This window comes from Lissotriton helveticus, chromosome 5_1, assembly GCF_964261635.1.
Source record: "Lissotriton helveticus chromosome 5_1, aLisHel1.1, whole genome shotgun sequence".
Taxonomy (NCBI): domain Eukaryota; kingdom Metazoa; phylum Chordata; class Amphibia; order Caudata; family Salamandridae; genus Lissotriton; species Lissotriton helveticus.
In genome coordinates, this window is record NC_136065.1 from 1,260,698,558 (window position 1) to 1,260,986,915 (window position 288,358).

The window sequence follows — 288,358 nt, forward strand, 5'->3', positions numbered from 1 at the left end:
CAGCACATACAAATCATATTGCCTTACCACCTAAATACTACGGTCCTGATTGCAACTTTGGTTGGCCTGGAGTGAAATAACACATGCTTGGTGGGGCCGTAGTGGCCAACCAGGCATTTTGCAGCCTCACACTGCCGCATTCCTGCCAGGGATCACAGATCCCTGTTGTTTGCTGCAGTTCCATGGCAGTCCAACCGCAAAAGTTGTAATTTGGTGGTCGGACCTCCGAAATGCATTGGGAATTACACACAAGTCATGATGTACCCATTGTATAATGATGTTAATGCATCCTGTATAAACAATTTAACATTGCAGGAAGTTTATGTATGCTTAATCACAATGAATTTAGGATTTAGATTAATTATTACATAACAAATTTGGACAAACATTAAATGTATATGTATACAATAGACAGATTTGAATTGTTTTGAGTAAACAAACATTCTGGTATCACAAGTAAGCTCACAGGCCACTAAAGTTGTGTGCATAGTTTTCAGTGCACAAAATGGTGTACTTTGATGGTAGATAGACAGTAATGGAGACGAGCAGGCTGCGTTACAAGTCAGCACACACAATCAGAATACGGTTTTGAGAAACTAGTAAACAGGATTACTTGTGAGTGCAGGATAGCACCTAGATTTAAAATAGTAAACTCTATGCTTTACCACATAATGCATGGTGTTTGAATGTGATGGTTGCTCTTAAGATTTATGTCAGACAGAGGTGGTATAAAGTTTAACAAGGAAGACCACTCTTGTTTTCTAAAATTGTGAGTTGGAGGGTTATCATGCTTTCCCTGTAATTTTAACTTGATCTTTGTGTTATGTACACTTTTCTTGTTTTTGCCACTCTCCCAGTTCCCTTTTCAAATGAGGTTGCTGTTGTTCCTTGTGTTCTATTTTTCTATTTCCTATTTCTGTTTTCGGGAGACACCTGATTTGGCACTGAGTCGTCTGAGCTCCTCGACAGCCCACAGCACTCACTTCGCCTTTGGGTGGTGAGTTTATTGTTCATTTCAATTAGACTGTGTTCCCGGCCGATACGTGAGGAGTTATTTACGTATTTCTTGTTTACACTTTCCCAGTGCTTGGAGTCCTGTTTGTGACTTCATCCAGACCCAGTCTATGCCTCTATTTCCTTTTTAGTTTCCTATTTTCTCCACACACCCTGTGTATCAATACAGTATCTAATTCTTTGCTGGCCATTCGGGTCTAGGGGAGACTGTGAGCTGAGCAGCAGTTCTGTTTCATATGCACTCATTATTGGCTTTCTGAGAAGATCCCACAACAGGTCACCTTACAACGATCACTAGAGCTGGATGTTCTGAACAAAATCATTGATCAATCTAATCAAAGCTCAAACGCATTACCTTCTCTTAGGATCTGAACTCAAATCCTACATAGTGTGGCCCCTTGTCTGTATGCACATCAAAATTGCCTCTTAGCTGTAGCTATGCAGTCTCAAATACTAATTCCATATCAATCGTCATCCTTGATTGTGACCTTGAAACTTTTGCACTCATGGAAACCTAGCTCTGCTCATCCTCCAAAATAATAGAACCAAAAAAACACTGGTGGAATTTCTAAAGTAGCCCCTTCATTACACAATATGGTTAGTTCCCAATTCTTAAGCCTCATTGCAGACATTACAAACACAACACTCAATTGACTGATACTGAACATCTTAGGCTGTCAAAATAGAGTTTTATTCATAGTTCCCTACTTGTAGTACTATCAACTCCTCACCTCTTGTGATCAGATTGTTCTGGAAGATGTCAGTCTTCACAGAGAGAAAGACAAAGACACACACATCTCCCCTCAATTCCTTTGCTTCAAACAACATGGTACAGCATTCTCTCCTTTGCACCTTGAAATAATGGTTTTACCCTGAACGTAATTGTAAAAAAAAACACTAAATACCAATCTCAAACCCTCCCCAAATGTATTGCTCAAACCACATCTTCTTCATATTGATCACATTGATTTATTTCAGCCCAGAGGCCCACAGTACAGCAACATCAAGCATACATTCAAATAGCACAGTTAAAAACAATCAATCAAATACAGCTTTCTATAAGAGAAAAATAGAAAATAAAAGATACAAAAGTCAGCACCTAAAATCTCAGGTGAAAAAAAGTGAGATTAAAAGTACAGTGGTCTGGAATAAAGCCAGTTAAGCAACAGTGCATAATGTTTGACTTAAAACGTTTCATAATCCATTTAAAAGCGTACATGTTCTAGTTTAACAGAAAATAACTGCTAATCGGTTGTAAACATTAACTCATGGACCTTGGCATTTGACCACTCACATCAGGGCCCATACTTTAATGCACCAGGTTGAAGGTACCAGGCCCATTATAAATAGCTTGTAAGGGCAAAGGAAATGACCTCTGTCATGTCAGTTTTCATTATGTGTGAGGCTATTGCACATTGTTTGACTCCCAAATTTTGGCAGAGGATCCACTTGTCCCTAGGGGATGAATCACTGACAGAATATTGAGGAGCTAATTATCGAACTACAAAGATATCAGAGACAAAATATCGACTACCAGAATATCGAATTCCTATCTACAAACAGGTAAGTACAAAAATATCAAATCCAAAATATCGTTGTAAATAATAGTTTGTAAAAATATCGAATTTTTAAAATGTCTTAAAAGTAATGTAAAAGTAATGAAAAAATAAATATAACTAACTAAAACATACTTAAAAATACTTAACTTTAAAATTAATAAATAATTAAAGTAAGTAAAAAAAAAATAAACATGCATTTTTATTTTTTAATACATATATATATATTAACTTGAGATTAATACAAAAATATTCAATATTTTTACGGTAGGACAGCGGGAGGGTAACATTTACTAATCCCACTCCAGTGAATGCAACAGTAGAGAAAGCGTTGGACAGCAGAAGTGTAAAAATTACTATTCCCACTCCAGACAGTGCAACAGTAGGGAAAGCTTTGGATAGCGGATGGGTGAAAATTACTATTCTTACTCCAGTGAGTGCAACAGTAGGGAAGGCATTGGATAGCAGGTAGGTAAAAATTACTATTTCCACTCCAGTGAGTGCAACAGTAGGGAAAGCGTTAGGTAGCGGGAGGGTAAAAATTACTATTCCCACTCCAGTGAGTACAACAGTAGGGAAAGTGTTGGATAGCGTAGGGGTAACAATTACTATTCCCTCTCCAGAGGGTGCAACGGTAGGCAAAGTGTTGGATAGCGTAGGGGTAAAGTTACTATTCGTACTCCAGTGAGTGTAACAGTAGGGAAAGTGTTGGATAGCGTAGGGTTAAAAATAACTATTCCCACTCCAGAGAGTGTAACAGTAGGAAAAGTAATGATTGAATATTTAAATAAAATTAAATTAATTATCAATACCAATAAAAAAAGTATTAAAACTAATTACCAATTACAAAATATGTAATAATGAATTAATTATAAATATCAATACATATTATTTATTAAAAATGACTTACCTATTAATAAGTAATTAACAACAAATTAATTTTCAATACCAAAACTTAGTAAGTAATACAAAAATGACCAATTAATACTTAATTACCAGTAAATTATTTATCAATAAACAAAAATGATGTCAATTATTACTTAATTACAATTAAATTACTTTCCATCCTATTCCCCTATAAACCCACAACTCGCTCCGAATAATACATTAATATTATTAATATAATCATCAATTAATCAATTAATAAAAATGGATTACCAATTATTAAAAATGATTGCCAATAATACACATTAATTACCAATCAATAATTAAATAACAATAAATTAATTATCAATACCAATAAATAAAATAAAATACATAATTGCAATTAAATTACTTCCCACCCTATTCCCCTATAAACCCACAACCCGCTACGGAATTAAACTATGCAAAAATGAAATAACATAAAATTCACTACTTTAAAAAACGTCAAACATACATTACAAAAATAATCCATACTTTTAACACATATACGAACATTTAAAACACTACACAAAAATCGATATTTTTAACAACTATATTATGACTGTCAATATTACTAACTTAGATATTATTAAAATCAATATTTCTTATCTGACTTTTGATATTCTGCACCACTATATTTTTGCAATTTGCTATCCATTCTATATAAAAAACTACCAGAGGCCGGTCAGTTCCAGGACCGAGGCGGGGTCAGGCGGACTGACTTCATAATTAGGCCTTTAATGTTTATATATGAAACTAAATTATGTATTTTTATTCTTTTTCGAATCAAAGTTTATTACACTGCAGAGTTTGGTAAAGTATTATGGTCAAAAATTGCTTGCAGTGTGAGGTAATTGTTAAAAGCTTGAAAATGTTTGAATGGTATTACCTTAAAATCCATCACTGTTAAAGATATGTGGCTAATTTCTGTACTTTACAATTTTCATGATGTCAAGCAATGTCTTAAAAAAATTATATTATAATTTTGTCTTTAGATTGATGGTATAAATAGTTTTTTGTTAGGGAGCCATTTTTGTATTAGAATAGCAGGCTTTTGGAGCTTGTCAGACGCACTGTTAATGTATTAATAGTGTGCAACAGTTTTAAACGTCTTTTCAAAATATCCCAAAAACGTTCAATGCAATCTATTCAATAGAACATATTAAGGTTTGATATCTGGGTGGGTAAATCAAGATCTAATTCTGTTTCACTTTTGGGACCTTCAATCAGATACATTGATAAACACTGTATAGCTCCTGCAGGCAGTAGGATTTTGAAGGCAGACAACAATTAGTGGGCCTGTATTTCAAAATAGGAGGCATCATTTATAAGGCTTTGTATTTTGGATAGTATGCTTTTGGGGTACAATAGAAGCATTCTAAATGTATTCACTGTGTGCGATAGGCTTTTGTTCAAGTGTTTTGGTTTTGCAAAATAGCATTCAAACAGTCAATGCAATGTATTGAATTGAATATGAAAAGGCCTGCTTCCTGTGCCACCAAGACAGAGTTGTAATTCTGTTTCACTATTGGGGCTTTCAATAAAATAGAATGACACCTACTGTAGCCGCTATGGTCGGCAAGATCTTGAAGCAAGAAAACATTCTTTGGTCTTGTGCTTCCAAAGTGGAGCACTGGAGTGTGTCAGAGGGACTCTAAACATATTTATTGCGTTGACCAGTTGTTTTGTTTCTTCCTAGACTCTTTTAGAATGCAAGAAGTGTTGGAATATCGTGTCTGTCATCAGGTAGAAAATAAGATGTATAAGTTAAAAAAATGCAGAATATGATTGATAACAAAGATGCAGAAACATGGTTTTTACACCATTTAGGCATTGCCAGAATATAATTTGTGCCCCTGCAGGAAGCGTTTCTGGGTGCTTCTTTAATTATGAATCGCTGACAGAAAGTTGGCGAGTGTGAGTGAGATTTTGTGTCATGTAGCATGATTTCTGGTTGGTAGGCGGGCATCCGGTGAGATTTCTCCATCCCAGGCAGTCACAGGATATTGTTACTGTTCGCAGTCAGAAAGCAGCGACTCGAGTCAATATTCAACTTGAGCGGCAGCAAAGTCAACTCAAGAAGATGAGCCGTTTGGAACCGTTCACGCAGATTTTTCAGCGTGGAATGAGCTGCCAGCACTAAAACCCAGCGCAAGCAGCGCAACGCACCTATTTTTGCCCATTCGTGGAATTCCGCAGAATCTTATTTATTTATTTATTTATTTAAAACATTTATTAAGCGCACTGTCACCTTGCAGGCATCCTGGCGCTGACTGGTTCAGAACGGACGTTAGCCACTGGAGCGTGATCTTTTAGAGAGTTACCTTGGGAAACAGCCATGTTTTAATCTTTCTCCTAAACGGAAGAAGTTCAGAGATTTGCCTGATCTCGAGCGGGAGCAGATTCCAGAGTTTGGCAGCAGCCACCTCAAAGGATCTGCCTGCAGCTCTAACCTTCCTGAATCTTGGTACCTTCACCAACTTGGCCGTGGAAGACCGAAGCTGTCTAGTTGGAGCGTACCAAGCAAATTTCGATTGCAGGGAGGCCGGACCTGTTCCGTGGAGAGCCCTAAAAACTAGGCAGAGGGCCTTAAAATGTATCCTCTGCCTCATAGGTAGCCAATGTAGCTTCGCAAGGGCGGACAGCCCATGTGCTCTTCTCGGAAGCCCCAGAGCCAACCTAGCCACTGTTGATTGGATTTGGAGCCTGTCCAACAAAAACTCAGGGGACCCCAACAAAAGGGCAATGCAATAGTCCAGCCTGCTGAGAATTGTACACCTTATCACTTGAGCACGCGCTTGAGATGGTAAAAGTGGCAAGACTTTCCTCAAGGAACGTAAGATGGCAAAACAGCAGGCAGTTGTCTTTTTTACATGGGTCTCCATACTAAGCCTCTGATCTAGTATAACCCCTAAATTACGGACTGAATCCACAGGCAGTACTTTGGTCCCAGTTTCCGGCGGCCAAAAGGTACCTGGAAATGGGCGGGGGATCTTATTCCCGGCGCTAAAGAGCACCTCAGTTTTACCAGCATTAAACTGGAGGGAGTTATCCTTTAACCATCGTGACATATCACGCAGACAATTGTGGAAAACCTCCACAGATGTTGAGTCCTCACCCTCAAGGGAGAGGATCATCTGTGTGTCGTCAGCATATTTAACAATCCTGATGTTATATGATTGGATAAGTGAGATCAAAGGTCTAAGATACAGATGAAAAAGTATGGGACTAATTGCAGAGCCCTGAGGGACCCCGTGGGATACCTGAGTGAAGGCCGATTGAAAGGGGGGTAGAGACACCACCTGCTGCCGATCCTGCAGAAATGAGCGAAACCACAACAAGGCACCCCCTCTCACCCCAGCCTCAGATAGCCGGTTCAACAAGATCTTATGGTTGACTGTATCAAAGGCGGCAGACATATCCAGCAGGATCAGAAACGCTGCCTGCCTCCTATCTGCACGCTGCTGAAGCTCATCCATAGCGGTAACCAAGGCTGTTTCGGTCCCGTGCAGTGGCCGGAAACCAAATTGATCATCATCTAGTAAATGATGATTTTCCAGATGTTTAGACAGGGTGGTGCTAACCATGCGCTCGACAACCCAACCGACCCGCCGTTAAAGACCCGAGTCTCATATTGAGAGAGAGATCAAGATCAGGAGAAACCTCCAAATCCTCAATAATTTTCTCGATTTTTTCTTTAAAGAATGTGGCAAGGTTCTCACAAAGATGTTGGGACGGAAAATTGCATTCTTGGAGCAGTCAGGGTTGGTAAAGCTGTTCAGTATATTGATAATGCTCCTGGAGCTGTTATTAGAGTTACAAATCAAGGAGGAATAGTAATCTGCCTTAGATTTCTTAATCATATTCTTATATTCCAGAACCTTGTTTTTCCATACCTCCTTAGAGGCTTCCTCATATTCCCGTCTCCAGCTTCTTTCAGCCTTTTTACAGCCCTGCCTCATGTTTTTCAATATATCGTTGAACCAGGGGGCAGATCCATTGCCCTTGCAACTTTAGTGACGTGGTGGCAATAGGGGCTTGTAAATATGCCCCTGAGTTTTGATGTAGGCCTCAAAAATCACTCAGAACCATTCTCCCTCTTAACCTGTACATTAAACCAGATGGTTCTAATTAATCTCTTGCTTTTGCTTCTATGGTTAGAGCCTCTGATTTTCTTGATGATCTAGGGGTGGTCACAGCAATATCTTGAGTTTATCTTGAGAAATTCCCATAAATCCAGCTTTTGATGTAGATCTCGAAGATCTCCCAGAACCAGACCCTGACCCAAAACCATCTGATTCGTCTTCTCTTTTGGCTGAGCAGATAATGTGTGTTAAAAGCAATATCTGCTCATGGCCCATACATTTTTCCCCAAGATTTCAACTTTAAGACTTTACCTGAACCACACAACAACACCACTGTGATATCTGAGACCAAAACCATATGAAATATTGGCGTTAAGCCACATTTACTAAAGGAATGTCCCAAAAGGGTTAGCTTAGCAATTGGATAAAGCACCTCAAACACTTCTGCAAATGGTTCATGAGAAGATGACTAGGCAATGGATGGGCCCCTGAACGATAATATTGAGGGTGTGATGAGAGCAGCTCTCAGTTAGGTTGTAGCACATATACAACCAACTCCGTTCCCAGTCACAATGTCCAATAAGGTACTAGTAAATCTGTAAAAATTGTGCAAGCAGTTTGTAAACAAGCAAACGTGTTAGCTTCTGATGTTTTAGCCTTCTGATGCTTAGAGAAATCAGGAAGCTAGAATCAAACTGCATACCTGTATTCGAAAAGAAACAAAAGAAACGTAGTATTGAGAACAACCCCTTTACCACAAAAAGTCATGAAATGGTTAGAACATTACACAATAGTATAGCTGCTATTTTAAAAGCTGCCTTATCATCAGCACCAGCTTGGAATGATATTGCAGACTGATGCCAAAAAAGCAGTCCCCTCTTGGGCAGGGACAAGGGATATAAAAAGACTGTTAATCAGCACCTGGCAATGCCTTTATAATATGACCGACTAGGTACCACTACATCAGCCCCTGATCCCCAACCTACAGATTCAGAGGTTGTGCTAAAAGAGAGCATAAGAAGGTTCCAGAGAAATGTTTGAGATTTTGTACAACAGAGTTTATGAAGAATTTCGGTTTGTCCACTTGGTGTGCATAAGATCTATGGATCACCCCCTATAACTATTCCTCAAGCCCTAAAAGGTCTTATAAAGCACATTTAAGGGATGCAGTGTAAAATTATACAGCTAATTTTCAATGTGAAGTGTCTTGACAGAACTTTGTTCACAAGATGTTCCCCAGGAGAGGTTTTTGATGCTTTGGATTTTTGTTAAACCTTTACAAAGTAAAGTAGAAGTCAGTACAATGCCACCTTCAGAATAATGTCTCTCTTTGTTTGTGAAAGCATACACTTTACAGATAAATCATTACACAAAACAGCGCTGGTTACTCAACTTTAACCATAGTGAGACTTACACATGTCTTTCATCAGTGGACTGGCCGCAAAATGTAGCACCACTGTTGCGCTTGCACTAACAATTGCATCCCAAGTCCACGTCGATCTTGAAATACTCCCCAACCAACTGGTAGAACTTGTGGAACTGGGCTTCTTTGAAAATTGCTTTGGTGTACCCATTACAGTTCTGTACAACAGGACAGCCCTTCATGGATTTGTTTTATATACAGAAAGAAATATAAGAATTAAGCCTGTTACATTGTACACAACAGCAACAATTTTTACAGCATCTTAAACCTAAAGGATTTTTTTTAGAGCTGAAATATGTTTGCACCCATTGCAACTATTCATTCAACTCAAAATCTGTTCATGAATGCTTTAGACAGACTGGTACATTGTAGAACCTGACTACAAAGTGAAATGTCTGTGCCATAATCTATTCTGCATTCACAAGCTGTTCAATAAAATACAGAACTGATTGTTTATAATGCATCTGATACAACAGTGCTGCCCATGACTGGAAAGCGATGAAATGCCTACATTATAACAAGCATTTTTCTGCAAGAAAAGAACATAAATGTAACTTGACTAAAGACCAGAATGAGGCAAAAAAAGGAAAATATATTGTTAGAATGTTATGTAGAAAAAGTTTAATTAAAAGGCTGTACAGTGTTGGCACATAACCCATAGTGTTGGTTAAACCTGGCTTGTATATTGGTAAACAAAACTTGTTATTCTACCCTTCCACTCAATGGAAATATTTTTATTCAGCAAACCTTAGAGGCTGATGAATTTTGGGTGCATCTATGTTTCTTAGACAGACACATTTTAATTAATGGTGTGCTAACTGCCTTTGAAAACAATGAGTGTTTCTCCCATGGTTATACCCCGTGCAACATACCATATCAGTTTATTTAGTTTGTTAGGTACCAAACATGAGCCTCAGCCCACCAGACTGTTAAAGCACCATTATGTTGAGAACCGCAGTATATGTATGTAATCTTTGCTGGAGCATGAGGGCTTAGGCATTGTAAAATCAAATCATGCGTTAAGGATGTCGATTTGCCTGATACTCATGAGTTCCACAGTACCTTTTTTTGAAGTATACTAACCCTATTGGTATTAATATTTAATTTATTTTTTATTAATATATGAAGAATTAACTTTCCCTACTGTTGCACTCACTGGAGTGGGAATAGTAATTTTTACCCCTATGCTATCCAACGCTTTCCCTACTGTTGCACTCTCTGGAGTGGGAATAGTAATTTTTACCCCTACGTTATCCAACGCTTTCACTACTGTTGCACTCACTGGAGTGGGAATAGTAATTTTTACCCCTATGCTATCCAATGCTTTCCCTACTGTTGCACTCACTGGAGTGGGAATAGTAATTTTTACCCCTACGCTATCCAACGCTTTCACTACTGTTGTACTGTCTGGAGTGGGAATAGTAATTTTTACCCCTACGCTATCCAACGCTTTTCCTACTGTTGCACTCTCTGGAGTGGGAATAGTAATTTGTACCCCTATGCTATCCGACGCTTTCCCTATTATTGCACTCACTGGAGTGGGAATAGTAATTTTTACCCCTACGCTATCCAACGCTTTCCCTAGTGTTGCACTCACTGGAGTGGGAATAGTAATTTTTACCCCTACGCTATCCAACGCTTTCCCTACTGTTGCACTCACTGGAGTGGGAATAGTAATTTTTACCCCTACGCTATCCAACGCTTTCCCTACTGCTGCACTCTCTGGAGTGGGAATAGTAATTTTTACCCTCCTGCTATCCTATGGTAAAAATGTTGTATTTTTTTTATTAATATTATGTTAATATATATATATGTTTTGAAAAATAAAATTGTATGTTCTTTTTATAACTTACATTAATTATTTAATCATTTTAAGGTTATTTAAGTATTTTTAAGTTCATTTTAGTTAATTATTTTTAATATTTCATTCATTTTTAATTATTTCTAAGATATTTAAAAAAAATCGATATCTTGACTAACTATATTTTTATAAACAATATTTTTAATTCAATATTTTTGTACTTACCTGTTTGTAGATAGGAATTCGATATTTTTGTATTCGATATTTTATCCTCGATATTTGTGTAATTCTATATTAGTGTAATCGATATTATGTCAGTGATCCAGAGAAAAGTGATGAGGGATTTAGGGAGGGTTAGGTGGTTGCTTAGAGAGGGACATGCATCCACCCACAAAAGTAAGCCCATTGCGAGTCACAAACTGCACATCTAAAGTTTCTGCTGCGAAAAGTATCTGAAACTTTAGTAAATATACTCCATTTCACCTCTGGAGTAGGCCCAGCACCAACCACCAGTACTTTAACACCCTCCTATAGAATAGACCGGAGCTTAGGACTTAAAACAAAATCTTACAGGAAATAGTGTTGAATTAAATTGCATTATATGAACTAGTTAAAAATATAAATAATAAATGTAATTTAATTTTAAAGGGGTCGATTCCGATTCGGGAAAAAAAAATGTCCGTACGCTTTGTATCCGGAGCCCTCTCCGTACGAATCATACCCGTCGGTCAGAGTCGCAAAGTACGATCCGTAATCCGTGAATCCATCCGAATCGTCGCGATCCGTACGTATTGCAAGGCTGAAACCGTGAACCGTACGACTCGTAAACATGCCGTACGACCCGACGAGTACGATCCGGACCGGGGTATGAGGACGCGATTCGTACGGTCCACGTCAGGTAAGGGCGAGTCGTACGGAAAAGCACACAAACACATACACACCGTACGGTCCGTACCTCCCATAATCGCAGGGGTACGCACCGTACCCCTGCGATCATGGGGTGCACGAGCCGTACCCCATTGTACGATCGGTGTACGAGCCGTACCCCATGTACGATCGGTGTACGAGCCATACCCCCATTGTACGATCGGTGTACGAGCCGTACCCCATGTACGATCGGTGTACGAGCCATACACCGATCGTACAATGGGGGTACGGCTCGTACACCGATCGTACAATGGGGGTACGGCTCGTACACCGATCGTACAATGGGGGTACGGCTCGTACACCCCATGATCGCAGGGGTATGGTGCGTACCCCTGCAATCGTGGGGAGTACGCACCGTACCCGGGGGGGGCCGTTCCGTACCTGATTTGGCGCGAACTCTGCTTTTACGGCTGTTTTCAGCTCCCGTAGAAAAAGGGTCGTACGGTGCGTACCCGACACGTATCGTACTTGCTGGGTCGTAAAAACCAGCCACGAACCGTATGACGATTCGGAGCGCTTCTTACCGGATCGGAATCGACCCCAAAATGTATTGGTAACAAAATGATGTACTTATAATACATATTATTTTGTTTTAAAATATTCAAATACATTTTTTGAATTTTAATACTGACGTAACTTTTTTACTACAACCTAAATAAATTGTAATTAACTATATATTACTCTTTATTAATATCAATAGATAATAACAAAATATAATGTGTTTACTTTAAGTGGGTTTTTTAATTTAATCTATTCAAAATTAATACATTTTATATTAAAGTTCAGGTAATAGTGCTGTCTGTAGCTTTTTATTTTGTTATACATTCAACATAAATATATAAAATACATTCAAACATAGTACCTTAAATGTAATAACACAAAAAAGGGTGAACAATCTCAAGGGTCACATGATTTCCAAGGAGTCTCTTTCTTTATATATAAACACCATCACGGACATTTTGCGGCATGCTTCATTATAGGGTTTGTATCTCATCCTGGATATTTTCAACTAGAATGGGCTCAATCACAATGGGGGAGCTCTTCATAGCATATACTGAGATTGAAAATCATAAAAAAGAAACGAGATTGTCTTGAGATGTATACACTGTTTTCTTGATTGGATACATTTTTAGCAAATAACTAACAGCCAGATTCATGAAGCCAAATTGCGCTCGCAATTGCTGCGAATTCGCATTTGCGAGCTCAATTTGAAGAAAAGGAATTCTTGATAGTGAAAACTCTATAATTGCGAATTCGCTAAAGAAAAAATGCGAGGTCGCAAATAAATTCGCAGAATCCAGGAAGAAGCCCATTAGCGATTCGGAATTTGCGAGATACCATGGATTCTGCTAAACAATTTGCGAATTTGCAAAATAATCGCAATCGCTATTCAAGAAAAAATGCAAAATGCGAAAAACCCAAAAATCGCTATTTGCGAGGCGCAATTTAAGGAGAACCCAAACCAGGTGGTAACCATGAAGGGAAAAAAAATAAATAATAACTTTACCAAACTACCAACAGGTGCAGCTCTGACCAAACACACTTAAGGGGACGCAGCTGGAGCATGATGACTCTCACAATGCCAGGACTCTACATGGTGATCAGGCGGCGAAGTCTACAGCGAGCAGCACAGAACAGACGCAGGATCCAGGAGCGAATTTTCCGCCAGCGGATCACCCTTCTGGGCCAAACTGATGAGCAAATTTACTCTAAGTACCGCCTGAATGGGGCAATGATCATCAAGCTGATCCGGGACCTAGACCCCTGATGCAACACCCAACAAGGAGGACCAATGCCATGCCCACCCATGTCCAGGTATTGTGCAGCCTGCACCTACTGGCCTCCTGAAGCTTCCAGGGGATAGTCGCTGTTGCAGGGGGGATATCCCAACCCACCATGTCCCGCTGCCTAAGGAGTTTCCTGGATGCAATGCTGACCCGGCTACACCCCTACATCTCATTCCCCACCACCCAACAGGACTTGAATGACACCAAGCTTCATTTCTACAACATTGCACAATTCCCACATGTAATTGGATGCATTGACTGTACCCACATCCACATCTGCCCACCAGCACAAACGGAATACATGTACCGCAACTGCAAGTCCTACCACTCCCTCAATATCCAGATGGTGTGCAACGCCAAGACAATCATCACGGACATAGTGGCACAATATCCGGGGAGCACACTTGACTCCTTCATCTTCCGGCACACCGGCATGCACACATGACTGGCCAGGGGAGACTTTGGCGAAGGACACCTACTAGGTAAGTATACATGCCCCCAAATAGTACACTGTGATCATGTATCTGCGCAGAACAGGCACTCACCCTGTGCTTCTTACCTTCAGGTGACAGCGCCTACGGTCTACGTGAGTACCTCCTCACCCCATAACTCAACCCTGCCACACCACAGCAACGGCGTTACAATGCTGCACACATACGCACAAGAAATTGCATTGAGAGGACATTTGGCCTATTGAAGAGCCGTTTCCGCATACTTCACAAGACTGGTAAGGCCATCAAATACACACCTGAGGTCTGCTGCCGCATCGTGGCCGTGTGTGCAATACTCCAAAACATTGCTACCAAGCGCAGGATACCAGTGGAGATATCTGGCAGTGAGTCGGAAGGGGACAACCGCCCACCTCCACATGTGTGTCATGCACGCGGAGAAAATCCTGCTGAAGGACACAGGCGCCGCAACCACATCACTATTAACTGTTTCTAGTGCACCCATACCCCTCACAAAAGACTGCACTCATGCATGACAAATTTATTAATGACATGAGTTTGATTCAAGTCAGACCATAAATCTTTATTGTTAATGCACAATAAAGTGGCCTTTTGTTTCTTTGGTGTCACATAAGGACAGTATTTCTTCATACCTCCCCATGCAGGGGTAGAGGGCTTGCAGGGGTGTCCAGCATGGCCCTACCGACAGTGTCCAAGTTCTCACTGGCGGTTGCGACGAGACGCACCAAGTCGTCTCTCTGGGTCCTGGGGGACGGTGTTGGCCCGAGTTGATGCTGTGGGCCTGCTGCTGCGGCGACGTACAGGCACAGGCGGCAAGGATGTGCTGCTGTTTGTTGACGCAACCTCGCTCACATCGTCAGGCCCCCCTGGTTCTCCATGGGCAGTGGGCTGGCTGCCGAGCACTGCTGCTGTTAGTAGATCGAGTGACCTGGCCACATCCTGGCAACACTGTACTATCTGGCCCTGCATGGCAAGTGACCTGCGTGCCAGCTGTGATGTCGCATTACCAACAATGTGGTTCGACCTGGTGTAGGCCGACAGGCGGGCCAGTAGTTGGCGGTGGTGGCGGCGGGTCATGTCCTGCTGGGCTACCAGCAGCTGGCTGTTCTCCCTGTCAGCAGCGGTCATCTGGGCGTTATTTTGGCCAGTCGCCTGCAGCTGTGTGTGGATTGCTGCCAGGTGACGCGCCTGGGTACGGTGCACCGCCAGCATGCGACGTTCAATGGCCAGGCCCGTGCCTGTTGAGGCCTGACGCTGCTGGCGCCTCAGTGCGCTGGAGTGTGTTCTTGCTCCAGCTGTGCACCTCGTCTGCCTCCTAGGTGCTGGTGGTGTGGCCTGTACCACTGCTGTGGGTGTCTGTTGGGGTGTTGGCTGGACACCTGTAGCTGCAGGGGTGGCCCTGTCCACACGGGTGGTGGTGGTGGAAGCACTGCAGGTGGCTGTGATGGACCGGGTTGTTGGTTGGACTGGCCCTCACCCTCAGTGTCCTCCTGGGTCTCCGCGATGTGCAGGGCCCCGCTATCAGTGCTGGTTTGGTTGACAGCACCTGTGATGTAAAAGGGTGCATGATTAATGTTATGTCTTTTGCACATGAGATGTTGATACATGCATGCAGGCTTGCTTTCCCTGACTGGCTTTTGGAATTACTTTCATTTGACAGGTCTGGCTGTGTTGAGCTATCTGGGGAATTATGATTTCACTACAACTACCACAATGCAATGGGGCATTTCAGATGTGCATGGCCTGCATTACTGGGGATGTCATATTGCTAGCTCAGGATTCATGGGCATTGTTGGGGGACAGGGTCGCAGTCGCATGGCACTTACCTTCTGATTGTTGGCTGGGTCGGGACGATTCCAGCTGGATTACCCCCACGCAGGCTTCTGGTGCGAGGGTGTCCTCTATGAGGTCCACCAATGGAGTGTTTGGTGTGGCAATAGGATCCCCTCCACCGGTGGCCAGTCGCTCCCCAAGCCTCTCGGCAATACGCTCCTTTGAACAACCTCTCAGGTCGTACCAGCGCTTCTTGAGGTCATCAATTGACCGCTGGGTCAACCCGACTGAATTTACTTTAGCGCGCATGCGCTGCCAGATCCGGCGCTTGTCTGCCTCTGGCACCCTCCGGGAGTCTTTGCCAAAGAGGCGTGCATGGTCCTTGGAGACCCCCTCAATCAAATACTCTAGTTCTAGTTCAGAGAACTTGATTTTTCTCTTCCTCTCTTGCCCACTGCTCCCTGCTGCTTCCTGGGACATGTTGAGGATTTGTGTCCTGCTGGGGTGCTGCACAATCAGAGGTTTGGAGCTCTTCAGAATGCTGCTTCCACTGTCTGGCTCAGTGGTCTGTTTGTGGGTGGGAAAAGCCTACTTCCTGGTTGTGATGTCATCAATGGGCTCGAAATGCGACTTCCCGTTTTTGCGATTTCGCAGTTAGCGAGATCGCAAAATGCGATTTTGCTAATTTCTACATGGAAAAATGCTGATTCTGCGAAATTTAAGCGATTGTGGCAAAATCGCAATCGGCAATTGCGGCCGATTGCGATTCGCTTTATTCTATCGCATTTTTACATGAATGCCATTCTGCGAATTTCAAATTGCGATTCGCTATTTCTCGCAAATTGCTATTCGCAGAATGGCACTTTCATGAATCTGGGTGGATATTCCCTTAAATTTGGGAAATAGATCAGGGTGAAGCAAGCGTAATTTTACACAAAAAATTTCACCAGTTTTTGACACCTCATTCACAGTACAGTAGGGAAAGTTTAGGGTAAAATTGCTTTGCATCGTCCTGATGGAAGTAATTGACCATAATGTTGCAGTCATACATGGCTGAAACAAAATCAGATGTAGGGACAATTACATTCTCATTGTTTCACTTTCTGTTTTTTCTTCTTTTCAAAGGTATGCAATCTGGTGTCAAATGTACAAGAAAAAGCAATGTTATGTGTGGATAGTCCAAAAAGAGTGCATGTAAAGTTATTGCGTTTGTTAATTTTTCATGCTGCAAAATGTAATACTTTCATTGTGCTTTCAGAAATACTGATAAGTCGAGACATGATTTTTACATGTAATAGTAATTTTTACCTTCAGTTTTACCGCACAGTAAATGCTTTTTCACAAGCAACATGTGTCCTCATGTAATGCAACTGGTGCTATGTAAAGCACTCTGATACCCGATTTGGGTCAAGTTCGCGCTATGTAAAAACTCTGTTAAAAAAAACAACTAAAAAACACTGTTTTGCTTTTTTACCTGAGGACCTACGTATTTTTTTCACACACCATTCCATAACATATGTAAGCTGTACAGTCTACCGTTCCCTCATCACAACGAATGTGTTAAATATTCAACGGCTCAGAATCCTCCAACAAAGGAGGAGAGTGCTCAGCTTTGAATATGCCACTTAGACCCCAAATAAAGCGTTACTTTCAATGATGAAGTGTTGTGGCCTTACTGATCATGTCAGATTTATCAAAAGGGTGTTCTGGCCTATTGCCAGTGTCTTGGACCATCAGATATAACAGTTGTGATGTTCTGACCCACTGCCAGTGATTGTGCCTCTTATATTTAATGACCCAGAGGGGCATATCTGCAAGACACTGGCGGAGTGCGGTGTAGCATCAAAATTGGTAATGTTCTGCGGGACTGCATTACTGAGGAAAAACAGCCCAGTTTGCAACCGATGCCCAGGCTGCCGGCACGCGACGCCTCTTAGTTCCCATTTTGACCAGTTACCAAATAAAGAGACGGGCGTTGGAAGCAGGAGTGCAAGAACAGAGTTAATTTATTTCTCATGAGGAGAGCCTGTCATTTCGGACATACGCACAATGTCTTCAAGAGGTGCTCTCACAAGTTTCTCTGGGGCTTCGTCTTTTATACACAGGTTTATGATGTACAAACATTCCTTATTGCAATAAAGGCACTTTGAAGTACGAAAAGGCATGTTTGGAATCCCAGCTTCAGGCCTATTCCCATACCAGTCGTTTGGATGTCGTTTCCCCTCCCAAATGTAACATGTGATTGTAATCTTGTAGCCGGACATTCCACCAGGACACGAGGGCGAGAGGGGGTGGTCAGATCTAAGGTTGGTCAGGCGGTAAGATCGGGCACTTCGGTTGGTGTATCACGCTTTGCTATGCGGGGCCAGTGGGAGTACATCCATGAGGCTTGGTGTTATGACTTGGGACCGGTTCGGGAGGCCAGGTGCAGCCGGGGGGGGGGGGGTCATCAGAAGAAGGGAAGGGCGTTCCTGGGAGGAATGCAGAGGGTGTCGGTCAGACAGGGGTGTCATTTTTAGAGCAGGGTCGCGCAGTGGGAGAGGGTTTTATGGCCTAGGCATGAGAGACCGGGGGCTGTCGGGGATGCTTGCGAGACTGGGGAGTGAGGGGGAGAGAGAGACGCTGGCTATCGGGAGTGGGTAGAGAGGTCTTGGTGTCTAAAATGGCTGTCGTGGACGTGCGTGCATGGGCCTATGTTGGCGGGATGATGCGGTCAATGCCTCGCGGTATTCGTTCTGCTTACAGCGAGGGGTATGGTGAACACAAATGAACGCCGCTTATGTACATATACATTGTCATTTTCCACAGTCGCCGCTTTTTAACATAAGTTAGGTCATTTCCGTGTTTATCATAACTGACGGGGTGTACATATAGCCATGTGTGGTCAATGAAATAGCATTGTCAATACTCAATACTGGCGGATTGCATATAACCATGTGCAGTCGATGTGATAGACGAGGTGCAATACATACGAATTTACATTTGTCGATAAAAATATATATCCGAGTCTAGAGAACGGTATACAACCCAGTCGGGGTCAATCAAGGAAATGTTCCGGCACATTATGGAGCCATGTTCTGACTCTCTCTCCGGCGGTATCAATGTACAGTTAAAAGTGACCGATGAAACATTTTGAAAGCAATACAAAGTTGTTGAGGGAGGAATTCAGTTCAATACAAGCAAGTAGTCAGAGAGGGGGGGGTAGAAAGTTCGGAAAGGGGGGTCTTTGCCACAGTGTCTTTTTAGCAGCGAGCCATCACTGGTATGTTCTGTTAGTTCGTTTTCTTCCGTTGGCGCTGTTGAGCACCGGCGGTGGAGCTATAGGTCCAGCTCGGATCAATCCTTACACGTTGCAGGGTGTGATCTGTCCTCTGCTGTTAGACCACAGTCCTGTTTCCTAACTAATCCTTTTAAGGGTGCCTCATGCTGGGCACCTGCATTTCTTTCTCCTTTCGTGGCAAGCCCTAGTCTACCTAAATGCTGGTGTTCTTCTCAGGGTCAAAATCCATGTGAAAGAAAAGGGGATTGTCGGATAATCGAGTAAAGAGAGGGCGGAGTGGGATCAGATCTTTGTGACAAACCAAGGGAGCAAAGGGTAACGAGCAGGCAGGCCCATCAAATCGGGCTCAAAGGGGCGGGGACTTCTGGCACGCGTGGGTCAGCAAACAGAGGGCTTCAAGGCAGCCCTCCATCCTTTCATTTTCCGTGTTTGAGAGTGGTGCTTCGTCCCGCGTCTCGTTGCTCTGCGGCTCCACCTTTGGTCGAGGTCACATGTGCTTCATGATCTGTGGCTAGGCTGTGCGTCACGTCCGGCCCCTCTCCTCCGGTGATTGCGTATCTTTGAATGGGTACAAAACAAGCTTTAGAGAACTGGCAGGAGAAGACAATTATACATTTCAATTTCGCCCCCAATCTTAAGTAGTTGAGGATACGTTCATCGGTCACAGTCAGAAGTTATCACTATGGAGTATGTATGCGGGCATCTCTACTGAGTTTGTACTAAGTCTATTTGGCGTTCATTCATGACGTATATTGAAGAGAAGTCAGATTCTTATCAACTGCGTATTCCATCAAACTCGAAATCGGATCCTACGGTAGAGGCTCGTCTTTCTAACCTAAGCCCTGGCAGTCTTCTATCATCATGAGAGAGGAACAGAGGCTAAACATTCCTTTTTCGGGGAGCAACGGTTAATCAGGGTCATCAGTTATACTTCGGGATATGGAGCTTGGGTCAATCGGGAGAAACGAGGACGCTTTGGACATCCGTACTTGGGTGCAGAGGGGTGGGGTGGTCTGAGTATTGGGTATTGTGTTTCTAACGGACTGAGAACAGAAGGCCACTGACATATAGTCCCCTTATAAAAGACCAGATTAGGGGACTTCAGTCGTCTTACCTGTCCTTTCCTTCTTAGCCAATTCAAGTTCCATCATTTTACAGAAAGGAGAGGTAGTAATATGGCAAATTACAATTGTTTTAGTTGCTGTCAATTTTGCCGAACACCTTTGTGTTCAAAAACCAATTAAGCTTGTGCCGGCGGGGCACAACGTTACCACACAAAGGAAGAGAGAACAGGGGGACCCTCAGAGAGAGAGAGAGAGTCGTCCGCATTTTAAACGAACTATTCGGTACACGTACGACATGGAGAGAGAGAAAGAGAGAGAGAGAGAGAGAAAAACGTGTACAATAATAGGCCATTTAGTGCGCACACAACACAGAACAACAGGGGTCAAGTTATATAGAAACACAGACTGAGGGACGACGTAGATCCATACATTACGTGCACATGAATTCAGGCGGGGGGGAGAATAGTACATGTATTATATACAAAAAATCCAAGACAAAACATAGAACAGTACTTGGCCAAAAAGGTTTCTTCCTGCATGCTGCGCATCCTTAGTATCCTACTTAATTCATCTGGCTGCCTTTGCTGGTGGCTTCGGTTGCAAATACTTACACCTTTGTCAATTGTTCGGGAACTAACCTAGTCGGGCTAATACTCACGGTGGGATCTTTGAATCATTTTTAGCGAATGGGTATCCAAGTTGAGGCAACGGAGGGTGTCAGTCGGGAGAACAATGGGGCAGCTTTGAGTTTCATGTCTACGAGGGTGCAAGAGGGAGGTGGTAAATCTTAAATGTTGACAATTTTCCTAGTCTTTCAGGAGGGGTGTACTCGGGTAAACCTCACCCCGGGGTATTCCTGAACCTTTCTCTATTTAGTTATCGTATGAATTTACTCAGGGGTGCACGTCTTTCTTGGTTGCATTATTTTGGGATGCCGGTTGGAGTCATATTTTGTCATACTGCAATAACCCGTCCAGTTTCTGCTTCAGGCCACCCTCCCAGTCGCTGGGTTCAGAGAGAGAGAGACAGTCGTTTCTAAGTAAGGGAGTGCTATATCTTTGTTTGCTCATCGTGTATAGGCACCATGTTCAGACCCCTTTTCCCCATTCCATCGGCCGTTCGATCATCACTTAAGTCATACATAAAACATTTCTCTTATTAATCCAAACGTGTGCAACGCATATTCAGTCGAGCTATACACATCAAGGCATACACGCGTGCATTCATATCACACAAATTCGTCACGTTCTCAGGGGCAGTCCTCATAGACAATATACAATTTTTCCATGCGGAATCATGGCGTGTTGCTTAGGTCTTCTCCATACTTTGGTCGGCGTTCCGATGGGTCCTGCAGAAAGAAGGGAAAAAAGAAGGGGTGGGGGCAGCGTTTTAAAACACATCAGCGCGCATAAACCCGAAGATGCTCTTACTTACCACATACTCGACGTATTTCCGCGGGATGCAATCCCTTTCATCTCGGCGTTTAAGCCCAGAGGGACCGGTAGTGCGGGTACGTTGCACAAAAATAAAAGTATAATAATAATAAAAAAAAAAAAACATATACCCAACAAACCTGGACCATTCACATTTGCGATATTTCTGTGTACTTTGCTTTTTAACCTTTAAGTAATCGAGTTGCTTCATTTCACCTGTATTTTACTTATATCGGAAACAGTGGCCATTTATTCGAAACTTACCAATTTAAGCGCTGCAACTATGTTTGCAAAACGTTGGCGCACAAATATGGGTCTACAACCACGTGGGCCAGCCACGGATCAGACTGGAACTGTACATGAGGGGATATTTATTTGAACGGAGTCGGTGATCGTTTATTTCGTAAAGGTGCGACAAGTGCAATAAAATCATATCGAAAATTCATTGTGGGTAAGTACCATAAGTGTCGAAACTTCAAACTTTCAATAATACTGTAATCAATGACGCGTCAGAACTTAATATCAATTCATCGTCCAAGTGTTCAATCAGTACCCATCCCCTCCCTCCATGCGCTTCAAAAAAACTGCATACATATCTCATGATATCAATGCTGAGCGACCGGAACACAACAGGGAGTTGCGAGTTTCATTTGTACCGGCGCCATTTTGGGTGAGGTCAGGCAGGTCCAAGTATAGTCAAAATGTCTCCACCAACTCGTGGTTGGACCAGAGCCTCTTTCGGCAGTCTAAAAGTTTCGTTAAAGGGCAACAGAAGGGGCCGTCGATAAGAACCATCAGTCAAAGGGGGAGGGAGGTAACAATCTTTCCTACCGGGTCATACTGGTGTTCTACCGGAACTGATCAAATTGGTAGTCTGCAGGATTTTGGTCATTCAAACTGAGGCTGGCGCCAGCATGAGAGCGCCGACGTCTCGTGGCTACGTCTTGGTCGTTCCGGGGGCAATCATGGCAGTCATTCCCCATCGCGGGGTCAGGGGCCCCTGCAGCTCTCATAGAAACTTCAAAGCTGAGGAGAACGCTTCTGGACGGGGTATTCATTTTCTAGCTGGCAAGCGACCTGGCCATCCTTGCATGCCAGGCCAATCTCCCAAGAGTCGACCGTTAGTTTATGAGTTCCGCGGCAACCGGCAGTCGCTGGATCGCAAGAGTGGACGAACCCTTGTCGGGTGAGTGGAGCGTCGCTGCACCTCAAGAGTGGACGAACCCTTGTCGGGTGAGTGGAGCGTTGGGGGTGCAGCTGAGGGGCCTCCACCTGGGGAGGTGGGAGAGGCTCGTCCGCGCCGCCTCTCCCTCCCAGCGCACCCCACGCCGTCTCTCAGCGCTGACTTTCGTGATGGCCGGACCAGGCGATGAAAGAGGGGGGGGGGGTCAGAGGCATAAGCAAGACACCCCCCCCCGTGGCCTGCAAGGCGTCAGAAGAAGAGGATGGGAATACCAGTACATTCCGGGCCATTCACTCCACGACTTCTCGGGCCGATGGCATTCGTGATGGCCGGACCAGGCGGTGAAAGAGGGGGGGGGGTCGGAGGCATAAGCAAGACATCCCCTCCCCGTGGCCTGCAAGGCGCTAGAAGAAGGGGATGGGAAGACCAGTACATCCCGGGCCATCCACCCCGTCTCCTCTCCGGCTGAGGGCGGCCAGCCGGGCCCCGCCCTGCACGTGTCGAGGCCTCGTCTTCCGGATGGGCGTGACCGTGGACCTGTTGCACTTCGGGAGCTTCCGGAATGGGGGTAGGTATCTGCTGATTTGTATTGTCTTATGTTACCGTTATTGGGCGTGGCGGGCGGTGGGACAGACATGTTTGGAGCAGTGAGGGGCGGCGGAGCCTGGCTACCTCGTGGTTGCCGTGATGTCAAGCTTGGCTTCTCTCACCACTTTCATGTTTCTTATTGCGGGCTATTTCTAGCGTTTCTTATTTCTAGCGAAGTCAAACAAACTTATCAGTGGCCTACTTATTTTGCTCGATTTCTTTTTCCTTCCTTTTCTAGTGTGTTTCGTGCTAAAGTTTCTGTTAACAGGATGCGGTGATCACTTCGTATTTTACGTATGTCCTTTTTATTAGGGGCGCCCTCCAGTTGAGCCAGATGGTCTACCTCTAATAAATGGTCCGGTTGGAACTAGTTTACAAATCAGTGGGGAGTAGATAGGCATGACAGATTACAACGGGGGACGAAGGTCCGCATTACCTACCCTTCACTACTTGCAAAGACTAGATAGAATATTTCTATTCTATGTTATTTGCAAACAGAGAATACCTCAAAAGAACCATTCCTTGAACAATAAATGTCCAGACAATCAATCAATCAGTGGGGAGAAAAACAGGCATGACGGATTACAACGGGGGACAAAAGTCTGCATTACCTATCCTTCGCTATCTGCAAAGGGAGACAGAATATTCCTATTCTTCTCTGTTTGTAGACAGGGAATATCTCAAAAGAGCGATAATCGATATAAATCGATAACAATCAGTGGGGAGAAAGATAGGCATGACGGATTACAATGGGGACAAAAGTCTGCATTACCTACCCTTCGCTATCTGCAAAGGGAGACAGAATATTTCTATTCTTCCCCGTTTGTAGACAGCGAATGTCTCAAAGAGCAATAATCGATATAAATCGATAACAAACAATCAGTGGGGAGAAAGATAGGCATGACGGATTACAATGGGGACAAAAGTCTGCATTACCTACCATTCGCTATCTGCAAAGGGAGACAGAATATTTCTATTCTTCCCCGTTTGTAGATAGCGAATGTCTCAAAGAGCAACAGAGCAACCAATCAATCAGTGGGGAGAAAAATAGGCATGACGGATTACAACGGGGGACAAAAGTCCGCATTACCTATCCTTCACTATTTGCAAAGAGAGAGGAACGTTCCTATTTGTCGCTGTTTGCAAACAGAGAATGTCTCAAAGAGAACCAATACTTCAAGTAGCACCCAAGGCTAAATGAACCAATCAATGAACAATAACAGTATTTAAATACCGATTCCAATATAAACAATCAATCAATCAGATGGATAAAGCCATCCTACCAATCAGACGTAAAGACGTCCTACTTAACCTTACCCGGACCGGACCGTGTGGACAGTTCTTCGCCTTCCCTTTCCAGCGCCCGATCGTTCTCTTACTCCATGTTTTTACCGCGGCTTTCCTGTGGGATCCCAGTCAGGACAGTAGGTCGCTTGAGAGAGGTCCGTTCGCAATCGGTGAAGTTCATTCAATCGGCAGCCGGACGAGGGCCCTCTCAAGGCAGGTATACTCCAATCGTTCAGATGTTCACCCCATCGTCTGGACCTCTCTTACCGGACCTTATGTCGCTGATGGGCCCCGCGTTGGGACGCCAATTGAGGAAAAACAGCCCAGTTTGCAACCGATGCCCAGGCTGCCGGCACGCGACGCCTCTTAGTTCCCATTTTGACCAGTTACCAAATAAAGAGACGGGCGCTGGAAGCGGGAGTGCAAGAACAGAGTTAATTTATTTCTCATGAGGAGAGCCTGTCATTTCGGACATACGCACAATGTCTTCAAGAGGTGCTCTCACAAGTTTCTCTGGGGCTTCGTCTTTTATACACAGGTTTATGATGTACAAACATTCCTTATTGCAATAAAGGCACTTTGAAGTACGAAAAGGCATGTTTGGAATCCCAGCTTCAGGCCTATTCCCATACCAGTCGTTCGGATGTCGTTTCCCCTCCCAAATGTAACATGTGATTGTAATCTTGTAGCCGGACATTCCACCAGGACACGAGGGCGAGAGGGGGTGGTCAGATCTAAGGTTGGTCAGGCGGTAAGATCGGGCACTTCGGTTGGTGTATCACGCTTTGCTATGCGGGGCCAGGGGGGAGTACATCCATGAGGCTTGGTTTTATGACTTGGGACCAGGTCGGGAGGCCAGGTGCAGCCGGGGGGGGGGGTCATCAGAAGAAGGGAAGGGCGTTCCTGGGAGGAATGCAGGGGGTGTCGGTCAGACAGGGGTGTCATTTTTAGAGCAGGGTCGCGCAGTGGGAGAGGGTTTTATGGCCTAGGCATGAGAGACCGGGGGCTGTCGGGGATGCTTGCAAGGCTGGGGAGTGAGGGGGAGAGAGAGACGCTGGCTATCGGGAGTGGGTAGAGAGGTCTTGGTGTCTAAAATGGCTGTCGTGGACGTGCGTGCATGGGCCTATGTTGGCGGGATGATGCAGTCAATGCCTCGCGGTATTGGTTCTGCTTACAGCGAGGGGTATGGTGAACACAAATGAACGCCGCTTATGTACATATACATTGTCATTTTCCACATTACCCCTACGCTGGCACAAAAAAGCTGCATAGTGCCATTTTGATAGGTTGCCTGCACCGCAGGGACAATTGTTTATGTACGGGAAGGGACAGCTTCCTGCACATTAATAATCTTTACAGGCGATTTGCTCTATGTGTGCTGAAGAATGCAGGACACTTGGAAAGAACAAAATTCGAGGAGAAATATAATATTTCTCCTCGTATCCCCTGCTTAAGACCAGGTATTCCCTGGTGGTATTTTTGGTCCTGCCCCATACCTTTTAAATATGGGGCAGCATCAAAAAGAAATTGGTGTTGCGGAGGAAAACCCTTCGCAACACCCATTACATGTCCCTTTCACTCTCAGTGCTGCCTGAATAGGGGCATTATATACAAGGCTCAGTTATGCCACTTAACGTGGCTTGGCACCAGCTTGTAAATAAGGCAAAGAAGTTAACACCACCAGAACATTGGAAAAGGTGATGTTATGGTGACAAACCCCCTTCTAAATATTCCCCAGAGTATATACTGCTTCCTGTGTGTGGGACCCTCAAGTTTTAGGTAGAAGGGTATTGGTCCCCTGCCAATAAATGCACCTATAGAGTTAATGAGTGTGGGATTCTGGAGTACTCTTAGGGTCTAGAGCTCTGAAGAGGTATTATGTGTAGGAGGAATCAAATACCCATGAACCCAGTGCCTGCAGGGCCATATGATACTCCAGAGGCTCTGGGGGTTACTAGATGGAAGGGCAATGAAGCAGGTTGCCCGCCAGAATTCCAGTCAAGCCCAGCCCTAGAATGTTTCAAACATGAACTGGTGAGGCTGCAAGCAATAAATGCTGTTAGCCCCATGACTTGCATTCTTATACAAAATATGAGCCGGGTGCCTATTTTTTTCACAAATTAAGCTCCAACAAAAAGTTAGAGGCAAGGTATTTTGTTCAGGATTTGGATTTGTAAATATAACAGAACTGCAAATTTAAACTGAAAGGAAGAATAAACTTTACATTTAAAAAATATCCTCTACAGTGTACTGCTCTTATCTTTTCAAGTCTTGATCTAATCTTGTCCTATTCGTATGTGCAAGCCGTTGCTGGGGCAGCTTTATGATGAACTGTTTCCGTAGTAGAGGTAATCTAATCGATATTTGGGCTCTGACTGTCTGTAGAGTTTCCTAGTCGCTCCCAGGTTTGTTTGTTCTCTGCAAAGAAAAGCCACTTGCATTTCTGTACCTATAATTTCCCTTACAGACAACTTCACTCACCAGCGTAGCTGGGGGGGGGGGGGGGGGTGAGGGGGGCGGTCCGCCCCAGGCGGCACTGTTTTTGGGGCGGACACGGCCGCGCAACTCTGGTGCATTATCTGTATTGGTCGACTAATTGGATGGCGGCCGCGGGAGTAAAAAGAAGTGCGTCTCGGCGTTGCGCGCCTGATAAATATGACTAAAGGTGATATCACTCTTAGTCACACATCTCGCACGCGCAACGTAAGGACGCAGTGACGCACTTTTTTTTACTCCCGCGGCCACCATCCAATAGCCCTTACAGGGTGATAGGCCGCAGCCTCACACTGTACTAGAGTCAACTCAGTATCACCATCATGAGAGGCCTGGTTGCCTGGCTGCATCGGGCACTGTCTACAGTGCGGAGACAACACACAGAGCCTGCAGCTACAGTCACTGACGCTTCGAAGTGAAATAAGGTACTGTGAGTTATTCTTTTGTAGTACATTAACTTTAGGCACTGCAGGGAAGCGACGGCGGGTAATATACAAAGACAATTTCCCATTCTAGCTGCACTACACGGAGGGAACTGTTTGTGGAGCTGTTTGCCGTAACTAGAACACAACAGTTTATGTAGAACAATTTTATTGTCGCCAGAAGTATTGCAAACATAAAAGAAGTGTGTGTGCGGTCCGGATGAGACTAGATTGCAATGCGAGGATCTGAGGCATGGGGGTACTTATTAAAGGAACATTTTAAACAACACATGTTCAGTTGGGTCTGCATATGTACATTACAGAAGGTTGCATTAAGTCACAGGAAGGAAAAGTGCTTTGTCCAGGATCACTCAAAATGCTGAAGCCAGGATTACAAACTAGGTCGCCAGGTTACGAAGTTAGCATTTTAAACTCTGCACCAAATGCACAGGAGAAGAAAGAGTGCAACCCGGTGCCCTTGCTGCGTTTAGGGTCTAAATTATCTGTATTTCTTACCTGGAAGTATTGTCTCAAACTCTTATTGCAATGTGTTGAGCTGCAGATTGACATTTAGAGGGATGCCCATTGCAGGGGACTCCCTGCCAAACCGCAAGAGGTTTAAGACACTACATTCATAATCAGTGCAATGCAGCCATAATAGTTAGTGTAGGGTGACAGTAATAATAATAAAAACAAAATAGGAACAGACTGGGCTATATGGTCATTGCCTTGTGGCTATTGAAATCAGTGCAGAGTGGGCAGCATCTGCAGTCTTGTTAGGAGTATGGCCACAGTTCTCTGCCTCTCCCAGACTCAAAACTAAAAATTGTTGTCCTTTTTAAAAGTCAATGCTGTCGTTTCAACCCTGATTCTTCAAAATATTGGTTCTTCATCAGGCCAGACTTCCAAATGAGTCTATGGGAAAAATCAAGGGGAAGATTTACAAGCCCCTTGCACCACTTTTGCATCATTTTTCACATGTTAAAAGTGACGCAAAAAGTGGCGCAAGAGGCTTGTAAATCTACCCCCAAGTACTTATGCTTCACAAAGGGGCTTGTAAAAAACATATGGTGGGAATGCACACATATCTGTGCAACTCAGGAAGGGCAGGCTGTTCAAGAATCAAACAAAAATCTAAAGTGTTTTTTTTATTGTTTTATTTGGTAAGATTTTGGGACCAAATGTAAGTCTCAATGAAACTTGTACCAAATGCTTTACCTAGTCAGGACATGTTTAGTCCCGTTGCACACTTTATTTCAGTGAATTCTTAGAGTTTCTTGTTGCTCAAATGGGTGCAGTTTCTGATATTGATACGTTTCACTCGTCCTCATTGCTTGATTTTACTTGCGAGAAAGTGTCACTCATAGTAGTTGAAATGTCACTCATAATTACACTGACATTATGAAAATGTCACACATAGCAATCTGAAGCCTTGGCATCTATGCAGAGTGAAGGTGGGCAAGGGAGGAGACAGAGAACCGGATACATCAGCTGGGCCTGTGATTTTGCCTTGCTTCCACCACACGCAGTAGAGGGAAAATAAGATGTGAGATTTTGCTCGCTCTGCACTGTGGGAAGTGAGAACAAGAGCTGTTCTGCAATGCAGGCGCCGGGGGATGGAGTCAAAGTCACTGTATTTTTTTCTCTGTTACGTTGTGTCTTGGGGGCAAAGGCAGAAAGGCAGCGTCCTGTCCTGGCACTGCACACGCTGTCATAGAGGGGATCAGATATATTTGGCACTGCTTGATTTTGGCGTCAAGGGGGAGCAAGGAAGGATGTGTGGATTGGAACTGCAGGCATTAGAGTGAAGGGAAATGTAGGGGGGCATGTTGTGGCACTGCCGTAACTAGGGTGAGGTGGACACGCCAGGCAATGCGGCTTAGGGGGGACAAGGTTGATGTGTTCCGTACTGCTGCATGCCCGGTGTGTAGGGAGAGCAAGATGGATGTGTTCTGACACCCCCTAAAGTGAAGGGCGGGGAGATGTGTTCTCATACTGACACAGCAACGTCATGGATTGGTGTCAAGGGTGTTAAGAGAGATGTGCTCTGCCCGCATTATGTCATGGAAACATGGGGGCGTGCTCTTATTTGGCATACACCGATATATTTTCCATTTCCGTGTTTGATTTCAGGTGCCTTTCCGCTACGGCTCTGCATCCTGATGGGTGCTGGTAAGGCAAGTTGGCGGGGCCTGGGATTCTCAAGGAATGAGAACACATTGGTTAAGAAGCTGGCACTGTTGATAGGCCTGGATGCTTTGGTGGATGGTGATGCTGTAAACCTGCAGGGTCGTACTTTGTTGTTGCTATAGTGGCTTGCTGCTGTGTTGGGCCACTAGTGCAACTCTCAATTAATGCAGGCTGGTACTAGGTTGGTGACAAGATACTCAGGTCTTAGAAATCTCCCTTGACTTGAATTGAACTTAGCTGTTGCACACACTCCAACTTAGATCGGCACCAAGCAGTAGGCACTAGGAGTTTGGCAGAAAGTCTCTGGCTGCAATGATGTGGGTCTGGCTGTTGAGACTGGTGTGACTCTGTTTTAAGGCCAGGCTATATGTGTACCACCCTGCCCCCACCTCCTCTCAGTAGTTCATGCTGTTCTGAGTTTGTCATTGCATTATTGTACCTCAAGTCAGAGCACATCACGTTTGTGCATGTCCCCACTGCTTTAATGGGGGGACCATGATGTTTGGTCATTTAATGTCAGCTGTAGATGATGGATACCCGAACAGTGTCATGTATGTGTATGTTTGCATTGTGCTAAGGGGATTACCAGGTAATCGTTCATGCATCTCTCTGATGAATGTTGCATGCGGTGTTTCTGAGTCCCCAGATAGATTATGCAGTCTGTGTGTTCTCCTTTGTACTGCCGGTCACTGGTGTATTCAACTGTGTAGCCTTGGACTGTGTCATGTATGTGCATGTAACTTGCATGATTGATCAAGGTAACTATTAGCGGCAATACTACGTGTCTCTCGGACCTCTTTCAAGTGCTCGCCGTACTTATTCCCCAGCACCCCTCCCCCCCACCCCCAGGGGCGGCAACCTGTGGGATAGCCCCGGGCGCCACAAGCTCTAGCTACGCCTCTGACTTCACTTGAAAGTATCTCTAATGAAAACGAGCTTGCGTGAGGCTTGATTCCTTTGACGTCTGCTGGTTTTTAATGACTTATCAAGTGAAACTCTAGGGATGGTGGTAAATAAGGCATAAACCTCCTGCAAAGGGACACCATAGGGTGATACTTCCGAAGGTGGTGAAAAAAAATGGAAGGATTTAGAAGTAAGAGCTTAATATCTCCAAACTACAAAGGCATAAAGGGGCATATTATCAAGGACGGGCGATACATTATCGCCGCTTTTATTGGCAGGAAACTGCCGATAAAGCGGCAATAATGGGCTTGATAATATGCTCTATGGAATTCCTATCGAAGCCCATGTTAGATGTCTTCACATCTAACATGGGCTTCGATAGGAATTCCGTAGAGCATATTATCAAGCCCATTATCGCCGCTTTATCGACAGTTTGCTGCCGATAAAAGCGGCGATAATGTATCGCCCGTCCTTGATAATATGCCCCAGAGTATATTCTCACAGAACCTTCTTACTAAGAAAATCAGAAATGAAGGTTAGGTTTAAAGGGAGACAAGATAGGAGCTAAATCTTCGCAATATGACATTGACAATCCTCAAAAAGGCTTCAATCATGGTTAGACCACAAATTGGGCAAGAGGAATTTGGAAATGTCTTGGAAGGGTTATAATCTGCAGACACACTGATGATGCTTTGTTCTCACTACTGCACTTCACTGGTAAGTATTACTCTGAAGTAATGCACTGCAGGTCTTTTCCTATGTGTTCATCACAAATCTAAAAGCATAAAGACAGATGAAGACACTCAACCGCGGCAAGAAAAAGGCAACATGGTTTATTGTAGAATCCATTTAAAAAGAAATGCTAGATGAAAGTATTCATACAGTAGAAAAACAGAGGCATAGATTGCATATAATAGAGGCAGTCACATACTACAAGATGCAAGAGATTTTATATGCACAGAACTCCTGTACTGGTAGTTCATCTGTATCCACAGGAGAAAGTGCGGGGACGCTCAATCCATACATTAAGATTTCTTTGCTCACAAAAATGACAGTAAATGTACAGAACTGACTCCCAAGAAAAGTGCTGAACCAAAATATGTATGACGAATTGAAGAAACAGATGGAGAAGTGCTGGCTCACCGTTTCCAGAGTGGGCGGTTGGGTAGGCAGACATGATGGCCATTTATGTTTCTATGGACACCCTTGTTATCATGTTGCTGAACAAGCATATGAAGCAAGTGTTGGATCTGCTCGTGCAGTAATTGGAGGGTGGACAGTGCTTTTCTGCCTCTGGTGATAAGGAACGGAGAGGACACACGCTTTGATGTCAGCAGAGGCATATGGCATTGTGCCCAGGTTGACCCACCTGTCAGTCACAGGGTTATAACAGTGGACCAAGTGGGAATCTTGGTAGGTTTCTTGAGAGTAGCCACCTAGGATATACAGCTCATCATGTAACACAGCTGAAGCAGCAACAACATGAGGCTGTGTGAGACGTGCAAACTGGGTCCAGCAGTCTGTAGCGGGGCTGTACACTTCACACATGTACTGATCTTCAAAACCCCACACACCTTGTCCAAGCCCCCCTGCCACATATAACTTCTCTCTGATGGTTTCCATTACGTGGCCAGCTCTGATGGCATTCATTGCTGAGAGATATGTTGCATTCTTCACTGGGTGATAGAGATAGAAAGAATTAAGGCATTGGTAGCTGCTGTCACAGCCTCCAGAAACATAAATCTTGCCATCGCAAATGGCTGCGCCATGCCCACATAGAGGCTGGGGAAGTGGGTGTGCATACCTGTAATCATAAAACAGTAGTTAGTGACAAGAGTCAAGCACAGACAAACAATCACACAGCAGACTTATGCAATGCTATGCTGCGGCTTCAGATAGCCTGTAGTGGCTCCATTTAATTTAGTTTTGGTTGATATTTGACTTTCTGATGGTAGAGGCCTTCCTCAGATAGAATACAACTGCCTTCATCTTTCATCAAGTTTAGGTTTGGCTTTAATTGCACACTTATAACAAGGGTTACATTAAGGTGGCTGTAGTCACCATGACTGAAATAAATGGCCTAAAAATAGCCTATTGCTAAAGTGGAGCAGACCAAAACCTAAAAAATTTTACTTAGATAGATGCTCCAAAAATCCTTGCCCTGGACTTGGGTGTACTAGTGCCATTCAGGGCAAATTGGTTTTCTTTGAAAGTAAATCACTCATGGGCCACTCAGAAATGGAAAATAGATTTCTGTTCAGATCGGTGTATTGCATGGTGGCATTTTGACGGGTGGAATTAGATAGTGGACATGCAACTAACAGAAATTTGCCATGTTTACAGGTCACTAATTGAGAGGAAGAGTCTCCATAACTTACTTCCAGGTGTTATTGGCTGGATTGTAGCACTCCACAGAATCCAGGCACTCTGTATTAGTGATATCTGTATTTCCCCCAAGAATATATATCAGGCCATCTAGACACACTAAAGGGAAGTAGCTGTGGCATTCTTTCATTTCTGCTAAAGTGTCCCATGTATTCTCCTGAGGGTTGTACCTAGAGAGAGAAGAAAAAAACAACTCAAAGCAAGAAATACAGACAGTGCCAAGATCCTCAGTTCAGCTCACATGCACCCATTTCTACTAACGATGCCCTTCTAACACTACAACTGGCTATTTTGTACACCTTCTAAAACATTGAATTCCCAAGTTTATTGCAAGTCTATTAGCTCGTCTCTGATGAGACCGAGAAACGCATTGCTAGAATTACAACTGCTTGACGAGCTTTTGGTGAATGATGTTCCTAGTCATAAGAGTAAACCAAATTTCCACTTTTTTGTATGCCAGGAATTCACAATGGGATTTCCGGTAGGCACAAGTCCATTTATTAAGGCTGAAATCTCAGTTATGATTGAAGAGAACTCTGTACTTGTGATCCCACTCAAGGGGTAGGAAGTCGACATTTAAGTGATGTGGTTTGCCAAGGACGTTTGGGAACAGCCACCCACGTAAGTCTATGGGCATTTCAAAACTCGAAACTCTGTTTCCTCCCCTTTCCTAGAAAAGTTTGTAAATGTACTACTGAACAAGATTCTATTTCCTCTGTTCAGAGATTGAACTATGGAGAACACCAAGGAGTGCAAATAGTATTTTCTGCAGACTTGTCCGCAAACGTTTTGCCTTCCTCCTGTATTTTTCGGACCCTCTTTTTGTTGTCTTTAGGACTCTGAGCACTTTACCACTGATATTCAGTGCTAAAGTACATGTTCTCTCTCCTTTAAACATGGCTCCTTGTGAGCCTGCAGAGCTGTTTGCACCTCCAGCAGAAGTAGCCTTTCAAACCTCTCTCAGGCCTGCCACTACAAGGCCTGCATGCTTTGTATACTGCCACATTGACTTGGCATTTAAAGTTACTTGCCAAGCCTGAAGCTCCCCTTTTACTACATATAGGTCACCCCTAAAGTAGGCCCAAGGTAACCCTATGGTATGTTTGGAATAGTGGTGATAAATCCTGTTATTGGTGTGTGTAGACTTTTCATTACTAGTGCAGAAATACAATTTTGAGAAAGTGGAAATGTCTCTATGCTTATGACTTTTTGTGCTTTGCAGCCCGACTCCAATCCACATCTAGTGTTGAATGACAGCTACGCTTTGTGCATAGTTTCCAGACAGTCATCACACAGGGATGGTTGGGGTGTAACAGGGTTACGTCTGCATGCTGAATGGTCTTCCTGGGCTGGGAGAGAGGGAGGCAGGGCACGCTTACATTTGTTTAGGCTTTGTCTGGCTCTCACACAAATGACTCGTTTACCCCCTACTGTACTCCTGGAGCAAGGGCTAAGTTGAAAAGGGGTGTTGTGCATTTCTAAGGCTTCTGTTGAAGTTGGCTCCACATCAAAGACATTTTGAGAGTAAGTACACATCTTGAGACAATGCATGTGACTTGTATCCAGACATTGCTGGCTCTACATCCTGCACGAGAGGACTGCTGTGCTGCCAGAGAAGATCACCACTTGGACTATTTTTGTTCTGTTGTGCTGACCTGCTTCGCTGCTAGAGACTTTGCTAAACCCAGTGCTGGTCTTTTGCCTATCTGCTTGTGCCTCGTGTGCTTCAGTGTTCTCAAGGGTTCTAGTAGCAGCCCTGAACTGGCCCAGGGACGTGGAGTCCAGCCGCCTAAAATCTTCAAGCTCAGCACGTGGAAAGTGCTGCATGTGGCCCTGTGCTTTCCCTCGGCGTATGGGTAGTGCCTTGCTCATGGATACCAGCACTTGTCGCTGAACTGTGCAATTTGGGCATGTCAAGAGCTTTACCTTTGTTGCCCAGGATCTTTGATGTACTTGTTGTTTCCATGCATCACCGCTCCAATGAGAAAGAGCCGTCGATAGTGAAGGAAGACCCCAGGGAGGAGCACCTTGGTCAAGGCTGAAGCACTGTGCAGAAACCCCACCTACCCCTGTTAGCCGCTTATCAGTGCAACTCCTGTTCTTGCAGTGCAGGTGTTAAAAAAGCGGGTGCTGATTTCTACCTCAGCGCAGTCAGGAGAGACCGAAGCAGGTCTCTTGCACTGGCAGCACGCCCAAATCCTTGCAACTCTGAGTCATTACCGCCTGCGACCAGAAGAGGTCGTGACCTGCACCCGCAAGGACCCAAAGAAGTCCCTGACATCTGAGGTGGTCAGAGGGGCTTCAAAGGTTAGTCCGTTGCCTTGATTTCGGCAGTAGCACCACATGTTTGTAGCCAGGCATTTTTCACTGTTTCGTGCGCAGGGAGTCCAGCGAGGATTCCCCGCCTGAAGTCAGCAGTGTTCTACCTTTGCACCTCCTCCCCAGATTAAATACATACCTTGGGAGATTTGTCCACCATGCCGGTGGTCGAAGGGGATGAGCCCTCAAAGAAGGCCCCCCCCTAGGGACTTGCTCTGATCAGGAATTCGGAGATTACTGTACTAAATCTCATAGGTGTGCAGGTGTTCCTGTTCCCTACGATTAGGAAGATTTACTGTATTACACCAGAAAGGAGGGCAGATGCGCTGAAGCCTTCGGGTTTATGGTGAGAGCTGGTGATGTCTGTGCTTCACCCTAGCCTGATCTACATTCTATGCCCTAAAGTAATTACCACAGTTACTGAGGTGCTTATGAGGTACAGAATGGATTCATGTGTTTGTTTCATTACATTCTGCATTTTATGTTCACGGTGATATGTTGGTTTATGCCTTGCACTGTCAGTCTAGCGATTAACATAGAATGTGACTGTATAATGTGCACAGTAATGGCATTTTGGTGACTTTCAACCTAAAAATCTTTCTTTCATTGCACGCATTGTGATGTTTTTTCACTTGCCTAGTTGGCAACATATTCACTGATTTATGATGTTTTAGTCTATGGTTTATGTACATTATATTTTATATTTTTATATAATATTGTGTGGAATCATTTTAGTGGTGTATTTATTATGTCAATGGTGTGAATGTGTTGCGCTAATGCTTTACACATTCCCTCTGGGTTAATCCTGACTCCTCTGCCCAAGCTACCAAGGGGGTAAGCAGTGGTTAGCTTAGACCCTACAGAGACAGGGTTTGATACTAACCTGACCTCATTACACCTGCGCCAATTAGTGGTGGGCCCTACGCATGTCAAAGGACACACGTTGTACCTGGTTTGGTCCTCTATACCCCGGGTAGAGATAATCGACGTTAGCCCTTGCATATGGTCAGATCATTCCCTGATCAAGTGCTGGGTTCCGTGCGATGTTTCACCTGCAACGTCTGATCCACTTTGGAGGAAAGTTCGAGCTTGGAAGAAGTTGGAAGCTGAGTCTCAGACGTCCACGCTCCTCTCCATTCCACCTCCAGAGAGGTCTGAGGGAAATCTAGACTCAGACACCACAGCCCTTATGGCCTGGATTCGTGCTGCTTTGGACACTCTTGTCCCTGAGCGAATGGAAAGAACCAGAGCTAAGGGGAAGGGAGCACCTTGGTTTGATGCCTTGCTTAGAGAGAAAAAACAAGTTCTCCGGCAAGCGGAGAGAAGGTGGAGACTCAATTACAGCCAGGTTGAGTCTGAAACTTACAAAGTACTTCTGTCAAAATACAAGGCTGATATATTGTCGAGGAAGGCAGCCTTCTACGAGGACAGAATTAGACGTGCCGGGAATAAGCAAAGGGAGATATTTGCTATTCTCAGGGAACTAACGCAGTTAGAGGGTAAAGCCCCAACAAACGATCGACCGGATTGTGACACCTTTCAGAGGTTTTTCCTCCAGAAAATACAAGACATCATTAGGGACATCTCAAAAACTCCAGCTGATCCTTTTCTTTCATCTACCCCTGCCTTCCAGGAGTCGACCTGGAATCTGAACAGCATCCCGTGCTTGGATGCAGGGAGTTTGTCAGCTATTGCTCATCAAAGTAAGTCAGGATCTAGTATGGACCCATGTCCCCTGAGAATATTCCAAATGGCCTTGCCCAGCCTTGAAAATCAGTTGTTAAGCCTATTAAACAAGTCATTGGAGTCTGGTTATCTCCCAGCGAACTTGAAGGAAGCCAGGGTCATCCCCCTCCTGAAGAAAGCAGGAGCGGATATTAAGGCTTTAAAGAACTATAGGCCAATCTCTCAATTGCCCTTTCTGTGAAAGATACTGGAAAAGCAGGTCCTGAATACGCTTGCCAGTTACCTGGAGGAGCACGGTCTACTCCATCCAAGGCAGGCGGGCTTCTGGCCCCAGCATAGCACAGAACTGGTCATGGCCACGGTCGCTGACGATCTAAAAATCAGGGCAGATAATAAACAGCCTTGTGCCTTGATTCTATTGGCTCTGTCAGCGGCGTTTGATACGATCAGCCATCCCGTCCTGCTTGACCGTATCGCGAAGCTGGGAATAACAGGGCAAGCATTTAAGTGGCTTGAATCTTTCCTTACTGGCCGGACCCAGAGAGTGCAATTGGGAGACCAAATATCTGAGGCCAATGTTGTGACCTGGGGTGTACTCCAGGGGTCCGCACTATCCCCCTTGTTATTTAACATATACCTTCAACCTCTTGTGGAGGAGCTAACGCATAGGAATTGCCAAGTCTTTAACTATGCCGACGATACCCAACTGCTTGTTCAGTTGGAGTATTCGAGGGAGGCACAGGAATCGGTAAAGAACTTGCTTAGATTCACTGTAAATTGGATGACCAACAACCTTCTGAAAGTAAACGCTGAGAAAACGGAGGTGTTGGTTATTACCAATCTAGAAAACCCCTGGTGTGATTTGTTTTGGCCCCCAGAATTAGGGAAAACACCATCTCCAGGAAGAGTGGTTAAAAGTTTAGGCTTAAAGATTGACGTAGATCTTTCTATGGCCCCCCAAGTCTCGGCAGTGGTAGGTTCCTGCGTTGGCTTGCTTAGGCAACTTCGGAAGCTGATTCCCATTCTGTCTATCTCTACATTGCAATCCATAGTGTCCGCCACTATCATTTCCCGGTTGGACTACGGCAATGCTTTGTATTTAGGCCTCCCGCAGAAACTCCTGAGGAAACTGCAGGTTGTGCAGAATGACGCGGCCAGGTTAATCTACTCTCTGCCGAGGAGCTCTCATGCGACCCCCCTTCTTCTGAAGCTGCAATGGCTGCCTATTAAATATAGAGTGCAGTTTAAATGTCTTTGTGTGGCCCATAAAGCCATCTTTGGTAAGGCTCCTAAGTATATCAAAGAGCGATTGAGGAAGTACACTCCGGGGAGAGCCCTACGGTCAAGTAAAGCCTGCAAACTGATTAAACCTAGATTTAAGCTTAAATCTAAAGGTGGCGGGGCTCTGTCCGTACTCGTTCCGCAACTCTGGAATGAGCTACCTGCTTTCCTGCTGGAAGACCCGCAACTACTGTCCTCTAGAAAGAACTTAAAGACCTATCTGTTTAAAAAGATAACATCTAAACCCTAATGTGGTTTGATGGCGGAGGGCGCATTCGGGGTTGCTTCAGGTTATGTACCTTTTCTTGGAAGCGCTTAGAGACCAGTGGTGATTTGCGCTATACAAAAACATTGTAACATAACATAACATAACAGATGTGTAACACCTTTACCCTGATTTGAGTAGTATTTTCTGTCTGGCTTTGGTGCACACCATAGCCAACCAGAAAACCCATTTCTAACAGTATCCCGCTAGGGATGCCTCTTCACCTTCCCAGAAGAATGCCTGGAATCCTGTACCTCGTGCAGCTTTCCATGTGTACCTCTTGAAATGTTTGTAAATGCCAGAAAGTTGGAAAATTACATAACGGAGAAGGCAGAGATATCCACCAATAATTTTCGGACGTTCTTTATGAATTTGGCCCTGAGTTTCCGTCAACCTTCATGTTTCAACTCATGAGTTCTTTCTATAGATCTTTTAGTATTTAAAGCGTGTCTGGTCTCTTCATCTTATAGCCAGTGCGAGACCTGAGCCGAAGATGAGGTTTAGTTCAGAGGTAGAAGCAGAGTTGCCCGTGCCCCCCAGGACCGAGGCACAAAAGCAAAGATAATCGGGCTAATACTGAAATGAGATTAATTACTATTTTGAAAAGTTCATACCAGTGTTTGTCGGTGCTCAGTACCAGTGCTATTTTGTGTGAGGTTTCATTTGCAAACACACTCTGATGAATTCATTAAATCATTATTTGTAAAAAAAAAAAAGGGGGTACCTATTTGACAGCATTCCACAGTGAGGCCTGATGAAACAAACAGTCACATTACATGTTTCGACAGTCTATGCATGCACATGTGCAAAATGCCATCTTTTGAGTCTCCTTAACATGTCCAGTTGCCTTCTCCTCACTGTCCACGATTCAGTAGCTGCTGCAGTGATGCCTGGTTTTATCCTGACACAGCTGACACCAACACCCCCCCAACCTTGGAGGTAGAGTACGTCATGGCACTACAATAGAGCTTGAGCCACGATTGGCGCAGCACAGCAACCTGCAGTTTTATACACTGACCTGCCTCTAACGTGCTAGCATTTTCCTGTTTGCCTCAATTAGTCATTAATCCAAAGAAGCACTGGCAAAGCCAATAAATCAGGAATTTACTGAACATATTTGGCTTGATCAGCGCTTGTTTTGTTATTTTTTTTTGTAAAACTTTATTGTTGGGTGTGTTTCTCAGTCCTGACCGGTACAAAAAAGATAACATTGACTAAAAGCAAACGTTTTTTTGCCTCAAATTGCCACAGTGCCATAGTATTTCCTGGCACTTAGTCAAACTACTTCATCTGCGGATGTGCTTCTTTTGAAAGGGCTGAATGTTGTCATTACTGTGAAGTTTTCCACTGACTGAAGTAGGTTGACAGATTGCAGAATGCTGAATGCTGTTGTGAGTTAAAAACAATAGGATTGGTGAAGAGAACTTGCTCAAATGCCCTTTATGTAAATAATGTACATGTATAAAATGAAAAGGTCTTCTTGGCTAACCCCAGACCTTCAAATAATTTTGTAAATGGGCTTCTTTGAAGAGCATGGAAAGGAATGTTCATCTATACTGTGTGACTGTTCTGTCTATGTTCCCATTTCACCTTATTTATGTTTGTCTTCTCCAAAGATGACATAGCTGACAGTAGGCCGGGAGGTGTTTATGCTTTTTTAAAACTTGTACTGCTTTTAAAACCTTGCTCATTTGCACATTTCATTCTACTTGATACTGACCTGATTCCCGGTGCAGCTGAATAATAGCTGTTGGGAAAGGGAATTTACTCGTTTCTTGGCGCCATTGCTCGCCGAGGGAGACGATAGCCACGCCCATCTCTTGCTGGCCACGCCCCCTCCACAAAAGATAAATAGGGCGCGCTGAACGCTAGCGCTGCTCCTCTTGTGATACTCCTGAGGCGAAAAGCCGGGAGGTGTTTATGCTTTTTTAAAACTTGTACTGCTTTTAAAACCTTGCTTATTTGCACATTTCATTCTACTTGATACTGACCTGATTCCCGGTGCAGCTGAATAATAGCTGTTGGGAAAGGGAATTTACTCGTTTCTTGGCGCCATTGCTCGCCGAGGGAGACGATAGCCACGCCCATCTCTTGCTGGCCACGCCCCCTCCGCAAAAGATAAATAGGGCGCGCTGAACGCTAGCGCTGCTCCTCTTGTGATACTCCTGAGGCGAAAAGCCGGGAGGTGTTTATGCTTTTTTAAAACTTGTACTGCTTTTAAAACCTTGCTCATTTGCACATTTCATTCTACTTGATACTGACCTGATTCCCGGTGCAGCTGAATAATAGCTGTTGGGAAAGGGAATTTACTCGTTTCTTGGCGCCATTGCTCGCCGAGGGAGACGATAGCCACGCCCATCTCTTGCTGGCCACGCCCCCTTCCACGTCACCTACTATCACTATATACTCATGTGTCAGTACCGGAAGCGCAGCGGACGAGCGCAGCGGGCACGCCGATTGCGCGCCGAAGGCGCGCTTAAGGCAAGCTCGTCTGCGCTCGTCCGCGACGAGGACGCGCCTAGCGCCTCTTACCCTGCCCAATTCAGCCCTCAATCCCCCTGCTACACCCGGGATGCACTGCTCAATTTACGTGGGTATGCGCATGAAGGTAAGCTCTCCTTCGAAGAGACTGCTTTTCCCTTAACTGACTTCATCTATAAGGGCTTAATCGTAGGAGGCCTCTTGAATGTCAGATCTCTACCAAAGCATGCCACTGAAATTAATCTCCTTATAGACTCACACCAACTAGATGTACTCTTTCTAACTGAAACCTGGACACATGCCAATTGTGAGACCGACCTAGCATCTGCCTGCCCTTTTAACTTCAACATTCTACATCTTCCCAGATCCAAAGGCCGCGGCGGCGGAGTTGGTATCATCTTCCGAGCCGCTTGGCAAATAAACACCATTGACATAGATCCTGTACCTGGAATTGAGCTCCTTGGTCTGACTATAACCAGCCACCCAGGAGTCACCTTTACGGTAATTATCTGTTACAGACCGCCAGGGGCTTTTTCCCTCCTGCAACAGCAAGCTCTCCTTACGATCATCACAAATATGGCAACCTCCCACAACAAACTTATTATTCTTGGAGACTTCAATCTCTGGCCAAACGGCAGCCTGGACACAGGCTTAGACAACCTTCTGTTATCTTGTGACAGCGTAGGGCTTCACCAACTAATAAAGGACCCCACCCACTCTGCAGGTAATCGTCTCGACCTCATTTTTTCGAGTTCCGATCTTACGCAAGTAGGCGATATTCTGCCCATGAGTTGGACGGACCACTCGCTCATCAAACTCTTCATCACCAACGCCATAATAAGAAAGCCCAAGAACTACTCTCCACCGCAATTCTCTTACCGAAACTGGAAGGCTCTAGAAATACTCAGCACCACCACCAAAGTCTTTGAGGTGCAGGATAGCTTCTCTCCTTCCAGCTCGGTGGAAAATAATTACAGTTCCCTCAGCTTGAGAATTACATCTACCACGGACTCAGCTGCCCCTTTAAAACACTGTAAACCCAAAGGTAGAGCACCTGCTCCCTGGTACAACGACTCCCTGAAATCCCTCAAATCTGCCTGTAAACAGGCTGAGAGAAAGTGGAGACACGGATACTGTGACAACAACAAAGCCCTCTGGAAGAACTTACTCCGTGATTACAAATCTGCCATCGCAAAGTGTAAATCGGAATATTACTGCTCCACTATAGCTAACGCTGCTAACAGCTCAAAAAGTATATTTCAGATCCTGGATAACATCATACATCCTGACTGTGTCAAGAACTCCATTCCCCCATCTCAGACCCTCTGTGACAATCTCGCTCGGTTTTTTACCGATAAAATCGAGACCATCATCAACAACCTGACAACCCCCCGTCTTATAATCACTCTACCCCTCCCGGAGTCGGCCCCACCAACTCTGACTCCTCGAGGTCAGCAAGCCCTCCTATGAATAGTCTCCTGGCCTTCCCCTTAATCTCTCAAGTAGAATTTGAGAAACTGGCAATGGGCATCACCTCGGGATCCCCTCTTGATCCTTTGCCCCCGAAAATCTGGAAAGCTTGCGGGCACGAGTTATTCCACACCCTGCGGATGATCTGCAATCAATCTCTTAGCTGTGGCTTCGTCCCCACCCCCTGGAAGCAAGCACTTATCACCCCGCTACTTAAGAAACCTACGCTGAATCCAGAATGTTTGTCCAATTTCCGCCCCATATCACTTCTGCCATTTCCGGCGAAGGTGCTTGAACGTTGGGTCAGCAATTGCCTCTCAACCCACCTCGAGCAGAACCTCGTTCTGGACGAATTCCAATTTGGGTTTCGCCCAGCCCATGGCACTGAAACTGCAGTGCTCACTGCCATGGAAGAGCTTCGAATGCGTGCAGACAGGGGCCAAGCCGTGGCCCTGATTTTATTAGACCTGTCTGCCGCATTCGATACTGTCAATCATGGGATCCTGCTTGAGAGGTTGAGAGAGGCAGGTGTCGATGGCACGGCTCTGCTCTGGTTTCACTCCTACCTTAGTAACAGAAAACAGGCTGTATCCCTTCCCCCTTTCCAATCGGTTTTCTCCCCTGTCCCTCACGGTGTTCCCCAGGGCTCCTCCATCAGTCCGATTCTTTTTAATGTTTACTTGAAGCCACTGGTCGTTTTAATTAAATCGCACAATATGACCGCAGTAAACTATGCGGACGATACCCAGCTCCTTTTCTCTTGGGAGGGTGAAGACTCCATCTCTTTTGAAGCCTTCCATAACTGCCTAAGAGACACCGCAGGCTGGTTGCACCGGAACTCCCTCCAGTTTAACTCCTTGAAAACCGAGGTTCTGTTCTCTCCCGCGAGCCGCATATCCCGCCCTCTGCCTACTGAGTTCTGGCCCCCGGAAAACTCCAACAATCCACTACCGGTTACCACTGTTCGCAATTTGGGCGTCATGCTAAATCACCAACTGAGCATGGAAACGCAGGTCTCAAGAACAGTCGCTACCTGCTCAGCCCTTATGCGCTCACTGCGCAAAATCCTGCCTCTACTACCATTTTCAACCCGAGCATTGATAGTCAGGTGCACTATCCTTAGTCGCCTTGACTATTGTAATGCTCTCCTGTTTGAATCCCCTGCGACTCTGCTAGACAGACTCCAACGAGTTCAGTCAGCAGTAGCTAAACTGGCTCTTGGTTGGACCAGGAGATCCTCGGCCACTGCTGCCTTGGCCGAGCTGCACTGGCTTCCTTTGAAGCAACGCATCGCCTTCAAAGCCCTTTGCTTGGTCTTCAAGGCACTACACGGTGCAGGACCTAGACCTCTTCAACGTCTGTTCTCGTGGTACATCCCCACCAGAACACTTAGGTCCGCAACCGCCTGCCTTGTGAAAGTACCCAGATGTAAGAAAGCCAGGATTGGGGGAAGATCCTTCAGAGTGGCCGCGGCCAAGCTCTGGAACAGTCTGCCTGCCGAAATTCGCCAAATCCCACACCTCCTACCCTTTAGGAAGCGAATCAAAACATGGCTCTTCCCCCACCCCCTCTGCTAAGCCAGCTTACCCATAACTCACCTCCCCCGCCGAATAACCCAGGAGTAACTACCAGCGCCAGGATACCTGCCAGGTGACAGCCGCGCTCTATAAATGTTTTAAATAAAAATATTAAATAAATAAATAAATAATAGGCCCCATAACATGTTTGATTTTTTTGGACAATATTTACAATGTTAAGTTTTTAATTACAATTCCAAAAATGCCACATTTTGCTAAAAAGGCAGGATTGGCTGAATGGGAAACAGAAAGACATCTGGCCAGCCACATGGCAACAATGGTGGATCTTACTGTGCCACTACCCTGCTTTGCCCGTGTCATGTTTGGGTGGCACAACATTACCCTCGAGCTATATGCTCAGTAGCTGGCATAAGTATTGTCTCCAAAGATCTATCCTCTCCACCAGAATAGATATGGAGTTATATGTGATGTTAATAAAGACTCCTGGCAGCATTAGCACTAACAATGGGTTGTGGACTCTTAAGAAAAATGGTGGACCCTGAGAAACCTTCTTGAAGCTAATTTGAAAACATGACTTGAGAAGTAAACCTCTAAAGAGATATCTGGATTTCCAGGTCTGATCTTTTAAACCCCCAGCTTATCTAAGGTATGCCTGTGCTTGTTCCTCTTTTCAGAGCATTGCTTCTTCTATATACACACCTCTCATGTCAGAAATTTCTGAAAAAAATAATATGGAATGTTGGGTGAACCCTTCTCTTCTGCCGGGCATCTTTAATGCGGTATTGCTAATTTGTATTGCAAGAATTTACAGCAGTGTCTTAACTCTCACTTTCTGCATGCAACCTCTTTACCAACAATTTCCAATCATGTATATGATGCATAACGCTCGTAGTCGACACTAAGCATCAACCGCAAATCACAAATGTAACAAAAATGTGCTACACATCCCTTACACTCTCAGTATCGATTAGGACCGCTTTTAGAGAGAGTTCCAGCAAAACCTAAATTGTTGTGGTACCTCAATGGTGTGCCTTACTCCAACAACTAAGGGGAGCCAAGTTTCTGAGTGAGCTAAAAGGATAAATATTTCTATGTGCAACTGCCTTAATGGCAGCATATTATGGAGGTGAACATAATTCTTTTCTCTTAAAGGAGATTTGATACCCTAGCTTGCCTTACACTTTGGGAAACGTGCAAACTTCTGCTGCCTTACTGTTTCACCATCTACCGAATCCCCCATTCACCAAAACCCTGCAGGTTGCTTGCTGCTTGGGACAGTGGCTAGTTAAGTTTGTGTGAAATTGGGTAAACAACACCTCGTTTCTCATGAGACAGGCTGTAGGATTATGCACCCTCCAGAGGTTAGTGTGTAAACCTGCACTCATATTTACGCATTTTTTTCACTTGCTACGTGTAGATAACTAGGAACGTGTTGAACGTATGCTTATGCCAATATTACTGGAGTATCTTCACAGCTAGCCTCCTCTTTTAAAACCCCTTGGCGCTATGTACAGACAGATTTTTTTTTAGGTCTGGTGAAACTAGTTTCTTGTGTTTAATACACAGAGAGTGGCATTTGGGTCAACCTTTCTTTGACCCGTTAGTCTTGCTTGGGTGAAACCCCTCAGCTACTGGCTTGAGACATTGTAAACCACCTCATGGATGAAGATAGAAAGTATTTTAGTCTCAGTGTCAACCTACAGGGTATTTGGGTGTCTCCTTCTACCTCATAGGAAGTTTTCCATTGTAGTTTATAAGGGGCTGGTTGATATCTGAGAGCACTCAGTCATCACATTTTTGTCACATTCAGTTCTTTATCTCATGAATACATTTAACACAAAATCAATCCTTTCTTAGCATGTTTCACCGCAAGAAAACATTAACTTTGCAGCAAACAAATGAGTTTCTATGAACGTTCCACTAATGGTATCCATTAGACGAACAAACGTTTTCTGTCCCTTGCAAAAACCTGCAGCAACTAGCCCACTGGAAAGATTTGGCGTGCCCAGCACCTTCTCCGCTTCTCCTCTGCGCGGGAGGGCGCTCTAGGCTAAGGAATAGTAGATTTACTATTCCAACACCTTCCCTACTGTACGTAGGCTGGTGTTGGAATAGTAAATCTTACTATTCCTAAGTCCAGCACCCTACAGCGCAAGTCGTGGTAACGACTTGCGTTGTAAAACCAGCATTGTAATGGTAGTGCGGTGTAAACACCGCATTGTATTGACATACAATCTCAGTGTGAGGGGAAAGCACATGATGCTGATCAGATGAATGTTTAAACCCTACCTGTGTCCCATACTAGCTACTTTGAATAATACCTCCTTGTAAGCACTATGGAACCTACAGAGAGTTATGCACATAGTCTAGAAATAGCCTTTATGAAAGAGTATACCTATGTACATGTTGGAATATCTTGAGCTTACCTCTTTAAAGTGCCAAGTCTATGAGAGCTGCCTAGTTATTTTTTTTCCCAATAGGAGTTGATTAATTTCAGTTTGAAACACCTGGTTTCAACCCATTTGTGGTAACCTGTTTGTGGCTTTCATGTCTTTAGTACCTCAGAGGCAGGGTATCTCTCGAGTCCAATTCAAGTTCTGAAAACAACCTGTTCCCTTTGTAATACATTCCATTCCAGTACTAAAGCAAAGAAAGGAATTATTTTCCATACTTTCAAAGAGACATTGATAATTGATTGTTTACCATAAATGTTCAACCATCTAGCTGATCACATAGAGAGAAAGAGAATTTCTAGACTGTAGCAAACTATATCTCACTTTCAGTCAGTGCTACACAGTGCGACAGGCACAGAACCTTGTGGGCTGGTGGCCATCTGTAACCTCACAAGTTTGGCTTACCTGATAGCTGTCTTCAGGACATCTTGCTGGCCATAGTAAAAATTGCCCCCAAAAACATAGATATTATTATTCAGTGTAACCACCCCATGCCGAAAACGTGGCATTTCAGGAAGAGAAATCAGCTTGCGCCACTCAATGTACTTCACAAGACCAATTCCCGTGATGAACTTGTGTGCAAACCATAATTCCTTATTGGGTTTTCTATTGGAGAGATCATCATTGAGGCTATCCCCTCCAATAATGACCAGAACCTTGTCTGGGAACCGTATGCGGCAAGGAAGCTGACTCATCAAAGAGGGTCCTCTGGGGACACTCAGAAGGGAGGCCTCCAGGACTCGATAGCACCTTCCTGATGGGGCCATCAAATCAATAGCTAGTATCTGCTTCAGCTCCTTGTTGGTCATTAGTGGAAACCTCACACACTTCATGACCCGTGCCGCTTGGGACAGGCGCTGCTTGCGGTCTGTGTTGATCCACTGGACCACTGATAAGAAGACCTCCAGCTCTGTGGTTGTTTAGAGAGCATCTTTGCTGAGGAAGGTCACAAGCTGATCTGCTGTGAGGTCCTGGTATTTTGGCACTGCCCCCACCTGCTTGAAGTTCCTCAGGATGAACTCCTCAGTAAAGTGCTTGAGATCTTGCAAACCATACGCATCAGCCAGGGACATCACGTCCAAGCTAAACTCAGGACTCATTTCTTCTCGCAGAAATTGGAAGCACAGGTTCAGTATGCTTTGCATCTGGTATTTCATGGCAGCTTCTGTAGTTTCAAAGATACTGTCCCAGTTGACCTGAATGATACCAGAATAGATAAAGTCAATGAACAGACGAAGGTCTGCAACAGAGAGAGTCTTCAGCTCAATTGTTTCCTGTTTTGCTTCTCTCATTTCACTGGTCAACATGCCATGGAAGAAGTCACTCCCAGCCGCTAGAGCTGCACGGTGCACTGGAAGAATACAGGAAAAGAATTAGAAATCATTTTGATCAAACTAAAATGGTAAACTTGAAATAAGGCTCATACAGCACTTAGATGAAATATGGTTACATGCTCGAGTTGAGGACAGTCAGCTTGAGACAATGGAGTGAGGAGTGTCAGGGGATTCAATTGGGTAATGTCTTGACACTGGATTGAGTGGTAGACTGTAACAGGAAAAGCTTGTTCAACAGTCTCATTTTAGGAGAGTATATAATAGGATGCCATTTCAAGGTATCACACTTTAACCTTTAAATAAAAGTCAATGAATTAATTGTGAATCAGAATGTGTCTTGTAATATATAAAGATTTTTCTGACGGTTTAGGGCTGGGATTTAGCATGGTATGTGACTGCAATATACTGTCATTTGAAAAAGAGTGGTGTGTGCAGTAAGACTATGTGTGCACAGTGCATTATTCTTTGTGGGTCACACAAACTAATAGTACACTAATTGTACAACGGAAAGAGTGTTATCCACTAACTCTAGACGTAAGCCCATCCTCTGAGTCAAACTATCATTTCAAATGTTTACACTGGTGAAACTCTGTGCACCAGTATTGAGGGAAAGAACTCTATGTTGCTGCCCTCCCTTGAGAGTCAGGGATAGATTCTTAAGCTGACAAATAAATCTTGATTTTGGGGAGTCCTGAATGAAATTAGGAAGGCTGCCCTGTATGCAAACGGCCTGTTCTAACTCAATTCAAGATGTGTAGACTGAGCAGCTTCCATCTCTGGTTTGATGACCAACCTTCCCAAGCATCATATCTGCTGCTGCTATGGAGCCTACACTATATGACTAGTACCAATATGGAGAATTTTTTTCTGATCACCTCTCTTCGCTTTACCTGCAAGTGAAAGGCAACTCATGTGTTAAAAACCAGAAGTAGAAAAGAAACATTTTGATAACCTCTAGGGTAAACCAATACCTCTGGTGGGTTTCTTCAAAGCTCTGTACTTCCCTTTTGGTTTGTTCCCCAATTTGTTTCAGCAGCTCTGGTGTGCATTGGTCATACAACACTGTTCATTTGCCACAGCTATCACTCAGCCTGACCAGGACGGTCTCATCGTGCCACACCAGAATCCGTAAACTCTGGCCCTCCCCTGTTCATGACTCAGTTGTCATGTCACCAGACTTGCTAAGAATATGACCATGAGCCACAGCTGAGACTGTTATGTATATTGCCTTGCTTTCCTCCCTTTTGTTTGCCCTTAAAACCATGCCAGGTGGTTCAATGGTAATATTCGGTTGTGTATTGACTTACACCATCTCAATAGTAATATTGTTGTGGACAAATTTCCCCTCCCCAAAATCTCTGAGATGCTAGCATTAGTAAAGGATGGTAGGTGGTTCTCCACTATAGATTTGTCTTCAGCATACCACTACATTTTGTTAAAGGAGGAGAGCAAACAATTTACTGCATTTGTCACCCCAGTGGGCTGTTTCCAATATAAAAGAATGCCCTTTGGTTTATCCTCAGTGGCAGCAATCTTTCAGAGGCTCATGCACCAACTATTTGGGAAGCACCCTAAGGTGAAGTGTTTTCAAGATGACATTTTGGTTTTCGAAAAAGATAAAGCTGAATATGATAGTGGATTATAGGAGGTCCTGGGCATTTTAGAGGAGAGAGGTTTAACAGTGGATCATTCAAAGGGTAAGTTTTGGTAGAAATCTGTGACTTATTTGGGGCATGTGTTGTGCAGTGAGGTTGTTGCCACCAAGCCACAGTTGGTTGATGTCATTAAGAATGCCCCTCATCCTAGCAATAAAGATGAAGGTAGGTAATTTCTTGGCATGGTAGAGTTCTATGCCAGGTTTGTTGAGGGGTTTTCAAGCAAGGTATTTAACATCAGACAGTTATTAAAAAACAATGTTAAATTCGCTTGGTCAGACCTATGCAAAAGAGAATGTGAGGACATTAAGAGAGGTAATTATTCACACTCCTGTTTTGAGCTGCTTTGATGTTGGAAGTAAGTATGCCGTCACTGTGGACGAAAGCAATAAGGGGTTGGGGGATGTGTTGTCACAAATAAATGAGTGTGGCAAAGAATCTATCATTGCCCATGCTTCGAGAGCATTATCCCCAGCTGAAGGTGAATTCTCAGTTATTGAGAAGGAGACTTTAGCCTGTGTTTAGGCTTTAGAGCATTTTCACATTTTTGTGTGGGTAAGGGATTGTCCTGTTAGAAGCGACCACAAACCCCTTGTCAAATTACTTTCCACTGAAGGTCTGTATAAAGCTTCAGCCAGGATCGCAAGGATGTCCATGCGATTGCAGGACTCCATCTATAGAGTGGAGTTCATACCTGGCAACAGCAACGTTTTGGCAGATTTTCTTTCTTGTATGCTGTTAGATTTACAAGAGTGCAAGATGAATGAATGGAATACGTTGCAGGTGGCTCTGATTCATGATGAAGGATCCTCTTATGTGGAGGAAAAGAAGTGGAAGGAGGAATATTTAAAGGAGGAGAATTTACAATACCTCATAACGTATGTGGTTCACGGCTGGCCTGAGAAGTCTAAGTTGTCATTGAAATTGAAAAAGTTTTAGGAAATAAAGAATGAGTTAGCTGAAAACCATGGAACTGTTTTTCGGTGGGATGAAGCCGTACAGCCCACTTTTTTGAGAGAACCCATCATGAAGATGTGCCACGATGACCATTCCGATATAGTAAAGACTAAGCAAAGGGTTAAAAGATGGTACTGGTGGCCGGGTATGGATGTGTGTGTTGAAAGGAATTTAAGGGATTGTGTTGTCTATGCCAATTCAGACAAGTCTCTGAAAACATTTAGACCTGATATGTATGAACCCATCATTCCAGAAGGTCCATAGCACACAGTAGCCATAGACATCATGGGTCCTATTGGTACCCCGGGTAAGTAAATAATCTCCATGAATGTTGTGTTTTCCAGGTGGCCAACTGTCAAGGTGGTAGACAAAATCGACTCTGGCACTGTGTTGAAATGTATTGACAGTGTTTTTGCGGATAAGGGTCTACCGGTTCAATATATTAGTGACAATGGTGTACAATTCATGTCAAATTTAGCCCAAAGCTATTTTGAGAGGATTGGGGTGTGACACAGAACCACATCCCTTTACAATCCCAGTTGTAATGGTATGTGCGAAAGATTTAATAGAGTTTTGAAAAACAACATTCAAATTGCTGTTATGAAGGGTTAACAATGGGAATTACAGGTCTATACAACGGTGTGAACCTATCGGAAAAATGTACATGAAACTTTAAGATGTCCCTGCTTGAAATCATGAGATGGCACACTGCTAGGACCAAATGCAACCCTGAATGGCTGGTTAAAGATGCTGGTGTAGATATTTCCATGGAAACGGTTAGGAAGAGTATTTTTGAAATGCATCTACAGTACAAACACATTTTTGATTGTAAGTTTTGATCGGGTAAAGCGGATATTAAAGTGGGTATGTGGGTGAAGGTTAAAAAACCTTGGAAATTCTGGAAAGGTGAGAGTCAGTATTCGGAGCCCCTATGGGTCAGCAAACTGTTACGCAATGCTGTGCTTCTGAGTGATGGAAAGGTTTGGAATATTAGAAGAATTGCAATCCCTAAAGGTAACTATGATTAAACCTAGAATGATGAGGAGACCTTGTTTTCTTCTTCCTCTGCTCTTGAAAACGTGGAGGAGATCCCATCGGTGTGGATAATGGATGTGGCATTAGCCCCAATCCAGATAGCCACAGACTGGATGGTGTGCCTGAGTTTGGTGCAGTGGGGGAGATTGAACACTGTGAGTAAGGATGTGGTATTGAAGGGGAACAGGTGGTGGGAGATTTCACTGATAATGGTGTTTCTGACAGATCTGGGAAAGAAGAAGAGTGGAAGGATGTCAGGCAAGATAGAAAACCAGTTGTGTAAAATGAAGTGCATAAGAAGAGAGTGAGCGCCAAGCCTAATTGGATGTCAGATTTTGTATGCCACATAGTTGAGCTTTGTAATGCCATTTTGTTGAGCAAATGTAATTGTGTTTTATTCTTTCAAGTGTATTCTGGTTTTTTTGTAATTTGTGCTTGTTTTGTTTTATTTTACGGGGGTAGATCTGTTATGTATCTTGACATGCTTTATTACTTTTTGTTCACCCTTAAAACCCTTTCCTCTATGAGCTCCCTAATGTAGGGTTCCAGATTCCTTTCTGGAGCCTTGGGAAGGGGCTGTTGCCTGGAGGAGACCTGTACAAGTTGCTTCCTCCTGTAGTTCCCTGCTGCTCTCTTGGTGTTTCAACAATAAAGCTATTAACTTAAAAGTGAAGCCTTCTACTTTACAATGACCCTTCCCAATACCATCCATTCCTGCTCTGGAACATCAGCCTGGTTCCACTAATTCTTCTATCTGGCTCTCAGAATGTGAGTGCCTGAAACTTAGCAGCATGGCCACTGGGTCTCAGATTGCTAGATGGCAACACAGTTAAAAGAGCATGCTGATAATTAATCTACACCTGAAAAGAGAGTGCAGAGCTATCAAGAAACGTTGAGCTATCACATCCCACTGAACAACTGAGTTTTTTTTCTTAAAAAATTTTAATTTCATTTTTTGGGCTAACTGTGAGTTAACCCCATTAATTGTTTCCCGAGTGTCCTGAATTGCTCCCTATTCATTAAGTATATGTATTACACTTTTCTGCTTGATCTCCCTCTTCGGTAGCCAAACTAAAAATGTTCCTGATGTATTATCCTTTGTATTGAGTCTTTGTGTTAATGACTTGTATGAATACATGTCGGGTCGTGTTCACAAATCACCTAAGTGGCATTTCAGGGCCCTAACTGCAGAACCGTTTCTTGGGCCCATAACAGCGTCACTGTTTCTTGGGACCTGTAGCAAACCTCTTTCGAGCTGAACTATCTTCTTGTGGCATAATGTTTTACTGTATTTGTTAGCTCCCTCCATAAGTGTTGCCTAGTGCAGCACCAGCACATTGAATCCATCCCATAATGTTGCTTTGCTGTTAGTCGAGTCCCAGTTTGTGTCAAAATATCCATTGCCTGTTTCTTTTATGGATTCCTGGAACAACTATCCCTGAAGAAGCAGGTGAGGACGTGAGGAATACGTCATAAGGGCAGTGGTGACTGCTGGCTCTAAAGGTAATTGAATGTCCTTTCAATAAACTTTAAACACTGAGTAGAAATACAACTGATTGTGCAGTGCTCCTATCTGGAGGTATGTATGACAAAGGTCACACTTGGACTAACATGGTTAAAAATAGGGGGGCAGATTTATGAAGGCCTTGCTCCACGTTTACGCCGCTGTTGCGTCATGCAAGGCGGCGTAAACGTGGCGCATCCCTACGAACGATTTACAACGTGACGCATCTAGGCAGATGCGTCACGTTGTAAAGCCCTGCGCCGCTTGTGGGCGTTCCGGTGCAGGGTGGGCGTTCCGGGGCAGGTGCGCCTCGCAAAAGTGGCTGAGTGAAATCTATAAGATTTCACTCAGTCACTTTCAGGCCAATGCTGCGTCAAAAGCCTGCGCCTGCTTGAAGCAGGCGTAGGTCTTGATGCAGCATTGGTCAGATAGGGCACCCCCGAGCCTTGCTGGAGCTGCGTCGTGCTTGCGACGCAACTCCAGCAATGCGCCGCCTTTACGGCACAGATGCGTCACGCATCTGTGCCGTTTTTGCCCCATGGTGCGCCGCATTGTAAATGCGGCGCACCATGGGTGGCGGAGCTGTGGCGCACTGTGGCGCACATTAACTGGCGCATCCCTGGGGATGCGCCAGTTAACATAAATCTGCCCCAGGGTGTTTGTGATGGAAAGTAGCATGGCAACTATCACTAAATTTGCCAAGAAACTGGGCAGAATACCTATAAAGGTTTTAAGAGTATATATAATGTTAACACAATCCCAGCCACTACTTATGGAGCAGAGGTTTAGGGGATGTCTCCAATTAAGCAGTTACAGAACCGGGAGGATACATTTTTTAAGCGGTTGGTTTCTCTCCCTGCATCATGTTCCAATTTTAATTGTCATGCAGAAGTGGATCTTCCCTTTGTTGGCAATTCAGTAAGGTTTGCTCCAATAGCATTATGGCACTCAATTTGGAGGAAGAACACTGTATTTGTAACTCAATCCATTATAAAGGAATGCCTTAAATTGGACAATGTACACACAATAAAATGGCTGCATCATGTTAGATCAACTTTGAATTCTTTAGGATAGGAGGACTTGTTTAGAAATCAAATCCTAGAGCATGCCTTCAATTATCCAATAAGGATTTAAAGGAAAATATTTTGGCAAAGGTGGCGCATGATAGAATAGAGATAAATAAAGACAATTCAACAGTAAGGATATACCATCGCCTCCCGGCTTTAGCAGAGGGAGAATATCTTTACCTAGAGGAAATTCAGAATTCACAGCATCAATATATTTTAGTAAGGTTTTGCATGAATTTGATCCCTCTGATGGTGGGCTATTCCGGGAAAATTTAAGCCCTCTGACCTGACTGTCTGCCCTTGTGATGGTGGCTTGGAACAATCAGAACTTCATATCATCTTATTTTGTGATTTATACAAAAAGGAAAGAGCAAGATATATTTTACCGATTCAAAGACATTATAATTTTAGACAATGTAGAGTGGCTTTTAGTTTTCTTAAAAAATTTAGTAATCAGTTTATTGGCTTTGCAATAGCTAGTTTCCTTTGGCCATGTAAAAAGGAAAAGGAAAATTATTCTCTGGTCACTTTGAGCATGAATATGATGAAACTGTGATATTTGTATTTCTCTTCCCTTTCCCCCCCTTTTCCCTTCCAGCAGCATGTTGAGCATTGTACCATGTGGTATGTTGAGGTTTGGTTAAGACGCTCCAGGTATATGTTTTGTAAGGTATGCAGCCGTGTGGGGTAGATCATTTTTTAACATTAGTGATGTTATCTTTTAAGTATTAAATATTTTTAATATAGGTTGAGTGAAATTACCGCTTGCTTAACCTGCAAATTTTAAGGAAATGTTATGCTCTGTGATATCTATGTACAGTACTTTTATGATCTTTTTCATTTAAGATCGAATAGAGTTTTTATGATGATGATGGTTGCACAGTGCTGATGTGGTAACTATGTATTAGATTATAAACATGAATCACCTGAAAGATTAAGTGAATTTTTTTCTTGAGCAGAGGAATTAAATACATAGACTAGTTGCTTTAAATAAAATAAACAAATTACGTGGATCATATACGTATAATAATTCATGCCAATTGATCTTGATTGTTTAACCATGATGATAAAGAAAGTGCTTTGAGTGCATAAAAAGTGGAATGATTATTAAAGCCCAACCATACTACTCCAACATATTTTGAATTACTGAATGTTTTCTCAATAAAGTACGTTAATTCTTAACGAAAAGTGCCCTGTGCATAAAGTGCATTAGTGTATAGAAGGTGCACCGCAGAGTGCTTAGCAGATAAGATAAAACCAGATTCTGAATTTTTTTAATATAGCACTATCCCCAATTTTCCTAGACTCTTGTCCGATGCTCTTTCATTTGTGGTCTAAACTAGTAGCCTGATTTACTATATCAATGAAGGGGTCCATGGTAAATGGCAGAGCTTTAACAAAAACCATAATCTTATTTTAGATATTGCTAAATGGCATTAAACCCTTTGAGTCCCCCCACATGCTTTGCATATGGCTCCTCAAATTTCATAGTACGGAACATTTTATTCTTCCTACCCTGGACTGAAGGATAGATTAGCGTGCAATCGTCAAAGCAATTGATTTAAATTATTGATGACCTTTTACTAAGAGTCTGCTCCTTTTTGAGACACCAAATAGTACAAGAGTGGCATCTGTACTACTGTTAACTTTATAGCCTGACCTACTGTCTCAAACAACTCCTGCCAGAAATAAAAAAGATGCGGGCACAAATAACGCGTGCGTAGCCAGCCTCCTTTGCCTTGTTGTTGACAGAGAAAACAAGTATTTGATACCACAGGATACATTTTATGTAGAGTTTTCAGGGTATAGTATGCCATCCTTCTAGACAGGAATTACATTCTTTTAAAATTTTCCGCCTGAATACATTTGTCTCCTATCTCCACAATAGATTGCCAATCTCTCTCTGATAGATGACATTGTGTTCTTTCTTCTACCCTAGAAAGAAGACTAGATAGATCAAACGACAAGGAAAGATCTTTCAGCAATCTGTACCAATTTCTTTTTCCAAGCAATCTGTTCTTCAACAGAGCTACAGAGCTCTACTGAATGAATGAGGGTCATAATTCTCACTTTTTAGTGTGATCTGCAGAAAGTGTTTGATCTGGTTAAAACTTGGAAAATGTTGCGTGCATTGTGGACCACTCCTTGCTACTAGTTCTACCCAGGAGATAGATTTGCCTTTAACAAAAAAGTTGGCGTAGGTCTTGAACCCTACGGAGCTCCAGAATCTCACCTCACAATCTGCTAAAAGGAGCCCCAGGTATCTACCCTCCTGCAGCAACAAAGCCAATCCATCAAAGGCGTCATAAAGTTTTCTTAGGACACTCATCCGCCCATAAATATCCTGTAAAAATGTGTGTCTGCACTTTTTTGGTAGTTTAGCGACTTTAATAAAAAGTTGTTAACTGATTTCTGATTCCTGAATCATATTGTTAATAAAATATTTATCTAATGATCTGCACCCATTTAAATACCTGGAGAGAATATTCATCAAAGCGGCCAGATAATAACTTTGCATATTGGGCAACGCCAATCCTCCTTGCAACTTCTGAAGTTGTAGTACCCCCAACTTCACCCTGGATGATTTTGTTATTCCAGTTAAAGCTTCTAAAAAGCATGTGTAGTTACTAAAGAAAACTGTTTGGGATTTTTATTGGAATATTAGAAAAAAGAAATGTTATCAATGGTAGCATAAACATGTTTACCATAGAAACACGCCCTGTTATTGCAAAGGGGAGCAGTGACCAGCTATTGAGCATTGCCTCTATCTTTTGCAGCATTTTTTCATAATTCAGATGCAACAGACTTGAGAAATTATTTGTCACTGATATCCCCAGGTATATTATTGGAGGCTGCATCCTTGCTTGAGGTTGTAATAAGATCGGAAGGTCGGCAGCTGTTAGGATAAAAAGCAATAGTTCTGTTTTAGTATGATTAGTCCTATATCTTCCTATTTTAGTAACGTCCGTTATCATCTGCATTACGCTGCTAATGTTGACCTGTTCAGGCTGAAGATACAACACAACATTGCATGCAAATAATTTGAGCCTAGCCATCCCTTATATGGGTGCCCTTATAGTGTCTTTGTGGAGTTCTACTGCTAGGGGTTCAATAAAAAATGTAAATGAGATGGGGGAAAGGGTACACCCTTGCTGGGTACCCCATTTGATTGTTATTGAACCAGCCATTTTGGGATTGACCATCACTTTAGCTTGCACCCCGTTATATAAATTCAAGAGAATTGCAATAAACTGAGGAGGAAAATGAAATTTTTGAAGACTATAAAACAATGCATCGCAGTTCACCAAATGAATGTCTTTTCTGCATTGATCATCATAATTAGGGCTTTTGTGTTATTCATAGAGAAGTAATCTATTGCCTGATTTAAAAACTTTGTATTAGCCATCATTAAGCGGCCCACCACAAAGACACTTTGATCTTCATGGATTTACTGTTATGCTGTTGACTTTATATGGGTTGTCCAGGTTTTCATCAATAATTTATTGTATGTATTAAGTAGACTAATCGGTCTATATGAATGAACCGATTTTGGGTTCTTATTCTCCTTTAAAAATTAAACAACCATGTATTCTTGGAAGAATCTTCTTAAATATAGCTAAAAAGATCCACTAAAGATGGCACGAGTTCACCGGAGAAAGTCTTAAAAAGTCTGTGGGTAGCCCACCATCTCCACATGCAGTTGCATTTGGCATTTTTGAGTGCCTGTTGACTGTCAGTGCACGTTATAGGCTTCAGTAATGAATGAGAAGTTGAATGGTAGAAGAATATTACCCATCTCAGACCCTCTGCTGTGTGGTTTACGGAGGATCTTCAGCTGGCTAAGAAGGCATGCAAGCGCATGGAATGCAATTGGCAGAAGAGTTACTGCTCTCTAGACAAAGAGATCTACCAGCTTGCGCTAAAGAAATATCATTAGCAGGTCACGTTTTTGCAGACTCAATTCTTTACACAAAAGATGGATGAGACAAAAGATGCTCCTTGTGAGATTTTTAGAATAGTTAAATCTTTAACATCGCGGGATGCCGTGTCAGCCGTTAGAGCACCTATTCCGAGTAGCTGCAATGACATTGCTCACTTTTTCTTGGACAAAATCTGATCCCTCTATGCCTTCTTTCCTGAATTGGCTAAGAATCATGGTTTCCCCCAGCCATTTAGGAGAATCCCTCCCTAGTAGGTTCCTTTATGATTAAGAGCATCTCAGTGGATAACCTTTGCTCCCTGGTGGCTAAAATTAAATCTTACTCTCTGTTAGACCCGGCACCCCTGGCTATTGTGCAACATGGTATCGTTGCTCTTGCTCCCACACTATGCACCATGCTTAATTTATCTTTTGAAACTGGTCTATTCGTAGCTGAGAGAAAACACACAATGCTGATTCCCCTCCAAAAAAACGTACTCTCAACCCTTTTAAGCTAGAGAACTTTCACCAAATCTCCCTGCTTCCACTCATAGCGAAATTGGCTGAAAAGCATGTTAAATCTCAGCTTATGGAGTTAATTGGGGAGCACAGCATCCTTCATGAGACTCAATTTGGATTTCGTCCACATTATTGCACGGAATCCGCCTTGCTTCTAGCCTCTGAGACACTGCAAAGAGTGTCTGATGAAGGGGATACAACCGCTCTCGTTATGATGGACCTAAGTGCAGCATTTGACAGTCTCGCATGCTGTGCTGTTTGAACTGCTGTGGGCACAGGGCATAGGTGGAAGAGCTCTTGACTGGCTGGCAGATTGTCTTCATAAACCCACTTTCTAGAAGTTTCAGAAGCCTTATACCTCTGGCATTATCCCTTTCAGCAAGGAGTGCCACAGGGTTGTGCACTGAGTCCTACCCTCTTTAATTTGTATCCCCATCCTGTGGCAGATTTAATTGAATACCATGGCATGAGAATGGTGTTGCATGCTGATGAAACTCTGTTAATCATCACACTGGTCCAAGATGATGGCAGTGCAGCAGAAAACTTTAAATCCTGCCTGGTTGACCTTGCGGCTTCGATACAGGCTAGCTGTCTGAAATTAAATGCAGACAAGACTGAGGTCATGATGGTGGGGAGGCAACCCTCAACTTGCTCTACTGCATGGTGGCCTGGTGTTCTGGGCCCTTTTCCGATCCCTATACCCAAAGTGACAAATCTTGGCGGCCTTTTTGATGAACAGCTATCCTATGATAGTCAGATCAAGGCCACGGTGGGCACTTGTTTTCAGGAGTTTATGCTGCTGCGGATGATCCTAGGGCTCATAACGGATTCAGCAAAAAAAAAAAACGTCAATACAAGCTCTTTTGTTGTCCAGCCTCTATTATTGCAATGTGCCTTATTTGAGGGTCTCCAAAGCAGACTAGGAATGCTTCAAAGAGTACAGAATGCTGCAGCCTGGCTGCTATTACGTATCCAAAATGGCATTCCATCAGGCCGGGTCTTGCGGAACTACACTGGCTCCCTATTCAGCACAGTCTCTTTCAGAGCTCTCTGTTTCACCAATAGAATACTGAATTGGAGGAGTCCTAGTTACTTCTTTCTCTCTGATTCAATCCTTTATTCCCTCCAGACATCTTAGATCCAGTGATGCAGCCCTGGCAGCGATCCCTATAGTGTGCAGACAGCATCTGGGGGCAGCTCCTTCAGATTAACGGTTGTCAAGATGTGGAACTCAGGGGCAGGGTTCCAGAAAGACCTTAGGACCTGGCTCTTTAGGCAGAGTCTGTAGACTTACCAGGCCTTGCCTGTTTTCTGACCTTCCTGACTCTGTTTTGGTACTATTTCTTAGCGTGGAGGACACTCCTTGAAGTAGCCAGGTTCTCTACAAATCTTTAAATAAATAAATAAATAAATAAATAAATAAATAGCATAGTACTGTTCGATGCTAGTCTTTGACACAGTGTAATGTTGCTGATAGGTGTCACAATAGTGTTGTAAAAGCATTTTAGCAACCTCATCCTCGTCTCTTACCAATTGCCCTTTCACAGGGCTCTCTGGAGATTTTATCGTGGCCATCTCGCTTTTGGTTCTAGTGAACCAGGCCAAAAACTTGCCAATATGTTGATTTTCTTCGTATATATTTTGCAGATAGGTGTTAGGTTTATTAATCTCTTCCAGAATATAGTAGTCCCTAAAGTTTTATTTTGCTGATGCTAGTAAGCCTATCACTGCCTCTGTTTCGGAATTCTGCTCCCTTGCTTCAGTTGCATTATCTAGTGCTGCCTGCAGGCCCCCTACTTGCTGGGAATGTTCATTATTCTGGTTTGTCTTAAAGGCAATAATCCTTCCTCTTAATGATGCCTTAAAAGCCTGCCAGATGGTGAACAAAGAAGCCAATGCACTATTAAGAGCAAAAAACTCTTGATTAACCTGCTTCGCTTCCATGACCTCTTGAAAATTAGACAGCAAAGGTCTATCTAATTGCTGTCTGGGTCTATCCCTTTTACTCAGACTAGTCTCTACTACTAAAGACACCAATGCGTGGTCTGAAAAAGCATTGGCCCGAATATCCGATTGATCTCTCTTCAGTAACTTCAAGACAAAAATAAAATCAATACATAAGGCAGTTTTAAATCTCTGTGTGTGTATTGTTTGACATTTGGATGGCCTTCTCTCCAGGGGTCTAGCAACTTATAGCTAGACTATATTATTATTTTCGTCTTCGGTTCGAGCGGTTTTTATTTCCCATTTGACATGTCTCTGGCCGGATCTTGAATCAAGGCAAAATCGCCTCCAAAATCAAAGGACCTACTGTCCCCAGGGCTATTTCTTAAAGCTGGGTAAGAGAGTTGATATTGTCACTTACAGGACAAAAATAATTAATTACATTTAGACTCCATCCTTTCATTGCTACTGTGACCCAAATCCATCTACCTTGTGGATCCCTGATCATCTCTCTGATCTCCCAATCAATACTGTTGTCTAATAATTTTGCAACGCTCCTTACCGCTGCCTGCGCTGATGCAAAAAACACATGGGAGTACCTATGAGGAAGTAACAACTTTGGAGTCCGAATTTGTCCGAATTGGTGACATCGGACCTGAGCTATAAATATTACACGACTTGGAATGGTGTTTCTCCATCTAAAAGGTACATCGTTTTCCTTTTAAAAGAGTGACCTTTAGTGTCAGTATCTCAATTTTAAGTGGAAGTTTGAAACATTTTATTGCTATTAATATTATTATTATTATTTATTTATTATAAAGCGCTAACAATCATCCAAAGTAGGATATCACGGCGCTGTAGTAACTAGTGTGCGTGGTGGGTTCACATAGGTCGTGTTAGATTAGTCTGGTTTAGGGATGAGAAAGGTTTTCAGATGTTTCCTGAATGCCAAGTGGCAGTCCGTGAGTCGGAGGGCCGCGGGCAGTTCGTTCCACTTGGTTGCGGCTATGTGAGAGAAGGCTCGCTCTCCCATCCTGGCTCTCTTCACCCGAGTAGTTCTTGCTCTTGCCGTGAATTGAGAGCGAAGATTTCTAGTTGGAGCATAGAACTGAATCCTGTTTCGCAGAATAAGTGGGCCAGTGTTATGCAATGCTCTGTGTGTTATACACATCATTTTGAAAGTTGCTCTTTGCTTCATTGGCAGCCAATGAAGCTGACGTAGGCAGCTCTTGGCTGAGTCAAACTTTCTTTTCATGCAATTGGCCTTGGCCGCTGCGTTCTGCACCATTTGAAGTTTAGTGAAGAGATATTCTGCCATGCCTACGAACAGGGAGTTTCCGTAGTCCAGCCTGCTCATCAGCAGAGACTGAACCAGGATCTTTCTGCACTCTATGGGAATCCAGGGGAAGACTCTTCTGAGCATCTTTAGCACAGCGAAGCCTTTGCCGCATATAGTGGATACGTGGGATTTCATAGATAGGGAGGTGTCCAGCATTACTCCTAGGTTTCTTGCTGTTAGTGTCGGAGTTGGTGGAGTACCCAGGGATTCTGGCCACCAGCTGTCGTTCCACAGTTGGGTGTGTCCGCCGAACAGCAAAATCTCCGATTTGTCTGCATTTAATTTGAGACAATGGTTGTGCATCCAATCAGACAGTTCTGAGAGACAATTTAGTAGCCTATCCCAGGGTCGTTCCTCTCATCCAGGATTACAGTTAGTTGGGTGTCGTCTGCGTAAGAACAGATTTCGACACCCCACTTTCTGCCTATTGCTGCCAGGGAAGACACAAATATGTTGAACAGCGTTGGGCTTTGTGAGGCCCCCTGTGGGACCCCGTATTTGATGTTCCGGGGCGGGGATGAAAAATTGCCCATGTGCACTGATTGCGTTCTATCCGATAGAAAGGATTGCAACCACCCCAGTGCTCTGTCCGTGATACCTTTAGCTGCCAGAGTTTTTAATAGCAGGTTGTGTGGTACGGTATCAAACGCCGCCGAGAGATCTAGTAATATCAAGGCAACTGTTTTCCCCTGATCTACATGCATTCTGATATTGTCCAGCACGGACAGGAGCGTAGTTTCCATGCTGTTGTTGGCCCTGTAACCCGTTTGTGAGATATCTAGTAGGTTGTTTGTTCCAAGAAAGCTGGTCAGTTGCCTATTAACCAGTTTTTCTAGTACTTTAGATAAATAGGGTAGCTGAGAAATAGGTCTATAATTGGCTGGGTTATTGATGTCTAAACCTGTTTTTTTCAGTAGAGGGGTAACTGTGGCGTTTTTCCAGCTAATTGGGAATTCCGCGGCTTCCAGCGAGTGGTTCAGTAATTGAGTCACTGCTGGGCAAATTATTGGGGTGAGTTGCGAAAAGATATGGTGGGGACAGGGGTCCAGAGGGGAGCCTGATTTGATTTCTAGCATAACTTTGCACACTTCCTCTTCCGAAAATGGGCCAAAGCTAGAACAACCGTCCTAGTCCTCCAAGCCATCCGCTTTGAGGCTGACAAATGATGAGCCATCCGATTGGGGGGTGGAAAATGACGAATAGATCGTGTCTATTTTCTCACAGAATAAGTCGTTCATTTTATCACAGCCTACTTGTGTGGGGGTCAGATTTGATGAGAGACTGGTAGGACTGCATAGTTCTTTGACTATTCTAAAAAGCTCTTTAGACAAATCTTTATTTTCTGTTATTCTGCGAAAGAAGTAGTCCTTCTTCGCATTCCTAATGGCTTTGATGTATTGTGTGAGTTCTTTCTTATATGCCAGTCTCGTCTCTTGAGTTTTTATTAATCTCCATTTGTGTTCGAGCAGTGTACATTTTCTTTTTGCTGCCTTTAGTTCTGGCCCATACCAGTTTTCTGAGATGGTACGCCTGGGTTTGGTATTGAGGCGAAGCACTGACCAATGTTCAAGTGCTTTCTTGATATGGTGCTGAAGCGTATCTGTTACTTCGTTAGTGCTTGTTTTTTCTGCATAGGAGTAGGTGAAGTGTTGCCGAAAAGTTTCTACGTTAAACTTTGTCCAGCTCCTCCTTTGATTCGCTGCTGGATATGAGTGTCTGGTATTTTTAACCGATAGGCGGCTATTGAACTCGATCATGGAGTGATCTGTCCATGCCAATGACTTTATCCCTTTGATGAGAATAGGATTTATATTAGAGAACATCAAGTCTAGAATATGTCCAGCCTTGTGTGTTGGTTGGTCGATTCTCTGAGACAATTGTAGGATTTCCATATTCTCTACTAACTGTTTGGCAAGGGGTTTTTTGCTGTCGTCATAGTGAATATTGAAGTCCCCTAGGAGCAGTACATTTTTGTTATGAAGGCAGACTGGCATGACTTGCGCTAGAAGCTGGGAATTAAAATCAGACATGCAGCCTGGTGGATTATAGATAATAACACCACCGAATAGAATTTTGGTGTTAATGGACACTGAGAATGCCATGGCTTCATGGCTGCTAGCCTGAGTAATCGTCTCTTGTCTACAAGCGAGGGAGTCTTTAAACAGCAGTGCTACCCTACCTCCCTTTTTGTTCTCCCTGTTCAGGTTGAGAATTTTATAATCAGCTGGGAGGGCCGTAGTAATGTCTGGGGTGCTGTGGTTGTCAAGCCACGTCTCAGTAATAAAGGCTAGGTCTGGTTTTTCAACGTTCAGAATATCCCAGATCTCAATTGCATGTTTAGGGAGGGATCTTGCGTTGAGATAAATACACCTCAGAACCAACTCAGGGGTGATGGACTTAGTAAGGCAGTGCCAGGGATCACTCTCCCATTTGCAGTTCTGACAACCAACTGGCCCCATTGTATTCAGGGGTTCCAGTTGTGCACATGACGCTGGGTGTATTGTGCCTAGGATATTGAATTTCCAGAGCTCACTACTTGAATATGTAATGGCATACATACGGGAGGGGCCGAGCACTAGTCTGCTCGCCCTGCTCCTGCTCCTCACCCAAGATTGCGGGACCCCCAGCAGCACCTACTCGGCTGCGGTGGGTGGGGTCAGGGGAACAACACGGCAGGCACACCGCTATGGCACCGTGATGTTAAGGTAGCGCGGTGAGGAGAAAAGCTAGTATTCGTTAACTCGCTAAAATCAGCTAACCATTGAAAAGCGGCAATAGGGTTATTTTTTTAAAAACAAAAATAGATTCAGCAATTCAATCTGCTTACTGGTCCCGGCTTTCCGCCTCAGGACGCTTCAGTCATACACTCCACACGCAATAGCAATCCAATATTGTCCAATAGATTCTGAACAAAGACACATCTGAGCAGCTCATCTAAACGGCGCCATTCATTAAGTTTAACAAAGTAAGAAATGCTCAAAAATGTTTCCTGCTTTTACATTAAAAGACCATTTCTAAGAGCAGTCTTGATCAGAGCTTCTATGTTTTCAGATTCTGACATGGTAATTCCTTTTCCAGACAATGAGGTAAGATACGAATGCTGAGAGAGTGGATAGATGATGGAGGTGTTTTATTGATTATATGAAGTAAGACAGTTTTTGTGTTTTGTCTTCCATAAACATCTTTGGTCCTGAGGAGAATCCCTGTAGTGTGGGAGATTCGAAACGCGTAAACCACTGTGTTTCTTAGGCCAATCTGTATTGATTCATTATGTTGCTAAAGTTTGAATTTTGTTATACTGGGTAGATGGCCTTGTATTTCAATCATCCCAGTTTTTGTGTATATAATATTGAATTTAGAGTGCAGCACCATAAATAGTGCTTTGTTAAGCTATCCCAGGGTGGGCATTGTTTGTCTATATGGTGTGAGAATGTATGGATGGATATGAGGAATATTGCAATAGGTGTATGATTCTGACACGGTATATATGTTGTATATAAAGTCTGTATTTTAGAGAATGAATGTGGATTTCAATTCTAAAAGGGGCTCCGAAAAAAGAAAAAGAAAAATGTATTATATTGTTTTGAAGTTTAAAGAAATTCCCAAAAAAGATTGTAGAAAGTTAAGGAGTTAAATGATTTCAGATAGATACAAATAAAGGTTTTTGATTAAATTCAAACTGAAAGATTGGTGTTGCAAGGGCAATTGTTTCATTCATTGTTCCTTGAACTGATGGTCAAATAACAGTGCAGTACTGGCATTTCGTTTTGTTTATTCAGATTTTGGTGTGGCCTTGCTGCGCTTAAGCCAAACTCTTGTTTTTTTTCTCCTCTCCCAGTAAGACATCTTTCTGGAAAGGTCAGAGATAAATGTAATGATATCTTAACCCGCTTCAATCCCTTCCGGGATTCCCAAAATACGGGATAGATTCTCAAACTGGTCAAGCTTGATCCAGGTATCTTAGAGCTCCTGGCTATTTTTTGTCCAAAATACCTCATAGTTCTTGAGCCTCTTTGATATCGGAGATTGCTCTGCTAGAGTTAGCTTTTGACTTAGTTGTACTGTGTTATCATAAATTAGGTCAAGCTGCCATTTTACTTCCATTTGGGCATTTTCCTGGGTGTTTTGTAGCTCTCTGACTTTCCCCTGGATTACTTGCAGCATAACTCCCCTGAGATCTGGTCCTGGCTCAGTTTGATTAAGCACTTGAAACTAAAGGATGTAAACACTCAGAGTGACTTGAGATGTTGTTGGCAGGTTCGTTACAGCAGGTTCAGTAACTGAATTATTCTCCTGCAAGGAAGCTGGAATCTCTGGTGTTGATTATCTCTCATGATATGGTCACTGATCATATCATGAGTGATGTAATATGTGAGGTCATAAGCAGTGCATTGCAGAGGCACATATTATACTTAGCTCAGGTAACTTTAACTGCTGAATTTCTATGGTTTTTACAAGTGAAATTTGAGCCTAACTATAATGTCCCTGTAACCTTTGTTTTTCAGTGAATTTCTATGTATTTTTAATTTTATTTCCTAACTACATCATTCCTGTAACCTTTTTAAGCTGAATTTCTAAGGTTTTTTATGTTATTTCCTAAGTATAATGTCTCTATAACATTTGTTTTTTTTGTGAATTTCCAAAGTTTTTATATTTATTTCCTTACTGTAACCTGCAAGGTTTGAGATTGGGCGTGCTAGTGGCTGTATGAGTCAGTGTGTGTGTGTGTGTGTGTGTGTGTGTGTGTGTGTGTGTGTGTGTGTGTGTGTCAGTGGCTGTATGGGTCTTAGAGTGGGTGTGTGAGTTCCCTTATAGGCCAGCAAGTGGGTGTGCGAGTGGCTGTATGGGTCTGTGAGTGGATGGGCGAGTGGCTGTATGGTTCTTTGAGTGTGTGTGAGTGGTTTTGTGAGTGTGTGAGTGGCTGTATGGATCTGTTAGTGGGTCTGTGAGTGTCTGTGTGGGTCTGTGAGTGGGTGTGTGAGTGTCGCTATGTGTCTGTGATTGGGTGTGTGAATGCCTGTATGGGTCTGTGAGTGGGTGTATGAAAGGCTGTAAGGGTATATGAGTAATTGTGTGGATCTGTGAGTGGGTGAGTGAGTGCATGTGTTTGTCTGTGAGTGGCTGTTTGGGTCTGTTAGTGGATCTGTGAGGTCCTGTGTGGGTCTGTGAGTGGGTGTGTGAGTGGCAGTATAGGCCTGTGATTAGGTGTGCGAGTGCCCGTGTGGGTATGTGAGTGGATGTGTGAGTAGTGCTATGGGTCCGTGAGTGAGTGTGTGTGCCTGTGTGGATCTGTGAGTGGGTGTGTGAGTGGCACTATGGGTTTGTGAGTAGGTATGTGAGTGTCTGTGTGGGTCTGTGAGTGATAACATGAGTGCCTGAGTGAGTCAGTGGGTGTGTAAGTGCATGAGTGGGTCTATGAGTGGGTGTTGGACCCGGGCCTTTATGGCTGGTTCACCCCTGAACTTTTTGCTTTTGATGGCGTTCATGATTTCTGGCTTGGCGCACTTTTTCCCTGGGTCCCAGAGTGAAAGTGCGTGCGTGGAGTATGGCTGGCCTGCCCTCCCATAGGAATGCATGGGGAATGTGTGTGTCCCTGGTAGTTCCTGATGCGTGGGGAGTGCAGGCTCGAGTTTAGTATGTGTGAACTCGTGAGAGTGAATGCTGCAAGATGGTGTCTGCGGCATGTGTGTGTCTAGTTGGGAAGTGCTACTTCTGGACATTGAGATATGTGTGCAGTGAGGGTGCTGGCGTGTGATTGGCTGGAGCTGGCTGGCATGCCAGGCTCCAGGAAGTCTGGATGGGTCTGCCCGGTGGTGAGTGGGAGATTAGCATGAGTGATGTGTGGGAGGAGTGTACCTGTGTCCTGGATGGGCTGGGTTTTCCCCACACAATGCTGGCTCCGCCCCCCTGTGGTGTGTCTAACGACCCTAGCCTCCCCAGTGAAAGAAATGGGTGGTTGGGCCATCAAGAGTGCTCCAGAGCCAGCTGCAACTGGTTTTCCCCCACCCTGCACCCTTAGACAAAGGGATTTTACAGTATAAAGAAGGGGCTGTGTCCCCATGAATGGGTTCTGCTTTTGGATCCTGCCAGAGGGGGCTGTTGCTGCTGCTGGGGCCAGGAGGACCGCCACTTGGAGTGTCTCCCTGCCTGGAGACCCAGTGTGCTGGCTCTGGCCCAGCCTTGCCCCCCTGCCTGCCTCCAGCCCTTGCTGGAGCCTTGTCCTGTCCTCCAGTGCTGGGGAGCACTGAGGATTCCTTGCCTGCAGCCTGAGAGCGCTGCTCTCTGCCCTTCAGCGCTGGGGAGCGCTGAAATCGCCTGCCTAGCGCTTGAAAGCGCTTGATTTTGGCCATAGCGCTGTGAGCGCTGTGTTTTGGTCCTGGAGGCGCTTGAGAGCGCCTGCCCTTCGTTTCTAGCGCTGCTAGCGCTGGGTGTGCACAGCCGGTGCCCACCCGGCATCTGACTGCCCCGTGTGGCGATTTGGCAGCGCGGGTGCCACCCCGCTCATTGCCGCTTTGTTGTGCCCGTTGTTGTTGATCCACGAGGGAGCCCACTCCTAGGATCATGGGAGCCCGCCTGCCTGCCTAAGAAGCGAGCCGCCGCGCTGCCCGCGGCCACCCGGAAGCACTGGGCCGGCTGACCAATTGCAGCGCGGCCCGAGACAGGCAACCCGGAAGTCCCGCCCCTCGCAGCAGAGAAGCTGCCGGCCGGGTCCCCGAGGCTCCCCGAGTGGAGAGCAGAGCCCCGGGACGAGTGAAAAGGAGCCCCGCCACCCAGGAAGAGTCCTGGTCCTTCGAGGCCCCGAAGAGGAAGAGGAGGCCGCCCGCGGCACCAGAGCCGCCGCCCAACAGCCGGTGAGTGAAAGCCGGCTAGGGAGAGAGGCGCGAGGTCGCGCACCCTCTCCCCCCCCTGCCTCTACTCGAGCGGCCCCACGTGACAGCGGGCCGCTCCACCAGGGCGCACAGTTGTTTCTCGAGTCCCCCAGAGGTGGGGACTCCCACAGAAGCGCCCCCACGTGTTCGAGGGTCCCCCGTGAGGGGCCCCGACGCCCACATCATTGTTGAGGAGCCCGGAGAGGCTCCTGGGGGCCATTTGTTCTTTGAGCCCAGAGAGGCTCTGAGGGTGCCATTCCCTCGTATTGGAGCCCAGAGAGGCTCCAGCCCTTTTGCGTTGCGAGCCCCAGAGAGGCTCGAGTGCCCATTTTCGTTTTGAGAGCCCTGAGAGGCTCTGGGGGCCCAGTGGTCCTGGAAAGAAGTGCCTGAGAGAGGCTCAGGGCGCCAGTTCTTGTCCAGGAGCCCAGAGAGGCCCCAACGTTGCCCTAACTTTCCCTGCACCAGTTGCCCAGCACTTTGTGGGCAACTGCTACGTTTAGGCCCTGACACTGGGACACAGGGACTGTCACAGGTGGTGACTGATCTAAGTTTTGCGCAATGTTATTGCTACACCTCTGAATGTTAATGCATCATGTGTTTTGTCTTTACACCCCTACAGGTATTGTGACATGTAGGTGGTTGTTTTCTCCCTAGTACAGGTGGTGCTAGTGAGGTCCTGTTACCAGTGATTACTGGTTGGGTGCTCTATTTTTATATTGTGTGCTACAGTGATTTTTATTTCTACAAGTGCTAAAGTTCTAAAAGTGCTGATACCCCTGACAGTGGTCCAAGTGGCCCTGTCCTGTGCAATATCCCTTGTAAATTCTGCCCGTGCCTGTTGGCACAGTGTAACAAGATGTGTGTTTTATCTGATGTATATTTATTATAATACAAAGGCTATTTTTATATAACCTTGTGTGGAGTTTTCCTTTGTGGTGGGCCTTTGGGTGTTGTTGCTGGGGTGCGTGCGCAAATACTTAACTTACATCGCCTCCAAGTTTAGCCTTGCTGCTCGCGCCACGTTACCTAGAGGGTGAGTAGGGGTTATCTTGGCGTGTAACTCCCTTGCCCTGACTTGGGTGTGGTGGTCTCTGACTGACTTTGGCGAAAGCCCTGGCCAGCCAGGGATCCCATTTCCAACAGTGGGTATGTAAGGGTATCTGAGTGGGTCTTTTAGTGTCTGTGTGGGCTTGTGAGTGGATGTGTGTGTGTGTGGGTCTGTCAATGAGTATGTGAGTGTCTCTGGGGGTCTGAGTGGCTATGTGGATGTGGGAGTAGGTCTGTGAGTGCCTGTGTGGGTTTGTGAGTGGGTCTGTGAGTAGGACTATGGGTCTGTGATCAGGTGTGTGAGTGTCTGTAAGTTGGTGTGTGAGTGTGTGAAAGGGTCTGTGAATGGTATGAGAGTATTCCAAGCGGGTCCATGAATGAGTATGTGAGTGTCTATGAGTGAATGTGTGAGTCTGTGAGTGGGTCTGTGAGCAGGTGTTTGAGTGCGTGAGTGGGCTTGTGAGAGGGTGTGTGAGTGTATGTTTGAGTTTGTAAGTGGTTGTGAGTGTGTGAATGGTCTGTGAGTGGGTGTGTGAGTGGGGGAGTCGGCCCCTGAGAGGGTATGTGAGTGTGTGAATAGGTCTGGGTGGGTGTGTGAGTGGGAATCTGAATAGGTCAGTGTGTGAGTAGGTCTGTGAGTGGGTGTATGTCTATGTGGATCTGTGAGTGTGTGTGTGTGTTTGCATGGATCTGAGAGTAGATCTGTGAGTGTGTGGGTGGATCTGTGACTGGGTCTGTGCATGGGAGTGTGAGTATATGAGTGGGTCTGTGAGTGGGTGCATGAGTGTCTGAGTGAGTTTGTGAATGGGTGTGCAAGTCTCTGAGAGGGTAGGTCAGTGGCTGTTTAAGAGACTTCCAACGTTTATTTTCTTAGTTATCATAAATTAATCATCTTTATTTTTCTGTTTGTAAACGATGATGCGTACCCATGGAAATAAACTGAAGGTGTTTGTTCCCTTTAAGTTCTATCTGATTTACTGAATGCCCACAAACAGGAATATGACACATTCATCTTTGCTGGAGCCCTGTCTTCTTGGCTAACAAGCGTGACCCCGTCAGTGAGAGTAAATGGTGTTCTATGTGACTGCATGACACCCACCCCTCATTATAACCAGCCTGAAAACCTGTGGTGAAAGAAAAGATGAAATGGCAAACAAATGGCTCACTATTCCCAGTCATTCTTCAGGAGCTTAATAGCAGCAAGCTCTCCCAAACATGAAAGACCCTTTAATGAAACCAGGGCTGACTTCTTGCTAAATAAAAATATTTTTCACAGTTCTGTGGCCGCAGCCCTCCACCTCCATCCTTTTCAAATGGAAGTGTTTCACATGACTGTAAAACAGTGGAGGGAGAGAGTGAAAAGAATGTTGTTTTATTTCTCCTACACAGGTGACCAAATGTACCTCATGTGGAAAACATGCCAAAGGCTCCCATGCATTCTGTGCAGAATTAAAATTCAAACAGCGATCTAAAGTGGCATATGATAGCTATCAGCAATATCAGCAATCTGCAAAGCACAAATGAGGCACCCATTTGTTTTGTAATTCTGAAGTGTAATGGTAACAATGTTGATGGAAAGAAGGTTCCCATAGGATTAAAAGAAATCAAGATATGGAGATGTGCAAGAGCTAAATATTCATTGAAACTTGATGTTACACATTCATTTTTGCACAATTTATTTATAATCAATAAAACTGTTAGTCGATGCAAATTTAGTGGCCCATCCGGAGGATATGCATGGTATTCAAACGACAGTGCACTACCTCTCCAGTCCTCAAAAATGCCACAACATGGGGTACCGAATTCTGCCAGTGCGTGTACCTGAAACATTTCAAATTGAATAATACATTACCATATATTGGGAAACTCGTCCTGCTTTACTACAACAAAATGGACATGAGAAGGTATCCATGCATAATTAAAATGGGCATAGTGTATATCATGACAGACCCCTTACTGCACCGAAGCAGTAAGATTTAAATTACATGGTATTCGATCATACTATTTACCATTGGCCTAGTTCCGGTTCGTATAAAATGGGAAAAACAGTGCCACCCAGTGGCCTAATTCTGCTAATTCCAAACAGCATCTCAATAACATTGTTGCTAAACATGTTACAACTGCATTAAGCCCATACAATAGAATTTCATCTGTAGCATTTTGATGTAATATTCAAAGTCCTGTTAACCTGTCACTTACCAGTAGCATGCTATCATAGCTTTCCTATTATCATAACACATCCGTATTTACCCAGAGATAATTCTGGCCTATATTCACAACAGTTATAATAATGAGAATGACTGTGTTCTTTGAAATAAATAAAACATGGCCGTAAACTGGTTAACGGTGGCATCAGGCAACACTGACATTTGTAATGCAGTGCCCGGTAATGCTGCTTCCTTACACCAGGGGCCATGCCAGTCATGCTAGCTAGGAGGAAAGACGGCCAGGCAGTGACTCACATTTGCATTGCTAAAAGCTCATCAATTAGCATATTTAATACTGGCTTGTTGCAATGGATCCTGCTCCCCAGGGGCTTCAACTCCCCACCTGCCCGTCAGTGGTATAACAAAACTTGAGTGGGCCCCTCATCAAAGTACCACCTACTACTTTTGCTGAGGGGGACCCTGGAGCTTGAGTTCCCTCCGCACCATGGGGACTTTTATTACACCATTGCAACCCGTCCATGCCCACGTGCTGCGTTCCCAGTGTAGGCTGGCAAACAGGATAAATGAACAACAGTTTTGGTGGACATAGCACATGTCCACCAATCCCAACAACTTTTCACCAAGCTCCCTGCCTCAGCCCATAATATATATTTAAATATGCCCCTGGGATCTGTCCCACCCGGGTGCTTAGTTGAAAACAAGCGCTGAGCCCACGCTTGGGTATTTATTCCCTGCCCCTTTTTCTTGATCTTTTATCATTTTGTTTGGAACTTGGCTGAGTCTGAATCCCAAAATGGCTGCCAACACTTCCTGGTTGAATTAGCAGCCAATCAGATCAGGAAAATTCACAAATTATGTGTTTCACTAGATCTGAATTTCCTTTACTATCTCAAAAACTACTGAATAGATTTATACCGAATAACAAAAAAGCGTGCTTTCTGGACCAAGAGCAACCTTTCTGCCAAATTTGATCTAATTTCGTCCAGCAGTTTGGGCTGCAGTCATGTTCAAAATATTTATGGGAATTAACATGGGAAACAGACTTTTTTGACCACTTCTTCTTCTTGGCTCCCACTTGACAGATCACGCCAAAACTTTCCATGCACAACACAAATCAAAAGGAAAATTTGCTCTCATTAGAGCTCTTGAGAGAGGTATAGCTTTGCCCAGACACAAGGGAGCACCCAGTATAAGTCAAAACAATTCGCTCTCCGGTATAGGGTGACGCATAAATTATGCTAAAAAAAAGCAGAGAACTCTGGGTAGTTCTCAAGTTTAGGTGGAAAGCAGCTCCAGTCTAGAGCACTCTCAACACCTAAATTTGCTCACCTCAAATGTCTGAGTGCGCCCTTGTGTCTGGAAAAAGCTATACATCTCTGAAGAGAACTAATGAGAGCGAAACACGTGTCAGGGGTTGCTTTTATTAATTTCAGGTTGGCTTGGATGGTATTTACCAATCCAAAGCTGTAATACTCTGGCTAGAGTAGTAAAAGGCTTTAGCCCCTTGACAGCTTGGCAAGGATAGCACTGTGCTAATCCAATGCTAAAAAACTTTGCTGTAGAAATGGTAAAAGACTTTGTCCCTTTCTATCTCTGCATGGATGGCACTGTCCTAATTCTACTCTTAAAGACTTTGATAGAAAAGTACACATTTGAGGAGATCAAATTTAGAGTGTTGCTGGTGTTTAGAGTGCTCTCTACTAGAGCTGCTTTCCACCTAAGCTTGAGAAATACCCAGAGTGCTTTGCCTATTTTTGTGCATAATTTATGCATCACTCTATCCCGGAAAGGGAATTGTTTATATATATATACCAGCACCCACTTTGGGATTTCACAAGTCCATTTGAAGACGTTCTCCCGTTCAGCCAAGATGGTGCTCTCTGGGAGTCGCAGTCCACCGATGTAGGCTGTGATGACGTATCAAGGCATAAGGCTCAGCTGGGCTTCCACCAATGGGAGTATGATTTAGCATTCAAATAGCGAACTGATGCAGTATCTTGGACATATAGCATATGATTAAGGCTACAACTGCCGAAACGCGTCATGATACCTGTTCTGCAATAAAGGTTTCTCTCTTTGGATTCCCCTGCTGTGTCCCTCCGGTTTCTTCTACTGAAGCAATCTTGGTGTGCATTTATGCGTGCTAGCCCCTGGCACGCTTGGGGGACCCGCCTATTAGGCCGACCAGAGCATCATGGGCAGAGCTTCCAGCTCACTTTCTACGTCACCAAGGTATTGGCTTTACCCCGGCCCCTGCATCCAAGGAAAGCGGAATACTACTGTGAGTCACAGCCCGTGACTGCACGGGATAATCAGCTAACATTAGCGGATTCTTCAGTACCGCAGGACTTGGCTACATGCGGTAAGGCGTTTGGGGGCAAGAGAGAGGAGGTTCTTGCAGTCACAGTACTAGGACACTTTTAGCTGCACATATTCACGCTACTTACCGCTACCAGCACCCACTTTGGGATTTCACAAGTCCATTTGAAGACGTTCTCCCGTTCAGCCAAGATGGTGCTCTCTGGGAGTCGCAGTCCACCGATGTAGGCTGCGATGACGTATCAAGGCATAAGGCTCAGCTGGGCTTCCACCAATGGGAGTATGATTTAGCATTCAAATAGCGGACTGATGCAGTATCTTGGACATATAGCATATGATTAAGGCTACAACTGCCGAAACGCGTCATGCTGCCTGTTCTGCAATAAAGGTTTCTCTCTTTGGATTCCCCTGCTGTGTCCCTCCGGTTTCTTCTACTGAAGCAATCTTGGTGTGCATTTATGCGTGCTAGCCCCTGGCACGCTTGTGGGACCCGCCTGTTGAGCTGGCCGGAGCATCATGGGCAGAGCTTCCAGCTCACTTTCTACGTCGCCAAGGTATTGGCTTTACCCCGGCCCCTGCATCCAAGGAAAGCGGAATACTGCTGTGAGTCACAGCCCGTGACTGCACGGGGAAATCAGCTAACAGTAGCGGATTCTTCCGTACCGCAGGACTTGGCTACATGCGGTAAGGCGTTTGGGGGCCAGAGAGAGGAGGTTTTTGCAGTCACAGTACCAGGACACTTTTAGCTGCACATATTCACGCTACTTACCGCTACCAGCACCCACTTTGGGATTTCACAAGTCCATTTGAAGACGTTCTCCCATTCAGCCAAGATGGTGCTCTCTGGGAGTCGCAGTCCACCGATGTAGGCTGCGATGACGTATCAAGGCATAAGGCTCAGCTGGGCTTCCACCAATGGGAGTATGATTTAGCATTCAAATAGCGGACTGATGCAGTATCTTGGAGATATAGCATATGATTAAGGCTACAACTGCCGAAACACGTCATGCTGCCTGTTCTGCAATAAAGGTTTCTCTCTTTGGATTCCCCTGCTGTGTCCCCCTGGTTTCTTCTACTGAAGCAATCTTGGTGTGCATATATATATATATATATATATATATATATATATATATATATATATATATATATATATATATTCAACGCTGAATCCTGACCGCCAAACGTGACGGAAACAACAGGCGCGGACCTCGTTTTCAATCCAAAGTGTTTAGTTGAATCGTAAACACGAATAAAGCCACATTACAAAAGTTAATGCCAGCAATCCATTTTAATTGCAATTCAAGTGTAAGAGCAAGTGCCCTCCCTGACGCGTTTCGCTCCGCAAGCGGAGCTTGATAACATGACGCGTCAGGAGTAGGACGTGCATTAAATTAAAATTAAAAGCCCAAGCGCCTAAAGAAACAGGACGCAAGGGTAGCCACAAAGCAAATAGGCATACAATTCACCATAAAAGTCATCATACCACTCAAAATGTGTTTACATAAATAGAAACAGGGGAATACAAAATAATATATATATATATATATATATGCAGCAAAATATTCCTCCTGGAAGGAAAAGGGCGTCGCACTTCCAGCACTTTGCCTGTGGCACTGGAATAGTACAGATGGGCAGCAGTGATTCCTGACACGTTTCGTTCGCCTGCTGTGAACTTTTTCAAAGGTAAGCCCAGGTGATTCAGGGTGTGTCAGCGAGAGTTCTGAGTTTTTGTAACGCTTGGCCGGCCCTCTAGTGGACATCTTGGGTGACGTTAGCCGGCATGCTGGTTATTGAAGTCTCGCCGAGTTCCTGCTTGTATGCTGACGGTGCTCTGTTACTACGGAAACCATAAGAATTTCCTGCGGTGTTGTCCCGTGGCAGTCTATATTGTAGGACTGCTATTGATCCTCTCCAAACTCTGGTGCTTGGCGGCTGCCGACCACCCTGTGATTCGTTTCCGAAGCCAAAGTATTGGTCCAAGGTCGGGTGACTGTCGGCGCTCTTTGGAGGCAGTGCGTGTCTCTGCGGCTGGACCCGCCGCTCTGTATGCAGCAAAATATTCCTCCTGGAATATATGTATATATATTTTTGGGCGTTGTTGCTGCACTTGGCAAATCTCCTTCCGGCGGCGTTGGTGCCTGCTACGGCAGCAGCTGCTGTTTCAATACTCATATCCACGTATTTCCTTCAGGAACTCCAAAGGAATAAAACAAGCGGCACTCCTAGGGACTGCACAATATTTTACTGTGCACAAAGACGACGCGTTCTGACGAGAGCCTTTAAGTATATTGGTGCATCAAATTCCCACAGAAATACGGCAACAGATCCCTGAAAAGTGAGGAAATGCTACTTTCACCTAATCGTGACCTATTTAATTCCAATGAGTTTACCAATATAGGAGTGACATCCTAATAAACAATATACATTATGTAATTTTACAAATCATCGTTTCCCTCAAGGTATTGAATGATCCAGGCCCGCCTTCAGTACGGCTGAAATTGTGGCGTTACAGGAAGGTTATTAACCTCAGGCTGGGCGGGATGCACCGCCATATCTACCACCACTTAGTGGAAACCTGTGCATAAGTCTGAAGCGGTCAAAGGGGATCCGAGGACTTAGAACGCTATGCGGAGTATCCAGCTGAGTACTCAGACTACTCTAAGCACAACTCCATCCACCACTTACCTGGGAGCTGTCAGGTGCATCCTGGGAAACGCAGTCCTCAAACCATCTGGGACCTGTGAAAGTATAGTGAGCACATCATCTGAGGGGTGGAGCGGATTATGCACCAATAGCAGTGCGGCAAGATACATTTAAGTGCACAGCGTTAGAAATCTCCTGACACATCATGGCGCTAATGAAGGCCTGACAAGGCAGAAATGCATTCGCCAAACCTTTTGAAACAAAGATGTTTCCTCTGTTCTCCGATGTAGTTGTTTTGGACATGTTAATGCGTTTACCAGAAACGTGTCACCGAGGCCACCGCTTCGCAAGCTGGCCTGGATGTCTATGGCTCTTGCTTCGGCATTCGTTTCCCTCATTGTATTGAATGATCCAGGCCCGCCTTTAGTACGGGTGAAATTGCGGCGTTACAGCGAGGTTATTAAACTCAGCCTGGGCAGGATGCACTGCCATATCTGCCCTCGCTTATTGGAAACCTGTGCATAAGCCTGAAGCAGTCAAATGGGACCCGAGGGGGCATCCAAAGTTTTAATTACCAGTGGACTTAGAACGCTATGCAAAGTATCATGCCTCCTGCTGAGTACTCGGACTACTCTGAGCGCGGCTCCATGCACCACTTACCTAGGAGCTGTCAGGTGCATCCTGGGAAACACAGTCCTCAAACCATCTGGGGCCTGTGAAAGTATAGTGAGCACATCGTTTGTGGGGTGGAGCGGACTACGCACCAATCGCAGTGCGGCAAGATACATTTAAGTGCACAGCGTTAGAAATCCCCTGACACATCATGGCGCTGACGAAGGCCTGCCAAGGCAGAAATGCATTCGCCAAACCTTTTGAAATAAAGATGTTTCCTCTGTTCCCTGATGTAGCCTTTTCTCTTTTCGTCTGGGAGGAGTTGTTTTGGACATGTTTAGGCGTTTACCAGAAACGTGTCACAGAGGCCCCCGCTTCGCAAGCTGGCCTGGATGTCCCTAGTTCCTGCTTCGGCATTTGTTTCCCTCAAGGTATTGAATGATCCAGGACCACCTTCAGTACGGGTGAAATTGCAGCAGTACAGCAAGGTTATTAACCTCAGCCTTGGCTGGATGCACTGCCTTATCTGCCTCTGCTTTTTGGAAACCTGTGCATCAGGCTAAGTGGTCAAAGGGGACCCGAGGGGGCATCCAAAGTTTTAATTACCAGTGGACTTAGAACGCTATGCAAAGTATCCTGCCTCCCGCTGAGTACCCGGACTACTCTGAGCACGACTCCATGCACCACTTACCTGGGAGCTGTCAGGTGCATCCTGGGAAATGCAGTCCTCAAACAATCTGGGGCCTGTGAAAGTATAGTGAGTACATCATCTGAGGGGTGGAGCGGACTATGCACCAATCGCAGTGCTGAAATATACATTTAAGTGCACAGCGTTAGAAATACAGCGTTAGAAATCCCCTGACACATCATGGCGCTGACGAAGGCCTGACAAGGCAGAAATGCATTCGCCAAACCTTTTGAAATAAAGATGTTTCCTCTGTTCACCGTTGTGACCTCTGCTCTTTTCGTCTGGGAGGAGTTGTTTTGGATATATATATATTCACTGAAAAAAACATAGGTTATAGACCATATAAAGTTAGGAATTAGCATTTACAAAACCTTGAAAATTCACTGAAAAACCATAGGTTATAGACGATATATAGTTAGGAATTAGCATTTACAAAACCTTATTTTACTCACACAAAACCATTGAAATGAGCATATATAGTTAGTTGCACTAACTATATATCGCGCACCCGCAATCCACTGCTGATCATGTCACATATTACATCATTCATGACATGGTCAGTGACATCACTGATGACATCACTGATGACATCTCAAATGACATCACTGATGACATCACTGATGACAACATCCAGTGACTGTATGTTTCTGTAAAGTTAAAATATGTCTTACATATTGAAGAATGAGTGGATGTATAAGTGTCTGGATGAAGGATTTAGTAGGTGCATGACGGACTGTATGAGTGAGTGATTAAATGTGTCTCACTGAGTGCATGGGTTAGTGACTAAACTGTCTTAATTTGTGCATCATTATGTCTGTTGTTCTGTAAACTGCTGCATGTGTTGATCAGTAGCTATATGAGTAACCGGGCCGGGCGCTAACCGTGCGAAAATTTGAAAAAAAAAGGTGTTTTTTTTACATATATGGGCCTCCTCAGCCACCCTCAGAAAACCTAGGGGGTCAGGATATGTCTCCCGTGCCCCCTTATAACCATTCCCAACATTGTTTATCCTCCATCTTGTGACTAAATTCGTCCGAAACACAAGATGGCGGACTCCCGTTACGCTACAGGTGAGCTACCCGGTTCGCGTACCAGGTAGCGCTTCCACCGCGAAAAATCGAAAAAAAATAAATTTTATTTTTTTGCCCCGCGGGGCCCTTTAATAGCCCCCACATCAATCCTAGGGGGTCAGGAGGGGTCTACCTTGCCCCCTTTCATTCATTTCCCCCTTCGTTTATTTCCACCTCTTGTCTCTCGATCCTACCGAGAGACAAGATGGCGGCCGCTCCGGACTGTTTAGAATGTTGACAGTCACCGGAGAGCCAATCCGCTTCTCCTCGCGAAGTTCCGTTACGCGTCTGGTACGCGAACCGGGGCGCTAACCGGGATGCTGTCACAGATATATATATTTTTTTGAACGTTAATTTCTCAAAATCCACTGGAGCACATATCTTGAGACCTAGCAAAGGCACATCAGGCAAACAGTCTCTACAATTTTGCCAAGTTTCATAGAAATCCATTCAGCCGTTCGAGCTAAAAGTGAGTCCAACCGCCCTATGGAAAACTCAATGTTAAAAACACGTTTTGGGACCCCCCTTTTTTCTCAGCCCCCGCTTGACGAAACCCCCCCCAAACTTTCAGGGGACGCTCAGAAACAAAATGTGCCATTTCCCTGAAAATTTCAGCCAATTCCGTCCATCAAAGCCAAAGTTATTCAACATAGAATTTTCAGAAATCCCTATTCAAAAAAATCCTAACTATATATACCTACTGGCGACCCCCAGTAGGTAATATATATATATATATATATATATATATATATATATATATATATATATATATATGAAACATTTCTATGGCAAAATGAAACCCCTCGTTTTGTTCCTTTTCAAATTAAATGTATTTATGTATTCCAATCAAGATGACTTCAGGTGTGCCATACTTTTGTCCTAAGTAAGACTGTTAGCGTTCTAGTTGTTCTTTAGAACACTCTGGGACATTCTGTCATTGGGCTATAGTTGGGCTACATCTGGCTGATATTTGGGCTACATTTGGGCTCTTTTGTCTCTGGTGGCCATCTTGGGAGACTGCATATCAGAATTTTTTTAATGAAATGTAAGAGGATTTGAGAAGTCACTCAAAATGTGCCCTAATATTTCTTTCTTCAGCACTAATCATAATTTCTATGGCAAAATGAACCCCCTCAATTTGTTCCTTTGCAAATTAAATGTTTTGAGTGTTAACACTTTATTCCAATCAAGATGACTTCAGGTGTGCCATACTTTTGTCATAAGTAAGACTGTTAGCGCTCTAGTTGTTCTTTAGAACACTCTGGGACATTCTGTCACTGGGCTATAGTTGGGCTACATCTGGCTGATATTTGGGCTACATTTGTTTTTTTTGTCTCTGGTGGCCATCTTTGGGCTACATTGGGCTACATTTGGGCTCTAACATATATATAGCCCAATGTAGCCCAATATATATTTTTCAAAGTTAATTTTCGTAAAAACCACTGGAGCATATATCTTGAGACATAGCAAAGGCACATCGGGCTACCAGTCCCTACAATTTTGCCAAGTTTTGTGGAAATCCATTCAGCCGTTGGAGCTAAAAGTGAGTCCAACCGCCCTATGGAAAACTCAATGTTAAAAACACGTTTTGGGACCCCCCCTTTTTTCTCGGCCCCCGCTTGACGAAACCCCCCCAAACTTTCGGGGAATGCTCAGAAACAAAATGTGCCATTTTCCTGAAAATTGCAGCCAATTCCGTCCATCAACGCCAAAGTTATTCAACATAGAATTTTCAGAAATCCCTATTCAAAAAAATCCTAACTATATATACCTACTGGCGACCGCCAGTAGGTAAAATAGATATATATATATATATATATATATCTATATTACCTACTGGCGGTCGCCAGTAGGTATATATAGTTAGGATTTTTTCTCTATGGGATTTTTGAAAATTCTATGTCTAATAACTTTGGCGTTTGTGGACGGAATTGGCTGACATTTTCAGGAAAATGGAACATTTTGTTTCTGAGCAGCCCCTGAAAATTTGGGGGGGGGTTTGTCAAGGGGGGGGCCGAGAAAAAAGGGGGGTCCCAAAACGCGTTTTTCCCATGTTAATTTCCATAGGGCGGTTGGCCTCACTTTTAGCCCGAACGGCTGAATGGATTTGCACGAAACTTGGCAAAATTGTAGGGACTGTTAGCCCGATGTGCCTTTGCTAGGTCTCAATATATGTGCTCCAGTGGATTTTGAGAAATTAACGTTCAAAAAAAGATATATATCTGTGACAGCGTCCCGGGTAGCTCTCCGGTTCGCGTACTTGGCGCGTAACGGAACTTCGAGAAGCGAAGCTGATTGGCTCTTCGGTGTCTGTCAACATTCTAAACAGTCCGGAGCGGCCGCCATCTTGTCTCTCGGTAGGATCGAGAGACAAGAGGAGGCCAAAACAAAGGGGGAAATGACCATAAGGGGGCATAGTAGATCCTCCCTGACCCCCTAGGTTTGATGTGGAGGCTTAAAAAGGGCCCCGCGGGGCAAAAAAAAACAAAACAAAAAAAACACATTTTTTTTCGTGGGGTGCGCCCGGTACGCGTAACGGAAAGCGGACTGGGGAGCGTACTACAAGGAAACAAGAATGATTGACTTTTAACTTATTGTATGTTTATAGACTTTTTTTTTTTTTTTTTCCTGATGAGTGACGTCTCGGCCTATCTCCACGGGATGCAGTCCCTACCATCTCGGCGTTTAAGCCCAGGGGGACCGGTAGTGTGGGAGAGATAACGTCTGTTAACGTTCGATTCGAAGGAAATCAGGAAGTGTTGAAAAACATTGTCTGCGCCATCTTGCCTTTTTTCAAATGCCACACTTTTGTCGTGCACGGCAGCCATTTTAGATGCCTTGACCAGACCCACTCTCTGCACGCTGTCGATCCTTAGCATGGCTCCCCACCCTCGCAAGCATCTCCCCCAGGCACTGGTCACCCCCTGCTCTCTGTCTTATGCATGGGCAATAAACCTCCCCCCATCTGCGCTGCTCTTCCTTGAGAATCACACCCTGTGCCCGCCCGACACCTCCCTTTCGCCCTATTCACTACCGCACCCTCTGACACTCCTCTTCCTCTGTGTCCGATTGTCCAGGCCGGTCCCAGGCTATCACCTAGCCTTGCAGATGTAGTTTATGGCCCCAGCTGTAAAGAATCACCCCTCTTCAAAGGAGTTACAGTAGATCAAGGCCCCCACCCGATGAGATCCGTCACACCACACGCGTTCCTACTATGTGAAAACCATCCTGTATTGTGATTGGGGAGGGGACCGAGCCTGAAGCGGAAGATTCCAGGGATGCCTCTTTGTACATCAAAGTTTTTACAATTATGTGTCACATTAAAAATATATAGCACTCCAACAAAGTAGTAGGATTATAAAACTTTAATAACTTATAAATATATACAACCCAACAAAAACAGTAAATACATTAAAACATTTTTTTGAAAAAAGAAGCAACAATGGTCAGTAGCTGTGTTTTGTGCGAATAGTCCCAAGGCAGCACAACGTGCTGAGTTCTGGACGGCACCCAGGTGATGTTACCTGGGTGCCACACTGGTTTTTGGTATCCTACGATGCAGCTCCGAAAAACGGCGTGGGGCGTCCCGGGGGGTGCGGGGGGAGGCCTCGTCAGTAGCGGTCTGTTGTGCGAATAGTCCCAAGGCAGCAGAACGCGCTGAGATGTGGATGGCACCCAGGTGATGTCCAGTAAGTTGCCGCACTGGTTTTGGTATCCTACAATGCTGCTCAGAATAATGGCGTGGGGCGCCCCGGGGGGGGGGGGGGGGTGAGGCGGCGTGAACGGGCCTCCCCAGGTGGAGGCTCGTCTACTGTAGTGGGGCGCCCCTTTACCGTTTCAGTTGCCATTCCGCCCGCTTTTGGTACACTGTGCCAAAATCCGCCATTCAGCTGAGTTACGCCCACTCTTGCGGTGCAGCGATAGGCGGCTGCCACAGGACTCTCAAAATGGCGGCAGGCTCTTTCCTTTTTGGGCGTGGTCCACTGAAATGGCCCTGGGACACCTTGGAACTCGGACGCTTGTCTGCTAGGTCTTGGACCCCATTCTCGAAAGCGTCCCCTCAGCCTTGAAGATTCTACAAAAGTCTTGGGGGCCCCGACTCCTGCAGGCTTCCGGTGGGGAGCGGCTGCCATGATTGCTCGCGGAATGACCACGACGGAGCCACGAGATGGTGGTGCTTTCATGCTGACGCCAGCTTCAGTCTGAAACATCCAGAAACAAGGTGGGGCTTTCATCGTTTGGGAAAAAAAAATGTTTTAATCCAATGAAAAGTGTTATTTTTAGGTCATATGATCAAGCCTTCCATCATTAGGAAACCAAAAGTAAAATGAACCAATGAAAAGTTTTATAAACAAGTCACATGACCTGTTATGCGGCATAGGGCTATAAAAAGTGTAGAAAATCCGTTGGCACGTGAGGCGGCGTCAGTAGCGGACCGATGTGCGAATAGGCCGAAGGCAGCACAACGTGCCAAGATCCGGCGGGCACCGAGGTGGTGTCCAGCAAGTGGCTGCACTGGTGTGGCCATCCTACAATGCTGCGCCGAAAGTCGGCGTGGGGCGCCCCGTTGGCCTGTGAGTTTGCGTCAGTCAGTGGGGGCTGTTTGAGGATCTGACTGCATTGGAAAGCAATGTGATGCTGTGCGTCGCCCCCAAGATGGAGGTTCCTCGGCTGCAGTGGGGCGCCCCTTGGTGTTTCACTCGCTATGCAGCTGAGTTGCGTGCTGACTTGCGGCGAATAGGTCGAAGGCAGCACAACGCGCCGAGATCTGGATGGCACCGAGGTGGTGTCCAGCAAGTTGCCGCACTGGTGTGGCCATCCTACAATGCTGCGCCGAAAGTCGGCGTGGGGCGCCCCGTTGGCCTGTGAGTTCGTGTCAGTCAGTGGGGGCTGTTTGAGGATCTGACTGCATTGGAAAGCAATGTGATGCTGTGCGTCGCCCCCAAGATGGAGGTTCCTCGGCTGCAGTGGGGCGCCCCTTGGTGTTTCACTCGCTATGCAGCTGAGTTGCGTGCGCACTTGCGGCGAATAGGCCGAAGGCAGCACAACGCGCCGAGATCTGGATGGCACCGAGGTGGTGTCCAGCAAGTTGCCGCACTGGTGTGGCCATCCTACAATGCTGCGCCAAAAGTCGGCGTGGGGTGCCCCGTTGGCCTGTGAGGTGGCGTCAGTAGCGGACCGATGTGTGAATAGGCCGGAACCAGCACAAGGCGCCAAGATCCGGATGGCACCGAGGTGGTGTCATAGTTGAGAGTTCTGAGCAGCGCTTGTAACACTGTCTGAAGCTTATTTGCACCTGCTGCAGCTTCACTATTGCCCTGGTGTGGCCTAAGATCGCCCATGACATAGGCGGCCGCCTCCCGGGGTCCGGCGGAACTTTTTTCCTTTTCCTTTGTGCATCTTGTCCCTCAATCCGTTTGACCTGAAGACACGACCAGGTCCCTGAATGTGTGCAGGGGGACGCTATTGATTGAATCAAAATGGCGGCTTCACACAAAGCTGACTCAAGCGTTGCTGCTGATGCTATACAGACAAAAACTGGTTTTCAGTTTGTACATTCTTCAGGATTTTTCCATCCAAGGCTGGTTGAGAGTTTGTAGAACAATGGCTTCAGATTTTCAACATACTACTCTTCAACATTCTTCCTAAATGTAACAATGTGAGAGTCACTAGGAGAACGGTGTAGTGAGGGCCACAAACGGCTGTTTATCTTTCCTTTCAAAATGCTGCCAACAATATTTTCGGAATGGAAGACACCACAAGGCGCTGAGATTCGGTTGGCACCGAGGTGGTGTCCAGCAAGTTGCCGCACTGGTGTGGCCATCCTACAATGCTGCGCCGAAAGTCGGCGTGGGGTGCCCGAAGGGGGGGGGGGAGGCGGCGCAAACGAGCCTCTCCCGCTTCTCCATGTGGAGGCACTTCATCTGCAGTGGGGCGCCGAGATCCGGATGGCACCGAGGTGGTGTCTAGCAAGTTGCCGCACTGGTGTGTCCATCTTACAATGCTGCGCCGAAAGACGGCGTGGGGTGCCCAAAGGGGGGGGGGGAGGCGGCGCAAACGAGCCTCTCCCGCCTCTCCAGGTTGAGGCACTTCATCTGCAGTGGAGCGCCGTCTAGCTGAGTTTCGCCCGCTCTTGCTGCTACAGCGACAGGCGGCTGCAACAGGACTCTCAAAATGGCGGCCTGTTCTTTGGATTTGGGCCTGGTCCACTAAAATGGCCCTGGGACACCTTAGAACTCGGACGCTCGAATTTTTTTTCCTTTCCTCTACATGCAAAAAAGGTAAATGCCCGGTACGTTACCTGCCTCATCTGCCACGATGTACTCTCCAGAAGAACCGAAAAAAAATATAGTTATGGTAATTATACCATGCATCGTCATATGGAGAGGTGGCACCGATTAATTATAGTGCTGCACAAAAGAGAGATTTGGAGGACAACCCCCGACCTGCCAGTACATTCACCAAAGAAGTGGCAATGACAGCATGAGAGGCAAGGGAAACGGTCCCAAATATTCAGAAGAACTTTGGAAAGATTAAAATGACATGTTTAGATTGTGGCAAATTAATTTCATGTGGACAGATGAGTGTTACTCTAATAAATACAGCATATGAACATCATCATAGTCGATGGTTGGTGGAGACATTTTGACTATATCCTGGAACTGCCCGTCCTCGCCCAAAATGGCGCCAGAATAAATGGGACTCGTAACTCCTTGTTGTGTACTGGTTGCACAACCTTGATATCACGAGATACGTATGCAGTTTTGAAGCACATGGCGGGCGGGGACGAGAATTGATTGAATATTTCGACATCCCTATTGATATTAAGTTCTGATGTGTTATTGATTACTGTACTATTGAAAGTTCGAATTAACGTCACCCATGGTACTTGCCCGCAAATGTATATCTAGATAATTTTATTGTAACTGGCCCTGTCGTATTTTAATTATAAAATGTACGTCCACCGATTCCGCAACTGTTAGACACCTTAGTTCTTGCAACCTAATGGCCCGCCCGTTACGTTCCTCTACAGTGTAAATGTCTCCTCATCATATACGATTACAGTTTGCTCCGTGGCCGGCCCACGTGGTTATAGGCCCGTATTTGTATACTGACATTTTCACAATAAAGGTTTTTAAAAGAAAACATGGTAGTAGTATTTACATTGGTAAAGTTTTTAATAATAGTCACTGTTTTCGAATCAGTAAAAGGAAAGTGAAATAAAGCAGTCCAATTACATGAAGGGTAAAAGGTATAATACGCAGGAACGCAGTAAAGATAAATGGTCAAGGGCTGTTGTGTTTTCTACTCCTGCAACATAAAGTGATCGATAAGAATCTGATATTCAGGCGTATCGGCGACTAAGACAGCAGGCCGAGCCTCTTTTGCTCAACGGCTCCGTCATGGGACGAAGAAACGCCCTTTTTCTCGAAAAAGGAATATATTTTACTTGCAGGACAGTTGAAAATTTTCCGGGAAAGTACATTAGCTTGGAACATTATAACATATATGTTTAAGAAAAAATAATGTTCGAAAGTAATAAAAAGTGTAATTTTTAGGTCATATGACCAAGCCTTTCATCATTAGAATAAGAAAAGTAAAATGAACCAATGAAAAGTTTTATTAACAAGTCACATGACCTGTTATGCTTACGTTACGCGCTGCGCGCCGCGCCCCGGATCGCTTCCGGGAAGCTGCGCTTCGCGCACCGGAGCACTTCCGGATGCGCTAACGCGGCGCGTCATATGACGCATTACGCGACAACGCAGGTCCAGAATATAGTCAAAATGTCTCCACCAACCAGCGGTCGGAACACAACCCCTTTCAGCAGGCTAAATAGTTCTGTTAAATGACAACAGAAGGGACAGGCAACAAGAACCATCAGTCAAAGAGGGGAGGGCAAGTTCTTCTCTACCGGGTCACGTTGGGGCGCTACCGGAACTGATCGAATTGGTAGTCTACAGTGTTTCTGGATGTTTCAGACTGAAGCTGGCGTCAGCATGAGAGCACCACCATCTCGTAGCTCCGTCGTGGCCATTCCACGAGCAATCATGGCAGCCGCTCCCCACCAGAAGCCTGCGGGAGTCGGGGGCCCCCAAGACTTTTGTAGAATCTTCAAGGCTGAGGGGACGCTTTCGAGAATGGAGCCCAAGCCCTAGCAGACAAGCGTCCGAGTTCCAAGGTGTCGCAGGGCCATTTTAGTGGACCACGCCCAAATCTGAAGAGCCGGCCGCCATTTTGAGAGTCCTGTGGCAGCCGCCTATCGCTGCACCGCAAGAGCGGGAGCAACTCAACTACATGGTGAGCGAGACGCTGTAGTCGCAAGAGCGGGCGGTAAACAGCTGAATAGCGGAAGAGGCACAGTGTAGCAAAAGCGGGCGGAATGGCAAGTGAAACGGTAAAGGGGCGCCCCACTACAGCGTGTCTTTAGGTCAAACGGATTGTGGGACAAGGTCAAGAATGGAAGAGTCACCAAAAGGCAAAAAGTTCCGCTTGACCCCGGGAGCCGGCCACCTATGTCGGGGGCGATCTCAGGCCACACCAGGGCAACACGACTTGGGGAGGGGGCCGGAGCCAAGCGCCCCTTCCGAGTCCGCGCCATCACACCATCCCTCGGGGGCCTCCGTCAAGCGGTTCAGGGAGGCACCGCATCACATTGTTTTCAAATGCAGTCACGTCCTCAAACAGCCGCCACTTACATTGAGAATAGTGAAGCTGTAGCAGGTGCAAATAAGCTTCAGACAGTCTAACAAGCACTCCTCAAAACTTTGAACTATCAGAGTGCATGAGTTTCATGCTCGATCGATTGAGCTAGCCGGATCGGGCAACAAAAAGTATAAAATAGTTATGTAAATAGTTATTTAATAAAATGTTTTACCCTGTTACTTTGCTGGTGTGTTGTATATATTTGTAATATTTGCATAGAGTTTATCGTTATTTTGGGCGGGGTGGGTGGCGGAGCCGAGCTGTCTTGCAGCCATCATGGTGTGGAGCTCAGTTCATCTCACTAGTTTCGTATTTCTCATGAGGGGTTGTTCCTAATGTTTCTATTTTAGCGAGGTCAAAAAGAGATCCCATTAGTGGCCTACTGATTTTGCTTGATTCCTTTTGTTTTTTTACACGATTTTTCACTATCTGCAAAGACTAAACAGAGTATTGCGACTCTGTGCTTGTTTGTAAATAGAGAATGAACCAAAGAGAACCAATTCTAAAACAGTAAATGCTTGGATAACAATCAATCAAATGGAGAGAGAAGCAGGCACGACGGATTACAACGGGGACAAAGGCCTGCGTTAACTACCCTTCACTATCTGCAAAGAGAGAGTACTCCTAATAGAAATGAGGGGGGGGCAGCATTCAAAGCAGATCAGTGTGAAGAAACACGAAAATATTTGTACTTACCACGTACTTGACATTCAACAGCTTTTGATATTTGCTATTAAAAAACCATTGAAATTCACTGAAAAAACCATAGGTTAGAGACCATATATAGTTAGGAATTAGCATTTACAAAACCTTGAAAATTCACTGAAAAAACCATAGGTTATAGACCATATATAGTTAGGGATTAGCATTTACAAAACCTTATTTTACTCGCACAAAACCATTGAAATTTTCATATATAGTTAGTTGCGCTAACTATATATCGCGCACCCGCAATCCACTGCTGATGATGTCACATATTACATCATTCATGACATGGTCAGTGACATCACTGATGACATCACTGATGACATCACTGATGACATCACCCTTTTCTTTTGTCTGTTGAGCTGTCACCGGATCGCAGAGGAATCACCGCCCTAAAAGCTACTCAGCGGCCACTGAGACCAACCTCGCGGGTCCCGCAGCGCCTCGTGTCCCTGAAGAGGCTGACTGTGTGGGAGCTTGGAAGAGGAGGAGCTGGCAGGCGAGAGTGCCGGCGGGGCTGCGAGCACGCAGGCAGGGACTCCATTGTCCAGGAGCCCCTGCGCGCCCATTCAACACACCTGGGCTGCTCTCCCCGCTGGCCACGCCCCCCGCTTGACTGCCACAAAAGCCGTTACCTTCCACATACCTTTGGGAACCCTTTTCTTTTGTCTGTTGAGCTGTCACCGGATCGCAGAGGAATCACCGCCCTACAAGCTACTCAGCGGCCACTGAGACCAACCTCGCCGGACCCAATTCGCGGGTCCCGCAGCGCCTCGTGTCCCTGAAGAGGCTGACTGTGTGGGAGCTTGGAAGAGGAGGAGCGGGCAGGCGAGAGTGCCGGTGGGGCTGCGAGCACGCAGGCAGGGACTCCATTGTCCAGGAGCCCCTGCGCGCCCATTCAACACACCTGGGCTGCTCTCCCCGCTGGTCACACCCCCCTGCCCACTAACCAATTAGCTACCAGGAATAGAGTTCAAAGCTGCCCACCATCTACTCCTCGCGGGAGCGAGCAGGAGCGCGCCGGGAGAAGCCCGGGACAAGGGCGGGACCGTCTGTGGCCGTCCGGGGCCGGAGGAGGCCGGGCTGGGCCAGCCCCTTAACACCTGTAGTTCAGTGGCCCGTGTCTTGCCACACGTTGGACATGGCAACAGAAGAGGAAACCCCGGGGAAAAAAGGTAGATTACGCAATGGGTCATTGGAGAATTATTTTCCAAAGAAGATTGAGGGCGAAATGGATTCTATCCTAGCAGAGCGTAGGGCAGAGCGGCGTCGCTCAGTTGAGAGCATGAAACATAGACCCCTCACTGATAGTTCCCTGCTTGAATTGACCCGGGAGGGAGGTACTGTAGACTTGAGCGAGGATAACGCTAGTCAAGAAGGCGTTCCCCTATTGTTCCGTGATTTTGTATCCACTCCCTGTTTTCCTTTGGATAACATTATAATCGCTTCTCCTACCCCTAGTCCAAGTTGCGTTATTGTCACATCTTAAACCAGGAAACAGAAACCTAAGCTTTTACTTGCGGCCCAGATCCACCGCCCACCACCTAGTAAAAAAAGGAGGAAAAATAGGGTGGCACCAGGTAAAGCCAAAACCCCGCATATTGAGTTCGGTAAAGGGGCAAAAACCACCGTTTTAACTGAGATTACCCCAGCAGTGGAACATGATTTTACACCAGCAGTAGTACCACCATTGGTTCACAGTCCACTTGAAGTAGCTATACAGGCAGTGGTTCCTGATAGCAACACTAGAGCTACAGCAGCTGTTACTTCACCTCCCCCCACATTGATAGGGAATTTGGAGTTTTTGTTGAGATCTCTCCTTTTACCTATTCATGAGTCCATTAAAAAGGTGGAAATCAGACTGACCATATTGGAAGCCGCCATAACTAGTATGGCCACTCTGACTAAAACCCAGGGGAGTGGGGTGGCGCATCTTACACCCTCGATAAGGCCCCCTCCCACCTCAGTTCAAAAAAACCCACCCGCCCCAGCTCAGCCGGCCAAGCAAACTCAACAGTCCCAGGGTAGAGTTGACCTTTCCTCCCAAAACCCACCGCCTTCAAAACAACTAAAGACACCAGAAACTGAATTGGGTGTTGCCCTAAATAAACCAATCTTAAAGGCCCCGACAAATAACAAACAGAATGTCCAAGGGGAAGGTAGAAACAACAGAATACCACATAAAAAGGTCCCACTAGTGGACATTCCCCCAGAAGCAGTGCCTTTTGTGGTGGTCTTGACTGGGGTCCCTCAGTTAGCAGAAAATAAGAAGGAGGGATATGTTGACCTCAAGAATAAAATCATTCATTGGTTGAGAACGTATCGGCCGATAGCGCCCAATATAGATGGGGATATAGTCCATGTTAGACGGATCAATTGGCTGGGGAGTAGAATTAAAAATATAGAGTGGGACCTAGTGGTGGTCAATTTTAGAGATCCTCGGGCTGTCGATTATATTCTAAACTGGCCACCAGGAAACGGGGAAACTTGCATCATCCCTCGGGCCTTAACATACTTTTATCCCAGGTCAGAGGCTACCCCCTTCAAATATCCAAATAAATTTCAATCCTATAGGCCTTCTCCTACCTTGCCCTACAATAATAATCATCCCCAGTACGGGCAACATTTTGCCTTGGTGCCTGACCAGCACCTTGCCTGGTCTACGGTCCCTTATAGACATACGATGAACCATGACACCAGGATGAATCATCTGAGACCTTTCACCCCGCTGGACACTTACAATCGGTTTTCTCAGCTCTCTGGGCTGGAAGACTGCGATTGAAGTTCAGTGCCCGGGGGGGAGATAAGTGAACTCCCCGGGGAGAAAGCCCCACGACGACTCTGTGGTAGTATAGACACAGGGGAAGTTAGTCCACTTTTAGCTCAAACTGTTATTACCAACAACATTACCGAGGCTTCTATGTCAGCTAGGCCTTTGATTAGCATGGTTGGTTGTCCAGCAACCCCTATTCCCTTGGCACAGGAGGGGGGGAGCTTCATGACCATGGTGGATAATGAGGGTGTGAACGGGGAGGGATACACCATAGTGCCCAAAGGACGGCGGGTAATAAATCTCCTTTCTTGGAACATCGCGGGGTAAAAAGGAAGTTGGAAATTCCAGAGTGGCACACGTTCATTGAGAGGTTTGATGTTTGCCTGTTTCAGGAAACATGGAGCCTATCTCCGTTACACAAATCGGGGTATACCACCCACTTTTTGCCAGCAGTAAGCAAGGGAAAGGGCAGACCGGCGGGGGGCCTCATGGTCTGGATTAAAATAGAACTGGATTGGGTGGTTGCACGCCACATCTTGGAGTGTAATGATATACTCCATCTCTCCTGTAGAGGAAAGGTGGAGGGTAGTAGGCTTGACCTTTTCAATGTATACGCTAGAGGGGCCCCTGGGGACTCTGCCTCTTTGATTTTAACAGCTCTGGACTCCGCCTTGGCTAATTGCCCGTCATCAGCAAAAATCATCGAGGGGGGGGGGATTTTAACTGTACGTTTGAACCCCTCCTCGGAGATGACCCCTTGGGTATTGAAGAGGAGGATTCAAAATGGTCCATTCCAACCTTATCCCTGCCCCCCATCAGGAAATGGTCAGCTAGGGCAATTCAAATCAATGCACTGACTAGGGACCACAAGTTAAGAGCCCTCAACGGCAGGACTATATCCGATCAGGCAGGGGCACTGACCTTCAATAGACTTACTGGGCCGTCCCGAATTGACTACATCCTAATGGATGTTAGTTTTTGGGCAGACCTTATTGACATGGAGGTCCTCCCAAGTCAAGATAGCGACCACAATCCCCTGTGTTGCAAGTTTAATTGGGGTACCCTTAAAGATAGGAGGGTGAATGTCACCCTAAAAACATCTAAAGAGGTTATCCCATATAACAACAATCGCTGACTGAAATGGGATAAGGCTAAACTTAAGGAGGACGATCTAGGGGCCATTAAATCTCTGGTAGAGGGCTTGTCTTTTGATTTGGAGGTCTGGGTCGGAGAGAACCAGACTAGCAGGCTTCCATACCCCTCTCTCGATCTAGTTTATAAAGCCACAATAGATCATGTTGGTCAATTTTTTACCTCGAAAGGGAAAAGCAATAGGGTTACTGTTACACCCCCCACTTTTAATAAACCTTGGTATACAGATCAGTGTAAGGGCAAAAGAAAAAACCTGACAAAAGCCCTGATTTCTGGGGATCCTTTGCTGGTTAGAGCGGCCAGGAAGGATTACCTAAAAGCATTATCACTGGCCAAACGTGAGTGGGAGGAACAGCACTGGCAGGACCTATCCAATGCTGTGAGTAGTAGGAACCCGAACCTTTTTTGGGATTTGATTAATAGAACTAGACAGAGGAAATCGCAACCATTGGCTGCACACATAACTAGTCAGCAATGGTTTGATCATTTCTCATGCCTATATGGAGGCATTGAGGAAACAATCAGCCCTGGGGCTGATAGTTTGTGTGACGGGGATTCCCTAGGGGCGGACGACCTTCCATTTACGACTACAGAGGTAGTGATGGCGATCAGACATCTCACCCCCAAGAAAGCAGCCGGGCAGGATGGGATTCCTGGAGACCTGTTGATAGCGGAGCCACTGGCTTGGGCCAAATTAATAGCCATAATAATGAATTTGATCACCAGGGGTCACCAGGTGCCAGATTCTTGGAAAGGGGCAGAGGTAGTAACCGTGTTCAAGAAGGGGGCAAGAGATGACCCTGCGAACTACAGACCTATCAGTCTGATAGATATAATTCAGAAAGTGGTTGGCAGGGTCATCATTTCAAGAGTAGGAGATTGGATGGAGGAGGCCAGTATTCTTTCCCACCTACAAGCGGGTTTTAGAAGAAAGGTAGGCACGATGGACCAGGTCTTTCGCTTTTTTGTTATCTATTGGAAGGCAGTTACCATCAAGAAAGGCAGTTTATATATGGCCTTCATAGATCTCAAAACTGCTTTCGACCTGGTCCCCCGTGCTAAATTATGGGAAATCCTAGGAGAGATGGGTTTTCCCAGTGGTCTCCTGTACCTAATCGTAAAGCTCCACGAGGGGAATTACGCGAGGGTCAGATGGGGATCCCAGGGACAGTTAACAGATAGGGTCCGTGTGAGGAGAGGAGTACGCCAGGGCTGTGTTATGGCTCCGACCCTTTTCTCCCTATTCATGAATGGAGTGGTGGACCATCTGAAGGGGGAGGAGGCGGATGCCCCATCCCTGGCGGGGGAAAGAATCCCCACTTTACTCTTCGCCGACGACACCTTATTAATCTCCAAATCCCCAGTGGGTCTGCAAAAACTCTTGAATCAGTTTAGCTCCTTCTGTACCATCCGAGGCTTAACCATCAATACCTCGAAAACTAAATTGATGGCACTCTCCCCCTCTAAAAGATTCAAAAATAACTTCTTGCTCAATGGTTTTCCTCTGGAGTTGGTCGAGTCTTTTGACTATCTTGGTGTCCGGATAAACAGTTGCATGACCTGGAAGGACCATTTGGCCAAAATGTTACTCAGTCACCATAGAGTATCTGGGGTGACTTTGAGGGAGCACCGTGAATCATGTAGTAAACCTGTCTCCCCGGCCATGGCCATCTATGAAGGCCAGATTCTTCCTGTGGCATTATATGGTTCCGAACTTTGGGGGTTTGAAAATGTTTCAGAGCTATCGACAGCGGAAAACAATTTTCTAAGGAAGGTGGTGGCTCTTCCTACTTCCACCCCACTGATCCCCTTGAGACTAGATCTGGGCAGAAGAGCTCTAAAGGACTTGGTAAGGCTACGCCCGTTGCTCTTTTGGACTCGATTAAGAAGAACTGAGGAGCTTGCAAAATACGCTGAAGGGTTGGACGATCTTCTTCTATTGGATACGGGTAAAAAAATAGGATGGTTGAATAAATTGAAAGACCTGGCTCTTAACCTGGGGCTAAGGGATGCATGGGAGTCACAATTGCCGCCACCCAAGGAAGTGATCAAAAAACTATATTGGGACTGGGTACAGAGTAATGCACTGAGGGTTACGGATGGGGGCCCACTCACGGACCAATTTTTGTTATTGAAATGTGTGAGAAAATTGGAGCCCTTCCTCGACCTGATAACCAAACCTTTTGATCGAGCACTATATCTAAAACTGCGATATGGGACGCTTCCGGTGCATGATTTCACGGTGAGGTGGTCAAACTCTGGTGCCCCCCTGCGTTCATGCCCTGGCTGTGTAGCACCAAAGGAGTCTGTGGCCCATCTATTTTTTGCCTGCCCAGCTTACAAAGGGGCGCGGAAATTTTGGTTGAAACCTGTTTGCAGGGAACTGGGGTTGAGGTGCCATAGCCAGGCACTACGTGTACTTTCTACGGACTCTTCATCTTCCATCATGATTTGCGGGGTGGCAAAATTCTTGGGTAGTGCGTGGATGACGCGCTCCCGTTTATTGAAATCGCATTCGGGGGGACCTACGGTCTGATGCTGTATCCGCTGGTAGCAAACTAGTGACTGTGGTGCACCTCTTCTTTTATTTGTATTTTAATAATTTTTCTAGAGAATTGGAAATGTATATTGTATATGTATTCTTTTATGGTGATTATCTTGCCGAATAAAGATATTGAATAGTATATATATATATATTCACTGAAAAAACCATAGGTTTCACACCAGTTATAGTTAGCTGGAAATTTTACTCGCATAAAACCATTGAAATTCCCATGTTATAGTTAGTTGGACTCACTATAACTTGCGCGTGCAATGCACTGCTGAAACACTGTCATAAGTGATGTAATATGTGACGTCATCAGCAGTGCATTGCAGACGTGCAAGTTATAGTGAGTCCAACTAACTATAACGTGGGAATTTCAATGGTTTTATGCGAGTAAAATTTCCAGCTAACTATAACTGGTGTGGTAAATAAATAAATAATACCCTATTTTTGACTAGACTTATAGCATAACAGATAGCTCAATAAATAAGAGTCAAGATTCGAGGTAGTAGGAGTTTCTGCAGGTTTATTACAGCATAAGGACAGGATCAGGACAACCTGCATGGGAATAGGACAATAAGGCCCAGCAGGACAACTGGGGCCCAGCAGCTGCCGGGGCTTGATCTGGGATGAGCGCGCTAACATTTAATAACATAACATTGACTTATATACATAGCGCAAACACATAGCATTACATTGCAGTAGGCGTAGCAGTGGGTGGAGTAGAAGGCGTGACGCGTAACAGTCGCGTGAGATAACAGTAAAAAGAGGTGTAACTAGGAGTTTACTTAGACATGTGATGCAAAACGTAACAGAATATGTCATGAATGGGCGGACACATTGGAGGGGGCTACCTAAGGAGCCGGGACCTCTAACCTAATGGTGCGCGAAAACTAGCAATGACGTGTTACTAGGAGAAGCTGGGGGCTACGAACTCTGTGCTAGGAGCAGAGACTAGAGTCTGGAGGGTCGGAGCGACATGTACCTAAACCCTATCTGATATCTAATGTTTAGGGAACATGTTGATATAAACTAGAAGTCATGAGGGGAGAGGCTAACTTGATTTCTAAGACTGGACCATGCATTATTCTACATGTAGTGCGTGAAGAATATTAAATGACTATTAAATACAGTACTTCTCTAACATGGAGACGAGAAGGCTAGACAATGACGGAAACCATTGATGCAGCTCAGTAGCCCAGGAATGCAGAGGAGGAGGACTGAACTGATAGCAGGAACTATAACATACTTTTGGCAGACTCAGAGGCAGAGCCGGGCTGCACCGGGCACTGCGGGGCAGGAAGTAAGTGAAGGGTCGAGGATACAGGTGGGGGCTGTATCGCTCCTCAGCGAGGCTTTCAGGAGACAGGAGCTGAATCTGTGGTCCGGGCCCTTTGAGGCCTGGAAACGGGGACTTTATAATTGAATAACGTGCACACTGAGAAACGTGGCAACATTACTTACATAGGCCTGATATTCGTAGTATTCACGAGGACTGGAAACTAACATACTAGAGGTGGACACAACTGTAATTGCGTCTTTAATCAGAAATGGGGAATAACATATGCATATTGATCATGCACACATAACATATGATGGATGGGGCGTAGGGACACAGAACATGGCAAAATTTACTTTTCCACATTCCCTCCTTGTCACTACGTTTCCATCAGGAAACATCAATATTCATGATACCGTCTATCATTTCATACAGTATCATTTGCTCGTCTCGAATTGTCTTGGAACGGGATTTAGAACAGGGCTTGGGACGGGGAATACAAGAGGTAGCACACATGCTGCAAATCGCAGGGCCACATTGTATACAGAGGCAGCAGCTAAATATGATCGCTACTGCAATACCTAGAAAGGACAGGACTTTCCATCCCCATGCGGAAATTATATTCCAGAACCAACCGGACCATGTCCAGGTGCCTGGATCTTGGTGTAACAGATGGGCAATTTTATGGAGTCTGGTTATAGCTGAATAAACAGACGGCGCGTTATTTGGAATGAAAATACAACAACTGGATCCGAGAATTCTACAGGCCCCGCCCCTATCGGCCAGTATGACGTCAAGGACGAGACGATTCTGTAAAACGACAATTCTCATAAAGGATTGCTCTTCAGTTAAGTTACCTAGAGCAGAGGCAGTCTCATCTACTACTGCTTCAAGGGTTCTTGTCAACCTACGAATAAGCTTACTATTTACAACTGTACCTAAATAAGGGAAAACACCTTTATCTATATCAATGAATTGCTCTGCGGCGGTTTCAGTATAATCGACAATCGGGAAATTTCTCTTGTGTCTAGTGTGTACTAAGAAAGAATTCCTATGATAATCAGGTGGGGCTAGGAAAACAGGTGGCAGTAGGAAAGCAATGTAACAGGTTCCCTCCCAATCGAGGGGCAGACGGACATATGCAGTTTGACCACAAATAAAATAAGAATGACGTGAAGCTTTGAAAATAGATTTCCTACTGTCACTATACTGGATAACAGTAGTACATTCACTATGACCTATATGTACAGAACCATAACTACGGACACATAATTCGCCTTTGACTGGTAGTACTGAAATAGCGGGTGAGTCTGGAGTAGTATCAGACTGAACATTCAGAACCATGAAATTCGACGAATAATTTCCTATATTATATACTTCGTTTTCTAAATCTAAACCTGTTCTGTGGGGGAAACCTTGTTTGTCTGGGTAACATGTACTGTTAAGAAAAGACATATCTGTTGAGGATGACGTTAACGTGGACCATGCTCCACACGAACCATTGTGTGAGAATGGATAAGGAAAGAGTGGCAGAACTCCCTTCGGTGTCTGGAAAGGGGGGAGTCGACCACACACCCAACAATTAGTGGCATTGCTGGTCTGGTGTGAATAATGTAACATACGGATAAATGTGTTATTACGCATGGCGAGGCGGTATGAATATTCGTGAGGAGGCAGATCACTAAACGTGTGCTCTACTGTAGCATGAGCAGACATATTTACATGAGGAACTGGAAAACACAGAAAAAGTGCGTAACTAGTGCAGGAAATCATTATGCTGATGAATAATATGAAACTCAGAAAAACGATACATTTGATTGAGCTTTGACTGACTCTCTCACTATGGGGGTCTATTTTATACATGTCAGAAACAGTCTAACCGTTTCACCTAGGGGAGGACTTATACAATCAAACTGGCTGACTTATTAGACCTGAGCTTTAACTTATACTCCTGTTGCGGAGTTTTCTCTAACAAGGGAGGGGTTGTAATAATGTCTTGTGCGGGACAGTCCTTTAAAACAATGTTCTGGCAATCCTTCGAATCCTGGGAAATGTTCTTGGAAATGTTTTTGAAGACTGGTTTCGGTCCTTTGAAAAGTTTTACATGAGAAAGGTGGACCCACCCCTTCCTGCCTTCCAACTTGACGGCAGTTCGGGTGGTCAAGAGGACCTGACGTGGCTCCTTCCAACGTGGTTCCAGCGGACTTGATCTGTCGAAATTTCTGATCAGCACAAGGGAACCTGGAACGATCTCGTGCGGTGCCACCTCGGTATTGTCTGGAAATGCGGCGGCAACCTGTGAACGACATGAGTTGAGGGCAGACATCAAGGAAGCTAGGTAATCTGTCAGCATATTACATGAAACATCGGTAATACTTCGGGGTCTAGGAGTACCCCACATATTAGGGGGGCGGCCGAAAACGACCTCATACGGGGACAGACCTGATCTGGAATGTGCGACCATACGCATGTAAAACAGAGCGACTGGCAAAGCTACTAACCAGTCCACACCCTTGTCTTTACAGACTTTTGCTATACGGATTTTCAGAGTCTGATTATGCCTTTCGACTAGTCCAGCTGCTTCTGGATGGCGTACACAATGGAACTTCCACTGGTACCCTAACAAAAGGGAAACGTGTCTCATGAGTTCAGATGAGAATGGCTGGCCGTTATCAGAATATACGACTCTAGGGAGTCCATATCTAGGGAAGAATTCACGAACCAACTGCTTGGCAGTGGTCGCGGCTGTGTAATCTGGGACTGGATATGCTTCTGTCCACCTGGACAAGGCGCATACAACTACAAGGACATACTTGAAACCTCGACATCGCTCCATTTGAATATAATCCATCTGGAGGACCTCAAAAGGGTGGTCAGGGGGCTGGAAACCACCTTGTTCCACCGGGACACTTTTACCTGGATTAAACTGACAACATATCATACAAGTACGGACTTTCTGCTTGGCTGCAGCTCGTAAATGCTTGTTGAACCAAATGTTCTGGATACTGTCTAACATAGCTTTTTCTCCTAAATGTGCTGGACTATGTGCGGTATTGATAATGACTTGAACCATAGAATCGGGGAGAAACCATGTGGCTCTACCCTTCGTTAACCATCCTTGATCTGTCTGGACCCCTCCTTGTACAGACCATTTCTTGATTTCATCGGGAGTAGCATGTAACTGTATATCTATGACATCTTGAGTAGGGTTCTTAACTGTCATGCATGTAGTCAGATCTGGAATATGTGTCTGATTAACTGGAATGTCTGGGGTCTGTGCTGTAAGCTTGGCTGTGCGGTCTGCTAAATCATTACCTTGGGAAATAATGTCAGTAACTTTCGTATGTGCTTTGCACTTCATGATAGCAATAGACGTCGGTAAATGTATGGCATCTAACAGGGCTTGAATAAGGAGGCCATGCTGAATCTTGGTTCCATGAGAAGTCATAAAACCTCTCTCCTGCCAGAGCACTCCGAAGTCGTGTACAACTCCGAATGCGTAACGTGAATCTGTGTAAACATTAACCTTCAGGTTCTTGGCATGTATACAGGCTTGTGTCAGAGCGACTAGCTCTGCTGCTTGAGCGGACAGAGTATCAATACGGTGTGTTTCAATAACTTCAGTGTCAGTAGTCACTGCATACGCGGCGACTAGTTCTCCTGTACTAGTTCTCATACATGAACCATCCACATAAAGTGTCAGGTCAGGATCTGGTAACGGAATATCTGTCAGGTCTTGTCTTGGCTTTGTCGTAATGTTAACTACTTCCACACAATCATGTGTGTCTGGATTTGAACTAACTGATGGTAACAGTGTAGCAGGATTCAGGACGTTGCAGCGTCTAATTTCTATGTGTGGCTGGAACAGTGTCAATTCATAACCTGTTAAACGTGCAATTGTCAAGTGCTGAGTTTGTGTTCGGTTTAAAAGAACTTCTACTGAATGTGGGACCTGTACTGTCAGGGAATGTCCTAAAACTATGGAATCACTTTGTCTGATAGCTAGTGCTGTGGCTGCAACTGACTTGAGGCACGCAGGCAACGCCTGGGCGACTGGATCTAATGTGCTCGAAAAATAAGCACAGGGCTTGTATTGACCTGCTTGATCTTGTGTGAGAACAGATAATGCTGTACCTTCGCGTTCAGTAACGAAAAGTGTAAAAGGCTTACTGTAGTTCGGTGTAGCTAGAACTGGAGCTTGGCATAGGGCTTTCTTTAACTCGTTGAAACTAAGTGTATGGTCAGATGTCCAAGGGAGGACAGTCGATACGGCTGCCTCCTGTGTCGTTAACTGTATCAGTGGCTTGGCTAGGAATGCATACTGGGGAATCCATTGTCTACAATAAGAAGTAAGGCCGATAAAAGCACGTACCTCCTTCTGGGTTCTGGGCTGGGGAAGACTCGCTATTAACTGGATACGGTCGGGTGTCAACTGCCTACCCCTCTTGGACAGCAAGTGTCCTAAGTATACCACTTGCTGGACACAGAATTGAAGCTTCGAAGGTGACACCTTGTGCCCCATCTCGGCTAGAAAATACAGAACTGTAAGTGATGCACGCTCGCAGTCACGTTCAGAACGGGCTGTGATCAGTAGATCATCGACATACTGGAGCAGGGCAGTGTCAGTTGGCATGTGAATGTTGTCTAGTTGTCTCTTGAGTGCTTGACTGTAAATACTAGGGCTTTCTGTGAAACCTTGAGGAGCGCGTGTAAACATATAGCTCCTTCCATTTAAACAAAATCCGAAAAGAAACTGGCTGTCTGGATGAATTGGAACACTGAAAAATGCATTCTTGAGGTCAATAACAGTGAAAAACATGGCTTCGGAATCAATGGCTGTTAACAGGGAAGAAATGTCTGGGACAACTGGGTACTGAGGAATAATACATTTGTTAAGCTCTCGTAAATCAATCACTAATCGATATACTGGGGGTGCATTTGGATCAGTACGTTTCATGACTGGAATGATCGGAGAATTGCATACATTGGAGTCAGTTTCTACAACTACTCCCTGAGCCATGAGCTCGTCAATAATTTTGGATAAGGCTGCTACAGCCTCAGGTGGCAATCTGTACTGCCTGATTCGGGGTAACACTACACCTGGTTTGAGAGTCACACGATAGGGTGTGATTTGCATGTAACCTACATCAGTTGGACCTTGCGCCCATAAATGCTGCGGAACATTAGACAATCTTGAATCGAAATCTCGTAATACATAGTGACCCTTAAAGTCACGTAGGAACAGACGTATTCCCTCTGGGGAACAGCAAATAACTGCACCTAATTCTTTCAATGTCTTAATGCCTAATAGATTTTCTGGACATGACTTAGTAAGTAACAGATCAGTAGTACGGGACAATGGACCTACTTCTAGAGTAACTGGCTTTGATATCTCATTAACTATGGGTTTTCCTGAAAATCCAAGGGAAACATTTCTTGAGCCTGAGAGCGGAGCCCCTGGAACTTCGGCGTGACTAATTGTGGTCCTACTTGCCCCTGTATCGATCAAAAACTTTCTGTCTTTCCCTAATACTTGACTATGAACATAGGGACCTTCTTGGTCTACAGGTATCTCGATGAGAGGCAAGCCTACCTCCCTCTCTAGGCTGTTTCATGAATATGACTGGTACTCTGGATACTCGGACTGTGCATACTGGTACATCTGCGATGTAACGTGCTGTGTTGCAGCAATAGGCTGCGGTACTGTAACTGTCTGTGGTGCATTCTGTGACTGAGGAGTCTGTGAAACTTGTTCTTGTCTCGGCGGACGTGGTCTTTCTTTAGTCTTACCAGTAGCTATGTTGTGTTTCAGAACTGCACACTCGTTTATAAAATGACCTGGCTGTTTACAATAATTGCAGGTCCCTTTAACGGGAGCCGCAGGATGACTGGCTTGATTCGGACCCCTCTTCTGACTGTCTTGAGGAATAGATTGTGCAACTAGCACTTTCATTTTCGTGTCTTTCATACGTTTTCTTTCGTGTTCTTGCTCTTCTCTGATTCTATTCTGGTGATACTGGAGCATCTGGAGCATCTGGGACGGAGTATTTGCTTGCCAGGTGCTTTCGACTTTCAAAACTCGGTTTTTAATTTGTGGACTTGAATTCTCGACTAATTTGGTAACGAAAAGGTGAGGGTACGACTCACTACTTGTCTTGAGACCACTGTTAATACTGAAACATTTCTCAAATCTAGAATAAAAATCACTAATATCCTCATCTTGTTTCTGTTTACAGGCTGAGATTGCATCCCAGTCTTCTTTCCTAGTTGTCAATAATCTGGGTAAAACTTGAATCAATAATTCTGGTAATTCTTTACATTTATCTCCAAGACCGGTACCTGGTACTCGTGCCTTGTCTTCAGCTTCTAGAGCTGCCCAATCGATCTTTTTCTCTCCCACCTCCCATTCTTTTTCCTTTAACTTTTCATACACCCCTGCGGGTAGCAGGACCTTTAACATTTTAATGATATCTGGGTAAGTGTATTCTCCCATACGGAGCATGTCTTTTAATTCTCTATGGAACCCCGCTGGATCTTTGTCATGACAGGGGATTAATTTCTTCATTTCAAGAAGTTCCATCTTTGATATCGGAGTGTATACAAACACTCGTTGCATTACGCCACCCGCCCCTTGGACTGGGTGGACTTCTCGTAGCGGATTCTGTCTGTCTATGTAGAATGGTTTAGTTTCTGGGGGTGAGACATGAACAAAATGCGGGTTCAGGAACGTTCTATACTTGTGGCGCTGTTCTAGAATGACACTAATTAAATCGGTACCTAGACCTCTCCATCTGTACTGGAGTAACTCGTTCAGGATATCATGTAACGGGCCTGGATCAGAATGTTGACCCTCATACAGGGTAATGAGGTGCTGGATCATATACATACCCACCAGTCGTTGCTCGGCTGGGGGCAGTTTCAGAAACATTTGTGCCACTATTTCGTCTGGAAAAGTGGTAGAATCAGTAATCCATCGGACTGCTGATCGGGCTAGTTCTTGTTCGTGCATGGTACTTAATTCGCTATAACCGACTCGTGATTTCAGAATGTGATCGGTAGCTTGAAATACTTGTTCTAGAGAACCTTGTTCTGGTGCCGGATGATGAAAAATAGACTTAGGTTCTGGACGTAAATGGCGATCTGGAAATCTGGATTTTCCTACATACGCTATTCTGGCGGGATTCTCGTTCTCTTCCTCTTCAGGATCAGAGATACTTTCTTTCTCGCTTACTTGTGCTGCTTTACGCTGTTCGTGTAACCTTATTATTTCTTTACGAATTTTCTTGTACATACTTTCCATGGCACTAATGGTCTTGTGCTTACCCTCGGCTATATTATCACTCCACCTTGTTAGGATTCTCATTTCGGCGGGATCTTTAGACGGATAATCTTGTTCTCTTATTAGACAATTGATCAGGAACTTTAATATCATGAGCTGAATCTCGGCTTTCCTTTGAGACATAATCTCGCCAATACTTTCTGGATCATCCCCTGTACGGATGAAACGATATATTCTGTCTAGATCTTCTTTCATATTTGGTAAGGTGACTAGATACTCGGTCACCCTTCTTACGCGTACGGAATATAAAACCATATTATACTCGCCTGGGACTGTGTCATAGACACATTCGGCAAGGGCTTGTCTGATTTCTGTAACAGACTTATTACTTTTAGGAGTACGCTGTGATGCTTGAGCATGTAATTCGAGTGCTGATAAACGCTTGTGTGGCGGCGGGGTTTGAGGAGGACCTCCTCCTGCGGCCCCTAGACTAGAATCGTCGACTGACATTCTTCGTGCTTGCAGGGTCGGTAATTGTAACGTGGGCTGAACTTGTATGGCAGGCTGACCCGGGGGTACCGTAACAGGTACTCCGGTGTCTGGAGGAACGGGAAGTGCCTGATTTACAGGGACAGGTGGAGCGCGAACTGGATTTGCATATTCTGGAACTGTGTCGTCCAAATAGGACGAAATAAAAATATCAGCTGCGGTCGGTTTGTGACGTAGCTTGGTCGGAACTAATGGTGGCGGGAAATTACTGGGTGCCTCTGGGGTCGCTTTTGGCAAGCCTTCGGCAAGGAGAGGATACATACCCTTAATAAGGGCATGCCTCTGTCTGTCTGACTGTTCGGCTTTGACTTGTTCACCTATCTCGATTAATTCTCTTTCTTGGGCTCGTTCTTGGGATTCTCTACTTAACTCTGACTTTCTGACTTCCTTTTCCGTTCTTCTATGCGCTTCCTTACGCCATAACTCGATGGCATCTTTCTGTGACTGTCTGGCTTTCTTTTTCCATAATGCTTCTTCTACTCGCATGATACATTCGGCATCCCATGTACCCGATACGGGCCATCTATACTTTTCTTCTAACTGTTTGGTATACTCTACCCATAAATCTAGATACAATATGGCGCTTATGCCATGTTTCTGATACATAAAGTGACCTGGACTGTCCCTAGGCGGAACGGGAACTGCTGCTTCCAGCAGACCCTTTCTAGTTTTTAACTGACGTAACTTGGAAAAGAGCGGCATTCTAAACTTGAATCGGAACACAATACAATACAATACACGAAAAACAATAACAATTGGGAAAACAATTCAGGCATACCACGACGTTGAAAATACATTAAACAACATTATAAATAACAGTTCGAACAGAATACTACCTGAAAATACTGAAAACAGAAACAGAACAGAATTCTCGAGAACGGAACAGACTAGAGTTACTGGATGCACTGCTGTAACAGTACGGAACATACCGGTCCCATAAAGGAACACATCAAGACCCGTATCCACCTAGGTGAACACTTCGTTTGTGGGCTTGGGTACCACCAACCCACGGACCAGGAGTCAATTTAGACTGACCCTGTCTAGACACTACCCCAGCAATGGTACTCACCGGGCAGCACGGAACGGAAGGCCTCGGACGGGACTGGACTACGACGACGAACTTCGGACTTCGGACTTCAATTACGGGTGGACCTCCGGATACCTCGGACCTTGGACTCTCGGCTTGGGCTCTGGTCGGGACTCGCCGCGTTCCTCCACCGTCTCGTTCGGATGCTGGACCGCCTCCTCCGTCTCCTCCGTGGGCCTGAGGGATACTTGAGCAGAAATATCTGCCACTGCGCAGAAGAGTTCCGTCACGACTGCAGAGGGTCAGGGGGTCGGCGTGGCTTCACCGACGCGTGGGGAAAGGGCAAGTCCCTGTTCGGGCGCCATTATGTGGTAAATAAATAAATAATACCCTATTTTTGACTAGACTTATAGCATAACAGATAGCTCAATAAATAAGAGTCAAGATTCGAGGTAGTAGGAGTTTCTGCAGGTTTATTACAGCATAAGGACAGGATCAGGACAACCTGCATGGGAATAGGACAATAAGGCCCAGCAGGACAACTGGGGCCCAGCAGCTGCCGGGGCTTGATCTGGGATGAGCGCGCTAACATTTAATAACATAACATTGACTTATATACATAGCGCAAACACATAGCATTACATTGCAGTAGGCGTAGCAGTGGGTGGAGTAGAAGGCGTGACGCGTAACAGTCGCGTGAGATAACAGTAAAAAGAGGTGTAACTAGGAGTTTACTTAGACATGTGATGCAAAACGTAACAGAATATGTCATGAATGGGCGGACACATTGGAGGGGGCTACCTAAGGAGCCGGGACCTCTAACCTAATGGTGCGCGAAAACTAGCAATGACGTGTTACTAGGAGAAGCTGGGGGCTACGAACTCTGTGCTAGGAGCAGAGACTAGAGTCTGGAGGGTCGGAGCGACATGTACCTAAACCCTATCTGATATCTAATGTTTAGGGAACATGTTGATATAAACTAGAAGTCATGAGGGGAGAGGCTAACTTGATTTCTAAGACTGGACCATGCATTATTCTACATGTAGTGCGTGAAGAATATTAAATGACTATTAAATACAGTACTTCTCTAACATGGAGACGAGAAGGCTAGACAATGACGGAAACCATTGATGCAGCTCAGTAGCCCAGGAATGCAGAGGAGGAGGACTGAACTGATAGCAGGAACTATAACATACTTTTGGCAGACTCAGAGGCAGAGCCGGGCTGCACCGGGCACTGCGGGGCAGGAAGTAAGTGAAGGGTCGAGGATACAGGTGGGGGCTGTATCGCTCCTCAGCGAGGCTTTCAGGAGACAGGAGCTGAATCTGTGGTCCGGGCCCTTTGAGGCCTGGAAACGGGGACTTTATAATTGAATAACGTGCACACTGAGAAACGTGGCAACATTACTTACATAGGCCTGATATTCGTAGTATTCACGAGGACTGGAAACTAACATACTAGAGGTGGACACAACTGTAATTGCGTCTTTAATCAGAAATGGGGAATAACATATGCATATTGATCATGCACACATAACATATGATGGATGGGGCGTAGGGACACAGAACATGGCAAAATTTACTTTTCCACACTGGTGTGAAACCTATGGTTTTTTCAGTGAACATATATATATATATATATATATATATATATATATATATATATATATATATATATATATATATATATATATATATATGTTCACTGAAAAAACCATAGGTTTCACACCAGTTATAGTTAGGAATTAGCATTTAAAAAACCTATTACATTCACTGAAAAAACCCATAGGTTTCACACCAGTTATAGTTAGCTGGAAATTTTACTTGCATAAAACCATTGAAATTCCCACGTTATAGTTAGTTGGACTCACTATAACTTGCGCGTGCAATGCACTGCTGATGACGTCACATATTACATCACTCATGACATGGTCGGTGACATCACTCATGACATCACTGATGACACCATCCTTGTGACAGAGTGACAGACCTCCTTTCACTGTAATGTAACCCTTGAAACACATATTCATAAATAGAAACTAACATTTTCAAAAAAATGGAGATACCCATACCAGTTACAACAACCAATTCAATAATTCCACCATCTATATACACATCCACTCATTCACCAACAGTTCTATATAGTCACTCATACATATACTCACTCATCATATGTAGTGATACACCTATACATCCTGTTACACACCGACAGTCATCCAAAAGTTACTCTCACACATACTCACACATGCAAGTAAACTATTGAACATCCATTTATTTGCATATACAGCTATACACACACTACCACCTTACTTCTAAGGAAACTTACACATACTTACACTCTTAAACAATCACTTATAGAAACACACACTTTTTTAAACAGGAACTCTTACAATCTCTTACTCTCACATATACTCACTTATATACATCAATATTCACATATACTAGATTAAAACATATGTAGTTACTGATAAAGACACTAGTGAGACAGTCATTCACTCACTAACACACACATATACACACTCATCCACCCATACAGTCCTGCACATATGCTGTCTTCAAAACACATACAAAGAGAGAGTCAGTCATTCATGCATCTATGTGCTAAGTAATACCCCCACCAAACCATACAAACACTCATACTGATACTAAGAAAAACATCTAATAACCCATATACATACACATGTAGCTACTCACCAACCCATGCAGCCACTTATACACGCAGTGAAACACTAATACATATATTTAAATATTTAAACATTACTCACTAATATATGTATTCACTAAGATACACTTAATAAGCCAGTTAACCAATAATTTTTTTTTTAAGAAACATCCATTTAGACACTTATTTAAACATTTATTCTTCCATCAACTTTTACATATACATATATAAAACATATTTATTTTTCAGAAAGACACACATTCACTGGATGGTGTCATCAATGATGTCATGAGTGATGTCAATGACCATGTCATGAGTGATGTAATATGTGACGTCATCAGCAGTGCATTGCACGCGCAAGTTATAGTGAGTCCAACTAACTATAACGTGGGAATTTCAATGGTTTTATGCAAGTAAAATTTCCAGCTAACTATAACTGGTGTGAAACCTATGGTTTTTTCAGTGAATTTCAAAGGTTTTTGAAATGCTAATTCCTAACTATAACTGGTATGTAACCTATGTTTTTTTCGGTGAATATATATATATATATATATATATATATAAAATTTCTAGGGCAAAATGAAACCCCTCATTTTGTTCCTTTTCAAATTAAATGTATTAAGTGTTACCACTTTATTCCAATCAAGATGACTTCAGGTGTGCCATACTTTTGTCATAAGTAAGACTGTTAGCGTTCTAGTTGTTCTTTAGAACACTCTGGGACATTCTGTCATTGGGCTATAGTTGGGCTACATCTGGCTAATATTTGGGCTACATTTGGGCTCTTTTGTCTCTGGTGGCCATCTTGGGAGACTGCATATCAGAATTATTTTAATGAAATATAAGAGGTTTTGAGAAGTCACTCAAAATGTGCCCTTATTTTTCTTTCTTCAGCACTAATCATAATTTCTATGGCAAAATGAACCCCCTCATTTTGTTCCTTTGCAAATTAAATGTTTTAAGTGTTAACACTTTATTCCAATCAAGATGACTTCAGGTGTGCCATACTTTTGTCATAAGTAAGACTGTTAGCGCTCTAGTTGTTCTTTAGAACACTCTGGGACATTATGTCATTGGGCTATAGTTGGGCTACAGCTGGCTGATATTTGGGCTACATTTGTCTTTTTTTGTCTCTGGTGGCCATCTTTGGGCTACATTGGGCTACATTGGGCTATATTGGGCTACATTTGGGCTCTAACAAATATATAGCCCAATGTAGCCCAATATATATTTTTTCAAAGTTAATTTTTTGTAAAAACCACGGGAGCATATATCTTGAGACATAGCAAAGGCACATCGGGGTACCAGTCCCTACAATTTTGCCAAGTTTGGTGGAAATACATTCAGCAGTTCGGGCTAAAAGTGAGTCCAACCGCCCTATGGAAATTAACATGGGGAAAACATGTTTTGGGACCCCCTTTTTATCTCGGCCCCCGCTTGACGGATCCCCCCGAACCTTTCAGGGAAGGAGCGGAGCGCACCGAGGCAAAGTTAAGGAAAATTACAGGCAGATCCCTCATTCGGCGTTAAAGTTATTCCCAATAGAATGTTGCGGATTTCCTATGGAAAACGATCCTAACTATAACTACCTACTGGCGACCGCCAGTAGGTAATATATATGTATATATATATATTTTTTTGCATTGTTTCTGCACTCGACAAATCTCTTTCTTGCGGTGTTGGTACCTGCTACTGCAGCATCTGTTGTTTCAATACTCATACCCACGTATTTCCTTCAGGAACTCCAGAGGAAAAAACAAGCGGCACTCCTAGGGACTGCACAATATTTTATTGTGCACAAAGACGACGCGTTCTGGAAAGAGCCTTTTTCAAGTAAATTGGTGCATGCAAATTGCCACAGAAATACAGCCACGGATCCATGAAAAGTGAGGAAATGCTACTTTCTCCTAATCGTGACCTATTTAATTCCAATGAGTTTACCAATATAGAAGTGACATCCTAATAAACAATATACATTATGTAATTTTACAAATCATCGTTGTGTCATCACATTTCATTTGGGACAAGTACAATCAAATGTCGGCAATGCCTTTTCTTGTACGGTATATTTATCGTAATTTATTCTACAGAGATAAATTGCTGTCATTAGAATAATGAGCTAATGTCCTGAAGTGGCAAAAAACGCTGATGTTATCAATAGTAATGTACTTAAATGATGTTTCAATACATGCTCACCTGTAAGTGTCCATGCTTCGATTTATGAATGTCAACATTGCTATCACAAATGATACTCAATACAGTTGTTTGATTTCACCTTGCTTTTCGAGTAATAGCATTCAATACAATTGTGAAAAGCAGAATAGTTGCTAAGTGTAATAATCAAAATAGTAGCATGATTCTGTGATAAACAGGATCGCATGATTCAATATCATTATTAATGTACTTAAATTATATTTTGATACACGCAGACCTCTAAGAGTCCGACCGCTAAGCGGCCATTCTTCAATATACAAATGACAACATTGCTGTCACGAACAATACTCAATAATGTTGCTCGATTTTACATTGCTTTCAGAGTTGGCATTCAATAAAACTGTGGAAATCAGCAATGGTAAATTTAATAGTCAATAAAGACCATAGTATACTTTAAAATCCTAATACTATACCTGGGGAATAAGACTAGCTAGAAAAATAATTAAACAGCAATCCAATGTAATGGTAAAGTGGGATTTGTAATAAATATTAGGGGAAGTTCCTTTTAGAAAGTTACCTTTTTCCTTTCTGTTGTTCCTGGAGGCAAATTTTTATTTACAAGAAGTGGGGGGGGGTGAGTTTAAAGCATTCAAAGTGCAGGATGAACTAGTGGGAGAAAATGGTGGGTTAATCGATGGAGATGAGAATATTCTACTATTAAAATGAATATAAAAAATATTCAGCAGTGTCATGAAGGACTCATCGACATGTCTGCCACCGAAAGATACATCAAGGATGAATTTTGGTTGCCAGCAATGAAAATGAGCGCGGGAGCGTGCGGGAGCGACCGGGGCGAAGACCGGGCAAAGAGCGGGCCGTTTGAGGCCGTTCGAGTACGGCAGAGTCCGGCCCGGGCCCACCCCCCCTGGCCGTTAGGAAGCACCTAAGGTAGGCGGTCCACCTTACCTTACAATCTCTTGCTTCTTGGTACTGTGGGGACGGACTAAAAGTAACTGTGTGGACTTGTATCCCACCTACATCCCACAATGCCTTTAAGGTCAGGTAAAGAACGCACAGTTCAAATCCAAACTACTAAGGGAGTCGTATCAGGCCCACTTGATGCTTTCATCACACGGGCCACGGGGATATTGGAGAAGGAAATTGCCATGGTTGAAAATAGACTCTCGCTCGACCTTATTAGTGGTAAGCGATCATCGCTGGGTGGATTAGCCACCATCATCAGCCCCGTAGCACATGCCGCTTTTAATTGTGTCCAAACTTCTTCTACGGATGCCATCGTCCATTTGGAAAGTGTGGGGGAGAGCCCAACTGTTCGTATTTTGGAGGAAGATGCGTACAGCATGGATGACTCACAAGCTAGCCAGGGGGATGACCTACAGACTAGTGGGGGACTCGACCCTAGTCAGATATCTGGTTACTTACCCCTTAACGCCTCTAACATTGTTGCAACCATAGATCCCCCAAGCATAGACGGTACTTCTAGAAAGAGAAAACAAGACTCAAGACTTTCGGGGGGGAGAGAACGTAAGATCCCAAAAACAAAAGATATTACAGACAAAGTGAGCCTGAGCCCTGAGCATCTTTTAGACACACAAATCCCCCCTGTATTTTCTAATGTGTTGTGCCCCTCCCTCACCACCTTGGGCTCCTCGAACCCCTGCCCTATGTGCCTTAACAGCGATGAAATCCTGTTAGTAAAAATGGAGGCCATGTTTAAAACCTTATTACTACCCGTCCTGGAGCGGACAAGGTTAATGACCTCGAAAATAGACAGCATGCAGGCAGTAGTTAACTCAAACCAGGCCATGTTACAAAAACTAACTGGCACTAGTCATATAGGAGTTAGCAAAACACAAACAGCCCCGAAGATCTCAGGCACAAGTAATATCCCTGTGGCCATCCTTGCCCATAACAAAACACCAGGGTTAGACACCAATATGACCATAGGGGGTGGGAAGCCAAAAGCTACATCCTCTAAGTCATCCGTGAGTACCCTAATACAGGCATCTAATATGAAGGTTACTGATAAACACAACTCTTCTAGGCCTCAAAGTACTAGGCCACCCCTACAAGTAAAACCCAATCCTGCCCCCCCCGTCTCCCACTACACGGAGATATAACTGGCCAGCGCAGTAATACTAACCAAAGGGTGGGGAGGCATAGAAGGTTTACCACTCCCCGCGCCGATCTTCCGGTCGAAGCAACACGACATACAATAGTTTTAACAGGTGTTGCTCCATTAAAACCTGGCAGTAAGGAGTCGTATGGGGACCTCCGTAATAAAGTAATTTTCTGGTTAAATAAAAACCGACCCCTTCCCCCCTCCTCACCCACTGAAATTTTACTTGTAAGGAGAGTGGACTGGGTGGGCCATGGCACTAAGGATTTGGAGGGAGATTGTATCTTGATCTCGTTTAAGGACCCATGGGTGGTAGATACCATTCAAAGAGAAGCTAGGTTTGCTAGACAGGGGGATGTCCAAACACTGGGCCTATCGTATTTTTATCCTCATAGGCAAAGACCCATTCAACCATATTCCAACTTTGGCCAGCCCCCAGTTACAAGATACCCTTTGGAAATAACTCCCCTTGACCGTCAACGCCCATTCCTTTTCAACCACTTTGGCCCCCTCTCCGACCTTGAGGCCATAGATTGACTTCATACAACATCCTGTGAGTCTTCCCCCGCTGAAGTAGTTGGTCACGAGCCGATAAGGTGGAGTAGGGAGACTCCGCACCTAATCGATAATCTAGATGCAGTTAGGGGAGGTCTAGCCACAAGGGAGTCTATTTTACCAGCAACCAAACCCGATTCAGAGGCTATGACGAGTGGGGATTCTATGGATAATCTTAGGCTCATGGAGAATAGGAGGGTTAGACGGTGCAATCAGGTACTTACTGCAGTCTCTACTTTACAACACTCCCCTGCGGTTTCTGTCTTAGACAATTTGAAAATACTATCCTGGAATATCGCAGGGATTAAGGCCCGCATGCTTTCTGAAGATTGGATGGAGTTTGTGGACAAATTTGACATTATACTACTCCAAGAAACCTGGGCATCTGAACCAGTCTTCAAGCTGGGCTATGTTAATTTCTTTAAACCCGCGATTAAAGGGGGCAAAGGGCGTGCTTCAGGTGGCTTATTGATATGGGTGAAGCAGTCAATGGGTCTTTATCCAATAGAGCTACCTGTCCAGAACCCGGATCTCCTTATAATTAAACTGAGCAAGGCTACTCAACGGGATTTTGCTTATTTTCAACATATATGCTAGGGGTATGCCCGGTGGCCGTAGCCCCCCGTTGTTGAATGTCATAGATCACAAGCTTGCTGAAATGGGTAGTGGGAATGTTACCCTCTTAGCAGGAGATTTAAACTGCACCATTGAGCCATTGTATGATATAGGGGACAGTTGGGGTTCGGCCGAGGATGCTGCTTGGGACATTCCTGATTTGATGGTCGATAAACCGGTTAAAGCGACCGAGGCGGCAGTGAACTGGATGGATCTTTGTCTAAATAGGGGACTCCGGGCTTGTAATGGCCGCACAAGATCGGACAAAGGAGCCAACTGTACTTTTGACAATGGCCTAAGGCGTAGCCGCATTGACTATGTTCTGTTAAAATTGGAATACTGGCCCCTATTAGTGGACATGGTAGTAATTCAGCGCCCAGAAAGTGACCATAACCCCCTGTCGATCCTATTGAAATTGCCAGATATAAAGAGACTAGTGGAGTCCACCACTTCACAAACAGGGGATGTTTTGCTAACTAATGATAGGAGGAGGTTGAAATGGTCCAGGGTTGTGGAGGACGAAACCTTATGGGTCAATGTTAACACAGTGGCTAATAATGTGTGTAATGAAATGTTAAAAATTTACCTGTTGGGGGGAAGTCCGGAATTGTCAAATAATGTTATTAATCTCCACACTAGCTGTTTCGACCATCTAAAGTCCCTACTCTCTCTCCCTTGTCGGAGTGCTCCCACCAAAGCCAACTCCCATCACCAGAAATGGTATAACAAAAAATGCAGGGAGGCCCATTCAGATCTCATTAAAACTATCAAATCTCGTGATATGGGCGCAGTTAAAGTGGCTAGGTTACGTTATAGAAAAACCCAGTGGGAATCTAAACGGGAGTGGGAGGACAGGTTCTGGTCGGATCTTTTGGATGCCTCCACTTCGAACAATCCGAAAAAGTTCTGGGATTTAGTCAAGTGGGGGAAGGATCCTGTCTCGTGCACCCCGGCAAATCATGTACCTCCGGAAGAGTGGGTAACTTTCTATTCTGCCCAATTCAGAGCTGAAAATCCCAATCCTTTACAAATGATGGGAAAGGCACCCCCGTTACACACCCTCGGGGAGAAACTTATTTTTTCAGAATCAGAGGCCGAGCTGGCTCTGGGCTTGACCTTACGAGGGAAAGCTCCTGGCATGGATCTCATCCCAGCGGACCTGTTTAAATCAAACTCAGTTGTGTGGCTCCCCTATATAACCATGATTGCTAACTCATTAGCTAAAGGAGCTAGTATCCCAAAATCATGGAAGGGAGCCGAGATAATTCCAATATTTAAAAAAGGCGACAGGTCCAATCCAGGGAATTACCGCCCGATCAGTCTCATTGATTCCATACAAAAAATCATCGCCTGTATGGTCTTGGGACGGGTTCAGGGCTGGATTGAGTCTGAGGACATATTATCTCCTATGCAGGCGGGCTTCAGATCAGGTACAAGTACCATTGACCAGGTGTTCAGACTTTGTCTGATCTACTGGAAAGTGGTCTTGCTCGGTGGCGGTACCATCTTTGCTGCATTCATTGACCTGAAGTCCGCCTTCGACCTAGTGCCAAGGGACAAACTGTGGGGAGTTATGAGAAACCTGGGTTGTCCATCAGAACTACTTGACCTCATAATCAAACTCCATGAGGATAATTATGCGAGGGTGAGGTGGGGGGGCCAGGGACAAGTGACGGAAACATTTCCCGTAACTAGAGGTGTCCGTCAGGGGTGCGTCCTGGCACCAACACTCTTCCTCCTATTCATTGATCAAGTGGTGAAATTTTTTATGGATACCCCCACTGATGCCCCAATGTTGGCTGGGATGAGATTCCCAATGCTCATCTTCGCCGATGACACCTTACTCCTCTCTAGAACACGTAGCGGCCTGCAGCGGGCACTGGACCGCTTCGAGGAGTTTTGCGCCATTAATAACCTTGCGGTGAACGTGGGCAAAACAAAGTTCATGGTTTTCTCGAGAAACCATCCTGTTCGGAGCTCTGTGAGCATGAATGGAGTTAATCTTGAGCAAGTCGAGACCATGACTTACTTGGGGGTCACCCTCGACAGCCGCTTGAGATGGAAAGATCAAATTGGCGTACAACATCTTAAGCTAGCACGGTTAACTGGCTGTCTAATAAAAGAGCAAAAGAGATCCATCACTAAGCGGGTTACCCCTGCCCTCAAGATCTATGACGCCAAAATCAGTACTGCAATCTTATATGGCGCAGATCTTTGGGGCTATATGGATCTCCTAAATCTCTTTAAAACCCAATGCAAGTTCCTACGGAACCTGGTAGGTCTACCACAGTCGTCTCCATCAATTCCCCTCTGTTTGGATCTGGGGTGCCTCCCGATCAATGAGATGGCTAGATTTAGATTGGTGGCCCTGTGGAGGCGAATATGGACTTCTCCTGACCTGTCCCTATTCGCGAAAGAACTAGCAGAAGTCAGGTCAATTGGTGGTTCTGGAAAAATCCCATGGCTCCAGGCTGTAAAAAACATCCTGGTAGATATGGGATTAGAACAACTCTGGACAGCTCCCTCCTCCAATGCCTTTCCCTCCAAACAAGAGTTTAAAGCTTTGTATTGGGCGTCTCTTCGTCAAAATCGAGTTTCGATCTCCAGCCTTACCAGCCTCACGGGCCGGTTTCTTACTTTCAAGCTAGACCTGTCCCGTGAATCTTACTGGGATGTCATTAACAAACCGCTGGACAAGAAACTCTACCACCAGTTCAGGGTAGGTGCTTTGCCTTTGAATACTTTTGTAAATAAATGGTCCACGGGTGCATCAGATCTCTGTAAAGGCTGCCCGGGTCAGAAGGAATCAGAGGGTCACTTTCTTTTTGCCTGCCCCAGTTATTTGGCGCCGCGAAACAAATGGTTAAAACCACTGTTTCAGCGTCTACCATTTAGAAAATCTGCAGATGCCATTTGGGCACTAAAGACTAACACCTCTGAGGTCTTTGTAGTGAGCCTAGCCAAATATCTGGGGTGGGCTTGGATTATCAGGTCAAAATACATGTCAAAGTTATAAGAGCCTCCCAATATTACCCCATAGGGTGAAATATTTAGTTTACTGCATAAACATCCTATTGTACTGTTTGCACTTTTGCACCTAATGTATGAAATGGTGTCCTCTTGATTGTCATGGTTCGCTATGAAATTATTAACCTTTTTGTTTTAATCAGGTTTCTCACCTTAGATGTTTAATATTCTTTTTTTTAACTTCCTTATAATCAACTCTTTTTAAGGATTATTACCGTTTGGTTTACTTGGCTTGCTTTATTTGTATGTAGCCCTTGTTTACTAATGTTTTGTATTCTTCCTCCTGTAAAAAAGTTTTATAAATGTATTATAATGTGTCTTTTATGATTTATCTACTCAAAATAAAGACTTGAAACCTGAAACCTGAGTGTAGATATTTGGTTTAGAGAATGTGTTTTTTGCTGGAAGAGTGCTACATTGGTAAAGCCTTGTAGAGTTGAAGCAATAAGCTGCATTAGCCATCATTGTACATTTTACAATGGTGCTTAGGAAGACATCATAAAGAACAATTGTTAATAGAAATGTCAAGAGATAAAAATCTTCAAGAAAGTAATATAGGTGATTATCGAACTTCTGAATCCTTTATTTGCTACAGAACATGGCGGGAAAGTACTGCCTTGGATAATCATCCCCAAAGATTGATCGTCATTTTAGCTTCTAATGTGTTGCATTTCGAGTTCCAAGCTAATTCTTTGGTGGTTAAGAAACACAGGTGAAATGTCCCAGTGAATAGATCATAAGTAGCTTCATAAAAGTGTAGACACTTACATAAGTACAATGAAGGTATGGATGAATCTCAAATGGGGAAACAACTATTCAAAAACTAGTCTAATACTGCATTCCTTTTTGCAAATACACATTTTTTCTTTATGCCTGCTCTGTGGCTGCAGGATATCAGATTTTAGGCATCTGATGCAGAAGAAGATTTTCCAAGGAGCACACATTTTGTCTAGTAGAGGTACAGTTATTCATACCACATCTAAAGAAGATGAAATTCACTTCTAATTTCTGCACATTTTTTGCCTGTGAAACACACTACAGGGAGTGAGGAATTAATGAGTTGTATGCCATATACATGGGTTATTTATTTATCTATTTATTAAGTTTTATATAGCGTGAACATGATCCCAAAGGATAGAAGAGTGCTTCACAATTAAGGATGGTCCGGCAGGCAACAAATACAAAACAAAGGAAACAGTTACAAAGGTTACAACAAAGCAGTACAATAGTTGAAGAAACAAAACAAAAACAAAACAAATATATATATATATGTAAATAAATAAATACATATATATATATATATATATATATATATATATATATATATATATATATATATATATATATATATATATATATATATATACATACATAGCGGGACTGGGAGGGAAGAACAGATATTAGGTATGGGGATATAAAACATCAGTACAAGAGATGAGGGTAAAAGGCCATTATCTTCAAGCAGATGAAAAGAGCCAAATTAGGGTAAGAGCTTGCACATAAGGAATCGTTTTACTTCCATTTTGAAGCCAACCGTGGAGGTGAGTCTGCAAATTTCAGGAGGGAGAGAGTTCCAGATCCGTGGAGCGAAGCCAGAGAAAGCTCTTTGACAAGTTCTCTTTTACGAAATATCTGTCGTTTAAGAAGGAAGGTGTTAGCACTTCTTAAGGGTCTACCACCTCCAGATAGTTCTAGCTTTTGGCATAGGTATTTGGGGGTTTTGAGATGGAGAGCTTTGCGAGTCAGGCAGGCGATCTTTAGCTGTATTCTTGCTTCAAAAGGCAACCAATTTAGAGATTTTAGAACTAGGGAAATGTGCACAGATCTTTTTGTGTCCGTGGTCAGTCTGGCCTCCGCATTCAATACAGCCTTAAGGGGTGCCAAAGTATATTTCGGGAGGCCACATAGTGTAGCATTGCCATAGTCTTGCCTCGGCAAAACCAGAGCTTGAACCACCTACTTGAAGTCAGCTTGTGGGAGGAAAGGTTTGAGATTCCTGACTAGTCTCATCTGGTGATTCACACCCTTACAAACATTACTAATGTGGTTCTTCAAATTTAAGTGTTTGTCCAGGGTGATTCTGAGCGATTTGGCTGAATCAATAATGCCTGGGGCAGTTGAAGGCAGTGAGATGTTTCAAAGAGAGGTTAACCATAGGGGTATGATTCGGAGAAGAAATTAGCAAGAATTTGATTTTGTAAGTGTTGAGTAGGAGGTGGTTCTCCGTTAGCCAGTTTTGAGTGTTCAAGAGGGTAGTGTTGAGTAATGTGAGATTGTCAGGCAAGGAGATTTTCAGGTAAAGTTGGTGTCGTCTGAGCCCGACTGGGCTGCAACTAACCCTCGACTATGAGCAAGACAGACCCGAAACAGCCCAAGATCCCATTCGAAAGCAAATGTCACACACGCACTGTGGATACAATAACGGAGCCGGGTGCTGCTCAGGTCCCACTGGATGCCGTGGATGACTTGGAAGAAGACTGGAATGGAGGTGAACTATCGATAGCAAAATAGATGCCCTCACATCCAGTCTCGACGCAGTTAAGAAAAAGGTAGACACACACGAAACCAGACTGGATGTGTTGAAAAACAGGCTGTCTGATACTCAAGAATCCACAGCTGAAGCGCGAACACAGATCCTTATTATGGAAAAGGTGATGGAGGTCATAAGGTTGAAGAACGATGATTTGGAAGCGCTCTCCAGATGGAACAACTTTCGCATAATTGGCCTTCCGGAATTGACAGCCATCACAAGAATGGAGCCCTTCATTGACAATCTCCTGCGCGAGCTGTTTGCTTTGGTGTTATTCCCGGTCATGATCTTTGAGAGGGCACACCGGACACTGGGACCTCGACCGGTGCTGGGCGCACCCTCGTGGACAGGGATGCTATTCTCCATGAGGTGAGGGTCAAGAGCCTCATTATTCATCAGGGTAACAACTTGTCCTTCTTTCAGGATTACACCCCAACAGTACAGGCCGCACAAAGGGAATTTATGCCAGCAAAACATATCCTGCAGTCTGCCTCTGTTCCTTACACAATGCTATACCCGGCTAAATTGAAGATCACCCACGATGGTCAAGCACATTTTATTTACAGATTCCAAGTCAGCTCTGAAGTTCACGAAACACTTCTGTCCTCTAAAGGCGTCTCAAAGTGTTTAACGACAATGCCATCTCTTATTGATGCTGATCAATAACTGACTAACATGATGAACATTATCGCTGTTTAATCATGCAACTGCACATGTACATACCCTAGCCTATGTTACAAAAGTGAAGTTATGGATGAGTGTTTTTGTTTCTGGTATGTCTCCCCCACCAGGGATCCTAGAGCTAGGTGGTTATACTGATGTTGCAGCCTGGCCACCCTGCCATTTGGTAGGTGTTTGCTGTCGTTCCTCCCCCCCCAGACGGTGATCCCCTATTTGGTTTTGTAGTACTATATGGGGAGTGAGGCAAATATTGGGATGGGGAGGGATTTGTTTTCTCAACCTAATTGGGAGGTTGAAGTGGGTGGTGGTGGGGTGGAAGGGGAACACGCGTCAAGTGCTAGCCAATGTATATATATTGACACAGAGATGATTGACCACTGACATTGTATTGACACCAAAACTAGGAACTGTGCATTTATTCCAGTGTACTATGTCAGTCAACTGTATGATTCCATTGTGACTTGCCACACTTGGGGGGGGGGGGGGGCAATGGGTGAGGAGTATATGTTATTAACATGGAATATCAGAGGGCTAATTACTCCTAAGAAAATTTGTCATGTTTTTGCATATTTGAACTGCCATGGTTCTTGCAAGAAACACACCTGCCCAGGATCTCGGAAGTGAACATTGCGCACAAATGGGTGGGGTTCCAGTTAGACTCATCATACTCATCTTATGCTAGGGGGGTTATCATAGTGATCATAAAGGGCATTCCATTCACGCCACTCAAGACCCACGTTGATGACGAAGGACGTTGCGTAATGGTCCAGGCCAAATTAGGTACTACACTAATCACCCTAATCACCCTCATAAATATGTACGGTCCTATACAAAATGAGCCAGAACTGTTTCAACAAATGGGATACTAAGACAGTGGCCCGAGCCAGCCGTCATGTGGGGAGGAGACCTGCATACATATCTAGATCACACTCTGGATAAATCTAACCCACAAAGCGTTTGAATGCCTAAAGTGGCTCGGAGTGCTAACCAGGCTAGGCTGGAGTTCGACTGATAGATGTCAGGAGACTATGTAACAGCACAGCAAGGGAGGGAACACACTCCACACCTGAGTCAGTCAGTCAGTCAGTCAGTCAAAAATTAACTTCATTTGGTTTGTCACAACCATAAAGTATACATATACAAGTTACAATTAGTAAAAAAAGATCAAATTCATTTTCTTAAAATATATGTCTATTTTTTTCGATTCTTAAAAAGTAAAACATTGTTTTACAGTCCCCACTCTTAAGTTAATTCGGACCTTGAAAGCAAAGTCTCTACTTTCTTCATAAATTTCACCCCGCGGCATATTAAAATGTTCGAGCCTGCACCCATCCAGCTGGTGACAGCCTGCCTGCAGGTACGGATCTGAAGGGCATTTAGAAATGATTTCAGCAAAGTTCTTCTCTCCTCTTTTATTGACTTGCACGTACACAATAGATGGCATAAGGTTTCCGTGTGGTATCCGCATAATCTACATCTTGTTTTTTCTTGTGTTTTTTTTCCAAGATGGAATCAGATCTTTAGAAGAGTGGTCGCCCAGTCTAAAAGCCATAAATTTCATTTTTAAAGACACCCGGAAATGTGCCACGAGGTAAGGTTGCGGGTTTTAAATGTTTATATGAATTTAATACGGTCCATGCATGTCGACGTTTGGCCAAAGTTTTTTTGTCTTCTACCAGAGATAGAGCTTTTGCGTTTAATTTGCAGATCTTTTTAAAGGACGCTTCTTCCGGTTGACTGTTCCATATTTCCTCTATTTTAAGGGTTTCCAAGGTAGTTCGCAAATCATCACCCCAAGAGTTTGGTTCATGTTGATCATATTGTTTCTTGATTTCCAGCCAGCATAGGTTATTTAGTGATCCTGGTTCTGCTGATTTAAGCTTCCAGCACCATTTCGCTAAAACTGCTTTCCTTTGGTATGTTTGATTTTGCAGGCCAAATTCCAGTCTTATTTGTGCTGGAGCTGATCCTTTATAAAGATTGAACACCGATTTATATATTTTTGTCTGGAGTTTGTTTAAAATTTCAATTTCTTTCCCGTGCCATATTTCTAGCCCATAGGACAGAGATGGTAATACTTGGGCTGCCATTACTTTCAGGAGATGTTCATATGACGGGCATTGAAGTTTCTTTTGGAGTGTTCTATAGGCGAAACTCAGTGATTGGGCTCTAGCATTGATGTTTCTTTTTTGGTGGTATAGACATGTTTTTACTTAGTGTGACGCCTAAGTATTTATATGATGTTGTTTCCTCAATATGTTTGTCCTTTGTATACCATTTGAATAATCGTCTGCTTGAGCCCGCCAATCTTACAACTTTCGTTTTTTTGATGTTTAATTCCAGACCTTCGAAGTCAAAGTACTCAGTTAATTTAGTTATCACTCTTTGGAGACCTATCGGTGTTTGACTTAAAACCACGATGTCGTCTGCATATTGTAAGAACTGGATGCATTCGTTAGCCAATTTTGGTGGGTGTCCGTTCGCGTTCTGCAGATGGCTTTCTAAATCTGCCAGGTATATGTTGAAGAGGCTTGGAGCGAGCACACAGCCCTGTTTGAGGCCATTTCTTATTTTTAATTCTGCGGATATTCGTCTCCCATCACCTAGCTTGACTTTTGCCCACGTTCCGCTGTATAAAGCTATTATAATATCAGTTAATTTCTGAGGGAGGCCCCATGTTTCGAGTTTTTTCCACAGGCGGTCTTTTGGAACTCGGTCGAAAGCGGATTTCAAATCTATATAACATGCTAGTAGTTTGGTCTTCTTTTTTCCTGCTCCTTCGATTAGCAGCGCCAGAGCTGAGAGATTAGTTGTACAACCCGTGCCTTCCATAAAGCCCGTTTGGAATTTTGGTACTATTTTGTTTTTATTTATCCATTGTCGAAGGTGAATCAATATACAAGATGCGAAGAGCTTTGCCTCGACGTCAATTAGGGCTATCAATCTATAGTTCCCGGGTTCCATTCTACACCCATTTTTATATATTGGGTGGAAGATGTTACCCTGCCAGGACTGCGGTATCTTTTTTTCCATGTATAGTTGATTGAATAATGGTGTGAGGTACTCTGTCCAAAAATCGGGATCGTATTTGAATAGAGCATTTGGGAGCCCATTGGGGCCTGCTGCTCCTTCCGCTTTCAGTTTTTTTTATCATGTTGGTTGTTTGTTTTACTGTTGTCTGCAAAATTAGATCTTCTAGATCGCCATTGAAAGAATTTTCATTCTGATCATCTTTTCCTTGTCCAGTTGCTGCTTCTTTCTGAACCATTCCTTTTATAGAATCTTTATTTATTTCTTTGTGGGGTTGATACCTGTGTGTGTTATACAGGCTTTCAATATAATGTAGCCATGTGGTTTCACTGATTCCAATGTTGTGCTGTCCGCCCGTTCCTTTTGATAATTTATTTATTATGTTCCAGAATTCACTACTATTAGGTAGTTTGCTCGTCCGTAGCAGATCTTCCCAAATTTTCTCCGTGTGCGATCTTTTCGCTTTTCTACTTTCCTCTTTGTATACTTTTCTCATTTTCAGTATTTCGTTGTTATCTACTTCTTTTCCCAACCTCTTGTCTACAGCTTTTATTCTTAATTTTTTAGCAATTTCCTGTTTTTATCTCCTAATTTAGCAGTGTACCATGGCTCTTTGTTTGAATCTTGTCCGTATTTTATTAGTGTTTTTACCGGAAATTTTCCTAGCACAAGCTTATGTAAGTTCTCCCATTTTTCTTCAAGCGATTGGTTTCCAATGGCCTCCATGATTTTTACTTGTTCGAACACCATTTTCTTTATCTCTTTTTTTATGGGACCCCTCCATTTGAGTTTCTTCAGGTTGTATGTTTCCGGAATAAAAACTAATGATCCTATCTTCGTTTTTTCTTCGGTGTTTATGCTCAGTATTGTCTCTTGTGGGAAGTGATCACTTTCTGGTCGGGTTATTATTTCAAAATGATCGACCATCTTTAGTAGATCTTTACTAATTAGTGTGAAGTCTAGTATGGAGTTTTTCTTTCCACTCGAGAAGGTGATTCTTGCAGGTCGATCTCCCTTCATCTTTCCATTTAAAATCGTTAATCCCAGTGATTCCAACTCATTCCATGTTTTTTGGATATTGTTTTTGTCATGCATAACTCTTGTTAGATTACTATTAAAGTCGCCCGAGATAAGCATCCCATGGAATTGGTGAGCTTTTTGTAAGGTTTTTATCAAATTTAATAGCGTTGGTAGTTTTTTCACTTTTGTAGCCTTGTCAGGGTGTATATATTTATGATCAATAACCTCCATCCTGAACTGTTTTTACATGTTTTGTTTTCTAATTTGATGACTTGTATCCAATTCACCCCTGAGTCGAGTGGTTCTGTTTTCCAGTTTAGGTCGTTTGTTATAAAAGTAGATAATCCTCCCCTTGGGTGTCCGTATTTAGCAAGTTTCTCCGCCATTACATGATGTTCCTTATATCCCATGATTTGTCTCGGGATTTTGTTCCATGTTTCCTGCAGAAGTATAATTTCGAATTTGCTCAGAAAGTCTATTGGGGCATATTACCAAGCAATAGCGATAATTATCGCTATTGCTTGGTTAAAGAGAAAATTTTACCGCTAAGCTGCGGCGATTTTTACCGCAGATAAACCTTGGTATTACCAAGGTTTATCGCAAATGCGATAAAAAACGGCCGCAATGCATGAATATCGCTGAAAAGTTAGCGATATTCATGCATTATCGAGCTAATGCTCTTAGCCATGTTATCCACCTCCCATTGGATAACATGGCTAAGAACTGCTCAGGGGCAGGTGTTAGCTTTTGGAGATATTCACGCTTAGCGCGTATATCTCCAAAAGTTGGTAATAGGAGATAGCGATGTTAGCGACTGTTTCCAGTCGCTAACATCTTGGCGCGCCCACTTTGCATGTCATTAGTGATAAATATCACTGACATGCAAAGTGGGGCCCAAGATGGTCGCTATCTCCTACTAGCTGTCGCTAACTGGTGTTAGCGACAGCTAGGTAAGAGGGAGATAATTTTATCTCATCTTTCTTGGCTTTTAAAGCCAAAAAAGCGGAGATAAACCCCCTTGATAATATGCCCCATTGTCTCTTGATCCTGAATCATTTCTTCAAAGCCATGAACGTTCCACGAGCAAATTTTTATTGTCCTCTCTGGTTTCTGGCCTACCTTGATATTTTGCTTTTGCTTGTTTCGGACAGAGTTACTTCCATCAGGATCGATGCGAGTTTAGAGCTAGTGCTATCCAAGACCAATCTTCGTCTTCCTTCGACCCATGGTTCACTTGTGTTATTTTTATGTGTTATTTTTATGCTATTCGACTGATGTTGCGTGATTGTTTTGTTTCTTGCCCCCTTTAGGATTGAGTACGTTTTTTCAATTGTGTTCTTAGATTGGGAAGCCGTATTGTTTAGTAAAGGGAATGGATACTTTATTGGCGTTGGGAGCTCTAATGTTATTCCCCATTCTGCAAAGTTAGATCTTGTCGAAAAAATTAGCTCTACTATACCTTTTGATGCCCACGTAGTGCTGCTTATTTCTTCTTCTTCTTCTTTTTGAATTTGAACGAATTCTACTGATATGAGGTCACTTGTTGTTATTCCCCTTAATTTGGGTATCTCTCCAAACAATCTCAATATGTTCCTCCGATTCAACGTGTCCAGTTTTCCTCTTGTTTGGAATTCCGGCCTAAATAGTAGTTTACAGCCTATTTCTGTGGATGCCGTTTGGATTATGTTTTTTAAGGACTTCTCTTGTTCCCTCAGTTTTATCCAGTCGGATATATGGTATGTGTCGATATTGTCGTTCCGTTTTGGTTGTTTCTGGTCGACTGGGCCCCAGTGATGTCACCACTTTTTGGAGTTCCGTTAATTCTTGCTCTGCAGGTGCATTGCTTGTGTTTTGCCCCGCCTTATCATTTGGTGGAATTCCATATGAAGCATTACATGTTCTTCCTTTTTTTCCTACCATTATGGTTAGGCGTGTGTTTGACTCCCTGACTTGATCTACTTGTATTTTTTGGCTCTGTTCTTTTTCCATTATATTCCGACTGTATGACTCATTTTCTCCTATTGGCCATTTTGAACAGTTTTGTGCCGATTGTTCATGCTCGGGTTTTTGTATTAATGCGTTTACCTGTACTTTTTGTTGTTCTGTGGCCTGACCGTGATCTATTTTTGCTATCTTGTCTACTTTATATGTTATTTTATTCAGTGTGATTATATAAGCTTTTTCCTCGTCCTTTGGTTTTCCTTGTGAGATTGATGTTATTTCATTCTGCCTTGAACATTTTGAATGCTCCTCAACCTCTTCTATTTTTGTCTCTTGGTTACTAGCTTCTTTAGCAATCTTTTCTGTAACCAGTTCCTTTGGGATCTCTTTCTTTTTTCGTTCGAAGATGGCAAATATTTGTTTTTCTTGTTTGGTTTTAATGGCATTTTTCCTTGCCTTCCTTGCCCGTTTACGCTGTCTTTTGGTTAGGGGTTCTGTTATGCCTGATGACCCCAGTGCTTTATTTTCATCTAGTCCTTTCTCAGTTGATTCATTCTCTTCTGATCCATTTAGAGTTTTTTCCTTTTCGATGGGGGAAATTGTTCTATTTTGTTTTCCAATTTTTATAACCTCGTCATTAGAATTTTCACCTTGGGTATTTTTTAAATGAGTTACAGCTAGTATTTCTCTCAAAATGTCTGGTAATGAAGCCAATTTGTCTATTATTTCCCCGCAGACGCAATTTTGTTCCTTTAACTTAGCTTTCCATTGTTTTTCTTCCTCCTTTTCTTTTGTTAGATACACCGAGATTTTATCCACTTTGGAATTTATTCCCACTATGTGTGTTGCAATTAGGTTCATCAAGTCCACCTGAACATCAAGTTTATTTGATTGAAAATTTAAAGCGTTTATCGCTTGTTGTAAGCTTTTTAATAGGGTGTCACCCCAGAGCGCAGACTGTGCTTTGGTTTGTTGCGTCCGGGCCCATTGTGGTTGAGTTAAAGCTACCTGTGGAAGAAATGGTTATTGGCGAGTCTTCTTTTGTCCCCTCTTTTGCTTCATCAGACTCCTGAATTTTAGTGTTCAACTGTCTGATGGGGCTTGATGTAAGTTTTTTTGGAGCAAATGTTGTTTCCTGTTTCTCTCCGTCTTCATTTATTTCCAAATTTTTGGATTCTTTCACCTCTACATAACTACATTGCTCTAATTCCGATTCCTAATGTGTGTTGTCCTCGAGCATTTTCCGAAGTTCTGCTTCTTCAAAGATTGAAAAAGATTTAGACCAGTCTATTTTTTGTAAACTTCTCTGTGATTTTATTTGGGACCCTAATTGACTTTGGTCAATAAGTATTAAACTTTTTTCGTTGTCCTCGGTGGGTATTTTGTTTGGTGTAGACATCGCTTGGCGAATGGGTACATGGATTTGTGCTGTAGTTTTTACCAACCAATTTTTTATTGTTGATTTTTCTTTAGACTGGGTGCCCAAACTTAATTCTGATTAATTTCTCTTTATACATTTTTTGCTTGATAAGGTTAAATTTTGTGGTTTTATTAAGCTTTGTAGGGTTTTTGCTTCTTCACTTATGGTGTGAATTGTTGCCATTTGATCTTTAAAAAAGTGAAATTTATACTTAAGTTTTTCCTCCCCAAACTTGAAAGGTTCTGCCATGGGGACTGGTATCGGGTCTGTTTGTTCTTCGCTGAGCAATTAGTCTGACCTGATTTTGTTTCCTTGTTTGTTTCGTTCCTTTGCCGCCAACCTTCTTTTTTTTCTGTATTAGTGTTTGTCGGATTTTTCCCGACCGCATATCCTGTTTCTGCTGTTCTGTCCTGTGGTCTCTTTTAAGGGGTATCTGGGATCTTACTTTATTTTTCGTAGTATGGGTGTGTCTGGTTATCCCTTTGTTTTTAGACTATTTCTGTTTCCTTTCGCACAGTGTGCATTTTCATTCCAACTCTTGATTTTTTCAGTCTGCTCTGGGTTGTTGATTTACTGATTTTATTGATTAGCAAACAGCGTGATATGGTTTACCCCTGCAGGCTTCCCTGGGTTCCTTGGGTTCAAACTCACTCATTGCGTAGGGTGATATGATCCCCCTGGTCATGCCACACGACACTTGCCGCTTGTAATCACCCTCACATTTGCCCTCACACTTACACTGGCACTTACACTGGCACTCCCAAACCTCCCATGCCTGTCTGCCCCTTGGCAGTGGTACAGCTGCCGTCAGGGAGAGAGCGGGAGCGGAAAGGTAGGTGCTGGGCAGTGTGTCTGTTGTGGTGCTGGTCTTGATGGAAATGAGTAGGAATAGGTAAGACAAAGTCACCTATGTCTGAGGCTATGTCTGAGGCTGCTTTTTCCAAAGCGCTACAGCTCTAGTATTTCCCAATGTAGGGTTCTGTGTGCCTGCGGTATGTTCGGTAGGGGGTCTGGCGGGTGGGAGTCTTTTATAAGAGTCTTTTGGGAGATTATGCTCGTCTGTGAGTTTTTACCTGAAGTACAGAGCTTCGGGCAGGGGTTGGGGTTGGGAGTCTGCTATAGCACGGTTTCCACAGATCACCCCCCTCCTCTGACTCTACTCCTTAGTCCGTGTTCGTGTCCGTGTTCCCCCCCTCCGCTCCGCCCCTTTCTCTTTTCTCTTTTCTTTTTTCTTTTGTTATTCTAAACTCCCATGGGAAAGGGAGCTTGGTACTCACGAATCCTGAACCAAAACTCGCCCTCGATGCTCCGCTTCTTCGCTGCAATTCCAGGATGTTCTAGGAGTTACCACAGCTTTAAGTCTCATCAGAAACTCCTCAAAATTCTTCTGGCTCACATTGGCTGGCCTCGAGTCTCAGCTCAGTTTTGGTCACAGACCGCTGCTCGACCGCCTGAATACTTCACTCGCTCAGGCTCTCTCACGCCTCTTGCTGTGCCTGGGCTTGGGCTTGGGCGGAATGTCGGGATCGGGCTGCCGGTGCCTCCTGCAAACTCCCGAGTTTTTCTGGCTGAACCCTTGTTTTTGCCCACCTACGGGTTTCTCGCCGCGGATTTGTTTTTGCCCACCTGCGGGTTTCTCGCCGTGGCTCCAGCGGCTCTTACAGCACCTGTGGCTCCGGCTTCAGCTTTGGCCGCGGCTCCGGCAAGTTTCCTCTTTAACCCTCTGGGTATTTCTGAGGCCCCCGGGCCTACTGCGGCTTCTGTGGCTTCTGTACGCCGACGCCACTACAGCGGTTCCTCCTATTTTCAGAAGGCTCTCGGCGCTCGGTTTTCTGCTGTGTATAACAGCTGGTCCAGACTAGACTTCTGGCTCCTAAGTGAATGTGCAGCGGGGTGGGTTACAAAGATTGCTAACATTCTACGCACCTTCTCTGCTCATAATCCAGTCAAAGGGCTCTATATAGCCTTCATATGACAAGCCGCCCATTCAGCTGTCACTTCCGCTCGGAGGAGCTATTGAATCGTCTTTACAGTGACACAGTCTGCCAGGCGATGGAAAACTATTTCTTGGATAATAAAGGCACTGTGAATAGCGCTGCCACACTTTGGGGGGTGTTTAAGGTGACGATCCGGGGAGTTTGTATAGACACCACAGTTGGGATCCTGAAGGATCTCAGGACACAACTTACCAACATAGAGACCACACTAAAAACCCTAGAGCAAGATTACACGGACGACCCTATCCCAGACAAATTATCACGCATCCATGCATTGATTCAGCAATATGACACGGCTGCGGAGTCAGAAATGTGTTACATTTTGCGCCGACACACGGCTAGGAAATATGGAGAGGGTGGCAGACCAGGCCGCAATCTGGCAGGGAAAATTAAGGTACGAGATGACCATCATCGTATTGATAAATATAACAGATACTCAGGGAAGAGAACACTGCACCACTCTGGAAATAATGGAACAGTTCAGGAATTATTATGCAAAAATGTATACCTCCCGGGGGGTGGGATCAGTCTCCGCATTTGAGGAGTATCTAGATAACATAGCCTGTGCTTGTCTGGCGGATGGTCATAGGGAGTACTTGAATCAACCCATAGACAAGACGAATATAAAGGCTGCGATTTGTGCTCTACCGAATGCAAAGGCACCAGGGCTGGACGGTCTGACCATCGAATTTTATAAAGCCTATGCAGACCTTATCACCCCACATCTGTTAGAGATGTACCCCGAGGCGCAGGAGGCTGGTGTTCTGCCACCGTCCCTTCGACAGGCTCTCATTATTACTCTTTTGAAGAAAGACAAGACCCCTGACGTGTGTGAATCCTATCGGCCCCTGTCTCTGATCAATATTGACGCAAAAATACTCACCAAGATCCTGGCCATGAAACTCCAGCCACTGATGTTGTGCCTGGTTCTGCCGGACCAATCAGGATTTATCCCGGAGCGCTCAACATCCCATAATCTACGGACATTATTTGTGATGATGCATGTTCTTGAACCCAATTTGCAGGCTCCAGCGGTCATGCTTGACTTGGCCAAAGCATTTGACTCAATAGAGTGGGACTACATGTTTTGTATTCTGCAGTGTATGGGATTCCCATTACTTTTTCTGGGGTGTGTAAGGATACTGTATACTGACCCATCGGCAATGGTTCGAGTAGGAGGTCTAATGTCCGAGTCTTTTTCCTATCATGCGCAGTACCCATCAGGGCTGCCCTCTCCCTCCACTGCTGTTCACCCTTACAATTGAGCCCCTATCGTGTGTGATACACCAAAGACACAGAGAGCCAGCTTTAAATTGTAATCACCGACTAGTCGGTATCTCACTTCATGCCGACGACATAGTGCTTTTTTTACGAGAGCCGGCTCGATATTTGGTGCAGGTGCTCAGAGAATACATTAGATGTGGGCTAATCTCAGGTCTTAATATCAATTGGGATAAGTCAATTATTGTCCCACTAAGAGAGACAACCACTGCACCACCTGTGGAATATCCAATAGTTTGGTCAACTGACCTGGTTATATACTTGGGGATTTGGGTTCATCGAAACCCTGCTGTTGTTATTAGGGAGAATTATGGACGTGCCTGCATAACACTAGATCACCACATAGATACATGTATAGCACTGCCACTGTCCTTGGCGGACTGCATAGCCATTATAAAAATGGTGGATATGCCCCATTTTCTATGTCTCTTCTCTAACATCCCAATAAAATTGACGCTGGGATTTGTCGTTACACTGCGTACGTCGCTACTTCGCCTAAGCTGGGGAGGTAAACAGGCTCGGGTGGCTTGTGATACTATAACCCTAGACTACGCCAAGGGGGGGGTTGGTGCTCCGGACCCCTACATTTACTATCTGAGGGCTCAGGCACAATATGGTAATGTGGAAGATCGGGGGTCCCTACCTCGTCGGAAGAATGTTGTAGTCGGGGGGGGCACACCCCCACTCCGGGAAGAACAGCATCCCTTGGTCACCGGTCGTCCTCTCTTCACCCACAGGGTCCGCTAACCCCCAAGGACCCGGAAACAGAACAGCAGGAAACCGGAAGCAGAACCCCGGGCGACGAACCCGACCCATCCGGAACCGGAAGCACGTCCACTGCGGTCCGCCGGGAACACAGAAAAGACGGCAGGGAAGAGGAAACATCGTTCAGCCCAGCGGACTCGTGGCAGGAGACAGCGAACGGCGCGGAACCCCCGACGGAGAGCATAAGGAAGGAGGAGAGCGGAGAGGAGGCGGAGATCGGAGAAGAGGACGAGGAAGAAGACCTGTGGACGGAGGATTGGTGGCGACCTCCGGAGGTGGCTGGAGAGCGGCCGTAACTCGGACGAGAGTTACGGCGGGGCACGTGAGTACACACTATCCTTCTCCGTGTCCCTCTGTGTATATATCGTTATAGCTTGTAAACATACTGTATAAAAGCCTCACGAGCACTCTGCACTCGCCTTAGCTTTTAGGTAACGTATCACGAGCACTGTAATTACCTCCCTCGCACTTGTCCCGGACACCTCCCATCGCACTACCCTCCTGCTTGCGGATTGGTCTTGTCCTTACCTACCCTTCCCGCCTTCCCCACTGTCTTGGCCTGGCCCCTCACTTCCCGGTGACGGTGGTAGTACTCAGCAGTCCTTACTGGACGGGACTAACCCTATACTCTCTCTCACTTATCTCCGAGGAGACCCACCAACCAGCCCTACCCTGACGACATCAGCCCCGCAGAGGACCACAACCCGGAGATTCCCACAAGAACCACACCCTCCTGGCTGGGTGCTTCTCGGCGGCGCTTCTTCCCTGGAAAACACCCTTGGATCCGGACTTTGTGTACTTTATCACCCGAATAAACCTTGAACATAGCTCACTTCATTCGGCCTCCCAGCCTGTTATTCCGGTCCGCCCCACCCACAGTCTCACAGGTGGTGTCAGAAGTGGGATCCGCCGGAAGCATGGAGGCCGCGGTCAAACACCTAGCGGAGAGTCAAGAGCAGCTTGGCAAAATGATGGAACGCTTCCTGAAGACTGCGGAAGACGATCGGGGTCAACTCCATGACGTCCTTAAGGGGCAGGGGACCGCTCAGGACCAAGCCCTAGAAAAACTGTCCACGGTCATGGGACAACAAAGGCCCACAACCTCCCTCCCGTCAGTCGTCCTCCAAAAATATGTCCCGGGTGAAGACCCCGATTATTTCTTTACTAATTTCGAGCGCCTAGCTCAGGCAGCAGCGTGGCCTGCGGATCGCTGGGGCCACTATCTGGGGCCTCTCTTGACTGGGGAACTCCAGGCAGCGTTTCAACAGGCCAATGTCCAGGGCATGACTCCATATCAAGACATAAAGACGTGTATACTCGAGAGGCTGGGAATCGATGACGAAACATATAGGGTACGTCTGAGACAGGCAAAAGAGGGACCCCAAGAAACACCCCGGGCTCTCTCGTTCCGGATACAAGACCTGGCAAACAGATGGTTGAAACCTGCCACAGCTACCAAAGAGGACATCCTCTCTAAAATATATCTGGAGCAATACCTGGCGTCTCTCCATCCGGCCACCCAAAAATGGGTGAGACAACACGCCCGCTTAACCCTAGACAGTGCGGTGGAGATAGCCAGTGCCTATAGCAGAGCCCAGGAGCTACAACGGGTCAAAGAAGAACCACATCCACGGGTTCCCCACAGCAGCCACGCACGCCCACCAAGACCTCCTCTCACGGCCAGAAGACCTGATCCTACTCCCCTGATGCCCTACCCCGTCATGCCTCGGCCTAACCCACCCGGTCCTCAGTGCTATCACTGCGGAGGCTATGGCCACATAGCCCGAGTGTGTCCCCAAAGAGAGGAGCCCATGGACATCGGGATGGCCCGGAATTACGTGTGTCTTACCGACGGAGTCAGCCCTCCGCCGTTCCGCTGTCCAGTGCGAATTGAGGGACACCGGCTGATGGCATTGGCCGACTCGGGATGTAGGCAGAGCGTCCTCCGACCCCAGGAACTACCCCACCCTGTCGGACCGCCTACTGGAACGGTCGCTATCAAATGTGTCCATGGAGACACCCGGAGTTATCCAACGACCCAAGTGCGGGTACAACAACAGGCCGAGGAAGGTAAAATGTTAACCGTCGGTTTGGTCCCTAACCTCCCTGAACAACTCATATTAGGCAGCGACTACAGTGGTCTTCCCCGCCTCCTGAAGGACACTACGGACTCCCTAAAGAGATGGTGGGCAGAGGCCCCGTTTCCCCAGGGTACTCCATCAGCAGACTCTCCTTTAAAGCCCGGAAAAACCAAGAAGCAAAAGAAAAGAGAGAAAAGGTCCTTCACTGGGGCTTTTCCTGCTCAAGTTGATGTTCACCCCTGGGAAACCGACCGCGAGTTCCGCGCCACCCAGCAAGAGGACCCCGTGCTACAAGAAGCCTGGAATCACGCTCTGGACAATGAGGATCCCCTGCATGTAGGTCCTTACTTCTTTCGTAAGAATGGTCTTCTCTACAGAAAAGGGGGGCCACAACTCCCAGCCCAGTTGGTCATCCCGGGACTGTTTCGGGATAAAGTTCTATATCTGGCCCACAGTCACCTGCTGGGTGGGCACTTCAGTGACGAGAAAACGGGGCAAACAATCCTTGCAAAATTCTACTGGCCGGGCGTACATGGTCAAATAAAGCAGTACTGCAGGGAGTGCCCGGTCTGCCAAAAAAATTGCCGGTATCGGCCCCCCCGAGTCCCGCTCCAGCCCCTTCCTCTTATCGACGTGCCGTTCTCCCGAGTAGGGATGGACCTAATAGGACCCTTGTTGCCCTCCAGGACAGGGTGTAGATATGCCCTGGTGTTGGTGGATTATGCCACCAGGTTCCCGGAAGCCGTCCCCCTGAAACAGCCCACTACCCAAAACATCGCCAAGGCCCTTATCTCTATTTTCAGTAGGGTAGGGTTCCCTCGGGAGATCTTAACAGATCAGGGTACGCCTTTTGTCTCCTCCCTCATGCGTCAGGTCTGTGCACATCTCGGTATTAAACAGATCAGGACCTCGGCGTATCACCCCCAGACAGATGGGTTGGTAGAGCGCTATAACGCCACCCTAAAGACCACCCTCAAAAAGCTGCTAGGTCTTGAGAGTAAAAGGTGGGAAGAGATGCTGCCTCTTGCCCTCTTCGCGATCCGGTGTAAGGTACAGAGTAGCACCGGGTATTCCCCATACGAGTTGTTATATGGCCGAGCCCCTAGGACTCTGTTAGACATGGCCCGTGAGGCATGGGAAGCCGAGCCGGACCGGACCCGTCCTCTCCCTGAATATGTCGACAATCTCCGAACCCATTTGACCCAAATCCGAGAAATAGTGAGACAAAACATGGTAGCCTCTCAGGTCTCCCAGAAACAACAGTACAACAAAGGAACCAAGGCCCGTTCGTTTAACCCTGGTGACTTGGTATTGTTGCTTCTACCCTCCTCCGACCATAAGCTGTTGGGACAATGGCAGGGCCCCTTCCCTATCCTAAGACAGGTGACTCCCGTCACATACGAACTCGATATCGATACCACCCGAGGGGTCACCCAAATATACCATGTTAATCTATTGAAGCAGTGGGTAGGACCCGTCCCTGTTCTAACAACTACACCCTCTCTCCCCTTTGAGGGCTGTATTGATCCAGACCTCCCGGAAAGGAACAAACAGGACCTTAGACAAGTCCTGTCCTCTGTGCATCCTGTGTTTTCCTCCATGCCTGGGCACTCCACCATTGTGGAGCACGCCATTCACACCGAAGCAGGGAAAATAGTGCGACAGAGACCCTACCGGATCCCTGAAGCGCGAAGGGCGGTCATACAAGAAGAGACGACCCAGATGCTGAGGATGGGTATAATCGAACCGTCCAGCAGCAGCTGGAATTCCCCAATCGTTCTTGTACCCAAACCCGATGGCTCGACTCGTTTCTGCATTGACTTCAGGGAGGTGAATAAGATCTCTGCCTTTGATTCCTATCCCCTTCCTCGCGTAGACGAGATGGTAGAGCGCATCGGTAAAGCCCAATATATCAGTACCCTTGACTTGTGTAAAGGGTACTGGCAGATCCCTTTAAAACCAGAAGACCGACCGAAAACGGCGTTTTCAACCCCTGAGGGTTTATTCCAGTTCAGAGTGATGCCCTTCGGGCTCCATGGGGCCCCGGCGACTTTCCAAAGGGCCATGAACCTGGTCTTGCGACCCCATGCCAGCTATGCCGGGGCGTACCTTGATGACATTGTCATTTATAGTGACAGCTGGGAACAACACCTACACCATTTGCAGACCGTAGTACTCTCCCTTGGTAAACACGGTTTTACCATCAACCCTGCCAAAACCACCTTGGCGGCCCAAAGTGTAAAGTATCTGGGTTATCTGTTGGGAGAAGGGGTCATCCGCCCTCAAAACAATAAGATTCAGGCTATTCACTCCATACCCTTCCCTCATACGAAGAGAGACCTACGAGCCTTTCTCGGGTTACTGGGGTATTACAGGAGGTTCATACCTAACTTTTCCCAAATAGCCGCTCCCTTGACCGACCTGCTAAGAAAAAACTCCCGAACAGAAGAGAAGCTAAAGCAACCCACTCCCCAACTGCTTCAGGCCTTCGGCCTCCTCAAACAGTCCCTGTTGTCAGAACCCGTGTTAATCAGTCCTGACTACTCCCGTCCTTTCATCCTGCAGACAGACGCCTCCGATCATGGGCTGGGGGCCGTCCTGTCCCAGCAAGATGACAAAGGGGTCGAGAAACCGATACTGTATCTCAGCCGAAAGCTCTTCCCACGAGAGCAGAACTATGCGGTCGTGGAAAAGGAGGCTCTAGCGATAAAATGGGCTGTGGATAGTCTCCGGTATTATCTGGAGGGCCGGGAGTTCCTCTTGTATACAGATCACGCCCCGCTGGAGTGGATGGCCCGTAACCGGGGCCACAACGACCGGGTTCTCAGGTGGTTCTTGTCTCTACAGCCTTTTCGATTCAGGACATTGCATCGGAAGGGACTAGACCAGGGCAATGCGGATTACCTTTCCCGTTTTCCAGTTACGGCCAACCCTACTAGTAAGACAGCTAGGGAAAGGGGATGTGGAAGATCGGGGGTCCCTACCTCGTCGGAAGAATGTTGTAGTCGGGGGGGGCACACCCCCACTCCGGGAAGAACAGCATCCCTTGGTCACCGGTCGTCCTCTCTTCACCCACAGGGTCCGCTAACCCCCAAGGACCCGGAAACAGAACAGCAGGAAACCGGAAGCAGAACCCCGGGCGACGAACCCGACCCATCCGGAACCGGAAGCACGTCCACTGCGGTCCGCCGGGAACACAGAAAAGACGGCAGGGAAGAGGAAACATCGTTCAGCCCAGCGGACTCGTGGCAGGAGACAGCGAACGGCGCGGAACCCCCGACGGAGAGCATAAGGAAGGAGGAGAGCGGAGAGGAGGCGGAGATCGGAGAAGAGGACGAGGAAGAAGACCTGTGGACGGAGGATTGGTGGCGACCTCCGGAGGTGGCTGGAGAGCGGCCGTAACTCGGACGAGAGTTACGGCGGGGCACGTGAGTACACACTATCCTTCTCCGTGTCCCTCTGTGTATATATCGTTATAGCTTGTAAACATACTGTATAAAAGCCTCACGAGCACTCTGCACTCGCCTTAGCTTTTAGGTAACGTATCACGAGCACTGTAATTACCTCCCTCGCACTTGTCCCGGACACCTCCCATCGCACTACCCTCCTGCTTGCGGATTGGTCTTGTCCTTACCTACCCTTCCCGCCTTCCCCACTGTCTTGGCCTGGCCCCTCACTTCCCGGTGACGGTGGTAGTACTCAGCAGTCCTTACTGGACGGGACTAACCCTATACTCTCTCTCACTTATCTCCGAGGAGACCCACCAACCAGCCCTACCCTGACGACATCAGCCCCGCAGAGGACCACAACCCGGAGATTCCCACAAGAACCACACCCTCCTGGCTGGGTGCTTCTCGGCGGCGCTTCTTCCCTGGAAAACACCCTTGGATCCGGACTTTGTGTACTTTATCACCCGAATAAACCTTGAACATAGCTCACTTCATTCGGCCTCCCAGCCTGTTATTCCGGTCCGCCCCACCCACAGTCTCACAGGTAACTATTGGTTTAACAAACATAATTTTATTTCCCATGTGGCAGTTGAAAACGGCGATGCCTCTCCGGTTCCCCTTCACAGTATCATCACACATACGCAACAGGACACTCCTAAAACTGAAATAAACATGATAGATACCACAGTGCCAGCGTGGCAGGCCATTGGGAGAATTGCTGACAAATTGCCTATATTTGCCCCGGCGATGCCATTGGAGCATCATATGGCGCTTCGGTAACGAAAGAAGCTGGCCCAATGCGTCTGCTCGGCGAGGCGCGTCTGAGCATTATGCAGGATCTCTACCCTGGTAGTACCTTCCTCACCTTCGAGGATTTGCAATATGTTGTTAATCCCACACTTCTCTTTCGCTTTGCTGTGCATAGGTTGAGACTTGCAATTAAATCGCACTACCACACATATCTGGCTGAGTCTCCGGCTCTTCAATCCCTACAGCTCATACCGACTACACCCACACGACAGAAACTAATCATGAAGTTATACAGGGCAATACGGGCGGAGAAGACTAATGGGCCAGATAAGAGCTTTGACCGTTAGAATGCTGTGTTGTCCCCCACGATGACAATAGCGGAATGGGAACATTTGCACACCCTCACTGGTAAGCTTACCCCAAATGGAACCCTTCACATAATTCATTTTAATTACTTTCATCAGACATACTACACACCCATTCGCTTGCAAAGGTACGGTTTGTGAGACACTAGTAGATGTAAACGGTGTGGTCAGATGACACTGATTTTATGCATCTTGCTTGGGATTCTGGGAAGGTGGCCTCTTATTGGAAGCAAGAGGTGCAGAATATACAGGAAATGTCTGGATCAGAGATCCAATGTGTGCCGCTGGTATGTTCCTCATGTGAAAGGGGTCTTGGGAAAATTCATACGAATCACCCTGCTCTTAGCTAAACGTAGAGTCGCTATCAATTGGGAAGGCACACAGGCGCCGAAAGTTGCGCATTGGATCAGAGACATGGTATACTGTAAAGAAAACTTAGAACTTCATGCGGAGGAATGCCGATATCATCCAAACCCAGGGACATATGGGAACTATTACTTCAGTTCCTTCAAAAATAGGCTGTCATGCAAGTTGGGAAAGAATCGACATCATTAAGGGCATCGTCCTGGCACATTTGATGTGCACTGGTTTTAATGATTGGAACTGTTGTATTCTGTCCTGGTGGTGTTGATTGATCACAGTTTGTACATGGCTGGTTTGACGCAGAAGCTACTCTGTGTAGTAGTATTGATGTTTATAATTTTTGAAATGCAAATAAAAAAATAAAAAATAAAAACTTTGCGTGTCGTCTGCATACATGTGGAAGAGAATGTTCATTGAGTTTAGTGCATTTGCAGGAGGTTCCAGGAAAAGGTTGAATAGAATGGGGGATAAGGCGGACCCTGTGGGACACCCTTGGATACATGTGTGGTCTGGGATAAGGAGTGGTTCACCTTTATTCTTTGAGAACTGTGGTGGAGGATGGATGAGAATCATTGTAGCACCAGACCAGAGAAACCCATCCTGTGTTCCAGAACTGATAATAAGTTGTCGTGATTTACAGTGTCAAATGCAGAGGAAAGATCAAGGAGGATCAGGAGGTAGGATTCATTGTGGTCGAGCATTTTTAAAATGTCATCTAAAACATGAATGAGAGCCGATTCAGTGCTGTGTCCGCTCCGAAAGCTAGATTGGTGATGGTCTAGGAGTTGGAAGTTTTCAATGTTAGCAGAAAGTCACCATTGGACACATTTTTCACGGAGTTTGGCCAGAGTAGTGATGTTGGAGGTAGGGCGGAAGCTGTTGAGGTCTGCCCTATCAGCATTAGGTTTTTTTAAAATAGGAGAAACCTGAGCCACTTTTAGGCAGTCAGTGATCATACCTAGAGACAGTGAGGCATTGACAATATTTGTAAAGATGGGAGTCATGACTTCCTTTATTTCCTTGAAGACGGCGGGAGGTAGCGGGTCGTTAAAGTGATTGGATGGGTTAGTACTCCAAAGAATTTTGTTAATGTCTCTTTCGCTAAAATGGGTGAAGGTGGAGAGGCATTATTTTGGTGCTCAGACTGGCTGGAATGGGCTGTTCAAAGGTGGATGAGGGAGTGCAGGCCAATGAGGAGGTAACGAGGCCTTTTTAGAATCCCGTTCGATATTGAAGAGTCTTGATTTCTCCGAGAAAAACGTAGCCAGAGCTTTAGAGTGGATGTGGCCTTTTGACCTTTAAACATCAATTTTGTCTTTTTAAAAGGAAATCTCTGGGGAGGACCCAGAAACTCTACTTGTAAAGTGGCCTTTAAACTATATCCAGTTGCAATATGATGCGATGGGCTGATTGTACTTTAAAATGCACTGTTTACCTCTGTAAAATTCAAAGGGCAGGCCTGCTGGTGGATATGGGAATATGTCCTCTTGTGCTACTATTGTAAAAGTCATGACATGTTTACTGTAAATTTCCATACAAAACCACCAACCAAGAGAACCCTTAAACATTCAGCCAAATTTAAACATGGGCCTGGAGTTACAGCAGAAACTCCTCCCAACAGATTCTGATGCTGTTGGCAGAGTGTGGTTCTTTATTACATGATTGTGGTGGCACACCAGCCAGGTGAGGTAGAATCAATTTCCAAGAAAATATCCCATCCATTCTGTTGGCCGGTTACAGTGTGACAACTGGTGGCAATTCATAAACATTAGGGGACAGTTTTGCTTCTAATAATCTAAGGTATTCGTTTATCTACAATAATGCAGTGATGCAAGGAACCAGTTCCAAGGCCAAACAATTGCCAGATTTACCACCACTGAACATAGAATCAGTTCCTTCAGTTTTAGAAGGTTGAATTTCTTATCTAAGTGGTGTCAGATCACAAAAGATCCTTAGATTCTACAAGCTGCATTAGGATATCAAGCAGAATTGTAGATTGATCTATTTCAATGTTTCTTTTTAAATTCCATACACTTTTCTCAAATAGATTTTCAGTTGATTTCTCAGGAAATCTAATACTTATTTACAAAGGGGGTGATAGAACCTACAGTTTTGATCATTTTGGATTTTTAAGAAATGTATTCCTACTGAAAAAGGGAAACAAAAGCAAAGACTGGTAATAAATATACACCATTTTAATCAGTTTTTTGTTTATGGACCCTTCAGGATTAAACAGTAGGCGGTGAACTCCTCTCTGCCAGTGAAGTTTTGCCCACTCCGCGCTCCGCTTGGAGTGCTGCAAAAACTCTGCCTCCCATCACTGCATCGCAGAGTTTACCAACATCAGCCCTCCCTCTTGATTGTAGCTAACAATGAATGCAACCTCCCTTGGTAACGGCGCGCATATGCAGTGAATATTGTTCATGTCACTTGAACCAGTCTACTCACCTGCCACTGGCTCTCTTAGAATTAAGTGGCATCTCCATTCAAAAATTTGCTTTTTAACTTTCCCAATGTTAACTTCATCACTATTGCTCCAACTGTGCAGCCAAGTGGAACGCTCTTGGGGCAAGGCCTTGAACACCTAGACCAGCGCCCAGTGTCTGCTTGTGAGATAGTCCCAGAGGCTTGATCTAAGGCTCCCTAACACCAGCAGCAGCAATCTGTGGAAGCAGCCCCTGACCCCTGAAGTGGTCTCACAACTGCCTCTCTCTGATGTCTGACATCAGCGCCCACACCTCGAGTCGAAACCCCTCCACACCTTCCCAGCTCACCAAGATCCAGCCTCTTCTTCTCCGCTCTCCAGCTGCACCATGGGGGCATGGGGGAAGACGACTACTATATAGAATTTGGTGAGGGGCAGCCCTGTGTTTTGGGGACCTAAGCGACGCAGCCAGAGGTCCTATTTGACCGTACCGAGTGGCAGCACATCAAGCAGCCACTGAGATGTCATCAGCCTACGCTACCATGACCCCTGCACTGACAGAAATGGCGGTGATAGCTCTCCCCCACACCTCCACAAATAAGAGGAGTCACACCATCAGCAAGGGTAACATCGCCATAGCTGAAGGGGAAGATGACTGCAAGGTACAGTGTTCTATGTTGTATTTTAAAAACGCTTTAAAGCACCACTCATGTGTAGTTACACGGTGGAAGCGTCTTTCAGTCTCTGGTCATGGGGCAGGGTGAAGTGAAGCTCCGTGGAATTTTAACAGAGTTTTGTTGCAACTGTACAGAATTCCATGTAGTGCAACTCCCCAAGCTCCGCCTACCCTTATTCAGGTAGAGTTTTTCTCTAGCCTTTCTCTGCTTATATATCAGTTCCCATTTTTCCACTTCATCAAATGTTTCTTCAATTCGAGTGGGCAGATGACTTCTGCCAGTTCACAGCTCTACCTGTTGGGCTCTCATCAGCTCCACGTTTTTTAACAAAAAATGTAAAACCTCTAATAGCCCATCTCAGGACTTAAGACATATACTTAACAATCTACCTAAAAGATATTTTGATAATGACCCAGGACATAATGTGTTCATCTAATTGCAAGATACCATCATTTATTTGGAAAGTTTAGGGTTTGTTATGCACCAACTGAAATCCCTTTTGTTTTGAGTGCTGTCAATAGAATTCCTAGGTTTCCTGGTGAATTCATGGTCCAATATTTTGAATTTGTTGGTAGAAAAACTTCTTGGTTCAGAACAGAATTATGTAATTTGCTAGCATGTTCTCACATATTTCTATATTTGCTTTTTAGTGAGTATAATAGGGCTATTGGCTTCTTTAATGCAAGCAGTTAATCCTGGAACCCTTCAGAGGTTAAAAATCTGACATATTAGGAAAGGTCTAATGTATTCATATTGTGTTCATTTAGATGCGGAGAAGAAGCAAGTTGGTGGTTAGATCATCCCCATGCTTGGAATGGATTATCAAGGTTCATTTCTACTCCAGATATGTGCATAAATATTTAGAATTGTTCGCAGGCTGTTTTGGAATTTAGCCTTTTTCAAAACAGTATGCTAATTGTTCAGTTCTTCTCAGAATAGACAAACTTACAGTGGAGAAATACATTAGTCATCTGGGAGACACTCATTTCAAAATTCTTCCAATATACAGTGAGACAATTTGGAGAATTCTGCCTACAGCACCAAATTTCAATCACAGCAGAATATCTCACCAGTCACCTGAACTCAGTAGAAGATTGGCATTCTCATCGTCTCCGAGACTCCAGACATTAGATTGTTCACACTCAGATTTTTCCACTTCTTCAGACATTGTGGGGCCCATTCTCGATACACATGTTCATATCCAGCCTCAGTGTCCATCTTCCTCAAATTTAAAGCTCGACAGCAAATCCTGTGGACCTAGAACAGACACATTCCTGCAACCTTGGACTAAAGGCTTTCACGAATCCTTTCCCCCATTTCTCCTGATTTCTCATTGTATATCAAAAGTCCGAAATTAATCAATTCAGTTAGTTAACTCCTTTTCCTGAATCTGGTTCATGAACTCTTTCCATCCTAAACCTGGATTCCTAATTGCTTTCAGATGTAAATTTCCCACAATTGCTACCAGACCAATTGAGTCACGTTCACAATCTGTTTCTTTCAAGCTGTCTACAATTATGGGCCAGATTAGAAGATATTCAAAGAGTGGCCTGTTGCTCTTCGATCTCCACTTTCAGAGCATTTTTATTGAAAACCCAGTTTGCATGTTTCACTGACTGTTGCAAATCCCTTCAAACAACGATATTAGTCCCCAGTTTTAATATAAAATATAATTTTCTCATTGTTAATAAAGAATGGTCCTAATGGTATTAAAGACACAGAGGTATTATCCCACCACTAATGCAAGAATAATTTTTATTTTATATTTCATATTTGCTTTTCTTCCCTTCATGAGATTAAATATTATTATTTTTGCTACTCCGTGCCTCCAGCAACTGTTTATTAATCATCCAGAGTGACTGTGAGAGGATGAGCAATGGATTGTAGAATTATTCAGATCATCTTCTGCATATTTCTCATCATTCTGCTATTTCTTCATAAGTTGAACTGAGTCACTATAAAAATGCAGAAATGCTAGTTGTTTTAGGAGACTATTTATAGATCACTGATAAAACACCTGGGGACTTACATTTGAAGTTCTTCGGCAAGGTCTTCCCTGCAGTGTAGTTTTCTGTCTTTGTTTACTAGTGTTTTTCCTGTTGTTACTAACGGGCTCCTATGTAAAAAATAAACAGCAGTAGGATGCAGAATGCTCGCCTGTGTGTCTTCATTAAAATGAGGGCTTTACTATATTAACTTTTAGAAAAATTGCATACCTTTCTAAGATGATGAAAAGGAATGTTTCTAAGCAAAACACACATGATCCACAACAGTGATAAACTCTCAGTTAAACCCACACAGTCCACCACGCACAGACACTCACAACTTGGTGAGTTCTGAAATTTTCCAAGCCCTCCATTCTTTGAGGTGCCAACCCAGATATACCAGCAAAACGTAAACATTTCTACATCACACAAATAGTCTTTCTTCTGCCCTCCTTCCGTTATCCTCTGAATCTTGCTTATGCTGTTAGCAGTTATCCATCTTTCTGCATAAATAAACTAACACACATGGATGTCATAGGGGTCACCATGGGTTACAGTTGTAACCCATTGGGGTTTCCTTGTGACCTCTCGCACTTCATTTGCCATTCCTGGGCTCAGAGGAGGCAAAATCAGGGAAAGGGATACAGGGCAAACTCCACATTCATTATTTATTATATTAATTGTGAACAATATTATATTATTCACTATTATTGTAATATTGTCATAAAAAATGGAGCTCATTTAGGACCTTTGGTAGCAGCGGTGGTAAGTAAAAAAATGTTAAATGTATATTTTATGTTGGCTTATGGATGACAGTGTGTTTAAGTGATAAAGCGAGCGTTTGTGTGAGCAAGCGTGTCTGTGTTTGTAAGCATTTATTTATTTCTATTTGTTTATTTATTTGAAAAGTTTTATATAGCGCTGGCTAGACCCAGAGGTATCAGAGCGCTTTACATGAGGATGTACAAATGCTTCAATACATAGTTATCCAGTTACAACAGTTTCAGGTACATAGTTACTGGGATACATGAGTTACAACGGCATGGCTCAGGTATGGGGAAGAGAAAGCAGGCAGGGAGAGAGAGAGAAAGAATAGAAGAGGAAGATGAAGAGTGAGGGAGGAAAGAGGGGAGAAGGGAACACAATAGGGGCAATGAGAAAAGAAACAGTGGCTGATGATTGGATGGGTAGGTGATGGCAAGGGGGGAAACAGGAGCCAAACTCCTCAATAGCTGCCAAGGGCAACTCCATCGGTCATCGGCCAAAGGTTGTTCGGTCACCAAGGGTTAAAGTGTCAGCCTAGGGGAGATCATCAAAAGGTTTCAAAGAGAGCGCCTTAAACGGTGTACGGTGCTGAGTTCCTAACGATAATGGGAACATTCCTGAACCTCCGATATGTGTGAAACCCTTAACACTGTGGACTCTCTCAGAGGGGTATCTAAGATTCCGGCATACATACTGGATCCCTCCCTAAAAAGGGGACGAGGAGTGCTTTGGCAAGGGGCACATTAAAGGAGGTAATTTAAGGCCCTTTTCCGCTATGTGTGAATCCCTTAACAGAGTGGACTCTCTCAGAGGAGAATCTGAGACTCCGGGGCAAAAATGCTGGATCCCTCCCCAACAAGGGGATAGGGAGTGCTTTGGCAAAGGGCGTAATCAAGGAGGCCGTTAAGGGACATTGGAGTGGTAGCGGAGGACCTACACAGCAGAATGGGGTTAAGAGAGTAGGTACACTTGTACAGGCGCCTACTGCCCTAGAGCATCAAACGTTGAAGGTAGTAGGAAAAAGCCAAGAAAATAAAGTGAGTAGTCGGCAAAGAGAACGTAGCTAATCAAAATTAGTTACCATAATGGTAAAAAAAGGGAGGGCTAGCTGTAAAAAGCGAGTTAAAGGATGAAGAGAGCGTAGGCAGAATATGGAGATCGCAGGAACATTGGGAACAAATGATTGCGGAGGGAAGGGGAAGAAGTGGCCCGGGAGGAGAGTTTGGCCGCCATTTTAAGGTCAGGCTGTTACTGGCAGTATTACATATTAAGGTCAGGCCAGTACAGGGATGGTCACCGGGGGTGCTGGAACAGTACAGAGTTACTGCATAGCATCTGATTCAAAAACAAATACCAGGCGAAAGTAAACATAGAAACAGTCCTACGGAGCATAGAGGGAAGTGGGCAAGGCGAAGAGGCAGCAGCATGAGGGGTAAAGAGGAAAGGGGGAAGGAAAAGTAATGGGGGAAAGGGGAGCAGATCAAGACAGAAACATGACCGGCAGAGGATCAATAGTCATTGTATCCCAAGAAATGGGTGAGAGGGATGAAAAGGGAGGGGTGTAGGGAGTTGGGGCAATTGGTCTCAACAACCAGTAAACTGAGACCGTAGAAGGTGAGAGGGGAGTAAAAGACCTATGGGGGTAAAAAGTAGAGGGTCAATTCGTTGTGGTGGAGCAGTGCAACGGAGGAAACAGCATTTAAGGTCACCCAAATGGGATCCAGAGGAAAGAAGGAACAGACAAAGGATGCCAAAATGGCGGATCTGGGTCCTGGGCACTGAAAATAAGCAAATAAAGTAAACCAAAATGGTGGGGTGCGTACAATTATCCCAAGTCTGAAGACCAGAATAGTTGGATCCACAGGAGGTTCAGGTAGGGAGAAGCAGCCAGGGTGTCAAGGGGGGAGGCGGGCTGGAGATCATGGAAACAAGAGGAAAGGCCAGCCGCGATCATAGGCACAGGGCTGAGGGGTCAGCAGTGACGGTTCTCTTCCTCGATTAGGGGAACTCGGTCGGACCAGGGTCCAAGGTCGCGATGTGAAGGCCACAGACCTGGGATCAGTTGTAGTGTGGAGCAAATTATTGGTTTGGAATTTAGGCAGCAAAAAAGCTAAAAGGTAGTTAAAGCCGGCGAACAAGCTTTGGGCTGGAAAGCAGGTCAGCAAAGCAAGGCTGCAAAATGGCATTGCAATACAAAATGGTGCTACAGATTAAATTCCAACCAATGCCACTAAGTTGGTTCCAGGGGAAGGCTCCGGCTGAGTGGCAAGGGCATCCAGACTTGCGCCGCGAGGTGGGACAGCGCAGGGCAGCTGAGCTCTGAACCGGAAAGGCCGTGTTATGGCGTTGAGTGGTACCGTCAATTTAACTGCAACCGACCTTGCAATGATAGTTCCGGGGGCAGGCTCCGGCCAAATGGCAGGCTCTGGCCGAATGGAGAATCCGGGATACCCGGGTCAATCCGAGCTGGCAATCACTGCCGGGCAGCTGAGTTCCGGGCCTGACCAAAGAGCAGTGAGCGGGTGCCAGAGACGGGACAGTGAATCACAGCCCCTCCGCAGCAAAGAGGGGAGCTCCGGAGATCAAGTGCTTGATGCAGGGCTCGATCCAGGCCCTCGGGACAAGGGAGGATGCTGCAGGGGACTAAAACAAGCCGCTGGGCTCTAAAGGCAGGCAGCCCCTGAGCTCCTCAGGTCAGCAGGTGAGCTCCTTATAATGGCGATTGCACACTGCGTAACTCCCCAGTGCCAGGAGATCTCGACAAATCGGCGGCAGGCATGGGAGCCGGGAGAGCCACCACAGTTAATCCAGGTCTTGCTAGCGTGGCAGCCGTCTTCCTGCATCAGATCAGCCAGGGAGCTGGGCACCAGTCAAGTCGCACCGGGGTCCTGGCAGCATAGGCTCTGTCAAGAGCAGCAGCGGTTGTCGATCCGCGTAAGTTGGCTGCTGAGATCCGTTTCAGGTGTCTGGTTCGGAGGGGTCCACCATCTGGTCCAGGAGGCAGGCGGGTGGGGGGCCGGAGAGGTGGTTTTTGCGGGGATAACTACCAAAATACACTCTGGAGGCTCCTACTCGGCAGCCATGTTGTCAGACTTGCCCTGTGTGTGTGATAGATAGTCAAGTGACAGTGAGTGATATGTGGCCCATATATTCTATTCTTTGATGCAAAGCAACACTGCACAAATGTTGCTGTGCTGTGCTGCCCTGCGTCAAAGAGAGAGAGAAAACTTTAAGATATGGCAATTTGTTTTCTCTCACCATGTACCCATTAGCAGCCATGCGCCAATGGCACACACCCATGGACCACAGTGCAATGGAGTGTGCATTCTCTGAAGCATACGTTTTGCACTCAAAGTGGTGCCTTGCAGTACAAAAACTATGGTGTAAGGCTTTTCCCAATGTTTTTGTGCTGTGCAATGCAGCATACATGAAAAGTTGTAATGATTAAGAGAAATTTAAAAATTCTTCTTGTCACACCTACCTTGAAGAGGAGCACAATTTGTGTGTAAATTCCTGTCTATCAATGTTTGTAGTTAGGAATTTGCACCAAAAACCATAAGTGTTGCCTGGGAACACCCACACACCATTCATGGTACACCCCTTGATACAAAATAATGCAAAGTATCTCATAGCACAACTCTGCGTTACTTTGGGATACTATCCAATGCAAATCCTTAATTGTTCTGATGTTAGAGTCACGATGTGACACATCTTCCGGATGAAAGATCGGCGTCAGGGGTCATATGATATCATTTCCTCAGCTGCCATTAAGTTCAAAGGGTATGTGATGTTACTTCCACTACCCCAGGAAATTTGGTGAATCGACGTCCATGCTAACCAAATATAAATGTGCTTCTCATATCACCATCTCAAAATAGATAATTCAACCAACGTCAAGTCGGTATTGTTTTAGGTGTATTAGTAGCACACACCCAAAATCTACTTATCCCTGAATCTAGTCACACAACTCCTTACTCTGAATTATGCATAATTGTGTGAGAAGCGTAATCCAGCATTTAGCGCTATTTTCTTAGTGCAAAAAGGCACCTGCACATCAAAAATGAGAGAGAAGAGGCATTTTGTGCTAGGAAATTGGCAGTAAATGCTATAGAAAACTAAAAACAATAGGCAGGAGTCACTTAACCTCTTTTGGGTATTTGTTCCTTTGCTCCTGCAGTCGGATATGTGCCCCAAATTACTCTTAAATACTCAAGCTGGAATAATCACAAAATGTGGGTAATTTCACATCACCAATTACTCTGACGTAATTAAAATTTCGACCAGGCCTAGTATCTGCACAGAAGTATAGATGTTGAGGGAATATTGAATGTCCATATCTTTACTTCCACTTAAAAGCAATGTTTTCAGTGGAATTTGACTCTACCCATGTGTGTCTGTCATGACCTTAGGACATGTTTATCTCTGCTTTGCACAATGGGCTCATTGTCTTTTGGGGATAAATCCCTGAGGTCTTACCTGCTTGTGAAATGTACATGTTATGCCACACATAGCACCAGTGTATTGTGAGTAACATGTCTACCTGTTACCCATTTATTGGCCATGTTATGAGAAGAAAGGATTTCTTCTTCATTCCGCATATAAGACACTTCTCATTATGCTTCACACAGCATATTCTTGTCTATTATGGAATGATTTCCATTGTTCAGGCCCTTAAATATACCATCCGGACCTTATGTGTATGACTACCTGAGGTACAGAACAGACTCATGTATACCTTTGCTGGACATTTGATGGGTATGGTTTAGTCACAGTTAGAGTTTGCAAGGGTAAAAAAATCACCTACCCCAAAATGTGTTGTCATTCACCTGAAGATGAACATCACAACCAATTCCCTTGTTGTAGAGGTCCTGTATGCAACACAAGGTCTTATATTTCTCATCATCAGCTGCTGTGGTCACGTGCTGTGTCTTTGGAGGTGAAGGATTCTGAAACCTCTGGCAGGCAGCTACCAAGCGAGGCACTTGCAGAAACTCAGCTGCCAGAAGGATCTCATCAGTTGTTGTCTTGTGGAGTTGGACAGTTCCATAGTAAGCAAAGTCCAGAATGGCTTCCCAGCCCCTCACAGTGATTTTCCCATCTAAGTTCGCAGTGTACAATGGCTTCTTCTCTTCCATAAGTGAGTAGAAGTATGAACTGACAGCTGCCAGCATGAAGCCGTGGAGATCATACAGTGTTCCGCCCACTGTCACGGACAGATCAATTAGGAGCCCATCTTCTCTGAGCTTGGACAAATTGTTGAAGAAGGTATCAAGGTACTCCTTGTTTTGCAGCTTCTTGTCTGCGTCACTGGACTCCATCTTAGTCGCCTTCAGTTTTTTAAGCAATCACATTTGATCTGAAAGCAAATTTCAAAGATATACATTATTGGCTAGGATACATAAACTTACACACAAGACACATGAACAAGATACAATTCTGACTAATATATAAAAACGCACAAACATGACAGTCAGGGAAGGAAAGAAACATAGTTCCATTTTAAAAGATTTACGTATCAGAACATTCTTCACCACTATAACATTGATAATGAGCCTGGCTCGTCATAACGGCTCTGTGCCGCCAACGCGCAATTGATTCCCCACCTGTGTGGGTGAACTAATCAGTGGGCGGGGTTGTGACGAGCCCAGCTCGTCATGAGCACAGCTCCACTGTGACTTGTGATGAGCTGTGCTCGTCACGAGCACTGTTGCGCCGCGCTCACCCCCTGCCCCCCCCGCACCGTGGGTGACTTACCCCCACAGCGAAGGGGTTAAATAGGCATAGGGATTGATGTAAACATGACAACAGATCACTTGATAAACATCTGTTTGCATGTGTTAGCACATTATAACCAGAATAGCTAGCTTTGCTAATGCTTGTTGTATTAACCATGCAGAGATCACCCATTACTCAAATCACTCTCAAAGCTCACACTACAATTGGCAGTGCTGTATACAAATATTGCATGTAATCACACCCCAGCAATTGTTATTGTCTAAGAGTAGCCACCAATTTAGCCATAAAAATGTGTGAATGCACCATCCCTAACATAAAACACATACACTCACCACAAACACCAGCAAGTTATGGAACGCAAAAACCCATAAAAACACACACTACCAAATGTATAGAGTACTGCGTAGGTTTGAGGAGCCACTTCAAAGGTACAAATCTATATTCAGATACACAATGCAGTCACACAATGCCAGAGATCATCATAACCCCCATTAAATCTCTTAAGAAGTCATGGTCATCACATCTGCTTCAAACATGCAGCCCACACATCTCCATTTTTCATGTGCTCCCAAATGATTGGACCTCAAGGGCACCAGGGAGATCAATCAAGATGTTCCCAGTTTTATGTCGAGTAGACCTGAACCTAAGACCTGTGCAGTAGGGCTGAACCCTACTGCAATAGATGACTCACATTAGATTGTCTGCCTATAAGAGGTTTGGCTCCTAAATTACCTAAATACATTGATGTGTGCACAAATATTTGAATCAATGCCCGATTACATTTCATATTTGCTAGTGTGGAATCCAGATGCTTGTGATCTGTCCCATTCTCCAGAATTCAGGTCTTCTAAACAACACCACAATTAGCGGCAGTTGGTTTTAAACTTTTAGTCTCGTTATTTTGCTTTGACAAAAACTTGTTTACTCACTGCTCAATGAAACTGGTAATCAACCAGTTTACTTCTATAATTTTTGTAAACACTGCTTGTGTAGAATTAACCTCTAGCAGTGAGCATTTCCCGTGTGAGGACTGTGCCAATCTTTGTAAGACAAGATTGTGGCCATCTTTTTATGAACTTTTTTATAACCGACTTATTTATTTATTTATTATTCGCATTATGCACTTTACATGGATGAATTCTTGTTTATAGCGCAGTACAACCCTCTGCAATATCATCTGTTGTCCTCTATATCAGGTCATAGAATTCTTCAATAGGCTTGTGATTTTTGTAATTTTAACTCATTTGTATGTATTTTGATTGCACTTTTGAGGTCTTATTGACCGAAATAAAGTTTAATGAATTGAATTGGTATGACAATTACATTTCATTGTAAGTAGATAGGAGAATGTCTCATGCAGGAGATAGTCAAGAACTGTGGCTTAGATTTGTGGAGAAAGCCCACTCAGCCCAGAAACTTAAGAATCCTCAAACATGAACAAGGAATAGTCTTGCATACTCTAGTTTCGAGCACTCATAGGTAAACCAAACACGCATTGTCATAGCCAATAGGTCTCGCTTTTGGGACATTATAAGTATTTAGTTAATCAGCACAATATCCTTGGTGCAACAACATGAACTGTTGCACGGCCAAGCACTTATAAGGTCCCAAAGGCGAGACCTATTGGCTATGCCAATGCTTACTTCTATCCTCCATGAACACTAAGTCTGTAAGCTACTTTCTATTTGAACCTCACTTCTCAACAGGATGATCACATGCATGACATCATTGACCTATGTAAATGTTTACATATCAAAGCCTTTGTCATACAAGCCTAGCTAAATGAGGCAACTAAGGCCACAATAACCTAACAAACTAACGTTCTACTGCACAGGCACACTTGTAAAGTAGTTCTTGTGTTTTATTTTGATGACACTTCACAAGTCGGCCTTTGGAATGGTCAGAGATGGTGCAATAGTTTACTCTTGTGGATCTTTTAAAAGTTATAAATAGATGATACTGTTTGGGATTACATTTCTTGTAGAATTAAGGCCTAAAATATGCCTATTACTTTGAAGTTAAATGTTTATGAATCTGGTGGTTTTGTTGGGACATTTTAGATAACTATACAGTACTCCTGAGCTGGAGTGTGCCAAAAAAGTGCACAATCAAGCATCCTAGGTCTAAAGCACTGACAGGAAGCCCAGGTTGGATCAATGTTCGACTGACATGTTGATTCACAAAACATGCATCGTCCTAGCTGTTTTGTCTACACACTTCACCTGGTGTAGTGATCCACATGGTCTGCGCATTGTTTCCGAGTACAACCTGGTACTTCCACTGTGCTCAGGAAGGGAAGCATGGACAGGACAGGAAGATCTGTAGATGGACCAGAACGCACGCGCCCAAGCACCAAAAAGTAGCATGAGTCAGACTCCAGTGGCCATTTGCTGTCTGTGTGCTGAAGCTCTAGTTGTGACAGAACCACATGCTGCCTCACCAGCTCATTAAAATTAAAACAACTCTGGTGGTCAACATGCACCTGTTGCAAACAACGCCCCAGACTAGTGAGGGAGAACTCATGTGCATGCCTCCTCCAAGTTACCCGGCTTGGATAACAACTCATCCTGGTCTGCCAAGGCCTTCTCTGCGCGAGGTAGCACTCTCACAGCCGCAAAGGAAGGTACCCCGGAGCGTGTGTGGGTCACACATGATAACTTGCTGAGAAGACTCCACAACGCTTTGTTCTAGTTCGATTGAAAAATCATTGCAACGTGTCTACATGCCACCCTATGAGGCAATGGAAGTTTCTGTGGTCGTAGTTTGTGTAACAAGGACCCTTTGAGGGCTGCATTGAACCGATGAGTAAGGAGCAGCACCTCTATCACACAGAAAAACTGTAATGGAAGCTGGAATAGAGTCGAAGGGAGGGCAGCGTGGGTTCCGCTCTACTGTAAAGGGAAAGGGACCCAATTGCCGTTATGTCCTCGAGTCAGCAGCTCCCATCAAGGTAGGGGTTTTCCTTCTTTTTATATTTTTAACTAGCAGTTCTGAAGAAAACCATTAGATGGCGCTATAATGCACAACGTGAATATACGTGGCTCAAGTGGCAATACTATGGCTTATTGTCAGACACACTTTGAGAAATGCACTCACCTTACAAGTAATATACACACACGTTTTGTTTGTACACATATAAACAAGAGTACACAATTAGAAGTACATCTTGACACATATTCAACAACCCTCATTTTCGTTAATCCAACTACACATTTTCAAAGCTATACATGTAGCATTTCAAAACAAAGAGGCGCTGCTCGCTCCTGCAGGCAAAACGCCGTGGGATGCGAGGAATGCAGCTGAGGTGGGAGGGGTGGGGGAGTGAGGCCGAGAGCACACAAAGCGTTTCCCTTGCGGGTGCGAGCATTGGGCACCCTCTGTTTGCAAGTTGTTTAAAAACAGATGGTTTCAACGCTTGCTCCAGAAAGGGAATCGCCAAACGTGCACGCGTTGCCATTGAAAGCCTGCGCGCTGCATAGGCGAGACCTAAAAACGTGATGTGCGTTTTTTCACTGACTGCACTTTAATAGCAAAGCAATTAAAACAAAGTATTGTTGCTGAGCCTTGCTGCCCGCTCTGAAGCGAGAGCATTGCAGAGGTTAACAGGTTTTCATACTGGGCTGGGCATGCACTCTACATCTGCTAAGACACATGCCCTGCATTTTAGTCCACAGCCAGGCTCACATAGCTGCCAAAGTTTCAGATTGCCATGTGTGACAGTTTCATAATTTCAGTGTTAGACTAACTCATTTTTGTGTAGTGATCCGCATCACGCACTAAAATGCAAAGTCACGCATTATAGTGTCTCCTTGCAGAGTCAAGCCGGGAGACCGTAGTGCCGCTAAAGAAGTAGTACTCAGCAGCGTGGGTCGAGCACTGGATGCTTTGGCAGAGTGTGTGAGTGACTGTGGTAGTACTGGACACTCTGCAGTGCTGCCCTTATGTTGAATTTAAAGTTTATATATGCCAGGTTAGGTCATAGCCTGGAGAGTGGGTCCTGTCGCATCGGCCAGGCCGCCTGGTGCCTCAGCTGCATTCGATGGTTGCAGCATTTAGATCGCATTCACCTGACATGGCATCATATGACTGCAACATTGTATCCATTCGCCGAGAGTGGAGACAGAAAGTAGTCACTAGTGAAGCGTGCCAGGGCTTGAGCGAGCAGCAATTATGTTTCTTTCATTTGACAGCCACAGCTCACACTCCTGCCTATGCAGGGCCGGACTGGGAACCACAACCAGCCCTGGCAAAGTGCTCGGCCGCCCCCTCCCCACTCGGGGGAGTTGGAGGTGCCGCCGAGCTCTTTGCCGGGGCCGGTTTTCGGCCGATTTTGGTACAGGGCCAGTTATGCCTGAGAGGCATCCGAAGTGCACCACCTCCCATATTATCTGGTTTAGGTTAGTGAACTGATCTTTTATATATAGTGTAACATCATCCGTGTAAATGGAGACTATTAGCCCCCTGGAAGAGAACCAAATTCTTCGCCGTGTATGGTGCTGCCTAAGTCTGGCAGCCAGGGGTTTCCATTGCTATCGCGAACAATAGCAGCAAAATTGGGCATCCCTGTTGTGTGCCTCGAGTGATTAGTATAGACTTAGAGATGAGCCCATTCATATATATATGCTTGCTGTGGGGAGCGTGTGTAACAATTTTATGTATCAGAGAAAAGTGGAACTGAGGCCCAGTTGTTGGAGCAGTGGGGAGATAATTACACTCCAGGGAGTCGAACCCCTTAGTGGCATCCAACAGGGTGGCCATTGCCTGCACTTGTGGTTCTAGATGATCCATGACTGTGAAGAGTGTTCGCAGGATGTGGGAGGTTGAGTGACTTGGAATATATCCTGCCTGGTCTGGCCGCATCATCCTGGGCAGCAATGGTAGTGTGCGATTTGTCATGATTTTGCCCAATATTTTTTTGTCTATGTTTATTACGTTTATGGTTTATGGCCTGTATGAATCACATTTAGTGGCAGGTTTATATGGCTTCAGGATCAAAATGATTACTGCCTCGCTAAGCCTGGGAGGGAGAACTCCCGCCTTGAGAGAGTCCTCAAACATGGCCAGCCAATGGGGGGGCTAGAGGAGTGGCAAATTCCTATTAGAAGGAAGTGGTGAGTCTGTCTAGGCCCGGTGCCTTGTCACCTGGAAAGGAGCTAAAGGTCCGTGTAATTTCCTCTGTCGTAATGGGCATATCAAGGAACTTCCTGTGTGCATTTTCCCGCCAGATTAATTGCAATGTGTCTAAGTCTCCTTTTAGGGATGAGGAGGAGGTTTAGAGCGTGGCATAAAACTTCAACATGGTGTCCAAGATCCCTGTGGGTGTATCCTGAAGATGATCGCCTTCATCTAGTAGTTCCAGTATGTAAGTTGAGATACGTGGTATTCTAAGAAGATTTGCCAGTGTCTTTCCAAGTCTATCCTCTGTGTATTCAGCTATTTTCCCCTGAATGATTTCCAATATGTTTGGGCCATTAGACCAATGATATTCTGACTCCGAATTTCGTTTTGTTCCTTCAAGTTTAGTTAATTGTGTGCGAATTGCTTTGAGTACTCCCGTCTGTTTAGAGAGCACCGCATATTACTGCCTTAAACGTATCTCAGAGAGTCGAAGATTTCACCATCCCCTTGAATCGTTTAAAATAAGCAATGATGTCGTTATTTTGCTTTGACAAAAACTTGTTTACTCACTGCTCAATGAAACTGGTAATCAACCAGTTTACTTCTATAATTTTTGTAAAAACTGCTTGTGTAGAATTAACCTCTAGCAGTGAGCATTTCCCGTGTGAGGACTGTGCCAATCTTTGTAAGACAAGATTGTGGCCATCTTTTTATGAACTTTTTTATAACCGACTTATTTATTTATTTATTATTCGCATTATGCACTTTACATGGATGAATTCTTGTTTATAGCGCAGTACAACCCTCTGCAATATCATCTGTTGTCCTCTATATCAGGTCATAGAATTCTTCAATAGGCTTGTGATTTTTGTAATTTTAACTCATTTGTATGTATTTGGATTGCACTTTTGAGGTCTTATTGACCGAAATAAAGTTTAATGAATTGAATTGGTATGACAATTACATTTCATTGTAAGTAGATAGGAGAATGTCTCATGCAGGAGATAGTCAAGAACTGTGGCTTAGATTTGTGGAGAAAGCCCACTCAGCCCAGAAACTTAAGAATCCTCAAACATGAACAAGGAATAGTCTTGCATACTCTAGTTTCGAGCACTCATAGGTAAACCAAACACGCATTGTCATAGCCAATAGGTCTCGCTTTTGGGACATTATAAGTATTTAGTTAATCAGCACAATATCCTTGGTGCAACAACATGAACTGTTGCATGGCCAAGCACTTATAAGGTCCCAAAGGCGAGACCTATTGGCTATGCCAATGCTTACTTCTATCCTCCATGAACACTAAGTCTGTAAGCTACTTTCTATTTGAACCTCACTTCTCAACAGGATGATCATATGCATGACATCATTGACCTATGTAAACGTTTACATATCAAAGCCTTTGTCATACAAGCCTAGCTAAATGAGGCAACTAAGGCCACAATAACCTAACAAACTAACGTTCTACTGCACAGGCACACTTGTAAAGTAGTTCTTGTGTTTTATTTTGATGACACTTCACAAGTCGGCCTTTGGAATGGTCAGAGATGGTGCAATAGTTTACTCTTGTGGATCTTTTAAAAGTTATAAATAGATGATACTGTTTGGGATTACATTTCTTGTAGAATTAAGGCCTAAAATATGCCTATTACTTTGAAGTTAAATGTTTATGAATCTGGTGGTTTTGTTGGGACATTTTAGATAACTATACAGTACTCCTGAGCTGGAGTGTGCCAAAAAAGTGCACAATCAAGCATCCTAGGTCTAAAGCACTGACAGGAAGCCCAGGTTGGATCAATGTTCGACTGACATGTTGATTCACAAAACATGCATCGTCCTAGCTGTTTTGTCTACACACTTCACCTGGTGTAGTGATCCACATGGTCTGCGCATTGTTTCCGAGTACAACCTGGTACTTCCACTGTGCTCAGGAAGGGAAGCATGGACAGGACAGGAAGATCTGTAGATGGACCAGAACGCACGCGCCCAAACACCAAAAAGTAGCATGAGTCAGACTCCAGTGGCCATTTGCTGTCTGTGTGCTGAAGCTCTAGTTGTGACAGAACCACATGCTGCCTCACCAGCTCATTAAAATTAAAACAACTCTGGTGGTCAACATGCACCTGTTGCAAACAACGCCCCAGACTAGTGAGGGAGAACTCATGTGCATGCCTCCTCCAAGTTACCCGGCTTGGATAACAACTCATACTGGTCTGCCAAGGCCTTCTCTGCGCGAGGTAGCACTCTCACAGCTGCAAAGGAAGGTACCCCGGAGCGTGTGTGGGTCACACATGATAACTTGCTGAGAAGACTCCACAACGCTTTGTTCTAGTTCGATTGAAAAATCATTGCAACGTGTCTACATGCCACCCTATGAGGCAATGGAAGTTTCTGTGGTCGTAGTTTGTGTAACAAGGACCCTTTGAGGGCTGCATTGAACCGATGCGTAAGGAGCAGCACCTCTATCACACAGAAAAACTGTAATGGAAGCTGGAATAGAGTCGAAGGGAGGGCAGCGTGGGTTCCGCTCTACTGTAAAAGGAAAGGGACCCAATTGCCGTTATGTCCTCGAGTCAGCAGCTACCATCAAGGTAGGGGTTTTCCTTCTTTTTTTATTTTTAACTAGCAGTTCTGAAGAAAACCATTAGATGGCGCTATAATGCACAACGTGAATATACGTGGCTCAAGTGGCAAAACTATGCCTTATTGTCAGACACACTTTAAGAAATGCACTCATCTTACAAGTAATATACACACACGTTTTGTTTGTACACATATAAACAAGAGTACACAATTAGAAGTACATCTTGACACATATTCAACAACCCTCATTTTCGTTAATCCAACTACACATTTTCAAAGCTATACATTTTTTTTTGTAAAAACAATTTTTATTGGTATTCAAGTTCGAAAGTATAATAGTACAGAAGAGAAAAGCCAATATGATGTTAGCCAATAAATCAGGAGAACTGTACATTTCGGACAAGACACCTTTTATACAGAACATTCCCCCACAACTTGCCCTCCCCTTATCCCTCCCCCCTGGTCAGCGTGCTGCATTCCTCTCTTCCAGTCACCCCAGTGCCAACAGGGTCATTCCCTTTGCAAGGGCCGTAACAAAAGTTTAGTAGCGCATATCAATGGGGAATCCGATTTCTCAGAACCGCTATCATTGTTTGTGAATAGTGTGCGTCTCACTGGACGTGAGGTGCTCCCTAAGACAGTGCCCCTACTATGTCATTCCTCCCTCATCTTCGCTCAGTTCGTTCTCAAGCTGCTGGAGCGCAACAACCAGGGCCTCCCACGCTCTAGCCACCTCCAATGCCTTATCATTATCTAGGCTCCTGGCCTGTCGCAGCCGCAAAACGCTCTCCGCTTTCGCCCATCGCTCCAGAGTGGTCTTCCAACGCAAGTAGCTGGGTCCCTGGCTAGATTTCCAGTGCATGGTGATCTCCCGTTTGGCTAGTATCAGGCCCAAATCGTAAAATTTACTGGTAACGCGAGTGCGAGGGGTGTGAGGGAACCATAACAATAGGCAGGCGCCCATTTCGGCTTCAATCTGCCGGTCTGTGACAGCATTCAGGCAAGACATCACCGCTTCCCAGTAACCAACCAGCGTACTGCAGGTCCAGAGCATGTGCGCGAAGTCCGCTTCCGTCGTCCTACATCTAGGACAGAGCGAAGATGCACCCTCGAAATATTGCGAGATCTTAACCGGTGTTAAGTACGCTCGGTGCAGGGTGAAAAACTGGACCAGCTGGAACCTGGCATTCCTAGTGCCCTTCCATGCCCGCCGCAAAAGCTGCGGCCATGTCGACTCAGGAATTGGGCGCCCAATATCCCCCTCCCATTTGGCTCTCAGTCCATCCAGGGGCCGCAGGGTGGCAGTCGACAACCTCCCGTAAAGGCAGGTGACGGCCTTGTAAGTGCCAGCAGCCATGACCACATATTGACAGCTCTCCGAGGTCGGCGGTTCGGCAAGCCCACACTTCCAGTGTCGGCGAATACCGGCCACTAACGAGGCATGTAGCAGGTAGTCACCTCTCGGGAGATCGTAGGTGTCCCGCAGCTCTTGGAACGTCAGCAGTGATCCATCTTTGTAAAGATCGCCAATCATCTGCAAGCCAAGCTCCTCCCATGTCGCCAGTGCGGACCAGTCGCCACCATGCGGGAAGGCCGTGCACATCCCTAATGGGATCTCAGGTGCATAAGGGCGAGTGGCACCGGAGCGCCTGTGGCAACGAAGCCAGCAGCTACGCATCGTACGTTCCTCCATTGTGAGCCGAGCGAGGTCCAATTTCTGGCCCAAGATTATAAAAGAGAGGACGTGTCTCGGGAATAGCCTGCCCGCTACTTCCTCTGGGCCTCGAAATTCCAAAGCCACCGCTTGGGTGAGCCACTGCAGTTGCGCCGCCAAGTAGTACCACTCGAAGTCCGGCGACGCCAGTCCCCCGTCTGCCCTGGGGCGCATCAGCGTCGCTAGTGCAACTCGCCGTCTGCCCGACCCCCAGATGAACCCAGATGTTATGGAGCGGAGTCTGTTAAAAACCGATGCAGGGATCCAGATCGGCAGAGTGCGAAACAGATATAGCAATCGAGGAAGTGCCACCATCTTCAATAACGCCACTCGTCCCGCGACCGAAAGCGGCAGCGTCCGCCAGAATCCCATGCATCCCTGCAAGCTCCGAATTGCTCTGTTGATGTTACCCTCTAAGAGAGCCAACGGCGAGTGGTAGATGTGCGTACCCAGATAAGGGAGGCAATGGTATTCCCATCGTAGCTCACCCTCCGGTTGAGAGTCATCCACCCCCGGTGCCAGCGGGAAAAGGCAAGACTTCCCCCAGTTGACGCACAGTCCTGAGAGGCGGCCAAAATCCGACAGCAATCGCTCGGCCCCACGCAGGGAACCGCCCGTGTCTGCCAAAAACAGCAAACAGTCGTCCGCATAAAGGGAGATGTAGTGGGTGTCGGCTCTTAGAGGAAGACCTGCATACGCTCGACCCATGCGGGCGTGAGCTGCCAATAGCGAGCGCAAACAACAGGGGGGACAGGGAGCATCCCTGTCGGGTCCCTCGACCTACTGCATAAGGGGCAGAGATGGTGGCCCCCGTCTTGACTCGGGCAGTAGCCGCGGCGTAGAGCAGGGTGTTCCACTTTACAAAGCGCTCGCCCAGACCAAAGGCCTCCAGCACACGGAGCAGGTATGGCCACTCAACACTGTCAAATGCTTTCTCGATGTCAATCGAGAGGACAGTGGCACCCGGATGAGCAGCGGCATCGCCCCCCATGATCCGAAGCAGCCGGCGCACACAGGTGGCGGTGGTGCGCTGGGGAATAAAGCCCGCCTGATCGCAGTGAACCAAGGTGCGCATATGGGCCAGAAGCCGCGTCGCAAGGATCTTGCTCAGGACCTTATAGTCCGTCGTGAGCATAGAGAGTGGGCTGTAGGCCGTGCGGCAACTCGTATCGCCATCCCGCTTCAGGAGGGGTATCACCAACGCCTCACGAGTGGACGCCGGCAAGATCCCGGTGTCCCAGGCCTCCCGATAGACCGTCTGCAATCGCGGGATCAGTACATCCGCGTAGGCCGCATAAAATTCTATCGGTAGCCCATCCGTGCCAGGGGTCTTGCGGCGGGCCATGTGTCTGATGGCCACTCTAATCTCTCCTTCAGAGATATCTCTGCCCAGATGGTTCGCGTGTTCCGGGTCGAGCCGGGGTAGCTGTGCCGCTGACAGGAATTCCTCCAGCTCCACCGGGGTATCCGGCATCCTGCTCCTATACAAGCGCGCATAGTACGTGAGGAATTGATCGTTGATCTCCGATTGTGTGTAGACCATGTGTCCCTCCGGGGTGGCCAGCGCCACAATCGGGGTGCCACGGGTCCCAGGACTGGCCAACCACGCCAGCAGTGAGCCCACCTTGTCACGCTCAGCATGAGCTCGAACAGGGAACTCCTTATAATCAAAGCAGCGCAGCTTTTCCATTGCTGATGCCACTTCCTCCCGCGCGGTTGACACTGCCCCGAGAGCCACCGGAGTCGCGTGGCTACGCCGTTCCTCGTCGCGCAAGTGGTTCTCGCTTCGCTCAACATCTTGCAGGAGGGTCTTATGGACTCCCGCGGTAGCCGATATGCAGACGCCCCGAATTACCGCCTGAAAGGCGTCCCACTCCAGCACCCTGCTGGAAGCCGTGCCCGCATTAGCATCAAAATAGCCCTCCACACCGACGCGCACATCAGCCCTAAACGCTGGGTCCTCCAGCGCCAATGGATTTAACCGCCATGTCGGGATAGCTTGACGTCGCCTCATCCATTGGACCGCCACTAAGCAAGGGTTATGGTCGGATATCGTCCTGGCCAAGTATTCGCTGTGGCGAACCAGGCTTTGGGCATCCGGCGAGCAGAGAATGCTGTCAAGACGAACATGCAGATCGTCTGGAGGGGTGTAAAAGGAGAAATCCCTCTCTGTGGGGTGTTGGGTCCGCCACGCATCGACCAGGCCCCAGCTACTTTGCCACTCTCTCCTACTCTTCGCTAGTCTGTGAGCTGCCGCCTGCGCCAGCGGTGGGTGAGATCTATCTAAGTCCACGTCCAGTACGGAGTTAAAATCCCCCCCTAGTAGGACCGTGCCGGCCAGGGCAGTCGCCAGTTTCCCAGACAATCGCGCAAAGAAGGCAGGTTGTTCCACATTTGGGGCGTAGACGCTGCAAAGCGTCACGACCCTCCCATCTAAGCGGCCCTGAACAGCCACAAACCTCCCCTCAGGGTCGACCACTGTTACCAAAGGTTGGAAGGGAACCCCTGCACGTACCCAGATCAAGACCCCCCTCGCAAAGGCCGAGAACACTGTGTAAAACAATTGTCCCCACCATCTGCGCTGCAGAGCCCGCCCCTCAGTCTGGTCGATGTGGGTTTCCTGCAATTAGGCAACCTGGATCCCCCTGCGGACAAGATAGGCATGGACTTTATGACGCTTCAGCATGGAATTCAATCCCCTCACATTCCAGGTCACACACTTCAGCTCAGGTACAGTCCCCATTCACAGCAACAAGTACAGTTCCGAATACAGAAAGAATCGTACGCACACTGACCACACCCCAAAACCAGAACCCTAATACCACCCAACAGTCCCACTTCCCACCCCTCCCCAGAATAGGCCCCAAACAGTAGAAACCCATCCAAATGCCTAAATCCCAAAAGGAACAGTCCCTGGTAACTACCAGAGTCTCACAATAGGTGTGAGATAGGGGGGGTGGCTCGTCGCTATTTCCAATGGACCGCAAGCAACACATATCCCCCAATCAGCTCTCCCCATTGTGCCCAGGGTGCCCCGCATCCCCACCCTATCTAAGGTAGGAGCCACAGAATAAGGTAGTCGCCCAACACCAGTTCCTCGCCTACTCGGATGACATGTCCTCGCCCCAAACCCAGACCAGGGACACAGCAGTTTATACAATACCACTTCAGGGGGCATTAGGATCATTCGTCCAGCAAGTCATCAGCAGTTCCAGGAGTGACATGGGGCAGCGCAGGGCCCCCCGTTCCCGACTCCTCCGATGCCGCCTCATCGGTGCCCCCTCGGGAGCCCGATTCCACTGCAGATATCGAACCCCTTGTCTTGGAAATGGTAGAAACCGCCCGGAGGGCATCCCTGCGCTCCAGCTCAGTCTGTGAGACAGAGGGTGTCCGAGCGTTCAGCGGGCGTCTCTTGGGCCTCCTGTTCCGTCTAGGTCGCGGTGTCGCCCTCCGCTGCTCCCCTGTCATCCGATGTGCATCCGCGCCGGTCCTGTACAACTTCAGCCAGTCCCACACTGCGTCGGGAGAATCGTAGAAGAAAGTTTGACCATCCAACATGATCCGCATGCGGGCCGGGAATAAGAGAGAGTAGCGGATACCCTCCTCTCGAAGAGCCTTCTTGACCACCAGAAAGGTGGACCGCTGTCTCTGCACCTCCAAGGAATAGTCCGGATAAATGGAAACCTGGGCGTTGTCCACCTTGTAGGGCCCCAGTGCTCATGCCTTTTGCAGGATGAGATCGCGATCCCTGTAGTGCAGCAGGCGTGCCACCACCGGTCGAGGAGGCCGGCCCTCGGCTGGGGGCCGGGCCGGTACTCGGTGAGCACGTTCCAGAGTGTAGAACGGCGACAAACCCTCTGGTACCACCACGTCGCGTAACCACGACTCTAGATAGCCCAGCATGTCCGCCCCTTCAATCTTTTCAGGCAGGCCCACCACGCGTACATTATTGCGGCGGTTGCGTCCTTCAGCATCCTCTGCCCTCTGTTCCAGCAGTTGGACCCTTTGCCGCAGCTCCCCCATCAAGGCCTCCGTCGCTTTAGCTGTGGGTTCCAGGGCGTCCATCCGGACCTCGGCCTGCTTGACCCGGTCCGCCAATTTGCTGTGGTCTGCTCGTAGAAGGCCCAGATTCGTGGATACCTGACCGATGTCACGCTGCAAAGCCTCCCTGGTGTCGGTGATGGCCTTCAAGATCTGCTCCAGTTGGCCCTGCCTCGGGGGCCTGCAGCGCCGTCCCGCCAAGCCTCTCTGCGGTGACAGGGCCCCCCGGCCTCAGGCAGCAATTGTCCAGCGCAGGCTGAGCCCCCCTCGGGAAGGCAGCGCAGGATCGGGCTCTCCCCGATCCCGCGTCCCGCGTTTAGTGTCCGGTAGGCCCTCGGAGCCTTAGGATGCCTCCGGCCCCCTCACCTCCAGTCCTTGCTGCTTCGGCCGCCCCAGGGCACCACTATCGGACAGCCCAGGCTCCGCAGCTGCCACAGCTCGCAAGTTCGGGGCTCCGTCCTTCTCGTCGGCCGGCGGCCGGCCGGCCCTCACCTCAGACCGGCCTCCTGACTAATCGAGGCCGGGGATGCGGCCGAACACCCAGGCCGCCGAAAATGGCCGGCGCCGCCCGTGATGTCCTAGGCGCAGCGCGGCCCCACACAGAAGCCGGGTCAACTCCGCCACCGCCGTTCAGGCAACCCTGTTCGCGGGAGGAGATGCGGGCAATTACAGGGCCCCAGGGTCGCCAGGATGAGTTACGACAGGATAACTAGGGGAGGCCGCCACGGAGCTCAGCGCTCACCCGTCCATTTTCCTCGGCAGCCAAGCCACGCCCCTTTTCAAAGCTATACATGTAGCATTTCAAAACAAAGAGGCGCTGCTCGCTCCTGCAGGCAAAACGCCGTGGGATGCGAGGAATGCAGCTGAGGTGGGAGGGGTGGGGGAGTGAGGCCGAGAGCACACAAAGCGTTTCCCTTGCGGGTGCGAGCATTGGGCACCCTCTGTTTGCAAGTTGTTTAAAAACAGATGGTTTCAACGCTTGCTCCAGAAAGGGAATCGCCAAACGTGCACGCGTTGCCATTGAAAGCCTGCGCGCTGCATAGGCGAGACCTAAAAACGTGATGTGCGTTTTTTCACTGACTGCACTTTAATAGCAAAGCAATTAAAACAAAGTATTGTTGCTGAGCTTTGCTGCCCGCTCTGAAGCGAGAGCATTGCAGAGGTTAACAGGTTTTCATACTGGGCTGGGCATGCACTCTACATCTGCTAAGACACATGCCCTGCATTTTAGTCCACAGCCAGGCTCACATAGCTGCCAAAGTTTCAGATTGCCATGTGTGACATTTTCATAATTTCAGTGTTAGACTAACTCATTTTTGTGTAGTGGTCCGCATCACGCACTAAAATGCAAAGTCACGCATTATAGCGTCTCCTTGCAGAGTCAAGCCGGGAGACCGTAGTGCCGCTAAAGAAGTAGTACTCAGCAGCGTGGGTCGAGCACTGGATGCTTTGGCAGAGTGTGTGAGTGACTGTGGTAGTACTGGACACTCTGCAGTGCTGCCCTTATGTTGAATTTAAAGTTTACATATGCCAGGTTAGGTCATAGCCTGGAGAGTGGGTCCTGTCGCATCGGCCAGGCCGCCTGGTGCCTCAGCTGCATTCGATGGTTGCAGCATTTAGATCGCATTCACCTGACATGGCATCATATGACTGCAACATTGTATCCATTCGCCGAGAGTGGAGACAGAAAGTAGTCACTAGTGAAGCGTGCCAGGGCTTGAGCGAGCAGCAATTATGTTTCTTTCATTTGACAGCCACAGCTCACACTCCTGCCTATGCAGGGCCGGACTGGGAACCACAACCAGCCCTGGCAAAGTGCTCGGCCGCCCCCTCCCCACTCGGGGGAGTTGGAGGTGCCGCCGAGCTCTTTGCCGGGGCCGGTTTTTGGCCGATTTTGGTACAGGGCCAGTTATGCCTGAGAGGCATCCGAAGTGCACCACCTCCCATATTATCTGGTTTAGGTTAGTGAACTGATCTTTTATATATAGTGTAACATCATCCGTGTAAATGGAGACTATTAGCCCCCTGGAAGAGAACCAAATTTTTCGCCGTGTATGGTGCTGCCTAAGTCTGGCAGCCAGGGGTTTCCATTGCTATCGCGAACAATAGCAGCAACATTGGGCATCCCTGTTGTGTGCCTCGAGTGATTAGTATAGACTTAGAGATGAGCCCATTCATATATATATGCTTGCTGTGGGGAGCGTGTGTAACAATTTTATGTATCAGAGAAAAGTGGAACTGAGGCCCAGTTGTTGGAGCAGTGGGGAGATAATTACACTCCAGGGAGTCGAACCCCTTAGTGGCATCCAACAGGGTGGCCATTGCCTGCACTTGTGGTTCTAGATGATCCATGACTGTGAAGAGTGTTCGCAGGATGTGGGAGGTTGAGTGACTTGGAATATATCCTGCCTGGTCTGGCCGCATCATCCTGGGCAGCAATGGTAGTGTGCGATTTGTCATGATTTTGCCCAATATTTTTTTGTCTATGTTTATTACGTTTATCGTTTATGGCCTGTATGAATCACATCTGGTGGCAGGTTTATATGGCTTCAGGATCAAAATGGTTACTGCCTCGCTAAGCCTGGGAGGGAGAACTCCCGCCTTGAGAGAGTCCTCAAACATGGCCAGCCAATGGGGGGGCTAGAGGAGTGGCAAATTCCTATTAGAAGGAAGTGGTGAGTCTGTCTAGGCCCGGTGCCTTGTCACCTGGAAAGGAGCTAAAGGTCCGTGTAATTTCCTCTGTCGTAATGGGCATATCAAGGAACTCCCTGTGTGCATTTTCCCGCCAGATTAATTGCAATGTGTCTAAGTCTCCTTTTAGGGATGAGGAGGAGGTTTAGAGCGTGGCATAAAACTTCAACATGGTGTCCAGGATCCCTGTGGGTGTATCCTGAAGATGATCGCCTTCATCTAGTAGTTCCAGTATGTAAGTTGAGATACGTGGTATTCTAAGAAGATTTGCCAGTGTCTTTCCAAGTCTATCCTCTGTGTATTCAGCTATTTTCTCATGAATGATTTCCAATATGTTTGGGCCATTAGACCAATGATATTCTGACTCCGAATTTCGTATTGTTCCTTCAAGTTTAGTTAATTGTGTGCGACTTGCTTTGAGTACTCCCGTCTGTTTAGAGAGCACCGCATATTACTGCCTTAAACGTATCTCAGAGAGTCGAAGATTTCACCATCCCCTTGAATCGTTTAAAATAAGCAATGATGTCTGCTCAAATCTCCTCCCAGAACAGAACATTCAGCAATGCCCCTGAGGGCAAGCACCATGAGAACGCATCCAGGGGGACCTGCGGGATTGTGAGTTCCGAAGGAATGGGGGCATGGTCTGACAGCGTGCGAGCTAAGTGTGTAGCCTTTGCATGCCACTGTTTTGCCTCATGAGATATGAGCCAATAGTCTATTCTTGACCATGTGATGTGATCAGTGGAGACACACGCACCTTCCCTTTGCTCTCCCTGTGACCATCTCCATATGTCTAGCAGGTAGTCGTCCTGTATATTCATGTTGAGTGTGGATGCTGTGCCTGGGTGTGGGTGATGAGATAGACCAGACCTAAAGTAGCTGTCATGTAGGACCACATTGATGTCCCCTCCCCAAAGCGTCACACCATGTCCTCTCCTCCCTATCAATCTCCACAGCTCAGCAAAGAAACCAGGATCATAAGTTTTTAGGTCCATGTACAACCTGACATATTGCCCCTTTTTTTTACAAGCTTTTTATATTGGCTCTAGGGTGGCAATATATTTTCTCACATGTAATCCTTGTCAAGTTGCTAACTAGCTGCTAGAAGATGGCCCACACACTTTAGGTGATATCTGCAGGAATCAGTCCTCTCTTTCTGTTGTTCTACCTGCAATATCTCTTTACTGATTTTGAGCGCTTCATGTTAAAACTGTCCCATTCTTTATTTATATGTGAGTGGTTGATGCATATTTAAGTAGTTGTATGGTGTTTACCCCCCCCCCCCCAGTTTGTAGTACGATCCTTGGTACACATTAGTCACTTCAAGATGGCCACCGCACTTTATTTGGTATCGTGATCTGGATGGGGTCAATTCCACACCAACCTCCATGCATTCAATAGCAATTGTGGGAGCAGTTTAGGAGCGAGTGTACAGTTGTGGATTAGTAGGTACGTTGACACACGAAAGCTTTGCAGGTTGTACCATTTGTTACTATAGCATTAATGTTTATAGAGGCTGTAGTTTACTTTTTTCAGATTGATTTACCTGACTGATAGAGCTTATTGGGTAAGTGATGGATAATTTTTGAATGTATCAATATATATATTCACTGTAAAAACCAAAGGTTACAGGGACGTTATAGTTAGGAAATTGAATAAAATAGACCTCAGAAATTCACTGAAGGAAACAAAGGTTATAGGGATGTTATAGTTAGGCTCAGGTGTTATTCATACAAAACCAGTGAGACTCAGCAGTTATACTTAGCTGAGCTAACTATAACTCACATCCCCACAATGCACTGCTTATAATCTCACATATTACATCACTCGTGACATGGTCAATGACATAACTGACGACATCACTCATGATATCTCAAATGACATCACTCATGACATCATCTGTGACTGTGAGTGTTTTAAAAAAGTTTATGAGTGTTAAATATATATACCAAAGTGTATCGGTGAGTCAATGGGTGAATGAGTGCCTGTATGAACAATTCAGTGGACGCATGACTGGCTGTATAAGTCAATGATTTGGTGTCTCAGTAAATGTATGGGTGAGTGATTGGTTGTGTGAATGTTTGTATCAGTATGTCAGTTGGCGTCTAAGTGGATGTAAGGGTGTGTGAGTGAGTACATAAGTGGCTGTATGGCTGATTGATTAGTTGTGTAAGTACCTGTATGGGTGTCTGGGTATCTGTGTTGGTGGTGGAGGGGTGTGCAACTGCTTGTACGGATGAGTAAGTGGGTGAGTCAAAGGCTGTATGGGTTAGTGATTGTGTGTGTGTGAGGGGCAGTATGGGTGAGTGAGTGTATGTATGGCAGTGTGGGTGAGTGGATGTGGCAGTGGTATATGGGCGAGTAACTGGGTATGTGAAAGGCAGTATACGTAAATGATGGGGTATATGGTTGACTCATTGGGTGAGTGAGTGAATGTTAGGGTGGCTGTGTGGGTGAGTATGTGCCTGTGTCAGTGACTGCATAGGTGAGTGAGTATGTGTTAGTATCTGTACAAGTAAGTAAAGGGGTGTATATGTAACTGTATGGGTGAATAAGTGGCTATGTGATTGACTGTATGGGTGAGTGAGTAGGTGTGTGAGTAGCTCAATGGGTGACTGACTCAGCATGTGAGTGGCTCCATGGGTATGAGTGGATATGTCAGTGGCTGTATTATTGAGTGAGTGAGTGGGTGTATTAGTGGAGCTATGGGTGACTGAGTGGATGTGTGTGTTAATCTATGAATCAGTGAGTGGGTGTGTAATTGCTGGTATGGGTCAGTGAATTAGTTTGTGAATGGTTGTATGGAAGTGGGTTTATCGAAGGTTCAATGGGGGTGTGAGAGGATAAGTTATTGATTTTGTGGATGATGTCATCAGTGATGTCATTTGAGATGTCGTCAGCGATGCCATCAGTGATGTCACTGACCGTGTCTTGAGTGATGTGATATTTGAGTTCATAAGCAGTGCATTGCGGGGTGTGAGTGATAGTTCAGCTAACAATAACTGCTCAAGTTCACTGGTTTTGTTTGAGTGAAACCTGAGCCTAACTATAACATCCTTATAACCTTTGGTTTTTTCTCAGTGAATTTCTAAGTTTAAAAAAAATCTATTTCCTAACTATAACCGCCCTATAACCTTTGGTTATTTTAGTGAATCTCACAGGTTTTTTAAATGCTAATTCCAAACTATAACATTCCTGTAACCCCGTTTTTTTCAGTGAATTTCAATGGCTTTTTAAGTAGTAATGATGTTTGCAGAGTGGCTGACAAAGGGGCAGGGCCTCCGACCAGCAGTCAGGAATCCCGCTGTTGAGGAGTTACAGAAAGTACAAGGAGGGCTTCTTTGCCCCGAGGTCCCCCAGCATCCAAGAAAACTTAATTCCCCAACCAGCAGTGCAACAGGAGACACGTTTGCAGAGTGGTGGAGAACGGGGGTGTGTTCCCTGAAGTCCTCTTGGCAGTCCTGCGGTGTGAGACTTACTGGAGGCAACAGAAAGGGTTGTTCGCCCCCAAGGGACCTCAGCAGCCCAGGGGACTTCATCCTCCAGCTACTAGTGTACCAGAAGGTGTGTTTGCATCGTGGTAGAGGAAGGGGACGGGCCACAAAGACCTCCAGCAATTTCACAGTGTTGGACTTATTGAAGGTAACAACAGGGGTAGTTGGCCCACAAGGACGTCCCTGTGTTACTTTAGGATAAAGCCCTAGGGATGTGGCGGTCCCCAGGGTGGGGGAGGTCTGCGCTGTCCACCCGCATTATTTAAATTGGAAGCCCCAAGGAGGGGGGCCCGTGCGCCCCGCTCCATTATTTAAAAAAAAGCCAGAGGGACCTTGTCCACCTGTGGTGAATAATGAACAAACCGTCAGAGCCTGTGCTTTTTTTAATTTTTATTTCGTCTGGGTTCTACTGGGACCCCCCCCCCCCCAAGAGACCTAGGGGGTCAGGGTTAAACCTAGTCCCAAGATGACTGCCAAAACTTCTTGGTTGGAGTGGTGACAGTTAATCAAATTTCAATAGCAATTCCGTAAGTTTTTGGGCTACCAGATGGCTATAATGTTTAATCTTAAATATCTCTGAAACTACTGAACAGGTTTACACCAAGTGACAAAAAGCACACTTAGCTGACCAACATCCAGCTTTCTGCCATATTTGGTGTAATTCTGTAAAACGGTTCGGGCTGTAGTCCTGTTCAAAATATGAAAAATCCCCTTAGATATAACATGGGGAAAGTGCATTTTGGGGCCCCCTTTTTTCTACGCCCCCGCTTTACAGATCACCCCAAAACTTTGAACACAGCAGCTGAACCAAAATCAAGGCGTTTTTAGAAACTTTTGTGACGGTTCATTAGGCTATCTATCTACTGGCTACCGCCAGTGTGTACCATTAAGTCTGTTAACAGGAGTTTTGGCCTGTCTGGGTACAAGTCCCATAACGCACTATTCTTCTTTACAGGCATGCTGGCATAGATTACTCATTTTTCTTTAATTGGGGCAATCCCATAATAAACCGTCAATGTCCAAATAAGAGAGAGTGTACCTGTAAGTGCTTCTTTAGTAAGTTAAACTTCCCATTGTTGAAGTGGCAACTCAGTTCCCCAGGTATGTTTTTCTTCTCAGGTAAGCAACAGTTCCAGCTTCATTAAGGTTTAAACATAAAGCCACCTTTCACCAGCTGAACACTTTTCAGAACGGGTGCTCATTTTCCATGCAAGTGGCTGCACGCTGATTCTTTTCTCAGCAACAGTTCACAAGAATCTAAAAGGCACTCAATGGGTTTTCAGAAATACAGATTTATTATCCAACGGATGTGCTGGGAGCAAGCTCAGGGACATAGAAATCTCTCAGTTAAGTCACCTACTAATAGCCAACATTGAAAAAGACACTGCCTGTCAAACCACGTCTGTTGGATAACATCACTTTGATTGTCTGCATTCTGCCCTTGTGTACATCTGTACACAAGGTATTCCCTTTAGTGCCAGTGTCACCTCATATGATCGTAGGATGTAGCAAAGACACGTTTCTCCAAACCCGGAGCGGCTGGAAGAGGGAAAACCAGGGGGATGATAACGGCAATGAAGAGCTATCCACAGGGAAGACGGGCAGCTCTGTTGGAGACAAGTAGAACAAGCATTTACAATGCAATAGGGCTCGCAGCATTAAAGTTTGAGTTATTGTCATTGTGTATGACAATGCGTTGCATAAAATGTTTAGCAAACTTTGAATTGGTGAGCAGTGAGTGTGTGTGCAAGAGTATGCTGTTCTTGAAAGCAGTGTGGTAGAGAGTGCAGGAATTTGGGTGACCTGAGCAATGTGGATGATGCACCTCACGCACGGGGCTGATACAGTTATTATTCATACAGCTCTGATGATGTGCACTCACTACTCTGCACTCACTACTCACTACTCTGCACTCACTACTCACTACTCTGCACTCACTACTCACTACTCTGCACTCACTACTCTGCACTCACTACTCTGCACTCACTACTCTGCACTCAGCACTCACTACTCTGCACTCACTACTCTGCACTCAGCACTCACTACTCTGCACTCACTGCTCACTACTCTGCACTCACTACTCTGCACTCACTGCTCACTACTCTGCACTCACTACTCTGCACTCACTGCTCACTACTCTGCACTCACTACTCACTACTCTGCACTCACTACTCTGCACTCACTACTCTGCACTCACTACTCTGCACTCTGCACTCACTACTCTGCACTCACTACTCTGCACTCACTACTCTGCACTCACTACTCTGCACTCACTACTCACTACTCTGCACTCTGCACTCACTACTCACTACTCTGCACTCACTACTCACTACTCTGCACTCACTACTCACTACTCTGCACTCACTACTCTGCACTCACTGCTCTGCACTCACTGCTCTGCAATCACTACGATGGTGGAGGCGACCACCTTACTGGAAGAAATTGTTAAACACTAATAACGGAGGAGTTGGTGCAACAAAAAGAAGTCCCATCTGCCGTAGTGTCTAAAAGTATATCCAACAGCAAATTGGCAGGAAATGGAGCAATGATGCTATAGCAAATATGTGTGCCTGTGCTGCATGGCATACTCTCTATCCTCCTGCGATTAGCATCAGGAACATAAACATTTTAGTTCCCCCTGTTCTTGTGTTAGTAGCACAAATGGACTGCACGACTTGAGCGGTCTTTAGCGCCCCCTGTCGGGTGAAAGTGGCTTCACCAAGTGCTCGGCTGTGACTGAAAACATTGTGAATCCAAAACCCTGCGACCTTTCTCTGACAGACCTGCTGTAAATGTCTTGTGGTCGTTGTTTGATGTCACCCTCCCCAGACTCCAGTCTGCACTCGCCTCAGAACGAGAGCCCCCTGGGGCACGGCGAGGCATCCCTGCACCGCTTTAATACTTAGCCTCTCTATCGGCATGGGAATCTCAGACACAAAGCACTTTCCCTCTCCCATTTCCGAAATAACACATTTCCCCAGCATGCCGGCGCTTCTATCTATCTCTGTTGTGGTGTTTGTAAAATATACAGACCACGCAGTGCAGGGAAGAGCAAATACATCATTATGCCTTCATGACAGAAAAGCCTGCTCTGCTCGAGTGTAAACTCATTTTTCTCCAGGTGACTTTTAAGTAGCCTTGCACTATTGTGTGGGGGCTTCAATCAATAATCTTTGTCAAAACAGAATATACTGCATTGTCATTTTGTCCCTTTTAAAACAAAGCCGCGGCCTGTGAAGGAGTAATGGCCGTCTGCTTCTGCCTCCTCTTAGTATCGAACTCCTAATAACAATAATGACAAGCATTACAGTCCCCGTTCCTTCCGTGCGTTCAGCCGAGCCCTGTGAATGCAGCGAGCGCGTTCGCGTGCGCGTACTCGTTTCGAATCGCCTCCAAGGCGATGCGCGCGGCCAGGAATGTCTCCTTGAAAGGAGACACGGCCACAATAAGTTCTCGGCGGAGACGCGCTTCCGCGCGTTCAGCCGAGCCCTAAAAAGGCATCTCATTTTTTAAACAAGCATTTACAATGCAACGGTCTCGCCTTTGCAAAAGTTAGAGCTATTGGCATTTTAAATAACAAACTTTTTATTTATGTGGCCGGCTGCACGTCGATGAGAGCATCACCAACAATCTGACCTTAGTACAGACTCAATGTGTTTTTAACAAAGCAAAGAACGGGATTTCTAAAATTCTACATTGTTAAGTACATTATCAAGAAGTGCATTCTCTTCTAAAGCAAACAAAACTGTATAATTTGGTAGTTCTCTTACAGTTTTCCAAAACAGTCCAATGTTTGAAGAACAACACATGCTCACCTTTTCCAAAATAAAAAATAAAACGGTGCTATAAAAACTACATTACAGGTAATTTGTGTAAGAGCCTTTGACACTGTGGTATGGTTTATAATGTCTCCGAAACCCTCCCTTCTGGACGTACATAGACCCAGACAACCGTTACCTACGGCCACCAGAGCAGCGGCGTGAGGTTAATTTATTTGACATTAAAAGGTGAAGACAACTATGCGTTTCGGCTGTGAAAAACAGCGGCACATCTGGTGTTCTGGGCACACGCTGGCAACCACGAGGGGTGGGGAGGGGATGGGGGTTACAAACTGTGTGTGTGGGTGCATTTATGACAAGAGAATGCAAATAGTCAAGAACTGTTATCGCTGCATATTGCACATGGAAAATATTTTCAAAACTGTATAATCAAATAATTGTCCAGACATTCTCGTTAATAAAGTATTACCTAAGCATGAAAGTGCTTCTAAATATACAAACATCACAAATACTGTGCAATTTACGGCAACTACATACAAACAGTCGCCTAGTTAGTCTGAAGTCGAAAAGGCAACTGCAAAAGTCATCCAGACGTACATGAAATAGCATGTTTAAATAGCACCGTAAAACTAAAATACCTCACTTAAACGCCGCCTGCTAATGAAAATTGACATTTTACTATTCTGAGTGCAATGAAAAGGCAAATAAAGTCACTGCTTTCATTATGTTCGTGGTTAAAACAAAACATCGGAATGAAATTACTCAAAACTTTTATTTAAATAATGAATGGTAAACCTTGCACTGTGCTCCTGAAAGGACAGTGCTGGGACACCATGACGCACCACTACCCTTCGGTGTCAGTTTGTGACCACGATACTCAGGGATCCGATTACTCAGGATTACTTTTCTCCGGAGTCCTCTGTTGGTGTTGTTATCTGTTGGTCCTTTGAATTTGATTCTCTCCACTATTGGTAGCCAGTGTAGTGATCTCAAGGCAGGCTTAGCCGATTGCCGATATGGGAGGCCTAGGAGCAAACGGGCTGCGCAGTTCTGAATGATCTGTAGTCTAGTTGTCGTGGCCTTAGGAGCTCCTAGATAAATGGCATTCCCGTAGTCCATGCATGAAAGAATCAGATCCTGGACCATTATCCTTCTTGCGAGAAACTGGAGGAGCGGAAGAACTTTATGAAGCATCCTCATAATGCCATAGCATGTTGCAGACAGTTTAGCTGTTTGGTGTCCGAAGGTCATGTTATTCACGTTTTCCCCGCCCTTCAAAACCTGGGGCCTTATTTATGAAGGCCTTGCGCCGCCGGTGCGCCACTTTTAAAATGGGAAAAAGTGACGCACCGGCGGCGCAAGGCCTTCATAAATAAGCCCCCTGAAGTCTTGTGACTTTTCAATAGCACAAATTTAAGCAGGTTTTTGTGTGTCAAAATATGCTCTTGGAGCACTTCTTGTAATTCCAATTATGGTGCAAACTCTCCTCTAGCCCTTAATCAGGATTACTGCAGAAGTCAGGATTAAGCTCCAGTGCTATCTACTATGTTATACTGCACTATGAGAAAAAAAGCCTTTCAACCGCTGAGAGAGCACCTAGATTTCTCGTCCTGAGAGAACCCGAAGAGAGTCTCTTGCTGGAGTGGAACACCACTGTGGCCTGAAGCAGCCCAATAATTTTTGACTGCCACACGACACAAAGAAAAAGCCTAAAAGTCCTGCCAAGTGCTACGCATGACAGGTCAGACCAATGCTTGTCAATGTTGGTTAATGCATCACTACACTGAAATGTTTTTCACACATTTACAGCTCCTCTCTGCCCCTCAGAATTGCTTGAGACTCTCTCAGCACAGCTCTGTGATTCCCTGTGTGAGCTGTCATTCTACAGTTCTTGGGAATACAGGCAGCCTGCTGTGTCGAGAAAAGGTGAAGTTGTCATGGATATGCTGACACTTTGTCATTACACATTTAGTGTTGGCTGTTGTTTGGGCACAGCCTCTCTGTCACTTCATTCCTGCATGGCACTGGATGCGGGAATTCATAAACATTTCAGCCTCCTTTAGCCTTGGGGCAAAAGAGGAGCCTGTGCTCTGTCTCCAGGCTGGCTGTTACAATCCTAGGATGCTTTGTGGAGTTCAGTTACCTGCAGTCACAAATGACCCACACTTGCATAGGGGACTTGTCATGTGCACTATACATGTGGCTTAGATTCCTATTATACATAGAGCAACATTATATTCTAATAAATCAAACACAAGAGTTTTTTGTACAACGCATGTCCTGAAATCACATATTTGAAGGAGTTCTCATATGTGATAAAGAAGAAAAAGGGAGGTTCAGTGAAATAAAATATTTGCTTAAGACCACACAATTTGATCAAGCGGGGAAGCCGGGATTGATCCCAGCTTTTCTTGTTTCACGTTATATTTTTCAGTCACTAAGTGGGTACCCTTTCTCTCCCCTATTTTACATAGAATGTTATTGTTTTGTCTTTAATTCTTAGTGCATGGAGTTAAAACGTGAGTTGCAGGCAGGAGCCACTCACAGTTTGTTTTGGGCTTCAGGGTGCAGGTGAACCATGTACCAGAAACAGTGAGTTTTTTGAGGATACTCTAATACATCTTGTAAAACCAATGGTCTTTAGGTGTAACTAGTGTCCGTTTTTTGTTTTGATGAATCTATAACTTACCCAAGGGGAAAGAAACGGATGCTTCACTCCCTCATCCCTCCATTCTGATAAATTACTATATAAGCAGCGCGCAGCTGCGGGATTTCCTAAGAAACACCCTTACAAGTTAAGGGAAAAATGGAAGGCAATCCTGGATTAAGTTTTGATGCTAATGACATTGATGAAATACTGGCAGCTCAACCCCTTCTGCAGAATACAGAACTATCCGAAGCTATAGCACAGACAGATGATTGGGACAAACTGACAGAAAAGAAAAGAGACCAAATTCGCACCTCCATCTATGGGATAATAATGACTGAATATTTAAGGTTTAAAACGGCACCCAGAGGTTTGTGGGTGAATAATGCCCCTAGGATTTTCCTACATGACCTAGCATTTCGCAAAGATTGGTCTTCAATCTCGTGGAAATGTACCCTGGACTACTTAGTCCTTATCATTAAGACAGCAAGAAGACTCTCTGAAGCCCTCTTGGAGGAAATCAAAATATGTGAAAATGATTTAAAAAAAGGTATCAATCCCCTTATATACAAAAAGAGACTTGAAGAAATAACAAAGGAAATGGATGAGACACAAGAGTTCATTATGCAGAGTAAATTACAGAAACTTGGCAAGGATTTAAAGAAATTTAGCCAAGAGAAGATGCACCCTTACACTAAAGATGACTATTCGGCTCCAGAAGTTGGCTCTGATAACGAGTCAATAGGGAACAACTCTTCCAATAATTCCATCAATAGTTCAGACGACTACACTCCAAGAAGAGGCCGAAATAACTACAGGTATCAGCGCCCCAGAAGGGGCAATAGATGGCAAAGACCCTTTTACCCAGGCTTCAATGCACCATTCTACCCACCATTTATTCCACAATATGGTGGTTGGATGGATCCCTTTAACCAAGGAATGCAACAGATGCCACCAATGGGGGCACAACAGATGGCAGGAAATACAAGTGTACATCAGCAAAAACCGCCTTTTTTATCCAGGGGCCAAAACCAAACAAGAGGCAGAAAAAAGACACTAAGCTGGCAAGATCAACAAAGGAATGTACAAACTCGGAGTATGGCAGCGGCACAACCCTCAACCAGCAGGACCAATCTTTGATAGTCAATCTATAAGGAGTAGAACTGTCAGAGGATCAAACTAAAATCCTGAACAAAGGATTAGGCTTTGTGCCAACTCCCCGGCTCGACACCTTTAAACTTAAGTGTGAACTGGCTGAGTTCTGTAGAACATTGAAACTAAAAGCCTATTTTGCAAATAATACTGCCACTAGTCAAAAGGGTGATACATCCCTGCGCAGGAAGTCAACGTTCAATCCGCCTAACTCTAGTGTCCCTCCAGAACTACAGACTTTCGAACAAGCTCTCCTGAATGGAGTGGACAAAATGGATAAGAACAAGAGGACCTATCAGAACCTCACATAAAAGGAACACATGGCTTTGGAGTCCTTACAGTCTAATGACGAAATAGTGATCAAACCTGCGGACAAGGGGGGAGGCACAGTAATGCTGAGTAAAAATGGTTACAACCTCCAATGCCTTGCCCTCCTGTCCGACACAAGATTTTATCAAAGGATCACTACGGATCCAACAGAGAGACTTCAAAATACAATATCCATCATGGTGTATGAAGTTGAGACAAAGGGATGGATAACAAAAAAAGAAGCGGAGTATTTGACTATCAATGAGCCCAGAACTCCCTATTTCTATTCACTCCCAAAAACTCATAAAAATAGGTCTCCACCCCCTGGACGACCTATAGTGTCGGGCATAGGGTCAGTTCTGGAGCCGCTTTCTAAATTTGCTGACGAATACCTGAAACCCCTGGTCCAAAAAACACCAGCGTACCTGAAAGATACCAGAGATCTCCTAACACAGATAAAAGACAAAGTTTTTGATCCTACAAAAATGCTTTTGGTTGGCCTAGACATGGAATCCTTATTTACCAGCTTACCGCAAGATGATACGTTACAGGTCTTTGAGGATGTCCTATACATAGAAGAGTGGCAATATAACAAACCCAGACATTTTGTCCTCGAGTGCTGCAAATTGGCACTGAAAGAAAATGTCTTTGCTTTTGAAGACGAACTATATCTTCAAACCCATGGCACCTCTATGGGCAGTGCATTTGCTCCTTCAGTGGCGGGACTTTATGTAAGTCACTTTGAAAGTCAATATATCCAGAATGAAACGAATCCTTTCTCTTCCAGTATTTTATACTGGAAGAGATATATTGACGATATTATACTGATTTGGAACACCACATACGATTTGGAACTGTTCATGAATTGGCTGAATCAGCTGGATCCCTGGCTCAAATTTACCTACACTGCCAGTAACAAGAGGCTGGATTTTCTAGACCTTACAATCTTTGTAGAGAACAATGTTTTACAAACAAAAACTTATACTAAGCCTACAGCTAAGAATAGTTTTCTTTCGTATCAAAGCTACCACCCAAAGCCACTTAGAGACAACCTTCCTTTTAGCCAGTTTTTACGGCTCAAAAGAAATTGTAGTAGAAATGAGGACTAGCAATTTCAAGCTCAAGAATTGAGTGACAAACTGAGGAAAAGAGACTACACCGAGAAAACAATTAGGTATTGTAAAAAAAAAAGAGCCAACAATCAACCGAGGGAATGTCTCCTACAATCTTTTCCAAAAGTACAGATACCAGATCTGACAACTTGTGTCACAACATTCTGCCCCTCTACTTACGATGTCAAAAAAATGATAAACAAAAATTGGCATATTCTAAATACTGGAGTTTTTAATTGGCCTAAACCTAGATTCGCCAACCGCAGAACAAAAAACCTGAAGGACGTCCTTGTGCATACTCGACCTCTGAAGAAACATCAGCAGACCACAACAAGAAACGCCATGATGACACCTGTAATGGGGCACTATCCATGTGGATCATGTGTAGCTTGCAAAACAACAACAGGCACTAAAACCTTGCAACTGTCGGAGAACTTAATATGGACACAGAGACAGCACACTAATTGTAACTCCTCACACGTAATCTACATGGTGAGCTGTCCCTGCGGCAAGAAATATATTGGGATGACGTGCAGGAAGGTCAAATTGAGAATTGGCGAACATAAAAGTAACATCAGATTAAAAAAGAACACTACTAAATTATGTTCCCATTTTACCGATTTGGGTCATTCATGTGATGAGCTCCACTGGACAGTGATTGAAATGCTCACTGACAAAACCCACAACACTGAACAAATACTGTATGAAAAAGAACAGCGGTGGGTAGATCGCCTCAAAACTTATGACCATGGATTGAATGATTTTATTCCCTGGCATCAATTTGCAAAATAAGAACACTGCCAAAACTACCATGTTAACGCAGGACAGAACTAACGATCCCATTGTAATACCTGAATATTGGAGAAAACTGAACCCAACAGTCATCAAACTATTAAATGCGATCACCAACTCTATTACAAACCTATCATTGTAATAACGCTCATGAATACTGTTAACTTTGGATTTCTGTCTTTCCTGCACCCATAAAGTTTTCCTTTTTGAAAAAGAAAAAACATCGTATCCCCACAACACTGCTAAGCCCCTTTAAATATGAGCTTGCAGTCGAGAAGACACACCCGGGGGCAGAGTCAGCACAAGGCAGGGAGAATCCCCACACGCGGGTAATGGCGTCGCAGACCTCTTTCTAGAACATCTCCGGTAAGATGCAATGCCTTGCAAAATTAACGCGCAACAATCATTTCTCCGAATAGCTCTGGGCTAGAAATAGCGGGACCCCCGAAGAAGTAAAGGGTTCCTCCGATACAGGTAGGATTTAAACCATTTTCACTTTTGTCTGTTTGTTGCATGGTTAAACTTACTAAACCAGTTTGCAAATCGGACCCCAGTGAGGAGAGTAACGTAATTGTACGGGGGCCAATACAGGCAGCCCTTTGATTTTCCCTTTGAACTATCTTTTCTCCCTCTCTGTGAGTCACATATTTAGATAAAGACACCAGGTTGCTAGGTTCTTAATTTACTGAACATAACTCAAGCCTGTATCCACATTGGCTGGACCATCTTGAATATATGCCATAGGATTAGTTTAAACAGTGATCTGTTTGTCATCACTTAGCATCCAGTGACATATGCATAGCCCTTAGTCAATACACCGACGTGACTAGATTAATGCCCGTATTCTAATAGAGACACCATAGCATGGCGCATACTCATTAGCATCTCCCTCTTAATCCCATTTTTACCTTCCCATATATAACAATGTATCTTCGGTGAAGTAATGTTACCTCACTGTTTACCAGCCTCATTTGAATGTAATGAATTAAGTGTATGTTTTGCTTGTGTATTTCTTCATCTCATTGCAGAAATTGGAGGAATTGTTTTCCAAAAATAAATAACAGAAAACGCCCACATCAAAAAAATACTACACAAATTGTGTAAGTATAACTTTCTGTTTGTTAGTCCTGACGAAAGCTCCGCAGACCCCTCGGGCCCAAGGAGCTGAAACATGTCGATGATTTCATTAATATACTGCTAGATCCAGTAACTCGACCTAATTTGCAGTACCCTTATTTTTAACCACAGTGGACATCTACCCTTATTAAAAAAGCTCTGGGTGGTTTTCCCCTGTTTTAATATTTTTTCCTTTTTTCATAAAATTTGTTTTCACACTTTTGTTTGCACACCTCTCTGGATACTGCACCATAGACCAGAGGTGCCTCTGGATGAGGCTGGCAATTCACTATCTTTTGGCGTACCCAATGATAACTGCCATAAGTCTAATGTGGGGCGGATGAAACAGATAAACCGCAATCCAGAAACATTGAGTTTTTTGAGGATACTCTAATACATCTTGTAAAACCAATGGTCTTTAGGTGTAACTAGTGTCCGTTTTTTGTTTTGATGAATCTAAAACCATGTACTGAGCCAGAGCCATGCATCTGGTTCGAGCTTGGCTCAAGCCTTCAGTGGCTCACATCTCTGTGCAGAAGATACATTTAATTATTGTAGCTTGCTGTAATTCAGTGAGAGTTCAATCAGTGACTAACTCTCAGCATGTGCAGCATATTCATTTAGACTCAGTATTAATATGAGCATGACTAGAAGGGAAATTGTGGGTAGGAGACTGGTGGCGCAGAGTGAGGAGGGCAGCATAGAGTGTCAATGAACTGCCAGCAGGCGGTGATGCTCAGTGACCACTTGTGAGTAAAGCTCTCAGAAGGTACATGGGTCCCATTTGCATTTCTTGGGGCACTGACCCAACAATATGGTGCACGGTAAACAGAAACCAAATTAGTTAAATAAGCCTTCAGGGTACAGTAATGGTCCTCAGTGAAAGTGGCAGCTGACTGTGTTCACTCTCTGCCTCCTCAATGAAGACCTCAAGGTGCGTCTGAGGCTGGGAAATGTGCCTCAGTTTCTGTAGCTGTCCCCCTCTGCAAGGGCTTCTGGGTGCTATGAATATCCTTATTGTGAGAAGCTGTGGATTCCACATTCACTACCCTCTCAGTAAAGATCTCAAGGTGTAGTCACTATCCTTAGACAGTGACAGATTGTTTTACAGTATAAAATCATGTTAGCAAGGGAAATTAGTTTAGTGCCCTTCCATTTCAGGAATGTTGCAGAAGCTTCAAGGTCTTTTCTAGATCTTACATTGACCAACAGGAGGTAATTTGTGATATTTATCAGTTTACATAGACTTCATCATACTTTGGTTTACTCGTGTTAACATGTCACTCGAAACGTCACTCTTTTGGCTATGGAATGTCATCATAAGCACACTGAGTTCATGGAAATGTCACACATAAGCAATCTGAAAACTTAGGAGCTGTGCACAAACATAAATCAATCCATGTATATAAAGAGAACTTAAGGTATTCTGTGCCTTTTGTTAGCAAATCACAATGCATTGTTTCAAGTTTGTAATGTCGTACTTTTAGCTCTTTGGAATACCAAAATAAATAGAAGCATGTAAGGAGCAAAAAGACACTAGATGAGCTTCTCACACCTGGAACAGAGCAAGTTCAGGTGTGTTATACGTTTCTTGAAAAAGTACCAGGATATGAATTTGCTTGAAATACAATTTTCATTACTGAGATAAATGAATGTCGAACCTTCAAAGAAAATAGTGGATAACTCTAGAATTCCAAATTGACTTGTGCAGTTGTCCCATCTCAGGTGTGAGTAGATCGTTTACTGTATATTTTCATTACAAACATTTAACTGCATGTCTGCGAACACAAACAAGACTGCAGCTCTAAGCACTGCACCGTATTACTGCCTATAATAAAGCTTAAAAAGCGGCACACAATGGGCATACAACTTTCACAGCGCCACCCAAACATACCGAAACTTCTTGCTGTACACTGTAAGCAGCTATTAAATTAACAAGTTTACCGAAACAAACTCAAGGACGAAGAGGAAAACCGAAACCCCACTCCTTAGTGTCACGTGCCGAGCAAGGCGCCCTTCCGCACGTAAACTTGGGCCTGCCCAGCCGCCAAAGGACCTTACACTGTGTAGGGCCTGCCCCGCACCATTTTAATGGAGACGCCATCGCAAGTCTGTGGCATCGACACAGAAAAGGGACTTGGGCGAATTCGCACACATACAAATGGGACGCCTCAGAGCTTCGGGTTCAGATAGTGAAGAGAGAATCCAGCGGACCTGTCTCCACAGAGGAAGAAAACGTTGCATTGACCAAATAACTTTTCATAATTAGACTTTAAGTGCAAAATTTATATTTTGATGACCAAACACCGTTAAGCAGCCATAGATTCCATTATCTCGAATTTGTTGGAGAGGTCAAAGCTTTTCCTATGGAGCTAGCAAAATATGGGTTTTATTGAACGGATTTTTGTTTATTTTGCCAGTGCGTTGCATGTTAAACAAGTCAGGTCACGGGCCGGCAGCCAATCACAGCGCGGCCCGGGAAGTGACGTCACGGGGGTGTCCCGGGCCGGCAGCCAATCACAGCGCGGCCCGGGACACACGGCAACAAGGGGCGGGACTTAAAAAATGAGTCAGAAACGCCCACGATTCGCGTTCTGACCAGGAAAAAGTGATTGACAACGATGTCTTCCAATGGCTAGCCTCCATTTATGGAGCTAGCCAATGGAAGAAGGGGCGGTTTCAAGTCCCCACTACTGAGATAACATTAGATTTCGCCCTGCGCGAGCACTGCTGCGCAGTGCTACCGCCAGGGCAAAACCTAAAAAGAAGCAGCAGCATGGTCAGAGCCCCGGTAGGAAACTGCAAAGTACGGGAACAAACAAATTGCTGGACGAGGCGAGGCACAGGCTGTGAAAGCTGTAGGGGCCACTGCTGCGCATGGGGCTGTGGTCACAGAAGGGACAGTAAGTGCGAATTAATCTACTCCTACCGCTTTAAAAATGAACATGACAGAGGGGTCAGAGGAGATGTCAAAGGAGACAAGCAGGGGGGAAGAAGTGGAAAACGCCCCTGCTATCTTAGCAGCTAGTTTGTATTCAGCAACGTTGGGGGGGGGGGGGGTTAAAAATGAATGAGGAAAGCAAAGATGCACAGGATGGTGCTAGCCCAGGAAAAACAAAAGCAGAGACAGGACTGGTAGTTCGGGAAAAATAGTAGCACGTAAAGTGCAAAGCCCTCAAGTTGTGACACATATTAGCCGGTGGGGGCGAACCTGATGTTGTTGAGCACTTTTACTCATTTTCCATCAGATTAGACCGAGAAGGATTCAGATAGGGGGCTGAGAGATGGTTCAAGAGCTACAGCTAGATTCATCATTGTAAATTTGGCTCGCAAAGGGCCAGATTCTGAGAATCCGGCCCTTTGCGAGCGCTGTTTTTGCATTTGGGATTCATCATCGCAAATGCAAAAATTGCTGTTACAGAAAGCGCAAAATTGCGAAGAATCGCATTTAAGGAATCTCAATTAGAGATTCCTTAAATGCAATTCATGAACCTTTTAAAAATTGCGAATTCGCAATTTCTGGCCGCTATTTACCGCGAAGTCTGACTTCGTGGTAAATAGCGAAAACTTTAGTGCATTTTTCTAAGTTGTATGTTACACACACACATGTCCTTTGGACATGTGTGTGCGCAACATCAGGCTACATTTTCATTTCAGGGGTGCTACAGGGTGTCCTTTGGACACCCCTGGCACCCTTGAAATCGCATCCTTATTTGGATTAGCAAATTGCTAACCGCAAATAATGATTGACTCCCCATTCATTCCTATGGGAATGAATGGGGAGTTATTCCTTATTTGCGATTAGCAATTTGCTATTCGCAAATAAGGAAGCTGTAGGAATCGCACATTTTTTTGCGATTTCTACATGAATGCTGTTTTGCGAGTCTTTAATAGCGATTCCTTAATAATCGCTATTAAGGACTCGCAAAACATTACAATGATGAATCTGGGGGATAGTCTTGAAGGCTGCCTGAGCGAATCAAGTGAAGAGTAGGAAGGAGATCATATGAGAGATTCCTGGCAGACTATTAAAATCATCACTCCTCCAAAAGACCTTACAGCAGAACAAGGGCTAAAATAGGACTATACTGGAATGCCAAGGTCTGAGGGAAATATGGCTTTGCTCAAACATGTGGAGCTGGTCAATCTGATCTGATATCCTTAAAGAGAATATATCAAGGAGTTATGTCCCACCATGAGGAGACCAAGTTGGACAGCCGCAGAACTTGGGTAGCCGACCAGAAGCTACAGGTGGCAGAGCCAAAGGTGGCAAAAACTTGCACGGAATTTGCGACCAGAATGACAGAGATGGAAAACCAGATCACGTCTCTAGAATCCAAAACAAAAGGTCATTAGCAAAATTGGGACAGATCATGAAACATGTCTGGTGGATACCCAGTGGAAGCTAGAAGAATTCAAGAATTGGTTAACACACAATAACCTTAGGGTCTGGGGGATTGAGGAGGGTACCAAGAAGGAGGATGTTTGAAGCCTCATTGTTTATTTAGGAATGCCTTCCCCAAACTTGCAAACGGGAACTGGGATATGGAAATACAGAGGCATATCGATTCCCCTTTATACAACAAAGGTGCCAGAGCGAGGATCTGGGCAAGCCCAGGTCTTCACTTGTATTCTTTGGTAACTTTATGCTGCAACAGGCTATCTTTCAAAAGGTGCACCCCAATGCAAGGCAGACAGCTGAGGGCTGCTCCTTCTTTGTCAAACCAGATTTCTGGCACATCGCAGTGGAAAGATGATGGCAGCTTACACTGCTGATACAACCACTAAAGGATAAAGGAATAAAGGCTTTTGTTTATCCTCATTTGTCAAATCAATATATTATTGGATATAAAAAAGAATTCCGGCTGTCTCTGTTCAATAAGGGGAAGTACCCGGTCACTTCATAAAAGGAGGGGATGAATTACATCTCAGGTTCCCAATATCTTGCCGTCCATCCTTTTACTCCGGTTATACAAGTGCTTACAGGTTTGCCCCAGAAAGAATGCCAAATAATCTTAAGCACTACCCGTAATCTCAAAACCTGTATTTTTCATTGATAATCATTGGACTAGGTATAAACCATAATAAACTGGTTGAAAAACAAATGTTCACAGTACAAATTATAAACCATGAATAAGAAAAAACCATAAGAGAAGAACTGTAAAAAGTCATCTAAATCAGGGATAGGCCGTCTTATCCTACAAACTCCAAAATGTTGTTCTTTTAGTGTTCTGAGTTGCCCTATACATTTTAGCTATTCTTTGTACCGAGTTTACCCACTCACTTTGAAGAGGAGGAATTGGTAGGGTCCATTTAATGCACAACTCTCTACGCGCCAAAAGAACTAAAGTAAAAATAAGAGCTTTATGTGCTTTAGCCGACATCCTATTATATTCCTCGACTGGTGTTATCCCAAAAATAACCAATGCCAGGCTCACCTTAACTTCTTGACCCACAATTCCCGAAAGCGCCATACCCACTTTCTGCCAGAAGTTCTGGATGGAAGGACACTGCCAGAACATATGTGCTTCATCTGCGTTGACTTCTCCGCACTTTGGACAGTTCCTCACAGCTTGAGAGCCCATGTTTGCCAATCTTCGAGGTGTCCAATATGCCTTGTGGTTGGTAAAAAGGTGTTTTTTTCTTAGTGGAGCAGATTGCACACAGGACCATAGGAAGGATAAAGATACTTGCCCTAAGAAATCAACGTGGTACACCGGCAGTTCCTTCCTCCAGATCGCTTCCAACAGGGCTTGTGAGTCTTCCATGGACTGTATCAGCATCCAGCACCCTTCTGATACCTCTTTTCGCATGGGGGGGGGGGGGGGCATAAGAAAATTTTCAATTCCCAAAACAGATTACCCTTTCCCCTTTTCTTGGCATTTTGGCCCAACTTAGTAATTGATAATACTTAAAATTAGAGACAGAACCCTCTGAAATCTCTTGCATTTTTTGCCAAGGGATTAGTTCTGCTCCTTCAAACAGTTGACCCCATCTGAAAATTCATTTTTCTTTCATGGGTGCTGCAAGAGAGTTTTATAAACAGGTTGGTGTACCAGGTGATTTCCAAATAGACACCAAATTTCTATAGTACGGTATCTGCAGTAAAACTCTTATTTAATGTCACATTTTGCATGCCCCCTGGAGAATATTTAATCTCACTTTTTTAAAGTATTTAGGGTCACCAAATTTGAAAAGAAAAAAACTGGATAAATCTGGAGGGCCAAATTTAAGTGCTCGAAAGAGTGGTGAAAGGTCAGGGGTATCCTTCAACAATTGCCTGAATTTTTTTAAGTGGAAAGCTCTCTGATATTGGAGGAGGTCTGGACTTGCTATGCCGCCATTTTCCTTTTTCTCCCTGAATTTTTTCCAGGTAATTCTGGAACTTTTATTCCCCCATATAAAGCTAGAAAAGAGTCCTTGTACTTTCTTTATCCACTTCTTCTTAAATTCTAGAGGGATAGTGTTGAATAGGAAGGTATATTTGGGTAGGATGAACATTTTTAAAAAGATTGATTTGCCTAAAAAAGATAAAGGTAAGGAATCCCAGATCTGAAGTTGTTTCTTTACCTTGGCAGTGACCAGATCAAAGTTCACTTTTGTTAATTTCTCCAAATTGTGGACCACTTGGATCCCTAAATAGCTGATATTTTGTCTAATTTGATCGCCCTGGTAATTTGTATTCCATTGCATGATCTAGGTTTTCTGTTAATTAATAGCATAACCAGATATTTTGCCAAAGTTCTCTAACGTTTCGCAAATAGCTGGTAACGACAAATGTAAGTGGCCCGTAAAAATCATCAAGTCATCGGCGTAGAGACCAATTTTCTTTTCCCAAACGTTACATGAAAATGAAAGTATGTTCCTACATGCTCTTAATTTTACAGCCAATAGTTCGATATACAGATTGAATAACATTGGAGAAAGAGGGCATCCCTGTCTGGTACACCTGCCATTATTGAGCTGTTTAGAGATATTCCTATTAACCAACACCCTGGCCATCAGGTTTTTATAAAGAACCTTAATTTCTGTTAGAAAGGTTTGTCCCAGATTAAAACACTGGATCACCTCTTGAAGGAAAGGCCAGCTGACCCTATCAAATTCTAGGGCAGCGTCACATATCATCACCGACAAGGGCTTGCCATATTCTGTTGCTAGATCTTTTGTGCCTAATAACTCATGTGTCAAATCATGTAGTTGCCTCCCCTTCATGAAGCCCTTCTGGTCACTATGTATCACTGAACCAACCAACCAATCTAACCTTTTAGTGAGGATCTGTGTGTATAGCTTATAGTCACTTTTAAGGAGAGAAATTGGTCTATACGACTCGCAGGCCCTTGGGTTCTTATTAGATTTGAGAAGAATTATTATGGTGACTAAGTCCCAAGAAGGAGGAAGGTCCTGATTTAGAGTATAAACTGAGTTAAAAAGCTTAATCAAAATTGGGGCTAACTCTTCTTTCAGTAGAGGGTAGATTTCATTGGGGAGTGCATTCGGCCCGGCAGCCTTACCCTTTTTTAGACTACATATTATGTTGTAAACTTCTGCTAATGTAATAGGGGCATTTAATTCACGTCTAGTTTCCTCATTGAGGGAAGGAAGGTCTAAATATCAGAAGAACACTGCCTGTTCAATCTTCCCATCTTCGGAAATAATATTCCCAGTGGCTTGGTATTTTAATTCCTTGATGGAATTTCTAGCCTGATTAGCTTTATTCTTCCAGGCCAATAGTTTGCCACACCCTTTCCCTTTATTCATAATTGGCAAGTCTGCTGGCTTCCCAGTTTCGTTTCACCCTGACCTCCAGATAATCAGCTAAATTAGCCTATGCGTTTGTCAGCTCAGCTTCCAAGCTTGATTTAATTGTTATGTTTGAGGCATACCCTATAGTGCCTTTGTTAGACCTGGCATATTAGGCGTGGTTTCCCCTGACTTTTTGCCTCTACCTACTGTACTTTTGACGCTGTGCTGGATTTTGTTTTTGCTGGTTTAGATGCTTTGGGCACTTTGCCACTGCTGATCAGTGTCAAAGTGCAAGTGCTCCCTGAGTAAATTGTTATTCAATTGGTTATCCATGATTGGCATATTTGTATTACCAAGAAGTCCCTAGTGAGTGTGCCAGGGCTGGTGATTCAAATTCTACTAGTGGGCCTGCAGCACTGATTGTGCCACCCACATGAGTAGCTCTAAAATGGTGTCTCAGGCCTGCCACCGCAGTGCCTGTGTGCAGTCTGTGAACTGCCATGTCAACCTGGCCAGTGTCCCCACTGACCAAGCCTAACCCTTCCCTTTCTGTACACATTGGACACCCCTATGGAAGGCCCAAGGTACCCCCTTGGGCAGGGTGCAGTGTATGTGAAAGGTAGAGCATGTACTAGTGCAGGTGACATGCTCTGGTAATGAATTACAGTCATTTTCGTTTTTTACTATTGTAAGGCTATCTTGCCCATGGGCTATAATGGGGAATGCTGGCTACAGTGGTTACCTGCATATCTTCCGATAGGAGCAAGATAGGACATAAAAGTCTGGTATTCCTGAACTCAGAATTTAATAATACATCTTTTAGGAAAGATGGTTTTTAAACCTGTGTTTGAGAACAGCACTTTTAGAAAGTGGCTGTTCTCTTGTCTGACCTTTCTGTGTGCCTTGGCCTGTTTGTTAATTGACTGTCTGTTTTGTGAGTGGCAGGGGCTGGGTGGCTCCCAGAGGCTAAGTGGGCCATCCCGGGGCTGAATAGCTCCATATGCATCTAGAGTGGTGGGAGGGGGTAACACCTGGGCCTGAATAGGGCTGTGCCTGCCTTCCACAATACTGGCTCCACCTCCTGCTGGGCGGCTGACAACCCTGCCCCTCTCTCTGAAAGGAAAGGAGAAGCCAGGGAAACAAAGTGCTCAAGGAACCCCCAGAACTGGTTCAAACCAGGCTCAGAGCCCTCATGCACAAAGGGAACAGATACTTTTAGGGGTATAAGTATAGGACCCCAGACTACAGAAAATGAGATCATCCTGGAATCAAGAAGGAACCTCTTCTAAGGAGAAAGCTGGAAGACTGAAGAGGAAGGACTGTCCTGATGTGTGTTGCAGTTGCTTTGCTGCCAAGAAGAGGGGAAGGACTTTGCTTTGTGTTGTGTCTCCTTGTTTGAAGAGATCTCCAAGGGCCTGTGTAGAGCTGGCTTCCTGTTAAGAAGTCCCAGGAACAAAAGGACTTCACCCCTAGCTTCCCCCCTGAACTCTACTGAGAGAGTTCTGTCCTTCCTAGAGTGCTTGGGCCAGTTGTGGTGCCTCTGGAAGTTGTACCTGTTGTTGGGAAGCTGAATAAGAAGAAACCAAAGACATTCTGCAAAGTTTCACTTATCGCTCGCTTGCCGAGCCCATCCCCGACAGTGCGAGGAAATTCCGGCCGCGGGGAAGGTCGAGATCGTCACAGCGCCTGTTGCTGCTGCAAGAACCGAGGCATCCTTTCCTTGCAGAATGCATCCTCCCGGTGCAGGAAGATTGCCATTGTTGCAAGTATCGTCGCAGAGCCTGTTGTTGCTGGGTGAGATCGTCGCACCGCTTGCTTGCGGACCGCATCATGTCACTGTGAGAGTCATCGCATCGAGGGGCCGCGAGAGGAGAAGATCGACGCTGCGCATCGCCGCCGCACCTGAGATCGTCGCCGTCCCGAAGATCGTCGCATCGTACCTTTGCGAGACTCTTCCTTCGAAACCTGTTCACCGGAATCCACACAAGGTATCGCATCCTTCCCCATACAGACCGGAGTCATCGCCACACGCCTGCTGTGTCCAGCGGCGTTGTCGCATCGCCTCCCCAGGGTCTCAGGAGTGACGCATCGCTTGTTTTTCAACGCTGCAGCTTGCACTTGGAACTTTTGTCGTATCTAAAGGTACGTTCTGCTAAAACGTGATGCAACTGTGGATTATTTTAACGCAACTTTAAGAACTATTTGAAACCATATTCTTGAACTGTGTATGTTGAATTTTTGTACTTTTGGTCTTGTTTAGTTTAGATTAAATACGCTTTTTTTTCTAAACTGGTGTTTTCACTGTGTTACTGTGAGTGTTGGTACAAATACTTTACACATTGCCTTTGATAAGCCTGACTGCTCGTGCCAAGCTACCAAGGGCAGTAGGTGTAGGGGTTATCTAAAGAATTTATCCTCCTTACCCTGACTAGAAGCTAGGGTCCCTATTTGGACAGTGGTGACTACCTCTGCTAACTAGAGACCCCCAGATCTAACAGTCTTGTAATGACTTGATTGCATCTTCCAAGGTTTTGATTTCTTCCCTGACCTTTTTGTTTTGTGATGCACTTAGACTAACTAGAATACCTCTAAGATAGGCCTTGTATGTATCCCATACCTTAATTAAAGGAGCAGAATCAAGATTAAAGGAAAAACACTTATTCGTTGTTTTTTTCTTCAGATTATCAACTAGGGAAATATCTGAAAGTAAGGTTCAATTCAAAATCCAGTGCCATTCGGGTGCCTTATCTTTGAACAAAATCTCAAGTGAAACTGCTGAATGGTCGGATAGATGTTCCAGGATATGAGTGACTAGTTGAAAACAGTAGGAGGGGGAACATTGCGGTCGCTAGATAGCTTCGGTTGTGAGCTCTCCTAATGCTGGCGGTATTGGAGGAATTCCTGAACTTAATTGTGCCTGCTTGAATGGATCTTGGAGCGTGAAGTACACAGGGTGCACAGATTGGAGTTGACCTAGGTGGTCGGGCTAGAAATTTGGCATTTTAGCGGTTTTCAGCGATTTCCGCCATCTAACTCGAGTAACACAGCCCGGGAACACTGGGAGGAGTGTGGGTGGAGCATGCAGCGCTGCTGCGAGGATCGATTTTCCAGCGAGAGGGATCATCAAGGCTCAGCTCTCCAGCGCTACGGGCATCGGGAAGTGTATTTTTGAAACTTACCCTGTATATCAGCAAGAACAAGGAGATGCTGTCAGAGACCCCCCTGATGACCCCGGTAAGGAGGATGGGGCAGGTCTTTCTAGAACGCTGTCTCGATACTGGCACCACCATCAAACACTTTAAGCTGGAAGCAGCCTCCCCGGTAAACAGTGGGGAAAGAGGAGGTCTAATTTGCGCAGCAGGCACAGCGAGTGGTCTGAAAAGGTAGACGTTAAGGAGTAGAGGTGCTTGGGAAAAGAGGGAAAGATCACATATTTCAGGTGCTATTCCACCGAAAGACCCTATAATTTCACCACCCAATCAGAGTGAGCAAACTGTGAGTAATTTGCATTCTTATAAATCCAAAAAAGTGCTCACAGGAAAAACTGGTCAAAAACCAAATATAAAGCTCACAAACAAAAGGCCTGAAAATATAAAAATTACCCCCTCGCTAGGCTCTTACTTTAAAGTACAAGATCAAACACAAGGAGCCCCTGTCTTGAACCCAGTAGACTCCCAAACCGGTCTTAAATCTTCCTTACAATCTCATAAGAACATATTATTCAATCAAGGGAGAGAAAGTATGGCAGCTGTTGGTTCTAAAAAATCAAAGACAGATCATATTTTATTAGAAAATAGGTTCAACCCTTTAGAAGAAGAGAATCTAGCCCTGAGTCAAGCTAACGTCTTTGCTAGCTCTTCACAGAGTCCCAGTTCTATCTCGGTTCTTGCAGATTCTTAGTCTCAGGACAATCCAGTCATTCCTTCGATGGGCATAGTTTCAACAAATCCCTCTGATTTGGAAAACATAATGTCCACGTTGCTAACTGAAGTCAGAGAGAAATTAGCAACCTCAGAACTTAACCAACAGAAAATACAAGGTTATTGCGAAGCTATGGATGAAAAATTTAACAGCCTGGTAGAAAGAGTGGGGGCTATGGAAACCGCATACAAGAACATTTCCACGAAAGTTGGCAGTAATCAGGAAGAGATTCAGAATTTGAAAAACAGCGAATGGGATCTTAGAGATAAATTAGAATCCCTTGAAAACAATGCAAGGAGGAATAATGTAAGAATTCTTAATGTTCCAGAGGGCCTTGAAGGGGGGGATATTAAGGCCTACATAATTTCCCTTTTAAAGGAAAAACAACACTAGAAGAAGATATACAAAGAGTCCATCGCGATCCTTTTGTGAATCGCCCAGGCACGAAAACAGCAAGAAGGATTCTAGTGAATTTTAAAACATACTCACTAAAAGAAAGAATCCTTTTTGGAGAAGTAAAGGCTGGATCATTTAAGAAAAATGACTGGTCTTGACGTATACAGTCTGATATCTCCCGCAGCACATTGGATAGACAGTGGGAGCTCAGCAGATTTATTCAGGATTTAAGAGACTTGGGCACCACTGTAAACATAAGATTTCTGGCATCCCTGAGGGTCATGAGACACAACAAAATGTACTACTTCAGATATACAAACGAGGTGAGGGACTTTATAGCACAGTTTAAGGCACAATTGATATATTATTCACATAAATCTGTCCGCCATGCAGAATGAGAGCTCATATGATGTATTCACACTATACCTCTAGTTCGTAGGGAGGGTTCCCCAGGGTGGGTGGGGAGGATCACTTGTAAAAAAATGCAATCTTAAAAGAAAACAAAAAAATAGAGTCACATTGGGTGGGGCACCTTGTGGGAGAAAATAAAAAAAAGGTCCTCTTTTATCAATATTAGTTACTTTCTTCTCATGTTTTACTTGTCTTTTCCTCGTGACTGGTTGAGCTCCCCAGGTCTTTCTTGTTATTTTAATTTCCTTTCTGGCTGGCCAGACCTTTAAAGATATTAATGTGGAATGTCAATGGGCTTAGGGTGGCCTCAAGAAGGAGGGGGATTTTGGAGTATTAGAAGCAGAGTGATTCGGAGGTTATTCTTATTCAGGAATCCCATCTTTTGAAAGAGGAATGGTCAGAAATGTTAAAAAGCCAACAATGGATTGAGCATTGTATGTGTACTACGCAATCTTGTGCTGTAAAAGGTGTGGCTATTTTATTCAAAAAATCTTCTGAAGCCCTTCTAGGTGATACCATGGTAGACCCCTTAGGTAGATGGGTAATTGCTAAGGCAATAATTCATGTCGTATGGTTCACCTTTGTTGGATGCTATGGTCCAAATTTGGATGACCTTGCACCTCTACGCACCTTATTTGTGTACTTAGTTGATTTAAATGAACCTATTTTCATGGGAGGTGACTTTAATGTCTTTTTAGATCTAGCACAGAAAACCACCTCGAAGAGGGCATCTGCAGCTGCTCCTAAAATGAGAAAGGTCTTGAAACACCAACTCAGGACATAGGCCTTATTGATATTTGGAAGTTTGTGGGCTCTAAGTAGGGAGCAGAGGGGGGAAAATTCCCTTTCATAACAAAAAACATGGACACCGATCTAGGATCGATTTTTTTCTGGTAGGCCCTGCTATTAGTAATAATAAAGGCTTTTTGGTTAATCCCAGTCAAGCTGAAAATTATTGCTCAGGATACAAAATATTACTTTTCTTCTAAAGTAAAGGCCAAGGAGTTCATGCATAGTTCACTATAGCAATCCTTGGTGTATCAATGTTAGGGAAGGGGGAGGGAAGATAAAGGAAAAGAAGGGAAAAAAGGAAGAAAAATAACAAAGGGTGACCAATCTGGTGGTAGGGAGGTAGTAGGGAGGAGGAGAAAATGTATACAGTATCTGGCAAACAGCAGAGAGTAAATGTGGGTGATGAATATAGGCAGGGTCTAAATTACTCACTTTTGAGAAAAAAGATGGGTTATATTAAAGGCCTGGGTGGTGAACTCCGCTCCGTTCATGGAGTTTGCAGAGTTTTACCCACTTCACACTCAGCGGACCTCGCGGAGTAATGAAAACTCTGCTTCGCATAGTGCAGCAAAGTTTTTTCCCTACTTACGCTCAATAGGTTTGCGAGCGCGAGCTGCCGCTCGGGTAGAATTTCTACCTGAGCTGTAGGAAAACCAGCGCGAACGGTAGTTCGCACTGCACTCTGCCACTTGCAGAACTCCGCAAAGTTTTTTGTCACTTTGAGGAGTTCCCCGTAGCAAAACTACGCGAACTACGCCCAAGGTTAGTTATATAGTGAAAGTTGTAATTAAAGGAGTATTTGATGCAGGGTAGACAGTGCATCTGTACAATGAATGTTTGTGGCTTGAATGATAAGGGTAAAAGGGGCAGAATAGCATTAGGCCTTAGGACTATGAGGCCAGATGTCATATGTCTGCAAGAAAAACATGTCATGGGAGAAAAGGAAGATATTCGGGCACCTAAGATATATACTGTTAAGTTGTACGATGCAGGGCAGCACTATGAGAGGGGTAGAACTTATGGCTACTCAAACTGTAGGGGTACCAATCAAAACTAAAGCTGATATAATGGTTAGATGGATCATAGTAGATATCCATATTGGTTCTGGGAGGTTGCAATCTGCTCTCTACTTGGCCCTAATGTGGATGATCCAGCCATATTTAACATGCTTATTCTGGAACTCTCAACTTGGCATATCCCTCTTATTATCTACAGGGATTCTAACTTGGAAAGGGGCGGAGCTTGCCTGTCGTCAAGATAGAGCTCTCCTGATTGCCACCAGTTATTCTTCTTAATCCTCCTGCAAATCCTTACAAATTCGTTGATGTGTGGGGGAATATCGTAATTGCTGCTCCATGCTTTCCGACAATCCAAACACCGTCTGAATTGCAATGGTGAAACCGGAGCTGAGGTTGTGACACAGTGCGGGTGTCACAATTTAGGAGGTTACCCGGCTATCAGAAAGCTTGCTGCAGCCCTATCGGGTGCGCGCTCTTGGATCCAGGTGAGTGGCGAATGGGGAGGCAGTGGTGATGCATCTGGTGCCATACAGTTACATGCAGCCGACGAACGTGGGACACATCTAACCGGGCGGAGAGCTGACGGTAATCAAGAATTGGCAACAGAGGCTCCCGCTGCATCGCTGGAGATAGCGGTAAGAAGTGCTGCAGGGCAAAGACACTTGCAACCTGTTAAGCTGCCTCCTACCAGCAACACAGGACTGTGGGGGGCAGGATCTTTGCTGAAAATTGACTACCAAGCAGCAAGTTTAAAACATTGACTGTTTCACTCGGAACTGCCTTAGACCGGTGCCCACCACGGTGCAGTGAATAAGCCAGCTGGAAAGGGGCCTACATAAGAGCACAAATTGTGACTGGTGACACCCTAATTATTGGACTACCCAAAAGTGCACTTTTGGAAGGAGCGTCGGAGTGTGCGCACTATAAGAACTGCAGATCAGGTGTAGCCATCAGCCCTATGAGTGCCTGAGGAGAGTGCGACTGGGTATTCACCGATTCAACTCCATGCCATTAACCGGAGAGAGGCAGTAATGGAGTTCTAGTGGCAGCCTTTGATATCTGTCCTGCACTTGGACTTTGGGCTGTACTGGATCTTTGTGTGCACATTGCTCTGCATAAATGCTGCACCCCAACAGACACAGTTGCGCCACTGAGGAGCACCCATTATGGGCAAAATAATAAGCTTCAACCTAAGCGTTTCGACCTTCGCAAAACTCCTAGAACAATTGAGTCCAGACCTGTTGAACACGATCCTCCCTCGAACGACCCAGATGCGAACGCAGACATGGATATGAAACAAGCTGTTCATACTATTCAGACATGGACAGTAAAATAGATGCGCTCTCATTCCGCATGGACAGGATGTCGGAGAGACTGGATAAACATAGCGACAGACTCGATGCGGCGGAGCAACGCATCTCGGATGCAGAGGATGTAATGCGAGCGGACGCAGAAATGGATAAGGAAAGGGACAAAATCCTGCAAGCTCTACAATCCAAAGCAGAAAACCTCGAAGCGAGATCCAGACGAAATAACATCCGCATTTTAGGTGTCGCTGAGACATCCAACATTGGAAATATGGAGTAGTTCATTGAGAAGCTGCTTGTAGATCTGTTGGGCCGGAACACTTTCTCAAATATATAAGTGGTCGAACGTGAGCATCGATCCTTGGTGCCCAGACCAATACCGGGAGCTGCCCCAAGGCCCATAATAGCAAGATTGCTAAATTATAGAGACTGTAACGCGGCCTCAAGCAAGGCCCAAGAACTGGGAGCTCTTCGCCACAAAGGAATTGAATTATTCCTGTTCCCTGACTTCACTGTGCAAGTACAAGAAGTGCGATGACTCTTCATTCTGGTGAAAAAGAAGCTTTGGGACCTAAACTTAGAGTACAGCATGCTGTACCCAGCAAAGTTGAGGGTAAAAATAGATGGTAAAATTCAGTTTTTCACGGACCCGAAATCTGTTCTTCGATTCATCAAAGATAAGGAACAATGTCCGAAGCGCCAGAACTCGCCCAGGTCTTCTCAACCGCACATAAAGGGCTCCCCGAGGGCTCTGGAAGATCATGACTCCGAAGAGTAACTATCGTGACGGACCTCTGATTGCTCACAGTTTGGTTGAACAAAGATTTTGAAGGTAACACAGGTACATAATAACATGCTTGGGGGAGGGTCCCGTGAGTTTCGCTGCAAATCGCATGCACAGACTGGGGCTGCCCAGGAAACTGACATTGTGCAGTATGTCGGGCTACTTGGCTTGCCTGTGGGCCTACAGGCTGCATGGAATACAACCCCACATATTGGCGCTTCATTAAAGTTGATCATGATTATCAGTATCATGAGGATGGTGTAGGGATCAAGACAGGATGGCAACATCTACCCACAAGTGTATCACACCATTTCTATTGTTCTTTCTGGGATTGTTGTTAGTTTTTTAGGGTTAGGGGAGTGGGGGAAGATCAGAATGCCACGACTGTTGGGGGTTCTCGTGGCATGGGAGGGAAAGGCAGTTACAGCAGCAAGAAGTTGTGCATTGAAGTAAAGACGTATCAGCAGTCACACACAGTACATATTATAACGAAGGGGAATGTGTCCATTGAGTTGTACGAGTATCACCAATGGCTATGTTAAGTGAGTCAGCGCAGGTCCTCCAGCTCATGACCTGGAATGTTCGTGGATTAAATGATAATAGGAAAAATAGACAGGTGGGTGGGTAATGCGTATTTAAAGGGACACTCAGTGGGAATCACAATACTACAAGAGACACATCTTACCCCAGGGCTCAGTAGGAAAGCACATCCAAAGTTTCAGGGGATCTGTTATTCTGCAGATTACACATCCCATGCCAGAGGGGTGTTGATTTGGGAGGACTAAAAAGCAGGAGTGGAGATGACAGGCTTACTACAAGATCCACAGGGCAAGTATGTGGTAGCCCTTTGTACACAGGGAGACCTGAGTTTTCTTCTAGTGGGAGTATATGAGCCAACTATGATGATCCCCAATTTTACACTTCATTAGTGGCTAGACTGATACCATGAAAAGGGGTCACACAGATTTGGGGAGGCGACTTCTACTGCATTCTAGACTCTAGCATAGACAGATCCCGGGGCCCACCCAGGCATCCAGCGGCTGTCGCTGCAGTGACACAAGCCATAATGAACACAGAATCTTTCCATTGACAAGCAGGTATGCTCGTTGGTGGCAATTGGACTCTTGCTAGCTAAGCAGTGACTGGCAATCCATTGGATGAGAGGCCCATTGCCACGACTTAAAGACTGGCTTGCAGACATGCTGTACTGTAACTCACAATCTGACACATAAAGCGAGCTGCATCTTCCTAGAAGCCGTCCCAGGAACTACTGGAGCCATACAAAACATACCTTTTAAGTAGATCTGGTGAAGCTGATTCAAGTTCTCAGACTGCGGCCACTGAGGCCTGGCGAGCGGTTTGGGGCCCGCTTTGCATGTCAGCGATATTTATCGCTAATGACATGCAAAGTGGGCGTACCCAACCTGTTAGCGACTGGAAGCAGTATGGTATGGTGTTCAGCTGGCCCTCCACTGCCATCAGCCTCTGTTCCAGTGCCTACACACAAGAGTGGAACCCAGCCAGGTCTGCCCGTATTGATTTGGCTTCATCCGCCAGTTTGAAAATATTAGAGTCCATCCCCTCCACTAACTGAGGAGATCTCTAGTAAAATGCAGTCCATAGTGACTGGCTCTGCTGGGGTCGGCGAGGGGGGCGGGGGCACTTGCTGGTGTGTCGCCAGTTTACGTGGCCATTGTATGTGGTTGTTGCTTCAGCACCTCCATGAAAAAGAGCTACCTGGTGGTCTTGCTCCCTTGTTTTGTCATGGTCATTCATGCCTCTGTACCGCGTTTTGCCATCACCAGCCTGGGGGGGGGCAAGGCGGGGGTATCCATCCCCATCCACAGGGATATGCAAGTGCTTCTTAGGGGCTCCCCCTCTCTGATATGGGGAGCTTTGGTTTTACCTCCACAAGCTCATAGGTGCAGCCCCAGGGCATCAGGACCATGTTGCCGTAGTGGGAAGTGAGGCTGGGCAGTCACGCACTGGACTGAAACAGTGCTCTGGAGGGGCCCCTCTGCTATAGCCCTCGAGATGTGTCCCTCTTCAGAGAGGTATTCCTCTCCCTCTGGTAGGCAGTCCACAACAGATCTCATATCTGCGAAGAGAAGATCCCTGTGCCTGTGCCAGATGGGGACAGGGGACTATGGTGCACTCTCTTTGGCTGGTGTAGCAGACATCTGGAAGTGCAAATGGCACCTGTCACTCATGCCAGGGGGAGGCCATCCGTGCTGTGGTGTAAGGAAGATGCTCCTGCATCTCTGTTAGGTGTTCGCCACCATTCTCCTTCTTTTTCTACCCTCCATCAAAAGAAAAAGAGACCCCCGTACCAGATGGGGGCCAGGGGTGTTGTAGAGCAGACACTGTTTCAGGCAGGAGGGTGCCTCAGAGCGTGAGTTGCACCTGTCTCTTGCCGGTGAGGAGGAGGTAATCTATGTGGTAGTGTGGCATAGAGTGTGCCGGGTGCCAGAATCAGTCTCAGCTCAGCAGGCTCCCATTGCTGAAATGGGAGGTGGGGCCGGGTGCCCACTTAAGGCCAAGGCTGCAGGCCTGATTCTAGGCCCAGGAATAGTTCGTAGCTCCACCACCCCATACGAACGCTCCCCAGACGTGGTGATGGGATCGGAGCGGAGGGGGGAAGGTGCCCTCCGTAGCTGCGGAGGGCATTGCCAGGCTCAGGGAGCAGCCCCGGGCCCTCAGGGCCTCACAGCCAAGTCAAGAGGCAGGGCCAGGTAGCAATTCGGGCCGAGGCTGAGAGCCCATCACAAGGCCCGTGATTCCTCTGCATAGGCGCTGTCCCCGCCCCCCACTCCCCAGATGTGGTGATCCAACCAGCGCCGAGGGGAGACAGTTTTTGCAGCAGCAGAGGGGGCCTCCAGGCTCAGGGAGTAGCCCTGGCTCTTCCAAATCCCGCAGCAAGGAAAGGAGGCGGGGTTAAGCAATCACTCGAGGCCGATGCTGATGACATGCCTCCAGGCACGAGAGTCTTCCGCTACGATGACACGACGACACTAGAGCATCCAGGAGGGCATCCACATCTAAAGGCGGTGGGATGGTATCACGGGGCCACCTCCAGAATCCCCCGCCCAGAATCTCCCTCAGAGCAGAGCTCATCTCCTAGGTGACCAACTTCCTCTGTGGCCAGACCACGCCCCCTCCAAACCCCCAGCTCTGTTTTTTAAATTGCTTTCCCCTTGTCTAAATGTTCCCCTGAATCAGATCTGGAATTCCTCCCTGACAACTGGTATCTGCCCAGCTGCATGGCAACAGGTGAACCTACTGCCAATCCTTAAGAAACCAGATGCTGACCCAGCAGAACAAAAAAACTTTAAGCCCATTTCCCTTTTACCCTCGCCAGCTGAAAGTCTTGAGAAGGAAATTCAGATACAACTTTCTGAATTCCTTGAATCAAACAATCGGTTCCATGATTCTCAATCTGGGTTTAGAACGGGATATAGCACGGGGTCAGCACTTCTGGAAGTTGCCGAAACCATGTGAGAGGCTGTAGACCAGGAAAGCGCAGCAATGCTGGTGCTGCTGGACCTGTCTGCAACATTCGACAGTGTAGCCCAATCGATTCTCGTGGAGAGACTAAAACACCTATGAGTGTGGGGAACTACTTTGTCCTGGCTCCAATCGTTCTTGGAGAACTGCTCACAAAGAGTGTTTCTACGCCCTTATGTTTCCTCCCAGAAGCCTCTTGTGTGTGGGGCCCTTACTGTTTACTGTATATCTCGTTTTTCCCTTACGACCTTGGTCGAGACATGGAGTGTGAGTGATCTCCCAAGCTGATGACACTCAGCTGGTGTTCTCGTTCAAAGAACACTCAGAGGCGGCCTTTGCCAATTTGAAGCAATGCCTGAATAACATCTCGGCCTGGATGACTGAGAATTGCTTAAAACTTAACACTTTGAACCAACTGACTCCTCCACCATCTAAGCTTTGGTGGCGTTCAGAGCTGAACTCCCCACCAAGTCCTGTGAATTTGGGCAGAAATCTAAGGTTTACATTTGATGACGACCTCTCCGTCAAGACCCAGATCTGTCAGGTCTCCTCCTCATGCTTTTGGAAGCTGCGAGCTTTGAGGAAATTCCTTCACTTTAGTCCGATGGATTGCAGGAAAAACAGTGATCCACGCATTGGTCACATCCTGCCTGGACTATTTGAATAGTCTCTATCTAGGACTATCAGCCTATCTGGTCCGTAGTCTGCCAATAATTCAAAACACTGTGGCCAGATTAATTAGGAATATGCTGTTTCACCAACGCACCTCCCCACTTTTGCGGAGCCTCCACTACCCATCAGTAGGAGGATTGTGTTCAAGGCGCTTATTCTGGCCTACAGAGTCACCAGGGAATGGGGCCCGGACTATCTGAGACATAGATTGCAAAACTACCAGCAAGACTGGGTTCTGAGATCAAATCAAATGAAATTGCTCAGGGTTCCTTGTTTCCTTAGGGCCGGGATAAGCAGTAGAGCATTCTCGGTTAGAGCTGCAAAGCCCTAGAATGCCATGCCCCTCGACCTCTGCATGACAGATCCAGAACCGGCCTTCAGGAGAGCTCTAAAAAACTAGCTCTTTAACCTCTCATAGTTCTTCTTCTTGTTTTTCTCGCTGTGATTCTGCAACCCAGCGCCGGGACACCTCGGTTGAAGATAGCAGCGCACTTTATGCATGTTATTCATTAATATTATGATTATACTGTGGTTTATATGATTTAATCTAATATTATAAGAGTTAACCCCCGCACCTCTTTTGAAGTACATATGATGTCTGTTTACGACGTTCAATTGTTATACATAGAGATCTTTTTAATTCTTTTCACAAGTACAGATAAAGAATTTAGTTTCACTCAACACACAGTTACCACCATAGTACATTTGTTTTCATATTGTGACAAGGAATCAAATTTCCAATCCAATTTGAGGTAAACAATGTTCGGTGATGAAAACCAACAGCTGACATATGTTTAGTCACAGAGGTGACTTTTTCAAGGCTTCAAAAAAACAGGATGTCTCAGCGTTAAAGATATATTGGCGAACAAAATGTATGGTGTGGCCAAAGAAGAGTTTCACCTCACTTTTCTTGATACCAGGCTTGAGTAATTCAACCTATGTGATTCAAATGCTATCCAAAATGTCTTAATTCCCCCATAATAGTGATGGCAAGGTTGTACGCCTGGCAGTCTGCTATGCGTAATACCTCCAAATACAAGTTTTGTCAAAATTATTTCTCACAAGTCAGTAAATACCGCAATCTGCGAAAGTGAAGTATTCAGATTCCACTCTTCAGGTAGTAGTAGACCATAATCCATTCAAGGTCTCACTTTTTTCTGCTTACCAGGAACATGTTAAATCCCTGTTTTGTGACTGCCTGTGGAGTACGTGATTAAAATTATTATTATGATCGTTTTACATGGTGAGGTCTAACCTCCACTACACATAATACTTTACTTTCCTACATGCAGCAACTAAAATATTCATAGATTTCAACTTTGATTCAATACACACATGGTCCGAATCTATTGAAACACAGACTATTTCAATTATAAAAGAGCCTAATTGCAGCAACTTAAAAAACTATTTTTAATAGCATTTACACCACCTAAAGAAATAACACGATATTAAGACCCTAAATCTTACAAAGTAAGTCAAGACAAACTATCCCCATGCTTAGATTGGGACACCAGTGTGGGTCGAGTCCACAACTCTGGAACCCTCTGCCAGATCAGGTTCCACATGTACGGCATCCTAAAGAAACAATGAAGCAGAAGGGTGACACAACTAATTTCAAACCACAATTGGCAGACCCATCAAATTATACACAAATTCATGGAAATACTACAAAATAAACACAGCTATCAAACCTTACAAATTCAACAATCAGTATCAAAAACACTAAGAGCAAGACTAACCAAAATAATAAAACACATGGACGAAATTTTCTGGAAAAAGATAAACTACCACACCTAGACCACCTAGACTCCATAGCATACATACATACTTACATACTGCTAGGAATAAAAATAAAAATAAAACCCAACGAATGAATGCAACCATTTTTTCCAACTCAGCATCTAAAACATTTTGCACTTAACCAAAATAGTACATTTCAACAAATTAAGTCATATACACATATATTTGTAGTCAAATCATTTCATAATCTAAATCGATGTAAACAAAATAATTAAAACAACATGCAAAAATAAAACATTCACACCCTCAAAAAAAATGTAAATAATGCTCACAATTATGTAGCCCTAGACTGCATTCACTGTCCTATCACACCAATATAATTTCACACAATATAACCCCAAAAAAATGCAAAAGTCACCTGAAAAAAGGTCATAAAAATAACTTCACCAAAAATATACCTTAAAGCAGTTGTAAAAGTCACAAAAACATCCAGAAGAAATTGCTATAAAAAATGCACCAACGAATGAGTAACAAAAATATAAAACATGAGACATGAAAATATATCTCTAAAATCTATATCCAAAACATAAACCAAAATAAAAATACTTAAATTAATTCATCTCCTCTCTTGTAAAAGAAAAAGCATACAATTACCACCCATGCAACATAACAGCATATAAAATTAAATATAAAAGTAGCATAAGCATACACATAATCAACATTTAGGGGCCAATTACGATGTCGGTTGGAAAGGCTCCGAAAGTCAGTCGGATTCTCCTAAACCGTGTTGGGACCCATGTTTCGACCATCTTGGAAACATATCTGAACAACGTATTAAACTGGAAAGGGAACCGTTGGCCAGTCCGAATAGGTTCCAACCGGCATTCGGAGTCAGTCGCGGGCAAATCGTACATCTCTATGGACCGCGTTTCCGACCGACGTATTACGATGTCGGATTTGGATAGCCTTTCTGACTCGGTCTGTGCGACACGGAACGGCTGTCGGAGACTGACTTTGGTGGCCTATAACAGGCCCCCCTCACCTGGAGCCATCTGGTTGGGGCCCATGGGGGTACCAATGTGACCCTCTTTGCAATCATGCACAGTGTGGCAGATACCATGGGGTAACCACCACAGGGTGCAAGGTTTTCCGCAACCACCCCATTCTTCAATGGAAGCCTGTGTTGTCGGTTGGGACAGAGGTTCCCATTGAAGTCTGACCAAATGGTGTTCGAACCATCGTAATCGGTCGGTCGGACTCCACGAACATGAGTCGGTAGGAAACGATTCCGACAAGGAGTCGGTCGTAGTGCTTTCCGGCCAACATCGTAATGGGCCCCTTAATACACATTGTGAATATAATAAATACATGATAGTAACCAGACCATCAAAAAAATCCACAAAACCATTAACCCGTTTACTGCTCCTACGATTTTGTGCAAGTCCGGCACATCCGCAAAATGGGCGGGGCCGAGTCGGCCATTGGCCGACGGCAGCATGGAAGGGGTTAAAACCTAATACCTAACCTATCACAAACCAAACAATAGCAAATAAACATAACATGTAAACCTCACAAGTTAAAAACATTTTAAAAATTGTGTTAGATTTGGGGGTCTCTAGTTGGCACAGGTAGGTACTTGTGACAAATAGGGACCCTCACCTCTAGTCAGGATAAGGGGATTACACTCCTAAAATAACCCCTGCTCACCCCCTTGGTAGCTTGGCATGAGCAGACAGGCTTTATCTCAGAGGCGTTCTGTGTTAAGCATTTGTGACCACATACAGTAACCCAGTGACGACACTACAAATGGACAGCACACAGGTTATATATCAAAAATAGGTAGACTTTATATAGATTTACCACAAGACCATGAACAACAAAAACACACAATACTGTTACTTTAAGACGGTAGATTTAAGCTTAGTTCAGTTCAGTTCTTAGATGCGACACTCTGGGTCAATGTACCTTAGGTTAAGTTGCGCTTCCACAACAAGCAATGTCGCAACGATGGAAATGTAGCAAAGTTCAGGTGCAAAGAAATAAAGACATGATGATCTTCCAGATGCGGCACACTTCTCGGGGATGCATCGGCGACACCCTTGTTCTGCGATGCGACGGAAGCAGCTCCAGCGGTGACACTCTTCTCCCACGATGCGTGACGCTTCCGCACGATGCTACAACTGCATCGGCGACATCCGTGATGCCACGGCAGCAGCTCCAACGGCGGCGCGCCTTTCGGGATGCGAGTTGCTCTTTTTCGTTGTGGTGCAGTGCAACAGTTACAGCGGTGATACCCTCCTTCGGAGTTGCAACGGCAGGCACAGCGACGGCGACACTCTCCGACCTCATTGAGAGATTCTTCTCCTGAAGCGGTGGAGTGCAACAGCTACAGCGGTGACACCTTCCTTCGGAGTTGCGACGGCAGCAGCAGTGACGGCGACACGCTTCCTGTTAGTTGCGGCACACTTTTCTCCTATGCGGTGCAGTGTGACAGTCCAGCGGCGACACCCTACTTCATAGTTGCAACAGCAGGCCCTGCGACGGCGACACGCTTCTTCTCATTGAGTCGCGCTTCCAGCTCCTTGTAACACGCAGTCCCTCAGAAGGCCCAAAACAGCAGCAGGCACTTCCAAAGAACTCTGGGGAGCTGGGTGTTGAAGTCTGTTGTCCCTGAGACTTCAGCAGGAGGCAAGCTCTTTTCAAAGCACTTGGAGATCCTTCACAAGTTGAAAGCAAAGTACACAAAGTTTCTTTCTCCTTCCTTTGGCAGTAAGGCAACCACTGCAGGCCAATCCCCCAAAACAGCATGGGAATAATCTCTCCTCAGTTTCTTCAGGTTCCTCTCCACAGTAAAGGTTTCCTCTTGCAGTCCAAAAGTGATCTAATTTCATGGGATCAGGGTCCCAATATTTATATCTCAAAATCCTTTGTTCTCTGAGGGGAGAGGGGCCTTTGCCCAGTCCAAACCAGTTCTGAAGAACTATGTTTACCAGACTTCTCCTTTCCTTTCACAGGGCTGGGCAGGCACATCAGATGCCCCACAGGAGGTGGAGCCAGCATTGTGGAAGGCAAGTACAGTCCTGGAGCACTTTGTTTACAGGACTCCTTCTCTTCTTTCAGTGTGCAGGGCAGATACATCAGCAACTCCCCAGGGGGTGGAGCCTGCATTGTGGAAGGCAGGCACAGCCCTATTCAAGGTTCAGGTGCAACTCCTCCCTCCCATCTAGATGCAGATCTTTCCCTTCACCACTGGGTGACTCATTCTGTGTCTTTGAATCCCCCAGCCCTGTCACTCACAAAACGAGACAAGGGAATACACAACATAGCAGAGGAAGGCTTGAAAGGTTAGGCAAGCAAATACCTACTTTCTAAAAGTGGTATTTGCAAACACAGAATATTAAAATAAACTTCACTAAAAGATGTATTTTATTTTTCTGAGTTCCGGCATAATAAGCTCGAATTTCTACCATGTTCTCTGAGACAGTTAGGATTATAAACATGTAATAATCTAACAGCTCATTCTGGCCTATGGAGAACAGATAGCCTTGCAATAGTGAAAAACAAAAATGGCTGTAATTCACTATTAGGACATGCCACACACACCAGGGCTTGTCCTACCTCATACTTACAATGCACCCTGCCCTTGGGCATACCACAGGGGTGACTGGTATGAAGAAACGGAAGGTTTAGGGACTGGCAAGTGGGTGAACTTGCCCAGACAGCATGACAGTACCAGACTGCTCGCAGGCTCTGCAATGGCAGACCTTAGACACATTTTACAAGGCTGCTTCTGTGGGTGGCACAACCAGTGCTGCAGGCCCATCAGCAGCATTTGGATTTACATGCCCTGAGCACACTCAGTGCAATATACTAGGGTCTGGCAAGTAAACCAAATAGCCAAACATTGAACCACTGATTCACACATCAATATACAATAGGGATCACTTGCAATGTGGCACTGGATAGCAGTGGCACAGAGCCCAAAGCATCTAACACCAGCAAAAATACATGAGGCAACAGCAAAAATGGAAGGGAGACCCACGCCAGTGGTGCCAGGTCTAGCACATTGCAAACTCCAAAAACACGGCTAACTACTCTAGAATACACTTGCACGCTAAATACTAACAATAAACCTTAAAATTAAACAACTGTAACCTTACACAACAAAACCCTTTGAATTTTTTTTACACTGTTGTATATAATTTAAAACAGGTGTAGCAAAACTTTCTAGATATCATATATGTTAATACAAATAAAAATGGATTCATAATGTTTGAATAGTAGGAAAAATATTAGTTAAGATTAATGTACTATAAATGTTTTTACATTTCATATATATGTTTATTTAAATGTGAAAAAAATAAATGTATAAAAAATAAAAACATGAAAAGCAAATTTATCATTTCAAAAACAACTTAACTTACAGTAGTTTCAAGTTTCATGTTTATTTATTTATGATTTCAGGACTCAAATGAGATCCACATAAAAGATTGAAAAATCAGATGCAATTACATACAATCATAGATAAAATACAGAATAAAATTTAACATTTCAAACCTTTTAGTATAAAGCTCAGAAACTTTTGAAAAAGTTAAAATTTTTATAGCAAAACATTTCATTGGGGGGGTTATAAATGGCATCTAAAAGAGAAGTAGCAGAGAAAATGCTTAATTGGAGACAGATAGGTCTCAACCACTTGCGCCTATGCGCAAGTAGAGCCGGGCACACAAAGAGGACATGCTTAATATCTTGAGTTGAGTTGTTACAAAGATCACATAAAGCTGAGGAGCCGTACCATTTGGACACAAGAAAGTTCAAAGGAAGTAAGTCCTGCCTCAATAAAAACAAGAATCGCCGTACTCCATGGGGGAGATTCCAGGTGACGTATGGTTGGGCTTTTCTCATTAGGCAGGTATCAATAGCCAGATAGACGCCTTTCTTCAAGGTACGTGCTTCCCTATCCAACCTAAAGCTTAATTCCCAAGAGGTCAACTTTAAGATGGACTTCAGCTGATATGTAGATAAAGTAAATAGAACCGCTTCATCAAGTTGCAAAAGATCAACTGCAGTTCTAAAGTTTTTTACAATTAACGAATATTTTTTAAAATTTCCTAACAACTCAGTTTTTATAAGATATCTTAAAGTACCTGAATCTCCCCTTGCAAGATTAAAAACCCAGCGCCCTATCCCCGCTAAACCCTGAACCCAACTACTACGTAGGCCGAATTCCAGTCTAAGTGCGGCTGTAGAGCTCGCAGTATTAACCGTGGTTAGACTGCGCAGAATTTTGCCTTCCGTAGAGTTTAAAAAACCCCATGTTTTTAAATCAACTATTTCCGTGCCATAAAGTAGTGAAGCTGGAATTTTAGCTCTATATACCTCTAACAAAATAGCAAAGTGCCTTCTGCCAGTAGCCTTATAGAGTGAGACTAGACTTTGCCTTGGACAATTGCTTTCCGGGTGTTGTTAGCTATGTGAGCCTTCTCGCTCAGGTTACCAATAACAACTTTTCCGAGGAAGACATAAGATTGTACCACTGCTAATCTTTGTCCTCCCACTGACCATGGGAAGTTAACATATTTCAACTTTTTCCTACCCGTCATGCACATTACTTTGCTTTTTGAGACATTTATCTTCAGATGGTGTGCCTCCGCATATTTATAAAGAGCATGCAGGCGATTATTTAGACCTTTAGGTGTTAAATCTAGGATTAATATATCGTCTGCATACAATAAACAAACAATTGGGACACCCCCCAAGACTGGAGCTATTCCTTCACTTGCAGACAAGACATGGGGAAGATCCGCTATGTAGAGGGAAAACAATAGAGGGGCCAATAAACAGCCTTGTTTTAACCCATTAGCTGTAGTAATTACTTGCGACAGACCTCTTTCCCCACCTAACAGTACTCTACACCAGGTATCCGAATGCAAAGCTCGTATTAACTCCAGGAGAGTGGACGGCATACCTAGATTTAATAACTTCCTCCACAGCAAAGATCGATCTACTTTATCAAATACTGTGGAGAAATCTGTGAAGGTGCCATAAACTCTCCCTCCACGAACCTTGACATATTTCTCTGTTATGACCTGCAATGCTGTCAAGTTGTCTAAAGTACTATGTCTTTACCTAAACCCAGTCTGCTCAAAGGGCAAAATTTCATCTTTGGACACCCAGTCGTTAATCGATTTAAGGAGGCATTTTGAAAAAACCTTGCCTATGGCATCCAAAAGGGCAATTTGGTGGTAATTTTGTGGCACATCACGGGCTCCTTTCTTGTAGAGCGGGACTAGTATACTCCCCCTCCAAGGAGGGAGAACGGTTCTGCAAGAGAAACAGAAGTTAAAGACTGGGAAAAGAATTTTACTCCACATCTTACTATGTTGTTTTATGACCGAGATAGGAAGCTCATCCAGACCCATTGCGCCAGAAGAGCGCAAGCCCTTGATGGCTAGTTCAATGTCCTTCTCGGACGGAGGTCCGTAAGGAGAGTTGTCCACATGTGTTCTATCGTTTTCAGGGACCCAACCATTACTGGCATATAACTTCTCAATGTACCCAACCCAGATTTGCTCTTCAATGGGAATTGGTAGAGGTCTAGATCTTAATCCACAACCCTCTCCAAATATTGACCAAAATATCCTAGCTTGACCCTTATGTGCCGCCTCCCGTAGATTAATCCATAAGGTATCTTCTTTCCCCCTTTTTAATTTAGCCTTCATCCTACTCCTCCTTCTTCTTAATAGGACTATTCTATGATATCTTTCGGGGGTATATAAGAGATATTGCTCCCTTATCAATGTATTTATTTCAACATTAAGAAGCCGAAGACAACTAGGAGTAAGGAAGTCTTTGACTCAGAGGAGATCAGAATTACTATTTTCACTCCAACTTACCCTATATTGGGGAAAGTGATGGACATTGAGGGATTTGGATATACTTTTCCCTCTCAAACCTAAGTTACACTAGGGAAAATGTTCAAAATTGAGGGGTTTAGATTTACTATTCCCACACTAACCTGAGGTACATTGGGGAAACATTTATACATTGTTGGGTTTGCAATTAATATTCCTACTCCAGCCTAAGGGTCTGATTATGAGTTTGACAGTGTTGCAGTGGGCCACCATGCCAGCCTCCCGCTGCAACACTGCAAACTCATAGTCAGCCCGTCCGCCTTATTCCAACTGGAATACAGGTCATACGGTCCTGTGGTGGTGATCCCACAGCAGTGCCTGTCTAAGTTTCATAGGAGAGGCTTAGAACGGCACTGCTGTGGGAGCACTGCATCCCGTTCATGCATGGACTGAAATGCACATTTGGTTCCGTGCAGGAACAGGGGTGTATACAGACAGCGTACACCAAGTGCCACCTGGCATGCACCCCCATGCAGAGAGGCATCCTTAGTTTATTCACTGTCACCCTTTTCATGGCAGGCTTACCCCACTCCACGCTAAGCAAAATAGTGTGAAGTAGTGGCCACTGAGGAGTGTTCATTTATTACCCACTCCAATATAACTTAGATTGGGGAACGTGTTGCATGCTGAGGGGTTTAGATTTACTATACCAATGTCAACCTTATTTACAAAGAGGTATGCACTTGACATAGAGTGGTTCCATTTACTATTTTCATTTCAAACGAATCTATGTTGGGGAAATGTTACTCCCTGAGGGGGGTTGGATTTACTCTTCCCACTCCAATCCAAGCTACATAGGAGAAGATTCTGGGACATTGAAGAGTTTAGATGTACTATTCCCAAACCCAACATAACCTGCATTGGGGAAGGTTTTTGACATTAGAGGGATCCAGATTGACTATTTTCACTTCAACCTATTCTACATTGGAGAAGTGTTTGGACATTATGGAGTTTAGATTTGCTCTTCCCACTTGAACCCAAGATTCACTCTGGAAAATATCTGACGTTGCGAGGTCCAGATTTACTATTTCCACTCCAACCAAAGCTTCATTGAAGAAAGTGGCTATGGCTAAAGGATTTTGAGTTAGTATTTCCACTCCATTTAAATAATTTTATATTTACAAAAACAACATAAAAAAAACAATATCAACATAAATCCATACACAAAAAACAAATAAAATACAATTTATGAAAATATCCATTAAGAAAAGTATAATACATTAAATATAATATTTGATATCACAACCTGAAATATGTATTTTTATTTCAAATATAATATAAATTATTATAAATGTGTTTTAATTTTTATTAACATATTTACAATTCAATTTATTAAATACAAATAGTTCAAAATATACACAAATTGAAAATGTAAAAATATAATTTAAAGATACCAGAGTATTTGCTTTTGATTTTTTATTTTTAACTAAATTATACTAGATAAATGATTACAATATTAAAAACACTGTAATAGATTATACGCAAACATTTAAATTATTTTAAAATATTTTCAAAGTTAAAATTCCAATTATTTTTTTAAATGTATAAAACAGGTATGTTATTTGTTTATTTAAAACTAGCAGCCCGTCCCGATGTTGTCCATGTATGAATTGCTGCCGGCCAGTAGTATATTGTTTTGTAGGATTTTGTTTTGATAGCATTTCTTATCTGTGACAGGCCTGTGAAACGCTCCGATTCACAGTGCACTGTTGATGCACTTAAGAGTGCGCGTTCAGTAGTGTGTAAACTCGAGTTTCCCTACTTTATTTTTTCTTGCAATATTATATAGCGCAAACTCGACAACATGGCATGAGCACAATTTACATTACAGAAGAACAGATTCATTTGTGGTAGGCACGGGGAGACAAAGCGATTTGCCTGGAATCACAGGATGTTGAGCTGATGCAGATTTTCGAACGTAGCTCCCCAGCTCTAAAGTTTGCAATTCTAGAACTTGTGGCGGGAGGTGTGTCTAAAAGTGTATGTCGGTGCTGGCCATCAATGAGAGAGACCTGTGCATTTTTCAAATGGGTGGTGAAAAAATATTAGTATGTTGCTGGAGATGTGGGCCGCCGTGCCACCACTGTACTTACCGGGGGAGGGTAAACACCTATTATTCCGCAACTTTCTTTCCGCATACCATCACTCCGCATACTTTCATTTCAAAAGTACCATGACTCCGCAATGCCATTATAACGCATGGCATTACATTTTATATGCTTTTACCACGCATACATTTACAACGAAATTTGTTGTAAATGCATGAATGGTAAAAGCATGTGTTTTTTTAATGTTTGGATAAGGTAAGTATGGGTATAGAGGTATATGTTTTGGGGTACTGAGGTATATGTTTTGGGATGTTTGGGTATTTTAAGGGTTCAGATATAGTTTTGGGTTATGGGGTACAGGGGTAGTTTTAGGGTTTAGCGATAGGTATGGATTTTGGGGTACAGGGGTATTTTTAGGGTTCAGGGCTAGGTTTGGGTTTTGGGGTATAGGGGTATTTTAAGGGTTCAGGGCTAGGTTTGGGTTTTGGGGTACAGGGGCATTTTTAGGGTTCAGGGCTAGGTTTGGGTTTTGGGGTACAGGGGTATTTTAGGGTTTAGGGGTAGATTTGGGTTTTGGCATACAGGCTTATTTTTTAGGGTTCAGGGCTAGGTTTGGGTTTTGGGGTACAGGGGTATTTTAGGGTTCAGGGGTGGTTTTGGGGTATAGTGGGATTTTTAGGGTTCAGGGCTAGGTTTTGGTTTTGGGGTACTGGGGGATTTTTAGGGTTCAGGGGTAGGTTTGGGTTTTGAGGTACAGGGGTATTTATAGAGTTCAGGGCTAGGTTTGAGTTTTGGGGTACAGGGGGATTTTTAGGGTTTAGGGATAGGTTTGGGTTTTGGGGTACAGGGTATATTTATAGGGTTAAGATGGGTTAGTGTTTAAGGGTGTTGGGGTATTTCAAGGAGTAAGGGTGGGTTATGATTATGGGGTGCAGGGGTATTTAAAGAGAGCAGGGTGGGATTAGCACACGATATGAGACATGGCATGAAGGGCAGAACGTGCCACACATGCCCCCAGCGTTTGTCACGCCCCCAGCAGACGCCCACAGCATAACGCAGACACGCCCACAAGGGACTACTTTGCTGGCACGGTTCTTTTACCTTTTAAATGTATATGGTGGGCGTCTGCATAGCCTATGTCCTTCTGCTGCAACTGGCCTTTACAACGCTGTATTGGGTGTTGTGATTGGTGCTGTGGTTCCTGAGATTACCCGCCTCAAAGGTTTGGGCTCTCTCTTTATTATATTAGTATAGATATATATTTTAAAAAGTGTAACTCACAAAGAAAATTCAATCTCTAAACAGACAAATTATTTATTAAAGTAAAAACAAAAACTTATAAAAAAATACCAGCAATCTATTAAAAATGTTTAAATGCAATTTTATTAATAAAAATTATTACTACCTACCAAACATTTTACTGATTTACAAACAATATAAATATTGTATAAATGCATTTTTAAAATAATAAATGACTACCCAGCCTAAGCCACTTTATTTCACAACAATCCGAGAAAGAAAAAAACACAATGCAAACATCAATAAACAATCATTTTTAATTCTAATCATTTAAAGTAAATAAAAAATATTATTTTTTTAATAAATTGTATTTTCAAAACACTTTTAATTTCAAATACTACCCACCCTAAACCGCAGTAATTGCCAACACCCCAATAGTATTTAAATATTCAGTAATCACATAAATATCAAAAATGTTAATAGATTAAATCTGGGGTTAAAAAAAGCACCAAAACTTAAAAATACATACATAATATAATCATATCAAAATATTAAATCAAGAATGTTTTTTTTTTTTTTTTTTTAGAGGAGGAGCTTAGCGCGCACCCAAGATGGTCGCGTGAGCTCAGAGCTCCCGGACCTTCGCCACCTCCACCGATTATCCTGCATCTTATCCTGATTTAGACGACGGGCTTTTGTGGTCGTGACCTTGCTGATCATTTATCCGTTTTCGAACTGCGAATTGGCCCACGGGAGCCAAAGATAAGGACTTTTGAACATTTCTGGCCTGCTCCAGGGTACTGCCCCGGGCTTGCTCTCTCTGCCAGCCCAGTGGTAATCGAACAACAACGGCCCTGGCGAGGCTCCCATGCCCGGTCTTCTACTTTCAGTTTCGATTCCTGTGGTCTGGCCTCACTGACTTTGCCTTGGTCGCCCTGGTTACTTGTTTCTTTCAATGTCGCTTCATCGCTTGGTGATCTAGACTTTCGCCGCACTTTGATCAGTGGCCGGCCCTCCACTTATTTTCAGAATTGATCCGGGCGCATCGAGTGTAGCCATTTTTACTAGGTCTCAAAATACCCTCCGGGGCGCATGACCTAAAATGGCCACTAAGCCCGAGGCGGAGAGACGCAAGACCAGACCGGCAACTCGGGGAGGTCCTGTGCAGTCCAACGTTATGGATCGCTATACCCTCACTAAGGGATCTCCGAGCGGCATGACTAAGCCTCCAGCCACCTTTGGGGATGACTCCCTGTTGGGTGAAGAACCGTCGTTGAAAGACGTCATGGGCGCCATTGCTGGGATGAAGGCCGTGTTGGGACAACAGTATGAGGCCCTGACCCACAAGCTTGACACGGTTGCTATAGATGTTACTCTGATCAGGGCAGACCTCGCAAAGACTAACGAGAAGGTCAAATCCCTTGACTTGAAGACATCCAGTCTTGTCGCCGACGTCTCTGAATTACAGACGGAGGTCGGTAATTTGAGATCCGCCCGTGACTACCTCTCCCGACGCTTGGACGATTTTGAAGGCCGCGCACGGCGGAACAACGTCCGGTTGGTTGGTGTCCCGGAGACGACGGACTCGTCGGCGGTGGACCTACTGGTGGAGGACCTTGTATTGAATCACCTAGCGCCCAAGGGCCTAAGCAAGTTTTTTGAAGTGGAACGGGCCCACCGAATCCCAAGTGGTCCGCCCAAGTTGGGAGCTTCTCCGCGCCCCATCATTGCGCGGATCTTTAACTTTCGAGACAGAGATGCGATCCTGCAGGCATCCCGCACATCGGGCCCTACGAAATATGAAAACGCCGCGGTCAGCTTCTACCCGGACTTCACCCAACAGGTTCAGAAGCAGCGACTGGGATTTCAAGGAGTGAAGAAGAGACTGAGAGAGAGAGCCATGAAATATGTCATGCTTTTCCCGGCTCGTCTGCGTGTGGTTCATAATGACAGAACATTTTTCTTTGACCATCCTGGAGCTGCTAGTGACTGGTTGGACTCGTTGCCCCCTGGACAGGAACAATTTGATCATTCGGAACACTCCGGTGGAGCAGAGGGCGGCCTGATGGAGCAGGAATAGGGAGTGAATCGGCTCCGGGACCAACGTATTGACTTTCGGCAGTGGTTTGATGATATGCTACGATTGTCTGATATTGTGTTGTCTTAATGGGGTGTGGGAGGGGGTCGGGTGTGTCTTCCTCCTCTGGGGTTCTTTTCGTAGATTAGTTGTATGTTAGGGCGACAGGCACACTGCAAGTTGGGGTGGCTTTCGAGTCTTACGCAGGGATGCGGGGTGGGGGGTATGATGTTGTTCGGGGGGGTTGGGGGGTTCAACTTTAAGTTTTTTTGTTTTATTCAAGGCATAGTACTGATGATCTCCTATGTTGCAGTGTCGCGGCTGGTGTGGGGGGAGACCTGGGGTGGATTTTGGGATGGGGGATAGGGGACTACGCATTCTGTGTTGGAACATAAATGGGTTGGGAGACAGGATTAAACGGGGGGTGGTATTACAGTTGCTAAAACGCTTGTCTCCAGATGTGGTTCTGCTTCAAGAAACGCACTTGCTTGGTAATACGTGCCACGCCATGAATAGGCGTGGATACCGTCTCATAGCCCACTCGGGTTTCACTTCCGGCTCCAGAGGGGTGGGCATTCTGGTTCGGACCTCCCTCCCTCTTGCTATTGATGACGTTATGCTTGATGATAGGGGACGTTATGCCGCTATTGTAGGGCGTTGGGAAGGGAGGGTGATTACTTTGCTCTCGGTTTACATACCCCCAGGCCTCCAAACTACGACCTATGCTGATCTGGGGAAAGTTATCCTGGGAGTACCCGAGGGTGTGCTTGTAGTAGGGGGAAACTTCAATTCAGTAGTGTCCGGCATGTATGATCGTCACCCTCCCCGAGTCCTCGTTAAATTTCAATCCTAGCTGGGGGACTTCTTGGAGGCACTGGGGCTAACTGATTGCTGGCGTTTACATCATCCTGGGCAACGGCAGTACACTTTTCACTCCGGGGCCCATGGCAGCCTTTCAAGATTGGATTATGTTTTGATGCCCTCCTCCCAGGCTTCCCTCATAGGGGAGGTGAAACATCTTGCCAGGGGTATTTCGGATCACTCCCCGCTGTGGTTAGTTGTGAACGCTCGTCTGGGGTCAGGAGGTCGGGTTGCCCCGATTAACCCATGGTACCTCCGTGATCCTAAGATTAGAGTGGAATTATTTAAAGCGATCGATTGTTACTTTGCCGAAAATGTGGGTTCAGTGTCTTCTTCTGTCTCCTTGTGGGAGGCGTATAAAACTGTCATTCGGGGACAAGCCCTCTCATCGATTAGCAATGCTTAGAGATGTAAGCGGGAGAAGGTTGTCCGTCTTGAAACTGAACTTTCCATCCTTGAGGGAGAGTTGGATCCTGGAGCCTCCCCTGAGAAGCTGCACTTGTTAGACCTAAAACAGCACGAATATAGAGCACTTGTGACTGACGCTGCGAAAGAGATGAGTCGTGAACAGCAGGGGCGTCTGTATGATGTGGGGGATAAAGCTGGGAAATTGCTTGCTTGGTTGGATAGGAGAGAATGCGCGAGTCGAGTTATCCCTGTCATAGTTGGTGTGAATGGTGAAAGTATAACTGACCCTGCTGGGATTGTTGCCCGGTTCGCCGATCATTTTCGAGTAGTGTACTCCCCTGTGTCCGATAGACCAGAGCAGGACTCCCGTTTGCTTCTACGTGATATCTCACTACCATGCTTGTCTGGCCCGGAACGGGACCTGCTGGAAGCTCCGCTATCGGTTGATGAAATTGCGACCGCTATCCGATCGATCCGCTCCGGGAAGGCCTCGGGCCCTAATGGACTCCCCATTGAGCTTTACAAGCTCCGTCCGGACGTACTGGCGCCGTATTTGCGATCGATGTTTTTGGAATCCCTTGAGAGAGGGTCTCTTCCTCCTGATCAACGGTTAGCCTCCATAGTGGTTATCCATAAGGAGGGAAAGCCGCGTGACCGATGCGAATCCTTCAGACCTATTTCCCTTATCAATGTTGAACCTAAGATCTTGGCCAAAGTTCTTGCTACTCGTTTAGTTTCTGTTATAGGAGATCTTGTTCACCCGAACCAATCCGGCTTTATACCACATCGCAATACGGCACTTAATCTTCGGCGCCTCCATGGAGTCCTGGCGCGAGCCGGGACTCTGCGGGAGTCGGCCATCTTGGCGTCTCTAGACGCCACTATGGCGTTTGATTCGCTGGAGTGGCCTTATCTTTGGGCGGTCCTTTCTAAATTCGGTTTTGGGCCCGCCTTTATCCGTTGGGTGCAACTGCTTTATACTGATCCTTTGGCCCAGGTAGTGGTGAATGGGCGTGTTTCGGCCTCCTTTGCGCTTGGTAGGGGTACACGCCAGGGCTGTCCTCTGTCCCCACTTCTGTTTGCTCTTGCTTTAGAGCCATTGGCGGCTTGGTTGCGATGGGAGCCATCCTTGAAGGGTATCAGATGGTCACCGGGATTTGAAGACCGTATATCTCTATACGCAGATGATATACTCTTATACCTTACGTCGCCTCGAAAGTCGTTGATCGTCCTTTTCGATGTTTTGACTTCTTTCAATAAAAATTCCGGTCTAGTCATCAATTGGTCGAAATCTTGCATTTATGTTCTTTCCGGCGTTGCTCCCCTCCTACCACGTGGATGTCCGATTTCGGTGGTTCTCGAGGGATTCAAATATCTGGGAATCTTTGTTACCCTGGACCCCACGCTCCGTTACGAGCGCAATTTGCTGCCCCCTCTCCTACGTCTTCGAGCGGATATAGAAACGTGGAACAGACTTCCTCTCTCTCCCCTGGGACGAGCGGCGTTGTTTAAGATGATGTCGCTCCCCCGATTTCTTTATGCGCTGCAAAACACGCTTGACGTAGTACCAGCCGGTTATTTCCGGGAGAATGAAAGTCTACAGCAACAGTTGATATGGGGGGGCGTTCTCGTATAGCTCTTTCGAAACTCACGCTCCCTTGGTACGATGGTGGCATCGCACTCCCTGACATCCGACGCTATTATTGGGCCTCTCAACTAGGGGCCATCAACCACGGCGCTTATGCTCATTCACTAAACCCGGCTTTTGCGATGGATAAATGGTTGCTGCCCGGCGGCGATTACAACAGGGCTTTATACGCGAAGTCAGCCGGTAGGTCCCTGACGGGTCCCACTAAAACGGCGGTACAGGTGTGGTATCGAGCTACGGCGGCCACGGGATGGGCTGACAGGCTGACCCGGGCTACTCCACTCTATGCCTCGGATAAACTTGGCTCCCTTTGGCAATCGAAGGGATTCGATCGGTGGGACATGATTGGGATCAGCAGGGTTGATGATGTGTGGATCAAGGATAGAATCAAAACGTTTGAGGAATTGAAAGTTGAGTATGGATTGAATGATAGGGAATCTTTTCGATATGCGCAAATCCGGCACGCAATCTTGTCTGTTTTTCCCCGAGGCTCGGACGTGCCGGAAGCATCCCCGCTTGAAGATCGGATACTAGATGGGCATATCCCCGATAGCACTATTTCGCTCATTTATAAAAAACTGATTAATACCAGGATTGATTTATTGGAAGTCCTCCGAGGGTTGTGGACCAGTGATGGTCTGGAGCTTGATGATGAAGATTGGCAAGCCGCGATCTCTTCCCCGAAAGAGGTGGCTATTCCGGCACGCCTTCGGTTTGTCCAACTCAAAATTCTGCATAGGGTGTATGTGACTGGTCCGCGTCTGGTGCGAATGGGGTTCTCGGCGGATGGATTGTGCAGGCGTGGATGCGGCATGGTGGCTACGTTTCTTCATATGCTTTGGGAATGTCCTGCTGTGCTGAACTATTGGAATCGAGTACATGCGGTAATGAGCGAGGTTACGGGTGTGCGACTGATGCCTGAAGCGCGAAGGTGCTTGTTGAACGTCTGGGAGCCGAATGATTACAATCTGGCGCAGCTTCGATGGGCAACCTTAGGTAACATGATTGCCAAGCGTGACATTGCCCAACTATGGGGCGCCCAGAGGCCTCCGACAGTCCTGGGGTGGAAACAAAACATGGATTGGTGCATGTTTTGAGAAAAAACGGTTTATGTTTCCCGTGGCAAACCTGGCAAATGGGGGAAGATCTGGACTCAGTGGAACACATATCGTGGCGATATCTGTGCTCCCCCCATATCGGAATGTGATATTGATTTGTCTTCCTCCCAACCTGATGTTTCCTTCGCAGGAATATAACTGTTTTGTATACTTCTGGTCTCCTTTCCCCCCCCTCCCCCCGATTTATTGTTTGTGATGATATCTGATTTGCGTCTGTAACCCCCCCCCACGGGCTAATTGGCGACACATTTCTATTGTAATGCCTTGCTATGTTTTGGTTTGTTTTCATGTTTTTATTTTCAATAAAAAGTTTCAAAAAAAAAAAAAAAAAGAATGTTTTTTTAAAACAAAACACTACCAGTCCTTTCCCATTGCTGGAGTATGGACCATATGTGCCCAGTCCAGTCAATGGGTAAATCCTACAAAATGGACTTACCTTTATTTTGGCGACAACAGGGTTGTTTCTTCGGGGTCAAGATGCTGCAGTGAAGGCGAGACCTGGAGAAATGGATCCATGGGGGAGACTGAAAGGAAGAAAAGGAAATCAGTGAGTATGCACCTCAATTCCTTTGAATCCGCCGACTCGAAGCAGGCGTTCTTACAGCCACAGTAGGCTCATCGGAAAGCCAACACTTAGGGCCCCATTAGGATGGCGGGCGGACTTTGCCCGATGTAAAACGGGACCGCCCGCCATAAGGTCGGTGGTCCCGTGGGGGCCATTAGGATGCGCCCGCCACACTGCTGGGCCCATCCCGCATTTTTGACATTGCAGCGGGCGCTGCTGAAAATGCACATTGTGCACTTCAATGCACAACGTGACAGGCACCTCCACCATATGTGGTGCCTGCCACGTTGTACAATGAAGTGCAGGGGGGTACCAGCGGTACCCCCCATGTGCAACTCCCACCCTCTCGGAGTCCCTGGGGGCCCGCAACAGGCCCCCACAAGACATTCCCACATGCCTTTCCGTGGCGGCAACGCCGCCATGGAAAAGCATGTTCCCGCCCACATCCTAATATGGCTGGCGGTGTCTAACAGACACTGCCACCATATGAAACCCTTTTTACGAGTTGACCGGGCGGAAAAGCGGCAGACGGTCTTTCGGTCCGCCCCGGTCCCCCCGCCATACTAATATGGCGGGGGGAAATGGGTGGCGGGCGGGGGTGGGTGTCGGGCGGATCGCCACAGCCCGCATGGCGCTGGCGATCGGCCCGACATCCTAATGGGGCCCTTAATTCGGATGGGATGAACTTCGCCGTACCATCCTATGATAGATTCTTTTCCCCAATCGACATCGAGGCAGTCAGCGAATGGCTGGCGGTGGTATGGTGCTACGGTGGTCTTTTGTTCTTCCAAACCTCAACAGTGTAATACGGCAGGCGGAACGCCTAGTCGTGGCAGTGAATCCGATATTGATGCCGTGGTGGTCTGAATACTGTCAAAATCGTAATCCGACCCTAAATAATGATATACGTACAAACGATTTTACTTACCTCGATTTAATAACACTGATGAGATACTGACTTCAAAATGTAATGCCATCGATATTCCGACTTCGATATTTAGAGTTACACCCATAAGAACACACTTAAATGCAGAAGCCTGAAATCAGCATCATGAAAAATAAGGGCTTGTGGTAAATAACCAGAGGAGCAGCAAATTGCAAATAGCCCATGCAGGACGCCTGGGCAAACACAGTTGGTAGTAGCAATTGGCAAAATTCCAAGACAATTATAGTGCAGAAAGCTAAGGCTCTCACTCACAAAATGAACATCTCAAGATGTACGAAAAACTCAGTTAAATCTTCAAAAACTGACAGTTGATTAAGGCCTTAATAATAGGAGGAGGATAGGGCCAATATAAAGAAGGGCTTGAGCCTTAGACCAACACAGTAAGAATCAGGAAGACAGGACAGGAATGGTGAGGAGTGTCTGAAGCGAACACACTGACACTGACTGGTGGCACTTCAGGGGTGCACAGTAATGGCATAAGCCCGAGGCTAGCCCAGTGAGAATCAGATTATGACCACCCTACTGAAGGTTGGAGCTTGAGTCAATTCATTTAAGGAGCAGGAGACTTCTGTTAACATACAGAATGCCGAGTAAGTGAGCATATCACATTGCGAAGAAAGCTCAAAGCATTTAATAATAAATGTTTGTGAGATTTCACTGAAAACCCGAGCACAATAACATACCGAGGAGGCTGAACACAAATTATTGAGAGGCATGAGTCTAACACCAAAAGTGAAAATTAAGACATTGAATCTTAAAGACACCTGAGTCCAATTGACTGAAATATCGGTGGTTGAGGCCACTGGTTAACAATAAATCCAACACCTCGTGAAAGGTGCTGAAGCATAACAAAACTGCCAAACCTGAGCTACCTTAAATGATGTCACTCCCCTCACCCAATGCCAAACCAAACCACCACCACCACCCCCGACAGCAACACACAGGCTGCAAGGACTTAGATTATGCCCCTTAGACCAACATATTGAGGAGCATGGAGACCGCGCCAAAACAGAGAGAGGAACTCCAGGATAGCACACTTGGGATCAGGGATTTCTGATCTGTAAACTGATAGGTAGAAAGATGACATCAACACCCTGGGAAACACGAGTCTCGGGACAGAAAACGATTGAGCAATTGACTACGAAGAAAACATACTGGAGCCAAAGCATGACAGAGCAGCAGTAAGTACAAGCAATACCTCAAAGCAGAGCAGCAGTAAGTACAAGCAGTAACTCAAAGCAGAGCAGCAGTAAGTACAAGCAGTAAGTCAAAGCAGATCAGCAGTAAATATAAGCAGTAACTCAAAGCAGCAGCCAGATAGGTCTACCACCCTGGGATCAACTCTCATGGGACTAAGAGACTGATGCCAGCACACTGAGGACATGATGCTGCCTCTTGTGAGACATTTCCTCAGGGCTTTACAACTATTTTCGAACTCTTGCCTGTAACTAGAGGGTAGTCTCCTTATTGACTCCTGTTGGCTTTACCTATAGAGGTGGTCTTGGGTGTTCGATATTCGCTGCAAAATCTCTCTCTCTTTATCTCTCTCCCTTTCTTTAGCTCTCTCTCTCTCTCTCTTTAACTCTCTCTCTCTCTCTGTCTCTCTATCTCTCTTTATCTCTCTCTCGTTCTTTATCTCTCTCTCTCTTATCCTCGCGGCTGCTCCTCTGACTCTAAGGTCAGTCAAAACGAGTGTGAGGTCTTACATCTGCACCTCTAATAGTTCTTAAAGCCCGCCAGAGAGAGGCACTTTACTTGTAACCTCGGATGTTTCCTTGTAGTATCTAGCAGACAGGACTCAGGGCTGCGCCTCTGGCCTGCAGAGCCATGTTTGAGCTGCGTGAATAGTAGAACTAAATCTGCTCCTTTGACCCAAACAGACCTTGCCGGTGTAGTGTGGGAGCTGGCTTGCATTCCGACCTTTAACATCCACGCTGAATGTCACTCACCTGCGACAGGTGACCTCCGGACTGCGGCTCACTCTGGCGCGTGTCTGACGCCTACCTGTGGCAGGTGGGCTGTGTCTGCTGTGACGCCTGGGCGGTCGCTTTTAAAACCCAGCTGTCTTCGTCATCCCTTGGTGTGCGTTCTGACAAAGGTTTTTGGCTCCCACGCCCTGTATGCAGTTAATTATAGCGACGGCCCTGAATGCTCCGAGTAATGTGAACATTGAATGTTCTGAAATTACAGATGTATAACCCTGTCGGAAACAGTGCCCTTCATAGCTTCTAGAAGTCAATAAACAGCTGCTTGACGCAGAACAACAGACGGGGACCAACGCGACAAACCCAGAGATGTGGCTAATAGGCAGGAAGAAAGAGATTAAAATGCATACCTTTTATATTGTTGTCTGGCCTCCCAGTTCCTCTTACGGCCCCCAGTGTATCATTGTGTTATTAAAGAGTGCCTAAATACATGACGCTTTCAGCGTGAGTTATTCCTGCACTGAACCTTGCTTTCACATTGTTTGATGTCTCTTAGGAAGGCAGCCTCTCAGCTTCACTCATGCGTGTACTTTTGGGTGTAGATTTCACTTTCAAATATTTAGAACCATGCAATATAATATATGCGCGGAGAGAATCAAAGACCAAGAGGAAATGCTCTCATGCTCCCGTTTGCACCTAAAGCTTTATGATAGCTCTGTTTCTTGCCCTGAGTCCTGGACGTGTGGCACATGAGGCGTCATCACTCAAGGGGCACGGACTCACTTTAAAGCCTATGAATATATATGGGGGAGATGGAAGAATCGGGGACCTCTCTTCACTTTCTGCAGAGAGACCATCAATTTGCGCTACGTCACTGCCCTGAGTGACAGTCTAATGCTGGGGACTCTTCTGAATCCCACCATCCGCTCTACAGAGTCAACTCGCCAAAGCTGGTGGCCAGTCTAGGGTGGCTGGAGTCTGGTGCTAACGTGGTTTCCCTTTGTGAAAGACCCTCGCTCTATACTAGGATTGCAGTGCCTGTAACATGCTTGGAAATGCCCATATGCATGTCAGGGCGATTAATATAAGGGAAGTGACATTGTACCCCACTTTTAACAACGCGGACATCTGCTGGTCGTGTAGGCACACTGCATACGTCATGTATTCTCTTGGTTACTGAGCCCAAAAGGAGCCTTTGTGCGCTGGTTAGCAAGGACAGAAAATTGGGTTCATTGTAAATAGTAGTCAGACTGAACGGTGTTCGGAAACATTGTAATTGCTTGGTTGGTGTTGTAGATAGACTCACACACCCTTTAAGGTAGATAAGGTGGTTTATTTACGAGCGCAGCAGTGAAGGTCCCAGCGCCTGCTGACCAGTCGACCAACTGCCCTGGCAGAACTTCGAGTCTACAGTCGTAATACAATTCCAGAATACAGGGAGGGAAGAACATGGAGATAGAGCATTTCATAGAGTTAACAAGTATATAGTTTACAACACATCTCCTTTCCTTATAAATCAAACAACAGAAAAGAAAAGATATTAATTGCAAAGGTAATCATTTAGATAATTGGGTGGTTTGCGGTACCTTGGAATCCTGGAAGTGGAAAGGGGAGGTGGGAGGGAGGGAGAATGATCGATGGTGGTGGATGAGACAGTAGAAGAACCAGAGTCTGATGCATCACCACCTCCGAAGCAAAACCTGTTCGAAGGGGAGGAAGAAGCACATTCTTGGGATAAGAACATGTAACCACTACTACCCCCTTCCTTAGTAAAAACAGAACTAGGATTATGAGAAATTGGAACAACAGAAACAGAAGGACTTCGTCCACATTTTTGGTAAACAGCAACTCGTCTCAAATTCCATTTTTCCCCATTTTCTAGGAGTACATAATTGGGAAAAACTTTTTTAACAGTAAAAGGCCCTCGAAATTTTGACAAACCTTTGGCACACCTCCCTGGTTTAACTTTGACCATATCCCCTTTGGAAACGGTACAACTCTCATTTGGAGATGACATAACATGCTTAGAATCAACAGACCCATGATTCAACAATAGTTGTTTGAACCAAGATGGAGCAAGTTTTGTGCTCGGTGGTCTTCCACGTAAAATTTCAAAAGGAGATTTCATGGAACTCCCATGTACTGTCGTACGATGAGCATATACCATCTCTTGAACAATATCAGACACACTGCACCCACCAGAGACAGCCAGTTGAATTGTTCCCTTCACTAGTCTATTGATCCTCTCACACAATCCGTTTCCTTGAGGATTGTATAGTGAAGTACGATGGTGGGACACACCAGAATGGGAAAGAAAAGACTTCATTTTCTGTGAGACCAACTGGGTCCCGTTGTCAGTGACAATGATACTAGGAAAACCCTCAGAATGAAACAAAGATTTGAGGAATAAAATGGTGGTCTCAGTAGTGATGTCTCTGACAAAGTTGACAACTACCCATTTAGAAAATGCATCAACACATACTATAGCAAACCGTTGATGTAGGACAAGCTCAGACATGGGCCCAATGAAGTCCATGCATATAGTATGCCATGGTACTTCAGGACAAGCTATCTCGCCCATGCTAGAGCCAACAGCTATTTTCAGACGCTTTTCTCCTTCTTTGCACAGCCCACACTGTTCAACCCACACTGTAATTTGTGCATCCATTCCGGGCCACCAAAAATTTTGTTTGAGTCTCTGTTGAGTCAATGTCTGTCCAAGATGTCCCTCATGTGCTATTTCAAAAAGTTTGCGTCTGAGGCTACTTGGCGGAACAAATTTGTCATTTCGTAAGACTATGTCTTCCCCACATGTAGATAATTCGTCTAATATCTTAATGTAAGGACGAACAGGGATTTGCACACAACTCTCTCTCCTAGGACCATCCTTGAGTAACTTGATCACCTCCTTAAGAACCTCATCACTCTTCATGGCATCTATCCAATCCTGATGTGAGAAGGAACCCACCCCAAAAGAGGTGACGTCCTGCACCCATGCAACACTCTCATCTAACAGGTCAATTTGGAGATCAAAATCCGTAGTAACCAAAGGCAATCTAGAAAAACAATCTGCCTGGAGATTTCTCCAACCTTGAATATGTTCTACTTGGAAATGGAAATCTTGTAATTTGGAGGCTAACCTGGCCAATCTAGGAGAACCTCTGACAGCTCCACCAGGAGCGAGAATTCTAAGTAAAGGCTTGTGATCAGTTTTGATGACAAAGCTGATACCCCAGAGATACGTCCGAAAATAGTGTGCGCCCCACACGACAGCCAAGGCCTCTTTCTCTATTACACTGTAATTCCTCTCAGCATCAGACAATGTCTTAGAAGCAAAGGCAACTGGCCGTTCCAAGGAACCATGTTTCTGGATAAGGATGGCACCCAATCCAAATGCACTTGCATCTACCATGAGAATAGTTGGAAGTCTAGTGTCAAAGGGAGCTAAAACACCTGCTTTACAAATTTGCTCTTTGATCATCTCGAAAGCAGATTCTTGTTCTGTACCCCAAATAAATTTGCAACCTTTCTTGAGTAAACTTCTCAACTCAATAGTCTTTTCTGAGAAATTGTTGACAAATTTAGAATAATATTCTATAAGGCCCATGAAGGACCTCAACTGATCTTTATCAGTTGGGCGAGGAGCTGACCTTATTGCTAGTAGTAAATCTTTCTTGGGTCTAATACCATCCACAGAGATCTCATGTCCTAGGTACTCAATCTGTTGGACAAGAAAAACACACTTTTCTTTACGTAATGTAAGTCCCGCATCGCTAATCCTATGTAGCACCTGCCTGAGTAATTTATTGTGTTCCTCCACTGAACTGCCAAACACAAGAATATCATCTTGGAAGTATATTACTTTTGTAAGGCCCTTAAACAATTCATGTACCAAACGCTGGAAAACACTTGCCGCTGAAATTAAACCAAACGGTAAACGAGTGAACTGAAAAACACCTTCTGTGGTGATGAATGAGGTGATATGCTTGCAAGTGTCATGTAGTTTAACCTGGTGGTAGGCGCTTTTAAGGTCAAGTTTTGAAAAATATTTGGCGCCCTGTAGCGTAGATACTAATTCGTTAATGTTTGGGAGGGGAAAAATGTCTGCAACCAGACACTTATTCACAGACCTGAGGTCAATGCAGAAGCGTAGCTTGCCATCCGATTTTTTTGAAATCACTACTGGCGAAACCCACGGTGACACTTCTACTGGTTCGATGACCCCACTCTGTAACATCTCTTCTATTATCACTCTCACATCATCTCTAATGGCGAGAGGAACTCTCCTGAGTTTGTGCTGGATGGGTATGCACCCCTCCTTCATCTTTATCAAATGTGAATAGCCTTTCAACTCGCCCAATTCATTCCTGAAAACTGACACAAACTCACTCAAAATCATATCTATCGAGTCATCCTCTAAAACCATGACTTGGTCAGGAGCTCTCGGATTTATGATTATATAGAGATCATATTGATGAATCCATCCTAAAATGGGCGGTCCATCAAATGACACATATACTTTCCCCATTATGGACCTTTTCTTGAACACAATGTTAGTTTCAAAGTAACCTATAATATTTATAGTTTCTCCTTGAAATCCTTTGGGAGATATGTCACTCTTGAGTAAAGGTTTGTCAAGCCAAAGTTCCTTAAATGTTGACTGAGGGATGATAGTGTGTCGGGATCCAGTGTCAACCATCAGCGAAACTTCGCGTTCATCTATTGTGAACATGGCTTTAGGTCTATTCATTCTTTGATCATTGACATTGGCTACATCTGAGTCACTTATTACTAATAGTTTGTCTCCTCCATAGTCACATGAGGAATCTTCCACGACAGCAACTTTCTGCTTATTCTTAGTTTTGCACATTTTCGAGAAATGTCCTACTTTTCCTCATTTTAAACATTCTTTGTTTGCAGCAAAACAATATCTGGCTTCTGAGGAATGTGAATTGCTGCCACATCTATTGCAAAATTTGCTTTGAGAAATTGCTTTCTTAGGAAGAGTTTTCCATTTATTCCTGATGACAGCAACTGAGTCATCTACGCCAGATTGGGAGTCATATTCTCCATCTCTGTCTGAAACTATAGATACTTCCTGATCTAATTGTTTTTTCTTGGAGTTCTCAATAACCCTGATGCACTTCTCTGATTCTTCAATGACTTGTGCTAGTTCAATTGCAATTTTGAGAGTCGGATTTTTGGCTGCCCAAAGTCTCTCTTGTATTTTGCGACTGCTACACTGCACTATTAGCTGGTCACGAATAAGTTCTTCTGCCATAGTCCCAAACTTGCACTTTATTGACAATTCTCTGAGACGGGTAACAAAGTCATCAATACCCTCTTCCGATCTCTGTTTTTGGGTGTAAAACTTGTACCGATGCATCACAAGGTTTTCTTCTTTTGCAAATTTAACTTCCAATCTGGAAATTGCCTCTTTATACATATCAGGAATTGCTTCACCATTCGCCTGTAATGCGATTGGCAAAAATCTAAAAATCCTCTGCCCCTCCTTCCCAAGTGTACTCAATAGAATTGCCTTTTTCCTCTTTGAAGAGAATTCTTGCCCATCAATTGCCTCTAAATAGTTATCAAATATAATGAACCAATCCTCCCATGGTACAGGTGGGTTTCCTGGTTCATTTAAAAAGGGTGGAGGCGATGTGATATTTATATTTTGTGCTGTTGCCATTATGTAAATAGGTTAATCGATGTAAAGAGTAAAAATAAATACCTTTGTTTATCTTTTCTTTTCGCTGAGTGAAGTACCGACTGATCTGGTCTTCGTTAAGGATTTAGGGAGATCGGTAATTTCAGTTTGTATTTTTTAAGATGGCCGCTCAGCACAAACGAGGCTTGAGACGCACGTCTTGATTTGCGAGCGTGCTGACGTCATAAACAATGGCCGGACGTCTGTAAAGGATCTTGACGTTTGGATGAGTCAGGCACAGGTTACAGTCACGTATTGGGCTCGAGTACACGGGAGAGAGGATTCAAGGCTGTTGCTAGGATACGCTGCTACTTACTGGTAAATCGGGTAAAATTGGCAAAATGTCCTGAAACAGCTCCGGAATCCGGCGTTGAGGTCTCCGATGACCGGAATCTCATGGTAGGAGATTACTGCAGCACCACTGGGTTCGTTATTGCTGGGTCCCACTGCGCATTGCTCCGACCGGGAACTTCTCCACCATGTCTTCGGTGTCGGACAGCAAGTTAAGTCAGGAGTCAGCAGGCACAAGTCGCCAAATTGTTGTAGATAGACTCACACACCATTTAAGGTAGATAAGGTGGTTTATTTACGAGCGCAGCAGTGAAGGTCCCAGCGCCTGCTGACCAGTCGACCAACTGCCCTGGCAGAACTTCGAGTCTACAGTCGTAATACAATTCCAGAATACAGGGAGGGAAGAACATGGAGATAGAGCATTTCATAGAGTTAACAAGTATATAGTTTACAACAGTTGGACTCCTTGAATCTGATTCAGTGGGAACCATTCAGAGACTGAGTCAGTCGGAATGCTTTCTGACCAACATCGTAATGAGGCCCTTTCTTGCTATGTTATATTAAGGGGATTTATAAAATGCAAAGCTGTCCCAAAAACGAGGCTTCCCAGCGCTAGACCTTGAAGATGGATAAGCTGTAACCAACGGCCTAGCAGAAAAGGGCAAGCATTATATGGAGAAGAGTCATGTCCAGGGCTGTAGCCAGCAGTAAATATTTTGGGGGGCACAGACCCCGAGCAATGACTAGGAAGTGCTCAGGGGAGATGGGGCAGGTTGCAAGTGATAGCGTTTGGAAAAGTGCTTTACTAACGTTGATATTCTAAAGCAATTTAAAAATAAATTTTATTTTATTTTTTATGCTGTTCTCCCCAGAGATGAACGCTGGTAAAACTGGCGTGTTTTACAGCATATAAGTCAAAACATAAATACATATTTTCAAGAGTGGTATGAGGTTTCCTCAAGAAGTAGATGGGGACGATAATGACCAGTGTCGCGCATATACCACGATAGGCAGATACATTTGATCAATACTCCCTAAGACGAAGACAGATTTCAAGGGAATTTGGATTTTTTTGATGGGCCATATAGAACATAACAAACCTCAATGAAGTACACAAATTAATTAAAATGGGATACAATTTAAATACAACTTTAGAGAGGGTTTGAAGATTCTTTGCCCTAAGACTGTTTGTAAATACTGTTGCCCATCGCACATTTCAAAATACAATGGGTCAGTAACATTGATGACAAACTGATACATTACAGGATAAATGCATTGGTCGGAATAGAAGTAAGTACATCAAGGAATGCAAGAGCAAACTATATGCCATATAATATTTGTTTATAGCAACCTTAGCCAAAAGACTCAATGCACACTGGATATGGATTAATAATGGTTCTGTGGGGGCATGAAAGAAGTAGAGAAAATATTTTGAACAGACAGACAAGAGTACCAGCTCCTGCTGAGGGCTCTAATGTATGTGCTAGGACTTCATCAGTGACCACCAATTGGTCCAGCAGCATACCCAGCAGTTCATGGGCCCTAATGCAAGGGAGGAAATGGGCCCCCGGACTGCTGTTTCAATTAATAAATACAGCAACAATTAGGGTTCAGTGGACCCTCCATGCCTCGAAGTGGAGCCCCTGAATCAGACTGTAAAACCCCGTAGTGACAGTCATTCTCAGTCCTCACTCGTCTCCAAAAATCCAGTCCAATGCCCTTCAGCAACTACAGTTAATATTATGAGGAAAGATGTCACTTATCAGACCATTACAGATCAATATATGCAGGTATTTAGAGTATGTCACACTCTAAATACCTGCATCACCATTGTTGAGGGAGGGGAGGAACATCATGAACCCCTAACAGTGTTACCTCCCATGAGTCATTAATACACCCATACTCAACAGTTCTAATACATGGCAAATGCTTTGTTGACGCTATGTTGGCAGGGTATGCCCAGGCGTGGATCCCTTGCTCACTTTGCCACTGGATTCAAACTAGCCTGGCTGAGAAGGGGTGTTACCTCAAAACCTGTCCCTGGATGCTTGTTTCCGGTCGAGGGAAGACCTGGCTTGTCAGTTCGATCTGGACTGTTCCCATGAGGCACAGGGTCAAGACTGATTTGCATATAGCTGGGTCTGAAGTGAGATAAAGAATGAAGACGGATTCAACCAAGATATGTGGCTGGGTGTTAGTGTCTGACATGTTTCAGAGCTCCGTCCATCATCTCCTTGTGTTTGTTAAACTAAACCACGCACACACACAGTCTCTCTTTTTTTTTCTTCTCAAAAAGAAAGATGCTGGCATTCACAAGCACAAGCAATCTGTGTTTTTATTCCAGTTGATGTGCATTTGAAAATGCAGTAATGCAGTAATTTTACTCAAAAGAACAAATCAGCATTTGAAAATGCAGTCATTTCGACTTGAAACAACTTTTTTCAATTTATGTATTATAAAAAATTAACACATTTTGCAATCAAATGTAAGTTTTTCATTTTTGAAACAAAAACTCAATTTACCAAAAGAAAAGCTTATCAGTACATGATTTTTTTTCCTTCAATACCAGGTTTTTTTATTTTTAGTAAATGCATGTTTGGTGTCCAAAGAGCAGTCAGTCAATCAATCAGTCATTTGTTAAGCTCACTACATACCCGCGAGGGTCTCAAGGTGCTGGGGGGGGAGGTGGGGGCCGCTACTGATCGAACAGCCAGGTCTTTAGTATCCTCCTGAAGGTCATCAGGACTTGGGTCTGTTGTAGGCTCAGTGGGAGGGTGTTCCATGTCTTGGCGGCGAGGTGGGAGAAGGATCTCCCGCCGGTGGTTGTTCTTCGGATGCGTGGGATGGTGGCGAGTGAGAGGTCGGCGGAGCGTAGCTGGTGGTTGGGGGTGTAGAAGGAGAGCCGTCTGTTGAGGTAGGCTGGGACGGTCTTGTGGCGTGCCTTGTGTGCGTGGATGAAGAGCTTGAAGGATATCCTCTTGTTGAAGGGGAGCCAGTGCAGGTTTCTCAGGTGGGGGTTGATGTGGCCATATCGTGGTACATCAAGGATCAGTCGTGCCGAGGCGTTTTGGATGCGTTGAAGTCGATTGATGAGCTTGGTTGGGGCTCCCGCATAGAGGGCGTTTCCGTAGTCGAGTCTGCTGCTGACGAGGGCCTGGGTGACAGTCTTTCTTGTATTTGTCAGGATCCATCTGTAGATCTTGCGGAGCATGCGGAGGGTGTTGAAGCAGGAGGAGGAGACGGCGTTGACTTGCCTGGTCATTGAGAGCGTTGAGTCAAGGATGATTCCCAGGTTGCGTGCATGGTCGGTGGGGGTCGGGGCTGCCCCCAGTGCCGTTGGCCACCAGGAGTCGTCCCAGGCTGACGGGTTGGAGCCGAGGATGAGTACTTCCGTCTTGTCCGAGTTCAGCTTCAGACGGCTGTTCTTCATCCAGTCAGCGACGGTCTTCATTCCTTCATAGAGGTTGGCTTTGGCGGTGATGGGGTCCTTGGTGAGGGAGAGGATTAGTTGAGTGTCGTTGGCGTAGGAGATTATGTTGAGATCGGGCTGTCGGGCGACGTGTGCGAGCGGGGCCATGTAAATGTTGAACAGTGTCGGGCTGAGGGAGGATCCTTGAGGTACGCCGCAGATGATCTTGGAGGCTTTGGAACGGAACGGGGGGAGGCGGACGCTCTGGGTTCTGCTGGAGAGGAAGGAGGAGGTCCATTCCAGAGCCTTGTCTCGGATCCCTGCGGCGTGGAGGCGTGCGTGCAGTGTGCGGTGGCAGACGGTGTCGAAGATGGCGGAGAGGTCTAGGAGGATGATTGCTGCAGTCTCCTCGTTGTCTAGCAGGGTCCTGATGTCGTCGGTGGCGGTGATGAGGGCGGGCTCGGTGCTGTGGTTGCTGTGGTACCCTGATTGGGAATGGTCCAGGATTCTGTTCTCTTCGAGGTATTGGGTTAGCTGTCTGTTAACAATTTTCTCAATGACCTTGGCCGGGAAGGGGAGCAGAGAGATGGGTCGGAAGTTCTTGAGGTTTCCTGGGTCTGCATTGTGTTTTTTGAGTAGGGCGTTGATCTCGGTGTGTTTCCAGCTCTCTGGGTAGGTCGCGGTCTCATGGGAGAGATTGATGTAGTTGCGTAGGTGGGGTGCGATGGAGCTGCTTGCTTTGTTGAAGACGTGGTGTGGGAAAGAGTCTGACAGAGAGCCGGAGTGGATTGTGCTCATGGTCTTGATGATGTCATCGACTCTCACGCTGGTCCAGGCTAGCAAGGTGACGTGGTCGATGGTGTACGGAGGGTCTGAAGTGTTGCTGTCTGTTGGGGCTGTCTTGGTGTTGAAGCTGTCGTGGATGTCTGCTATCTTGCGGTGGAAGAAGGTGGCGAGGCAGTCGCACTGGGCTTGCGACAGCGGGATGTCGTTGGTGTTGGAGCTGAGGTTGGAGAGTTCCTTCACGATGTTGAAGACCTCCTTGCTGTCGTGTGCGTTGTTGTCGAGGCGGTCTTTGAAGGAGGTCTTCTTGGCAGCCCTGATGAGGTGGTGGTGGTTGCGGACGGCGTCCTAGTGTGCTGCGTGACTGTCCGGAGTTTGTTCACCGTGCCATTTCTTCTCTAGTTTCCGGCAGGCTTTCTTGGAATCTAGTAGTTCTGGGGTGAACCAGCTGGCCCTCTTGATGGTGTCTCTGTGGGGGGTTTCTTCAGCGGGGCGAGGGTGTTGGCGCAGTCCTCGATCCAGCGTCTGAGGTTGTAGGCAGCGACGTCAGTGTTGGAGGGTTCGGTGGGTGGGCTAAGAGCGAGGTTTGCATGTAGTTGGTCTCCAGTGATTTTGCTCCAGTGGCGGCGGGGGATCTGTTGGGTGCGGTGGTGTGTGGTGGGATTCTGAAAGGTGAAGTGGATGCAGCGGTTGTCAGTCCAGAGTAGTTCGGTGGTGTGGCTGATGGAGACGTGCGGGCTTGAGGAGTGGGTGAGTTTAATCAAGTGCACACATTTACTAATATGACCAAGGGCTACATTATACATTGCACATCTATTTATCACTGTGCCATGCAACGGATGCCCAAAATGTAGCATTGTCAGTATTATACGCACTAGCGAGATTGTCAGACCTTGTGTATCGATCATATAGCAAGAATTTTCAACAGCATACCAGGGCCAACAATATATTATTAGGATGGTGCCACCATGTCATGGATGCCCACAGTATGGCAAGAATTACCATTGTTATGGACAATATTATAACAGGAGTGGGCACAAACAGGCAGAGGAAGGGTGGTCACATCACACGATCTCCCTCATGCATACACATACATATGTACTTATCCGCACATACATACCAGAAAGATTGAAGCCATATTTATTTATTTACTCTGCTATCTAGTCCAGTTTTATCTGCCATTTGGATTGTGACCCTTTACTTATCTGCTGCTGCTTGTCAGGCGTTCCATCAGAGTTACACTTTGACTGACATTTCAGTGTCTTTAACATGGCCTATTGCCATGCAGCCTGAACCACATTATGTCTGGTTATTAAAGGACCTCCACTGTTAGTCACACTGCAGCTGTGACACATGTCCTGTCATTGGCTGTGCAGCATCGTAGAGAACTGAATCATATGTTTTCTTCCCCTTTGTCCTTTGCAGAATGCTGGTACATCAATGCTCCAAACGACAAAACTATGCTTGTGTGATAGATAAAAAAATTCCCTTGTTACTTTGAAGCAGTTCTGCACAAGTTCACACTTTTGAAGTGATTGCAAAAAAGCAGGGACTGCACAAATAAAGGCCTACCACTGTGTTATAGATCAGGGCTCTGATCATTTAACTAGGCAGTCAGGAAAACCATGATAGGATACATTAACTTTTTTAACAGCATTACAAATTGTCTTTTTTGTAAAGTGCTAGATCACTGCAAAAGACATGGCAAATGTGAGATAAGCACTGTTACCTATCTTAGTGGTGCGCCTTTTATTGACATGAGAAGGATAAACAGCTGAGACAACATTTCACAATATAAACCTATGACTAGATGGTTAAGCATATGTTCTTGTAGTAGACACATCAGGGTACTGAATTAATAGACCGTCAAGCCCCTTCAGTGTTATAGGGCCTGATTCACAAAAGTAATCTGAGACAAAATCCTAACTTACGCTTTCGGTATTCACAAAGGGCATTTAGGAGTAGTAAAGTTAGGAATCCTAACTTTTTAGGAGTAATAAAGTTAGGATTCTGAATTTTTTAGGAGTAGTAAAGTTAGGATTCCTAACTTTACTACTCCTAAATGCCCTTTGTGAATACCGAAAGTCATAAAGCTAGAATTTTGTCTCAGTTAAACATAAGTTTTGGTCTTAAGTTAAACTTAGTCGGAATCTGGTGGACAGTCTCAATATGGCTTTGGCAGTGTGGCAGCAGGGTGCTGGTGTGGCAGCCCGCTGCCATATTGCCAACGTCATAATAAGGCCCTAAGTCTTTAGAGCCCGATTCGCAAAAGTAATCTGTAACAAAATCCTAACTTTCCGACTTTCGTTATTCACAAAGGGCATTTAGGAGTAGTAAAGTTAGGAATCCTAACTTTACTACTCCTAAAAAGAGAGTATCATGGAACCTTGGCGGCAGTAGCAGCCTCATGTTGGTCCGACTGTCCTACTTGTAATAGGGTGGTTGGAACATCGGTGTGGCTTTAGCTGCACAGCCACCGAAGGTTTGGCGGTCCATTGCACCACCAAACTCATAATAAGACCCTTAGCCAGAATATATGGCCCCACTGGAGGATGTGGTTTCACCTTTCGGGGTGAAAATAGTGACCTGTGCGGACGACACCCAGCTTGTCGTCTCGCTATCTCACCATGAAAATGCGGCAGAAAGACTTGGGTGCTGTCTGACAGCTATCATGGCCTGGATGACAGAATCTCGGCTGAAACTTAATGGTTCCAAAACGGAACTTATGATGGTGGGCAACCTCTCCACATCCTTCCCCAAAACCATGTGGCCCCCCTGTTTGGGTGAAGTACCCCAACCCAAGAATGAGATTAGGAGCTTGGGAGTGTGGTTAGAGCCAGACCTGACGCTCAGAGTACAAACGAAGAAAGTGGCAGGGATCTGCTATGGTTTGTTACGCTCAGTTCGAAAGGTGTTGCCTCTTCTCCCCTTTAGCTCAAGGAAACTCCTGATTCAGGGGCTAATACTGTCAAGGCTGGACTACAGCAATGCTTTGCTGCTTGGTGCCCCTGAATCAGCCATCAACACCCTTCAGCGAGTACAAAATGCGGCAGCCAGGATTTTGACAGGCACTGCAAAAAGAACCTCGGCTAAGCCTGCTCTTAGAGCTCTCCATTGGCTCCCCATCCGGGAGAGAGTTAAATTTAAGGCCCTTTCCATCGCCTTTAAATCTCTCCAAGGAATTGGCCCCCCTATCCTCAGGGACCTGATATGCCCCTACAAGTCCTCGCGTTCCCTCCGCTCTGACGGGAGCAATTTACTGACCATCCCCAGAGTAAAGAGAACTCGCTCAGGAGGCAGGAGGTTCTCTGTGAACGTAGCCAAGATCTGGAATGATCTCCCTGCTGCTCTCCGTCTGGAACCCTGTCTCCAGAAGTTTCGGAAATCCTTAAAGACCTTTCTCTTCCCACGAGAAATATGAGTTCCGTTTTCCGAGGATCTTGGAAGCTAGCTGTGTGTTTCAGCGCTGGGACGCTCTTGGGCAGCCATGCGCTTAAGAAATCTAATTTCATTTCATTTCATTTCAAGGGTGAATCTATCAGTAAATATTATGGGCTAACTTGTGAAAATATGCTTTTATAAAGCTGCTCTTCCACATTTTGCACTTACAAGTGGTTGTAAATAACAGGTATTACTGTTACTCAATTTGAGGCTAGTCAGCTTTCACCCTGTGAAGGTTAAACATCTGAGTTGGCAGGAATTCAAGTTGTTTAAAAACCTTAGAAGACTTCAAGTACCTCAGGAAATACCTATTTACAGATGGGGCAATTAAGGTACAAGATTGCTTGCCTGAGATGTTGTCTTCTCAAATAAAGTAGACCCTATTTACAAATGTAAATTTACATGCATAGATTTAATCATGTGTAAACTTACTCTTGCAGGTATGTGTAAATATACACTTTTTGCTGTTCATCATTTCCAACTGTAAATTTGCATCGATGTGTGGACTTGCATCTCCACCCCCTGAAAACAGTGCTGAGGGCATCGAAGGCAACATTTACAAGTGTAAAATTACTTTCATTAACTTTTCATTCATAGGTGGAGGTCTCGACCACCAGGGCCGAGATCGCCCTATGGAAAATATAATAAAGTTTGTTAATTCTTCTTTTTTTTGTGGGGAATCCTCATTCGCTGTCAATCTCACTTTAAAGCGCACCCAAGTTATCTATACCCTCACTCAGCAAGCTGAAGGGCGTAGGGGTCTGAGATTGAAAGGACCCACCTACTGGTACCAAGACTTCCTTGGGTGGACATGAAGAAACCAGCTGAGACAACTCTTCTGCTAAGCTCCAGGAGTGAGATGGCCCTTATTGTGGGACTACCAGTACCAGACTGGGAGTTTCCAACAAAGCCCAGAGAGTGTGAAGGTAGCATAATCACAGGACTCAGGGAGAAAAAGAATTCTCTGAGCCCTATCTAGGTTGCAAGATGTTCCAAAATGCTTTCTTCTTCCTACTGCCTGATCTCATAAGATCTAGCTTAGCAACCGCCAAAACCGAGGTTTGCCAGTCAAAGAAAGAGGGGGAGTAGAATCCATCCATCTTATGCAAATTTGTCTCCTGGCTAGTAAAATGGCATAAAAGAGCAGTGATCTGGCAGGGCCCTTGACATTGTCTGAAAAGCCAAATATAATTAAAGGTAAGTCGATGTTAAAGGGGCTTCCTAGGGTACTTTCCAACATGTTTTAGATACTGTCCCAAAAGGAGATCAGGGCAGGAAATTCCTTAAAAATATGGATGTCGGAAGCCGAGACCAGTCCACATTTCTTGCAGCAGACAGGTGAGCATTTAGTGATTTTTGAAAGTTTTAGTGGAGAAAAATATGCCCTATGAATAGTGAACAGGTGGTTCCTTTTTAGCCATGCAGGCTTTACCACTACATATAAAATCTTACATGAACTCTGCCATAATGTATCGCAGTCTTGTGCTGGTAAGGGCCCTCCCCACAAGTCCTCGGCCAGTTTGAATTCACCATCAAGCACCTCAGAGATGGCTTGGTACCAAAATAAATCTTCCTTCCTACCTGTGGGCTTAGTTACGACCTGATGTTCCAGGGAATTGCCACCTCCGAGAAGACTTCCTCCAACTGTTTGAGCGTGCGAATGAGCCCAACTCTCTAGCTGAAGGTATTTGAATATAGTTAAATCAACAACCACTTTATCCCTAAGTTGCTCCCAAGAAACAAGAGAACCATCTATGATCAAATCCCCCCAGACCGCCAGTCTGACTTCCCTGAAGGGAGTTGCCAGCTTATCCCTCAAGAACTCTGGCGCCCCAGGGGAATCCCAAAGTGGAGCCAGACTGGAAAAGTAGCCAAGTGCGGCTGAGCTCCTTAATTTTACCCGTGTTTTGGCTAAGCCCTGAAGAACCTTCAGCTTGATTTTTTTTAAAGAACTTTGGATTGCCAAATTTAAACAGGAAACCTTCCACCGACAGATTAGCAGCCCTGAGTATATCTAGAAACATCGCGCCCACCCCAGTGTAGACAGGCATTTTCAAGAACATGCGTGAATGAGAGAGTTGGAAGTTCCAGGCATAAAGCTGAATATCTGGCAGAGCCAGACATCCTTTTTCTCTCCTACACCTCAGTTTTTCCCAGGTGATCCTGGGTGATTTATATGCCCAAACAAACAAATGTATCTCCCTCTGCAATTTGTTGATTAAAGATTTCTCAAAATAGAGGGGGATACAAGTAAAAATGAAAGTGATTTTGGGGAGTATTGCCATCTTGACCAGATTGACTCTGCCAATAATGGATAGAGGGAGAAAGGCCCAAGATTTCATTAGCTTCTGGCACCCCTTTGCTACCCTGGTCAAGTTGGTCTCAGCAATGCTAGTAATGTCCTGCTGAATATTTATCCCCAGGTACTTCATTTTAGAACTGATCTGGTACTGATGCTGGGTTACTCCTAAATTCCAAACCATAATCTCCGTTTTTGAGGCATTGATTTCATAGCCTGAGACAAGCCCAAACTCCTGAGCTGGACTAATAACAGCTGGGAATGCTGCCTGTAAATTTGCAGAGAAACCAAGAATATCATCTGCATAATGGGCTACCTTCCTCTCCCACTCTCCATATTTAAAAGGCTGGATATTAGGGTCGTTCCTGAGCCGTTGAGCAAATGGCTCTATACATAGATCAAAAAAGAGAGGGGAGAGTGAGCAACCTTGTCTGGTCTCCCTGGAGATTTTAAATGAATCAGAAAGATTACCATTTACAAGAAGTTTGGCAGTTGGATCCTGGTAAATAGACTGTATTGTGCAACTAAATTTTCCTCCTAGATTAAATTTATTTAAGACCTCCGACAGGTAGATCCAATTCACCCTGTCGAAGGCCTTGGTTACGTTGAGAGTCAAAGCCGCCAATGGGATGGAATATGCGGGGGCCAGATCTATCGCCCCCTATGAGATCATAGGTAAGATGTGAAAGCTGTTGACCCCTGACGAAACCCTTCTGATCTAAATGAAGGATATCCCCTGCCACCTGTCCCAGTCTTGCTTCCAATATTGAGGTAAAGATTTTATAATCTGCATTCAGGAGTGATATAGGCCTATAAGACCCACAATTTGATGGAACTTTTCCTGGTTTCAAGATCAGGGCTATGGTAGCCTCATTCCACGAAAGAGGGAGATGTAGTCCCTCTTGTAATATCTGGTTAAAAAGGAAAGTCAGGATGGGGACAAGCTTGTTGCTCATCAGTCTATAAATCTTGGCTGGGAGCCCATCTGGGCCCGCCGTCTTACCATACTTGGAACATAAAATAGCATCTCTGACCTCAGCTTGAGAGAAGACCTGATCTAGATATTGCTGCCGGGTTAAATTGAGGGAGGGGAGGTAGATATCACCAAGCCACCTCTGTGCGCTAAGGTTGTCCACCCTAGTATCTTCATGATATACATCTTGGAAAAAAGTTCTGAAAGGCATCACGAATTTCATCGTCTGTAGAGTGGACACAATTATTGTTAACAATTTCCTTGATGTAACTCCTCGCATCGTCTGATTTATTCTTCCATGCGAGTAGCTTACCTGCCCCTTCCCCATACTCGAAGTGAGAGATTTTACTGGCTTCCCATCTCCGAGTAAGCCAAGTATTGAGAACATTTTCTAGCTGAGCCTTTAAACTATCAATCTCTGCTTGACGTTCTTGCAGGATTTCAGGGGAAACATGGCCGGAGATATTGGCTTCCGCTTCCTTCATCCTGCTTTCCATATCAGAGATCTCTTCTTTGTATTTTTCATTTCTGTAGCTGCACCTACTGGTGATTTGGTCCCGCCAAAACACTTTTAATGAGTCCCAGACTGTCGTTATTAGGGCTGAGACAGAATTCACCCCCAAAAACCATTCCATTTCTTGCGTAAGAAAGGAAATATCCTCTTCCTCCAAAAGTAAGGTGCGGTCAAAAGACCATGTTCTAATCAAACTAAGAGCTGGGCATTCAAGTACCAGAAGAACCCCTGAATAGTCTGAGAGGTGAGGGGTAAGATATGGGATCTTTTTTACTAAACCTGGGCGTAGAACTACGCTCCGTTCGCGGAGTTTGCGAATTTTTGGCAACTTCACAACGAGCGCGAAGTTGTCGACTACTTCGCAATCTACAGCGTAGCATAGTAGTTTTTCTTCCTCGCGCGCTCAATAGAATTCTCGCGTGCGCGGTATTGACTTACCGTGGTTCTGCGTACGCTTTCTCGCTTTTCTCTCCCGGTCGCGTTCGCTACGATGTTTGGAATCCGGCCGCACAATCCCATGCGACTGTGAGAACGCGATAACGTCATTCGGACGTGCGAACATGTCATTAGGACGCGCGATCCTCCTTGCAGTGCCATGTTGGTAAGATCGCGTTTCCGAACACGCAGAAACTGCAATCTGGCACAGAATATCTCTCGAGCATGTTAAAATCTTCTCAAAAATGTTCATTTAACCCCTCAGATTGTGATTTGGCTGTATTTGTTTGGGCTAGGAGTCCTCTTTTTGTTTCTACTCTTTTTTTCAAGAGTAAGGAAGTGCCCCTGAGTCTCCAACTTCCTGTTCCTGTCCACCAGCCTCCTCCCAGTGCTTTGTCCATGTGGTTTTCACTTTCATTTGAATGTGGAGCTGGAAGGATCACTCTTTGTGTATGTCTGCTGCATCATAGCATTTAATTGGATTTATTGAGGAATTTTGGATTTGAACTTTTCTTTTACAAGTAAGTTTGAGAATTGAGAATTGGTGTACTGTAAATGTTTGTTTGGTTTGGGTGTTTTTTTTTTTTGTTGAAACTTTTTATTGAAAATAAAAACATGAAAACAAACCAAAACATAGCAAGGCATTACAATAGAAATGTGTCACCAATTAGCCCGTGGGGGGGGGGTTACAGACGCAAATCAGATATCATCACAAACAATAAATCGGGGGGAGGGGGGGAAAGGAGACCAGAAGTATACAAAACAGTTATATTCCTGCGGAGGAAACATCAGGTTGGGAGGAAGACAAATCAATATCACATTCCGATATGGGGGGAGCACAGATATCGCCACGATATGTGTTCCACTGAGTCCAGATCTTCCCCCATTTGCCAGGTTTGCCACGGGAAACATAAACCGTTTTTTCTCGAAAGATGCACCAATCCATGTTTTGTTTCCACCCCAGGACTGTCGGAGGCCTCTGGGCGCCCCATAGTTGGGCAATGTCACGCTTGGCAATCATTTTACCTAAGGTTGCCCATCGAAGCTGCGCCAGATTGTAATAATTCGGCTCCCAGACGTTCAACAAGCACCTTCGCGCTTCAGGCATCAGTCGCACACCCGTAACCTCGCTCATTACCGCATGTACTCGATTCCAATAGTTCAGCACAGCAGGACATTCCCAAAGCATATGAAGAAACGTAGCCACCATGCCGCATCCACGCCTGCACAATCCATCCGCCGAGAACCCCATTCGCACCAGACGCGGACCAGTCACATACACCCTATGCAGAATTTTGAGTTGGACAAACCGAAGGCGTGCCGGAATAGCCACCTCTTTCGGGGAAGAGATCGCGGCTTGCCAATCTTCATCATCAAGCTCCAGACCATCACTGGTCCACAACCCTCGGAGGTCTTCCAATAAATCAATCCTGGTATTAATCAGTTTTTTATAAATGAGCGAAATAGTGCTATCGGGGATATGCCCATCTAGTATCCGATCTTCAAGCGGGGATGCTTCCGGCACGTCCGAGCCTCGGGGAAAAACAGACAAGATTGCGTGCCGGATTTTCGCATATCGAAAAGATTCCCTATCATTCAATCCATACTCAACTTTCAATTCCTCAAACGTTTTGATTCTATCCTTGATCCACACATCATCAACCCTGCTGATCCCAATCATGTCCCACCGATCGAATCCCTTCGATTGCCAAAGGGAGCCAAGTTTATCCGAGGCATAGAGTGGAGTAGCCCGGGTCAGCCTGTCAGCCCATCCCGTGGCCGCGGTAGCTCGATACCACACCTGTACCGCCGTTTTAGTGGGACCCGTCAGGGATCTACCGGCTGACTTCGCGTATAAAGCCCTGTTGTAATCGCCGCCGGGCAGCAACCATTTATCCATCGCAAAAGCCGGGTTTAGTGAATGAGCATAAGCGCCGTGGTTGATGGCCCCTAGTTGAGAGGCCCAATAATAGCGTCGGATGTCAGGGAGTGCGATGCCGCCATCGTACCAAGGGAGCGTGAGTTTCGAAAGAGCTATACGAGAACGGCCCCCCCATATCAACTGTCGCTGTAGACTTTCAATCTCCCGGAAATAACCGGCTGGTACTACGTCAAGCGTGTTTTGCAGCGCATAAAGAAATCGGGGGAGCGACATCATCTTAAACAACGCCGCTCGTCCCAGGGGAGAGAGAGGAAGTCTGTTCCATGTTTCTATATCCGCTCGAAGACGTAGGAGAGGGGGCAGCAAATTGCGCTCGTAACGGAGCGTGGGGTCCAGGGTAACAAAGATTCCCAGATATTTGCATCCCTCGAGTACCACCTAAATTGGACATCCACGTGGTAGGAGGGGAGCAACGCCGGAAAGATCATAAATGCAAGATTTCGACCAATTGATGACTAGACCGGAATTTTTATTGAAAGAAGTCAAAACATCGAAAAGGACGATCAACGACTTTCGAGGCGACGTAAGGTATAAGAGTATATCATCTGCGTATAGAGATATATGGTCTTCAAATCCCGGTGACCATCTGATACCCTTCAAGGATGGCTCCCATCGCAACCAAGCCGCCAATGGCTCTAAAGCAAGAGCAAACAGAAGTGGGGACAGAGGACAGCCCTGGCGTGTACCACCACTACCTGGGCCAAAGGATCAGTATAAAGCAGTTGCACCCAACGGATAAAGGCGGGCCCAAAACCGAATTTAGAAAGGACCGCCCAAAGATAAGGCCACTCCAGCGTATCAAACGCCATAGTGGCGTCTAGAGACGCCAAGATGGCCGACTCCCACAGAGTCCCGGCTCGCGCCAGGACTCCATGGAGGCGCCGAAGATTAAGTGCCGTATTGCGATGTGGTATAAAGCCGGATTGGTCCGAGTGAACAAGATCTCCATTAACAGAAACTAAACGAGTAGCAAGAACTTTGGCCAAGATCTTAGGTTCAACATTGATAAGGGAAATAGGTCTGAAGGATTCGCATCGGTCACGCGGCTTTCCCTCCTTATGGATAACCACTATGGAGGCTAACCGTTGATCAGGAGGAAGAGACCCTCTCTCAAGGGGTTCCAAAAACATCGATCGCAAATACGGTGCCAGTACGTCCGGACGGAGCTTGTAAAGCTCAATGGGGAGTCCATTAGGGCCCGAGGCCTTCCCGGAGCGGATCTATCGGATAGCGGTCGCAATTTCATCAACCGAGAGCGGAGCTTCCAGCAGGTCCCGTTCCGGGCCAGACAAGCATGGTAGTGAGATATCACGTAGAAGCAAACGGGAGTCCTGCTCTGGTCTATCGGACACAGGGGAGTACACTACTCGAAAATGATCGGCGAACCGGGCAACAATCCCAGCAGGGTCAGTGATACTTTCACCATTCACACCAACTATGACAGGGATAACTCGACTCGCGCATTCTCTCCTATCCAACCAAGCAAGCAATTTCCCAGCTTTATCCCCCACATCATACAGACGCCCCTGCTGTTCACGACTCATCTCTTTCGCAGCGTCAGTCACAAGTGCTCTATATTCGTGCTGTTTTAGGTCTAACAAGTGCAGCTTCTCAGGGGAGGCTCCAGGATCCAACTCTCCCTCAAGGATGGAAAGTTCAGTTTCAAGACGGACAACCTCCTCCCGCTTACATCTCTTAACATTGCTAATCGATGACAGTTTTATACGCCTCCCACAAGGAGACAGAAGAAGACACTGAACCCACATTTTCGGCAAAGTAACAATCGATCGCTTTAAATAATTCCACTCTAATCTTAGGATCACGGAGGTACCATGGGTTAATCGGGGCAACCCGACCTCCTGACCCCAGACGAGAGTTCACAACTAACCACAGCGGGGAGTGATCCGAAATACCCCTGGCAAGATGTTTCACCTCCCCTATGAGGGAAGCCTGGGAGGAGGGCATCAAAACATAATCCAATCTTGAAAGGCTGCCATGGGCCCCGGAGTGAAAAGTGTACTGCCGTTGCCCAGGATGATGTAAACGCCAGCAATCAGTTAGCCCCAGTGCCTCCAAGAAGTCTCCCAGCCAGGATTGAGATTTAACGAGGACTCGGGGAGGGTGACGATCATACATGCCGGACACTACTGAATTGAAGTCTCCCCCTACTACAAGCACACCCTCGGGTACTCCCAGGATAACTTATTCCAGATCAGCATAGGTCGTAGTTTGGAGGCCTGGGGGTATGTAAACCGAGAGCAAAGTAATCACCCTCCCTTCCCAACGCCCTACAATAGCGGCATAACGTCCCCTATCATCAAGCATAACGTCATCAATAGCAAGAGGGAGGGAGGTCCGAACCAGAATGCCCACCCCTCTGGAGCCGGAAGTGAAACCCGAGTGGGCTATGAGACGGTATCCACGCCTATTCATGGCGTGGCACGTATTACCAAGCAAGTGCGTTTCTTGAAGCAGAACCACATCTGGAGACAAGCGTTTTAGCAACTGTAATACCACCCCCCGTTTAATCCTGTCTCCCAACCCATTTACGTTCCAACACAGAATGCGTAGTCCCCTATCCCCCATCCCAAAATCCACCCCAGGTCTCCCCCCACACCAGCCGCGACACTGCAACATAGGAGATCATCAGTACTATGCCTTGAATAAAACAAAAAAACTTAAAGTTGAACCCCCCAACCCCCCCGAACAACATCATACCCCCCACCCCGCACCCCTGCGTAAGACTCGAAAGCCACCCCAACTTGCAGTGTGCCTGTCGCCCTAACATACAACTAATCTACGAAAAGAACCCCAGAGGAGGAAGACACACCCGACCCCCTCCCACACCCCATTAAGACAACAAAATAGCGGACAATCGTAGCATATCATCAAACCACTGCCGAAAGTCAATACGTTGGTCCCGGAGCCGATTCACTCCCTATTCCTGCTCCATCAGGCCGCCCTCTGCTCCACCGGAGTGTTCCGATTGATCAAATTGTTCCTGTCCAGGGCGCAACGTGTCCAACCAGTCACTAGCAGCTCCAGGATGGTCAAAGAAAAATGTTCTGTCATTATGAACCACACGCAGACGAGCCGGGAAAAGCGTGGCATATTTCATGGCTCTCTCTCTCAGTCTCTTCTTCACTCCTTGAAATCCCAGTCGCTGCTTCTGAACCTGTTGGGTGAAGTCCGGGTAGAAGCTGACCGCGGCGTTTTCATATTTCGTAGGGCCCGATGTGCGGGATGCCTGCAGGATCGCATCTCTGTCTCGAAAGTTAAAGATCCGCGCAATGATGGGGCGCGGAGAAGCTCCCAACTTGGGCGGGCCACTTGGGATTCGGTGGGCCCGTTCCACTGCAAAAAACTTGCTTAGGCCCTTGGGCGCTAGGTGATTCAAGACAAGGTCCTCCACCAGTAGGTCCACCGCCGACGAGTCCGTCGTCTCCGGGACACCAACCAACCAGACGTTGTTCCGCCGTGCGCGGCCTTCAAAATCGTCCAAGCGTCGGGAGAGGTAGTCACGGGCGGATCTCAAATTACTGACCTCCGTCTGTAATTCAGAGATGTCGGCGACAAGACTGGATGTCTTCAAGTCAAGGGATTTGACCTTCTCGTTAGTCTTTGCGAGGTCTGCCCTGATCAGGGTAACATCTATAGCAACCGTGTCAAGCTTGTGGGTCAGGGCCTCATACTGTTGTCCCAACACGGCCTTCATCCCAGCAATGGCGCCCATGACGTCTTCCAACGACGGTTCTTCACCCAACAGGGAGTCATCCCCAAAGGTGGCCGGAGGCTTAGTCATGCCGCTCGGAGATCCCTTAGTGAGGGTATAGCGATCCATAACGTTGGACTGCACAGGACCTCCCCGAGTTGCCGGTCTGGTCTTGCGTCTCTCCGCCTCGGGCTTAGTGGCCATTTTAGGTCGTGCGCCCCGGAGGGTATTTTGAGACCTAGTAAAAATGGCTACACTCGATGCGCCCGGATCAATTCTGAAAATAAGTGGAGGGCCGGCCACTGATCAAAGTGCGGCGAAAGTCTAGATCACCAAGCGATGACGCAACATTGAAAAAAACAAGTAACCAGGGCGACCAAGGCAAAGTCAGTGAGGCCAGACCACAGGAATCGAAACTGAAAGTAGAAGACCGGTCATGGGAGCCTCGCCAGGGCCGTTGTTGTTCGATTACCACTGGGCTGGCAGAGAAAGCAAGCCCGGGGCAGTACCCTGGAGCAGGCCAGAAATGTTCAAAAGTCCTTATCTTCGGCTCCCGTGGGCCAATTCGCAGTTCGAAAACGGATAAATGATCAGCAAGGTCACGACCACAAAAGCCCGTCGTCTAAATCAGGATAAGATGCAGGATAATCGGTGGAGGTGGCGAAGGTCCGGGAGCTCTGAGCTCACGCGACCATCTTGGGTGCGCGCTAAGCTCCTCCTCTGGGTGTTTTTTTAACTACAGTTTTCTGTGCTTCTCAATCTTTCTTAAAAATTATTATTGAGGGAGGCCTGTACTTTCATGAGGGGCCAAGTTGTATGTGTTTGAAATTTCATCCAGTAGGCCTAGAGGTACCCAAGGGTCCACCCATGTTTCTGTGGTGTCTGTAAAACATCATGGATGGCATTGGATTTAATTGTATACTCTGCTGTAGTGGAATTTAATTTTTAAGTAAAATTAGGTAAACCTAGTAGTTCATGTAGTTAGTGTAGGCCTGCTTGAATTCATTTACTTTCTGTGGGTGGCTTGGCCATGTGGTGGCGGCCATTTTGTGTTTGTAGCCACTGTGTTTTTGCCATAGGCCTCCAAGCTTGTGGCCTACTCTGCCAGTAGGCCCAAGGGTACTACTAGAGTCCTCATCATGGGTGCATGAAAGTTGTTCAACTGATTTTGGGGTGTTTAAGTTGTAAGTGTAACATCATGTAGGTCATGGATGGCTTTGGATTGATTAGCAAAATGTGTTTTTGGTGTTAAATTGCAGGTTTTGGGTGTGTGTTGAATAATATGGCTTTTTCTGCACACTAGGTAACCCTAGAATTCAGCTCGTGTAGTTTTGGTAACTTTGCACAGTGCTACAACGCGACCTTACAGTTTTTGTCTTCTTCGCGCGCTCAATGTGCGTGCTCGGGCACGCGATAATGACGTTTTATACAGTTCGCACTGCCGAACCCGCCGAATTTGCATTCTCGCGAGCAATATCTCTCGAGTTGCCTAAAACCTTCCCGAAAATGTAGATGCTGTTCATTTTGCTAAAGAAACTCCTCAGATTGTCATTTGCTTGAAGTTTTTGGAGCATGGACCACTTACTGTTTCTGTCCTCTATGTACTTTGGTGTTTGAGGGTGGCCTGACCATGTGGGCGGCTTGGTGGCCATTTTGTCAAGCCAAGCATTGTCCTTTTGCCATAGGAATGAATTGTCTGTCTTCTCTTTCTTTTCATGTTTTTGGGGGTGGCCAGGCCATGTGGGGGCGGCCATTTTGTGTGACCTTCCATCGTGCTTTAGTTTTTTTGCCGCAGGCCTACAAACTTGTGATTTTTTTCTGCCAGTAGGCCTAGAGTCCCAGAGGTAGTCAGCGGTGATGCTTGATGTAGCGGTTTCCATTTTGTCTGTTGAATTTAACATCATTTAGGGCATGGGTGGCAATGCATTGAATTTTCAAATGTGGTGTTTGGGGTGTAGTTAACTGTTTGTGTGTAAACGGTAAATGCCTTTGTTGTTTGTGTTGTTGTGTAACTTTCAGTTTCAAACCTTTTAGCCATGGGGATTTTCTTTTTTGCATTAAGCTGTGATGTGTAACAGGCATCCTCCTTTTTCTGGCCATATAGGGTTATTGATAGACCTGCTTGAGTTTATTTAAATTGTATGTACTTTCTTGTTGGTGGGCTGACCATGGGGCTGGTGCCCATTCCCATTTGGTGAAGCCATGCATTTTGCTTTTCCCATAGGCCTGCTTTGTCTGTTTTTTATTTTTATTCCTTTCTTATTTTTTTTATTCCTTTTCTGTCCATGTCGTGGCGGCTATTTCCTGGTACTAGTAGTAGCCTCTGTGTTTTTGCCATAGGCCTCCAAGCTTGTGGCCTACTCTGCCAGTAGGCCCAAGGGTACTACTACAGTCCTCATCATGGCTAAGTCACCGGGTCCCGGATTGTTGGTATTGGCGGCCATCTTAGGTTGGGCGCTATTGAACGAGCGCTCTACTCGCTCTATTTAAGGAAGGGCTCTCCACCAAATCAGGAGATTGCCCATACAGACGCTTAAGGCTGCTCCTGAGCGGTCGTTTTTACTGAAAACGCTATTTTAAACCCTTAACAAATAAGCCTGCAATTGTGTATTGAATTTCCCCTTGTGTCCGCCCCCCCCCCCTCGAGTCATTTTTTGCACACTTAGGGGTCGATAATTCTTATTAGGACACGCCAGCACTTTTAAATTAGTTTTCCCCGCTTCCCAGGCGCAGCTTGGCCGTCCTCGAGGCTAAGTCACCGGGTCCCGGATTGTTGGTATTGGCGGCCATCTTAGGTTGGGCGCTATTGAACGAGCGCTCTACTCGCTCTATTTAAACGGTCAGTCATGCCTCCGCGCAGCGGACGCGGACAGCGGACCTGCGCCGGAGGTGCGCCAGAGGTAAGCCCGTTTGCACCCGTTCGCGCTCGGACGGGCCCAGGGGCCAGTATCTCTGAGCGCTCTTCTAGCTCTTTACAGACCTACTCCCGCCTGACTCTCCTTGCACTTAGGAGTATCTTGCCGCCCTCTTGCATTCATTCATTCTATAAATCCAGCGGCATGCCGTCCCCTCTGTCAACACTGCCCATTTAGAACCACGGAAGCGGACATTAACACAATTAAAATAGAAGGTATCTTGAAAATGGCTTTGGTCAACTGCCGCTCATTACCTAAACATGCCATTGAAATTTCCTTGTTAATCCAAGATCTTGGACTTGACATTCTCTTTTTAACTGAAACGTGGTTGGGATCCACGTCTGGCCCAGATATTGTCCAGGCTCTTCCTCCGGGATATTTGATACAACGTAGGGATAGACAACTTAAAGTTGGAGGAGGGATAGCCAAAGTATGTAGGGAGTCTCTAACCTGTCGTATGATCGACAGCTCCATCCCTGATTGTGAAAGTGCACAATTTGCTATCACTGTATCCCCAGAAGTGTCATTTTCTGGACTCTTAATTTACCGTCCACCTGGCGCCATTGGACAATTCCAGGAAGGAATTATTGAATCAACTATAGAGTTGGCTAGTAAGGTCTCCAATTTCATAGTACTGGGAGACCTGAATCTTCATTTCAATAACCCCTCAGATACTATTGCCACTGAATTAACTAAGGATCTTGCGGCATGTGAACTGAATCTGATAGTCTTCCATCCCACCCACTCTAAAGGGAACCTTTTAGACCCTATATTTTCAAACATCGTGGACTTAACATCAGCCGAGCCATACCCTATTCCTTGGACAGATCATATGCTCATCCCCTTCACCTGGAATACACCCACACCCGGTCCAGCAAAACTGCCCAGTAAAACTCTGAGTAGGCGGTGGACAAAATTAGACATGAATGACTGGATAGAGGCACTGAACACGAGCGAACCCCAGGCCAACCAGGACATTGGCAGGGCTAATGTGGAATTTAACCAATGGATTGAATTATCATTGGATAAGGTGCTTCCAAAAATAAACATCTCAAAAAAGAAAGGCTCCACTAAACAACCTTGGTTTACTTCTGAGCTAAGGTCACTAAAACAAGAATGTAAACGGTTGGAGAGACAGTGGCGAAAACATTTCGAGGAAGAGAGAAAAACCAAATATAAACTCTCTCTAAAAAAATATAAATCCGCCCTTAACGTGGCCAAATCCACTTTTTTCGCAGAAAAAATAGAGATCTCGGCCAATGCCCCAAGAGAGATGTTCAAGATAGCTAACTCTCTGTTAAAAGCCCCCGACCCGCCATCACCACCACTCAGCACGGAGGAGGCTGATGCTCACTGCAACAACCTGGCAAATTTTTTTGCTGAAAAAATTCAGAAGATCCTCCTGTCCCTCCCCCCTCTATCTTTGGAAGAACCAATCCTCCCTCTGCCTGATGAAACTGATTTCGCTCTGCCTTGCCTTTCTTTCTTCTCCCCCCTTAGCACTGAGCCTTTACCCTCACTCTTCAACTCTGTAAAAAGCGGATCCCCGTTAGACCCAGCCCCTATGAATATTCTAAAGCTGGCCCTGCCTAATATCAGTACACACATCATCCATCTAGTCAACACCTCACTTGAATCAGGAAGGGTACCCCAAGACTGGAAACTGGCCATGGTTAGGGCCCTGTTAAAAAAGCCTCATCTCGACCCCCAGGACTTTTCCAACTATCGTCCCATTTCCTTGCTCCCGGGCATTAGTAAACTTGCCGAGAAATGGGTAAATAGACAATTAGCATCCTTTTTGGAGACCCACAACCTACTCCATCCAACCCAAACTGGGTTTCGGAGAGGACAGGGAACGGAGACGGCACTGTTGAGGGTGGTAGAGGATTCCAGGAGGATTCTGGACGCAGGTGGCAGCGCGGCCATTATCCTTCTGGACCTCAGTGCCGCCTTCGACACGGTGAACCACCGGGTCCTCCTGTCTCGTTTCAGAAAGCTGGGCGTCAAAGACAGGGCACTCATGTGGCTGGAATCCTTTCTTGGTGACAGATCTTTTAAGGTCTTCTCAGAAAATAGCTGCTCTCCACTAATGCCATTACAGTGTGGGGTGCCACAGGGTTCCTCCCTTAGCCCCACACTGTTTAATGTATATATGGCGCCCCTGGCGGAAGTAGTAGCTCCCTTTGGGATCCAACTGGTAAGCTATGCTGACAACACTCAGCTAGTTGTCTCTCTCAATCAGGTGGAATCCGCCCCCTCCAGGCTTTGCCGTTGCCTGGAGGCAGTAGCAAACTGGATGGACTTGTCCCACTTGAAATTGAATGGAGGAAAAACAGAGCTGATGCTATTAGGAAAACGAGCCATATTCAATAACACGATACATTGGCCCCCTTGTATGGGTCCAGGACCTACCCCAAAGACCGAGATAAAGAGTCTCGGGTTTTGGTTGGATGCAGAGTTGTCATTCAAGACCCAGGCAAGGAGGACAGTGGCCACCTGCTTCGGACTGCTGAAAACAATTCGGAAAATCCTCCCTCAGCTACCCGAAGCAGCAAAGAAAACCATAGTCCAGTCCCTTATTCTGTCTAGGCTGGACTATGGAAATGCTATCTATCTTGGAGCCCCCGTGTCGGTTATCCGGCAACTTCAGGTTGTCCAGAATTCCGCAGCACGGCTACTTACGGGCACCAACCATCGTACATCAGCCAAGCCCGCACTCTGCACCTTGCACTGGCTCCCCATAAAGGAGCAAATCCATTTTAAGACACTCTGCACGGTCCATAAAACACTCTATGGGAGTGGCCCCCCCATTCTAGATGACATGATCAGACCATACAAACCCACCAGGAATCTCCGCTCGAACCAACAAAACCTGCTGATAGCTCCCAGGATCAGCAGAGCCCGCACAGGAGGTCGTCTGTTCTCCCACAATGCGGCTGGGCTGTGGAATGCTCTTCCTCCACCTCTTCGCCAGGAGCCTAACCTTCTTGTCTTTCGGAAAAAGTTAAAAACTCTTCTGTTTCCAAAAACTAGATAATTCAGATCTCCTTTTTTAATTTATCCCTGTCTGGTCAGTTTTAAGCGCTGGGATGCTCCCGAGTGGCCATGCGCTATAAAAGAACCTTTTAATAATAATAATAATCATGGGTGCATGAAAGTTGTTCAACTGTTACTGGGGTGTTTAAGTTGTAAGTGTTATGTGAGTGCGTGAGGAGCACTCCGGTTAAACTTGTTTATCACTTTAGGGACCGGTGCTGCGGCTAATAAGGGTAGTCACTCCTTGTTCGAAATATGAGTTATGCGGGTTAACAAACCCGACTAGGCGCGCACTGTGCACTTGGTGTGTATACACCTTAACCAGCTTCAAAAAGAAATTTCCTTAAAATGCTAAACCAGGAAACACTTGTCTTTTTTAATGCATAATACTCATCATTTACTATGCATTCTTTTACACAATGCTGAATATTTCATCATATCAACATATACATTGACATTTAAATGCACTTTAAATCATACATATACATCATTTATATTCCTTCTTTCTTTGTTTGAATATTGCAGTTTTCTTATTCTGCCCTATGCATTTCGGCACACAATGGTACCTTCATCAGGGGCCAGTCTCTGAAAAAATGAACAATAGGGAGATGTAAGTGTATCAGTATTAATAGGATGCCCATGGGTGTGATCTAATGGATGTACCGAATCCTACCTGTGTAATAAAATTGATGTACTCGCAATCTGAAATCAATAAGGATGAAAAGATATTCATGTTTACTCATGATGTATTGTTTATAATTGACTTGATTACTCACTATCTCATAGAGAAAATGAGTGATAAAGCTTACCGTGTTTTTAACTCTGGTTTGCTTTGGAAAAGCTGTGAAAGTGAAATAATCATGGTGATGAAACTCTGTGTAACGCCGTATTATACATCCATTTGAATGTCCTTTTAGACTATATATACAATTAACCAAACATACCTGGACCGTAGTCAGTCTGTTAATGGTCCTGTAAAAATATATATAACTGGTTTAAGTCGCCTCGAAAGTCAAGCTGCTGCTTATTAAATAGGGCCGACAGACCATATGTACGTACCTCGATGCTCGACACCTAAATTCAAAACAGCTAGTGATAGAATGGTTTTTGTTACGAAGTACACAACACAATCTAAAGCTATCAAAAGCATCATCAACCAGAGATGTGAATTACTGTCCTCAGAAATTGAGTTCAAAGACATATTCAAAGATAGACCTATGCATGCTTACACGAGAGGACACAATCTCAGGCAAATACTGAACAAACAACAGAAATACGAAACCTCACAGATATCAACGCATAAAGGGACAACACGTTGTCTGAACTGCACGCATTGTAATATTGTGATCATAGGAAATGCATTTACACATCCTACAACAGGAGCAAAGATTAAACTCAGACACACAAGTGACTGTAATGCGTCGAACGTGGTTTACGCGATTAAATGCCCGTGTGGGAAGATGTACGTTGGTAAAACTAAACGCAAACTGGAAGTCAGACTCACAGAACACAAGAGTAGAATACGTAATTTAAATTTATCTTCCCCATTGGTTACGCATTGGAGAGATGCGAATCACACCATATCACAAATCCGTTTTCTTATCATAGAAAAGGTTGATATCCGACCTGGTATAGACAACGATCAAAGACTACTAAAACGTGAATTATTTTGGATTAAACATCTTAACACCATGATTCCAATAGGTCTAAATGATAGGTATGACTTATCGTGTTACCTGTAAACTTAGTTTGATTACTTTAGCATAGACAACTGAAGCTCCTCATTTAAACCACTTACAGTGGAGTAATGGAGATGGTGGATAGGACGTAATAGAGGGCTTTAACGTTCAATAACAAATAATGCCTTATTTTGAAACGAACATACGACATCTGAAATATGTTTTTTCCAATAATGTACTTAAGCACTTTCTCACCTCACATGATGTAAGAATGTAACTTAAGTTCGCAATTGAATGTGTCTAAATAGCATGTATGCACAAATAGGTTATGTCAATAAGTAGGATTAGATAACATTGTTTGTTCACAGTGAGTCTACTGTTTATCAAGTATGGTATAGAACTACATTGTAAACGACAATTATATTGTAATTGAGCTACAACTTGTGTAACAAGGCATCAAACATCAAAACAATAGCGGTTACCGTATCCACTGAGCCGTATTAATAGCATCACACAGTAACATATGGTTATTGCTCGTAAATCTCTCAGCTATGAGTCATCGCCATGCATTGATAATGGTCATAGCACTTGAATTTAGCCACCACCAGTAAGACAAGCATCCAATACTACCATAACATTCGTCACTGCACCCTTTAGATACACTTTCATCTCTCAGGACACGTTTCTTAAAACGTCGTTAAATATGTCATACAGTTGAATGTGATTGTATATACAAGATTCAGACAACAGTTGTTAGTCCCGTTAGCAACTATACATTTTACACACATTACAACTTGACATAATTGAGTAATCTCGGACACTGAGGGAATATAGTCCCCTACGGGGGCAGTAACCACTATATTAGATGCACATCATGTTTGAGCTCTCCAGTGTGACTGCAACTATAAGAGTTAACATGTCAACTCGATAAAATCCGGTATAACATCTATTTCATTTTTTAATGTAACACACTACCGCAATAAAGTGCAGGATTCCTATAGGGAGGGATATAGGCCTGCTTGAGTTTATTGTTTTCTGGCCTTTACCCATGTACCTGTGATGAGAGTGCCCATGTGGAGCTGTGGTGGTAGTAGTAGTGTGCTGTTTTGTTTTTGGCAAATTGGCCTGTGTCTTGCCATTGTTCCTGTTGGCTTACTACTGTTCACATCCCCATTGCTATCTGCTGCAGGTCACTGATGCTGCATCCATCCGAAATTATGCACAAATTAAGGATAAACAAGTTCCACTTCCACTACATTTGCATTTTAGTTCTTTGCTATTCTTACTCTTACTGAGTGTACTAATACTTCTAGTAGTAATTAAAATTAAAGCTAACAAAAATCCACATTCGACTGCTGTTGTTCTGCCTTCTTTGCTTGTAGGTGCGCAAAAGACTGAAGAGGAGGTGTCTGTCATCATTCATCGCCTGTTCTATTGCCAGACGGACGTCCTTCTGTACTACGTCACGTGTGGTGTGACTACATTGACCAGACATCATTCTCAGCAACTTGTGCAACTGAGTGCTGCTGCTGACATCTGAAGAAGATGGGCCCAAAGAAAGCAGGTACCAGGTCCCCCAAGACCAAGAAAGTTGCTGAGAAGAAGAAGGAAGAACAGAAGAAGGAAGTGACACTTAAGTCTGGTGTTGACCTGAAAACCTTTTTTGGGAAAAAAAAGTATGCCTGCAGCAGCAGTGACCGGGGTCCAAAATGGGGTCAGCACCTCCGCATCAGTGGGCCCAAGTTACCAACCCAGGCCCAAGCAGCTGATTGGGAAAGAGGTAGCCAACCTAATGGTGGAAAGCAGTGATACTGAGCCTGACCTGAATTTATCACTATCTCAAAGTAGTACACATTCCACGCAAGAGGGAACACAGCAGAAAAGTGGTGAACAACAACCACCACCCGCAATAATAGATGTTCAACCTGAGCCACTGCCCGCAATAGTAGTTGTTCAACAACCACCGCCCGCAATAGTAGATGCTCAACGAAAAGAACAACCACAACCACCGCCTGCAATAGTTGTTGTTCAAGAACCACCACAGGCAATAGTAGTTGTTGTTCCTCCCGAAGTCGGGGCAGTTCAGGAAATTGAGCCTGATGCAGAGCAAGAAGAGGCAGCACCTCATGCAGGAGATCTATTGTTTTCCAAATCCCCACCAAGGAAAAGGAGGGTTAGTCCATCGAGTTCTTCGCCAAGCATCCCTTCTGATGATCTTGATCTCAATTGGGAGCCACAACAATCTGAGCATGAGAGGGAGAGACATCCCAAGAAGACCAGGCTAGGGAAAAGGAAGGTTCCAGGAAGCCTACCACATATGGAGTGCGATGTTGAACAGCCGGATAATGATGGTGATGACGAGTCAGACCCAGTCATCACAGTCATTACTCCTGGCCCTGAGGACATGGAGACCAACATTTTAACCCTAGCGAGAATGGCTGTGACTAGGGATGTAGCACGCATATCACCAACACAGGCCACACCAAAACTACCTCTAGCTTCCATTTTTACATTTGCACAGAGCCGGCAGCGTCCTACATCCAGCACAAGTTCCACCTCAGCAGAAGTAGGTAGTGGTACTACTGCGCAGCCACATAGTGAAATTCAACACACAACCTCCAGTTCATCCGGCATTCGAAGTGGCACCTCTAGCAGGAGACAAAAATTAAGCTCCCCAGTATGGGACTTCTTTACAGTTAGCGCAAATGAGGAGAACATTGCTATATGCTCCATTTGTCATTCCTCTGTTAGTCGTGGTAAGCTTGGTACAAACTATGGTACCGGAGGCCAAATGACCCATATGAAAAAATACCACGCAATCAAGTGGGAGGACCACCTACGTATCATAAAGGCAGGAACCATTAATGTTGGTGGGGAAGCAGTAGAAGGTCCACGGGTCGAACAGGAAGAAGAGGGAGACATTCTATCTGGTAGTGGTACACTAAGTACCCCTGTCCGACTCCCCAGCACTGCAGTGGTAGATCTCACATCCTCCGCATCAGCAACATCTCAGTGGCACCAGAGTAAGAGTAACCCGGAGACACCAAGGAGTACGGGTGCGAAGTCTGCGACGCGAAGTACTGCATCGGGCATAACTGAAAGAAATAACAAGCAGCGTACCATTGTTAGCATGTTTAGGCAGGAGGGAAAGTACGAGCGCAACCACCCAATACCACGTTTGTACAATGCTAAGCTTGCTAAAATGTTAGCTCTGGATCTTCTCCCTTTTTCTTTTGTTGAAGGGGTGGGTTTCCTGGAATTTGTGACAACCCTCTGCCCAAAATGGAATGTTCCCAGCCGCTACTATTTTGCCAGAGTTGCTGTTCCAGCACTACACCACAACGTGCTGGAATTGCTTGGAAAAGCCTTGCAGCAGAGTGCTGTGCATAGTTTCCACCTGACAACAGACATGTGGACCAGTTGCCAAGCCACTGATTACATGTGCATCACTGCACACTGGATCTCTTTTTCAGGTGTTAGAGACAAGATATCTGCAGGCATTGACACTACTGAGATTTTTAATGATACTCGCAGACATGCTACTGTAGCCATGTTTGCTATGGAGAAATCGCATACTGCTGCAAACATTTTGGATGAGTTCAACAGCAAGGTCTTTGAATGGCTGCGACCAAGAGGCCTTAACATTGGTTTTGTTGCCACCGACAATGACAGTAATGTAGTTAAGGCCATGGAAGATGGTCGCTATTTCAGGGTCCCGTGTTTGGCACACTGCATTAACATTGTGGTTCAAGACTTTCTGAAAAATGAAAGCAAAGTCAGCAACTTACTGACCATTTGCAGAAGAATCTGCACACATTTCAATCATTCTTTTAAAACCCGGAAGCAGCTACGGGTCATTCAACGTGAGTATAAAATGCCAGTCAAAGCACTCATCCAGGAGGTACCAACACGTTGGAACTCTACTTATTACATGCTTGATCTGCTGTTTGAGCAGTACATACCACTTAATGCTTATGTCATGACAATGTCAAGAAGATCAGGGGATCCAACTGTTATTAAAGCCATGACAGTTGAGATGTCGCAATGGGACCTCATTAAATGCCTGACAGAGATGTTACTTCCTTTTGAGGTCTTCACACGTGCAGTCAGCAGGGAGGACTGTACTATGGGCCAAGCTATCCCATTGTTGTACATGCTAGAGCAAGAGCTGAAGGAGGTGTCTGAAGCATACGAAGGTGTAGAAGGAAAACTTGAAGCATGTAATTTGGCAAAGTCCTTAGCCGGCCGCTTATCTGAGAATACAAGGATTCAAAATAAGATTGTGTCACATCAACATTACATTACTGCCACAATTTTGGATCCACGGTACAAATTATTTGTGAACAGTAATGCAGTAATTCCTTTTTCAGAAGGGGATGTTGCCAAGTACAAAACTGTAATAGCCGAGGAAGCCACTGATTTAGAAAATGAATGGCTCTCAATTAGAGGCCTGCCAGTGCCAGCCCAGGACAGTGCAAGTACTACTGAGCATCCTACAGAGTCAAGTTCTTCTTCACAGCATGCGAGCAGTGCGTTTGCTTCCCAGCAGTCACCAACACAACCAATAACACAACCGCACCAACAGGATCTGATTCATCAGACACAAGCATAAAATTAGCTGCTTGGTTTCTACAGAAAGGGATGTGTAAGTCCGTTGCTGTCGCAAAGCAAAAAGAGGACGAGCAAAACCGAGTACCAATGAACATTGAGCGGTTGGTCCAGGCCTATCTGGATGACACAACAGAGGTGTTCATGGAGCAAAGCCCATTGGTGTATTGGTATAGGACAAGAAGTCAATGGCCAGTGCTCAGCAGGCTGGCGATAAAGTATCTAGCTTGCCCTGTTGCAAGTGTCTCTTCTGAGCGTGTTTTCAGTGCTGCTGGTGCCATTGTGACTGTGAAAAGGACCAGTCTCTCACCCAAAAGCGTGGAGATGTTAACCATTATCAAAATTAATCAGCACTTCATACCACCAGACTACAAAATCCGTGAATCAGAGCTGGAAGAGGAGAGCGAGTCGGAAGACATAACTAGTGGGTTACATGACCTACTTCTGTCAGAAGAACCACCAGGGTTTGAGGACGAGCTCCTCTTCCCTGACAACTAGGCTTTTAAATTGTTACATTCTCCCTTCCTTTATTTCTCCCTTCCTTATTTGTGTGTATCTGTCTTTCTGGCTCAAACTTCAAAACCAACACCATCTTCCTTTCTCTTTTAATTACCTATTGGAGTTGCACATCTGAGCATTTACTGTGCACTCCACTCATCAGAGTCCTGCTCCATCTTCCTGACTCACCCTATACATTTCCATCTTGCCATACATTTGATGGAGATCGACAATAGTGCAATAATGTAGCCTCTAACAGTCCCTCCATAACAAGTGAAACGTACGTGACTATAGCCATCTTCTGTTTTGTTTCCAATCTGAAATGCATCACTGTCTTAAGGCTACACCTCTGTCTGCAGGCATACACAACTCTTCAATGTCAGAACTTGAGCAGGGCTCCAAAATTAAAGTAAACTCATCATCACTTTCAGAAGGTTCTGCTGCATCTGTGATCTGACAGCCACAAAGAAGAGAAAGACAGGTATATGAAATGAATGATGCCATACATTGCATTGGATGCTTGCTGACTCAGAGCAAACGTGCATGAAGTAGAACTATACTAGTAGTTTAATATAATAACAAAGTACTTGTGTCTCAAGTGATGGTCAATGTTTCCATGTTGTTTAATAATATGTATCCAATTGTACTCCTAATAGTGCAGGTGCAGTCTGGACTTAATCGTAGTCACTCACTACAGACTGAGTTGCTGTTGGTGGTCTGTTGGAGAACACGTACACGTGCCACACCGGATGATGATGATGACCACCATACCATCTTTGCACGCTGTCAGTCAGTTTGATCTGAGATGATTGACGGAATATGTTCAGGAAGTGGAATACAAGGTAAACACACAACCAATCAACAAGAACCACAGCAGACCTAGGCTACATGTGTGTGCTGTGGTGGAATAGAATAGTGGTATGATTGACTGACATTGGCACATTGATTTAATCACTTGTTTTGGAAAATGCTAGGTTGATGTATATGCCTTTTGTCTGAAACTGTGAAAAATGTAGGTAAATGGAGTTTGGGCCACAGACTCACGGCCCGGTGTTGTGGTGTGGCCCTGTAACTGTTCTGTGCTGGCTCCTATCTTGTTGTTCTTTTCGATGACTGCTGTGCAACTAGAAGAGTAGAGTTAATCAATGTATCCAAGCAGCCTCAGTCTGAAAATCTTCTCGCTCACGAGTCTTGTCTTTTTTGCACTACACCGTAATTGATTTTATGTTTTCATTCAGTTAACTTATTTTGTAATACCCCATTTCTTCTTTCATCAACACTTACAGGCCGGCCTTTCACCCAGCGCTATTATACGTGGAGCAACAACTCACACTTACCTTACCAATCCTCCTCATCATCCAGCCAGAGGCGCCCAAGAATGATATTCAGTCACAGTGTCCATGGAAGGGAGGACAAAGATGAATGACGAGATACAACTACACATTTGGCCCTGGATAATACATTAACTTTAGTATCATTTTCATATTTTTCTTTGATTCCTTTTTCCTCTTCATTTATTTTACGCTTGTGTTTGGTAATTGATTGTTCACTTAAACTATCTCTTCATTTTCTTTGCTAGCTTTCAGCTCGCTACATCAGGTATTACGGTTTCTCAGAGGGCATAAAGCCTAAGCAAAAGTTATATTCATAATATCATATATAAGAAATACTTCCTTTGAATTGTGTAGTAGTAGTTAAGTAATTACCACTTCTTATCAACCATCAAATTAATAATAAACCTTCATCATGCATCCATTTCGTTTTTCTTACTTGACTTTACATTTATTGGGTAGTAGTAGATCAGCAATCATCGTCTTCATTGTTTTGCTTTTGTTGTCTCCATGCGTACTATTTTTCTTTGTCAAACCTTTCCCCAAACCCCCGTTCCCATCCATTCATCAAACCCTAACCCTCTTCCCCCGGGCTGTGTGGTTTTATATTGAGGTGTGATTTTACTACATTAAATCTACACCAACAATTGATCACACGCTTGCTGGGGCAGATGTAGTGAAAGCAACACTAATGAAATCAAATGTCAACGAGGCAGGGCGAGGAGCTTCTTCTGCTTGCCCACCCAAGCTCACTTTATGTACTAGTGTACAAGGCAATTAATTTCCCAAAGTGACCCAACGAATAAATGTAAATAATTGCTGCCATTGTTTGAATTTAATTTTAGAGCATTTAAGTTTACGATTTGTATTGTGTTTTAAGGACTCCAACGCAACTACAGTTATCTTCTTGTACTTGGCAGTCTCCGACACCATTGATTTCTTTGAGTTCATTTAGCAGTTGCAATATTGTTTGTATTTTTTTGTCAGTATTATGTACTGTAATTTTCTACTTCTCCCACATTCTCTCTCAGGCAAATGACTGTCTCTTTGTTTTTGTTTGCCAATGCTAGTGCCAGTGTCTTGTCTACTGCTACCATCACACAACCACGGCATATTCTCAGTTGTCTTGAGAAACCATGCAGCCCTTGCGGTGCCAAACTTAATCATCATCATTCACAGGTAAGAAGAGAAGTTTCCTGGGAGGTATAATGGAGGAGAGGCTGGTAATACTAATAGGACAAATATAACTGAGTGAGGGGTACCGCATCTATCTGTTTGCATGTTACACATGTGGTCAATTAATAAAATATTTCAATCAAACACTGGCCGCTGCCCTGCATCTAGAGTAAACCTTGTGACGTACAACAGTAACCCCACCACAAAACAACATCATATGTGTAAGTTGAAAATAAATAACATTTATTCATGTAAACAAAATATCCTCCTAGTCCTCCTATCCCACTCCTATCCCCACCCTAACCCCAACCAATGTCCAAGTCCAAAGAATGTCCCACAAAAATAACCCCAACACCCAATTCCCACCCACCAACAAAAGTATTAAAAAAGGGGCAAATCAACAGGGTACATTACAATTGGCGGGCTTTGAGGTGTTTGTCCACTATAATCTTGAGGCGCTCCTCTAATTGGTCCTCCAGCTTGGCCACCCAGAGGAGAAGTTGTTGCCAAAATGCACTGCACCTACATTTGCATCCATGCTGTGAGGGGGTGGCAGATGTTAAATGCCGGCGATCAGCGGCTGCCTGGCCGCGGCGCTGTACTCCTGCAGGTGGGGCCTTGCTGGGGCCAGACGCATTGGAAGAGGCAGCAACTGCTGCCGCCGCCTCTTCCTCCTCCTTCTCGGCCTCAGCCACCAGCTTGTGGTACTCCTCCACAATGGCCTGCAGTTTCCTTTGCCGGGCCCTGGCTGCCAACTCCTTCCGTGATGTGGCATAGTAGCACTACCAAGCACAGTACATACAATTGGTGTCAACTTTTAGTATCTATCTAATCTTTCTTCCTGCTTCCCCTGCCTGTAGCATTTGTTGAAGTTTTTTCCGGCATTATACTTGCCCTAGTACTATGGGTGGACTTGTGTACACAGAAGAACACCAGTCTTTTTTGTATCTCCTTTTATATTTTCAAAGTAAGACTCTGATTCCAGTGACAGTCTCCACCTATGATGAATACAATACATTTAGGGGGCATACACCCATTAAAAGTAAATGTCTATCATTCTTTATTATCGGCTTAGCTGGTTTCACTTTCACCAGCAACCACCCATGCGTCCACTCCTTCATTGCCTTGGGTTTCATTGACACAAACTCCGCTCATGATTCTTGCTATCCACTATATCCACTATATCCATGCACCCATATTGTTTTGCCCAACCAGGCCTGCATTTTCTTTCACATTCCAGTTCTACCCATCCTTCAACAACCCATGCATCGTATTCATATCAGCCACGTGCATGAACCTTCCAAAGCATCCTTCTATGGTAGTTAGTCTTATTATTACATCTCTTTAGTCCTTCCTCCTTCCACCCTAGTTCACTTCTTTCCCTTTTTGTTCAACACATCCCTCAAGGTCATCTGATCTGACTTTTAGTCTTCTCCATAACTTTCACAGCTGAGTTGGAGTCTGATAGAAGAGGCCTTGTTTACTCAACGCACACTGGTAATGCTGCTAAGGGGGTCTTCTTCAACCATTGTATATTGTCGAGTACAACTTCAAATTCATACTTTCTTAACCACTTGGATGCTAGGCTAGCTGGAGCAATATACTGCAATTTCCATTGAAATGAATGGGCACTCCATGACGAGTTACCCTTGTCATTAAGTCTCACAGCACAGTGAGGGAAATGTTCCCCTTCCACCTACTAATGCAAATAAGTAATGATTATAACTTACCACCGCCCACCGCTGAAGTTCCCTCCCCCACTGATGCTCCTGCAGGTGCCGCAGCCACTGTCCCCTCCTGGGTGGCAATTGCATCGCCGTTGGCCCCGTCGGCCCCGTCGGCACTGGTGGTTGGTAGTGATTGTGCACCTATAAAAGCAAGTACACCTTTTTAGATGCCTGCACACCTCCCCCTATTTTACTAGTTGTACTTTTTTCACCAGGAAGGAAGATTGAAAAACAGTTACGTACAACATAAATCGTTGTAACTAGTCCAAATTGCGTCCTACTGTACAGCAGTCACATTTGACAGAGTTTAGTTTTAATTTATTAGATGGTCCCTAGGGTCATCTAATCTCTACTCCTACTCTAGTCTTTGGAAAGTTAGCCTGAGCCATATAACCATTTTAGATCCGGTCTACTGCTTTGCCCATGTTACCTCGCAGCTTGTTGCACAGTAAGAAAGACACCTTTGAGGCCACATGAGTGTTGCATACAACTAAAGAGGTTGACAAACCAGTATTGTTAGTCCCTTTTGCTTATCCATAATGTTGCACTTTTTGCCATGACTGCTAAAAAGTGGCATAGTTGTATTCACTGTCTAACGTGCAACATTTTTCTCATAGGCAGATGAGAAGATTGCCTTCTACGAACCAGAGATTTGCAGAGCTTTCGAAAGATGCATGTGTAACCAGTATACGTTCAACGGTGAGGGGTCTCCCACAATTCACACATTTCTCTATTGTGCATTAGATGTACAAAATGTATAGTATTTAATCTTCATTTTGCATGGTGGAGCAGGATGTTTTTCATGGAAATACTTACAAGTTACAACAATACAAAGCTTGTTATTAAAAAAATAAAGTTTTTTAACTTGCACATAGACTCTGTGGTATATTTTGAGTGTCTGGGGTGTTGTGGACTGAAACGAGTGAGCGAGCGAAAGGGTGTTCTTTTGTTCTGGGTTGTGTAATAAAATCATTGGGTATACATATCTAACTATCTTCATGTGGGGTTCGGGAGTGGGACAAATGACTATCGGCCAGATTCATCAACGTAAAATCGGCTCGCAAAGGGCCAGATCCTGAGAATCTGGCCCTTTGCGAGCGCAATTTTTGCATTTGAGATTCATCATCCCAAAAGCAAAAATCGCTATTTTAGAATTCGCAATTTTGCGAGGATTTGCATTTAAGGAATCTCTATTTGAGATTCCTTTAAAGCAATTCATGAAACATTTAAAAATTACGAATTCTCAAATTTGGGCCGCTATTTACCGCAAAGTCAAACCTCGTGGTAAATAGCGGAAACTTAGAAAAATGCACTTAAGTGCATTTTTCTAAGTTGTATGTTACACACACACATGTCCTTGGGACATGTGTGTGCATAACACCAGCCTCCAATATCATTTCAGGGGTGCAACAGGGTGTCCTTTGGACAGCCCTGAACCCTTGGAATCGCAAACTCAAAATGCGAATCGCTAATAGCGATTCGCACATTGATATGTCTTCCCATTCATTCCTATGGGCCTTTAGGCCCATAGGAATGAATGGGGAGTTATTCCTTATTTGCGATTAGCAATTAGCTAATCGCAAATATGGAAGCTGTAGGAATCGCAAAATAAAGTGCGATTTGGACATGAATCCCATTTTGCGAGTCTGTAATAGCGATTCCTTAATAATCGCTATTACAGACTCGCAAAACGGGACTTTGATGAATCTAGGTGTATGACCGAGACACTTACGTAGGTAGACGGTCATTGGATTGTGGGTTCTTCTGACTGAGTTCTGTGACTAGGGTGTAAGGTGTAAGGTCCAACCTCCCTATCACCAACATCAACATCCTATTTTCTTGTGCATAGTTCTGTATGTGCATGTGCAGAGAATAATAACCACAACAGTAGTAGTAGTATACTAACCGAACAAAAATTAGTAGGCAAGCATCTGGTTGTGCATTTTGTTGGTGGGAATTGACAAAGACTGGAGATTACAGAGGACAACGCAAAAGACAGGAGTGGACCCAGTGGCTACAGCTATTCTATCACAGCTTTATTCAAAAGAATACCTTAACTAAAGAGTGGCCAACAGGGCAAGCTTAGCTACACACAGTCTAATAGTAGTAGCACAGGGAGTCATAGGGCAGAGGCAGTTTGAAGGAACTGAAAGTCAGGGATGGCATTGGATACCCAAAATTTGGAAAACAAATTTAAGACCACAGAAGGTTTTACTAACATTGAATTAGGAAGGAGGCTTAATAGGTTGGAAAAAATAAGGTGCGTTAAAAAGTTAGGGAAATATAATTGTTAATAATATAAGCACTGTAGGACTTACTGGGGCCAGCAGCAGGATCCTCGGTAGAGGAGCGCTCCTCTTGTGGTTTTCCCGCCAACTCGGACCCCGTCTTCTTGCCCCTGGGTGGTGCTGATCATGTAAGAAATAATAAAGAAAGAGAAACATTAAGTGCTGTGAAACAAAGACAACATTCAAAAATCCTCTCAAACATTTTAGGAAACAACAATTCCAATAAAATTGACTTCGAAGTATAAATGACTACTGGCTTGCAGGATTCACAGACCGTCTACTTATAGAACACTAATAAAATGTTCCATAAACATTCTGATTGCAGAATATACTAACAAAGCCAGTACCACCTGACCTACACCACCTATTCCAGAATCCAGACGGGTCAATTGTTCAGTAAGTCGGCATTTCCATTTTATTTTTGCCCGCAAACATGCATAGATGAGATGGAGAACACATGCATACATTTGTGCATACACGGAATTGTTGGTTGCTTGCGTCATATGAACTGCTACTGACTGACGTGACCATGCTATTGCTGCTAAGCCTACCACTCAGTAAACAAACTTCAAACCGTTTCTATGTAGGGGTGGGGTAAATAGGAACTAAGCATTCAGTGACAGAGGAGGCGTCATGCAGACCGTTAAAAAAATATGAACTAATAATATCCATCCACCATCACTAAAGGACAATGTAAGGAAGGACTAGACTCCAGCAATAGCATTAACTAACTTCAGTTCTCTAAAAACTCTAGCATCAATAATCACCAGCCCAAGCTAGCGCAAAGTTACAAACCAGTAAGAGAAGTGGCGTGCAGCACCTGTGTCATACAATAACATAAGATTTTGAGACGGAATTGATCTGCAAGCGCACCAGTAATCGTGTTACTTATTCGTTCAAGAAATATACACAATACTTATACTACTATATTATATATTAAATTATTAATATTACTAGCTACTCACCAAGCCCCACGACCTCGACACCTAGCAGGTCCAACAGGTCCTGCTCTCTGTCCAGAATGTCTGCCCACCGGTGGGCCAGCTGCTGGTGGGTGCGCTGGATATCCGAGCGACGGTAGACTGCCCGGCGCACCTTCGCACACCGGCGGTGACGCTCCTCTGGGAGGTAACCGGAGCCTGGCCTGCCGCCTGCTGCCAAGGTCAAGGGAAGGTGGCGCTGGATGAAAAAAACCAGGGAGGCCACCTCCGCCTCCCCGAAAAGATTCCGGGCATGCACCCCTACAGGTCTCATTCTGCCGCAAGGCAGCCGGCTCTTGGGCGCAGGCGTCTTGCCCTTCGAGCCGGTACTGCTGCTCCCCTTTGCCATGGTTCTGGGGTGGAGGTGGAGGTGGAAAAGAAAAGTTAGAACAAAAGGAAAAAAAGTTAGGGGGAAGAAGTAGGAGCTTAAATAAAGAAGTAAAATAAAACAGTGAAAATTTACAAAAAGGTGGAAAAGTAGAAATAAAATGCAAAATATAAAGTTAGGGACAGAGAGAGAGATAGATGATAAGTAAAAAAAGTAAGAAAAACCGTGAAAATAGGTAAAGATTGCACAGATATAAGGTGGATAGAAAACTAGGCCCAGAACCATAGCATAGAGTGTGAAAAACAAGATGGCCGCGCCCATCGCGACCATGTGGGTAAGTTCACGCGCGATTTCACACGAACACGCACTTTGTCAGCGTGAACAAGTAGTTGTGTTCCCGAACAAGACGTGCACCGCGTGAACATGTTATACGCGACCCAGAAGAGGAAATAGGGGACGCGAGCGGGCGGGACAATTGAAAAAATAAGATGGCCGCGCCCATAGCCCACCACATGGGTAAGGTCGCATGCTACAATCTCCCGAACACACAGACAGCGCCCCGAACACGCACCATGCGCTCCAGAGCAAGAAAACCGGCTCGCGAACGGGTCCAGCAAGCTACTACGCACGCTCGCGAAGCTCGCGTAGTGCGAGAATGTCTTTGCGTAGCTTCGCATAGCGCGACTACGCATACTACGCCCCTGCCTCTTAATGAATAACTGATCAGCACAAAATCAATTCTGGATTGGTGCTGATACTTGTAATCACGGAATGAAACACTTGGCTGCTGGCCTGATCTGTCCCTCCAGATATCCAAGAGAGTGAACTGCTTCATTGCTCTGATTAAAAAATCTCGAGATTTGGAAGAGACCAAAGCTCTGTTATTAGGAGTCTTGTCAAGTATAGGGTTCAAAACAATGTTGAACTCCCCCACCAGAACCATCGGTTCCGGAAAGTCCAGCAAATGAGAGAAAATAGTGTTAAGACTAGAGGGTTCGTCATGGTTAGGTCCATAATATCCTACCAAAAATAGCAAGGTCCCCATTTTCCAAACTTTAACAATGACCCATCTACCACATGTGTCTACTAATTGAGATCGAACCTGGGCCTTAGCCGCTTCCGAAATAAAATTGAGACCCCTCTGATGTTTGCTGACTGGCTGATACACAAATACGAGCCGACTCAACTCAGATGCTTGCCTCGAGCAAGTGAGTTTCCTGAAGGACAATGACCTGCACAGGAGAATCCCGGAGATATTTAATGATTTTGTCTCTTCTTGGTCTAGTGCGCAGGCCATTGACATTCCAGGAAAGGATCTGTATACTGCTCATGGCGGATCAAACCTGCACCTGTCCTCAGGAGAAAAAAAATCAGAGACACCAGCATCAGCACCAGCCCCAACATCCAAGTCGGGATCGTTCCTGTATCCTTGCCGATTAGGTTAAAATTGGTAATTTCAAAAGAAGAACAATGAGGATGATTTATTTTTTTCTCCCACTGCACCCACTGCACCTACCCCGATACCCTTTTCCCTTCCCTCCAACCTCCGCCCCACCCATGGAGAACCCAGAACCCAATCATCTGGATGTATGAAGTCCTGATAGTTGCCCCACGGAGAAACCCGCCCGCCTCATGCTTCCCAAAGAGAAAAAGGTGAGGTACCGGAAATAAAGAAATTGTAGAAAAAGTTCCTATCCAGCCCTAAACAATCCAAGGCTGAAAAAGGGCAGAAGAAAGTGCTTAAATGTCTATTTTATTTCATTTTAATGTGTATGTTTTTTTTGTTTTTTTATTTCCCTTCCCTTTTTCCTACCACTTTTTTTTACTTTCTTTTTTAAATTCTCCCTTTAACTACTTTTATCTAGCCTTTAGAGTGAATGACCAGTTCCAGTGAAACTGATCAAACCTTGCTGCAGCCCATAGACATGGTCCAGGGGCACAGGTAGAAAGCTGGGGAAGACACGAAAGCCAGAAAAATGAACAGGAAAATAGAGAGAAAAGGGAATCACTTTTTTTGTCTAAGCCTCACCCTTCTCCATAATGGCTAGCAATTCATCTGCCTCCTGTACTGATTTTACGTTGTGCATTTTGTTCCTAAACATCACTCTCACGGAGGCAGGAAATTTAAGCTGAGCCCCGGCCCGAGCCTTTTCAAATCATCCAACTTCTTACCCAACTCCAATTGCCTGTCAAGCGTGTCCCAAGCCAGGTCAGATTGAATTTGAAATAAAAAATCCTTAGCCTTCAAGGATTTAAATTTGAAAGATAGGTTGAGAATTTTTTCCTTCAACAAGTAGGTATGAAAATTTACAAGGATCTTTCTTGGCTTGGATCTATTCGGGTTTCTTCTGAAGGGATCCCTATGGATTCTCTGAATATCTCTCCTTAATTCATCTTCTGATTGTTCCCGTTCCAGTTCTAGGGACTCCTTCCGAAGTGAAATCACAACGGTCTTGAGATCATCCCCCTCACTCCCCTCAGGGACATTTAGAATACGTAAGTTGTTCCTTAGTGAGTTATTCTCTAAAACTGCCCATCCTGTCTCGAAGGGCCGCCTCCTCCCTTTTAAGCGTAGTAATATCAGCTTCCTTCACACCTAAATGGCCTGTTAAGCCGCTCACAGTACATTCTAATGTCTCAGTTCTGGTGTTAGGAGGTCCACTTTCCTCTCCAGTGACTCACAAAAGCTCCTTATCTCTCCTTGGTTTGTGGCCGAAGCCTCGAATGCTTTCTTGATATCCGCCGAAAGTGTAGCAAGGAGAGCCTCCAGAGAAAATACAGAGTATTCGGCTGACTTTGTAGTCATCCTGTTGACATCTGCACTTCCTACCACTACTTTAGGTAGCTCCTGGAGTACAACTTGAGGACCCTGCTCTTCCTTCTCCTTCTCTGTCTCCCTCTGCGTTGAACCAGGGATCTCAATATCTGTGGTTAGGGTGTCTCTTGAGAATGGGGGGCACCTAATGCCTCCATGTCTACCATTTTCACAATAGGATCGGTCAACCTCTCTGCCTTCTTCCTGCAAGCCTCACCTTGCTTCGTCAGGTTCAAAACCTGTGGTAACACTTTAAAGTAGGATCTTAACAAAGGTGTAATTTTAAGCCAAGCATCTGAGGGGGTGCTCTTGGTTTTACCAGACTTTGTCCCCCTTCCCTTAACTTCGCCACAAAGGAAGGTAGAGCTATTATTTCCAATTGACATGTGCTTCTGCTTCCCTGGTTCTGTTTAATGCCCCCCAAGTTTAATTCACGGTTGCCCTCGGTGAACTCGATAGAGCTCTCCCGAACTGTCTTCTTCTTTGCAGTGCCCTGGGCCCCCACACCACGTTCCCTCCCCTTCCTAGGGGCATTAGCTGTGACTGAGGTAGCAGCAGTATTAGCAATATGTCCTAATTGGGACTGGGGCTGGGGTCTGCCCGAATCGCATATACATTTTGCACCTGTTCCTGGGAAGCAAGCCCCCTCAAAGGCTGTGCACTGAGGGCTCCTTCCACGCCCGTCCTGTCCATCGAGTTGCCTGCTGCAGCGTCTTACAGTGTGGGAAGCACCCAACCAGTGCTGCCTCTGCCTCGCAAAACCTGGAGGAAGCCGTGAGCTCTGCGGCTCCTCCTGAGCTCCAGCGCTGCCGACTCCCACCGCAAGGGGTGGAGAGAAGCTGACTCCGAACCGCATCCAAGGCACATCCGTGATGTGGCCACAGCAAGAAAGGAGAAGTAAACTCCGTCGAGAATTTCGCAGGGCGAAATAAAAAACCCTTGCAATCTGGCACAAGCCGGACGGCTCACATTCACTTCAAAGTTGAAAATAAACCGGTCTTAACAGCGGCAGGGAGGCATGTATGCAGACGAGTCCTTCGGGTGCAGCGGCAGGTCGCAATTTTCTCCCCCAACTTCCTACCATAATTAATGAAAGTTTGTTAATTCTTAAAAACAATATTCCAATATTAACAATAAAATGTTAATTAAAATTATCATTAATCTAGAACTGTTAATAAAAAGTTGCAGCACATTATCAGATCTAATTAAAAGTTCATTAAACAATTTAATAGTTAAAATATGTACATTTAATTTGTGAGTATTTTTAAACAAAAGCAAAACAAATCTTATATGCACTAGCATTTTAATAGTTTACTAATAATTTATAGTGATGTAATAGCTGTGCTTTTAAATAAAGAAACATTATTTATATTTTTTCTTAAACATTGTAATATAGTTTTAAAATGTGAATTATTTTCTAAATTATATTTAAATGCAAATGTCATACAATGTTTTAACACAAAACCAAATATATTTATATGATCTATATGTATTTGTCTTTTTAAAGTCATAAAATTTCAATTAATTTGGAATTATTTCATGGGGGTGTTATTTTAAGTCCCTGCCTCCATTACTGGCTTGTGGAAGTACCTCTGGGTTGCCATGTGTGGTGCTCAACTTACTCCAAGGTTGGGCTGGAGTACATTTACAAATGTTTTGTGGCCCATTAGACTGTAGTGGATGTAGATTGTGAATAGCAGTGGTCTCACTCCTTTCTGGCTGTGTGTACTGACCTGCCCCTCTCAAAGTCGCTCATTACTCCTCCCAAAACCCCTCATATTTGGCCATAAGTGTTCCCATTTTCTAGCAATTCCCTGTTCCCACCCACATTTACATAAATAGTAACCATACATGTGCGGATATAGTCTCATAGAAAAGAGGTGAGATGCGGAGATTTAAACCAGGGCCATAATGCAAAAGTGCCCCAGGGCCGCAGCGGGCATTAGCACCTGCTTTGCGTGCCCCTTGGGGCAATTTGGTATTACAGAAAGGACTGCAGATGCTAGTGCAGCCCTTTCTTTAATACAGATAGTGCTGGCACACATATTGAGCGAAGACTATCATCAGAGGATGTTTCCTTATTTCCATGGAGGCATGGCCCCATGCAAATGAGGGAATCCCTCTGCCTCTGTGCCCGCGATGTATTATAGACATCGTGCGGAGCAAGCTAGATGAATGACATGAGGCCATGATAACAAGAGTTTGTGCAACTGCTGCTAATATAACACATCATGTGGAAAGGCGGGATTTCAACTTCTAAAGTCTGCGTATCATTCTCCAGAATCCCGTCTCAGGTCGACTGAACCTTTTTACCTGTCATAGAGTGATTAAGGCAACCTGTTCACAAATTTCAATTTAATTCCAAGATTCCCAATTGCTTCCCCCAAATAACCACAGACTAAGGACTAAATTTGAAGGTTTATTACATAACCAAGAACAATTGAAGGTACAAGCATCTCAACAAGAGGTTCAAAAGGTAAACGGGTACTAATACAAACATAATCCTACGGAAAAGTCTCAGGCGACTGATGAATAATACGAGAATCAATTCCAGAATCACCAGACTAAACAAGATTGTTATAACCTGTGTTCTGGTACTCATTGGAATAATAGACATAAATTCAGATTAGTCTGTCCCTACACTATGCTTAAGTGACATCCCTACTCAGCAATTGCCTGACCTAACCAAAGGTGTCAGCAGTGGTGACTTCCCAAGAAGTTCACTCACCTTCTCTCTTAGACTAGAGAATCATCAATCCTAGCTAAGCTCCCTGCCAAACCAACTGCTCTCTCTAACTCCTCAGCCCATCTGCTCTGCCTCCACCCTCTGGGTGCTGTCCCTAATACGAAACCCCAAAATGTGAAAAAAACGCCTTTCAGTACGCCCTTCTCGAAGGTGTTGATTTCAAAAGTTTTCCACTATGGCATTCTTCCATCCTCGTCCGAAAAAACGTCCTTGGGTCTCAGACTCTCTGTCGCTTCCAGTTGTATCTTCAAATTGCTGGTCTACTCCTCCATGTCTGAGTCTAACATTTCTAACTCTCATACACAATGGGCCCTTCTACTCTGATGCCTACACAGCGGTGCACCTGCAAAGGAATACATACGATTCGGTTCACATTCCATAAATGTTGCAAAGTTTTCTAAAAGCATCTTTATAAAACATTTCCACAGCTAAATGCTAAGCAAGACTTTTTCAAACAGGCTTGCACGAGTTTCATAGACTAGGCCTCGACTTGATTTATAGGCCCAACATTTTGCATGAGCAATCCCTTGGTTCCCTAGGCCTCTAACCTTCACAGCAAATGCATTTTTCTATTGTCAGTAGTTATCGAGTATAAATGACACAGTTATACATTTCAATAAGCAAATCTGAATGCACGAAAGTGCTTGTTTAAACACGCTTCTCATTAGTGAAAGATTTCATTTCAACTACATCTCTATGTTAAACAGCAAATGTGGATGCAATTCATAACCTTGGCTCTTCAGATTCCTAATACCAGTTACTCTAGTTCTCCATCCCACATTGCATCTAAACATGATTAAAGTCCTCTATATATATGGGTGCTGACTACTTGTACATATGATGCACCCATACAAATTTTTCTGCAAATGGCGCTCCCTCAGTTCCCCCCTTTGATGACCCGTGTCATCACCACCCTTACACCTTCCTCGGGGTAAGAACCGCTCTAAACCGAGCTTGTGGCCATTTTCCCTCGCTTGAGCATTTCCAACGCTCTCAAGCTGCGGTATTGACTGTCCTGCAGCCTCTCCATTCGTACCTCTTGCGCTCTCATTGATCTCGCCAATCTAGTTGACCTGTACCACTTGTACAATCTCACTAAACCCCACAATCCAATCACACATGCCACCGCTATGATGAGGGATTTCAGTACAAACCCAAGGAAACTCTTTCCCAAATTGGCAAACCAGTTACCAACTTTTCCAAATCCCTTGCCAACCGTCTCCCACGCATTCTCTTGAGTCAAATCCTCTATTTCGTAATGGATTGCCGTAATGTTGCTTATATATTTTTCCAGATCCCTAGAGTTGTCTGGGATATAAGTGCAACATTCCTGAACCTTCAATCGTTTACAGACTCCGCCCTCTTTCGCTAGTATGACGTCTAGCGCAAGACGGTTCTGCAAAACCATCGTCCTGATCGACAACATCTCTCCCTCAACCAACACTAGTGACTTAGCTGTATTCATTGACAATTCGTCCACCACAGTTGCCAATCGCCGTATTTTCACATCATTCAAAATGACTCCCAACATAGGTATCGCTGCTCCAAACACATCTCCCACAATTGCTCCAGCACTTTCCCCTCGCTTTACCCTCCTTTGAGGCCCTCCCTCTAAGAGCGCAAAATCTTCAGTATGATAAATCTTGGGAAAAATAATTGCTAGATAGCATGTTCCATACCACTTCTCTGGCAATCTCACATACGCATTCCTTCCGCAAACAAAATACACAGTAGGAATCACCTGCACCACGCTCTTCAAGAAATCTTTTGTGTAATATTCCAATGTGAAGGCGTGTTCACATGTAGTATGACCCACATACACATTTTCATAATACCTCTGTGGTCGGTGAAGGCACAACTTCCCTTTCTGCACTACATCTAGCGCTATTGGACCATAACTCCCTCTTGACTTATGCTGCTTCTCTTCTTCCGTCCAATCTACCTTGCCTTGCCCTGAATCTCGCAACTGTTTTTGCTTCGTGTACCTATCTTCCACCTGTTCAATGAACTTCTTCTCCGTCTCAGATAATGAGCAGGTCAAGTTGTGTCGGTGTGCATACGGTGTGTCTAGCTCTTGTGTGGGAATGAAAAAATATCCAAGTCTGTCCTCTGACTTATAATAATCCCATTTGTTCAGGTGCTTGTAATTCGGGACTTCCGGCAACGCAGCATCATAATTCGAAAAGAAATATTCAAAATGATTTCGCCCATAAAGTATACTGATCAGTAAACTACATGAAATTCCATATGTCAATGGAAGGTGATGGTATCTAATGCCCTCATCTACTGAAGCTGGCAGTTGCATACACACATAACAGTCCTTCGCATCCATCGCATCAATGTATTCATACAACAACTTTGCATATGCATTCTGTCCAAAGTTTCCCTTAGACAGATCTGTATGTAGCCTGCGACTTTCTGCAGCCAGCAAAGCTTTCTCTCTTCTTGCTCTGTCTTCTTTCTGGCTAGGGGTGGTAGGTGTCGGTGTCCCCTCAGCCTTCTCTACATGTTCGTGTGGTGCAAAATAGGAAACTAAAACTACTATAGCTATAAGGAGTATCACTCCTCCTAAAAGAGTTCCTACTATGCACTTGGCTCTACGATTCGGGTTTCCAGGCGCCATGGTCTCAGCACAAAGTAGTTCGCTCTCGGAAAGCACCCAAAAGTCTCTTTCTTTGTTATTTGAGTCTCTCGAACCACAGCTGGGAATCAGAAATCCGTTTCAGTTCTTCTTTTGCTTCAACAACAGCAGACAACCCTAACCCTTCTCCGTCTTCTGTGGAAAGTCCCTAAATTTGTTCTTCTTTCACTCGGCTCTAGGTTAGTTCACAGCTATTTACAAAGTCTTTAATAATCGATTATGATACTTGGTCCAATTGCCTGCAACACATAGTCTAAAAGTTCCATGCGGAGCACAACTGCGTCATAGGCTGGTATATCCGGACCAAATGTAGGTAAAAATCAGTCTATCCACGAGTAAATCACGTATCTTGCTTAGGTAAGGGGGATTGGGAATTGTGAGTGTCAGTACGCCTTCAATTTCAAGTCCAGGTACCAACAGTATCACTTCCAACTTAACGTTTGGGATCGTACTGGTCACAGCCACTGACCTCACCCTCCCGGACCTCAGTACACCTGGCATTTGTAAAAGGGTAGGTCCACTCAGGAGTGGTGTATCTTCGGCAAGGTACCCTCCTTGACCTTCTCGGACCCCTTTGCTCTGATTCTTGTTCTCCCTCTTCCGGAACTGATTCTTCGGACACCGGAGCAAGATCTTTCTCGGAAGCCAATCTCACGTTCATTCGCCTCCGTCTCTCGGGCCAATGAGCCTCTGCACTTCTGGCTCTTCTGCTTCTCGTTTGCACACCCTGTTCGTCCCCACTGTCAGCCTCTTCTGCGCTCAGATCACCTTCGTCGCCACTTCCCCTTTCTGAGGCAGACTCAGTGTCACTGTCGTCATGGTCACTTTCAGCTTGATTAGGGGAGTCCCCAATTTCCACTGGCCCCCCCACAGCTTGACTCGACCCCTCTTGTGGATATTCTTCCTCATCAGAATTTCTCTCTTCTAGAGGAGCTGTTCCTTCCAGGGGTGCTGGGACTCGTCGGGTATGAGAAGCATGGATCCAGTTTGGCAATTCGCCACACTTCACGGCAGTGGTTGTTACCAGGTTAACTTGGAAAGGTCCTCTCCAACACACATCCAGGCAACTTTTCCGAACGTGTTTCCGCACCAGGACCCAGTCACCCGGGCACAGGTCGTGACAAAGGTCGCTAGAAGCCGGGATTTCAGCAGCCTGCACCTGAAGGGACACAGAACGGATGACATCAGAAAGTCCCCTGCAGTAATCAAGAATCAGATCATCTGTGATATTCAGCAAGGCAGTTGTAGGAATAGATGGCAGTCGCATAGCCCTCCCCATCAGTACTTCATGAGGTGAGAGCCCTGTCCTCCTGTCTGGGATACTACGCATACTCATTAGTACCAACGGCAATGCATCGGGCCACTTCAGGAATGTGGATGAGCACACTTTTGCCATTCGGGCCTTGAGAGTTCCGTTTATTTGCTCCACTATGCCAGAAGCCTCTGGGCGGTAGCTACAATGCAGCCTCTGGTCAATGTTCAGGGCAGAGCAGAGCATCTTCACAACTTCGCTATTAAAGTGCTTTCCTCTGTCCGATTCCAAAGAGGTCGTAACCCCGAATCGTGGCACCAATTCCCTCAACAATAGTTTCGCTACTGTGAGTGTATCGCACCTACGAGTGGGATATGCCTCAACCCATCTAGAGAACACACACACAATCACTAAGACGTATCTGAGGCGGTTACACCTCGGCATCTCAATGAAATCCAGTTGCATCCTATAGAAAGGTCCTCCTGACCTCCCAATGTGACTCAATGTAACTGGTGTTCTTTTCCCAACATTCATCTGCTGACAGGTTACACATCTCTGACATACTGCTTCCGCAGCCTGTCTGAATTTTGGATTGTACCACGTTTGCCTGAACACACGCATCATCGCATCCCTTCCCAGATGCACAGGACCATGTATCTGTCGTGCCATTGCACTCACCAATTCATTCGGCAACACAGCTCTTCCATCAGCCGAAATCCACATGTCCAAATCTCCTTTAACATAACCAGCCGATTCCCACACCCTTCTTTCATAGTCTGACGCCTGTCCTTGCATGTCTCTCAACTCTTCCCATGTGTCTGCCACCTCAAGCATCATGCTTAGTTCGGTTCTTTCCTTTGGTCCCTCAATGGTTTGTTCAGTAAAGGAGTATCCCTGCTCCGCACAATATCGTGCAACTTCATCAGCATAACGATTCCCCATTGTCACAAAATCTGTACCTTTGGTATGGGCTGTGCATTTTACCACGGCTATCTCTGCAGGACCTTGCAAGGCCTCCAGCAATAACCTGATAAATTCGCCATTCCTGATTGGGGAGCCCGATGATGTCATGTAGCCCCTTTGAGACCACAATTGACCGAAGTCATGAACCACCCCAAATCCATATTGGCTGTCAGTGAATATGGGGATCCGAATCCCGTTGGCTGCCAGACAGGCACGCGTCAACGCAATTATCTCAGCCACCTGTGCGGAGTGTACTCCTTCCAGGCAGGCTGCTTCAATTACTCCAGAAATAGTACAGACAGCAAACGCTGCTCTCAACTGACCAGTATTGTCTCTTACACATGAGCCATCCACAAAGTAAATATCATCAGGGTCCGTCAATGGCTCATCAACAATATCCGGTCTAGGTTTGGTGCATAGTTCAGTCACATCAAGGCAATCATGGTCTTCCCAATCATCTTCTATATCGTTTGGTAATGGCAACAAAGTAGCAGGATTCAAGACAGAGCACCTCCTGAGAGTCACATTCTCCGCAGCAAGTATAACCTGCTCGTAGCGTGTGAGCCTATTGTTGGTCAAGTGCTGCGTCTTGGTCCTGGTCATCAACAATTCCACAGAATGGGGTACATGCACTGTCAGTGGATATCCCATCACAATACTTTCACATCTTTCAATGCTGACACCTGTTGCAGCAACGCATTTGAGACATCCGGGCAACGCTGCGGCTACTGGATCTAAGGTAGCCGAGAAGTAGGCAACTGGTCTACGGACTCCTCCATGATCCTGCACTAGGACTGTCAAAGCACACCCCTCTCTCTCACTGCAGAACAATGCAAACGATTTGGTGTAATTGGGCATTCCCAGAGCCGGAGCGCGACACAAGTCCTCTCTCAGCTCGAGAAAGGCCATCATACAATCGGTGTCCCATGGTACCGGATCACTCACGTCCTTATGCGTCAGTTTCTGCAATGGTTTCGCCTTCAGAGAAAAGTTAGCAATCCACTGTCGGCAGTAGCCAACCATGCCTAGGAACATCCTGACCTCTCTCTGGGTTGAAGGCACCGTCATTCTCATGATCATCTCAATCCTGTCAGGCGACACCTTTCTCTTTCCCTTCTCTATTCTGTGACCCAGATACTGCACTTCAGATAGGCAGTACTGTAACTTGTTGGGGGATACCTTGTGTCCATTCTCTGCCAAATGGTTCAGCAAGGCAATGGTGTCAATCCTACAAGCATCTTCGGTGTCTGACGCAACAAGGAGGTCGTCTATGTACTGCACAAGAACAGAGTTCTGCGGCAGTACCAGACTCTCAAGATTCCTTTTCAGCAACTGATTAAAGATTGATGGACTCTCTGTATACCCTTGAGGGATACGACACCATGTTAAGACGCGGCTCTCTATTTTGAACGCAAAAAGAAATTGGCTCTCCTCATGTAATGGGATGGAAAAAAAGGCTTGACACAAGTGAATCACAGAGAATCATTCAGCTTGGAACGGTATCTGAAACAGTATCACTGATGGATTCGGTACCACTGGACAGCATGGAACAACTATGTTGTTACCTTTCGTAAATCCTGCACAATCCTAAACTTCCCACTAGGTTTCTGCAAACCCAATATCGGAGAGTTACAGGGACTGCCCATAACCTCCTTTAGAATTCCCTGTCTAATCATGGACTCAATCACGGGTTTTATTCCTGCAAGTGTTTCCGGGGTCAACTTATACTGGGGTGTTCTCGGGAATTCTGCATTCGGTCTCACTTGAATTCTGACTGGCTCTACTCCTTTAATCAATCCGATTTCCTCCCCTGTAAAGTCCCAAACCTCCGGTGAGACTGAATCTCTCAAATCCCAAGGGAGTTCCTCCACCGTCAAAGCAGGGTACAATTCAATGCACACATGCGTATTTGCAACTTTAAAGTCAGCATTCGTCATCGTTAGTCTGTAGTTCCACTCCGTTTGGGGTACAATAGATGGTGCAATTGAGTTTACACAAAAGGTCTCTTCCTAACGGGCACACGGGACTGGAATCACACACTACGAACTGGTGTCTATCTCTGAAACTTCCGATCTTCACAGGGACTGGCTCGGTCAGGGGGTTTGTCATTCTCCTGTTTGCGACTCCTACAACTTGGATGGTCTGTCCTGAAAGGGGTAAGTTGGGGACTACCGCAGATCGCACAGTAGAGCGAGAAGCACCAGTATCAACCAAAAAGGTGGTGGGATGTCCATCTACATCTGCCTCCACAAATGGTCCTCTCTGATCTACCTCCAGCACCGCTCCAAGAGTACAGCCCTCCTCCCCATCCAGGTACCGTCCTGTCACTGGGTCAAAGTAATAACACTTGTCCCCTTCGACTATGAAAGGCATCTGCTTGTAAACCTTGTTCCCTGCTGATATCTTCGGCGGCTGGGGAACCGGAGCCCTAGGGGCTGAAGTCTCCCCTTTAGTCGTCTGGTATTTTGTCACCGTTACCTTCCGGACTGGAGGGGCTTGGACTTCCTCCTCCTCCTCCTCCTGTACCTGATTGTCTGGGTTATGGGGACACTCGCGTCTCCAGTGCCCGACCTCATTACATTGATGGCACTTGGTCGTCTTTTTCAGGGTCGCTATATCTATCCTTGGTCTCGGACCCTCCTCGTTGTCCCTTTTCTGTACCCCGATTTCCTCCCCAGCGTGCCATTGCTTGACTGACCCGGTCCTCCTGATTGCATCTGTACTAACATCAGTTTATCCTTAAGTTTTCTTGTCTTCGAGTCTATCTCGTCACTGCAATACCTCGCATACCTCAAGATCTCATCCAGAGGCTTGTTTTGCCAACAGATTAAATGTTGCTGTATCATGAGACAAATATCAGGCCTCAGTCCCAGGACAAACTTGGATACAAACTGTCCCATGTCTTTTGGATCCATAACATCTAATCCACTATACTGTTTGAAAATCTGCAATAATCTCTCATAATATTCATGTACTGTCTCCTTTGGTTCCTGCCTAGTCCGATCTATTTTCACCCAGTCAATGTCCTGTGGAGGTACTTTAGTTTTTAGCCACGTGATCGCTTGCTCATACTTTGCCATCACCCTGGGTGACGGTCCATTTGTGGCAGCATCTCGCTCTGGCTCTGCGGTGGGCCATTCAACACTGACCTTACATGCTATCCACAAATCACCTGGAACCACAATGTCAAACAGCGTGTTCAAATCAATCCACAACACCTTTGAGATTTTAACGAACCTCTCTACCTGTTTGTACCATTCCACTGGACTCTCACGCAATTTTGGAAATGTGTTCGTAAAGGCAGCCAGGTCTCCCCTACTCCAGGGCACATGTACATAACCCCCATGAGCCACCTCCCGCAAGGGGTACGCTTCTGTATGCATCAATCCTCCTCCCGGGGATGTCTCAATAACACTTCGTCTAACCGTCTTTTTCTTTGACCACCTTTCTTCCCACTTCTCCAAATTGGACCACATTCGGATCCCCACAATCAGTTCCCTGATGTGGGTTTTTAATCCGATCACCCTCTTTTCTTCTAGATCTTGGTCCGAGTACTGCAACCTATGGCTACCCTGTAGCGCTTTTGTCTTTGTCAAATCCACAGTATACTTATTCGCTAATTCAGAGAGTTTCTCGTGAGCTGTCCTAGCCCTCCGGGTAACATCTTTAGCCACAAACAACAGCTCGTCTGGTTCATAGAGTTCTATTCTTTCTAGTGGCAATGTACCTTCCACTATTTCCTCCACCTCTGATTTTAGTCTCAGCACATCTATCCTTCGTGCCTTAATTGCAGCCCTCAATGTACCTTGACTAGAAGTCCCATTAGAGTCCCTCCCGCCACAGTCCTGACTCTCTCGTCTGTTTTCTTCAGGTGTGTTAGGGGGAACCCTTTTGTTTTCCCAACCTTCCCGGTTCCACTCTTGTCTACTGTCGCCAGAGGTGTGGTGGGATGCCCCCCTATTCCCCACCCCTTCGCGAACCCATTCCTGCCTGCTTTCACTAGGCACACAGTGAGACTCCATCCTATTCTCCTGGTTCTCAGACCCAAACACATTCCTCGATCTATCACTCTGAGTGTCCACAATGGTCTCCCAAGTTCTCAAATCTGGCCTTAATTCTCTCATCGACCTCGGCCGCGGTCCCCTCAGATCCATTGGTCCTCTCCAACCCATTTGTTCTTCTGAGGAGTCTGCTGATGCTGCCAAAGGAGTGCTTCTTTCTACGGGCTTTGGCAACTGCCTCCACCCATCCGCCATGTTACTCCTGTCCTCACTGACACATCTGTCGCTCTCTCTTCGTGGCGGACTCTCGCATTGTTTCTGTTCTGGATTGTACACTGATACTATGGGACCTATGGTAACTGGTACCGTAAGAGCATCTGGCAGTTTCTGAGAGTTGACGCCCTCTTCTACCTGAACTTTTTGTACTGTAAACCTTCCCACTACTCTCGCCACTGGGGAAGGTGGAGGTGCCTTTTCTCCTTCTGCTGGGCAAAACTTGTCCCCTAAGGTACTCGACCCACTCACCATTTTAACCCCACCATCCCCGTCAGGGACTTCCCAGTTCTTTGCTGATGTTGGCGTTCCCTCCAACTCAGGATTGTAAGGAGGTGGTCTCTCTGATAACAGCCTCTCTATCAGGCTGTCGTCTGTCTCGCTGTCCTCATCCTCCGTACTTTTCCTCTGTGCATCTCCCGTATTCACCAACAGCGGGTACAACCTATCTCCTTCAATGGTCTGTACCCTCCACCTCTTTGCCATTGCATCCCATCTCGCATCTTGCACTGCCCTAACTGATCGCTTCACCCTTTCTTGTCTCCTATCTCTGTTCCGTTCATGGGCTGCCCTGATCCATGCATTTAGTGCTTCAAACTGTGTTGGTCTGGGCAACGGTCGCAACGCAGCCATAATCGCTTTCAACTGATACAACACCTCTAATCTAAACGTTCCATATTTAGGAAATGTAAATTCTTCGTTTCCGTCTGTCATCTTACACCAGGTACCAAGCCACAATATGGTGTGTAACCCAACATTCGTTGCTATATAATAAGCTGGAGTATCCTCGGGTGGAGCCTCCTCCCCACCCCGAGGTTCTATTTTGTTGTCGCCCTTGAAACATTTCCGCAACACTTTAAAACATTTCATGATGAAATTCACAACGTTTTCTTGTTTACTGCACTCGTTAACTTCCTGATGACAATCCACCTATCTCAGCGCGGCTTCTCACTAACCGCCCTATCCCAGCGCGGCTCCATGCTAGCCGACCAATCCCAGCACGGCTCTTTCTGACGTCACTCGCCTCCGTTTCGCAGCAGTTCCCCTCCTCTCTCCGTTCGTCTCGCGATCTCGCATGCGTTCCAATCATACACTGGAAAATGGTTACTTCCGACCAAGCAACCACTTCCCTGACTGTACGTCCACAGTCTAACTGTAATTGTCACCAAACTGGCAAATGTCTGTCCGCGAACGACCGGACAATCGCCTCAACTGATAGGTTACAAACTCACGGCAACTTCCGACCAGCGTCCGTTACCCACGCACTCACACATTCGTTCCCCCTATCTCGGTCCTGCGGGCGATCAATGGTACCTCATGACCCCCTTAACCATGGTCGACAATTACTTTGGGTGTTCGATACACCCGAACCACTTAAACTCCCCTCGAGCTTAAGATTTTCTCCGGCTGCGCGCGCTCACAACCTGTTCTCTTTCACACTACAGGCACTCAACTCCGTAAGACAACACAACACAACAACACAACATACCCGCAATCTAACAACGCATGACCCTTTTCATACTCACTCTCCTCCGACCTGCTGCTTTCTGCCGCACTGTCACTCTCCGTCAGTTTCAATGGAACGCCAACCGTCCGTAGCTTTCTGGACACTCTTCATTGTTTCTCTATGGGCCTCGGGGAAATCTCAACCTACTTCTAGATTGCCCTCACTCCAGAAGATAAACCATCCTACTCTGCTACCAACTGGAAAGGCGGGATTTCAACTTCTAAAGTCTGCTTACCATTCTCCAGAATCCCGTCTCAGGTCGACTGAACCTTTTTACCTGTCATAGAGTGATTAAGGCAACCTGTTCACAAATTTCAATTTAATTCCCCCAAAGAACCACTGACTAAGGACTAAATTTGAAGGTTTATTACATAACCAAGAACAATTGAAGGTACAAGCATCTCAACAAGAGGTTCAAAAGGTAAACGGGTACTAATACAAACATAATCCTACGGAAAAGTCTCAGGCGACTGATGAATAATACGAGAATCAATTCCAGAATCATCAGACTAAACAAGATTGCTATAACCTGTGTTCTGGTACTCATTGGAATAATAGACATAAATTCAGATTAGTCTGTCCCTACACTATGCTTAAGTGATATCCCTACTCAGCAATTGCCTGACCTAACCAAAGGTGTCAGCAGTGGTGACTTCCCAAGATGTTCACTCACCTTCTCTCTTAGACTAGAGAATCATCAATCCTAGCTAAGCTCCCTGCCAAGCCAACTGCTCTCTCTAACTCCTCAGCCCATCTGCTCTGCCTCCACCCTCGGGGTGCTGTCCCTAATACAAAACCCCAAAATGTGAACGACACGCCTTTCGGTACGCCCCTCTCGAAGGTGTTGATTTCAAAAGTTTTCCACTATGGCATTCTTCCATCCTCGTCCGAAAAAACGTCCTTGGGTCTCAGACTCTCTGTCGCTTCCAGTTGTATCTTCAAATTCCTGGTCTACTCCTCCATGTCTGAGTCTAACATTTCTAACTCTCATACACAATGGGCCCTTCTACTCTGATGCCTACACAGCGGTGCACCTGCAAAGGAATACATACGATTCGGTTCACATTCCATAAATGTTGTAAAGTTTTCTAAAAGCATCTTTATAAAACATTTCCACAGCTAAATGCTAAGCAAGACTTTTTCAAACAGGCCTGCACGAGTTTCATAGACTAGGCCTCGAGTTGATTTATAGGCCCAACATTTTGCATGAGCGATCCCTTGGTTCCCTAGGCCTCTAACCTTCACAGCAAATGCATTTTTCTATTGTCGCTAGTTATCGAGTATAAATGACACAGTTATACATTTCAATAAGCAAATCTGAATGCACGACGCCACACAGACTTACCTGCTTGCCGTGAGGGGAACGGCCGACGCCCAGGTCTTTTCAGCCGTGAGGGGAACGGCCAGCATCAGTTTTCCATTGCCGTGAGGGGAACGGCCAACGTTGCACTACACTCCCCAGCAGCCCTGGCACCTCGGCGTTCCTGTGACGCTCCTGCAGCGCCCGCTAGCGCTTAACAGCGCGGAACATCTCCCGCGTCGTGGGACGCGCGCGGGCGACGCCGGGCTGAGCCCGGGCAGAGGGCAGGCCGTCTGTGGCCGTCCGGGGACGACCAGGGATGGGTCGGGCCACCCCCCTTGGCACCACGTGTGAGTACGCTCAAACGGTACATTAAGGATTTAACTTCTTTGTTTTATATTTGCTGATTGTGTCCTCTGAACTACCACCCATCATGTCTATCCAATCCACCTTACCAGATAACTACTTATTGAAAGTAGTTAACAGAATTAATACAAACAGAAGGAAATCGCTAGGGAAAAGTATCATGCAAGATTCCCCATTGGATGTGCCTTTGGATCCCAATATTACTGTTATCAATACGTCTAATGACATTGTTGCCACCGTCATAGCAGCCGAGTCTGAGAACACTAGTATTAATGCTGACTCTAATGAGGTATCCGGAAATGTGACTGTACTGGAAGATGGTCAGAGTGAGACCTATGAAGGAACTCCTAAACAGTCCATCAGGGCCACAAGACTTATGAGAGCGTGTAGGAAAACAGCTCCCAAACGGGGAAATCATCATTCTGGCAGGAAAAATAAAAAGGAGATTACCGACAAAGAGAATATTGAGAACACAGGGGAACTAAAGAAAGAAAGTTGTGTTTCTATTAACTCAGACCAAATAGACTTATTAGTGAGTAACATCGATGATAGACTTAAAATGATTGTAGAGCCCTTGATAACTAAAATTGAGGGTCTGTGTGCAGAAGTTCAGAGATTGAGGGATGTGGTGGATCAACAGTCTTTAACCTTGGATAAGGCCTTATCAACTATTAAAGATTTAACGCGCCCAATTGTAGTACCAACACAGGAAAGGGTGCAACCACGTAATACTAATAGTTCCCCTGCTACCACTAGTAAACAACCATCCAAAGAGTTACCTGCATCGACATGTCCATTAGTTCAGGACATGGGTCAACCATCTCAGCTGCAGGGAGCGGGGTTATCTGGTGTAGTGAGGGCCACTCCAAACCAGACGGTTGGATCATCTCCCTCTATAAGTAGGGGGAAAACTGCCCGGGGGCCAGTTCCGTCAGTCATTCCAGCGGCTACTGGGGGGACCAATAGGGCACCAGTGAGGATTAGTAAGCGTCCCGTAGAACTTCCTCCCGAATGTGTACCCTATGTTGTAGTATTAACGAATGTTCCGACTATAACTCAGGCCCCATATACCCTAGAGTCGGAGGATTCCCTAAAAAACAAAGTAATCTCTTGGCTTCACCAACACTGTGGATATCCAGTTGGCTACTCTGATCAAATTATCTCTATCAGAAGAGTCAACTGGATTGGTAACACAAGAAAGACCTGTGGGGGTGACTGCGTGATTATCAATTTTAAATATCCGCAACACGTTGCAACGGTCCTACTCAGAGCGGCCTCAATCACGCAGTCTGAGACAGATGTCGTTGCAAGGCCATTGGGATATTTTTATAATCATCTCAATAGGTTGACATCTGTAAACAGTGGGGAGTGTTTACAGTATTTTAATAACCACCAACCCACTGTAAATAGACCCGGGCTACCTACCTTTTGTTTTGGTCCCCAGGAGGGCACACCTATCACGCCGATGTGTATGCAGAATCCAGTCCCTGGCGGGAATAGATTTGTAACACATGCCCCAAATTTCTCATCTATATGTGAAAGTACCCTGTCACCAGTTAATGGGATGTTTTACCAAGTTCCAACTCAAAATAGATATCAGTCGTTGAGTTGTCTGGATCAAAACGACTGACATAAGATTAACCCAGGACATGTGAGTGGTGATACTGGAGAATTATCTATACTGGCAACTGAATTGGATAATAATGCGACTGAGGATTGTATAACTACAGGGGGAGTGGAGGAGAATCTTAATAACGTAGAGCTTTTTAATTCAGATGTTATTATGTCCGTATCTAATGTTGAAATGCCTATAGCTAATCATGATAGGGATAGGGTAACTGTCTATATTGCTAGCTGGAATATTGCAGGGGTGACGGCCAAGGTGGAAATGTTGGGATGGAAGGATTTCATTGATTTATTTGACATCATCTGCTTACAAGAAACTTGGTGTAAAAAATTCAAGGGCAGTGAAGGCTTTGTATCCTACGAGCTCCCTGCCTTGGCTTCACCACATGGCAGATCTAAAGGAGGCCTGCTAGTTCTGATTTCAGTTAAATTACCAGTTTTAGTGAAAAAGTATGTAAAAGTGGGGGTCCACTCACAAATCCTATGGCTATCACAAGAAGCGGGTAGAAATATACTCTTGATTAATTTCTACAATAATATTTTTGATGGCACTAGGCATTCAGCCATTAATGAGCTAGATAAAGCCGTGTGTAATGTTGTGGAAAATTTTAATGGTGTTTTTGAAATTATTTTTGTGGGGGATTTTAATGTTTCAGTTTGCCCCTTATCTTCCCAGAAGCTATGTGGTGTGTATAATCATTCAGGGGAGGCTGAGGTTCACTTCCCTCATCATATGTATGGAGAAACCCTGAATAACTTTCTGATAGATCATGACACGGTAATCATGGAAAACGTTAAGAATGATCTTGGAGAAAGTATACCAACTTTTAAAGGGAGGGGGGCGAATACGGTCATTGATTTTATATGCATGTCTTCCAATCTAATCCCTTTGTGCTCTGAGTCCAAGGTGGTTGATGTAATGCTTAGTGACCACAATTGTTTAATTACTGAAACCAAATTTTGGAAACCTGCCACCACAACCAACATGAGAACTGTTGTTAACATCGAGCCCCACAGGATAAATGGAGTCAGGTTGAGGTGGAAAGGAGAAAAAGCCGCTGTAACATCAGATTCCATCATCAACAGTTGTTTGATGGAAATTTCGGCAATTCTCGAACAAGATGAAATTGTGGTTGCCAGTATTGCCCACTTTGACAGAATTTTTTTTTTTTTTAACTTTTATTGAGCAATTAAACTAAAAAGTACAAAGATGGGCCTACAACCACACGGGCTGGCCGCTAATAGAAACGCACAACATAAGAAGCAAACGAACACTTCCGTGGCCAGGCACAAATCAGATATCAAGTATTGCTCAAACCATAGGACAGGACATAAACATTTTTTTGTTTTTTCAAACATAGAAACAACTAACTCTAAACAAGGCGAATGCACAATAATCAAAGTCAGCCCAGAAGGCGGAGGGGGAAAGCCACTAATCAGGAAGACGAAAGCACAGTCAATGGGACTCGGCAAGGCCGGGGGGGGGACAGCGGGGAGGACAGGAAAATCTTAGAACAATATGAAAATTTCGGGAATGCCAGCCTAGGGAGATAGGGTAACATCGGGAGTGTCAACCAAGGGAGGGGTACAGATGTCACCACGATATTCGTTCCACTGACTCCAAATCTTTGTCCACGCCCTGGGTCTGCCCCTAGCCACATAGACGGTCTTCTCACGAAACATGGACCAGTCCATGTTATCTTCCCACACCGAGACCTCGGGAGGTCTGGAAGCGCCCCAGAGTTGCGCAATGTCCCGTTTCGCGACCATGTATCCCAAGGTCGCCCATCGGGTCTGAGCCACAGAACAGTCGGTGGGTTCCCACACATTCAACAGGCATCGTCGGGCCTCAGGCCGCAGGGCAATACCAGTCACAGCAGTCATCACCGCAAGCACATCAGTCCAATAGGCTGCCACCACTGGGCACTCCCAAAGAATATGCAGAAATGTAGCGCTCATCCCACAACCACGTTTGCATAAACCATCCGGGGAAAAACCCATTGCTACCAGACGCGGACCAGTTACATACACCCGGTGGAGGATCTTAAGTTGAACCAAGCGAAGACGGGCTGGGATGGCGACCTCTTTCGGAGAAGAGAGTGCCGACTGCCAATCCTCGTCATCTAAGTCCAACCCGTCCCCGACCCAAACCTCCCTAAGTCGGACCAGTAAGTCAGCGCGATTATTAATCAGTTTCTTGTAAATCAGGGAGATAGTGCTATCGGGCAGGTGTCCATCCAGAATGCGGTCCTCAAGGGGGGAGGACTCGGGCAGTGGCACATCAGGAGTCAGAACTGAGGCCAGGGCATGCCGGACCTGCAGATACCGAAAAAACTCTCTGTCACTCAAGTCATACTCGGCCTTAAGGGCCTGGAAAGACTTCACTCCATCCTCCACACAGACATCACCCACTTTACATATCCCAATCATATCCCAGCGGTCAAAGCCCTTAGAGGACCAGAGACATCCCAAACGTTCGGAAGCATAAAGCGGAGTCGCAATTGTCAGTCGATTCTCCCATCCCAAACTCACATTCGCGGCGCGCCACACATTGACTGCGATCCTGGACGGGCCCGTAAGATGGCGCCCGGCCGATTTGGAATAAAGCGCTCTATTAAAATCCCCTCCCG

At 45.2% G+C, this 288,358-nt stretch overlaps 1 protein-coding gene across 1 annotated transcript; it reads right to left on the reverse strand.

Moving 5' to 3' along the window:
* Positions 1 to 31,394: 31,394 nt before the first annotated feature.
* Positions 31,395 to 222,310, reverse strand: LOC144755278 (kelch-like protein 33). Its single transcript, XM_078644049.1, is given in 5 exon segments — positions 31,395 to 32,386; positions 32,961 to 33,137; positions 46,866 to 47,811; positions 148,646 to 149,197; positions 222,188 to 222,310. Coding segments are annotated over 4 exon segments (2,229 nt in total). The 5' UTR covers positions 149,160 to 149,197; positions 222,188 to 222,310; the 3' UTR covers positions 31,395 to 31,794.
* Between the last annotated feature and the right edge of the window lie 66,048 nt (positions 222,311 to 288,358).